Source organism: Carcharodon carcharias, chromosome 8 (assembly GCF_017639515.1).
Source record: "Carcharodon carcharias isolate sCarCar2 chromosome 8, sCarCar2.pri, whole genome shotgun sequence".
NCBI classification, from domain to species: domain Eukaryota; kingdom Metazoa; phylum Chordata; class Chondrichthyes; order Lamniformes; family Lamnidae; genus Carcharodon; species Carcharodon carcharias.
The window spans coordinates 113,608,487-113,896,844 of NC_054474.1; the positions used below are offsets into that span (position 1 = coordinate 113,608,487).

Consider the following 288,358-nt stretch of genomic DNA (forward strand, 5'->3'; position numbering starts at 1 on the left):
TCTCCCTGCCGTCGCTGCCTCTCTCTGTGCCGTCCCTGCCGACCCTGCCTCTCACTCTGCCGTCTCTGCCTCTCTCTCTGCCGTCCCTGCCTCTCTCTCTGCCGTCGATGCATCTCTCTCTGCCGTCCCTGCCTCTCTCTCTGCCGTCACTGCCTCTGTCTCTGCCGTCCCTGCCTCTGTCTCTGCCGTCCCTGCCTCTGTCTCTGCCGTACCTGCCTCTCTCTCTGCCGTAACTGCCTCTCTCTCTGCCGTCCCTGCCTCTCTCTCTGCCATCCCTTCTTCTCTCTCTGCCATGCCTGCCTCTGTCTCTGCCGTCCCTGCCTCTCTCTCTGCCGTACCTGCTTCTCCCTCTGCCATAACTGCCTCTCTCCCTGCCGTCCCTTCCTCTCTCCCTGCCGTCCCTGCCTCTTTCTCTGCCGTCCCTGCCTCTCTCTCCCTGCCGTCCCTGCCTCTCTCTCTGCTTACCTACCTGCCTCTCTCGCTGCCGCACCTGCTTCTCTCTCTGCCATAAATGCCTCTCTCCCTGCTGTCCTTGCCTCTCTCCCTGCCGTATCTGCCTCTCACCCTGCCGTCCCTGCCTCTCTCACTGTGCCGTCCCTGCCTCTCTCTCTGCTGTCCCTGCATCTCTCTCTGCCGTCCCTGCCTCTCTCTCTGCCTTCACTGCCTCTCTCTCTGCCATCCCTGCCTCTCTCTCTGCCGTCCCTCCCTCTCTCTCTGCCGTCCCTCCCTCTCTCTTCTGCCGCACATGCTTCTCTCCCTGCCATAACTGCCTCTCTCCCTGCCGTCCCTGCCTCTGTCTCTGCCGTCCCTGCCTGTGTCTCTGCCGTCCCTGCCTGTCTCTCTGCCGTGCCTGCCTCTCTCTCTGCCATAACTGCCTCTCTCTCTGCCGTACCTGCCTCTCTCTCTCTGCTGTACCAACCTGCCTCTCTCTCTGCCGTACCTGCTTCTCCCTCTGCCATAACTGCCTCTCTCCCTGCCGTCCCTGCCTCTCTCCCTGCCGTCCCTGTCTCTCTCCCTGCCATCCCTGCCTCTCTCCCTGCCGTCCCTGTCTCTCTCCCTGCCGTCCCTGCCTCTCTCTCTGCCGTCCCTGCCTCTCTCTCCGCAATACCTGCCGCTCTCTCCACCGTACCTGCCTCTCTCTCCGCCGTACCTGCCTCTCTCTCTCTGCCGTACCTGCCTCTCTCTCCCTGCCGTCCCTGCCTCTCTCTCTGCCGTACCTGCCTCTCTCTCTCTGCCGTCCCTGCCTCTCTCTCTGCCGTACCTGCCTCTCTCTCTGCCACACCTGCCTCTCTCTGCCGTCCCTACCTGCTTCTCTCTCTGCCGCCCCTTCCTGCCTCTCTCTCTGCCGTACCTGGCTCTCTCTCTGCCGTACCTGCCTCTCTCTCCGCCGTACCTGCCTCTCTCTCTCTGCCGTACCTGCCTCTCTCTCTCTGCTGTACCTGCCTCTCTCTCCCTGCCGTCCCTGCCTCTCTCTCTGCCGTACCTGCCTCTCTCTCTCTGCCGTCCCTGCCTCTCTCTCTGCCGTACCTGCCTCTCTCTCTCTGCCGTACCTGCCTCTCTCCCTGCCGTCCCTGCCTCTCTCTCTGCCGTAAATACCTGCCTATCTCTCTGCCGTCCCTGCCTCTCTCTCTGCCGTCCCTGCCTGTCTCTCTGCCGTACCTGCCTGTCTCTCTGCCGTACCTCCCTGTCTCTCTGCCGTACCTGCCTGTCTTTCAAGCGGAAATGCCTCTCTCCCTGCCATCGCTGCCTCTCTCTCTGCCGCCTCTGCCTCTCTCTCTGCCGTCCCTGCCTCTCTCTCTGCCGTACCTACCTACCTCTCTCTCTGCCATACCTACCTGCCTCTCTCTCTGCCGCCCCTACCTACCTCTCTCTCTGCCGTACCTACCTGCCTCACTCTCTCTGCCATCCCTACGTGCCTCCGACTCGGCCGTCCCTACCTGTCTCTCTCCCTGCCGTCCCGGCCTCTCTCTCTGCCGTCGCTGACTCTCTCCCTGCCATCCCTGCCTCTGTCTCTGCCGTCCCTGCCTCTCTCTCTGCCGTACCTGCCTCTCTCTCTGCCATAACTGCCTCTCTCACTGTCGTACCTGCCTCTCTCTCTCTGCCGTACCTACCTGCCTCTCACTCTGCCGTACCTACCTGCCTCTCTCTCTGCCGTACCTGCTTCTCCCTCTGCCATAACTGCCTCTCTCCCTGCCGTCCCTGCCTCTCTCCATGCCGTCTCTGCCTCTCTCTTTGCCGTCCTTGACTCTCTCCCTGCCATCCCTGCCTCTCTCTCTGCCGTACCTGCCTCTCTCTCTGCCGTACCTGCCTCTCTCTCTGCCGTGCCTGCCTCTCTCTCTGCCATAACTGCCTCTATCTCTGCCATACCTGCCTCTCTCTCTGCCATACCTGCCTCTCTCTCTGCCGTACCTGCCTCTCTCTCTCTGCCGTACCTACCTGCCTCTCTCACTGCCGTACCTACCTGCCTCTCTCTCTGCCATAACTGCCTCTCTCACTGCCATACCTGCCTCTCTCTCTCTGCCGTACCTACCTGCCTCTCTGTCTGCCGTACCTACCTGCCTCTCTCTCTGCCGTACCTGCTTCTCCCTCTGCCATAACTGCCTCTCTCACTGCCGTACCTGCCTCTCTCTCTCTGCCGTACCTACCTGCCTCTCTCTCTGCCGTACCTACCTGCCTCTCTCTCTGCCGTACCGACCTGCCTCTCTCTCTGCCGTACCTACCTGCCTCTCTCCCTGCCGTCCCTGTCTCTCTCCCTGCCGTCCCTGTCTCTCTCCCTGCCGTCCCTGCCTCTCTCTCTAACGTCCCTGCCTCTCTCTCTGCCGTCCCTGCCTCTCTCTCTGCCATCCCTGCCTCTCTCTCTGCCGTCCCAACTGCTTCTCTCTCTCCGTTACCATCTGCCTCTCTCCCTACCGTTCCTGCCTCTCTCTCTGCCGTACCTACCAGCCTCTCTCTCTGCCGTACCTGCTTCTCTCTCTGCCATAACTGCCTCTCTCCCTGCCGTCCCTGCCTATCTCCCTGCCGTCCCTGCCTATCTCCCTGCCGTGCCTGCCTCTCTCCCTGCCGTGCCTGCCTCTCTCAGTGCCGTCCATGCCTCTGTCCCTGCCTCTCTCCCTGCCATCCCTGCCTCTCTCTCTGCCGTCCCTGCCTCCCTCTATGCCCTCCCTGCCTATCTCTCTGCCGTCCCTACCTGCTTCTCTCTCTCTGGTACCATCTGCCTCTCTCTCTGCCGTCCCTGCCTGTCTCTCTGCCGTCCATGCCTCTCTCTCTGCCGTCCCTGCCTCTCTCTCTGCCATCTCTGCCTCTCTCACTGCCGTGCCTGCCTCTGTCTCTGCCGTGCCTGCCTCTGTCTCTGTCGTGCCTGCCTCTGTCTCTGCCGTCCCTGCCTCTGTCTCTGCTGTCCCTGCCTCTGTCTCTGCCATCCCTGCCTCTGTCTCTGCCGTCCCTGCCTCTGTCTCTGCCGTCCCTGCCTCTCTCTCTGCCGTCCCTGCCTCTGTGTCTGCCGTCCCTGCCTCTGTGTCTGCCGTCCCTGCCTCTGTGTCTGCCGTCCCTGCCTCTGTGTCTGCCGTCCCTGCCTCTCTCTCTGCTGTCCCTGCCTCTCTCGCTGCCGCCCCTGCCTCTGTCTCTGCCGTCCCTGCCTCTGTCTCTGCCGTCCCTGCCTCTGTCTCTGCCTTCCCTGCCTCTGTCTCTGCCTTCCCTGCCTCTGTCTCTGCCTTCCCTGCCTCTGTCTCTGCCGTCCCTGCCTCTGTCTCTGCCGTCCCTGCCTCTGTCTCTGCCGTCCCTGCCTCTCTCTCTGCCGTCCCTGCCTCTCTCTCCCTGCCGTCCCTGCCTCTCTCTCTGCCTACCTACCTGCCTCTCTCGCTGTCGTACCTGCCTCTCTCTCTGCCGTACCTCCCTCTCTCTCTGCCATAACTGCCTCTCTCTCTGCCGTCCCTGCCTCTCTCTCTGCCGCCCCTACCTGCTTCTCTCTCTCAGGTAACATCTGCCTGTCTCTCTGCCGTACCTGCCTGTCTTTCAGCCGGAACTGCCTCTCTGCCACAATTGTCTCTCTCTCTCTCTCTCTGCCTTATCTGACTGCCCCTCTGCCCTAACTGCCTCTCACTCTGCCATAACTGCCACTCTCCCTGATGTTACTGCCAGTCTCTGCTGTTAGTGGCTCTCTCTCTGCTGTTAGTGACTCTGTCTCTCTTTCCCTAAATTCCTCTCTCTCTGCAGTGACTGCCTCTCTCTCTGCCGTGACTGGCGCTCTCTCTGCCGTAACTGCCTCCCCCTCTGTGGTAACTGCCTGTCTCTCTGCTGTAAATGCCACTCTCTCCGATGTTACTGCCACTCTCAGCTGTACCTGCCTCTCTCTCTGCTATTACTGCCTCTGTCTCTTTCCCTAACTGCCTCTCTCTCTGCCGTCCCTGCCTCTTTCTCTGCCGTCCCTGCCTCTCCCTCTGCCGTCCCTGCCTCACTCTCTGCCTCTCTCTCTGCCGTCCCTACCTGCTTCTCTCTCTCCGGTACCATCTGCCTCTCTCTCAGCCCTACCTGCCTACCTGTCTCTCTGCCGTACCTGCCTGTCTCTCTGCTGTACCTGCCTGTCTCTCTGCTGTACCTGCCTGTCTCTCTGCCGTACTTGCCTGTCTCTCTGCCATACCTGCCTGTCTATCGGCCGGACCTGCCTCTCTCTCTGCCACAATTGTCTCTCTCTCTGCCTTATCTGACACTCCCTCTGCCATAACTGCCTCCCTCTCTGCCATCCTTGCCTCTCTCTCTGCCATCCCTGCCTCTCTCTCTGCCGTCACCGCCTCTCTCTCTGCCATTCCTGCCTCTCTCTCTGCCGTACCTACCTGCCTCTCTCTCTGCCATAACTGCCTCTCTCTGCCGTCCCTACCTGCTTCTCTCTCTCCGGTACCATCTGCCTGTCTCTCTGATGTACCTGCCTACCTGTCTCTCTGCTGTACCTGCCTGTCTCTCTGCTATACCCGCCTGTCTCTCTGCTGTACCCGCCTGTCTCTCTGCCGTACCTGCCAGTCTATCGGCCGGACCTGCCTCTCTCTCTGCCACAATTGTCTCTCTCTCTGCCTTATCTGACACTCCCTCTGCGGTAACTACCTCTCTCTCTGCCGTGACTGCTTCTCTCTCCTCTGTACCTACCTCTCTCTCTGCCGTCCCTGCCTCTCTCTGCGGTAACTACCTCTCTCTCTGCCGTGACTGCCTCTCTCTCCTCTGTACCTACCTCTCTCTCTGCCGTCCCTGCCTCTCTCTCTGCGGTAACTACCCCTCTCTCTGCCATCCCTGCCTCTGTCTCTGCCGTGCCTGCTTCTGTCTCTGCCGTGCCTGCCTCTGTCTCTGCCATCCCTGCCTCTCTCCCTGCCGTCTCTGCCTCTCTCTCTGCCGTCCCTGCCTCTCTCTCTGCCGTCCCTGCCTCTCTCTCTCTGCCGTCACTGCCTCTCTCTCTGCCGTCCCTGCCTCTCTCTCTGCCATCCCTGCCTCTCCCTCTGTCGTCCCTACCTCTCTCTCTGTCGTCCCTGCCTCTCTCTCGGCCCTACCTGCCTACCTGTCTCTCTGCCATACCTGCCTGTCTCTCTGCTGTACCTGCCTGTCTCTCTGCCATGCCTGCCTGCCTATCGGCCGGACCTGCCTCTCTCTCTGCCACAATTGTCTCTCTCTCTCTGTCTTATCTGACGCTCCCTCTGCCGTAACTGCCTCCCTCTCTGCTGTCCCTGCCTCTCTCTCTGCCATCCCTGCCTCTCTCTCTGCCGTCACCTCCTCTCTCTTCTGCCGCACATGCCTCTCTCTCTCTGCAGTACCTGCCTCTCTCTCTGCCACACCTGCCTCTCTGCCGTCCCTGCCACTCTCTCTGCGGTAACTACCTCTCTCATTGCCGTGACTGCCTCTCTCTCCTCTGTACCTACCTCTCTCTCTGCCGTCCCTGCCTCTCTCTCTGCGGTAACTACCTCTCTCTCTGCCATCCCTGCCTCTGTCTCTGCCGTGCCTGCCTCTCTCTCTGCCGTACCTACCTCTCTCTCTGCCGTCCCTGCCTCTCTCCCTGCCGTCCCTGCCTCTCTCTCTGCCGTCCCTGCCTCTCTCTCTGCCGTCCCTGCCTCTCTCTCTGCCGTCCCTGCCTCTCTCTCTGCCGTCCCTGCCTCTGTCTCTGCCGCGCCTGCCTCTGTCTCTGCAGTACCTACCTGCCTTTTTCTCTGCCATACCTGCTTCTCCCTCTGCCATAACTGCCTCTCTCCCTGCCGTCCCTGCCTCTCTCCCTGCCGTCCCTGTCTCTCTCCCTGCCATCCCTGCCTCTCTCCCTGCCGTCCCTGTCTCTCTCCCTGCCGTCCCTGCCTCTCTCTCTGCCGTCCCTGCCTCTCTCTCTGCCATCCCTGCCTCTCTCTCTGCCATAACTGCCTCTCTCTCTGCCGTCCCTTCCTCTCTCTCTCTGCCGTCCCTGCCTCTCTCTCTGCCGTCCCTGCCTCTCTCTCTGCCGTACCTACCTGCCTCTCTCTCTGCCGTACCTACCTGCCTCTCTCTCTGCCATCCCTGCCTCTCTCTCGGCCGTGCCTGCCTCTCTCTCGGCCGTGCCTGCCTCTCTCTCTGCCATAACTGCCTCTCTCTCTGCCGTCCCTTCCTTTCTCTCTCTGCCGTCCCTGCCTCTCTCTCTGCCGTACCTACCTGCCTCTCTCTCTGCCGTACCTACCTGCCTCTCTCTCTGCCGTACCTACCTGCCTCTCTCCCTACCGTCCCTGCCTCTCTCAGTGCCGTCCCTGCCTCTCTCAGTGCCGTCCCTGCCTCTCTCCCTGCCGTCCCTGTCTCCCTCTCTGCAGTCCATGGCTGTCTTTCGGCCGTCCCTGCCTCTCTCTCTGCCGTATCTGCCTCTCTCCCTGCCATCCCTGCCTCTCTCTCTGCCGTCCCTGCCTCCCTCTATGCCCTCCCTGCCTCTCTCTCTGCCATCCCTGCCACTTTCTCTGCCATCCCTGCCTCTGTCTCTGCCGTCCCTGCCTCTCTCTCTGTCGCAACTGCCTCTCTCTCTGCCGCACTTGCCTCTCTCTCTGCCGCAATTGACACTCGCTCTGCCGCAATTGCCTCCCTCTGCCGTAACTGCCTCTCTCTTTGCCGTAACTGCCTCTATCTGTGCCGAAACTGTCTATGCCTCTGCCATAAGTGTCTGTGCCTCAGGCATAAATGCCTGTCTCTCTGCTGTAACTGCTTGTCACTCTGCGGTAACTCCCTGTCCCTCTGCCGTAACTGCCTGTCTCTCTGCCGTAACTGCCTGTCTCTCTGCCGTAACTGCCTGTCTCTCTGCCGTAACTGCCTGTCTCTCTGCCGTAACTGCCTGTCTCTCTTTCGTAACTGCCTGTCTCTCTATCGTAACTGCCTGTCTCTCTGCAGTAAGCGCCTATCTCTGTGCCACAATTGCCTCTCTCTCTGCCTTACCTGCCTGTCTCTCTGCCATAACTACCTGTCTCTCTGCCTTACCTGCCACTGTCTGCCACAACTGCCTCTCTCTCTGCTGTAAGTTGCTCTCTCTTTCCTGCAGCTCCCTCTCTTTCTGCGCTAACAGCCTCTCTGTCATAACTACCTCTCTCTGTGCCGTAACTGCCTGTCTGTCTGCCGTAACTGCCTGTCTCTCTGCCCCAATTGCCTCTTTCTCTGCCGCAGATGCCCCTCTCTGCCGTAATTGCCTGTCTTTCTTCCGTAACATCCTCACTCTCTGCCGTCCCTGCCTCTCTCACCGCTGCAATTGCCTATCTCTCTGCCATGACTACCTCTCTGTCTGCCGTGTCTGTCTCTCTCTCTGCCGTCCCTGCTTCTCTCTCTCTGCCGTCCCTACCTCTCTCTCTCTGCCGTTCCTGCCTCTCTCTCTACCGCAATTGCCTCTCTCTCTGCCGTAACGGTCTCTCTCCCTGCAGTAACTGCTTCTCTCTCTGCCATACCTGCCTCTATCTGTGCTGTAACTTCCTGTGCCTCTTTCATAACTGCTTCTCACTCTACCATAACTGCCTGTCTTCTCTGCCGTAACTACCTGTCTCTCTATCAAAATTGCCCCTCTCTCTGCCACAATTGCCTCTCTCTCTGCCTTACCTGACTGTCTCTCTGCCGCAACTGCCACTCTCTCTGCCGTAACTGCCACTCTCTCTGCCGTAACTGCCACTCTCTCTGCCGTAACTGCCACTCTCTCTGCCGTAACTGCCTCTCTCCCTGATGTAACTGCCGCTCTCTCTGCCGTACCTGCCTCTCTCTCTGCCGTAACTGCCTCTCTCTCTGCCGTAACTGCCTCTCTCTCTGCCGTAACTGCCCCTCTCTCTGCTGTAACTGCCACTCTCTCTGCCGTAACTGCCACTCTCTCTGCCGTAACTGCCACTCTCTCTGTTGTAACTGCCACTCTCTCTGTTGTAACTGCCACTCTCTCTGCCGTAACTGCCTCTCTCTCTGCTGTAAGTGCCTCTCTCTTTCCTACAGCTGCCTCTCTTTCTGCTCTAACAGCCTCTCTGTCATAACTGCCTCTCTCTCTGCCGTAACTGTCCATGCCTCTGCCGTAACTTCCTGTCTCCCTGTCGTATCTTCCTGTCTCTCCGCGGTAACGGCTTGCCTCTCTGCCGTATCTGCGTCTCTCTCTGCCGTAACTACCGCTCTCCTGCTGTAACTGCTTCTGTCTCTGCCGCAATTGACTGTCTCTCTGCCACAATTGACTGTCTCTCTGCCGCAAGTGACTGTCTCTCTGCCGCAATTGACTGTCTCTCTGCCGCAATTGACTGTCTCTCTGCCACAATTGACTGTCTCTCTGCCACAATTGACTGTCTCTCTGCCGCAAATGACTGTCTCTCTGCCGCAAGTGACTGTCTCTCTGCCGCAATTGACTGTCTCTCTGGCGCAATTGAAACTCTCTCAGCCGCAATTGACACTCTCTGCCGCAATTGACACTCTCTGCCGCAATTGACACTCTCTGCCGCAATTGACACTCTCTGCCGCAATTGACTGTCTCTCAGCCGCAATTGACTGTCTCTCAGCCGCAATTGAAACTCTCTCTGCCGCAGTTGACACTCTCTGCCGCAATTGACTGTCTCTCAGCCGCAATTGACTGTCTCTCAGCCGCAATTGACACTCTCTGCCGCAATTGACACTCTCTGCCGCATTTGACACTCTCTGCCGCAATTGACACTCTCTGCCGCAATTGACTGTCTCTCTGCCGCAATTGACTGTCTCTCTGCCGCAATTGACTGTCTCTCTGCCGCAATTGACTGTCTCTCAGCCGCAATTGAAACTCTCTCAGCCGCAATTGAAACTCTCTCAGCCGCAATTGAAACTCTCTCAGCCGCAATTGAAACTCTCTCAGCCGCAATTGAAACTCTCTCAGCCGCAATTGACACTCTCTGCTGCAATTGACACTCTCTGCCGCAATTGACTGTCTCTCAGCCGCAATTGAAACTCTCTCTGCCGCAATTGACACTCTCTGCCGCAATTGACACTCTCTCTGCCACAATTGCCTCTTTCTTTGTCGCAGTTGCCCCTCTCTCTGCCGTAACTGCCTCTCTGCTGCAATTGCCTATCTCTTTGCCATGACTACCTCTTTCTCTGCCATGACTGCCTCTCTCTCTCCCGTGACTGTCTCTCCCTCTGCTGCCATTGCCTCTCTCTCTGCCTAAGTTGCCTCTCTCTCTCTCATTCCTGCCTCTGTCTCTGCCGTCCATGCCTCTGTCTCTGCCGTCCCTGCTCTGTCTCTGCCGTCCCTACCTCTGTCTCTGCCGTCCCTGCCTGCCTCTCTATCTGTGGTCCCTGCCTCTGTCTCTCCCTTAACTGACTGTCTCTCTGCTGCAACTGCCACTCGCCCTGCCGTAACTGCCACTCTCTCTGCCGTAACTGCCTCTCTCTTTGCCTTACCTGACTGTCTCTCTCCCGTAACTGCCTCTCTCTCTGCCGTAACTGCCTCTCTCTTTGCCTTACCTGACTGTCTCTCTGCCGTAACTGCCTCTCTCTCTGCCGTAACTGCCTCTCTCTCTGCTGTAAGTGCCTCTCTCTTTCCTACAGCTGCCTCTGTTTCTGCTCTAACAGCCTCGCTGTCATAACTGCCTCTCTTGTGCCGTAACTGTCTGTGCCTCTGCCGTAACTGTCTGTGCCTCTGCCGTAACTGTCTGTGCCTCTGCCGTAACTTCCTGTCTCTCTGCCGTAACTTCCTGTCTCTCTGCCGTAACTGCCTGTCTCTCTGCCGTAACTTCCTGTCTCTCTGCCGTAACTTCCTGTCTCTCTGTCGTAACTTCCTGTCTCTCTGCTGTAACTGCCTGCCTCTCTGCCGTATCTGCATCTCTCTCTGCCGTAACTGCCGCTCTCTTGCTGTCACTGCCTCTGTCTCTGCCATAATTGACACTTTCTCTGCTGCAGTTGAGACTCTCTCTGCCGCAATTGAGACTCTCTCTGCCGCAATTGAGACTCTCTCTGCCGCAATTGAGACTCTCTCTGCCACAATTGAGACTCTCTCTGCCGCAGTTGAGACTCTCTCTGCCGCAGTTGAGACTCTCTCTGCCGCAATTGACATTCTCTCTGCCGCAATTGACACTCTCTCTGCCACAATTGCCTCTTTCTCTGCCGCAGTTGCCTCTCTCTCTGCTGTAACTGCCTCTCTGATGCAATTGCCTATCTCTCTGCGGTGACTACCTCTTTCACTGCCGTGACTGCCTCTCTCTCTCTCTCCCGTGACTGTCTCTCTCTCTGCCGCAATTGCCTCTCTCTCTGCCTAAATTGACTCTCTCTCTGCCGTAACTGCCTCTCTCTCTGCCGTAACTGCCTCTATCTGTGTCGTAACTGTCTGTGACTCTCTCTCTGTCACAATTGCCCCTCTCTCTGCTGTAACGGTCTCTCTCTCTGCTGTTACTGCCTCTCTCTCTCTGCCGCAATTTCCTCTCTCAGTGCTGCTATTGCCTCTCTCTCTGCCGTCCCTGCCTCTCACCCTGCCATTCCTGCCTCCCTCTCTGCTGTCCCTGCCTCTCTCTCAGCCAGTCCTGCCTTCTCTCTCTGCCGTAACTGCCTCTCTCTCTGCCGCAATTGCCTCTCTCTCTGCTGTACCTGCCACTCTCTCTGATTTAGCTGCCACTCTCTGCTGTAAGTACCTCTCTCTTTCCTACAGCTGCCATTCTTCCTGCTGTAACAGCCTCTCTGTCGTGACTGCCTCTCTCTGTGCCACAAATGCCTCTCTCATTGCTGTAACTGCCTGTCTCTCTGCAGTAGCTGTCTCTCCCTCTGCTGGTACTGCCACTCTCTCTGCCGTGACTGCCTCTCTCTCTGCCGTGACTGCCTCTCTCTCTGCCGTGACTGCCTCTCTCTCTGCCGTGACTGGCTCTCTCTCTGCCGTGACTGGCTCTCTCTCTGCCATGACTGGCTCTCTCTCTGCCATGACTGCCTCTCTCTCTGCCGTGACTGCCTCTCTCTCTGCCGTGACTGCCTCTCTCTCTCTGCCGTGACTGCCTCTCTCTCTGCCGTGACTGCCTCTCTCGCTGCAGCGACTGCCTCCCCCTCTGTAGTAACTGCCTCTCTCTCTGCTGTAAGTGCTTCTCTAATTCCTACAGCTGCCTCTTTTTCTGCTCTAACAGCCTCTCTGTCATAACCATAACTACCTCTCTCTGTGCCGGAACTGTCTGTGCCTCTGCCGTAACTGCCTCCCTCTCGGCTGTATCTGTGTCTCTATCTGCCAGAACTGCCACTCTCCTGCTGTAACTGCCTGTCTCTCTGCTGTGACTGCCTGTCTCTCTGCCGTGACTGCCTGTCTCTCTGCCGTGACTGCCTCTCTCTCTGCCATAACTGCCTCTCTCTCTGCCATAACTGCCTCCCCCTCTGTAGTAACTGCCTCTCTCTTTGCTTTAAGTGCCTCTCTCATTCCTGCAGCTGCCTCTTTTTCTGCTCTAACAACCTCTTTGCCGTAACTGCCTGTCTGTCTGCAGTAACTGTCCCTCCCTCTGCTGGTACTGCCCCTCTCTCTCTGCCGTAACTGCCTCTCTCTCTGCCGTAACTGCCTCTCTCTCTGATATCACTGCCCCTCTCCTTGCATTCATTACCTCTCTCCTTGCCGTAACTGCCCATCTCTCTGTACCGTAGCTGATCTCTCTCTGCTGTAACTGCCCTGTCTCTCTGCCATAACTGCCTCTCTCTGAGCCGCAATTGCCTCTCTCTCTTCCGTAACGGTCTCTCTCTCTGCTGTTACTGCCTCTCCCTCTCTCTGCCGTAACTGCGTGTCTCTCTGCCGTCACTTCCTCTCTATCTGCTGTAATGGTCTCTCTCTCTGCTGTTACTGCTTTCTCTCTCTCTCTGCCGCAATTGCCTCTCTCCCTGCAGTACCTACCTTCTCTTTGCATCCCTGCCTCTCTCCCTGCCGTCCCTGCCTCTCTCCCTGCCGTCCCTGCCTCTCTCTCTGCCGTCCCTGCCTCTCTCTCTACCGTCCCTGCATCTCTCTCTGCCGTCCCTGCCTCTCTCTCTGTCGTCCCTGCTTCTCTCTCTGCCGTCCATGCCTCTGTCTCTGCCATCCCTACCTCTCTCTTCTGCCGCATATGCCTCTCTCTCTCTCTCTGTAACTGCAGGGAGAGAGACCGTTACGGCAGAGAGAGAGGCAATTGCGGCAGAGAGAGAGGAAGTGACGGCAGAGAGTGAGGCTGGTACTGCAGAGAGAGAGAAATGTACGGCAGAGAGAGAGGCAGGTACGGCAGAGAGAGAGGCAGGTACGGCAGGGAGAGAGAGGCAGGTACGGCAGAGCGAGAGGCAGGTACGGCAGAGAGAGAAGCAGGGAAGGCAGAGACAGAGGAAGTGTCGGCAGAGAGAGAGGCAGGTACGGCAGAGAGAGAGGCAGGTACGGCAGAGAGAGAGGCAGGGACGGCAGAGAGAGAGGCAGGGACGGCAAAGAGAGAGGCAGGGACGGCAGAGAGAGAGGCAGGGATGGCAGAGAGCGAGACGCAGGCGGTTGCGGCGTTGCTGCTGGAGGGAGAGGTTGAGTGTGGTCATTTGGTGGCGCATGGCACTGAGTGTGGACTGTCACTGACCTCATCTCGTCTGGAGATCTTCCTCCCACAGCTTCCAACCTGATAGTCACCCAACCTTGGACGGCTCGCTTCTACCTCCTACCCAAAATCCACAAACAGGACAGTCCCGGTAGACCGATCGTGTCAGCTTGCTCCTGCCCCAAGGAACTCATTTCTCGTTATCTTGACTCCCTTCTCTCTCCCCTTGTCCAGTCCCTTCCCACCTACATCCGTGATTCCTCTGACACCTTACATCACATCAACAATTTCCAGTTCCCTGGCACCAACCGCTTCCTCTTCACCATGGACGTCTAATCCCTCTACACCTCCATCCCCCACCAGGATGGTCTGAGGACCCTTAGCTTCTTCCTCGAACAGAGGCCCAAACAATCCCCATCCACCACTACTCTCCTCTGTCTGGCTGAACTTGTTCTCACACTGAACAATTTCTCCTTCAACTCCTCTCACTTCCTCCAAATAAAAGGTGTGGCTATGGGTACCTGCATGGGTCCCATCTATACCTGTCTCTTTATGGGATATGTGGAACATTCCTTGTTCCAGTCCTACTCCGGCCCCCTTCCACAACTCTTTCTCCGGTACATCGATGATTACTTCGGTGCTGCTTCATGCTCTCGTCGGGACTTGGAATAATTTATTAATTTTGCTTCCAATCTCCACCCCTCCATCATTTTCACATGGTCCATCTCTGACACTTCCCTTCCCTTCCTTGACCTCTCTGTCTCAATCTCCGGTGATAGACTGTCCACCAATATCCATTACAAACCCACCGACTCCCACAGCTATCTCGACTACAGCTCCTCACACCCCGCTTCCTGTAAGGACTCCATCCCATTCTCTCAGTTCCGTCACATCTGTTCTGATGATGCTACCTTCAAAAACAGTTCCTCTGACATGTCCTCCTCCTTCCTTAATCGAGGTTTTCCACACACGGTGGTTGACAGGGCCCTCAACCATGTCCGGTTCATCTCCCGCGCATCCGCCCTCACGCCTTCTCCTCCGTCCCAGAAACATGATAGTGTTCCCCCTGTTCTCACTTAACACCCCACCAGCCTCCGCATTCAAAGGATCATCCTCCGCCATTTCCGCCAACTTCAGCATGATGCCACCACCAAACACATCTTCCCTTCACCCCCCCCCGATGGCATTCCGTAGGGATCGTTTCCTCTGGGACACCCTGGTCCACTCCTCCATCACCTCCTACTCCTCAACCCCCTCCTATGGCACCACCTGCCCCTTCACTTCCTCTCTCCTCACCGTCCAAGGACCCAAACACTACTTTCAAGTGAAGCAGCATTTCACTTGCATTTCCCCCAACTTAGTCTACTGCATTCGTTGCTCCCAATGTGGTCTCCTCTACATTGGAGAGACCAAACATAAACTGGGCGACCGCTTTGCAGAACACCTGCGGTCTGTCCGCAAGAATGACCCAAACCTCCCTGTCGCTTGCCATTTTAACACTCCACCCTGCTCTCTTGCCCATATGTCTGTCCTTGGCTTGCTGCATTGTTCCAGTGAAGCCCAACGCAAACTGTAGGAACAGCACCTCATCTTCCGATTAGGCACTTTACAGCCTTCCAGACTGAATATTGAATTCAACAACTTTAGATCTTGACCTCCCTCCTCCATCCCCACGCCCTTTCTGTTTCTTGCCCCCTCCTTTTGTTTTTTTCCAATAATTTATATAGAATTTTCTTTTCCCACCTATTTCCATTATTTTTAAATCTTTTATGCACTGCTAGCCTTTCCACCCCACCCCCACTAGAGCTGTACCTTGAGTGCCCTGCCATCCATTCTTAATTAGCACATTCGTTTAGATAATATCACCACCATCAACGCCTGAGTCCTTTTGTTCTTTTGTCTGTGACATCTTTTGATTATCTGCTCCTACCACTGCTTGCTTGTCCCTACAACCACACCGCACCCAGCCCCCCCAACTTCTCTCCACCACCCCCGCCCCCCCCCCCCCCCCCCCCCCGGCCTCCCCCCACCTTAAACCGGCTTATATTTCACCCCTTTCCTAAGATTCACTCAGTTCTGTTGAAGGGTCATGAGGACTCGAAACGTCAATTCTTTTCTTCTCCACCGATGCTGCCAGACCTTGTGAGTTTTTCCAGGTAATTCTGTTTTTGTTTTGGATTTCCAGCATCCGCAGTTTTTTGTTTTTATCTGCCTATCTCTCTGCCGTACCTGCCTCTTTCTCTGCCATACATGCCTCTATTTGTGCCGTAACTGTCTGTGCCTCTGCTGTGTCTGTGCCTCTGATATAACTACCTGTTTCCCTGCCAGAACTGCTTGTCACTCTGCTGAAACTACCTGTCTCTGTGCGCAATTGCCTCTCTCTCTGTCGGAACTGCCTGTCTCTCTGCCGCAATTGTCCCTCTCTCTCCCACAGTTGCCTCTCTCTCTGCCTTACCTGACTGTCTCGCTGCCATACCAGCCACTCTCTCTGCCGTAACCGACTCTCTGCCGTAACTGCCTGTCTCTCTGCCGTAACTGCCGTCTCTCTGCCGTAACTGCCTGCCTCTATGCCATATCTGCATCTCACTCTACCGTAACTGTTTATAACTCTGCCGTAAATGCTTCTTTCTCTGCTACAAATGCTGCTCTCTCTCGTAACTGCCTCTCCCGCTGCCGTATCTGCCTCTCCCGCTGCCGTATCTGCCTCTCCCTCTGCCGTCACTGCCTCTCCCTCTGCCGTCACTGCCTCTCCCTCTGCCGTCACTGCCTCTCTCTCTGCCGTCACTGCCTCTCTCTCTGCCATAACTGCCTCTCTCTCTGCTGTAACTGCCTCTCTCTAAGCAGTAACTACCTCTGTCGTTCTCTAGTATAACCAGCTATTTCTTTGCCTGTGCTCTTTCTCTGCTGTAAATACCTGTTTTTCTAGTGTAATTGCCTGTATATTGTAGCTGCATCTCTCTCTCTCTCTAATGTAATTGACATTCTCTTTTGTAGCTCTCTCTGTCTTCTCACTCTTTAGTGCCCTTACCTCTCTCTCTAGTGCAACTGTCCCCTTCTTATGTATAACTGCCTTTTTCTCTGCTAAAACTATCTCCCTGCCTGCTGAGTGCCTGTGAAATTATTCCCCCAGTGAGAGTGAGGGTGCACAGAGTGTGGCAGTAGTACAGAGAGCCAATAAGATCCTGGGCCTAGGGATCGAGCTTAGAACTCAAAGACTGAGCTTGTACAGAATGCTCACCCAGGCCCATCTTGGGAACTGAGTCCAATTCTGGGCCCGGTATTATGTGAATATCCAGCATTGCAGTAAGTGTCAGCTCAGGGCAACTAAACTGACAGTTCAAGTTAGGCACCTGGGTTATGGGGAGAGACTGCAGAAGCTGGTCATGTTTAAACAGGGGAAGAGAAGGTTCAGGAGGCAATCTATAGAGGGATTCAGGATCCTATATGGTACAGAGAAAAAGTTAATGTCAGCATGTTTCTTAGAGTCACAGGTTCTACAAGAGGGCGCAGGTAATATCTCGGGAGAGGTAAACTGAACAGAGAGTTCAGATTTAACTATCTAACAGAGGCTGGTGAGTGTATGGGAACTGTTCATGGCTATAGTTCAGAACTTAATTTATCAGTAAATTAAAGAGACAGGTTTATGAAGGAGGTTATAAGATATGTTTCCTAGACTGCAGCACTGTCCAGATAACCTATACTGTCGTTTTCCTGGTATTTTCCCTATGGCATGCGGGCACGCGCCTGAAATAGTGAAATAGCGCGTGATGTCGTCAGGTGAGCACTCGTGTTACATGTTGGTGGGCGGGCGCGCGTGTGTGTTGGCAGCATGTCCACCGACAATTAAGAGGCCTATTAAGGCCATTAAAGTAGCATTTAACAGTGATTTTTCACTGCCCATACAGTGTTACAGTCGACAGGCTGGCAAATCGGCCAGGCAGCCTTTGCATTTTTGAGGAAACCTCATCCAAGGGCGGAGTGAAGTTTCCGTGATTAAATTTTAAAAAATGTTTAAATGTTTTGAAAAGATTTTTATCATCCATATGTTGAGCTGTCTCATTCTGACGCGTGGACATATTTTCCTGGTTTTACGTTGTGTTTTTATCGAATTTAAATTTATCAGCTCCCTGAGGCAGCTCTCTGCTTTCAGGGAACTTTCCTTCTGTGCTCCCCCATGCCTGCACTGACTTCAGCGCTCGCTCTTCCCCTGCCCCCACCCCTGCAGCACCGAGCCATTCACATTGGTTAGCCGTTAATTAGCCAGCCAGCATGAAATCACGGTCGGTTCCCTCAGAGCACCTACCTAAAATTCTGCCCTATGTTCTCTGCTCTCAGTCTACCTGTGGGATTTGTATCTGAATGCCTAATACTCTTAACAAGGACTCTACATGGCCATGCATGCTGGGGTATTGCATACCAATAGAGTCATTATGGCACAGAAGGAGGCCATTTAGCCCATCAAGTCCATGCCAGAAATAGTTTGTTCTTTCACACCATAGCAATAGAAATGCTGGAGATCATCAGCATAATATGACAATCCTGAGAGGAGTACAGGTATTAGAAAGGTTATTAACAGGAAAGTCTATTGTGTTTAGAAGGAGCTGTAGTTTCTCAGTGTCAGAGGCTGGCGTGGGCAGGAACATTGTGTACTGGCACTACTCGTCTGCTGCACTCTCTCACAGCCCTGTAAAACCACAAATATTTCACAGGCATTTACACTGGTAGCAAAGGTGTGTCATTTTGCACAGAACATTCCTTCAAGTCTAGCTCATCTTACATGAGCAGGGAACCTCTCCAAAGTTCTGCCTAGACACTTGTGTCAGAATTGCTGCCAAACTCATCCTTCATTCTCTACATTCTAATTGTAGTGAGCTGTGTTGAATAGGAACATGGGGCCTCTCCTCTCTCTCAAACCTTTGAGGCTTTTGTAAATGGTGACACTTCACAATGCTATATATTGTGATGTTCCCATGTGCCCTTACACCTCATGCAGGCACATTACAGGACACTCCTTGTGAAACCCTTGAAAACACTGCAGACTTCCATGCTGTAGGCATGGACTGCTAATCTCACCAGCAACTCCTCTCATTTCCCCACATTTTCCTGTCAAATACTCACTGAAACCAGGCCAGTTGTTCCACTACATAAGTGTCATCAGGCGATAACATGAGGGGCATCACTACAGAGCCACATATACCTTCCTCTGACCTCCGCACTCCTGCACTTTCCAGGGATGATGACCTGAAATGGGAGCCCAGGCTAAGTTTCTCTTCTTTAGCCTGAGAACTGTCACATCAAGGGGAAGACAGGATGGGTAATGAGAAAACAGGGTCCAAATCATCTTCACTTGTAACATGAGTGTGGTGCAAAAAGTTGTATAAAGTAAGCAGTATCTGCTAACACAGTGTGGCCATGAAAAGAGTGCAGCATAAATAGAGTGCAAAGATCAGAAATTTGATGAGGGTTGGAATTTGGAATTCTTCGTGGAAGAAGATACTGCTATTTTGCCTCCAATATGGTTCAAGAAAGTTTGAGGGAATAGATATTTAAAACTTTGTCCAGTGTTTACTCACAACACACTGCAAAGTACTTCTAAGTAATATTTAAAAATCTAGACTTAGGCATGACAGAGTAGGTTTTGTGTCTGGACTGCAGTGTGTTGGAGTTGGTAGACGAACACATTGGCAGGAGCTGTCTCCATCTCAGATCTCTGCAGTTCAGAGTCATTGAACTAGAGTATGGGTTGGAGACACTCTGACACATAAAGGAAGGGAAAGTAGTACCTGAACAGTGTGCTCTAAAGTTTGGTCAGTTCAGGATGGGATTGGAGTGGCCGATAGCATACAAAATAAGGGGAATGCAGGTGAAATAGAGAACAAGGATCACAGAAAATGATCCTATTCAGCAACTACAATGTACTTGTTGCCAGTGAGGATAAGGATAAAGACTCAGAAGACAGCCAGTATCTTGAGGCAGGAGGCTACCCAGTGAGGGGAGGAGGAGGACATGTGTACTATGGTACTTGTAGGGGGCGGGGAAAAGTAGGCAAGAGGTCCTTTTTGGAGATGACTCAGGAACTTGAGGCTTACAATTTCTGGATTATTATTTGAACCATATGCAAATTGGCATGGGGATAAGTAGACCAGGCTGGTAAGCTTGCAGCTAAAGTAGTAGTATGGAAAAGAGGGATTCCATTTAATGGAACACTGGCACCAGTACTGGAACAGGAAGGAGCTATACTGTTGGGTCGGGCTTGATTGAATTGGGCTAGGACCAGGGTCATAGTAGAAAGGATAAATAAGGTGGTCACAAGACTTTAGTTGAGAACATTACTTCCATACAGATTGGGATAAGCAGACTAGCACGTTAGAAAGGTAGTGAATTTTTTGAATGTGTTCTGTACAGTTTTCTACCACAATATGTCCTCGAAGCAACAAGAGGGATGGCCATAATATTTTTCATAATGAGAATGAGGAAAATTTAGTTAACAGCCTAGTGATGTGTGAACATTTATCTAAAAGTGATTATAATATGATCGAAAGTGTTTGAAAGGGAGAAACAGTTATTAAGATCCTAGATTTAGGTAAGGCTGACTTTAGTGGGATGAGACAGAAATTGTCCACCGTAAACTGGGCAAGTCTGTTAATGGGTAAAAGAATGGAAGATCAGTGGGAGATGTTCAAAAAGGATGATACAGAACCAGTTTCTACCCTGAAGGAGCAAGGGATCTACTTGCCAAAAATGACAACTATGGGGAACTAAGGAAGGAGACATAATCAAACTAAAAGAAAAAAGCATATAAAATGCAAAAAAAATAGTTATTGTAGCAAATGAGAAAGATACAAAGAATGGCAAAGAGTGACAAAACATAGTAAGAGTTACAAAATGGGAGTATGAAAAGAAATTTGCAAGAGATATCAAATTAAACATTTTTTTACATTTAAGTTAGGAAAAAGAGAGAGTTGAAGAGCGATGTGGGTCCCTTGACAACTTCTCAATGAAATTAAGGAAATGGTGGACATGCTGAATAATTACTTTGTGTATTTACAGTAGAGGTGTATTCAGCTTGTCGGAAACCCCAAGGAAGATAATATTTAATTCAGGAACTCAGCAAAATTAACATAAGTACAATAACAGTAAGGAAGAAAATAATGGCACTGAAGAGTGACAAATCCCCAGCACCAGATAGTTTTCACTCCAGGGTTTTAAGGATGTAAGATGTGAGAACATTACAGATGCCCTAATTATAATCTTCCAAAGTCCTCTTCATTTCAGAATTTTTCCTTTAGATTGAAAAATTGTGCATGACACTCCACCATTTAAGAAAGGTGGGATAGGGAAACCAGGAAAATAGACAGTTAGCCTAACATTTATCAGGAAATAACTGGACACTATAATTAGTGATCAGGTGACTGAGCACCTTGAACATTTTCAGCTGATCAGTGAGCCACATGGATTTGTAAAGGGTGGATCCTACCTAATGAATGGGATTCAATCTTTTGAAGAGGTGACTAAAGTTGTGGACAGGGGAATGTCTGTGGATGTTATTTATATGGGCATCCAGGGGGTATTTCATAAAGTCTCTCAGACTGCTGGCTAAAGTTGAATTTCATAGAATTGAAGGCAATACACTGACCCGGTTGGGAAATGCGCTGAGTGGCAGGAGAGAAAGTACAGGATTAATGGGTAAAATGTGACTAGTGGTGTTTTGCAAGGACCTGTGTTGAGAGCTCAACTATTCCCTGTATTCATTAATGAATCAGATGATGGAATGGAAAGCCACGTATCCAAATCTGCTGATGACACAAAGACAGGCGGCATTGTAAGGAGTGTAGGTAGAAGTGTAACATTACACAGAGATGTTGGTGCAGATCTCTGGCCCCTGGAGAGTTGGAGATTGGAGGTACCCTGAAAGAATTGCACAGAACCCATCAGAAGTCCCAATGTAAGCACATCCTCGGTACTTAAGCGGAAAGCTTAAACTTCTAATTGCTGGTTTTACCCGATTGCTCTGTGATTGGCCAGAACGCCCCCATGCTACGGGGCTGTTTACCCTATATTTATCCTGGTTTTTAGATGGATTTACTTAGAGCTTTTCATAACAGGTATACACCAGCAAAACTCAGTAAATCAGCTGGAATGTCGAACCCACAGTAACATTCACATCCTTCTTCCCAACAATGTTGGCTTCCTCATCTGCCCCGGATAGTCTTCACCCCTATTCCCTCAGCACCCAACCCCCTCCTACACACCTCTAACCACCTGATGCCCCTTACCCAACCCCCCCATCCCCCAAACTGGCCACCCCACCTCATCTGACCACCTGACCTCCCCCACCCCCACCCCACTGCCCCCTGACCACATGAACCTCACTCTCCTGACCACCCAAATCCACCTCACCCCACTCAACCCTGCCCTCCCTTAACATCCTACTTTATCGCCCTCTTACGTTCTCTCTGTAACCTGTCAAAGTGGCTGAGACCTTTATACTTAGCGGTTTATGACAGCTAGTTAAGTAAAAAGGGGGCATGGCTTCACTCCTCTTGATGCTGCTGCCCTGCACTGAAGAGGCTCCAGGCGCAGCTGCACTCCGCATTTCATAGGAGGCCCGATGGTGCTTGCCACTCCACGGAAGATGTGTTCCATTATGTGAATGGACAGAACTGTGGCATATGGATTTCAGTGTGAGAAAATGTGTGGTCATTCATTTTAGATCTAAAAGGGATAGAGGAGGGCACTCTCTAAAAGGTGAAAAGCTTGAAACAATAGAAATACAAAAAGATTTGGAGTCCAGGTACACAGATCAGGGGAGGTAATGGCATAGTGGTGTTGTCACTGGACTGGTACTCCAGAGACCCAGGATAATGCTCCAGGGACCCGAGTTCAAATCTCATCATGGCAGATTCATGAATTCAGATTTAAAAATCTGGAATTAAAAGTGTAGTGATGACCATGAAGCCATTGTTGATTGTCGTTAAAGCCCATCTGTTTCACTATATCCTTTAGGGAAGGAAATCTGCCGTCCTTACCTAGCCTGGCCTACACGTGACTCTAGACCCACAGCAGTGTGTCCAAGCTGGAGTATTCTCTTCCCCTATTAAGGGACTGTACCCTTGCTGGGGTAGTTTCTACCCCTCTCTGAAGAGGGAGGACTCCTGCTGGCCTACAGCTCCACAGAAGTCTAGCATTTTCCACCACCACAGGTTACCCCAAAAGTGAGTGTTTGCAGAATATTGAGCTAGCAGAGGTGTCATTTCCAAACCTAATTGTCATCTGATGATTACATCCAGTAAATTTCCAGTGTGAATTACTGAACATTGATCAGAGTCAGGAACCCGGGCTGATTTCCCATCTCTTTAACCCAGGGGTTACTGAACATTGATCAGGGTCAGGAACCGGGCTGATTTCCTATCTCTCTAACCCAGGGGTTACTGAACATTGATCAGGGTCAGGAACCCGGGCTGATTTCCCATCTCTCTAACCCAGGGGTTACTGAACATTGATCAGAGGAGACTTGAAAAAGCAAATAAGAGAACCAAAGAGACAATGTGAAAAGAGACTGCCAGCTAACATAAAAGGAAATTCCAAAGTCAAATTCCAATAGGCAAATAAATAGTAAAAAGGTGATAAAAGGAGGAATAGGGTCAATTAGGGATCAGAAAGGGATTTATACATGGAACAGAGGGTATAGCTGAGGTACTAAATTAATACTTTGCATCTGTCTTTACCAAGGAAGAAGATGCTACCCAGACCATGGTGAAAATGGAGGTAATTCAGACATTAGAAGGGTTTAATATTGATAAGGAGGAGGTATTGGATAGGCTGGCTGTACCTAAAGTTGATAAGACACCAGGACTGGGTGAAATACATCCGGGGATACTGAGGGAAGTGAGAGTGGAAATTGGAGAGGCACTGGCTATAATTTTCCAGTCTTAGACTCTGGGATGGTCCCAGAGGACTGAAGAATTGCAAACATTCACCCCTTGTTCAAAAAAAGGGGGTAAAGATAAGCCCAGCAACTACAAGCCAGTCAGCTTAACTTCCGTGGTGGGGAAACTTCTAAGATCAATAACTCGGGGAAAAATTAATAGTCATGTGGACAAATAGGGGTTAATTAAAGAAACCAGCATGGATTTCTTAAGGGAAAATCATGTTTAACTAACTTGCTGGAGTTTTTTGAAGAGGTAACAGAGACGGTTGATGAGGATAATGCTGTTGATATGGTGTACATAGACTTCCAAAGTTATTTGATACAACAGGCTTAGAGCTCGTGGAATAAGAGGGAAAGTAGCAAAATGGATACAAAATTGGCTGAGTGACAGGAAACAGAGTAGTGGTGAATGGATGTTTTTCGGGCTGGAGGAAAGTTTGTAGGGGTCAGTGTTGGGACCCTTGCTTTTCCTGATATATGTTAATGACCTAGACTTTGGTGTAAAGGGCACAATTTCAAAATTTGCAGTTAATATGAAACTTGTAATCATTGTGAACTGAGGAGGATAGTGTAGAACTTCAAAAGGACATAGACAAGTTGGTGGAATGGGCGGACAAGTGGCAGATGCAAATCAATGCAGAGAAATGTGAAGTGATTCATTTTGGCAGGAGAACACGGAGAGACGATATAAAATAAAGGGTACAACTCTAACGGGATGGCAGGAGCAGAGCGACCTGGATGTATATGTACATAAATCATTGAAGGCAGCAGGGCAGATTGAGAGAGTGGTTAAAAAAGCATTTAGTATCCTAGGCTTTATTAATAGGGACATAAAGTACAAGAGCATGGAGGTTGTGTTGAACTTGTATAAGACATTAGTTCAGCCTCAGCTGGGGTATTGTGTCCAGTTCTGGGTACCTCACTTTAGGAAGAATGTAAAAGCATTGGTGAGGATGCAGAAACGATTCATGAGAATGGTTCCAAGGATGAGGAACTTCAACTATGAAGTTTGGACTGTTTTCCTGAGAGAAAAGAAGGCTGAGAGGAGATTTGATAGAGGTATTCAAAATCATGAGGAGACTGGACAGTGCAGATAGAGAGAAAGAAAGAAAGAACAAAGAAAAGTACAGCACAGGAACAGGCCCTTTGGCCCTCCAAGCCTGCGCCGATCATATTACCCGTCAACTAAAACATTTTGCACTTCCGGGGTCCATATCCCTCTATTCCCATCCTATTCATGTATTTGTCAAGCTGCCTCTTAAACACCACTATTGTACCTACTTCCACCACCTCCTCTGGTAACGAATTCCAGGCACTCACTACCCTCTGTGTAAAAAAACTTGCCCTGCACATCTCCTCTAAAGTTTTCTCCTCTCACCTTAAATCTATGTCCCCTAGTAATTGACTCTTCCATCCTGGGAAAAAGCTTCTGACTATTACTCTGTCCATGCCACTCATAATTTTGTAAACTTCTATCAAGTCGCCCCTCAATCTCCGTCGCTCTAGCGAGAACAACCCGAGTTTCTCCAATCTCTCCTCATAGCTAATAACCTCCAGACTAGGCAGCATCCTGGTAAACCTCCTCTGCACCCTCTCCAACGCCTCCATATCCTTCTGGTAATGTGGCGACCAGAATTGCACGACTCAATACCCCTGCCAATGAAGGCAAGCATGCCATATGCCTTCCTGACTACCTTATCCACCTGCGTTGCCACTTTCAGTGACCTGTGGACCTGTACACCCAGATCCCTCTGCACGTCAATGCACTTAAGGGTTCTGCCATTTACTGTATAATTCCCACCTGTATTAGACCTTCCAAAATGCATTACCTCGAAATAGAAACTGTCCCCACTCGTGAAAGGATCAAAAACAAGAGGACACAGGTTTAAAGTAATTGGTAAATGAAACAAAAGCGACCTGAAGAAAAACCTTTTCATGCAGTTAAGGTCTGGAATGCGCTGCCTGAAAATATGGTGAAGGCAGATCCAATTGAAACATTAAAAGAAAATTAGACTGTTATCTGAGAGGGAAGAATGTGCAGGGTTACAGAGAGAAGGTGGGAGAATGGCATTTGGTGAATTGCTCATTTGGAGAGTCAGTGCAGACACAATAGGCCGAATGACCTCCTGTAACAATTCTGTGATTCCGCTGCCTAATCCAAGGGTTGAGAGGCCAATTACAGTGCCTTTATCACTGACCCAGCTGTGATCATCTCAGTATATAGTCAGGAACTGCACGTAATTCAGTCCCGTAAAAAGGCATTGTTTAGGATACACTGAATAAACTGTCCTCCTTATTACAAAACAGAACAGCATGAAAGTAAATGCCGACTGGGGCAGCCTGCCTGATGCACTTACACTTTCGTAATATGCCCAGAGTCCTCGATTCTATTGGACTTGTGAATAGAATAGTTTTGAAGTGTAAGACTTGGGAGCGTGTATGAGGTTCTTGCGTCAAACGGTGCTGAGCTGAGAGAATCGTGACTCTCAAGTTTCTTGTGCCCTTCTTTCCAGATCCACCTACTGCAGTGAGAAGGCTCCCTGGTACAAACCAGCCCAAGATGTCTTCGCAGAGAGACCCTGGGAACTGCCTGGGTCAGACTGGCAGCTGCTCATACAATCCCAGCTGTCACTGGGCAGAGAGTTCACAACTCAACATGAAGACTCTGAGGTTTACAAGTGGTGCGACCTTGCAGGTGGAGGCCATTCCACCTGGGATCCTGGACAGGGTCAACATGTTTTACTGCTGCACATCGTGTGGCAAAGTGTTCTGGGAGGGTTCCCATTTTAGCCGAGTGGTGTCCCAATTCCAGGAGGTTCTGCATGTCACCGATGATATGACATTTTACCATTTGTAACAACTCTTAATGCTGCACTTGATATTTAACCTCCATCTGAAAGCCAATGCTAGCCTTAGATGAAGTAGAGAAAATGAGAGTTTGTATCTTGTCAGTGAGGCACTGCCCAGCTTCAATGTTTTATTTCTCCACCTCTCTCCATGCATTGCATCTTTTACAATATGCTCACTGACAATGCCAGACTGAACTACAGCTCCAGGGGTTCCTATACCACACACGATCTTCCCTGCAGCAACTGTTGGGTAGTACAAGTTACCATCTGCCCCATCCAACCCCTCACCATCCAACTGACCCACCCCTCACCATCCCACTGACCCACTATTCATCCCACTGACCCACCCCTCACCATCCCACTGACCCACTATTCATCCCACTGACCCACCCCTCACCATCCCACTGACCCACCCCTCACCATCCCACTGACCCACCCCTCACCATCATACTGACCCACCCTTCACCATCCCACTGACACACTATTCATCCCACTGACCCACCCTTCACTATCCCACTGACCCACCCTTCACTATCCCACTGACCCACCCTTCACCATCCCACTGACCCACTATTCATCCCACTGACTCACCCTTCACTATCCCACTGGCCCACCCTTCACTATCCCACTGGCCCACCCTTCACCATCCCACTGACCCACGCCTCACCATCCCACTGATCCACTATTCATCCCACTGACCCACCCTTACTATCCCACTGACCCACCCCACCCACCGCAGGTGAGAAGGAGCCTGTTCTGAAGCTGCTGCGTATAACTATTGGCTCCTCAGTTGTTTTAACTATTGTTTTAATGGGCTCAGACACTGCTTTGAATCAAAGGCTAGGACATTCTGCAGGAATTCTCCCAGTCTCCTGTGGGAGGTTCTGCAAAGTTCAGGTAGTTCTCCTTTTTTATGGGGTTACTGTATCACATTTTAAATCAATTAAATGGATGCTTGCAAAGCTGCAGTACTGCCTGGTGCTAGTCAAATAAGAGAATGGTTCTGTCACAATGTAATAACTTGTGTTGCTAAAGATTTCCTCAAAAATTTCTTGAAAAATTCTAGGCAGATGAAGAATGTTATATTTGCATAGAATCATAGAATTGTTATGGTACAGAATGAGGCCATTCGGCCTGTCGTATCTGCTCTGAGTTGCAAGAGCAGCTCACCACATCCCACTCCACCAGGCTTTCCTCGTAACCCTGCAATTTTTGTCTCCAGACAATGACTCAATTCTCTTTTGAAAGCCACAATTGACCCTGCCTCCCCCACACCCTCAGGATCATATGTGCATTCCAGATCCAAACCACACTCTACATCAAAAAAGGCTTTTCCTAATGTTGCCATTGATCCATTGATTTTTGCCAATCACCTTTGTTAGAATCATATCTTACAAGACTGAAATTATCTTTTACAAAATGGGAGGACAGGGCATTATCTGTACATCTGTATTCATAAGTTCACCTTGGAACTGTCAACAAGCAGGCCTCTTCCAAGAAATCACCTGATCTTTCGGGTACTTGAGGAAGATCTGTTTTTTTTTGAACAGCACTCACTGTAATTGATGGGAAAAAACTGAAAAGTCAAAGGTTGGTAACTTGCTGGAAGTCACATGGGAGAGAAAGAAAACTTCAGTTGTGATCCTGCTGGTTTTGAAGACAGTCTTGGGGAAGAAGCTGAAGAAGGAAGGCTACTGGCTCTCTCTCTCTCTCCACTTTGCCTGCAATTGTGTGTGGCTATCAACCTGAAGCCAGCGAACCCTCCTTTGAGTGTGACTGGTCCGTATTTGGACCTACAAGGCTGAGACCAGTCGGTGAGAACCTCCAGATGTCCACCATTACCAGCAGTCCACCTTCACACGAAACTCCAGGTCGACAGCATTGAGACCCTGCGAACTTTATCCTTTATTTTATAATGCCCATCCTCTGAAGCTCATCTCTGCAGAGAGACTCTTATCTGTTTGTTCTTTGTTTGTCTGTGTGTGTGCTGGAGGAATTCTTTAGGAAGAGAAATAGTTATACATCCTGATTACAATTGTGTGTTAACCAGTACTTGTAACTAATTTTTAAAAAAAATTGTTTAATAATAAACAATGGTTCTGAGTTTATTAAAAGAAGCTTGGTTGAACACTTTTATTCTGGACAATTGGCTATTTAAGTGAGAAAATTAAACTTTCAAATTAAAGGTACAGAGAGCAGTTAGAAAGAGAGAAAAGGGAGAAGGAACGAGAAAGGCTGGAATTTGAAAAAGAGTCACCAGATGTTGGGGAAGAACTTACCTCCAAACCAAAGCCCAGAGGGGATGTGTTTAACTTTGTACAAGGCCTTCCAAAGTTTGAAGAAAGAGACATAGAGACATTCTTTATTTTGTTTGAGACGATAGCTAAGCAAATGAAATGGCCAAAAGAAATCTGCACTACCTGCACAGGGTAGGTCGATAGGTAGAACTCATGAGTTATATGCATCACTATCAGAAGAGATCTGTGGATTATGATGCCATGAAAAAGGTTATTCTTAGTGCATATGAGTTGGTCCCTGAGGCATACAGGCAGAAATTTTGGAACATAAGGAAACAGCCTGAGCAGACCTATATTGAATTTGAGAGGGTAAAGCAAAGTAATTTTGACTGTTGGATACAGGTATTAAAGATAGAGACAATGTATTAAGCTCTTAGGGAAACAATTCTCCTGGAAGAATTTAAAAATTCACTCCCTCCAGTAGTTAGAACCCATGTTGAAGACCAGAGGGTTGTAACAGCTAGACATGCAGCAGAGATTGCTGATGATTATGAGCTGTTCCATAAAGCTAAACCTTTCCGTCATCCCCACAAACCCGAGAATGATAGAAGGTGGGAACATGAAAGGAAGGCAAATAGCCAGGGAAGAGAAGGGACAGCTGGGAATTCCCCGGAAACTCCTCCACAGACCTGAAAGGAAGGCGCTGAGGGTACAAGTGAGATTCGAAGGCTTGAGTGTTTCCATTGTAACAAGGTGGGACACATTTGTACTGATTGCTGGAAGTTGCATGGTAAATCCATGGTACTTATTGGGGTAAGTAAGGGCAATTCAGGAAAAGGAACCCTGACTGAAAATACAACAAATTGTAGTGCTAACTGCAGCAATGAAACCGAGTGTGAACAATGCTGAGAGTTCATGTGAAATGAATAAGATACATGAGAGTTATAAAGAACCTTTGTCAAGGGGAAAAGTAACCCCATATCCTTCAAATGAGATAGCTCAACCTGTAATCATATTAAGAGATATGGGAGCCACTCAAACACTTTTGCTGGGGAAAGGCACAACTTTTCCACCAGTGCATTAAAAGCCAAAGTGTTAGCCAACGGTTTTGGTAGAGAGTATATTGACGTACCTTTGTACTGGGTGCACCTGGAGTGTGACCTAATGTCTGAGACAGAAACAGTAGGGGTTGTTCAGAAGTTACCAGTAGATGGAGTTGATTTAATCCTGGAAAATGATTTAGCCAGAGTGAAGGTAGTAGCTTCTACCATAATTATGGAAAGCCCAAGTGAGGTTAAAGAGACAGAGCAGTTACAGGAAAGATTCCAGGAATTTTTCCTTTAGTGTGATGACTCGAGCAATGGCTAAGCAAGGTCCATTATCGGAGGTCAAAGTGATGCCGCAAACAAATATTTGGGTTCTTTCCCTTCTCTGCACTTTATATTATCGCTATCCCAGTCTATATTAGGATAATTAAAGCCCTCCATTATAAGTAATCTATAATTCTTGCGCTTCTCTGTAATCTCCTTGCAAACCTGTTCCTTGGCTTCCTTTCCACTAGTTGATGGCCTATAGACTACACCAAACAATGTAATTGTACCTTTATTGTTTTTTATGCTACGATCCCTGTTGGGACAGTAACTTCTAAGAAGAAATTCATTTCCCAAATGACCAACAGAAATAAAGTGAAGGACAAAATTTCACTTTTAAGACTTTCACTGTAATAAACAACCTAAAATCAGCGTCAATCCATCATTAATTAACAGGTAACTAAAACATCAAACTAAAGAAAAAGGTAAGTTTTTCATTCAATAACAGAATAGAAATATGTCTTATGAAACATTTTTGTGCATTGCCACACTCCTGCCCTATATGTAACATTACAGAAACAGCTTTACAGTCACTCCAAGCGCACCAGTGAAGGTTCGCCTCCCCCTGCTGCCAGTGTCCTTCGACAGTCATTTCGCTCAGCCTGAGCTTTCCCAAATACGATAACCATCAGCGAGGCATACCTTGGCATTTCTCCGTTCCTTAAGCCTTCTTTTGACAGAAATCAAACTCTTGAGCATCCTCCTTGGTTGTTAACACAAGAACAGTTCCTTTCTCCTCTTCCAAACCAATAGCTTTTGTTTCTCTGTGTTTCAAACAGCAGTTGTCCTTTTTCTGTGCAATACTGTGAAAAGTTTTAAATCTACCATCCCACTTCAATGGGTTTCTGTTTGAGATTCTCTCCCCATGGCTACCCATGGGCATATTTCCAAGCTGAGGTGTTTATCTGGAAGTTACTGTTTTACTTTGAATTGAAGGTATATTTTGTAAAGTTCAGCATTCATGACACTTAGCTCTAGGCAAATTGATTCTGTCCTTGACCCTCTGGGACATTCTCTCCAGCACTGTATTGTTCTCCTTAATCAATCCTGCCATCCCTTCTTTCATTCCTTCCCTATCAACACCTTGTATCCAGGAATATTTTGTACCCAGTTCTGCCCTCCTTTGAGCCAGACCTCCATTATCACCACAACATCATATTTTCCAGTGGCTATCTGATCTGAAACTCACCAGTTTTATTCAACACATTCTACAGATTCACATACATGCAGTATAACTATTTCCCACTTTTGGGCCAAAGTCTCTGCTAATTCTTTCTGCATCTAGTTTTTTCTCTCTCATGTTACATTCCTCTGCCAAGTTAATTTAAACCTTCCCCGATAGAACCAGCAAATTGCCCCGTTAGGAATCAGTGCCAATGTTCTAGGAATCTAAAGTTCTCCCTCCTGCACCATCTCTCCAGACACGCATTCATCTGCTCTATCCTCCTACACTCACTTGCGCATGGTACCGTGAGTAATCTGGAGGATTGACGTCTGGCTTGCTAGTTTCCTTCCTAGCTCTCTAAACTCTGACTGCAGGACCACATCCCTTTTTCTGCCTATGTTGTTGGTACTGATGTGGATTATGATCACTGGTTGTTCATCCTCCCATCTTCAGAGTACTCTGCAGCCACTTGGTGACATCCTTGACCTGGCATCAGGGAAGTAACATACCATCCTGGATTCACGTCTGCAGCCACCTATCTGTTCCCCTATCAAATCCCCCATCACTATTGCGTTACCAATATAACCTTGTGCTCTCCTGTTCTGTGGAGCCAGATGTGGTGCCATGGACATGGCTCTGGCTGTGCTCCGCAGATGAACCGTCAGAACTGAATGCCAGTTGTAGAATGAGATGCACTCACAGTACTCCTGGTCTGGTCTTTTTAGACTGCTTGTAGGTCACCTATTCCTTCTCTCCCTGTATAACCTTAAGCTGTGGGGTGACCACGTCTATTAATGTGCCACCCATGAAGCTCTCAATCTTGGAAACCAGAGCTCGAGCTGCTGCAGTTCTAGTGTCTAGGACATGAGAAGCATCCTGGAGAACTTACCAAAAAAATCAGAACTCTGTATCTGAGTCACAGTTGTTATGGTGCAGAAGGAGGCCATTTGACCCATCGTGTCTGCACCAGCTCTCCTCATGAGCATTATGACTCAATGCCATTCTCCTGCCTTTTCCCTGTAACCCTGCACATTGTTTCTATTCAAATAATCATCTATTACCCTCTTGCATGCCTCAATTGAACCTGCCTCCACCATACTTTCAGACAGTACATTCCAGACCTGAACTATTCGCTGTGGTTTTTTCTCATATCACATTTCCTCCTTTTGCAAATCACTTCAAATCTGTGCCCTCTCGTTCTTGATCCCTTAACGAGCAGGAACAGCTTCTCCCTCTCTCTCCTCTGTCCAGCCCCCTCATGATTTTGAACACCTCTATCAAATTTCCTCTTAGCCTTCTCCTCTCCAAGGAGAACAGTCCCAACCTCTCCAATCTATTCTCATAACTGAAGTTTCTCATCCCTGGAACCATTCTTGTGCAATCTTCTGCACTCTCTACAATGCGTTCACATCCTTCCTATAGTGTGGCACCCAGCACTGTACATAATACTCCAGCTGAGGTCTAACTAGCGTCTTATATAAGCTCAGCATAACCTCCCCGCTCTTGTACTCTATGCTTCTATTATAAAGCCCAGGATACTGTATACTTTAGTAACTGCTCTCTCCACCTGTCCTGCCACCTTCAATGATCTACACCCAGGTCTCTCTGCTCCTTCACACCCATAAGAATTGTACCCTTTATTTTGCATTGTCTCTCCAGGTTCTTCCTACCAAAATGAATCACCTCACACTTCGCATTGAACTTCATCTGCCACCTACCTGTTCACTGTCAAAAAGGTGTAATAATTCTGATAATGTTATTGGAATTTATTCTAAAATAAAGTAATAGTGGGATGAGTCTGTGTGTCTATAGGTGTCTGTGTATGTGTGTGTAAGACTTAATTGGATTAAAGGCAGCTGGTCTAAAGGCTTTGATGTAAATTAGGTAAACATAGGGAAGTTTAAAAACACAGATGTTAAGGGAACATTTGCATTTTGAAATAAACCAGGCTAGATTGTTTTCAAAGGTGGGTTGAAATGTGTCACCTAGGCAGATGAAGTTTAGAAACAGTGGCTGGGGTTTTTCTGGTCCCGCCGAAAGTCAAAGGACTTTTGGCTGGGCTGCTGAATCTCCCGCAGCAGGCCCCGCCATGGAGGGGCCGAAAAATTCCAGCCTGTGTGTTTATCTTTCCCAAAGATTAATGGTAAAACTCAGTGCTTTGAGAGGGTTTTATTATCAGGAGTATAAAGTCCAAAGACATAGTGAAACAGTGGGTATTTGCATTCAAAGAGGGAGATATGTATCAAGAAGGAGCAAGGGTTGCGTGTAAGAGAAGTCATTTTTAAGATCTTACAAGTGTGTGAAAAAGCCTTCAGCATCTATGCCTCAAGCTGCTGTCCTCAAAGGACCAGGGTATCATGTTTCTTTGCCTGGGTCTTTTAAAATCTATGTCTTACTGTCGCCTTAAAGAAAGTATAACTAGGAGTTAGGTTGATTAGGGAATTTAGAAGTTATCATAGTAGTAATTTGCAGATCTATGTATGTATCTAAAGTCATTTATTTTATTAATAAATGTTTAATCTAGTTTTATAAAAACCTATAAGACTTGGTGGTCCTATTACTAGTGAATTCAAAGCATGCATCCCGAAATTTATACAAATTGAAAATTATTTGTGATAGTTGTTTCAAGTTTCCCCCTGGGATTTGAACAGCTCAGCATTTACCATCGGCTGTGTCATAACACTACTCTCCCAACTTTTCTATGTCCTTTTGAAGTTCTACACTGTCCTCCTCACAGTTTACAATGCTTCCAAATTTTGTATCATCTGCAAACTTGGTAATTGTCCCCTGCACACCAAGATCTAGATCATTAATATATATCAGAAAAAGCAAGGATTCCAGTACCGACCCCTGGGGAACTCCACTACAAACCTTCGTCCAGCCTGAAAAATATCCTTCAACCATTACCCTCTGTTTCCTATTACTCAGCCGGTGTTACTATCCCTTGTTAATTATTTAATTATAACTTTATCATCTAGATCTGATTAGTTGATTGAACACTGATTGTAATTATATGATGTAGTATTAAAATGATTTCAGTTTTTAGTATATGCATTAATTAATCAATCAATTTAGCCTTACTTTATCGTTGGTTAACTTTCATTAAAATAATAACTGACCACAAAGCTCACCCTATGTGACTCCTTGTTCTGTGATGTCACTTTGCTTTTGGTTCAGCCTGATCTCTCTGGCTCTCAGCTCCCGGCCTTTTTGAAAATTCCGGTTACAATTTTAATCTCCCAGGTCTTTGTTTAATGTAGGACCATAGCTTAGAGAGAGAAAAATGAATACTTCCCAACCAATCACTTATTCACTTTTCTCTGACATCACACTGACAAATTCGCTCACTCTCTGACTCCCACTGACTCCCCGCCACTGCTTTCAACAGTGAAAGAACAGATTCTAATGTTGCTATACAAAGCGTCAAAGGAGTCCTCAGCCCTTAGTCAAGGGTCAAAACACACATTTTAATAGGTATGTCAGGAGGATTCCTTCATTGCTCTGATTTCAGAAGGACAGCAAGACACAGCTTCACTGAGATTCCTCAAAATGAACAAGAGATCCCCAGGGCCAGATGGGATCTACCCCAGAGTACTGAGGGAAGCAAGGAAGGAGTTAGTGGGGCCTTGACAGAAATCTTTGTATCCTCTCTGGCTACGGGTGAGGTCCCAGAGGACTGGAGAATGGCCAATGTTGTTCCATTGTTTAAGAAGGATAGCAGGGATAATCCTGGAAATTACAGGTCGGTAAGCCTTACGTCAGTGGTAGGGAAATTATTGGAGAAGATTCTTCGTGACAGGATTTACTACCATTTGGAAACTAATGGGCATATTAGTGAGAGGCAGCATGGTTTTGTGAAGGGGAGGTCATGTCTCACTAACTTGATCGAGTTTTTCAAGGAAGTGACAAAGATGATCGACGATGCAAGAGCAAGGGATGTTATATACATGGATTTCACTAAGGCCTTTGACAAGGTCCCTCATGGCAGACTGGTACAGAAGGTAAAGTCGTATGGGATCAGAGGTGAGCTGGCAGGATGGATACAGAATTGGCTTAGTCATAAAAGACAGAGGGTAGCAGTGCTTTTCTGAATGGAGAGCTGTGACTAGTAGAGTTCCGCAGGGATCAGTGCTGGGACCTATGCTGTTTGTAGTATACGTAAATGATTTGGAGGAAAATGTAACTAGGCTAATTAGTAAGTTTGCAGAATACGCTAAGGTTGGAGGAGTTGCAGATAGTGAAGAGGATTTTCAAAGGATACAACGAGATATAGATTGGTTGGAGACTTGGGCAGAGAAATGGCAGATGGAGTTTAATCTGGACAAATGCGAGGTAATGCATTTTGGAAGGTCTAATACAGGCAGGAATTATACAGTAAAAATAGAACACTTAAGTGCATCGATGGGCAGAGGGATCTGGGTGTACAGGTCTACAGGTCACTGAAAGTGGCAACGCAGGTAGATAAGGTAGTCAGGAAGGTATATGGCATGCTTGTCTTCATCGGCAGGGGTATTGAGTATAAAAGCTGGGAAGTCATGCTGCAGCTGTATCGAACCTTGGTTAGGCCACACTTGGAATATTGCGTGCAATTCTGGTCACCACATTACCAGAAGGGTATGGAGGCATTGGAGAGGGTGCAGAGGAGGTTTACCAAGATGCTGCCTGGTCTGGAGGTTAGTAGCTATGAGGAGAGGTTGAGAAACTCGGATTGTTCTCACTAGAGCGACGGAGATTGAGGTGCGACTTGATAGAAGTTTACAAAATTATGAGTGGCATGGACAGAGTAGATAGAAGCTTTTACCCAGGGTGGAAGAGTCAATTACTAGGGGACATAGATTTAAGGTGAGAGGAGAAAACAATAGAGGAGATGTGCGGGGCAAGTTTTTTACTCAGAGGGTAGTGAGTGTCGGGAACTCGCTGCCAGAGGAGGTGGTGGAAGCAGGTACGATAGTGGTGTTTAAGAGGCAACTTGACAAATACATGAATAGAATGGACCCCAGAAGTGCAAAATGTTTTAGTTGACGGGCAATGTGATCGGCGCAGGCTTGGAGGGCCGAAGGGCCTTTTCCTGTGCTGTACTTTTCTTTGCTCTTTGTTCTAGATGAAATGAACAAAGTGAGGTGAGAATGCCTGCCCTTGACATCAAGGCAGCATTTCTTGAGCCACTGCAGTCTATGTGGTATAGGTACACCCTCAGTGCTGCTAGGGAGGGAGTTCCCAGTGACAGTGAAGGAACGGCGATATATTTCCAAGTCAAGATGGTGAGAGGATTGGAGGGGAAATTCCAGGTGATGGTGCTCTCGTCCTTCTAGATAGTAGTGGTTGTGGATTTGGAAGGTGCTGTCAAAGGAGCCTTGATGAGTTGCTGCAGTGCATCTTGTAGATGGTACACATTGCTGCCAGTGTGCATCATTGTTCAGGAAGTGAATGTTTAAAGTGGTGGATGGGGTGCCATTCAAGCTGGCTGCTCTGTTCTGGATGGTGTTAAGCTTCGTAAGCATTGTTGCAGATACATCATTCCTGACTTGTGCCTTGTAGATGATGGACAGACTTTGGGGAGTCAGGAGGTGAGTTACTCACCATAGGCTTCTCAGCCTCTGACCTGCTCTTGTAGCCACAGTATTTATATGGCTAGTCCAGTTCAGTTTCTGGTCAGTGGTAACCCCTAGATTGTTGCTGGTGGAGGATTCAGCAATGGTAATGTCACTGAATGTCAAGAGGCGATTTTTAACAATGACTTGGGACTGAGGTGATTAACCACCAACATTTACTACCATCTTCCTTTGTGCTGGGTATGACTCCAACGAGTGGAGAGTTTTCCCCCGATTCCCATTGACCCCAGTTTTGCTAGGCTCCTTGATGCTACAATTGGTCAAATGTGGCCTCGATGTCAAGGACAGTCACTCTCACCTCACCTCTTGAATTTAGCTCTTTTTTCCATGTTTGGACTAAGGCTGTAACGAGGTCAGGAGCCAAGTGGCCCTGGTGGAACTAAAAATGAGCATCAGTTAGCAGTTTATTGATACGTAAGTGCCACTCAGTGATTGCACTATCGACAACGCCTTTCATTGCTTTGCTGATGTTTGAGAGCAGACAATGGGGTGGTAATTGGCCAGTTTGGATTGTGATAAAGTTACACCTGGCATAATGCAGCTATCCCCCCAGTGATACGGTCAGCCTCTCCCCTCCCCTAGTGATGCAGTTATTGGAGTGTTAGTTATACCTAAGAGATACAGTTACCCCCAATATAGTTACCCAATTGTTACAGGTGCACTGAATGCCACAGTTACCCACCGAGTGATACAGTTCACCCAGAATGTTTGTTACTCCCCTGACCCTCCCACCTCACCACCACCACCACAGCGTGTTATGCACTAATGCCCGAGTTATACAGTTACAACCTATAACTAATGGGACTGCAATTGACCAGATTTGATTTGTTCTGTTTTTTGTGGACAGGGCAATTTTCCACATTGTCGGTAGATGCTGGTATTGTAGCTTGGCTAGGGGCTCAGCTAGTTCTAGAGCTGATGATGATATGTTCCTGCTCTCTGTACACTCTCAATTCCCACTTCACCCTCATCCTGCCATCTGGCATAGTGAGCAAGCTGCAGATGGTATGTCTATCAACACCTTGCTTTCCACAGTTGTGTATTTAGGCTTTCATTACTCAAGACCTGATGCCTGGCCATGCAAAGAAACTTCACCATTGTAGACGGGAGCAAAAGCAGACTTTTAGAGAATCACCAACATTTGGTCTAAGACTTGCAGTTACCAGTTCAGATACAAGCATTGCATGTACTTCAGAGGCTGCTATAGAGATGGGATCTGCAGGCAGTGAATCACCATGTATCAGTTGGCTGCAGCCTGGTCAGGGGGAAGGGAGAACATAGGGTTGCAGATGAGTTCTAATACAAGGTACTTGGTTCAGGATGTTTATGGGTTGGCATCCAGGAGAATCCTGATGGACATGTACACAGAGACACTTGGCACATTGGCAGGCTTGCCACAGAGTCAGATGTCACTTTCAAGGAGCTTGGAGAAGTCCAGCTCCAATTTGGGACAAGGCATCTTAGAGAGCTTGGAGCCCATCTTTTCCGGCATGGAAGTGGTGATCAATTCAGTGACAACATTTGCCGACCCAACCATGATGTAGTGCCTGATGGCCAATGTTTCAGCTTCCATTGCAGCACCAGAAGAAACCACCAAATATCTCAGGGCTGCCACCAAACTTAGATCATGGCAACACAGGCTTTAGCATCAGCCTAGTAATCTGTGCTTCAGATCACCAGCGTTGTTGAAACGTTACCTGAGGAGGTACAGTGGCTCCCTGGAGTGATGCAGTAACCCTCCGAGTGATACTCCATGTAATAGTTAACCCTGAATGATAAAGTTACCCCAAGTGACAAAGATATCCCCAGAATGATACAGATACCGCCCCCCCCCCCCCCATACCATGATGTTGTTAACTTCCCAAGTGCTGCAGTTACTCCATACTGATGGAGTTGTGACAGAGAAATGAAACTAAGCTTGTGTGCTGCAGTTAATCCCAAGTGATATAGTTACTCAGTGATAGTCACCCCCCCAGTGACAGTCATCCCGAGTGATACAGTTACCCCTCTCCTCCTTCTCCACCAACCACACTCCCCACCCCCCCACCACCCACCCCCCCCACCCCCCCACCACCCACCCCCCACCCCCCCCCCCCCCCCCCCCCCCCCCCCCCACCCGAAACCACCCCGAGAGTGACCCTCAAGGAATACCATTAGGATGGAAAGTAGTCTGATCCAAAAATAGGATTCTAAATCTAAACAAAGGAAACTATGAAGGTATGAGGTGTGAGTTGGTGAAGGTAGATTGGGGAACTTCATTAAAAGGCAGATAGACAATGGCTGATATTTAAGGAATGAATAGTTACAATAGTTATACATTCCTTTCTGGATCATAAATGCCACAGGAAAAGTAGCCCAACCATGGCTAACAAAGGAAATTAAGGATAGTATTAGATCCAAAGAGGAATCATATAAAGTTGTTAGAAAAAGCAACAAGCCTGAGGATTGGGAGCAGTTTAGAATTCAGCAAAGGAAGACCAAGATATTGATTAAGAGGGGAAAAATAGAGTATAAGAGTAAACTTGCAAGGAACATAAAAGCGGACTGTAAAAGCTTCTATAAGTATGTAAAAAGAAAAAGATTAGTGAAGACAGATGTAGGTCCCTTACAATCCGAAATGGGAGAATTTATAATAGAAAATAAGGACATGGCAGAGGAATTAAATGACAACTTTAGTTGTGTCTTCAGGGAGGTAGACACAAACAACTTCCCAGAAATTGAAGGAAATTAGTATTATTAAAGCAATAGTGCTGGAGAAATGAATGGGACTGAAAGCTGATAAATCCCCAGGGCCCAATAATCTACATCCCAGGGTGCTAAAGGAGGTGGCCATGGAAATAGTGGATGCATTGGCAGGATTGTCGTATGACGAGAGATTGGGCCAACGAGGCCTGTATTCACTGGAGTTTAGAAGAATGAAACGCATAAAATTCTGACACGGATGGACAGACTGGATGCAGGGATGATATTTCCTCTGGCTGGTGGTGGGGGGTTCCAGAACAAGGGGTCACAATCTCAGGATATGGGGCAGGCCATTTAGGACTGAGATGAGGAGAAACTTCACTCAGAGGGTGGTGAACCTGTGGAATTCTCTATCACAGAAGTCTGTGGAGGCCGGGTCACTGAATATATTTAAAAAGGAAATAGATTTCTGTACTCTAAAGGCGTACATGGGTATGGGGAGAGGGTGGGAATATGGCAATGAGAGAGAGGATTAGCCAAGATCATATTGAATGATGGAGCAGGCTTGAGGGGCCGAATGGCCTACTGCTGCTCCTATTTTCTAGGTTTCTATGTTTCTCTGAACATACATACATCGGATTAGGCACAGGAGTAGGCCATTTGGCCCCTCAAGCCTGCTCCACCATTCAATATGACCATGCTGAGCTGATTGTAACCTCAGCTCCACATTCCTGTCTACCCCCAATAACCTTTCACCCCCTTGCTTATCAAGAATCTCTCTAGCTCTGAGTAAAAACTCTACTGGATCACCACAAAATAAAACACGGTCTAGTGGATCACAACAATATAAAATACAGTCTAGTGGAGCACAGCATAACACAGTCTAGTGGATCACAACAACATAACACACAGTCTAGAGGATCACAATATAACATAGTCTAGTGGATCACAACAATATAACATACATTCTAGTGGGTCACAACAACATGGCACACATCTAGTGGATCACAACAACATAACACACATTCTACTGGATCACCACAAAATAAAACACAGTCTAGTGGATCGCAACAACATAACACACAGTCTAGTGTGTCACAACAACATGGCACACAGTTTAGTGGATCACAACAACATAACACAAAACCTAGTGCATCACAACAAAATAACACACATTCTACTGGATCGCCACAAAATAACACACAGTCTAGTGGATCACAACAATACAGAATACAGTCTAGTGGAGCACAAAAACAACACACAGTCTTGTGGATCACAACATAACATAGTCTAGTGGACCACAACAACATAATACAGTCTCGTACATCACAACAATATAACACAAAATCCAGTGGACCACAACAATATAACACATAGTCTAATGGACCAGAATATAACAGGCTGTGGATCACAACGACCTAACAAAGTCTAGTTGATCCCAACAATACAATACATAATCTAATGGGTCATAACAACATAACACATGGGGTAGTGTATCACAACCACATAACACACAGGCTAGTGGATCACAACAACATAACAAAGTCTAGTTGATCCCAACAATACAACACATATTCTAGTGGGTCATAACAACATAACACATGGGGTAGTGTATCACAACCACATAACACACAGGCTAATGGATCGCAACGTAACATGGCCTGGTGGAGCACAACATGACACATGGTCTAGTGGATCACAACATAACATTGTCTAGTAGATCATAACAACAAAGCACACATTCTGGTGGTTCACAACAACATAACACAGGCTAGTGCATCACAAAAATATAGGGCAAACTCTAGAATATCACAACAATATAACACATAGTCTAATGGATCACAACAATATAAAATACATTCTAGTTGAGCACAACAACGACACAGTCTAGTGGATCACAACAACATAACATACATTCTAATGGGTCACAACAAAATGGCACACAGTCTAGTGGATCACAACAACATAACACACAGTCTAGTAGATCACAACAACATAACACGCAGTCTCGTGGATCACAACGGCATAACACACAGTCTAGTGGATCACAACAACATAACACAAAACCTAGTGCATCACAACAAAATAACATACATTCTAGTGGCTCACCACAAAATAACACACAGTCTAGTGGATCACAACAACAACATACATTCTAGTGGGTCACAACAACATGGCACACACCTAGTGGATCACAACAACATAACACACATTCTACTGGATCACCACAAAATAAAACACAGTCTAGTGGATCACAACAACATAACACACAGTCTAGTGGATCACAACAACATTACACACAGTCTAGTGGATCACAACAACATAACACGCAGTCTCGTGGATCACAACAACATAACACAAAACCTAGCGCATCACAACAAAATAACACACATTCTAGTGGCTGACCACAAAATAACACACAGTCAAGTGTGTCACAACAACATAACATACATTCTAATGGATCACAACAACATAACATACATTCTAATGGGTCACAACAACATGGCACACAGTCTATTGGATCACAACAACATAACACACATTCTACTGGATCACCACAAAATAAAACAGTCTAGTGGACCACAACAACATAACATAGTGTTGTGCATCACAACAATATAACATAAAATCTATTGGATCACAACAATATAACACACAGTCTAGTGGACCACAATATAACACAGTCTGTGGATCACAACAACATAACAAAGTCTAGATGATCACAATACAACACAATCTAGTGGGTCATAACAACATATCACACAGAGTAGTGTATCACAACCACACAACACACAGGCTAGCGGATCACAACATAACACACAGCCTAGTGGATCACAATAACATGACACATGGTCCAGTGGATCACAAAAACATAACATTGTCTAGTAGATCATAACAACATAACACACATTCTAGTGGTTCACAACAAGATAACACAGGCTAGTGTATCACAAAAATATAGGGCAAAATCTAGTGTATCACAACAATGTAACACACAATCTAGTGGATCACAACAATATAAAATACAGTCTAGTGGAGCACAGCATAACACAGTCTAGTGGACCACAACAACATAACACAGTGTTGTGCATCACAACAATATAACACAAAATCTAATGTATCACAACAATGTAACGCACAATCTAGTGGATCACAACAGAACACAGCCTAGTGAACTATGCCAACATAACACAGAATCTAGCAGATCACAACAACATAACACACAGTCCAGTGGATCACAATAACATAACACGCTTTCCAATGGTTCACAATAACATATCACATAGTATAGTGGATCACAACAACTTAAAACACAGTTTAGTGCGTCACAACAATATAACTTAAATTCTAGTGGGTCACAACAACATGGAAGATGGTCTAGTGGATCACAACAACATAACATACAGTCTAGTGGATCACAACAACATAACAGGCAGGGTGGTGCATCACAACCACATAACACAAAACCTAGTGCAACACAACAAAATAACATGCATTCTAGTGGCTCACCACAACATAACACACAGTCTAGTGGATCACAACAACATAACATACAGTCTAGCGAATCACAACAACATAACACACAGTCTAGTGGATCACAACATAACATACAGTCTAGTGGATCACAACAACATAACATTCAGTTTAGTGGATTACAACAACATAACACACAGTCTAGTGGATCGCAACAACATAACATACAGTCTAGCGAATCACAACAACATAACACACAGTCTAGTGGATCACAACAACATAACATACAGTCTAGTGGATTACAACAACATAACATTCAGTTTAGTGGATTACAACAACATAACACACAGTCTCATGGATCACAACAACATAACATAAAACCTAGTGCATCACAACAAAATAACACACAGTCTAGTGGATCGCCACAAAATAACACACAGTCTAGTGGATCACAACAATACAGAATACAGTCTAGTGGAGCACAAAAATAACACACAGTCTAGTGGACTACAACAACATAACACGCAGTCTAATGGATCGCAACAACATAACACACATTCTAGTGGATCACAATATAGCACATTCTAGTGGATCACAACAACATAACATACATTCTAGTGGGTCACAATAACATGGCACACAGTCTGGTGGATCACAACAACATAACACACAGGTTAGTGGATCACAACAACATAACATGGAGTCTCGTGGATCACAACAACATAACACAAAACCTAGTGCCTCAAAACAAAAAAACACACAATCTACTGGATCGCCACAAAATAACACACAGTCTAGTGGATCACAACATAACACAGTCTAGTGGGCCACAACAACATAACACAGTGTTGTGCATCACAATAATATTACACAAAATCCAGTGGATCACAACAATATAACACACAGTCTAGTGGACCAGAATATAACACAGTCTGTGGATCACAACAACATAACAAAGTCTAGTTGATCCCAACAATACAACACATATTCTAGTGGGTCATAACAACATAACACACAGGGTAGTGTATCACAACCACATAACACACAGGCTAGTGGATCGCAACAACATGACACATGGTTTAGTGGATCACAACAACATAACATTATCTGGTAGATCATAACAACATAACACACATTCTAGTGGTTCACAACAACATAACACAGGCTAGTGCATCACAAAAATATGGGGCAAAATCTAGTGTATCACAACAATATAACGCACAGTCTAGTAGATCACAACAGAACACAGCCTAGTGGACCATACCAACAGAACACAGAATCTAGCGCATCACAGCAACATAATACACAGTCCAGTGGATCACAATAACATAACACACAGTCCAGTGGATCACAGTAACGTAACACACATTCTAGTGGTTCACAAAACATAACACACATTCTAGTGCATCAGAATCACAGAATCACACAGTGCAGAAGAGGCCCTTCAGCCCATTGAGTCTGCACCGACACGTGAGAAACACCTGACCTATCTACCTAATTCCATTTACCAGCACTTGGCCCATAGCCTTGAATGTTATGAAGTGTCAAGTGCTCATCCAGGTACTTTTTAAAGGATGTGAGGCAACCCGCACCCACCACCTTCCCAGGCAGCGCGTTCCAGACCATCACCACCCTCTGGGTAAAAAAGTTTTTCCTCACATCTCCCCTAAATCTCCTGCCCCTCACCTTGAATTATGCCCCCTTGTGACTGACCCTTCAACTAAGGGGAACAGCTGCTCCCTATCCACTCTGTCTATGCCCCTCATGGTCTTGTACACCTCGATCAGGTCACCCCTCAGTCTTCTCTGCTCCAATGAAAACAACCCAAGTCCATCCAACCTCTCTTCATAACTTAAATGTTTCATCCCAGGCAGCATCCTGGTGAATCTCCTCTGCACCCCCTCCAGTTCAATCACATCCTTCCTATAATGTGGTGACCAGAACTGCGCACAGTAATCCAGCTGTGGCCTCACCAAGGCTCTGTACAACTCCAACATGACCTTCCTACTTTTGTAATCTATGTCTCGATCGATAAAGGCAAATGTCCCATATGCTTTTTTCACCACCCCTCTAACATGTCCCTTGACCTTCAGAGGTCTATGGACATACTCGCCAAGGTCCCTTTGTTCCTCAGAACTTCCTAGTGCCATACCGTTCATTGAATACCTCCTTGTCAAATTACTCCTTCCAAAGTGTATCACCTCACACTTTTCAGGGTTAAATTCCATCTGCCACTTATCTGCCCATTTGACCATTCTGTCTATATCTTCCTGTTGCCCAAGACATTCAACCTCACTGTTAACCACCCGGCCAATCTTTGTGTCATCTGCAAACTTACTAATCCTACTCCCAACAAAGTCATCTATGTTGTTTATATAAATGACAAACAATAGGGGACCCAGCACAGATCCCTGTGGTATGCCACTGGACACTGGCTTCCAGTTACTAAAGCATCCCTCTGTCATCACCCTCTGTCTCCTACAACCAAGCCAATTTTAAATCCACCTTATCAAATTACACTATATCCCATGTGCAGTTGCTTTCTTTATAAGTCTCCCATGTGGGACCTTGTCAAACGTTTTGCTGAAATCCATATAAACTACATCAGCTGCATTACCCTCATCTACACACCTGGTCACTTCCTCAAAAAATTCAATCAAATTTGTTAGGCATGACCTCCCTCTCACAAAGCCATGCCGACTATCTCTGATCAAACCTTGCCTCTCCAAGTGGAGATAGATTCTCTCCTTCAGAATTTTCTCCAATAGTTTCCCTACCACTGACATGAGACTCACTGGCCTGTAGTTCCCTTGCTTATCTCTACAACCCTTCTTAAATAGTGGAACCACATTAGCTGTTCTCCAGTCCTCTGGCACCTCCCCGCTGGCCAAAGAGGAATTAAAAATTTGGATCAGAGTCCCTGCGATCTTCTCCCTTGCCTCTCTCAGCAGTCTGGGACACAAATCATCTGGACCGGGAGATTTGTCCACTTTTAAGCCTGCCAGCACCTCCAATACCTTGTCACTCCCTATATCAATTTGCTTAAAAATGTTGCAGTCTCTTTCCCCAAATTCGATACCTTCATCCTCATTCTCTTGGGTGAAGATGGATGTGAAGTATTTATTCAACACTCTAGCAATGTCAAAAACAAAAACAGAATTATCTGAAAAAACTCAGCAGGTCTGGCAGCATCGGTGGAGAAGAAAAGAGTTGACATTTTGAGTCCTCATGACCCTTCAACAGTTCTGAGTTCTGAGTTCTGAGTTCTGAGTTCACATATTTGCTCCTCAATTTTCCGCTGACTATTTGGGGGTCTGTAATAAACACCTAACAATGTGGCTGCCCCTTTTTTATTCCTAAGCTCTACCCACACAGTTTGAGTTCTGTTGAAGGGTCATGAGGACTCGAAACGTCAACTCTTTTCTTCTCTGCTGATGCTGCCAGACCTGCTGAGTTTTTCCAGGTAATTCTGTTTTTGTTTTGGATTTCCAGCATCCGCAGTTTTTTGTTTTTAACTCTAGCGATGTCGTCTGGCTTCACCCATAGATTGCCCCCTTGGTCCCTTATGGGCCCTACTCTTTCCCTGGTTATCCTCTTCCCATTGATATACTTATAGAATATTTTGGGATTTTCCCTACTTTTACCAGCTAGAGCTTTCTCATATCCCCCTTTGCTCTCCTAATTGCCTTCTTAAGCTCCACCCTGAACTTTCTGTACTCCACTCATGCCTCCACTGATTTACTTCCCTTGTACCTGCTAAAAGCCTTTCTTTTTCTTCTCATCACATCCTGAATATCTCTGGTCATCCATGGTTCTCTGGGCTTGTTACTCCTTCCTATCACCCTAGAGGGAACATGTTGAGCCTGTACCCTTCCCATTTCCTTTTTGAACACCCCCCATTGCTCCTGTGGAGATTTCCCCACAAGTAGCTGTTCCCAGTCTACCTTGGCCAGATCCTGCCTTATTTTACTAAAATCCACTCTCTTACAATACAAAACATTTTTTTGCAACTTTTCTATTTTTTTGTCCATAACAAACTTAAACTGTACCATGTTGTGGTCGCTATCACTAAAATGCTCCCCCACCACCACCTCAGCCACCTGTCTGGCTTCATTCCCCAGAATTAGGTCCAGCACTGTGCTGTCCCTTGTTAGCCTAAAAAGTTCTCTTGTGCACATTTCAAGAAATCCACTCCATCCAAGCCCTTCACACTATGTCTATCCCAATTAATGTTGGGAAAGTTGAAATCACCTAATATAATTACCCTATTGTTATTGTTTTTACACACTGCCACAAATTGTGCACATATTTGCTCCTCAATTTCCCGCTGACTATTTGGGGGTCTGTAATAAACGCCTAACAACATGTCTGCCTCTTTTTTATTCCTAAGCTCTACCCACAAAGTTTCATTCGATGCCCCCTCAAAGATATCATCTCTCCTTACTGCAGTAACTGACTCCTTAACTAGTAACGCAATGCCTCCTCCTCTTTTACCCCCTCCCCTGTCTCGCCTGAAGATTCTATATCCCGGAATGTTGAGCTGCCAATCCTGCCTCTCCCTCAACCATGTCTCAGTAATGGCTACTATATCACGTGTTAATCCTCACCCTTAACTCATCCGTTTTACCTGTAATACTCCTGGCATTAAAGTAGAGCCCATCCAGCCTTGCCTTACTCCCTTGAAAATTAATGCAGCTGTACTCCCTCTGACTTGATTGTTTTACTGTATTATGAGAGGCCTTGCTTTTTACTCTACTGCCTAACTCCATGAATTCTTGATGCAAGACCTCATCCCTCTTTCTCCCTATGTCATTGGTACCAACATGTACCATGACCTCTGCCTGATCGTCCTCCCCCTTCAGGATGCCCTGCAGCTGTTCAATGACATCCCGGACCCTGGCACCAGGGAGACAACACACCATCCTGGAATCATGTTGACGGCCACCTATCAGTTCCCCTGACTATAGAATCCCCTATTACTATTGCTCTTCCTCTCTTCCTCCCCTCCTGTGTAGACAGGCTGCTTGTGGTGCCAGAAGTTTGGCTCTGTCTGCACTCCTGGAGGAACCAGCGCCCTCATCCTCCTCCAAAATGGAATACCGATTTACGAGTGGGACCCCTGAACTATCTGCTTGTTTCTCTTGGACTGCCTGGTGGTCACCCATTCCCTTCCTCCCTCGAGTCCCTTCAGCTGAGGTGTGCCCACCTCTCTAAATGTGCTATCCATGAAACTCTCAGACTCGTGAATGCTCCACAGTGTCCCCAGCCACCGTTCCAGTTCTGAAACCTGAGCTTCCAGGAGCTGCAGCTGGACACACTTCCTGCACACATGCTGGTCCCAGGCACTGGAAATGTCCCCGGCTTCCCACATGGAGCATGAGGAGCACGCCACGGCTTTGTGCTCTCTTGCCATGACTTATCTCTTTAAATTAAGCCTTTTAAATCAATTACTCTAGGGCCCTTCTTTCCTGATCTTAATTACTGTAAAATATACAAACTATAAACCACAAAAAGACCTTAAATGATAAGCGATTAAAGTAGTAAATACTTACCCGACCTTACCCAGTACTTACCAGTCATTCCTTTCCCTTGTAGCTTCTATTGCTGCAGCCGGGCAAGACCACGCTCTGAAGATTTAAGAAGTTGGGTAGCAAGGAAAAAATACAAAGAGCACCTCTTCCCCTGAATTTCTACTGTGCACCGAATTGCAAATACCCATACTCACTCTGGCTGTATCTCACTCACGATGAGCTCTCTCCCCTGCTTGTGTGCAATTACTTCTATGTAATCCCTTTCTTAAAAAGAGCTGAGATGACTCACACTAGTTAAGCTTCAAATAGTAATTAACACCTATTCAGGCCCTAATCCGGCTTCAGATGATTGACAGTTAACTGTCAGACAGTCAGCTACCATATCAACCTTTTAACCAGACTATTGAACTTACAAAAATAAAAGAGAAAGACTCACAACAATATAACACAAAATCTAGTGGATCACAACAAAATAACATACATTCTAGTGGCTCACAACAACACAATACACAGTCCAGTGTATCACAACAAAATAATACACTGTCCAGTGGATCACAACATGGCTTACAGTCCAGTGGATCACAACCACATAACACACAGGGTAGTGAATCACAACCACATAACACCCAGTCTAGTGTATCACAACAATAGACCACCGTCTAGTAGATCACAACAAAACACAGTCTAGTGGACCATAACAACATAAAATACAGTCTAGTAGATCACAACAACATAACACATAGTCTAGTGGCTCACAACAACATACAGCATAGAGGGTCACAACACAACAGTCTAGTGGACCATAACAACATAACACATAGGGTACTGCATCACAACAATATAACACACAGTCTAGTGGATCACAATATAACAGTCTATGGATCACAACATAAAAACAGTCTTGTGGATTACAACAGCATAACACATAGCCAAGTGGATCACAATAAAAACACATTCTAGTGGTTCACAACAATGTAACAGGCAATATAGTGGATCACAACCACATAACGCACAGTCTAGTGTATCACAGCAAAACCATACACAGTCTAGTGGATCACAACAACATGGCACACAGTCTAGTAAATCACAACATAACATACAGTCCAGTGGCTCACAACAACATAACACAGAGTCTAGAGGATCACAACCACATAACACAGAGTCTAGAGGATCACAACCGCATAACACAGAGTCTAGGGGATCACAATATTACAGTCTATGGATCAAAACAACATAACACACAGTCTAGTGGATCACAACAATAAAAAGCACACATTCTAGTGGTTCACAACAACATAATACATAGTCTATTTGATCACAACCACATAACAATCTAGTGGATCACAACAAAATAACACATAGCCTAGTGGATCCCAACAACATAACACACAGGGTAGTGGATCACAAGGACATAACACACATTCTAGTGGTTCACAGGAATATAACACATAGTCTAGTGGATCACAACAACATAACACACAGTCTAGTGGTTCACAACAACATGACATACAGTCTAGTGTATCACAACAACCTAACACAGTCTAGTGATTCACAATAGCATAACACACAGTTTAATGGATCACAACAACATGGTGCACAGTCTAGTGGATCACAACAACATAACAAACATTCTAGCGGGTCACAAAAACAAGACACACAGTCCAGTGTATCACAACAACAAAACACAGTCTAATGGACCATAACAACACACATTCTAGTGGTTCATAGCAACATAACACACAGTCTAGTGGATCCCAACAACATAACAAACAGGGTAGTGGATCACAACCACATAACACACATTCTAGTGGTTCACAGGATCATAACACACAGTCTAGTGGTTCACAGGATCATAACACACAGTCTAGTGGTTCACAACAATATGGCGCACAGTCTAGTGTATCACAACGACATAACATACATTGTGGCGGGTCAGAACAACTTGACACATGGTCTAGCAGATCACAACAACACAACACACAGTCTAGTGGATCACAACAATATAACACACAGTCCAGAGCATCACAACAACATAACATACATTCTAGCGGGTCACAACAATATGGCACATGGTCTAGTGCATCACAACAATATAACACACAGGCTAGTGGATTACAACAATATAACACACAGTACTGTGCATCACAACAAATAACACAGTCTAGTGCCACACAATATAACACGAAATCTAGTGGATCACAATATAACATACAGGGTAGTGGATCACAACATATCAGTCTATGGATCATAATAACATAGCACACAGTCTAGTGTATCACAACAACCTAACACAGTCTAGTGATTCACAACAGCATAAAACACAGTTTAATGGATCACAACAACATGGTGCACAGTCTAATAGATCACAACAATATAACATACTTTATAGCGGGTCACAAAGACAAGACACATGGTCTAGTGGATCACAACAATATAGCACACAGTCTCGTGGTTCATAGCAACATAACACACAGTCTAGTGGATCCCAACAACATAACAAACAGGGTAGTGGATCACAACCACATAACACACATTCTAGTGGTTCACAGGATCATAACACACAGTCTAGTGGTTCACAACAATATGGCGCACAGTCTAGTGTATCACAACGACATAACATACATTGTGGCGGGTCAGAACAACTTGACACATGGTCTAGCAGATCGCAACAACACAACACACAGTCTAGTGGATCACAACAATATAACACACAGTCCAGAGCATCACAACAACATTACATACATTCTAGCGGGTCACAACAATATGGCACATGGTCTAGTGCATCACAACAATATAACACACAGGCTAGTGGATTACAACAATGTAACACACAGTACAGTGCATCACAACAAATAACACAGTCTAGTGCCACACAATATAACATGAAATCTAGTGGATCACAATATAACATACAGGGTAGTGGATCACAACATATCAGTCTATGGATCATAATAACATAGCACACAGTCTAGTGTATCACAACAACCTAACACAGTCTAGTGATTCACAACAGCATAAAACACAGTTTAATGGATCACAACAACATGGTACACAGTCTAATAGGTCACAACAATATAACATACTTTATAGCGGGTCACAAAGACAAGACACATGGTCTAGTGGATCACAACAATATAACACACAGTCTCGTGGTTCATAGCAACATAACACATAATCTAGGGCATCATAACAACATAACACACATTCTAGTGGTTCACAGCAATGTAACGCACAGTCTATTGCATCACAACAGCATTACATGCAGGGTGGTGCATCACAACCACATAACACACAGTCTAGTGGATGACAACAACATGGCGAACTGTCTAGTGGATCACAACAGCGTGGTGCACCGTCTAGTGGATCACAACAATATAACAGTCTAGTGGCTCACAACAAGATAATATAGACTCTCAAGATTCACTACCGCATAACACAGTCTAGGAGATCACAATATAGCAGTCTACTGGATCACAACATAAAAAACATATTCTACTCATTCACAATATCATAACACATAGCCTAAATAAAAACAAAAAACTGCGGATGCTGGAAATCCAAAACAAAAACAGAATTACCTGGAAAAACTCAGCAGGTCTGGCAGCATCGACAGAGAAGAAAAGAATTGACATTTCAAGTCCTTATGACCCTTCAACAGAACTGATTGAATATTAGGAAAGGGGTGAAGTATAAGCTGGTTTAAGGTGGCGGGCGGGGGGGGGGGGGGGGTGGGTGGTTAGAAGTAGGGGGGGTGGTGAGGTTGTAGGGACAAGCAAGCAGTGATAGGACCAGATAATCAAAAGATGTCACAGACAAAGGAACAAAGAAGTGTTGAAGGTGGTGAAATTATCTAAACGAATGTGCTAATTAAGAATGGATGGCAGGACACACAAGATACAGCTCTAGTGGGGGTGGGGTGGAAAGAGTAACAGGGCATACAAGATTTTAAAATAATGGAAATAGGTGGGAAAAGAAAAATCTATATAAATTATTGGAAAAAACAAAAGGAGGGGGGAAGAAAGGGAAAGGAGGTGGGGATGGAGGAGGGAGTTCAAGATCTAAAGTTGTTGAATTCAATATTCAGTCCGGAAGGCTGTAAAGTGCCTAGTCGGACACATAGCCTATTGCATCACAACTACATAAGTCACAGCCTAGTGGATCGCAATAAAATAACACACAGTCTAGTGGATCCCAAGAACATAACAAACACGGTAGTGGATCACAGATGCATAACACACATTCTAGTGGTTCACAGGAACGTAGCACATAGCCTATGGACCACAACAACATAACACACAGTCCAGTGGATTACAAAAACATTACAAACAGTGTGGTGGATCACAACCACATAACACAGTCTAGTGGATCACAATATGACACACAGTCTAGTGGATGACATCAACATGGTGCAGTCTAGTGGATCACAACAACATAACATAAATTCTGAGATAAAAACAAAAAAACTGCGGATGCTGGAAATCCAAAACAAAAACAGAATTACCTGGAAAAACTCAGCAGGTCTGGCAGCATCGGTGGAGAAGAAAAGAGTTGACGTTTCGAGTCCTCATGACCCTTCAACAGTCTAGTGGAAAACAATAACATTACACAAAGGGTGTTAGATCACAACCATATAACACAGTCTAGTGGATCACAGCATAACATACAGTCTAGTGGCTGACAACAACAAAGCGCCCAATCAAGTGAATCACAGCATCATGGTGCACAGTCTAGTGGATCACAACAACATAACATAAATTGTAGTGGGTCGCAGCAACATGACACACAGTCTAGTGGATCACAACATAACACGCAGGTTAGTGGATCACAACAACATCACACACAGGGTGGTGGATCACACACCACATAGTGAATCACAATGTAACACACAGTCTAATGGATAACAACGTAACACACAGTCTAGTGGTTCACAGCAACATAACACACAGTCTAGTGGAACACATTACACACATGGTAGTGGATCACAACCACATAACACACATCCTAGTGGATCACAACAATATAACACACAGTCTAGTGGAAAACAACATAACCCACAGTCTAATGGATCAGAACAACATAACACACTATCTAGTGGAACACAACAACATTACACACAGGGTGGTTGATCACAACCACATAACACAGTCTGGTGGATCACAACATAACACATAGTCTAGTGGATCACAAAAACATAACACACAGTCTAGTGGATCACAACAACATTACACACATGGTGGTGGATCGCAACCCTGTGTGTAATGTATTTCTGGACCAATACATTGAGGAACCAACAAGAGAACAGGCCATCCTCGACTGGGTATTGTGTAATGAGAAAGGAATAATTGACAATCTAGTTGTGCGAGGCCCCTTGCAGATGAGCGACCATAATATGATAGAATTTTTCATCAAGATGGAGAGTGACGTAGTTGATTCTGAGACTTGGGTCCTGAACCTGAATAAAGGAAGCTATGATGGTATGAGACGCAAATTGGCTATGATTGTTCGGGAAACATTACTTAAAGGGTGGATAAGCAATGGCAAACATTCAAAGAGCACATGGGTGAACTGCAACAATTGTTTATTCCTAAACAAAAACAGAATTACCTGGAAAAACTCAGCAGGTCTGGCAGCTTCGGCGGAGAAGAAAAGAGTTGACATTTCGAGTCCTTATGACCCTTAGACAGAACTAGGTGAATCCCAGGAAGGGGTGAAATATAAGCTGGTTTAAGGTGGTGGTGGGGGGTGGGGAGGTTGGGTGGGGGGAGAGAAGTGGAGGGGGGTGGTGTGGTTGTAGGCAAAAGCAGTGATAGAAGCAGATCATCAAAAGATGTCACAGACAGCAGAACAAAAGAACACATAGGTGTCGAAGATGGTGATATTATCTAAACGAATGTGCTAATTAAGAATGGATGGTAGGGCATTCAATGTATAGCTCTAGTGGGGGTGGGGGGAGCATAAAAGATTATAAAATATTTAAAAATAATGGAAATAGGTGGGAAAAAGAAAAATCTATATTATTTATTGGAAAAAACAAAAGGATGGGGGAAGAAACAGAAAGGGGCTGGGGATGGAGGAGGGAGGTCAAGACCTAAAGTTGTTGAATTCAATATTCAGTCCGGAAGGCTGTGAAGTGCCTAGTCGGAAGATGAGGTGTTGTTCCTCCAGTTTGCATTGGGCTTCACTGGAACAATGCAGCAAGCCAAGGACAGACATGTGGGCAAGAGAGCAGGGTGGAGTGTTAAAATGGCAAGCGACAGTGAGGTTTGGGTCATTCTTGCGGACAGACCGCAGGTGTTCTGCAAAGTGGTCGCCCAGTTTACGTTTGGTCTCTCCAATGTAGAGGCAATGCATTGGGAGCAACAAATGCAGTAGACTAAGTTGGGGGAAATGCAAGTGAAATATTGCTTCACTTGAAAGGAGTGTTTGGGCCCTTGGACGGTGAGGAGAGAGGAAGTGAAGGGGCAGGTGTTACATCTTTTGCGTGGGCATGGGGTGGTGCCATAGGTGGGTGTTGGGTTGTAGGGGGTGATGGAGGAGTGGACCAGGGTGTCCTGGAGGGAACGATACCTACGGAATGCCGACAGTGGGGGTGAAGGGAAGATGTGTTTGGTGGTGGCATCATGCTGGAGTTGGCGGAAATGGCGGAGGATGATCCATTGAATGCGGAGGCTGGTGGGGTGATAAGTGAGGACAAGGGGGACCCTATCATGTTTCTGGGACGGAGGAGAAGGCGTGAGGGCGGATGCGCGGGAGATGGGCCGGACACGGTTGAGGGCCCTGTCAACCACCGTGGGTGGAAAACCTCAGTTAAGGAAGGAGGAGGACATGTCAGAGGAACTGTTTTTGAAGGGAGCATCATCGGAACAGATGCGACGGAGGCGAAGGAACTGAGAGAATGGGATGGAGTCCTTACAGGAAGCGGGGTGTGAGGAGCTGTAGTCGAGGTAGCTGTGGGAGTCAGTAGGCTTGTAATGGATATTGGTGGACAGTCTATCACCAGAGATTGAGACAGAGAGGTCAAGGAAGGGAAGGGAAGTGTCAGAGATGGACCATGTGAAAATGATGAAGGGGTGGAGATTGGAAGCAAAATTAATAAATTTTTCCAAGTCCCGACGAGAGCACGAAGCAGCACCGAAGTAATCATCGATGTACCAGAGAAAGAGTTGTGGAAGGGGGCCGGAGTAAGACTGGAACAAGGAATGTTCCACATACCCCATAAAGAGACAGGCATAGCTGGGGCCCATGCGGGTACCCATAGCCACACCTTTTATTTGGAGGAAGTGAGAGGAGTTGAAGGAGAAATTGTTCAGTGAGAGAACAAGTTCAGCCAGACGGAGGAGAGTAGTGGTGGATGGGGATTGTTTGGGCCTCTGTTCGAGGAAGAAGCTAAGGGTCCTCAGACCATTCTGGTGGGGGATGGAGGTGTAGAGGGATTGGACGTCTATGGTGAAGAGGAAGCGGTTGGGGCCAGGGAACTGGAAATTGTTGATGTGACGTAAGGTGTCAGAGGAATCACGGATGTAGATGGGGAGGGACTGGACAAGGGGAGACAGAAGGAAGTCAAGATAACGAGAAATGAGTTCTGTGGGGCAGGAGCAAGCTGACACTATCGGTCTACCGGGACAGTTCTGTTTGTGGATTTTGGGTAGGAGGTAGAAGCGGGCCGTCCGAGGTTGGGCGACTATCAGGTTGGAAGCTGTGGGAGGAAGATTCCCAGAGGATATGAGGTCAGTGACAGTCCTGGAAACAATGGCTTGATGTTCAGTGGTGGGGTCATGGTCCAGGGAGAGGTAGGAGGAAGTGTCTGTGAGTTGACGCTCAGCCTCCGCGAGGTAGAGGTCAGTGCGCCAGACAACAACAGCACCACCGTTGTCAGCGGGTTTGATGACGATGTCAGGGTTGGACCTGAGAGAATGGAGTGCAGTAAGTTCAGTGAGAGAGAGATTAGAATGGGTGAGAGGAGCAGAGAAATTGAGACGACTAATGTCGCGCCAACAGTTCTCAATGCAAAGATCAAGAGAAGGTAAGAATCCAGAGGGAGGGGTCCCGGTGGAGGGAGAATATTGGAGGTGGGTGAAAGGATCCGTTGAACTGGTAGAGGACTCCTGCCCAAAGAAGTGAGCACGGAGAAAAGACGGCGGAAGAAGAGTTCAGCATCGTGCCGAGCCCAAAATTCATTTCAAGTGAAGCAACATTTCTCTTGCATTTCCCCCAACTTAGTCTACTGCATTCGTTGCTCCCAATGCGGTCTCCTCTACATTGGAGAAACCAAACGTAAACTGGGCGACCGCTTTGCAGAACACCTGCGGTCTGTCCGCAAGAATGACCCAAACCTCCCTGTCGCTTGCCATTTTAACACTCCACCCTGCTCTCTTGCCCACATGTCTGTCCTTGGCTTGCTGCATTGTTCCAGTGAAGCCCAATGCAAACTGGAGGAACAACACCTCATTTTCCGACTAGGCACTTCACAGCCTTCCGGACTGAATATTGAATTCAACAACTTTAGATCTTGACCTCCCTCCTCCAGGCCCAGCCCCTTTCTGTTTCTTCCCCCTTCCTTTTGTTTTTTCCCAATAAATTATAAAGATTTTTCTTTTTCCCACCTATTTCCATGATTTTTAAATATTTTAAAATCTTTTATGCTCCCCCCACCCCCCACTAGAGCTATACCTTGAGTGCCCTACCATCCATTCTTAATTAGCACATTCATTTAGAGAATATCACCAACTTCGACACCTATGTGTTCTTTTGTTCTGCTGTCTGTGACATCTTTTGATGATCTGCTTCTATCACTGCTTTTGCCTACAACCACACCACCCCCTCCACTTCTCTCCCCCCACCCAACCAACCCCGCCACCACCACCTTAAACCAGCTTATATTTCACCCCTTCCTGGGATTCACCTAGTTCTGTCGAAGGGTCATGAGGACTCGAAATGTCAACTCTTTTCTTCTCCGCCGAAGCTGCCAGACCTGCTGAGTTTTTCCAGGTAATTCTGTTTTTGTTTTGGATTTCCAGCATCCGCAGTTTTTTGTTTTTATAATTGTTTATTCCTGTCTGGCGCAAAAGTAAAACAGGAAAGGTGGCCAAACCAAGGCTTACAAGGGAAATTAGAGATAGTATTAGATGCAAGGAAGAGGCATACAAATTGGCCAGAAAAAAACAACAGACCTGAGGATTGGGAGCAGTTTAGAATTCAGCAAAGGAGGACCTTCTTGATTAAGAAGGGGAAAATAGAGTACGAGAGTAAGCTTGCAGGGAACATAAAAACTGACTGTAAAAGTTTCTATAGGTATGTGAAGAGAAAAAGATTGGTGAAGACAAATGTAGGTCCCTTACAGTCAGAAACAGGGGAATTTATAATGGGGAACAAAGAAATGGCTGACCAACTAAATACATACTTTGGTTCTGACTTCACAAAGGAGGACACTAATAACATACCAGAAATGTTGGGGAACACAGGGTTTAGTGAGAGAGAGGAACTGAAAGAAATCAGTATTAGTAGGGAAATGGTATTGGGGAAATTGATGGGATTGAAGGCAGATAAATCCCCAGGGCCTGATAATCTACATCCCAGAGTACTTAAGGAAGTGGCCCTAGAAATAGTGGATGCATTGGTGGTCATCTTCTGAGATTCTATAGACTCTGGAACAGTTCCTACAGATTGGAGGGTAGCTAATGTAACCCCACTATTTAAAAAAGGAGGCAGAGAGAAAACAGGGAATTATAGACTTATAGACCAGTCAGCCTGACATTGGTAGTGGGGAAAATTCTAGAGTCCATTATAAAAGATTTAATTGTTGAGCACGTGGAAAACAGTGGCAGAATTGGACAGAGTCAGCATGGGTTATGAAAGGGAAATCATGCTTGACAAATCTACTGGAATTTTTCGAGGATGTAACGAGTAGAGTTGATAAGGGGGAGCCAGTGGATGTGGTTTATTTGGACTTTCAGAAGGCTTTCGACAAAGTCCCACATAACAGATTAGTGTGTAAAATTAAAGCGCATGGGATTGGGGGTAGTGTATTGAGATGGATAGAAAACTGGTTGGCAGACAGGAAACAAAGAGTAGGGAGAAACAGGTCTTTTTCTGAATGGCATGCAGTGACTAGTGGGTTATCGCAGGGATCGGTGCTGGGATCCCAGTTATTCACAATATATATTAATGATCTAGATGAGGGAATTAAATGTGATATCTCCAAATTTGCAGATCACACAAAGCTGGTTGGGAGGGTGCAGAGATGCGTCAGTGTGATTTGGACAAGCTGAGTGAGTGGGCAAATGCATGGCAGATGCAGTATAATGTGGATAAATGTGAGGTTATCCATTTTGGTAGCAAAAACAAGAAGGCAGATTATCATCTGAATGGCTATAAATTGAGAGAGGGGAATGTGCAACGAGACCTGGGTGTCCTTGTACACCAGTCGCTAAAGGTGAGCATGTAGGTGCAGCAGGTGGAAAAGAAGGCAAATGGTATGTTGGCCTTCATAGCCAGAGGATTCGAGTACAGGAACAAGGTTATCTTGCTGCTATTGTACAGGGCCTTGGTGAGACCACACCTGGAATATTGTGTGCAATTTTGGTCTCCTTATCTGAGGAAGGATGTACTTGCTATAGAGGGAGTGCAGCGAAGGTTTACCTAACTGACTCCTGGGATAGAGGGACTGACATATGAGGAGAAACTGAGTCAATTAGGATTATATTCGCTGGAGTTCAAAAGAATGAGAGGGAATCTCATAGAAACCAATAAGATTCTAACAGGACTAGACAGGGTAGATGCAGGAAGGATGGTGGGGGAGTCCAGAACCAGGGGTCACAGTCTGAGGATATGGGGTAGATCATTTAGGACTGAGATGAGGAGAAATTTCTTCACCCAGAGAGTGGTGAGCCTGTGGAATTCGTTACCACAGAAAGTAGTTGAGACCAAAATATTGTATGTTTTCAAGAAGGAGTTGGCTATAGCTCTTGGGGCGAAAGGGATCAAAGGCTATGGGGAGAAAGTGGGAGCAGGCTATTGAGTTAGATGATCAGCCTTGAACATAATGAATGGCGGAGCAGGCTCGAAGGGCCGAAAGGCCTACAACTTCTCCTAGTTTCTATGTTTCTATAACACAGTCTAGTGGATCACAACATAATACACAGGCTAGTGGATGACAACAGCATGGTGCACAGTCTACAAAGAACAACAAAGAAAAGTACAGCACTAGAACTGGCCCTTCGGCCCTCCAAACCGGCGCCGATCATATTGCCTGTGAAACTAAAACATTTTGCACTTCCGGGGTCCATATCCCTCTATTCCCATCCTATTCATGTATTTGTCAAGCTGCCTCTTAAACAGAACTATCGTACCTGCTTCCACCACTTCCTCTGGCAGTGAATTCCAGACACTCACTACCCTCTGCTTAAAAAAACTTGCCCTGCACATCTCCTTTAAAGTTTTCTCCTCTCACCTTAAATCTATGTCCCCTAGTAATTGACTCTTCCATCCTGGGAAAAAGCTTCTGACTATCTACTCTGTCCATGCCACTCATAATTTTGTAAACTTCTATTAAGTCGCTCCTCAATCTCTGTCGCTCTCGTGAGAACAATCCGAGTTTCTCCAACCTCTCCTCATAGCTAATAACCTCCAGGCCAGGCAGCATCCTGGTAAACCTCCTCTGCACCCTTTCCAATGCCTCCATATCCTGCTGGGAATGTGGCGAACAGAATTGCACGCAATGTTCCAAGTGTGGCCTAACCAATGTTCTATACAATTCCAGCATGACTTCCCAGCTTTTATACTCAATACCCCTGCCAATAAAGGCAAGCATGCCATATGCTTTCCTGACTACCTTATCCACCTGCGTTGCCACTTTCAGTGACCTGTGGACCTGTACACCCAGATCCCTCTGCCCGTCGATGCACTTAAGGGTTCTGCCATTTACTGTATAATTCCTGCCTGTATTAGACCTTCCAAAATACATTACCTCGCATTTGTCCGGATTAAACTCCATCTGCCATTTCTCCGCCAAGTCTCCAACCAATCTATATCCCGTTGTATCCTTTGACAATCCTCTTCACTATCTGCAACTCCTCCAACCTTAGTGTCGTCTTACTAATTAGCCCAGTTACATTTTCCTCCAAATCATTTACGTATACTACAAACAACAAAGGTCCCAGCACTGATCCCTGCGGAAAACCACTAGTCACAGCTCTTCATTCAGAAAAGCACCCTTCCACTGTTACCCTCTGTCTTCTATGACCAAGCCAATTCTGTATCCATTTTGCCAACTCACCTCTGATCCCGTGCGACTTTACCTTCTGTACCAGTCTGCCATGAGGGACCTTGTCAAAGGCCTTACTGAAATCAATGTAGATAACATCCACTGCCCTTCCATCGTCGATCATCTTTGTCACTTCCTCGAAAACTTCGATCAAGTTAGTGAGACACGACCTCCCCTTCACAAAACCATGCTGCCTCTCACTAATACGCCTCTCACTAATTTGCTACCAAATGGTAGTAAATCCTGTCATGAAGAATCTTCTCCAATAATTTCCCTCCCACTGACGTAAGGCTCACCGACCTGTAATTTCCTGGATTATCCCTGCTACCCTTCTTAAACAATGGAACAACATTGGCTATTCTCCCATCCTCTGGGATCTCACCTGTAGCCAGACAACATAACACAGTCTGGTGCATCGCAACAATATAACACAAAATCTAGAGGATCACAACAACATAACACACAGTCTAGAGGATCACAATATAACGGTCTACGGATCACAACAACATATCACACAGTGTAGTTGACCACAACAACATAACACAGTCTAGTGGATCACAACAACATGGCACACGGTATTGTGGATCAAAACACCATGGCGCACTGTCTAGTGGATCACAACAACATAATATACATCATAGTGGGTCACAACAAAATGACACACGGTCTAGTGGATCACAACATAACGCACAGACTAGTGGATCACAGCAACATAACAGACAGTCCAGTGGCTCACAGGAACATAATACAGATTCTGGAGGATCACAACCACATAACACACAGTCTATGGATTATAACAACGTAGCACACAGCCTAGTGGACCACAACGTAACAAGTCTAGTGGACTATAACAACCGAACACAATCTAATGCATCACAACAATATAACACAAAACCTATTGGATCACAGTATAACACAGTCTGTGGATCACAAAGACATAACACACAGTCTAGTGGATCACAACAACATAACGCACGAACTAATGGGTCACACCAACATAACACAGTCTATTGCATCACAACAACATGGCACAGTCTTGTACCTCACATCAATTTAACCCAAATCAATTGGATCACAACAATATAACACACCGTCTAGTGGATCACAATGTAACAGACTATGGATCAAAGCAACATAACACACAATCTGACAGCATCTGCGGAGAGGAATACAGTTGATGCTTCAAGTTCATATGACTCTTCATCAGAACTAAGGAAATAGAGAAATTGGGTGAAATAAAAGCTGGCAGAGGGGGATGGAACAGGTAGAGCTCGATAGGGGGCCAGAGATAGTTGGAGGCCAAGAAGGGATCGCCAAAGATGTCATAGGCAAAAGGGAAAAGGGGTGTTGACGGTGGTGATGTTATCTAAGGAATGTGCTAATGGGGACATTAAGGGTAGCAACCAGGACAAGCTAATGGCAGATGGCTCAAGTATGGGTGGGGTGGGGGGAAGGGATTGAAATGGGCTAAAAGGTGGAGATAAAACAATAGATTGAAATAAACTTAAAAAATAGGTGGGAAAAGAAAAATATATTTTGTTAAAAATGATAAATTATTGGAAAAAGGGGGATCGGAAAGGGGGTGGGGATTGGGGAGAGAGTTCACGATCTGAAATTGTTCAACTCAATATTAAGTCTGGAAGGCTGTAAAGTGCCTAGTCGGAATTTGAGGTGTTGTTCCTCCAGTTTGTGTTGGGCTTCACTGGAACATTGCAGCAGGCCACGGACGGACATGTGGGCATGGGTCGTGTGTTGAAATGGCAAGCGACAGGGAAGTCTGGGTCATTCTTGCAGACAGACCGAAGGCGTTCTGCAAACCAGTCACCCAGTCTGTGTTTGGTCTCTCCAATGTAGAGGAGACCACATTGGGAGCAGTGAATGCAGTAGACTAAATTGAGGGAAGTACAAGCAAAATGCTGCTTCACTTGAAAGGAGTGTTTGGGCCCTTGGACAGTGAGGAGGGGGGAAGTAAAGGTGCAGGTGTTGCACCTTCTGCGGTTGCATGGGAAGGTGCCGTGGGAGGGGGTTGAGGTGTAGAGGGTGATGGAGGAATGTACCAGGGTGTCCCAGAGGGAAAGTTCCCTGCGGAATGCCGCCGGGGGGGGTAAAGGGAAGATGTGTTTGGTGGTGGCATCATGCTGGTCTTGGCGGAAATGGTGGAGGATAATCCTTTGAACACAGAGGCTGGTGGGGTGATAAATGAGGACAAGGGGAACCCTATCATGGTTCTGGGAGGGAGAGGAAGGTGTGAGGGTGGATGCACGGGAGATGGACCGGACACGTTTGTGGGCCCTGTCAACCATCGTGGGTTGGAAACCTCAGTTATGGAAGAAGGAGGACATGTCAGAGGAACTGTTTTGGAAAGTGGCATCATCAGAATAGATGTGACAGAGGCGAAGGAACCGAGAGAATGGGATGGAGTCCTTACAGGAAGCGTGGTGTGAGGAGTTGTAGTCGAGGTGGCTGTGGGAGTCAATAGGCTTGTAATGGATATTGGTGGGCTCCACCTGGACCCTTCCCTCTGGATTCTTACCTGCTCTTGATCTTTTCATTGAGAACTGTCGGCGTGACACCAGTCATCCCAATTTCTCTGCTCCTCTCACCCACTCTAATCTGTGTCTTTCTGAACTTGCTGCACTCTGTTCTCTCAGGTCCAACCCTGACTTTGTCATCAAACCCGCTGACAAGGGTGGTGCTGTTGTCTGGTGCACTGACCTCTACCTCACAGAGGCTGAGCGTCAATTCGCAGACATTTCCTTCTACCTCCCCCTGGACCATGACCCCACCACTGAACATCAAGCCATCGTTTCCAGGATTGTCACTGACCTCATCTCCTCTGGAGATCTTCCCTCCACAGCTTCCAACCTCATAGTCTCCCAACCTTGGACGGCCTGCTTCTACCTCCTACCTAAAATCCACAAACAGGAGTGTCCCGGCAGACCGATCATGTCAGCCTGCTCCTGCCCCATGGAACTCATTTCTTGCTATTTTGACTCCATTCTCTCTCCTCTTGTCCAGTCTCTTCCCACTTACATCCACGATTCCTCTCATGCCCTACATCATATCAACAATTTCCAATTCCCTGGCCCCAACCGCCTCCTCTTCATCATGGACGTCCAATCCCTCTACACCTCCATCCCCCACCAGGATGGTCTGATGGCTCTCTGCTTCTTCCTTGAACAGAGGCCCAAACAATCCCCATCCACCACTACTCTCCTCCGTCTGGCTGAACTTGTTCTCTCACTGAACAATTTCTCCTTCAACTCCTCTCACTTCCTCCAAATAAAAGGTGTGGCTATGGGTGCCCGCATGGGCCCCAGTTATGCCTGTCTCTTTATGGGATATGTGGAATATTCCTTGTTCCAGTCTTACTCAGGCCCCCTCCCACAACTCTTTCTCCGGTACATCGATGATTGCTTCGGTGCTGCTTCATGCTCTTGTCTGGATCTGGAAAAATTTATTAATTTTGCTTCCAATTTCCACCCCTCCATCATTTTCACATGGTCCTTCACTTCCCTTCCTTCACTTCCCTTCCCTTCCTTGACCTCTCAGTCTCAATTTCTTGTGATAGACTATCCACCAATATCCATTACAAGCCTACCGACTCTCACAGCTATCTCGACTACAGCTCCTCACACCCCGCTTCCTGTAAGGACTCCATCCCATTCTCTCAGTTCCTTCGCCTCTGTAGCATCTGTTCCGATGATGCCACTTTCCAAAACAGTTCCTCTGACATGTCTTCCTTCTTCCGTAACTGAGGTTTTCCACCCACGGTTGTTGACAGGGCCCTCAACCATGTCCGGCCCATCTCCCATGCATCCGCCCTCACACCTTCCTCTCCCTCCAAGAACTATGATAGGGTCCCCCTTGTCCTCACTTATCACCCCACCAGCCTCTGTGTTCAAAGGATCATCCTCCACCATTTCCGCCAACTCCAGCAAGATGCCACAACCAAACACATCTTCCATTTCGGCTTTCCCTTGGTGGTTTTCCACAGGGATCTTTCCCTCTGGGACACCCTGGTCCACTCCATCATCATCCCCTACACCTCAACCTCCTCCCACGGCACCTTCCCGTGCAACCGCAGAAGGTGCAACACCTGCCCCTTTACTTCCCCCGTCCTCACTGCCGAACGTCCCAAACACTCCTTTCAAGTGAAGAGCACTTCACTTGCACTTCCCTCAATTTAGTCTACTGCATTCACTGCTCCCAATGTGGTCTCCTCTACATTGGAGAGACCAAACACAGACTGGGTGACCGGTTTGCCAAACACCCTCGGTCTGTCTGCAAGCATGACCCAGACCTCCCTGTCGCTTGCCATTTCAACACTCCACCCTGCTCTCATGCCCACATGTCCGTCCTTGGCCTGCTGCAATGTTCCAGTGAAGCTCAATGCGAACTGGAGGAACAGCATCTCACCTTCCGACTAGGCACTTTACAGCATTCCAGACTTAATATTGAGTTGAACAATTTCAGATCATGAACTCTCTCCTCCATCCCCATCCCCATCCCCTTTCCAATCCCCCTTTTTCCAATAATTTGTAATTTTTAACAAAACATATTTTTCTTTTCCCTCCTATTTTTAAATTTATTTCAATCTATTGTTTTATCTCTACCTTTTAGCCCATTTCGATCCCTTACCCCCACCCTAACCCCCACTAGGGCCAAATGCCACTAGCTTGTGCAATGTGCTACCCTTAAAGTCCCATTAGCACATTCCTTAGATAATATCACCATCATCAACAACATAACACATGTGTTACGATCCCAGCTGAGGTTACACCTGGACAAACCTGATTCCAGAGTGGAACTCAGCCTGATAGATCCTAACTTTTATTTGTTTGTTTAGGTACGTGGAGAGTAGCTATTGAACAGAGTCACAGGAGTCAGCTGATGAACTTTTGTCTGTGACATCTTTGGCAATCTCTTCTTGGCATCCACTTATCACTGGCCCCCTATCTAGCTCTACCTGTCCCACCCCCCCTCAACCAGCTTAGAGAAATGAGGTGAAGAGTCATCTGGACTCGATACGTCAACTGTGTTCCTCTCCGCAGATGCTGTCAGACCTGCTGAGTTTTTCCAGGTACTTCCGTTTTTGTTTCGGATTTCCAGCATCCGCAGTATTTTGCTTTTATAACACACAGTCAAATGGATCACAACAATGTAACAATAATGTTTAGCGGATCACAACAACATGGTGCACAGTCTAATGGATCACAACAACATAACATACATTCTTGCGGGTCACAGCAACATGACACATGGTCTAGTGGATCACAACAACATAAAACACAGTCTAGTGGATCACAGCAATGTAACACATAGTCTGGTGGATCACAACAACATAACATACATTCTCGTGGATCACAACAATATGACACGTGGTCTAGTGTATCACAACCACATAACACACAGTCTAGTGGATCACAACCACACAACACCCAGTTTAGAGGCTCACAACATGACACACAATCTAGTGGGTTACAACAACCTAACAAACATTCTAGTGGCTCACAACAACATAACACACAATCTAAGGGAACACAACAACATAACACACAATCTAAGGATCACAACAACATAACACACAGTCTAGTGGACCACAACAACATAAAACACAATCTTGTGGATCACAACAGCGTAACACACAGTCTAGTGTATCACAACAATGTAACACACAATCTAGTGAGTCACAATAACCTAACACACAGTCTAGTGGATCACAACAATATAACACGCAGCCTAATGGATCACAACAACATAACACATAGCCTAATGGATCACAACACTGTAACACACAATCTAGTGGGTCACAATAACCTAACACACAGTCTAGTGGATCACAACAACGTAACACATAGTCTGGTGAATCATAACAACATATCACAGTATCTTTACAGTGCATAATGAGACTATTCGGCCCATAGAGTCTGCACTGGTTCTCTGAAAGACCATTCCACCTAGTCCCATTCTCCTGCCTTATCCCTGTAATCTTGCACATCCTCTCTTTTCAGGTAGCAATCAAACTCCTTTTTGAAATCCTCGATCGAACCTGCCTCCACCACCCTTTCAAGAAGTTTGTTCCAGACTCCACCCACTCTCTGGGTGAAAAAACTTTTCCTCACATCACATTTACTCCTTTTGCAAATTATTTTGAATTTGTGCCCTCTTGTTCTTGATGTTCTCTTGAGTGGGAGCAGTTTCTCACTATTTACCATGCCCATACCTCTCAGGATCTTGAATACCTCTATCAAGTCTCCTCTCAACCTTCTTTTCTCCAAGGAAACCAGTCCCACCTCTCTAATCTATTCTCATAGCTACAGTTCTTTATCTCAGGAATCATTGTTGTGGATCTCCTCTGTACTCTGTCCAATGCCTTCCTCAAGTATGGTGCCCAGAACTGGACACAGTACTCCAGATGGGGCTAACTAGTGTCTTATACAAGTTCAATATTACCTCCTCACTCTTGTACTCAATGCCCCTATTAATAAAGCCTGATACTATATGCTTTATTAACTGCTCTCTCAAAATACCCTGCCATCTTCAATGACGTATGTACGTATACACCAAGGTTCCTGTATTCCTGCACCTCCTTCAGAGTTTCTCCCTTTATATTATACTGTCTCACAATACTTTTCCTGTCAAAATGAATCACCTTGCATTTCTCTGCATTGAACTTCATCTGCCACTTGTCTGTCCAGTCCACCAATGTGTCTATATCCTTTTGAAGTTCAAGATTATCCCCATCATAGTTGAAAACAAATCCGATCTTCATTTCATCTAAATTCCTGAACTCCACAGTCTAGGTCATTAATATATATCAGGAAAAGCAAGGGTCCCAACCCCTGGGGAACTCCACCACAAACCTTCCCCCAATCTGAAAAAACAACCATTTATCACTATTCTGTTTCCTGTCACTCAGCCAATTTCTTATCCAAGTGCCTACTTTCTGTTTTATCTTATGGCCTAGAAATTTGCTCAAGTCTGTTGTGTGGCACTGTATCAAACGCCTTTTGAAAATCCATATACACAATGTCAACATTCTCTGTTACTTCCTCAAAAAACTCCAGCAAACTTGTTAAACATGATTTTCCCTTGATGAATCCAAGCCAACTTTCCTTAATTATCCTGCTCTTATCTAAGTGACTATTGATTTAATCCTGTACTATAGTTTCCAGAAGTTTTCCTACCACTGATGTCAAACTGACTGCTCTGTAGTTACTAGCTTTACTCTTGCACCCCTTTTTGAACAAGGGTGTAACCTTCACAATCATTCAGTCCTCTAGCACCTCCCCTGTGTCTAAGGAAGTCTGGAAGATTATAACTAGTGCCTCTGCAATTTCCACTCTCACTTCCATCAGTACCTCATTCAATTCTGATACATTATCTATTTTAAGTAAAGATAGCCTTTCCAAAGCCTCCTTCCTCTCGATTATAAGTTCTTCCAGTGTACCAGTTACCTCCTCTCACCTCGGCCTGGCTAGCAAGTTCTTCCTTTATAAAGACAGATGCAAAGTACACGTTCAACACCTCCGCCATTTCTCCAGTCTGCACATGTAAGTCCCCTTTCATTGTCCCTAATTGGCCCTACTCTTCCTTTTACCACCCATTTATTATTTATATGCTTACAGAAGACCCTTTTATGTTTGCTGCCAGCCTCTTTTCATGCTGTCTTTTTGCTTTACTTTTTGGATTCTTCACTTCCCCTCTATCACACAGACTGGTGGATCACAACAACATGATACACAGACTAATGGATTACAATAATGTAACATACAATCCAGTGGATCACAACAACACAGCACACAGTTTAGTGGATCATCACAACATAGCACACCGTCTCGTGGATCACAACAACATAAAACACCATCTGGTGGATCACAACAACATAACACATGTGTTACGATCCCAGCTGAGGTTACACCTGGACAAACCTGATTCCAGAGTGGAACTCAGCCTGATAGATCCTACCTTTTATTTGTTTGTTTAGGTAGGTGGAGAGTAGCTTTTGAACAGAGTCACAGGAGTCAGCTGATGAACTTTTAATAAAACAATAAACCATTTATTAAACAAGAAAAGATTAATTATATTACAATTCTCCTTCATCCACAATTATAGCTTTACAAATAGATACAGATTTGTAAGGATAACACAAGTTACAAAAGCTATTTTATACTCTAATGTTCCCATGTAAACCCTGTGGTCAGACACACCACACTCTGAAACCAGGTGACAGATGCCACCTCAACCAGATGCTATGAATCTCTCCACAATTCCCCCCAGATGCTTATCACACCATGAGCCAATCAGTCTCACTGAACTCCGTCCTTCACACAACGGATCCCAATCTCCACTCTCCAAGAACTCGCCTTGGAATCTTCCCCCAAATTGATGCTTCCTCTCAGATGTCTTCCATAGGGGTTCACTTCCAAAGGCTAGTGGATCACAACAACATAGTGCACCGTCTAGTGGATCCCAACGACATTACGTACAGTCTAGTGGATAACAATATCATAACACAGTCTAGTGGATCACAACAACATAATGCACAGTCTAGTGGGTCACAACAACATGACACATGGTCTAGTAGATCACAACAACAAACACATAGTCTAGTGGATCACAACCACATAACACACATTCTAGTGATTCACATGAACATAGCACATACTCTAGTGTTTCACAACAATATAACACACAGCCTACTGGATCACAACAACATAACACATGGTCTAGTGCATCACAGTAACATATCATACAGTCTAGTGGATCACAACCACGTAACACACAGTCTAGTGGATCACAACAACTTAACATACATTCTAGTGGGTCACAGCAACATGACACACAATCTAGTGGATCACAACATAACACACAGTCTAGTGGATCACACCAAATAACACACATTCTACTGGACCATAACAACATAACACACAGCCTAGTGGATCACAACAACATTACACACAGGGTGGTGGATCACAACCACATAACAGACAATCTAGTGGATCACAACAGCATGGTGCAGAGCCTAGTGGGTTGAATTAACATGACATACATTCTAGTGATTCACAACAACATGACACATGGTCTAGTGGATCAAAACAACATAACACACGGTCTAGTGGATCACATCATATCACAGATCCGTGGGCCATTATAACATAACAGACATTCTAGTGAATCACTACAACATGACACATGGTCTAGTGGATCACAGCAACATATCATACAGTCTAGTGGATTACAACAGCATAATACAGTTTGGTGGATTATAACAACAAACACATAGTCTAGTGGATCACAACAATATAACACAGTCTAGTGGATCACAAAAACATAATACACAGCCTAGTGTATGACAACAACATGGTGCACAGTCAAGTGGATCAAATCATGATGGCGCACATTCTAGTGTTTCACAACAAGGTAACATACATTCCAGTGGGTCACAGCAACATGACACAAGGTCTAGTGGATCACAACAACATAATGCACAGACTAGTGGATCAGAGAAACATAACATGCAGTCCTGTGGCTCACAACAACATGACACGGAGTCTAAAGGATCACAATCACGTAACACACAGCCTATGGATCACAACAACATAACACAAAGTCTAGAGAATCACAACAACATAACACAGAGTCTAGTTGATCACAACATAGCAGAGTCTAGTATATCACAACAACAAAAAACACATTCTAGTGGTTCACAAAAACGTAATACATAGTCGACTGGATCACATCCACATAACACACAGTCTAGTGGATCACAACAAAATAACACACGATAGTGGTTCACAGGAACATAGCACAGTCTAGTGGTTCACAACAACATGACACACAGTCTATTGGATGACAACCACATAACACACATTCTAGTGGTTCACGGGAACAAAGCACATAGTCTAGTGGATCACAACAACTAAACACACAGCCTAGTGGATCACCACAATATAATGTACATTCTACTGGATTGCAACAACATAACATACAATCTAGTGATCACAACAACAGAACACGGTATGGTGGATCCACCAACAATGCACACTCTTATGGATCACAACAATGTGATGCACAGTCCAGTGGATCACAACAACATAACACAGTCTACTAGATCACAATTACATAACCACAGTATTGTGGATCACAACAACATTATGTGCAGTCTACTGGATCCCAACAACATTACACACAGTCTAATGGATCACAACAACATAACACAGTCTAGTGGACCACAACAACATAATGCACGGTCTAGTGGGTCACAATGACATAACACAGCCAAGTCGATCAGAACAACATAACATGCAGTCTAGCGGATCACAACAATATTACGCACATTCTAGTGAATCACGACAACATTATGCACCATCTAGTGGATCACAACAATATTATGCAGAGTGTAGTGGATCACAACATAAGGCACAGTCTCGTGATCATAACAACATGACATGCTATTGTGGATAATTGCAACATAACACACAATCTAGTAGATCACAACAACATAATGCACAGCCTAGTGGATCACAACAACGTGACATTCAGTCTATGGATCACAGCAACATAACACACAGTCTAGTAGATCACACCAACATAACAGACAGCCTATAGATCACAGCCACATAACACCCAGTCTAGCCGATCACAGCAACATAATACACAGTCTATGAATCACAGCAACACAATGCCCAGTCTAGTGGATCATAAGAACATAACACCCAGTCTAGTGGATCATAAGAACATAGCACGGAATGGTGGATCAAACAACAATGCACACTCTGATGGTTCACAACAATGCATGGTACAGCCTAGTGGATCACAACAACAACATAACACACAGTCTAGTGGATCACAACAACACAATCTAGTAGAACACAACACCATAACACATAGTGTTTGGATCACAGCAACATAACACACTCTAGTGGATCACAACAACATAGCATACAACCTAGTGGATCACAAAAACATGACCCTCGGTCTAGTGGATCACAACAACATAACATACAGTCTAGTGGATCGCAAAGTAACACACATTCTAGTGGATCTCAATAACATAATGCACAATCTAGTGGATCACAACAACATTGTGCACAGTCTAGTGGATCACAACAACATAACATACAGTCTAGTAGATCGCAAAGTAACACACATTCTAGTGGATCACAATAACATAATGCACAATCTAGTGGATCACAACAACATTATGCACAGTTTAGAAGATGACAACAACATAACACACAGTCTAGTGAATCACAACATAACGCACACTCTAGTGCATCACAACAACATATCACAGGATATGGGGAGGAATTGGGAGCAGGCTGTTGAGTTGGATGATCAGCCATGATCATAATGAATGGCGAAGCAGGCTCAAAGGGCCGAATTGCCTACTCCTGCTCCTAGTTTCTATGTTTCTATGTAACATTGCGCACAGTCTCATATAATGAGTGAGCACCCATGATGACCCATGTGTGTGTGTCCACTCTGATTTCTTCATTTGTTTGCATGTGCTGCCCCATGGTACTTTCCCCCACCTTTACCAGTTGGTTGTCCCTAATGATTCTGACAGGCGCCCTCTGGTTACTTGAGGCAGTGAGGGCCCCAGCACTCTTAGTGAGCCATGCCCAGTGGCAGGGGTCTCCACTGCTGCTGTGGAACCCATATGCACTGTTGTCACTGGCAGAGCGGTGGAGGAGACTCTATCACCATCAGGAGCATCAGGAGACGAGCCCCCAGGTCCACCATTATGAGGTCCAAATTACTTTCCCTGCTTACCTGAGAGGGATGAGAACCTATGAAGACGTCAGGTGCCTCTTCGGTCTCTAGCATTGGCACTGCCTGATTGAGCTCAATGTCAATGCAATGACTTGCAGCTCTGCATGTACACCAAGCACCCCCAAGTGTGCTGCTGGTTCTGGCTCTCCATGAGAATCGCCAATCTCTCAATGGAAGAAGGCACACATGAAGAAGAGAGGGTGATTGCAGCATTTATGGCCTGGGTGGACTCCTCTACTCTCCTTGCCAAGGCATGCATACCCTCTGGAAACTCTGCCAGATCTTCATGCATCTCCCGTTAGACAGCAAATGTCTGCCACTCTCGGACAACTCCAGAGATGTCATCTGCCAGGGTCTCAGTATCTTCCTGGTCTCCAACGAACCTCCAAGGGTCAGAGGCCTGGGCTATTACAGCCTCCAATAATTGGTCCAGCAATTGTTCGGTGCTCAAACCACTTGGTGCTACTGCACTGGCCAATGTGTGAATACCCACTGGTGCATGTATCTCAGCTGGTGGAAGGTGCAGAGCAAGGGTGGGGCAGTGCACCCTCTGGGGTCCTCTCCTCTTGCCCTGAGGACCCCTCTTCTTGCTCTGAGGAGCCCTCCTCTTGCTCTGAGGCCAACTCCAGCTTCTCAGGGCTAGTGGCTGCTGGGGACAGTGATTGAGCTGTTGAAGAGAGCTCAAAGATGAGTAACACTCAATACTACATATTAACATCCTGCAAAGGTCACTGCATCTCAGACAGAGAAGATCCACAGAGACATTTCTTACAGAGGTGTTTGTCTCCAGCCACTGCCAGACACACAACTGCCCCTTCCCCTGTACCAGACACACTCTTTCACACCACTGAGCTGATAGTTATCCTATCAGATGTTCACCAGCCCCCAGCACTCACTCTGGCCTTATCACAACCAACTGATCTGCCCCTCCTTGAGTGGCTAGATCCAGGATATCTTCCTCTATCTTTGTCAGGACAGTCAGACTGGGCACTCTGCCATCAGTCCCCATCCTCTCACACGTGTTGTGAATGCTCTTCTCCTGCAAAGACAATGGGGCAAAATTCCATATGTGGAGGGATCAACCTTCCTCCCCCCCACTGCTCCCCCCCGACCTTCCCTGGGGGCAGTTCCCACAAGCACCGGTCTTCTCACCTCTGTGCACGTCACACACCCTGTGCCATGTAACCCTCCCCACCCCCAAATTCCAGCCTCCCTAAGCCTGACAAAATGCCAAGGATCCTTGATTTGCCAGTGCAGGCGTGCGACTCACTCACCCACTCCCCTGGTTAGCAACGTCCACCAACAACAGACTCTCTGATAGGGGTGCACTCACAAGAAGTATTTTGATCCTCACTCACCCTTGCAGCATGGGGAAGGCTGTTCAGTCTTTTGTGGCATTGTAGTCACCTCCTATAGATGGCCCCATGGCTCCAACCTCCTCTGTCCCCACAATCCAGGCTTGCTTGCTCAGACAAGGATGTCTCCTCTTCCCATCCCATGTGAGGATAGCCACAGCCTGGAGGGGGGAAGGGAGGGAAGCAGCAATGATCCCTGGGGCTGCCCATGTCCGTGCCTCTGCCGTTACTCCAGATGGGCAGTCGGATGGCTTTTTCATTAGCTTTACCAATGGGTGAAGAAGTGGAGACAGTCAGCAGTGGTAGTGAGTGTTTCAGGAGGACTTGGGCTGGTGGCACCTCTGCAGTTGATTGGCACTCAGTGCCCCTGAACTTCACACTGCCCTCCTGATGCAGCCCCTCTGATAGCCTGCCAGCACTTCCAGCAGCCTTTAACCTTCCCAACAACAGCTGCTCCCAGACCTGTGCCCACCTCCCCATCGCTGCCTCCCACCCTGGGCCTCCTATTGGTTGACTGTTAGGCTGTTAATTGGCTGCCCAGGACCTAATCGCGGTGGGAGCATGAGACTGGGCAGGAGGGGGCACATTGCCTGCTTCTATCCCTGCCAGTTTCACTAACCCTACTGGTGGAAAATCTTCCCCTTTGTATCCTTGAATATTAAGCACCCAGTCCTAATCAACCTTAAGCCATGTTTCTGTTATTCTGCTATATCACATTCCCACACAGCTATTTGCGCTTGTCATTTGTGTTTACATACATGCATTGCAATCCTGTCTTTGAATCATTTTGTAGTCCTTAGTAGTCTGCTGCTACCTAATATGGAACTACTTCCTTCTCTAGTACAATCCAACATTTCCACTTTATGCACCTTATTCCTCTTTTCCACTCCTATATGCTGCTGTCCATTCCGCCTGCCAATGTAAATAAACGTTCCCTAACCACACTAGTGAACCTCCCTGCAAGGACATTGCTCCCACTGACACGCAGTAGCAGCAGTGTGTACCATTCACAAGATGCATTGCAGGAACTCACCAAAGCTCCTTAGACATCATCTTCCAAACCCATGACCACTGCCATCTAGAAGGACAAGGGCACCAGATAAATGGGAACACCACCACCTGGAAGTTCCCCTCCAAGCCACTCACCATCCTGACTTGGAAATACATCGCCGATGCTTCACTGTCGCTGGGTCAAAATCCTGGAACTCCCTCCCTAACAGCACTGTGGGTGTGCCTACACCACATCGACTGCAGTGGTTCAAGAAGGCAGCTCACCACCATCTTCTCAAAGGCAACTAAGAATGGTCAATAAATGCTGGCCCAGCCAGCGACATCCATATGAATAATAAGAAATACAGAGAGTGATGTGATCTAATAAGTGATGTAACAAGTGATGTAATGTGTGGTGTGCCACAGAAATCAGTGCTGGTGCCTCAACATTTTACAATTTATATAAATGACTTGGATGAAGGGACTGATGGTATGGTTGCTAAATTTGCTGATGACACAAAGATAGGTAGGAAAGGAAGTTATGAAGAGGACATAAAGAGGCTACAAGGGGGCATAGATAGGTTAGTTGAGTGGGCAAAGACCTGGCAAATGGAGCATCATGTGGGAAAATGTGAGGTTGTCCATTTTGGCAGGAAGAATAAAAAAGAGGCTTATTATCTAAATGGTGAGAGATTACAGAGCTCTGAGATGCAGAAGGATCTGGGTGTCTTAGTGCATGAATCGCAAAAAGTTAGTATCCAGGTGCAGTAAGTAATTAGCAAATCTAATAGAATGTTATCATTTATTGCGAGGGGACATTGAATACAAAAATAGGGAGGTTATGCTTCAGTTGTACAGGGCTTACTGCCAGTAGTGAGACCACATCTGGAGTATTGTGTACAGTATTGGTCTCCTTATTTAAAGAAAGAGGTAAATGCGTTGGAAGCAGTTCAGAGAAGGTTTACCAATCTAATACCTGGAATGGGAGGATTGTCTTATGAGGAAAGTTTTCACAGGTTAGACTTGTACCCACTGGAGTTTAGAAGAGTAAGAAGTGACTTGATTGAAACATATAGGATCCTGAGGGGTTTTGACAGGGTGGATGTGGAGAGGATGTTTCCTCTTGAGGGAGAATTTAGAACTAGGGATCACTGTTTAAAAATAAGGGGCCACTCATTTTAGACAGAGGTGAGGAGATTTTTTTCTCTCAGAGGGTTGAATGTCTTTGGAACTCTCTTCCTCGAAAGGTGATGGAAGCAGAGTCTTTCAATATTTTTAAGGCAGATCTAGATAAATTCTTGATAAGCAAGGCTGTGAGAGGTTATCGGGGGTGGGTGGGAATGTGGAGCTGAGGTCACAATCAGATCAGTTTTGATCTTATTCAATGGTAGAGCAGGTTCAAGGGACCAAGTGGCCTACTCCTGCTCTTAATTCATCTGTTTGTATGTTCATACACAAGCTGAACATTAATCGAATGGTATCTCTTCCTGTTGACAAGTGCTACTGGCTCTCTTACTGGCATTTTAATGGTCAATTATACCTTGGACCTTTGGAAATCTGGGATCTTTCTGCCTGACTGGTTTTCCTCACTAAATGAGATAAATTTATGGGCATGCCTGAACATAACATCTGTGAACACCGTAATGAAGTGATGTGACGCTGGCTGCATTATCCCAAATGGCTCTACACATGACATCTGGGAGGACCCTGTGGTGAAAATATTCAGGGCCACTGTGAACTTCAAGGCCACAGGCATCGGGTAGCCAACTATACAATTTGATGTTGTCTCCCCAGGCAGCATGTCACAGATTGATGTGACTGTCTGGGGAGACAGAGTCTTCTCGGGCACTGGCACACTGACATTTGTAGGTATGTCAGCCTTGACCGATAAACTGCCTTCTTCTCCAGATTCCTGGCAGCTGCTGTTACCTTCCCTCTGCAGACCCTGGCACAGCAGCAGGTTGTACAATTCCCTGTACCATAGAGCACCCAGTCCTTCGCCAGTTTTCTTTCTCTTTCTGCTCCTCCCTGAAGGGGGAGACTCCAGCAGAATAGGCAAACCCCATAGGGACAGTCAATTACAGAACAAATGTTGTTGTCAACAATTTTATTGACAGCACTGCTGTTTGCCCTCTCCCTGAAGAAATGTCTAAATGCATTTTCAAATGCAATGATAAAGAAAATGAACAGCACTACACACTCTCCCAGCCATGTTTTACTGAAGTCAGTCAGTCCTGCTTGCAGCCTTTATAATCCATCTTTGCAACACTTACTGATAAAAACATAACTCCCACTGCCCGTGTTTCCCCCATACCCACCACATTTTGGCATGGGCAACATATTATTTGGGTGTATTGGCTTTTTAATAGCTTGTTAGTTTGTTTTTTTCAAAATGGCAGGCAAGCTGCCAGTTTCAGTGTCTGTCAGGCTTCCCTATTATGGGAAACTGGTGTGTTGATGTAGAGTTCACAACCGGATGTCATCACTCCAGATTTTACACGTGCACGAGACAGCAGCAGTCCTGATTTCCAAAAATAAAATTCAGCCTTATACTTTATCTGCCTCCTTGTTGTCCACTCACTTCACCTGTTCTATCTCTTTGCAGCCTCTCTGTGCCCTGGCTTAGTATAGCCAGCAAATTTAGATACATTACTCTCTGACTCTTTGTCATCAGTGCTGAGGCCCCAGCACTTCAATAGTCACAGACATCCAACTTGGAAATGCCCCATTTATCCCCACCCTGTCCATTAACCAATCCTTCATCAATACTAATATGTTAGCCCTACCTCTATGCACCCATATCTTAGAGTCATAAGGTCATTTACTGCACTGAAGGAGGTAATTTGGCCCATCAAGTACATGCCAGCTTTTTGTTTATTCATTGGATGTGGACATCACTGTTCATTGCCCATTCCTAATTGCCTTTGTTCAGGGGGCATTTAAGAGTCAATCACATTGCTGTGGGTTTGGAGTCACATGTAGACCACCAGGTAAGGACAGCCTTCCCTAAAGAACATTAGTGAACCAGATGTGTTTTTATGACAAAGAGCAGTGGTTTCATAGTCATTATCTGACTTTTAATTCTAGATTTTTATTGAATTCAAATTCCAACATCTGCCATGCTGGGATTTGAACCCAGGTCTCCAGAGCATTGCGTTGAGTCTCTGGAATAACAGTCCAGTGACAATACCACTATGCCACCACCTCCCCATTGCACCACTCCCATAGTGCAATCCAGTCAGTCCCTCTCTCCCGCTTGATCCCTGTAGCCTGTGTATCAACCTTTTATGTGAGGCCTTATTGAATGCTTTTTGAAAACCCAGGTATACTACATCCACTGGTTTCTCTTTATTTACCCTACTAACTACATCTGCAAAACGCTGCAATAAATTTGTCAAACGGGATTTCCCTTTGCTAAAACCATGTTGACTTTGTCTGATCATGCTAGGATTTTCTAAGTGCATTGTTAAGACTTCCTTAGTACTAGATTCCAACACTTTCCCAATGACAGATATCTTGACTAACTGGTTTGTAGTTCACTGTTTTTTCTCTCTCCTTTCTGCTATAGCGGTGCTACCGCTAATTTGTTTGCTAACTTCCAATTCACTGTGAAATTTTAGAAAATCATAACCAGACATTCACATCTCAACAGCTATCTCTTTTAGAAATCTAGGATATAGGCCATCAGGTCCTGATGGTTTTCTTTTTAGCTTTTTGCCCTTTAGGTTTCTGCAGTATTGTTTCTCTGCAGACAATAAATACTTTTATTTCCTCATTCTTATTAGCCCCCTAGGTTTCCCTCTATATGACTTCTACTGTGAAGACAGACACAACATATTTGTTCAATGGCTCTGTCATTTCCTCATTCCCCATGATCATTTCTCCTATCTCTGCTACTAAGGGACTAACATTAGCTTTAGCTACACTCCTTGTTTATATACTCAAAAGCTCTTAGACCTATGTTTAGATTCTTGTTTAGTTTACTCTCATTCTATTTTTGCCCTTTTTATTAACTGTTTGGTAGCCTTTTTCTGGTTTCTAAAATACTTCCAATCCTCAGACTGACCACTATTCTTTGCAACATTATAAGCCTCTTCAAATACTGTCCTTAGCTTCCTTAGTAAGTAATGGATTGATTGTTGTTGTTGTAGAAATTTCTTTTTTAAATGTACTTTCTTCAACATTTTGATTTGTTTCTTTTACTATTTCCTGCTGTTTATTTGTCACCATACCTTTCAGTTTATTTATCCAAACAACTTTAGCCATCTGTCCACTCATACATATGCGATTGGTTTTGTTTAAATTTAAAATTCTTGTTCGAGTGAAATTTGTCACTTTCAAACTTAATATGGAATTAATATGGAGAATCATATTATGATCACTATTTCCCAATTGATCTTTTACTATGAGAGTACTAATTCTAATGCAGAATTCTAGATCTAAAATAACTTCCTCCGCAGTTGGTTGCACAACATATTATACCAGTAACTGTCGTAATAGTACTCTGCAGGCTAATTTTCCAGACTACTTTTGCCAATTTGATTTGTCCAGTCTATATGAATATTAATTATTATATTGTCACTGTTAACCAATTCAAGTAGCTAGCCCCCAAATTATAGTTACCTAGGTGATAACAGTTACCCATGAGTGTTCAGCCACCCCTCCGAGAATTGCAATCCAATTTATGCAACCTGAATGTCACAACCAAGTAAAGGGTGTTTCCTTACAGTGGTCTGTCAGCTAAGGATTTGTATGTGTGTTTGTAGAACTCTTAATTTATGAGTAACTCAATTGGAAAATAACCCAGCAGACAAGCTTCTGTCTTAAACAAGATAAAGGTTAGTTTATTAGAAAAGCCACTGCTGAAAATAACATAGATAAAAGTGATAAACTTGGAAACTAACATACCGATACAAAGATTAAAAGCAGATAAAGATAAAAAGATACTTAAAGATGTCTCCGTGAGATATTATTACAGGCCCGTTGCTTGAATTCCTTCTTTCTGAAGTGAAGATATTGAAATCCCTTCAGGTTCAGTTTAGCAGCTGCAATGACTTCTGTAGTTGAAGAGTTGGAGTTTGCCTTTGCAGGTGGATTCAACAAGCAGAACAGGTCTTGGGAGTAAGTGAAGGCTCCTGTTTTCATTTTACAGTACTGCAGGTGGTGGCCCTTGGTGGCCTGATCTAGTAGCTGAGTGGCTGTTTCTGGAAACCTTCCTACGTCTCTCCCTGTTGAGAAGCAGTTTCTGTTTAAAGGTGTCTCTCTCATGGTGTTCAAGATCTTTCTTCCATTAGACAGCTTCCAGTCTTTCTTATAGAATGAAACCCAAAGATGGCTGCTCCCAAGCTGATGACTCATTTGGTGTTGGCCATTCAAACAGCCTTTCTCCCAACTGGGGTTCTTTATCAGCTTTACATTAAGGTTCTCATTAGTGAATTGTTTATGTTTTGAAAGAAGACCAGCAATTGGAAGGATCTAATTTACACTTGTGGAACACTCATTGAATAATGTATTTTGTGATCTTTCTTGGGATAAGCAGTTTGATAAGATTTTTGAACCAACACTGAAAGGTGCCATGTTGTCTGTCCATACATCATTCTTCTGAACAAAGGTTTTTGAAAAGTTTTCATTGGTAAACATGTGCTTTTCAAACTATTGCCCTTTAAAATCTATAATAAAATTACACTTTTGTGACTCTGAGAGATAGTTGCCCCAAATGATACTGTTACTCCCAATTAATAGTGTTCTACAGAGATAGACAGTCAACCCTGTTTGACACAGTTACCCTAAGTGATTCAGCTACTCCAACAGGTGATATAGTTACTTCTTTGAATAGACAGTTATACCCAAGTGATCTGGTTACCCTCATTTGATGCAGTTACTCCCAATTAATACAGTTACTTCGAGTGATATGTTTGCACTCACTGCCGTTCTCCACCAGAACTCCTTCGCCTCCCCCCCACCCCCCAGTTGAACAGCTACATTTCTGAACAATACAGCCACCCTCAATCCAGTGGTACAGTTAACCTAGAGTAATGCAGTTAGTCCCCCAAGAGAAACATATCCCTCCCCTGAGTGATAGTTACCTCTCCCCCATTGAGTGATGCAGTTACCTATCCCTGAGTGATAGCTACCTCCACCAGAATGATGCTTACCTTGCGAGCATTATCCTTACTCCAGAATGATACAGTTACCCACCCACTCCCATTTGATACTGTTACATTCAGACTGATACAGTTAGCCCAAGTGAAAGAATTAGCTAAGTGATCCAGTTAAACTCTGAGTGATACATTTACAACCCAAGTTATAGAGTTGTCCCTAAAGTGATTCAGCTCCCCCACTAAGGAGTTAAGGTAACTCTCAAGTGATACAGGCACTCTGATTATAAAATAACCCTGAGTGATCCAGTTCCCTGAATGATTCAGTTACCTGGGTGATCCAGTTACCCCAATTGATCCAGTTAGCTGAGTGATACTGTTACTGGTTAAACAGTTACGCTGGAGTGTTACAGTTACCTTCAAGTGATAGTTACAGCCCAAGTGAAACAATGGGCAGAATTTTGACCTTGTCGGGTGGGCGCGGCGGGGGTGAGCGGGGCGGTTGGGAAGCCATCCGCCGCTTGCAATCGATGCCCGACTGCATTTCACGCTGGTGGGCCAATTAAGGCCCACCCAGCAAGAAACACATGCTGCAGCGCTGCTTGTGTGTGGTGCGGTGGGGGGAGTAGGGCGAGCGTGCAAGTTTGCGCATGCGGCAGGTGCGAGGAGGAATTGTTCCCTGAGGTACAGAGCTGCCTTGGGGAGCTGGAGATTTATAAATGAAAAATAAAGTCTTCTAAAATGTTATAAAACTTGTCGCCTCATGTGACTCTGTCACATGAGTAGGGACATGTTATTAATGAAATGTTAACATTTCTATTTTATTGTTATTTGCTGTTAGAAACCTCATCCCGCTTGTGGCTGCTTGGCCTTTTTGCCTGCCCGCCAACCGTAAGGTTGGATGGACAGCAAAAAATTTAATCTATTTGGTTCTTTAATGGCCTTAACAGCCCTTTTAATTGTCAGCAGGTGTGCGGCCGACTCCCATGCGCATTCGCTGACTGAAATATAGCGTGAGTGCTCGTAACGTCAGAACGCTCAACCGGTGTCATCGCGCGCCATTTTATGTTTGTTGGGGTTGGGTGCGTGGCCACCCAACAAGCTAAAAATTCTGACCATAGACTCAGAGACATCTACAGCACATAAGGAGGCCATTCGGCCCATCATGCCTGCGCTGGTCAACAAAGATCTGACTACACTAATCCCATTTTCCAGCTCTTGCCCCATAGCCCCGGAGGCTATGGCAACACAAGTGAATATCTAAATACTTCTTAAATGTTACGAGAATTTCTGACTCTACCACCCTTTCAGGCAGCAAGTTCCAGACTCCCACCACACTCTGGGTGAAAACATTTCTCCTCAACTCCCCTCTCAGCCTTCTACCTCTTACCTTAAATCTATGCCTCTGTTTATTGATCCCTCTACTAATGGAAAAAGTGCCTTCCTATCCACCCTATCTATGCCCCTCATAATCTTATACACATCTATCAGGTCCCCTCTCAACTTTCGTTGCTCCAAGGAAACCAACCCCAGCCTATCAAATCTTTGTTCAAAGCTCAGGCCCTCCAGCCCAGGCAGCATCCTGGTAAGTCTCCTCTGCACTCTCTCCAGTGCAATCACATCCTTCCTATAATGTAGTAACCAGAACTGTTCGCAGTACTCCAGTTGTGGCCTTTTACAGTTCCAGCATAACCTCCCTGCTCTTATATTCCATGCCTCGGTTAATAAAGGCAATTAACCACCTTATCTACCTGCCCTGCTACCTTCAGGGATCTGTGGTTATGTACACCAATCTTTACTGTACTGATCTTCAGTACTTTCCAGGGTCCTACCATTCATAGTGTAATCCCTTGCCTTGTTAGCCCTCCCTAAGTATATTACCTCACACTTTTCTGGGTTGAATTCCATTTGCCACTGCTCTGCCCACCTGACCAGTCCATTAATATCCTCCTGCAGTTTACAACTATCCTCCTCACTATTTACCACCCTACCAATTTTTATGTCATTTGCTTGATCATACCCCCTACATTTAAGTCCAAATCATTTATGTACACCACAACGGCAAGGGTCCCAGCGCCGAGCCCTGCGGAACCCCACTGGAAACAGACTTCCAGTCACAGAATCTTCCTTCTACCATCACCCTCTACCTCCTGCCTCTCAGTCAATTTTGGATCCAATGTGCCATTTTGCCTTGGATCCCATGGGCTCTTACTTTTTTGATCAGTCTGCCTTAAGGGACCTTATCAAAAGCCTTGCTGAAGTCCATGTAGATCACATCAAATGCATTATTCTCATCAACACTCCTGATTACCTCCTCAAAAAATTCGATCAAATTTGTTAAAGTTGACCTTCCCTTAACAATCCATGCTGACTATCCCTGATTAATCCGTGTCATTCCAAGTGCAGATATATTCTGCCCCTCAGAATTCTTTCTAGTAACTTCCCCATCATTGAGGTTAGACTGACTGGCCTGTAGTTTCCTGGGGCAGGATTTTGCCCTTGTCGGGTGGGCTCGGCGGGGGCTGATGGAACAGCTCACAATCGAGGCTGGAAGGTGATTTCATGCTGGCGGGCCAATTAAGGCCCACCCAGTGTGGAACAGCAGCAGCAGCGCTCAGCGCTGCCTGTGCAAGCACCCCTGGTGGGGTGATGGGGAGTGCGAGTGGGGCAAGCACTGAGCTGCCTCAGGGAGATGAAGCATTTTCAAAAAAATTAACAAAGAAATGAGTAATGTAATAAAACATTCCGGAACACGTTATTAATTAATTTTTAAGATTTCTATATTATTGTTATTTGCTGTTGGAAACCTCATCCCACCCGTGGATGAGGTTTCCTAAAAAATGCAAAGGCTACTTGGCCTTTTCACCTGCCCGCCAACCTTAAGAGGTAACCGTAACAGCCAGTGAAAAATGTCGGTCAATTGTCTTGTTAATGGCCTTAACAGGCCTTTTAATTGTCGGCGGGCGAGCTGCCAATTCCTGCATGTGCCCACCAACGGAAATATTGCGCAAATGTGCGTTGATGTCAGGACACTTGCCCAACGTCAACGCGCATCATTTTATGCTCAAGCAGGTTGGGTGCACGCCTGACGCCAAGCTAAAAATTTTGCCCCTATCCCTTCCTCCCTTTTTTAATAATGGGACAACGTTAGCAGTCCTCCAGTCTTCTAGCACCTCACCTATGGCCAGAGAGCATTTGAAAATTACTGCCAGGGCCCCTGATATCTCTTCCCTACCTCCCTCAACAGCCTGGGATACATCTCATCCGGGTCTGCGGATTTATTCACTTTTAAGGCTGCTAAACGCGCTCGTACTTCCTCTCTCTCTATGTCTAATATGTCATTGAGAACTGTACCCACGTCTTCCGGGTCCACACACAGATTACATCTATGATTCCTAATTGGCCCTACTCTTTCTCTAATTATTTACTTGCTCTTTATTTTTTAAAAAAGCTCTTAAGGTTTTCCTTTAATCTACCCACCAATGTTTTCTCATGCACTCTCTTAGCTTTCCTAATTTCCTTTTTAAGCTCCCCCTGCACTTTTTATACTCCTCTACGGACTTTGCCTTATTGAGCCCTATGTATCTGCCATAAGCTTCTCTTTTTTTCTTAATCCTAACCTTTATGTCCCTTGACATCCAGGGTTCTCCGGACTTGGTCCCCCACTTTGTCTTTACGGGATATATTTGCCCTGTACTCTCGATATTTCCTCCTTGATTGCCTCCCACTGCTCTGACACAGTTTTATCTGCAAGTAGCTGCTCCCAGTCCACTTGAGCCAAATCATATCATCTTAGTAAAATTAGCCTTTCCCCAGTTTAGAACTTTTATTCCTGGGCCAAACTTACCTTTTTCCATAACTATCCTAAATCTAACTGGGTTATGGTAACTATCTCCAAAATGCTCCCCTACTGATACGCCTTCCACCTGCCCAGGCTTATTTCTGAATATTAGGTCCAGAACTGCACCCACCTTGTTGGGTTTTCTACGTACTGGCTAAAAAAGTTCTCCTGGATGCAACTTAAGAATTTTGCTCCCTCCTTACCTTGCACACTGGTTTCATTACCCTGAGTGATACAGTTACCCCCCAGTGATTTAGTTACTCTGAGTGATACATGTACCCCCCCAGTGATTTAGTTACCCTGAGTGATACAGTTACCCTAAATGTTTTCATGCTGTATTGTCCCAAACCCACTTCGTTATTTATTCACTCCCGGAAACTTGCCCTTTCCATGGCGAGCGAGCTCTCATTTGCCCGCTGGCCATCACCCCGCTATTACATCACATTTAAAGTCCAGCCACTATCAAAGCGCTCATCGCCACCAGCTCACCACCACTGCCCGGGAGACATGGCCAGCAAAGAAAAAAAGACTGCAGCCCCCCCGCTTCAACGACAGGTCCCTCGAGCGACTGCTGGATGCTGTGGAGGCCACTGGGATGTGCTCTACCCCTGCTCCGGCCGCAGGATGGGCAGCAATGTCACCAACCTGGCTTGGGAGGCGGTGGCAGCAGTGGTCAGCGCCAACGCCCTGCAGAGGAGGACAGCCACCCAGTGCCGCAAAAGGATGAATGATCTCCTCCATTCCTCCAGGGTAAGTCACTTTTTCATCACTCCCAACTCTCACTCACAAACCCATCACTCATCGAAAGGTCCCTCACTCACTGCCAGTGCAAGGGACATCACCAGCCACTCTCTCACACACACCACCATTGCCCTCATCCTGTCCATGAGACCACTCACCACTCACCACACAGGCCAGGCATACTTATCATCTGGCCCGGCAGGCATCCTGATACACTGTCCCTATCTCTATCCATGCAGGACAAGCTGGCACACAACAGGAGGGGAAGGTCACAGACAGGTGGAGGGATGCCTGAAATCAAGGTCCTCACGGACTTTGAAAACAGAGCCACCCAGCTGGCTGGCGATGACCAGGACCGGTCCTGTGCTGACGGTGAGGTTGGTGCTGCTCCACCAAGTGAGGATCCAGCAGTGCAACATCCATCAGATAACCATGCTGTGAGTGATGTGTCCTCTTTCACAGGCCATTGCTGTGCATTAATTATCTCTCCTTGCTTTTGCAGGAAGCCCCGGCCTGCTTCCAGGGTCCTGCTGTGTGGTAGTGGCATCCTCCTTGGCCTGTGAAGCTGGATCTGTGCAGGTCACAGAAAGAGGGGACTCGGATGGGCCGGTCGCTCCCAGAGTCACCTGGGTGGATGGCCCCGGAGCGTGCACCTGCTGATCCTCCTCGCTATGGTTGCCCAAGAGCCCCTGGCTGACTCCGCAAGCAGAAGTGGTAGCTGGAGTGAGATCGAGCTGCCCAGCACCCTCTCACATACATACTGTTGGAGGCCAACCATGGCATCAGTGGTGGAGTTAAGCTTCCTTTCATGATGTTCCCGAGCTTGCCTTTGCTCCAGCAACGCTGAGATGGGACTTCAGGGAGGGTGCCTTCAGTTTCCTCTTCAGAGGTTTCTCCGGGGCTTGATTGGAGGCCCTGGGTCATGGACTCTGTTGGCTGTTTGGCAGATGTGCCTGTGAAAGCAAGGAGAGATAATTAGAGCACGGCAGTGGCCTGTGAAACAGGACACATCACTCACAGCATGATTATCTGATGGATGTTGCACTGCTGGATCCTCACTTGGTAGAGCAGCGCCGACCTCACCATCAACACAGGACCGGTCCCGGTCATTGCAGGCCAGCTGGGTGGCTCTGCTTTCAAAATCTGTCAGAACTTTGATCTCCAGCATCCCTCCACCTGTCTGTGGTCTTCCCCTCCAGTTGTGTTTCAACTTGTACTGCATAGATAGATAAGGGGAGAATGTATCAGGATGCCGGCCGGGCCAGATGATAAGTATACCTGGCCTGTGTGGGTGGTGAGTGGTCCCATGGACGGGATGAAGACAGTGATGGTGTGTGTGAAAGAGTGAATAGTGATGTCCCTTGCACTGGCAGTTAGCGAGGGCCCTGTGGATGTGGGATGGGTTTGTGAGTGAGAGTTGGGAGTGATGGAAAAGTGACTTATCCTGGTGGAACAGAGGAGATCATTCATTCTTTTGTGGCACTGGGTGGCTGTCCTCCTCTGCAGGGCAATGGCACTGACCACCACTGCCACCATTCCCAAGCTGGGTTGGTGATGCCACTGCCCATCCTGCGGCCAGAGCACCTCCACGGCATCCAGCAGTCGCTCGAGGGACCCCTAGTTGAAGTGGGGGGCTGCAGTGATTTTTCCTTTGCTGGCCATGTTTCCCGGGCAGCGGAGGTGAGCTGGTGGTGATGAGCGCTTTGCTGGCGACTGACTTTTAAAGTTGGCGTCGGCATGATATAACAGTGGGGTGATGGCAAGCTGACGAATGAGAGTCTGCATGCCATGGAAATGGCATGTTTCACGGGAATGAATAAATAATGAGGTGGGGCTCAGGAAGATACGGCGTGAAACCCGCCATTTTCATCGGCGGCTAGGATTCCATTTTACCCGCCCGCAACTGCACTTAACACAATTCAGGGAAAATTCCACCCAGAGATATTCAGATAAAAACGAGGATCTTCAGATAAAAATGGAGAGATTCAGATGAAAGCAAGGATATTCAGAGAGAAACAGATATTCAGATTAAATGTGGGATATTAATATCAAAACAAGGATATTGAGATAAAAAGAGAGATTTAGATCAGAACAGTTATTCAAGTAAAAACACGGTATTTAGATAAAAATAAGTATATTCAGATAAAAACTGACATATTCAGAACAAAACACAGATTGCAGGTAAAAACAGAGATATTCAGGTAAAAACAGAGATATTCAGATAAATAGATACTAAATAGTTGGGGGGGAGAGTTCATTTGCATGGAAATATAAAAAATCAAAGTTTAAGGAGAGGGTAAGAGTGCAGGTTAGTGACAAGGCTGATTGTTATTAAAAAGTGAAAGGAAGGGACAGAGTCTGTGAACACCATATTGCACCAAAGAATCATTCAAGAGTAGGGAAAATTGACAATAGGGCAAACTTAAAGGTTTTGTATCAGAATGCGCGTAGCATTCAGAATAAAACTAATGTGTTAACAGCACAAATAGATAAATAGGTATGATTTGGTGGTGATTACTGAGACGTGGTTTGAACAGGTTTGGGAGTTGAATACCCAAGGGTTTCGGAAGGATAGGCAGGAAGGAAAAGGAGGTGGTGTAGCTTTGTTAGTAAAGGAAGAGATCAGTGCTATAGTGAGGAATGATATAGGCACTGGAGAGCAAGACATAGAGTCAGGCTGGGTAGAAATAAGATATAGCAAGGGAAAGAAGTCCCTGGTGGGAATAATCTATAGGTCCCCAAATAGTAGTTCAGCAGCAGGACTGCATAAACCAGGAAATACTGGGAGCATGTAAGAAAGGCACGGCAATAATCATGGGTGATTTTAATATGCATATAGACTGGACTAATCAAATTGGCAAGGGTAGCCTTGAGGGAGAGTTCATAGAGTGTACTAAAGATTGTCTCTTGGAGCAATATGTTGTGGAACCAACCAGGGAGCAGGCTTTTCTGAATTTGGTTTGGTGTAATGAGATGGGATTAATTAATGATCTCATAGTAAAGGATCCTCTAGGGAAGAGTGATCATAGCATTACAGAATTTCAAGTTCAGTTTGAGAACTTGAGTCCCACACTAGTGTTCTGGAGTTAGACAAAGGTAACTACATAGGCATGAGGACAGATTTGGCCCCAGTGGGCTGGGCAGGAAGACTACAAGGTAGGACAGTTGATGAACAGTGGCAGATATTTAAGGAGATATTCAATTCCTCCCAAGTAAAATATATTCAAAGAGGAAGAAAGATGGTAAGAGGGGGAAAAAGCATCCATGGCTAAGCAAGGAAGTTAAAGATAACATAAAGGCAAAAATTAAGGCATACCAAATTGCAAAGGTCAGTGGCAGGCTGGAAGATTGGGAAACTTTTAAAGATCAACAAAGGGTTACTTAAAAAATAATAAAAACAGCAAAGGTAAATTATGAAAGAAATCTAGCGCAAAATGTAAAAACTGATAGCAATAGCTTTCACAAGTATATAAAAATAAAGAGAGTAGCTAAAGTGAATGTTGGTCCCTTGGAGGACGAGACTGGGGAGTTAATAGTGGGGAACGCAGAAATGGCAGAGACGTTTAATCAATATCTTGCCTCTGTTTTCACGGTGGAGGACACTAGTGCCACCCCAATAGTAGCAGGTAGTGCAGAGGGTATAGAGAAGGAGGAACTTAGAACAATCACCATCACTAGAGAAAAAGTACTGAGCAAACTATTTGGATTAAAGGGTGACAAGTCCCCAGGACCTGATGGCCTACATCCCAGGGTCTTAAAGGAAGTGGCAGCAGAGATAGTGGATGCATTGGCTACAATATTCCAAATATCCCTGGATTCTGGAAAGATTCCAGTGGATTGGAAAAATGCTAATATAACACTCTTATTCAAAAGTTGGGGGAGGCAGAAAGTAGGAAATTATAGACCAGTTAGTTTAACGTCTGTTGTTGGGAAATTGTTGGAATCCATTATTAAGGAAGTAGTAATGGGGCATTTGGAAAGTCAAAATGCAATCCATCAGAGTCAGCATGGTTTTTTGAAGAGTAAATCGTGTTTGACTAATTTGCGAGATTTCTTTGAAGATGTGACAAGCAAAGTGGATAATGGGGATCCTGTAGATGTCGTATATCTGGACTTCCAGAAGGCCTTTGATAAGGTGCCACACAAAAGATTAATACACAGGAAAAGATCACACAGAGTTAGGGGTAATATATTAGTTTGGATAGAGGATTGGCTAATCAACAGAACGCAGAGATTCGGAATAAATGGGTCTTTTTCTGGATGGCAAGCTGCAAGTAGTGGGGTGCCACAGGGTTCGGTCCTTGCGCCCCAAATATTTACAATCTGTATTAATGACTTGGATTCAGCGATAGAAGGCACTATAGCTAAATTTGCAGATGTCACCAAAATAGGTGGGAAAGTAAGTTGCAATGAAGAAATAAGAAATTTACAAATGGATATGGACAGGTTAGGTGATTGGGCCAAAATTTGGCAGATGGAGTTTAAGGTGGATAAGTGTGAGGTTATCCATTTTGGTTGGAAGAATAAAAAGATGATTTATTATTTAAATGGAGAGAAACTTCAAAATGCTTCAGTGTAGAGGGATCTGGGTGTCCTCGTGCATGAATTGCTGAAAGCTAGTTTGCAGGTACAGGTAATAAGGAAGGCAAATGGAATTTTGGCATTTATTGTTAAAGGAATAGAGTATAAAAATAGGGAAGTGTTGTTGCAACTGTGCAAGACTGCACCTAGAATACTGTGCACAGTTTTGGTCCCCTTACTCGAGGAAGGATTTAGTTGCATTGGAGGTGGTTCAGAGGAGGTTCATTAGATTGATTCCAGAGATGCGGAGATTGAGCAGTTTAGGCCTATACTCGCTAAAGTTTAGATGGATGAGAGGGGATCTAATTGAGGTATATAAGATGCTAAAGGGGTTAGACAAAGTAGATGTGGAGCAGATGTTTCCCTTTGTGGGGCATTCTGGAATGAGAGGCCATAGTTTTAGGCTAAGGGGTGGTAGATTTAAATCAGAGATGAGGAGGAATTACTTTTCTCAAAGAGTCGTGAATCTGTGGAATTCACTACCTCAGAGTGCAGTGGATGCTGGGACGCTGAATAAATTTAAGGAGCAGATGGACAGACTTTTAATTAGTAATGAGTTGAAAGGTTATGGGGAGAGGGCGGGAAATTGGAGTTGAGGCCAAAATGAGATCAGCCATGATCGTAATGAATGGCAGGGCAGGCTCAAGGGGCTGAATTGCCTACTCCTGCTCCTAGTTATGTTATTATGTAAAAACAGAGATATGCAGATAAAAACTAGGATATTAAGATTAAAACAGGGGCCAGAATTTTCTTGTTGGGTTGTGAGGGTGGGCCCCCCATGCCGACAAGTAAAATGATGCACGGTGACGTCAGGCGAGTGTCCCGACTTCACCGCATGCCTTCGCGATATTTAGGCGGGCAGGCACGCAATGTTTTCGGATTCGCGCTCGCCATTAATTAATTACCCACTTCAGGCCCTTGAATTGTCTGCAGTTTTTCAGGGCACATGTGATCTTCAGGACGTCACACGGACGCAAAGGGCAGGTAGGTAGGCTACATTTATATTAACCTCATCCACGGGCAGGATAAGAGAGGTGAGTGGGGTTGCAAGTGGTATCTGTTAGATATTTAATTGTGGAAATTACTGATACTTGCCTGTGTGAGCAGGAATACTTCATATCTCTTCACAGCTGCTTGGACAGGAGTAACAGGCTTCAGGTCAGGAATCTACAGTAAAGATCATTTCTGAGGCCCCACTGGTTTCAGGAAGCCTTCCTTTAGCCTGGGAATGAGAGTTGTGCTCTCCACTGGAGGCACCTCCTCTGAGGAGGAAGGGAGGGCCAGAAGGGGAGCCACCTTTGGAAGGAGAGGCACAGGTACAAGGGGCGCAGGGCCAAGAGGAAGTCCCAGGCGGAAGGGGCCGCAGAAGACGCCGCTATCCTGCTGCCAGGATTTACAGGCAGCGGAGCAGCTACCTCAGTGTGCCCGAGGTGCAGTGCCAAAGGAGGCTCCATCTTTCAAGGGAGATAGCAACCTCCATCTGTCAGATGATAGGTTCTGAGATCTGTGCTAACTGTGTGGGTGGGCACTCCATGTTAGTGGTGCTGAAGGTCACGGCTGCCCTCAACTTCTATGTCTCTGGCTCTTTCCAGGGGTTGGTGGGTGATCTTTGCGGTGTGTCCCAATCAACTGCCCACACTTGTGTCAAGCAGGTTACAGACGCCCTGTTCAGGCGTGCATTGACCTTCATCCACTACCGCTGGGACAAGGCCAGCCAGACAGAGCGAGCCAGAGGCTTCGCGGTGATTGCTGGCTTCCCCCGCGTCCAGGGTGCAATAGACTGCACACATGTGGCTATCAAGGCGCCAGTGGGTGAGCCAGGAGCCTTTGTCAACAGAAAGGGCTTCCACTCCATGAACGTGCAGATAGTATGTGACCACAGGATGTTGATTCTACAAGTCTGTGCAAGGTACCCAGGCAGCTCCCATGACGCTTACATCCTGAGACACTCCCAGGTGCCGAGGCTCTTCAGTGCTCCAGCCCGGCTGGATGGATGGCTGCTGGGTGATGAGGGCTTTCTCCTCAGAAAGTGGCTCATGACTCCTCTTCGCCATCCAAGAACAGAGGCTGAACATGGGTACAATAGGAGCCACACCTCCACAAGGGCAGTGGTAGAGAGGACCATAGGTCTTCTTTAGATGCGCTTCCCATGCCTGGACCGTCAGGGAGTCACTCTAATACTCCCCAGATCATGTATCACTGATAGTGGTTGCATGCTGCGCTCTCCACAATATGGCGCTGGAAAGGGGGGTGCAGTGGAGGAAGAAGATTTAGACGCAGATGCTCTGGCTGCAGACAATGAGTCCAGTTGTGAGGGGGTAGACGCTGATCTGGGCATACTCCAGGGGGGCAGGGACACCTGGGAGGCTTTAATCCAACAAACCTTCAACTTGCTCCGATGGACCTTCAACACAAGCCAGGGCTGCAAGCTCCATACTCGATACCTGAGAGCAACATCTGCCTGGATACTAACATTGACTAAGGCCCTTGTCAATAAAGTTCAATGACAAATGAGTCACTCATAACATCATGGGTTCCCGTCCACCTGCAGAAGTAAGGAGTCACCCTGAGCCATGCTCACATATCACAATTTAATGAATTAACAAAATGAAACAGAAAATAAAATGAATGCAAAGGTGTTACACGTCACAGCAAGTGGTCATCAACTAATAGTGGGGCACCATAAAACCACCAGTGATAAACCCGTGTTATGTCTAAGGTGCTTTAAGTTTTTGTTTGCGGGTGCTACGTCTAGGTACTCCCCCTCGCTAGCACTGGTATTGGGGACAGCCTGCTCATTGTGCTGTCTTGTTGGCCTTGATGACCTTGGCCCTCTGGCCCATGGAGCCTTTGATGGCCCTGCCTGGGAGGGAGCAGCCAGTTCCACGGCAGGCATCTCCTCAGTCACCGCAGCCTCATTGGATCCCATGGTCAATGGCAGAGAGGCAGAGAAGCTGCTGCCCTCATCCGGAGTGCCCTGAGAGGAGCCCGCAGAGATAACAGGCAGCTGCTGCGCCGACGTGAGATCGCTTTGGACCACCATGCCCACCATTGATGGATGGGCACCAAGCTGGGATACTTGGTGCCCAAACCATCTTCCACACTGGCACTGACCAGCTGAGGCCGATGCTGCTGTGAGGGCTTGCAGGTCCGAGCACAACCCCAAGAGGCCCTGATTGTTCCCCTGGAGGAGCCTCTCCACGAGAGTTGCCACTCTCCCCATGGAGGAAGCATAGCGCTCATCCATGAGGATCATTGCATGGGTGATGCTCTGCGTGGACTCCTCAAGCAAGGGCACCATGCCATGCATAGCCTCATGTATCTCCGCCAGATCCTCCTGCATATCCTGCTGCACTTCCAGAGTTTGTTGTCTCACAAATAACTCCAGAGGCACGTCATCAGCCACTGACCGAGCGCATGCCTGGGTCCCTTGCAGTCCTCCGACTGCTGTCACCATGGGCACTCTCTGTCTCCGCCTGCACCTCCAGCGAGTGTGAAGTGCCCTCACAGCTGTGCACCGGGACACTAGCAAATGATCTAACTCCCATCAAAATGCTAGTATCTGCCTGGTGGCTGCCTGGCAGAGATGGTGTGACGCTGGTGATTCCATTTGTTCTGGGTCCTCAGGTGTTAAAGGTGGCCTCTCTGCCTCCTCCTCCTGTCCCTGCTCTGGTGATGCTGAAAGGAAGAGCAAGGATATTTGATACTTAACATGGAGACAATGTCAAGGTGCATCCCTGTCCCCCGGATCATTATGCACTCATCCTTCCATAATCAATGGCCAACCCATGTTGCAAACTTCAATCACTGAGCATTCAGCAATGCCATGGCTGTTGGGACGCAATTGGTGACCTCAGTGCACGGCATTCTTACTGCCCCGTGGCACCCCAGCCTCACCACCACTGGTGGACCTGGGCACATGGCGAATTTTCAGCTCCATCACCTCCTCGTATCTGGTGATTATGGCCAAATGGGCCTGGCCTCCGCCAGTCTGCATCTGCTCGGCAGTGTTGTGTGCAGTCTTCTCCTGAAAAGGAGAGAGGAACATTGATTAGTCCACCCTGCAGCTGGATTCCCAACCCAGCCAGAGTGGGGCATTGCAGGGCTCCAGTGAAGCGTGACCCCACAGCTGCTGCACACTCACACCAAGAAGCCAGGGCTGACCCCTTTGCCCACATGCTGCCTCCATCACATTTGCCACCCACACAGTTCCACCTTGCAAAGCAAGGATGCACAAGCATGTGGAACGCCAAGGGAAGCAGATGAATGGGTGACCCGCTACCTGGAAGCTGCCTTCCCAGCATGTTAGCACCCTGACTTTGACATGCTTCCCAGTTCCAGCACTGCGCCGAGGTGCGGATCCTTGAGTTTGCCCCCAATTCTACACTCTGGGTGTCAGTGTCACACATGCTGCAGGTGCAGAACCCATCTCAGCCCACCCCTCCCAGGGTGAACTAGGCATGGGCAATATCTGCTGGCCCACCCAGCAAGGGAAACATGCCAAGAAGGATTCAATGCAGTAACTACACTCAGAGTTGGAGGCGGGGGGTGGGGGGCTGCTGGAGGAAAAAGCCTACCTCCTGTGTTAAGTGACCTCTGCCAACATGGTACTCACCCCACTCAGCAGTCGCCTCCGAGGCTGGCCAGCACCCGCCCCCATTCCCCCTTAGCAGTCTCCCCCGAGGCCAGGATTCAGCTGCCCCCACACTCTAGTGCCTCTGAGGCCTGTAAAAAACAGTCGAGCTGTGGTGAACGCTGCTGCTCACTCACCTCAGTTCCCCCAAAGTAAAGGCCGCAAAGTGCAGTTGCCTGTGGGCTGTTGTGAAACATGTCCTCAGACTCGCTACTGGACTCATCACCTGCTGCCAGAGCAACTGCATCAAGATCTTCTTCCTCCACTGGGTCCCCCCTTTCCATATTGTGGAGAGTGCAGCATGCAATCACTATCAGTGACACACAATCTGGGAGTATTGGAGTGCTCCCCCTGAACAATCCAGGTATCGGAAGCTGATGTGGACGGACGATACGGTGGAGTTCCAAGAGCCTGGTGGGATGGCCTTTTAATTATATGCTAATGCATTATTATTAGCTCCCTGCTAACCAATGGCAGGAAATGCGGCCCATTATCAGTGGGCTGAGTGAACAATCAGGACCTGTCTTCACGCCGTCATGAAGTGGGTTCCACCATATTTTCTGCATACGCCACCTATCACGCCCGCTGCCAGCAGGCTCGTAAAATTCTGCCCTCTGTTTTTATCTGAATATCCCTGGCCAGGATTTCACAGTAGGTGTGTAGGATTGGGCCTGACACGCCAGCACATAACACGATGCGCGATGACATTGGGCGTTTGTCCTGACGTCACTGCGCAGCATCGCGATATCTCGGTAGGCGGGCGTGCAATGAGGACGAAGGCATGCTCGCCATTAATTAATGGGGCCAGTTAAGGCCCTTGAGGCAGCAATTGACAGCGATTTTGCGCAGGCCGTGAGATTTTCAGGATGTCACATGGGTGCAATGGGCAGGCGGGTAGGCCACATTTTCAAAAACCTCATCCAAAGGTGGGATAAGAGGGGTGAAGGGGCTCTCTAATGTGAGTTGTTAGTACTTTAGATTATAACTTGCTGCTTCTTGCTTGTGTGAACAGGACAACTTCATTTCGCTTCCGAGCTGCATTGACAGAAATAACAGGCTCAGGACTCCGAAGGAGTCATAACACTTGGGGCCTTCCAGGTATCAGACAGCCTTCCCTTACCCTGGGAATGGGGATTGTGCTCTCTGCTGGGGGCAGCTCCTCTGAGGAGGAAGAGAGGGGCAAAAGGGAGAGGAGGCCAGGTGTCCCACTGCAGCTTCCAGAGGAGCGACCTGTGGAAGGACAGGGGCAGGCACAAGGGGCGCAGGGCCTGCAGGAAGTCCAAGGCAGAAGGGGCCACAGAAGATGCCACTATCCTGCTGCCAGGGTTTACAGGCAGCGATGCAGCTACCTCAATATGTCTGAGGTGCAATGCCAAAGGAGGCTCCGCCTCTCAACGGAGATAGTGACTTCCATCTGTCAGAGGATCGGTCCTGAGATCAGCTCCGACTGTGTGGGTGGACATCCCATGCAAGTGGCGCTGAAGATCACAGTGGCCCTCAACTCCTATGCCTATGTCTCTTTCCAGGGGGCAGTGGGTGATCTTTGGGAGACTCCACAATCAGCTGTCCACAGTTGTGTCAAGCTCTAGACAGACACTCTGTTTAGGTGTGCATTGACTTTCATTCATTTCCGTACAGATGAGGCCAGCCAGGCTGAGTGAGCGAGAGGCTTCACAGCGATTGGTGGGTTCCCCCGCATCCAGGCTGCAATTGACTGCTCACATGTGGCCATCAAGGCACCAACGGGTGTGCCGGGTGTGTTTGCCAACAGAAAAGGCTTCCATTCCATGAACGTGCAGATATTGTGTGACCATAGGATGTAGATTCTGCAAGTCTGTGCAAAGTACCTAGGCAGCTCCCACGATGTCTACATCCTGAGACACTCCCAGGTCCCGAGGCTCTTCAGTGCTCCAGCCCAGCTGGATGGATGGCTGCTGGGTGACAAGGGCTATCACCTCAAAAGATGGCTCATGACGCCCCTCTTCCATCCAAGAATAGAGGCCGAGCAGCGGTACGATAGGAGCCACAGCTCCACAAGGGCTGTGGTAGAGAGAACCATCGGTCTTCTCAAGATGCGCTTCCGATGCCTGGATTGTTCAGGGGGAGCACTCCAATACCCCCCCCAGATCGTGTGTCACTGCATGCTACACTCTCCACAATATGGAAAGGGGGGACCCAGTGAAGGAAGAAGATCTTGATGCAGCTGCTCTGGCAGCAGGTGATGAGTCCATTAGTGAGTCTGAGGATGTGCATGCTCAGGAGAATGCTGAGGGGATAGACGCAGACCTAGGTAACCTACAGGGAGGCTGGGACACCCAAAGGGCTTTGACCCAATGCTCCTTCAACTAGGCTGCCAAAGATGAACCACCACCACATGCCAGGGCTGCAGGTTCCATACTCAATACCTGATAGGAACATTTGCTTGCTGAACAACATGCACTATGTGCCATTTCAATTAAGCTCAATGACAAACAGTCACCCATAACATCATGGGTCACCCTGCACCTGCAGAACTAACGAAGCACCCAGAGGCTTGTTGAACACAAACACATTTAATGCTATGGTGCCTGGCATACATAAAACAAATTAAATGGAAAGGTGTTCTCCATCACACGTACTTATAAATAACTTAAAAGTGGGGCAAAAAGATAACACCTGTGATCAGGCCATGTTGTGCTTAAGGTACTTTGCGTTTTTGATTGCGGGTGTTACGTCTAGGTGCTCCCCCCTCGCTGGCACTAGCATTGGAGGCAGCCTGCTCACTCCGCTGTCCTGTTGGTCTTGATGATCTTGACGGGCATCCTCTGGCCTGTGGAGCCTGTGCTGGCCCCACCTGGGAGGGAGCAGCCAGTACCATGGCTGGTATCTCCCCAGTCGCCCCAGCCTCATCAGATGCCATGATCACTGGCAGGGGGGCAAAGGAGCTGCTGCCACCATCCAGAGCGCCCTGAGAGGAGCCCATAGAGATGACAGGCAGCTCATGTGCCAACATCAGGTCCCTTTGAACTTTCCTGCTCACCATTGATAGATGGGCACCAAGCTGGGATACTGGGTGACCAATCCATCTCGCACACTGACACTGATCACCAGGGGTCATTGCCGGTGTGAGGGCTTGCAGGAGGAATGCAAGGGCATTCCCAGGAACCCCTGATTCTGTCCCTGGAGGAGCCTCTCCATGAGAGTCACCACTCTCTCCATGGAGGAGGCATTGTGCTCAGCCATGAGGGTCAATGCATTGCTCAGGCTTTGCAGGGACTCCTCCACAATAGACACCATGGCACACATTCCCTCATGTATCTCTGTCAGACCCTCCCGCGCACCCTGCTGGACATCCAGCATCTGCTGCCTCATGGACAACTCCAGGGGCCCATCATCAGCCACCAACTGAGCATGTTCCTGGTCCCCAGCAGTCCTCTGACTACCGGTGCTCTGGGCACTCTCTGCCTCTACCTGCACTGCAAGCGAGTGTGAAGTATTTTCATCACTATGCACCAACAATCTAATGCCATCGAGGTGCTGGTATCTGCACTGGTGCCTGCCTGGCTGAGAGGGTGTGATGCAGGTGTGTTTCTATCATCTGTGTCCTCTGGGTGAGCGGCGAGCCTTCAGGCTCCTCACCCTGATGAGCATCCGGTGAGCTTGAAAGGAAGAACAAGGACATGTCATTAGTTGAAGTCAAAGAACAAAGAGCAAAGAAAAGTACAGCACAGGAACAGGCCCTTCAGCCCTCCAAGCCTGCACCAATCATATTGCCCGTCAAACTAAAACAATTTGCACTTCCGGGGTCCATATCCCTCCATTCCCATCCTATTCATGTATTTGTCAAGTTGCCTCTTAAACACCACTATCATCCCTGCTTCCACCACCTCCTCTGGCAGCGAATTCCAGACACTCACTACCCTCTGCGTAAAAAACTTGTCCCGCACATCTCCTCTATAGTTTTCTCCTCTCACCTTAAAGTCATTATACTGTTACTGTGCATGCCTGGCACCCGGATCAGGGTGCCCTCATCTTTCCATTATCAATGGGGATTCAATGTTCGAGACTCATCTCAATGTAGAGACAACAGTGGAATGGTTGCTATGATAGACATTCTGACCTCAGTGCACTGCACTCTTACCTCCCTGTGGCACCCCAACCTCACTGCGGCCAGTTGACCTAGGCGCTTGGCGCCTCTGCAGCTCCAGTGCCTCCTGCTCGTATCTGGACAAGACTAGAAGATGTGGGGTCCCCTGCCAGTCTGCAACCTTTCAGCATTATTGTGGGCTGTCTTCTCCTGAAAGGATAGAGGAACATTGATTAGTCCACCATCTACCTGCAGCGCCATTGCACCATGGCCAACCCCACCTGAGGAACACCTTGCAGGGCTCAGCTGATTCGTGACCCTGGAACCGCAAGACACTCAGTCCAAGCAGCCAGGGCTCACCCCCTTGGCCAGCTCCTGCCTCACTGACATTTGCCACTCACACTCTAACACCTCTGAGGTCTGGGGGGTTGGGGGGGGGGGGGTGGGGGGGGGGGGGGGGGGGGGGGTGGTGGGGGGCGGGCACCTAACTGCTGTGCTAAGTGACCCATGCCAACACTGTACTCACTCTTCCCAATCGCAGCAGATCATTGAGCTGCTTCCGGGCACTGCACCCATGTGTGCCTTACCACATTGCGGCCGCTGACCCTGGCTGCCACCTCCTCCCAGGCCTTTTTGGTGAGGTCGAGGGGCCTCCTCCTCCCCTTCTCGGGGACAAGTACATCCTGGCGTGCTGCCCCTCTTCCAGGAGGGCAGTGAGACATTCGTCAGAAAACCTTGGGGCTAACTGCCCCACTGACCTGCCCTCCCAACTGCTGTGTTCTGCAACGATGTTCTGCACTGCTACAGTGCTGCAAAGTCAATGGCAGCCTTCACACAGCTGCCTGCACTGTTTTTGAATAGACTGCTGGGTCGCCATTGGACCTGGCGGACATTGAGCTCCCACCCCCACTCGCCGCTTCACGTTGATCCCAGAGGTGCGCATTATGCTGGCAGCCCTTAATTGGCCAGCCTGCATAAAATGGCAGTGCACAGCCAATCGTTGGCGGCGGTAGGTATCCCAACTGCCCCCGCCCCCCAACACAGGAAAAGTGCTGCCCTCTGTTTTTATCTGAATGTCTCTGGCCTGAATTTTCTGGTTGGTAGTGGGGGGGATGGAATGGGAGCGGGCATGGGCAGGTGCTAATTAAGGCCCGCTCAGCATATTTCTCAACTGCTGAGGATAACGAGAGTGGACGGGCAGAGGCGGGCTTGCACAAACCACACCGGGTCCAATGGCTACCCGGCAGAATGTTTTGATGAAGGCCTGGCAGCCTTTTCTAGGCTGCTCACAATGGCAAGTGCAAGGCCACAGCAGCGGGCTTCTGGCGAGCAGGCCAGGCCGGAGGGTAGGGCAGCGGGGCAGGCCAGGCTGGAGGATAGGCCAGTGGATCAGCCCAGGTTGGAGGGTAGGCCAGCAGGACAGGCCAGGCCGGAGGGTAGGGCAGCGGGACAGGCCAGGTCGGAGGGTAGGCCAGCAGGACAGGCCAGGCCGGAGGGTAGGGCAGCGGGGCAGGCCAGGCTGGAGGGTAGGCCAGCGGAGCAGGCCAAATCGGAGAGTAGGCCAGCGGGACAGGCCACGCCGGAGGGTAGGCCGGCGGAGCAGGCCAGGTCGGAGGGTAGGCCAGCAGGGCAATGGAACAGGCCAGGCTGGAGGGTAGGGTAGTGGAGCAGGCGAGGCTGCAGGGTAGGGCAGTGGGACAGGTCAGGCTGCCAGTGTGCCCCTTGACTGCCTTGCTGCCCTCCTCGAGGAGGTGGCATCATGGCGGGAGGTGCTGGTCCCCCAGGATGGGAGGAGGAGGCCCCCCTCATATGACGAATCGTGCCTGGAAGGAGGTGGCAGAGATGGTGAGCTCCTGCGATGCAGTGCGGCACACCTGGATCCAGTGCACTTCAACGGCTTGTTGCGTTCTGGCAGGGTGAGTACCATGCTGGCATTGGTCATGTAACCCCCACTGCTCACTTTCCACACACACCCAACCCCCCGCCCCCTCCCCCCGCCCCCCCCACAACTCCCCACCCCTAACCCCTGCCAGTCTGAATGCAGTGACTGCAATGAATCATTGATAGCAGTTGTCCTTTACTGGGTGGGCCAGCAGATATTGCCCATGCTGAAGTCAGCCTGAGAGGGTGTTGAGGAGATGTGTTTTGCCCCCGCAACATGTATTAGACTGAGTCCCACGTGACTGGTTTGGGGGCAACCTGGAGGAGCTGCACATGTATTAGTCAGGGTGATGACATGGGAGGGGAGCTTCAAGCTGGTGTGGCAATGAAGCATCTGCTACACTCTGCACTCCACATGCTTGGTCTCCTTGCTATGGAAGGATATACGGATATACCGTGTGGTACCTAATGTGATGTTGGCAGCATGTGTCTGGGGCGGGGGTGAGGGTGGTGGGGGTGGGGGGGTGCAGTGTGGAGCAGGCCTAGCATCTTTGTGTGAGTGTTTGCCAGCAGCGGAGTGAGGAGGCTCTGGAGCTCTGATATGTCCCACACTGGTTGGGGTGGGCTGTGCGCGAACAGAGTCCGTGTGCAATTTGCACTAATCACTGCTCGTCTTTCATTTTCAGGAGAAGAATGCTCATAACGAGGTATAGCCTGTGAGGACTGGCTGTGGCTGGGCGCAGATCGCCATTCTTAGCCGCTTCGAGCAGGAGACCCTGGATCTGGAGAGGCGCCATGCACCCAGGTCCATTGGTGTCGGTGAGGCTGGGATGCCACGGCCAGGTATTTATGACCAACAGTGAGGTCAGCATTGTTCTCCCAACAGCCATAGCGCTGCTGAATGTTAAATGATTTAATTTTGCAACATGGCTTGACCATTGCTTATGGAAGGATGGGCACATAATGATCTGGGGGACAGGGATGCACATTGTCATTGTCCCCACGCTAAGTTATCCACCGTCCTTGATCTTCCTTTCAGCATCATCGGAGCAGGGCTGGAAGGGGGAGCAGCAGATGCCCCCTCTCACACCTGAGGGCTCTAATGTCTCACCTGCGTCACACCATTTCTGCAAGGCAGGCACCAGCGCAGATACTAGCACCTCGGTGGGAATTCGAATATTGGCTGGTGTCCTGGGGCACAGTGGTGAGGGCACTTCGCAATCGCTGGAGGAGCTGGCAGAGACAGAGAGTGCCCATGGCACCAGCAGTCAGAGGACTGCAGGGGACCAGGCACATGCTCAGTTGGTGCCTGATGATGTGCCTCTGGAGTCATCCGCAACGCAGCAGGGGCAGGAAATGCGGCCGGGTGCATGGGAGCATCTGGAGGAGATACATGAGGCTATGCTTGGCTTGGTCTCTGTGGTGCAGGAGTCTACGGGGATGCTCGCTGAAGCAATGGGCCACGTGGCCATGTGCCCCCATGGAGAGAGTGGCAACTCTCATGGACAGGCTCCTCCAGGAGACTCATCAGGACTTCCTGGGGATGCGCTGGGACCAGCAGGCCTTCACATGTGCATTGACCTCAGCTGGTCAGTGCCAGTGTGGGAGGTGGTGTGGGCATCAAGTTTCCCAGCTCGGTGCCCATCCATCCACGGTAAGCAGTGAGGTCCAAAGTGACATCACATCGGCGCAGCAGCTGCCTGGCATCTCTACGAGCTCCTCTCAGGGTGCTCCGGATGAGGGCGGCAGCTCCTCCGCCCCTCTCCCAGTGACTGTATCATCTGGTGAGGCTGAGACGACTAGGGAGATGCCAGCTGTGGAATGGCAGCTCCCTCCCAGGCGGGGCCAGCACAGGCTCCACGGGCCAGAGGACGACCGCCAAGGTCATCGAGGCCAACAGAACAGCAGAGTCTGCAAGCTGTCACAGATGCCACTCTGAGCGATGGGGCGGCACCAAGACATAGCACTCGGTAACAAAAGCATAAGGTACCTTAGGCACACCACGGGTTTTTCACTGGTTCTTTTGTGTTGGCCCAAGATGAGGCCCTTATGATTTTATTTGACTTGTAATGCTATTGTCTTTTTTTGTTATAAGCTGCTTTGTTTGACACATTAAATTCAGATATGTCACCATGGCTGAGGGTGCCCCTTTTCTTCTGCATGTGTATGGCTTCCAAAACTGTAACAAGTGTTTTGTTGGACATTCAGCTTTATTAACAAGGCCCTTAGTGACAATTCCTAACCTGGCTGATTTTGCACTTAGGTGTCGTGCCAACAGCCCAGGTGGACCATATGTGGTGGGCTAGATGAAGGTTCGTTGGATTAAAGCCTCCCGGGTGTCCCTGCCTCCCTGGAGTACGCCCAGGTCAGCGTCTACCCCCTCAGCATTTCCCTGTGTGTGCCCATCCTCAGACTCACTGCTGGACTCATTGTGTGCAGCTGCATCCACTGTGTCGATGCCTTAATTGTCCACTGCATCCCCCCTTTCCAGCACAAGATTTTGGAGAGCGCAGCATGCAACCACTATCACTGAGACATGGTCTGGGGGGTACTGAACTGCGCCCCCTGGGCAGTCCAGGTTTCAGAAGCGCATCTTGAGAAGACGGATGGTTCTCTCCATCACAGCCCTTGTGGTGCCCTGGTTCCTGTTGTACCGCTGCTCAGCTTCTGTTCTTGGATGGTGGAGAGGCATCATGAGCCACCTTCAGAGGGGATAGCCCTTGTCACTCAGCAGCCAACCATCAAGCCGAGCCAGAGCACTGAAAAGCCTCAGCACCTGGGAGCGTCTGAGGATGTAGGCATCGTGGGAGCTGCCTGGGTACTGACACCGACTTGTAGAATCAGCATCCTGTGATCACACACTATCTGCATGTTCATGGAGTGGAAGCCCTTCCTGTTGACAAAGGCACCGGGCTCACCTGCTGGTGCCTTGATGGCCACTTGCATGCAGCCCATTGCACCCTGGACGCGGGGGAAGCCAGCAATGGCTGCGAAGCCTCTGGCTCGCTGTGCCAAACTTGCCTGGTCCCAGCGGTAGTGGATGAAAGTCAATGCATGCCTAAACAGAGCGTCAGTGACCTGCTTGACACAAGTGTGGACAGCTGATTGGGAGACGCTGCAAAGATCACCCGCCAAGCCCTGGAAGGAGCCAGATGCATAGAAGTGGAGGGCAACTGTGACCTTTAAGAGCCACTGGCATGAGGTGTCTGCCCACACAGTTAGGGGAGATCTCAGGGCCAATCATCTGACAGATATAGTTGACTGCCTCCCTTGAGGGGCAGAGCCTCCTTCGGCACTGCACCTCAGTCATATTGAGGTAGCTGCTTTGCCACCTGTAAACCCTGGCAGCAAGATAGTGGTGCCTTCTGCGGCCCCTTCCACCTTGGACTACCTCTTGGCCCTGCACCCCTTGTACCTGCACCTGTCCTCCCAAAGGTGGCTCCCCTGGAGGCTGAATGTGCACTCCTGGCCTCCTCCCACATCTAGCCCTCCCTTCCTCCTCAGAGGAGGTGCCTCCAGTGGACAGTTCAGCTCCCATTCCCAGGCTAAGGGAAGGCTTCCTGATACCTGCAGCCCCAGAAAAGATTACTCAAAGAGTGCTGACCTGAAGGCTAAGAGCCCAGAAAAAGCAGCTGGTATGCGTTTTGAAGTACTGCAGATCACACTTTAAATATCTGACTGTGCACATTTGCGACCCCAGTGAGCCCTCTCAGCCCGCCTGTGGATGAGGTTTATACAAATGTGTCCTACCCACCGTTGTGCCCCTGTGCCGACCCATTGATTGCACAGGTGCCAAAAAATCGGCTTTGATTGATCGCTCAAGGGCCTTAGGTGGCCCGTTAATTAATGGCAGGCGCTCGTTGGACATCATCGCGTGCCCGCCCAGCGAAATATTGTGAAGGCACATGGTGACATCGGGACGCTCACCCAACATCACTGCACATCATTTTACGTGTGGGCGTGCAGGGCCGGTCCCCACACAACGAGAATATTCTGCCCTCTGTCTTTATCTGAATTCTCTGTTTTTATCTGAATTCTCTGTTTTTATCTGAATATCTCTGTTTTTATTTTAATATCACTGTTTTTATCTGAATCTCTCAGTCTTTATCTCGATGTCCCTGGTTTTATCTCCATGTCCCTGGTTTTATCTGAATGTCTCTGTATTTATCTGAATATCTCTGTAGTTATTTGAATATCTCTATTTTTATCAGAACATCTGTTTTTATCTAAATACCCCTCTTTTTACCTAAATATGTCTGTTTTTCTCTGAATGTCCCTGCTGTTATCTGAATCTCTGTTTTTATCTGAGTATCTGTTTCTATCTGAAGATGTCTTTTTAATCTGAATGTCTGTTTTTATCTGAATTTCCCTGATTTTATCTGAATTTCCCTGTTTTTATCCAAATAACCCTGTGTTTATCTGAATTTCTCTTTTTATCTGAATATCACTTTTTATCTGAAGATCTCTGATTTTATCTGAAAATCCTTGTTCTTAACTGAATATCCTTGTTTTTATCTTAATCTATCTGTTTTTATCTGAATATCCCTTTTTTCATCTAACTGTTTTTATCAAATATATGTGATTCCTCTGAATATCTCTGAATTACTCTGAATATCTCTCTTTTTATCTGAATATCTGTCTTTGTCTGAATTTCCCTGTTTTTATCTGAATATCGCTGTTTTTATCTGAATATCGCTTTTTTTTAAATCCATCCACGGGATGTGAGATTCGCTGGCTGGGCCAGTATTTATTGCCCATCCCTAGTTGCCCTTGAGAAGGTAGTAGTGAGCTGCCTTCTTGAACCACTGCAGTCCATGTGGTGTATATACACCCACAGTGCTGTTAGGAAGGGAGTTCCAGGATTTTGACCCAGCGACAGTGAAGGAACAGCGATATATTTCCAAGTCTGGATGGTGAGTGACTTGGAGGGGAACTTCCAGGAGGTGGTGTTCCTATCTATCTGCTGCCCTTGTCCTTCTAGATGGTAGTGGTCGTGGGTTTGGAAGGAGCTGTCGAAGGAGCCTTGGTGAATTCCTGCAATGCATCTTGAAGACTGCTGCTACTGTGCAGGTGGTGGAGGGAGTGAATGTTTGTGGATGGGGTGCCAATCAAGTGGGCTGCTTTGTCCTGGACAGTGTCAAGCTTCTTGAGTGTTATGGGAGCTGCACTTATCCAGGCAAGTGGGGAGTATTCCATCACCCTGCTGACTTGTGCCTTGTAGATGGTGGACAGGCTTTGGGGAATCAAGAGGTGAGTTACTCATTGTAGGATTCCTAGCCTCTGACCTGCTCTTCTAGCCACAGTATTTATATGTCTGGTCCCATTCAGTTTCTGGTCAGTACCAGATTCCTTGGCACCATCCTATATTTCATGGCACACTCTGTTCCAGGACAGCAATATTCTACATATCCCTCACACTGTTCCAGTGGACATGTGTTTCAAACTGCAGCCATTGTAATTTTAATCCACAGTCCAACAGAGATAAAAAGATATGTTCTTTACGTGCCTCTACCCTTAACAGAGATGAAATGCCATTTCAAAAATGTGTTTCATCACTAGGTATGTGACACATGGGCAACAAAACATGAGACTTACTTCCATTCATCCTTTCCCCCCTTATACAATTTTCAGCATTTCTTACCCCTTTAACTTAATTCAGTATTTTACACCCAGGAAAATGCCTCCATGATCACATTATCTTTGTCGGCAATGGGAACCACCTTTACATCGAATGATTGAAATAATAGACTCCATGTAAATAGTCTCACATTTCAAGTTTTAAACTTTTCAATGAACGCCAGTGGATTATGGTTAGCGTAGCTTAGTGTTTCTTTGCTATCATGTTGGACATAAACTTCAAAGTATTGAAGAGACAACAACGAAGCTGGAGGGTAGGATTTTTAGCTCGGTGGGCGGGCGTGTGCCCGACCCAATGGAGCGTGAAATGACGTGCGATGACGTTGGCCGAGCATGCCAGCATCAACCCGAAGTTGCGCAATAGTTTGGTTGGTGGACGTGCGCCGGAGCTGGCAGCACTCCCGCTGACAATTAAAAGGCTTATTAAGGCTGTTAAGTTATCAATTGTGCTGAATTTTTCACTGCCCGTTTAACCTAATGGTCGGGATGAGTTTCCAAAAGCAAATACAAATGATGAGGAAGACGCTTACCGGGATGAGGATGAGGGGGTCCTCAGTTGTGATGATGATGGGGATGAGTCCCTCGCAGTGGCCAGATGAGGCAGGCGCACTCGGGACGTCCTCATAGCTGCCAGATTTGTGGAGGATGATGAAGACATGCAGTGACGTGTCCCATAGATCCTCACATTGCAGTTGTGGATGTTTGACTCCAGTCTGGCTTATGTCAGTGCCAATACCCTCTGTGAGAATGCTCCTGTCATGGAGAAGCAGTGGGGGCCCTAATAATCACTTGATCGCAGGAGGATGATGACAACATGCAGTGAGGACACTCCATAGATCTTCACATGGCCTCTGAGAATGTCTGACTCCTGTCTGGCTGAGGGCAGCTCGCTTGTGCTCCATGATCAGGACCATTTCAGAGACGCAGCCATGAAACTTTGGACGCATTTGATGCTGTGTCTGTCTTCAGTGCCTCAGCCCTTCAGGAGCTGGTGCACAGCATCACTGGTCACAGATGCTGTTGTGACGGGCGCCAGCCCCACCTTAAAGGTGCTGAGAGCACACAGAGAGTATGAGAGAACTCTGTGGTGCCTGCCCACTACATTCTGGCAGCAATGACCAGCTGGACCATCACTGTGGTCTGAAGGTTGCACAAAGCACAGGGAAGAGGCCTTGGACTGAGACACCTGCCTTTTATCTTGTGCAGAAAAGTTTCACATCTCAGTGACATGAAGATATAAAAACAAAAAACTGCGGATGCTGGAAATCCAAAACAAAAACAAAATTACCTGGAAAAACTCAGCAGGTCTGGCAGCATCACCATCCTGTTCTGTTGAAGGGTCATGATGACTCGAAACATCGGCTCTTTTCTTCTCTGCCAATGCTGCCAGACCTGCTGAGTTTTTCCAGGTAATTCTGTTTTTGTTTTTGAGTGACATGAATACTGCTCATCAGAACAAGGAGCCACAGGCAGGGTGACATTCTTAGGAGTTTGATGACAATAGAGAACATTATGTACAAGTGATTAACACGTGCGCAGGCTGTGCAACTAATTCTCCTTAACTTTCCTGACCCTGCTGCTATGTCTTGGTGCTCCCCGGACATCCACAGCAGAGGTGGAGGCAGCCTGCTGACTGTGACGCCCTGTCAGTGATGACTTTGGCAGGCATCCTCTGGAGGGCCAAGGCTTGGAGGGCCCTGGTCTGCTTTAGGGTTCCTGCTGTGTGGTAGTGGCACCCTCCTCGCCCTGTGAAGCTAGATCTGCGGAGGTCACAGGAAGAGGGGAGTCAGATGGGCTGGTCACTCCCAGAGTCACCCGATGGCCCAGGAGCGTGCACCCGCTGATCCTCCTCCCTATGGGTGCTCAAGGGCCCCTGGCTAACTCTGTAAGCGGAAGGAGTAGCTGGAGTGAGATCGAGTTGCCCAGCATCCCTCTCACATACACACTGTTGGAGGCCAACTATGGCATTAGCGAAGGAGTTAAGCCCGCGCAGCAGCGCAGGAGTGATGTCCTGGACCAAGGTCTCCATGGCAGCTGCCATCCTGCCAGTGTTGATCTCGGTGCATTGGCATGCCGGCGCTACCACCTCAGAGTGAAGACGGACAGACTCCTTCATCGTGCTTTGCAATCTGAGGAGTGCAGTGGGCATCTCTTCTTGATGTTCCTGAGCTTGCCTTTGCAGCTTCAGCTACTGTGACATGACCGAGTCCAGAGGTTCGTCATCTGACTCTGACTCAGGGACGTTCTGGCCTCCAGCAGTCCTCCAAGTGCTGGGGACCTGGAAAGTCCCTACCTCCACCTGCTGTGGATTAGGCAGTGCGATGTGCTCACCAGGTTGTGATCCCGAGGCTATTCTAAAGCTAGTTCCCACCGAGGTGTTAGTCTCTGTGCTGGTGGAGGATGAGTGCTGCGACATGACTTCAGGGAAGGTGCCTTCAGATTCCTCTTCAGAAGTTTCTTTGGAGATTGCTTGGAGATTCTGGATCGTGGACTCCAGTCAGCTGCTTCCCAGATGTGCCTGAGAAAGCATGGCAGTGGCCTGTGGAAGAGGACGCATCACTCACAGCATGGTTGTCTGATGGATGTTGCACTGCTGGATCCTCACTTAGTAGAGCAGCGCCGACCTCACCGTCAGCACAGGACAGGTCCCGGTCATCGCTGGCCAGATGGATGGCTCTGTTTTCAAATTCTGTCAGAATTTTGATCTCCGGCATCCCTCTACCTGTCTGTGACCTTCCCCTCCTGTTGTGTTTCAGCTTGTCCTGCTTGGATAGAGATAGGGAGAGTGTATCAGGATGCCTGCTGGGCCAGATGATAAGTATGCCTGGCCTGTGTGAATGGTGAGTGGTGAGGACAATGGTGGTGTGTGTGTGAGAGTGAATGGTGATGTCCTTTGAACTGGCAGTGAATGAGAGCCCTGTGGTTGTGTGATGGGTTTATGAGTGTGAGAGTTGGGAGTGATGAAACGAGTGACTTACCCTGGCAAAATGGAGATTATTCATCCTTTTGCGGCACTGGGTGGCTGCCCTCTTCTGCAGGGCATTGGCACTGACCAGCGCTGCCACCGCCTCCCAAGCCGGGTTGGTGACTTTGCTACCCATCCTGCGGCCAGAGCAGGGTACAGCACATCCCAGCGGCCTCCACAGCATCCAGCAGTTACTCAAGGGACCCGTCATTGAAGCGGGGGGGCTGCAGTCTTTTTTCCTTTGCTGGCCATATCTCCCAGGCAGCGGTGGTGAGCTGGTGGTGATGAGCGCTTTGTTGGCGGCTGCCTTTTAAAGATGGCGGCTGGTGTGATGTAACAGCGGGGTGATGGCGAGCAGACAAATGAGATCCGGCCTGCGTGTTTCACGGGAGTGAATAAACGATGAGGCAGGGCACGGGATGGTACTGTGTGAAAACTACCATATTCATCTGCGGGTAGGACTCCATTTAACCCATCTGCTAAGGTACTTAGTGCAATTCTGGGAAAATTCAGCCCTGTATTTCAATTGATAGGGCATAACGAGTGAAAAACTGAGTTAACATTTCCACTACCACCTTAGCTGTAATTGTCCTTGTCATATCCATGATTGTAGGGAAAAACTGATGGTCCTGCTTTTATTTTGGGTAATGGTCCTACACAACCTACTAATACCCGACTGAATGGTTCTTCAAAGACTGGTATGGATATTAAAGGTGCTGGTTTGATTACATGTTGAGGTTTACCTACTACCTGACTTATATTGATACATTTTACAAAATTGCACAATGTCCTCACAAAGTGTTGGCTAGGTAAAATGCCTGTTTATCGATGTTTAGGTTTTCCATGTTCTCATATGTTCTGCCATAGGAATTTCATGTGCTACTCGCAATATCTCCTTATGGTATTTGGGTGGTACCACTATCTGATGAACAACCGTCCATTCCTCATCCACAGGTCTGACAGGGTGTCTCCACTTCCTCATCAGAACTCCATTTTTAAGGTAATAGCATTCTGGAACTCCTTCCACCTCTGCTTCAGTGTGAGCTGACTGTGTTAATTTGGTTAACTCTGATCTGCATTCTGAGCATCAATTAATGAAGACCTGCCAAACACTTCCTTTGAATTATCCTCATCCTTAAAGAAGGTTTCTCTAACATCTGCTCGTGGTATTACTTTGGCCTCTGGTGATGGACTTTGTTTAGCCATTGCTCTGGTCATCACACATCATGGATAAATACCAGGAACCTGTTCTTGTGACTGCTCCATCTCTTTAGCCTCTCTCGAACTTTCTGTAATTATGGGCGAATCTATAACCTTCACTCCTGCCAAATCATTCCCCAGGAGTAAATCAACTCCATCCAAGGGTAACTACTTAACCACTCCTACAACCACTGATCCAGACAACAAATCTCATTCCAATTGCACTTTGTACAATGGAACCGGGATATACTCTCCACTTATCCCTTTCACTATACTTTAGCTTTCACTGAACTCTCTGGAGGGAAAACTAGGTCCTTCTCCAGCAAAAGAGTTTGAGTAGCTCCTGTGTTCATTAATATAGTTGTGGGTTTGGCTGCATCACTTGACGAAAAAGTGGTTAACTTTCCTTTAGACAAAAACCCTTTATATCTCTCACCTCTTATTCACTTCACCTGCATTCACAGCAGTGTTTACCTCCGGATCCTTATTTGTAGTTAAAGCTACAATTTGATCAGTGGCATTTTCTTTTTGAATTCCCTTTTCAGACTCTCTCCTATGAACTCCAATAAGTTCCATGGGCTTCCCTCCCATCTAATTGTTTAATTTAGGTTAACAGAATATGAGCACCAGGTTTGTAAACTTAATAAATAAACAACTGCTTATTGAATAAATTTGCTTTAATCAGTGGCAAGAGAAAGAAATATGAACTTCTAACTCTATAACCTAAGATCTACCCCTTCTTAAATCCTTATGCATACACAGACAAGACACACAAAAACACGGATTTTAAGTGTGGGTTGGAACAGTTCAATAGCACCAATTCTGGAGTACAGGATTCGATGTGTCGATTTTGATCGATGTCTTCCAAATTCCTTTCAGTTCTTTGTTGATGACATGCGGTGGTCTTCCAGCACTTTCAGTCTTAAGCTCACTGGTTGATCACTTACCTTTCAATGTCTCTAACAGTGAATTTCCTCTTTGCCTCTTGACAGAGGTTTTCAGAGAGACAACCAGTTATAGAGATAGGAGGAGAAAAGGCTAATTATCTATTATTGTGGAATTACTGGAATCTTACACATACAGGAGCAAGAGGTTTTAGGACTTTTTCCTTTCAGGCGAGGAGCTATTTTGCTGCACTGCTCTCACACAGACCCTGGTCACCTGGTCAGGAGCCAATTAAAATGTTGTTGCCAGGCAGTTCACCATTAGACCAGACTCCTGGGACCATCCTGTCTTTCACAGCACACTCTGTCCCAGGACAGCAATATTGTACATATGCCTCATACTATTCCAGTGGATATTTCTTTCAAACTTCAGCCAATGTAATTTTAATCCACAGTCCAACAGAAATAAAAAGATATGTTCTTTACACTGTTTTTATCTGAATATCTCTGTTTTTATCGAAATATCCTTGTTTTTATCTGAATGTCTTTTTTTATCTGAATTTCTGTTTTTATCTGAATATTTCAGTTCTTATCTGAATATGCTTGTTTTTTATCTGAATATCTGGTGTTTTTATCTGAATATCTGGTGTTTTTCTCTGAATATCTGGTATTTTTATCTGAATATCTCTGTTTTTATCTGAATATCTAGTGTTTTTATCTGAATGTCTCTGTTTTTATCTGAATATCTGGTGTTTTTATCTGAATATCTCTGTTTTTATCTGAATATGTCTCTATTTCTCTCTGGGAAGATCTGCTCTCTTGGTTCCCACGCTCTAGAATTTTAATGAATTAGCTGAAGCCCCGCCCACCTGTCAACAAGCACCGCCCCCGCGCCACGTGGGTAGGTAGCCAATCAGTCCGATGGGGGGATGGGCGCTGCAGTGTGATTGGCTAGTTATTTGGAATACCGAGAGTCCAGCGTTCCATTGTCATGGTAACCACCCCACTCGGCGGTCAAAAGCTGCAGCAGCGGCGCGGCCGTTTCACAGCGAGAGCGAGGGAGCTGAGATAGATATAGTGTCCCGGAGCCCGGGGGGGGGGGGGGGGGGGAGAGCGGCCGGAGCCCCGGAGCCCCGGGGGGAGAGCGGCCGGGAGCCCCGGGGGGAGAGCGGCCGGCCCGGAGCCCCGGGGGGAGAGCGGCCGGCCCGGAGCCCCGGGGGGAGAGCGGCCGGCCCGGAGCCCCGGGGGGAGAGCGGCCGGCCCGGAGCCCCGGGGGGAGAGCGGCCGGCCCGGAGCCCCGGGGGGAGAGCGGCCGGCCCGGAGCCCCGGGGGGAGAGCGGCCGGCCCGGAGCCCCGGGGGGAGAGCGGCCGGCCCGGAGCCCCGGGGGGAGAGCGGCCGGCCCGGAGCCCCGGGGGGAGAGCGGCCGGCCCGGAGCCCCGGGGGGAGAGCGGCCGGCCCGGAGCCCCGGGGGGAGAGCCAGAGAGAGAGGCCCGGAGCCCCGGGGGGAGGGGGAGCAAGCAAGCAAGAGGCCCGGAGCCCCGGGGGGAGAGAGCGGGAGGCCCGGAGTCCCGGGGGGGAGAGTAAGAGAGTCCGCAGCCCCGAGAGGAACGAGAGGGCTGCCCGGAAGCCAGAGCGGGAAGCAGCCAGCGACGCAGCAGCCCCGGGGCTGTGGAAGCCCCGGACACGGCGCGTGTCGATCGGGGGCCGTGCGGAGCCATGAGCCAGGCCGAGGTGTCGCCGGCCGCAGCCCCGCAGCGGATGTTCCAGGAGGCGGTGAGGCGCGGCAACACCCGGGAGCTGCAGTCGCTGCTGCAGAACATGCCGGACTGTCACTTCAATGTGAACTCATTCGGGCCCGAGGGCCAGACCGCGCTCCATCAGTCCGTCATCGCTGGCAACCTGGAGCTGGTCAAGCTGCTGGTCAAATTCGGAGCCGACATCCGCCTGGCCAACCGCGACGGCTGGAGCGCCCTTCACATCGCCGCTTTCGGCGGGCACCAGGACATCGTCCTCTACCTCATCACCAAGGCCAAGTACGGGGCGAGCGGCGGCCGGTGAGGAGCGGACCCCGGGCTGGGCCCCGGACTGGACTGGGCCGGCCCGCCGCCATCTACCTCACTGGGCCGGAGCGGAGCCTCCCGGCGGCGGAGGGCAGGACACGGACTGAGCCGCGGGAGAGGGGCCAGGACTCCCGGCTTTGCGAGACAGAGCGGCCTCCTCTCCCGGGATAGACACTGTGGGTTTGTTGTTGTTGTTTTAGCTGCGGTCACTAATGTAACAATAAACTCTATAAAACACGGTGAGCGGTGTTAGCGTCCAGTCCGGCCGAGCAGCTCCAGACCATTCCCCTTTGCTTCCAGTGCCCAAGCCCATCTCTGAAATGTTTCTCAATCCATTCCGGACAGAGACTCCTTCTCTGTCAACTGTCACTATCCGGAATCCCGCTCTAGCAGCATGAGTTGCCTCCAACTCTCCTCTTAACATGTGCTGCTTAAAACATCCTGTACCCGGGAGTGTTGCTTGTATCCCTCGCCCCCGTACCCAGGATTGTTTGTGCCCCCAACACACACTCCCCCCTCCCGGTACCCCAGAGTGTTGCTTGTAACCCCCTCCGTCTGTGAATGCTTCCTCAGCTGCCGGTGCCACTACCTCCAAACCCTTCTGCCTGCATGCGAAGTCTGTACCACCCCAGTTCCGTATATGCGCGCATTCTCAGGTTGCTTGAACTGCCCCATTTGCCTTTGCATGCCTTTAATGCCCCCTATTTGTGTACAATCTATACCCCCTGCCAATATTGCTACCTGCACCAACACTGCTGCATATATTCCCAATGTTCATGTGTGCTACTCACTCTGCCTTGCACATACTGTCTATTATTCCTCCTGCCTAAACAGCCTGCTTGTTCTTTCCACGGGTGTTTCTTGTAATGTCACTGTCTGCATGTATTTGCTCATATGTGGTGTGGGTTGCTACCTGTAATTCCCTGTTAGATGTACTAAGCTGCCTCCTGTGCTCCCTCTGTCTGCATGTGCTGCCCTGGCTACATATGCTGCCTGTCCCCTTCAAGGTGGTGTTAGATATAGCTCTTGGAGTGAAAGGGATCAAAGGGTATGGGGAGAAAGCGGGAGCAGGCTATTGAGTTGGATGATCATAATGAATGGTGCAGTAGGGCCGAATGGCCTACTCCTGCTCCTAGTTTCTATGTTTCTGCCTTTATCCACTCTGCTCACATGTCCGCCTGAGCTTTGCTGCCTATATTGTGCCTTCCATCTGTACCCCATGAGTGTTGCCTGTACCAACCCTCTGTGTACTGTCTCTTTCCCCTTGCATACTGTATGTACCTACACTCTGCCCATGTGCTGCCTGTACCGGCACCTTTCTCTTTGTGCTGTATGTACTGTCCCTGCTGTCTGTATCTCTGCTGTTGCCCCATCTTTGACTGCATGTATGGCCCTTGGTTACCTTGTTGCCTGTACCCTTATGTGCTTGTTTTGTGTAAACTCCTGTATTTCTACATTTAATAACCTGTACTGTTAATTTGCTGAGTCTCTCTCTTTCATGGGATGTGGGTGTCACTGGCAAGGCCAGCATTTGTTGCCCATCCCTAATTGCCCTTGAACTGAGTGGCCATTTGAGGGCAGTTAAGAGTCAACCACATTGCTGTGAGTCTGAAGTCACATGTAGGCCAGATTAGGGAAGGATGGCAGATGGGTTTTATGACAATCAATGATGGTTTCATTGTCACCACCATTACTGAGACTAGTTTTCAATTCCAGATTTTTTTTATTCTGAGGTTATTAATTGAAATTAAATTCCACCTGCTGCCATGGTGGGATTTGAACCCAGGCCCCAGAATGCATATTACTATGCCCTATTGATGTTACCACTGTGGTACCATATCCCCTTAAACTACTGCATAGTCAACACTACCATTTCCATTCCCTGAATTTCCAAACATTTCCCTACTCTATTAAACTGGTGCTGCCATTTCCCTGCAGACTGAACTGCTGAGCCAGCATGTCCTTCATTTGGTGTCAGCTGTGTACTAAGATGCATCGGGTACCATTTCACACTCTTAGTGTTGAGATCGTCCTTACCCTCCCCATTATTTCTCATCATCATCTTGAAGAAATGTGCCACACTGATTATGAATGATGAATTGCTCCATAAACCATGCTGCCTATCTCCACGTGATCCTTACTTGAGAGAGATACTCCAACAGGATTTCAAACTGGCTATGACCAAATTAAGAGTATAGGGGAATTTATGAAGTGCCTATTCCTAGCCTCCATGTCACTATATTGTATCTGAAGAGCTGAAACCTGTTCTCATGTTCTTAGTCTAGTTCCATTATCTCCTGTCAATTGAGATCATTTTCAAAGCAAAGCTTTTAAGTCTGATGTGAATCTCCCGGGTGGACACAACTGCAGCCCTGAATTTGCTGGCTGGAAGGTCTGTCTGTTTAATTAATAATACTCTTCATAAATATCTGACCCTCAACTGCACTCCTAGTAAACTTAATGCCTTTCTCTAATTGCTACGAATGGTTAGTGATTCTCTGATTAATTTATTAAAAGGGCAGACTCAGTCCTCATTATTTCTGTGCTGTCAGCTGACAGATTTGGTGCATTTCTGATTTTATCAGCCTGCCCTGTGGCAGCAGCCATCAGATGGCCTTTTTCTGGGCATCTGGCCATCATCCCAGTTAAAGGGAGTGGGTGACTGTATTCAGATGCTTCTCCCTGGGTGTCTGGCCTTCTCCAGTTGACTGATTGTCCTGGACTAACTAACACTGTAGGCTATCCTGATTGTGATGCCTGCCTGGGCTTCCCTCATTTCCCTTTCTCATCTTTGGGCTCAGCCCTGACAGCTGCTATGCTAATGAGGGGCAGGCAATGCCATATCCAAATCCACCGAGGCAAAAGGCTCAGCAAGATGAACAGCCTTTCACTAGAAATAAAACTTAACAAAGCAGAGCCCTTGTTTTCACATTTAAATCCATGAGACAACAGAGGTGACTGACAGGCAATGTCAGTTCACAGCAGACTGCTGACTGAACTGTGCCTTTTATCCAATGCAGTTGATGAACAGCAGAGTCAGGGTTTCAAATTGACACATGCAACACTGGCTAATTCAAACTACCAAAGTATTGGGGATTTAGAGGTTATATACATTCACATTTTGCCATAGGTTTTCAATGTTGCTGTGCAAATGCCCCTGCAGTTTGTTCTCCAACACCCCCCCCCCCCCCCCTCACCCCTTGTAAACTCTGCTCTCTCCAAACTGAAACCCAACAATTCAACCTGCAGAAGGTTCTTTTATTTCAAACTACCTCTTACTTTGCAGCTATAAAGTAACTGGACCCAGATAATAAATGTCCTGCAGTTGTGGAGTTGTTTGAAGTGAATGGATAGGAAAGGAAGCTCACTGCTGATATTCCACAGGTAGCACCACCCAGTGTGAAACAACTTCTGAGGCACTGTTCCTGAGGTCAGAGTCACAATGGGGATGAGCTTATGATTGGGAAGAGTTGGCAGGAGAGGCAGGAACCATTGTAGAGCAGCAGGATTTAAAGTGCTGCTGCTTCTGGAGCCTGTCTTTAGCTGCAAGTTTGTGCAGATAGTTGGGTGAACAGCACCTGCCTGAGTAAGAAAGAAGCAAGAGTTTTTCAATGGCTTGAGAAGTGCCATATTAGTAAAGAAAAAGCACTGGAGAAATTAATGGGACTGTGAGCCAACCAATCCCCTGGACCTAAGAGCTGGTTGCAGAGATAATAGATGCACTGGCTTTGATCTTCCTGAATTCCCTAATTCCAGAATGATCCTGGTGGATTTGAAGATTGCAGATGTAATCCTGATTTAAATGTCAAAGGAGGAAAGGAGAAAACCGGGAACTGTCAGTAGGCCTGACATCAGTAGTAGGGAAAATGATAGAATCTATTTATTGTTAAAACCATAGTAATAGGGCACTTAAATCATAACATGATTATGCTGAATTTATTGAAGGGAAATCATGTTTGACAAATTCATTTGATAGTCGTTTGGTAGTACAGAACTTGAGTATTGCTGAAAAAAGATATTTGTTTTTCAACTTGCACTCAAGATATTTGCAAAAATATCAATATAAGGGGAAAACAACAATTTCTACTGTTTGTGAAGAGTGCTATTTAGACATCTTTTAATCTAAATTTCCAATCTGCCTCGGTCAGTGTGCCCCTTGTGTTATAATTGGTTTTGTTTAAACATAACACCCTAGTTTAAGAATTAGTCACAACTCACAAACTTGTTACGAAATTCCATATTATGATTACTCTTCCCACAGCATCTTGTACTATAAGGTAACCAATTAACTCTTTCATTACATAATAGATATGAAATAGCCTGTTCCATAGTTGATTCCTTGACATATTGTTCGGCAGACAGTGCTGGACGTTATTGTGTAAGCAGTATTTTTTCTCATTTTAATGCTGCTGGAGATTGTCTATTAGCACAGTTTCTATTGGGACAGAGTGTCAGTTGTGATTGAGAGAGTAGACACTCTGCTGTCGATAGTACTTATGCTATTAAATTTTGTACAGGTGGTGACCGAGTCTGCAGACACAGTGCCAGTTATGACTGTGTTGGTATTGAGTTTGTATGGATTGTGTTGGCAGGGATTATGTAGTGTGTTGGTGACTGTTGCACTCAAGAATGCGCTAGTTTAGTACCCTGACAGTAGCTACAGTATAAGAACAGTATAAACCAAAAAATATGGCATGTAAGAAAGGCATTGCATTAATCATTTGAGATTTTAATTTGCCTCTTCATATAGATTGGACAAATCAAATTGGCAGAAAGTAGCCAGGTGGATGAGTTCATTGAGTGTATTCTGGACAGTTTCTCAGTACAATACATTCTGGAACCAACCAGGAAATGGGTTATTTTAGATCTGGTAATGTCTAATGAGACAGGATTAATTAATGACCTCATAGTAAAGTACTAGGCGTAAGAGTGATTCAGTGAATGAATGCTTCACATTTGTCTTCACCCAAAAGGATGAGGATAATGGTATGGAACTTGGGGAGAGAGACTGCGAGGTTCTTGAGCAAATTGATATAGGGAGTGACAAGGTATTGGAGGTGTTGGCAGGCTTAAAAGTGGACAACTCTCCCGGTCCAGATGATTTGTGTTCCAGACTGCTGAGGGAGGAGATCGCAGGGGCTCTGACTCAAATTTTTAATTCCCCTCTCTGGCCATGGGGGAGGTGCCAGAGGACTGGAGAACAGCTAATGTGGTTCTGCTATTTAAGAAGGGTTGCGGAGCTAATCCAGGGAACTACAGACCAGTGAGTCTCACGTCAGTGGTAGGGAAACTATTGGAGAAAATTCTGAAGGAGAAAATCTATCTTCACTTGGAGAGGCAAGGTTTGATCAGGGATAGCCAGCATAGCTTTGTCAGAGGGAGGTCATGCCTAACAAATTTGATTGAGTTTTTTGAGTAAGTGACCAGGTGTGTAGATGAGGGTAGTGCAGTTGATGTAGTTTATATGGATTTCTCAAAGCCTTTTGACAAGGTTCCACATGGGAGACTTATAAGGAAGGCAAATGCACATCACGTACAGGGTAATTTTATAAGGTGGATTCAAAATTGGCTTAGTTGTAGGAGATGGAGGATGATGACCAAAGGCTGCTTTAGTGACTGGAAGCCAATGTCTAGTGGCGTATCACAGGGATCTGTGCTGGGTCCCCTATTTGTCATTTATATAAACAACATAGATGACTGTGGGGGTTAGGATTAGTAAGTTTGCAGATGACACAAAGATTGGCCGGGTGGTTAACAGTGAGGTTGAGTGTCTTGGGCTGCAGGGAGATATAGATGGGATGGTCAAGTGGGCAGCAGACAAGCGGTAGATGGAATTTAACCCTGAAAAGTGTGAGGTGATACGCTTTGGAAGGAATAATTTGACAAGGAAGTATTAATGAAGTTCTGAGGAACAAAAGGACCTTGGCGTGTGTGTCCATAGATCTCTGAATGCATGGGGCATGTTAGTGGGGTGGTGAAAAAGGCATATGGGACACTTGCCTTTATCAATCGAGGCATAGATTACAAGTAGGGAAGTCATGTTGGAATTGTATAGAACCTTGGTGAGGACACAGCTGGAGTACTGTGTGCAGTTCTGGTCACCACATAGGAAGGATGTGATTGCACTGGAGGGGGTGCAGAGGAGATTCATCAGGATGATGCCTTGGATGAAACATTCAAGTTATGAAGAGAGGTTGGATAGACTTGGGTTGTTTTCATTGGAGCAGGGAAGACTGAGAGGTGACCTGATCAAGGTGTACAAGATTGAGGGGCATGGACGGGGCAGACAGGGAGCAGCTGTTCTCCTTAGTTGAAGGGTCAGTCACGAGGGTCAGTCAAGGTGATGAGCAGGAGGTTTAGGGGGATGTGAGAAAAAACTTTTACCCAGAGGTTGGTGATGGTCTGGAATGCACTCTCTGGGAGGGTGGTGGAGGCGGATTGCCTCACATCCTTTAAAAAGTATCTGGATGAGCAATTGGCATGTCATAACATTTAAGGTTATGGGCCAAGTACTGGTAAATGGGATTAGGTAGGTAGGTCAGGTGTTTTTCATTTTGGTGCAGACCTGATAGGCCGAAGGGCCACTTCTGCACTGAGATTCTGAAAACATGATACTATTTCATATTCAGTTTGAAGGTGAGACACTTGGGTCTGAAACTAATGTTTTAATTTAAAGGCAATTACAAGATATGAAGACAGAATTGACTAAAGTGGAATGGGAAAATAGGTGAAAAGGTAAGATGGTGGAGAAGCAGAAGCTGACAATTAAGGAGCTATTTCATGGTTCTCAAGAAAAATAAATTCAATTGAGAAAAAGATGCTACGAGAAGGATGCACAATCTGTGACTAAGAAAATTGAGTATGGTGTCAAACTGAAAGGAAATATGTAGTGTGGCAAAGATTAATGGTAACCCAGAAGATTGGGAAAATTTTAGAAACCAGAAAGGGATGACCAAAAAAAGTGGTAGAGGGAGAATTTGGAGCATATGAGAAAACCAGGAAGGAATATTAACACACAGTAAACACTTTACACATACATAAAAAAGGAGAGCAACTAAAGTTAGTGTTGGTCCCTTAGACAATGAGACTGGGGAATTAATGGGAAATAAGGAAATAGAGACTTTGAACATGTATATTGTATCTGTCTTCAAAGTAGAAGACAAAAAAGCATCCCAGGAAAAGTAGAAAACAGACAAAAGGGAGGGATATAAAACAATCATTATTACTACGGAAAAAGTGTTTAAAAAAAGATAATGTTCCTAAAGGATCATAAGTCTCCTGACCTGCTGGCCTGCATCCTAGGGTCTTTAAAGAAGTGAATGGATTTGTTGTAATTTTGCAAAATTCTTTAGTTTCTGGAAATTCCAGTGGATTGGAAAACACACTATTCAAGAAAGGAGGGAGACAGAAAAGAGCAAACTAACTATAAGCTAGTTAGATTAACATCTGTCATTGGGAAAATGCAAGACTCCATTATTAAGGAGTTAGTAGTTCGGACTTTCAGAAAATCATAGTTGAATGGCACAGAGTCAACATGGCTTTGTGAAAGGGAAATCTATTACAGATCTTTGAGGATATATGTAGATGTGTATTTGGATTTCCAAAAGGCATTCAGTAAGGTGCCATATAATAGGTTAGTGGACAAGAGCTCATGGTGTTGGGGGTAATATATTAGCATGGATAATGGATTGGCTAATGAACAGGAAACAGAATAAATGAGTCATTTTCAGGTTGGCAAATTCAACTTATGCAGTGCTGCAGGGATTGGTGTAGGGGCCTCAACTATTCATGAATTATCTTAAAGCTTTGGACGGAGGCACAGACTGGCCTAATTTGCTGCCAATCCAAAGATAGGTAGGAAACCAAGTCATGGGAGGATAAAAAATCTGCAAACGGATATAGGTGAGTGGGCAAAAAATTTGGCAGATGGGCCATGTGGCAAAGTGAGGTTGTCCACTTTGGCAGGATGAATAGAAAAGCAGAAAGTTAGCTGAATGGAGAGAGATTGCAGAATGTTGCAGTGCAGAGGGACCTGGTGTCCTTGTACATAAATCACAGTTAGTATGCAGGTACAGCAAGTAATTAAGGCAAATGGTGTGTTGGCCTTCATTGCAAGGAGGATGGAGTATGAAAGTAGGGAAGTCTTACTCAAGGTAGTCTCACCAACGTTGTAGCATTGTATACAGCTTTTCTTGCTTAAAACATTGGAAGTAGTTCAAACAAGATTCACTTGGCTAACTTGGGATGGAGTTGTTAGTTTGAGCAGGTTTGGGCCTATACTCATTGGAGCTTAGAATAAGAGTTGATCTTATTGAAACATAAGATTCTGAGGGACTTGACACAGTTGATGCTGGGATGAATGTTTCCTCTTGTGGGGGAATCTAGAGCTAGAGGGCACAGTTCTAAAATAATGCCTCATTTAAGACAGAAGAGGAGAAACTACTTCTGAGGGTTGTTAGCCTTTGAATTCTCTCCCCCAGTGGAGGCTTGGCCATTGAACAGAGTCAAGGCTGTTACAGATTTTCAATTGACAAGTGAGATAGAGCTATGGGCAACAGGCAGGAAAGTGGAGTTAAGGCCACACTCAGATCTGCCATGATCTTATCAAATGACAGAGCAGGCTCAGTGGACTGAATAGTCTACTCCTAACATTTCTTATGATGACATAGTTTGGCTGGTAGTGATTGTGCTGGTAAAAGTTGCAAGCAGACACAGCTGGCAAGGCCAGCTTTTGTTGCTCAACCCTAATTGCCCTTGAGGAGATGGTAGTTTCTTGGAGCTGCCTTGAATCACTGCAGTATGTCTGGTGCAGGTACAACCCACAGGCTGTGTACCATTGTCATTTCCGGTACCTAGATTGATGCCACGAGTTTATTCATATTCAACTCTTCTGTACTGATTTGATATAACTGAGTGGCTCAGTTGGCCATTTCAGAGGACAGTTAAAAGTCAACGACATTGCTGTGGATCTGGAGTCACATGTAGGCTGGACCAGGTAAGGATGGCAGATTCCCTTCCTTCAGGAACATTTATGTATTAGATGGGTGGGGCACTGTTACTGAGACTAGCTTTCAATCTGGATTTTTATTAATTAATTCCACCAACTGCCATGGTGGAATTTAAATCCATGTCCCTTTTGGATTACCAGTTCAGTGGCATTACCACTATGTTAGCGTCTCCCCTTTTAATTGTGGAAGTGGAGATTTGCTGTTAGAAATTGTCTGTCATATTGGTCTTGGATTTTGCTAGTGATGATGATGCTGGTAGTGATTGTCGATAGGGATTACGTAGTAAGTGTGATATACTGTGACGTTATTGACTATTTTGGCAGTGATTATGCCACTGGTGATTGCTAATGGTGATTTTACTGGCAGTATCTGTTCCAGCAGAGGTCAGTATATCAGGTATGTGGTTTGAATCCACTTCCTGCATTCCCCAGTAACAAAGCCATGCTCAGCAATGCGAGAGAAAATCATTCACACAGAAGAAAGATCAGACCTGCCCTGGCTCCTGGGGCAAGGGGGCTCCATTCTTTATTTCATATCAGCTGTTAACAACACATCTGCCTGGAGTCCAGCTCACTCTCTGTGTGAGATGGTGACGTTGTTTCAGGGAGGGAAATGCAGACAATCCTATGATTGAGCTCAGACTCCAAGCCCGTCTGCCCCAGCTCCACTTCCCATTCATCCTGCTCAGCCACACAGAAAATACAATCAGCTCTTGGTCTCGGTCACACGGGCTCTAGCTGGGCGGACACATCTCTAACCTGTCACTGGGGGAACAAAACTCAGCAACTTCTCCTGCTAAACGTCCAGCTTTCTATTCATCGGCTGAGCCAACAGTGTTTCAGCTCTGTCCAGGAGCGAGGCTGAGCAACAACCCCGCCACGGGCCCTCTCTCCCAACCCCCCCCCCCCCCCCCCCCCCAACCCCACCCCCCATTCACCAGAGACCAGCTGCCTGCTCTCCACTCGCCCCCCACCCCAATCCCCTGGGGGCAGGCCCCCCCGGCCCCTCCCCAATCCCCCGGGGTCCTGCCCTCTACATCCCCACCTCAATCCCCCGGGGGCCAGCTCTCTAAACCCCTCCCACCCCATCCAATCCCTCCCCCGGGGACCTGCTCTATACCCCACTCCCCCAAATCCTCCGGGGGCCTGCTTTCTAAACCCCTCCCACCCAATCCAAGCAACCCTGGGAGCCTGCTCTCTAAACCCATCCCCAATCCCCAGGGGGCCTGCTCTCTAAACCCGTCCCGCCCCATGCAATCCACCCCCTGGGGACCCGTTCCCTAAACTCCTCGCCGATCCCCCGGGGGCCCGCTCTCCGAAGCCCTCGCCGATCCTCCGGGGGCCTGCTCTGTACACCCCCACCTCAATTCCCCTGGGGGCCTGCTTTCTAAACCCATCCCGCCCAATCCAAGCACCCCCCCGGGGGACTGCTCCTTAAACCCCTCCCCAATCCCCCAGGGACCTGCGCCCTAAACCCCTCCCCAATCCCCCGGGGGCCTGCGCCCTAAACCCCTCCCCAATCCCCCGGGGCCTGCTCTCTAAACCCATCCCGCCCCATCCAATCAACCCCCCCGGGGGACTGTTCTCTAAACCCATCCCCAATCCCCTGGGGGACCGCTCTCTAAACCCATCTCCAATCCCCCGGGGGCCTGCTCTCTAAACCCGTCCCGCCCCAACCAATCCACCCCCCCGGGGGACTGCTCTCTGAAGCCCTCCCCGATCCCCCGGGAGCCCGCTCTCTGAAGCCCTCCCCGATCCCCCGGGAGCCCGCTCTCTGAAGCCCTCCCCGATCCCCCGGGGGCCCGCTCTCTGAAGCCCTCCCCGATCCCCCGGGGGCCCGCTCTCTGAAGCCCTCCCCGATCCCCCGGGGGCCCGCTCTCTGAAGCCCTCCCCGATCCCCCGGGGGCCCGCTCTCTGAAGCCCTCCCCGATCCCCCGGGGGCCCGCTCTCTGAAGCCCTCCCCGATCCCCCGGGGGCCCGCTCTCTGAAGCCCTCCCCGATCCCCCGGGGGCCCGCTCTCTGAAGCCCTCCCGGATCCCCCGGGGGCCCGCTCTCTGAAGCCCTCCCGGATCCCCCAGGGGCCCGCTCTCTGAAGCCCTCCCGGATCCCCCGGGGCCCCGCTCTCTAAAGCCCCCCCCAATTCCCCAGGGGCCTGCTTTCTAAACCCCTCCCGCCCAATCCAATCCCGCCACACCCCACCCCCACTTCCCCCCCCTCTCTTTCCCCCACCCCCCCCACCGGCGGGCCTGCTCTCTAAACCCATCCCAAATCCCCAGGGGGCCTGCTGTCTACACCACTCCCCAATCCCCCGGGGACGTGCTCTCTAAACCCCTCCCACCCCATCCAATCCCCCCCCCCCCCCCGGGCCTGCTCTCTAAACCCCTCCCCAATCCCCCGGGGGCCAGCTCTCTAAACCCCGCCCCAATCCCCTGGGGGCCTGCTCGATACCCCCACCTCAATTCCCTGGGGACCTGCTCTCTAAACACCTCCCACCCCATCCAAACACCACCCCCCCCGCCCGCCCCGGGCAGCCTGCTCTATACCCCCCCCACCCTCCAATCCCCTGGGGGCCTGCTCACTACCCGCCTTCCCCCTCAATCTCCCGGGGCCCTTCTCTATACCCCCACCTCAATTCCCCAGGGGCCAGCTCTCTGAACCCCTCCTGCCCCATCCATTCCCCCCCCCCCCCCCCCCCGGGGACCTGCTCTATACCCCACCCCCCCAAATCCCCCAGGAGCCTGCTGCCTGCTCTCCACTTGACACCTCCCCAGTCCCCCGGGGGCCCGCTCTCTTCACCCCCACCTCAATTCCCAAAGGGCCAGCTCTCTACACCCCCACTTCAATTCCCAAAGGGCCAGCTCTCTAAACCCCTCCCGCCCCATCCAATCCCTCCCCGGGGACCTGCTCTATACCCCACTCCCCCAAATCCCCCGGGGGCCTGCTTTCTAAACCCCTCCCGCCCAATCCAATCTCCCCCCCCCCCCCCATCCCCCGGGGGCCCGCTCTCTGGGGGTTTCCCCCCCCCCATCCCCCGGGGGCCTGCTCTCTGGGGGCCCCCCCATCCCCCGGGTCCCGCTCTCTCTCTCCACCCCCCACCCCCCCGCGACCTGTCTCCTCCCCCGCCCCACCATCGACCTCCCTCCCCCCCCACTCCACTCCTTCCCCCCTTCTCCCTCTCCACTAGCCCCCACACCCCTTCTCCCTCCCTACACCCCCCGCCCCCCCATTCTCCCTCTACCTCCCTCCCCGCTCGCTCTCACCTGCATTCCTGGCCGGGGCGCGGTTTCTGGGCAGCTTCTCGGGATTCCGCTGCCGCCACTTCCTGGAGCTGATGCTGCTCGGGATCCAGGACGATGTCTTCTTACAGGGACATGATCGGGGACTGGGATCGGGCCGTCAGGGCCATCGAGCAGAGGGACTGGCTCTCCGCCCTCAGCCACCTGAGCCGCATCACCGACCCCGGCTCCAAAATCTGCTTCACCCTCGGCTGCATCCACCTGAGGACCGGAGACCTTCCCGGGGCCCTGAAGGTGGGAGGAGGGGGAGGGGGGATGTGGGTATCACTGGTCAGGCCAGCATTTATTCATGGAGTGTTTAAGAGTCAACCATATTGCTGTGGGTTTGGAGTCACATGTAGGCCAGACCAGGTAAGAATGGCAGATTTCCTTCCTTAAAGGACACTCCTGAACCAAATGAGAGCCTGCGAGGTTCTTGAGCAAATTGGTATAGGGAGTGACAAGGTATTGAAGGTGTTGGTAGGCTTAAAAGTAGACAAATCTCCAGGTCCGGATGATTTGTGTCCCAGACTGCTGAGGGAGGCAAAGGAGGAGATCACAGGGGCTCTGACCTAAATTTGTTAATTCCTCTCTGGCCATGGGGGAGGTGCCAGAGGACTGGAGAACAGCTAATGTGGTTCCGCTATTTCAGAAGTGTTGTAGGGAAGGGTGAGGGGAGAAGGGATGGAGGAAGGGCGGGGTAAAGGGATAGGAGAATGGGAGGATGGGGAGGGAGTGAGATGTGGAGAGGTATGGATCGGGGTAGGGTTGAGGGAAGGGAATGGGAGGTGGTAGAGATGGGAGAGAGCAAGGGAGAAGGATTGGGGAGGGGTTAGAGGAGGGGGGATTTGGGGTGGTGGGGAGGGATGGGGTGGCAGATGTGGAGAGATGGATCGGGGTGGGGAGGGATAAGCGAGGGCGCGCCGGGAGAGATGGTGCAGGGGAAGGCAGAGTGATTGGGGAGGGATGGGAAGGTGGAGAGATATGGATCAGGGTGGTGGTGGGAGAGATGAGGGGACCCGGAAGAGGGATTGGGGAGGGAGAGATGGGAAGGGGGACAGGAGAGGGATTGAGGAGGGAGAGATGGGGAGGGGTTTGGGGGGAGGGGGAGATGGGGAGGGGATTGGGGGGAGGGGGTTGGGGAGAGGGAACAGGAGAGGGATTGGGGAGAGGGAACAGGAGAGGGATTGGGGAGAGGGATTGGGGAGGGAGAGATGGGGAGGGGAAGGGAAGAGGGATTGAGGAGGGAGAGATGGGGAGGGGAAGGGAAGAGGGATTGGGGAGGAGAAGGGAAGAGGGATTAGAGAGAGAAATGAGGAAGGGGAGGAATTGGGGATGGCGTGTGGGAGGGGGAGAGAGGAGGGAGAGATGGGGGAGGAGGAGAAAGTGGGGAGGAGGTTGAAGGGGAGAGAGGAGGGAGAGATGGGGGAGTGGGAGAGAGTGGGGAGGAGGGTGAGAGGCGATGCGGAGCGAATTCACCATGATTTGGTATCTTTGCTCTTCTAGCAAATGATTGTTTAATATCCCTGCCCTGTCGCTTAATTTTGGTTTCTTTGCAGGCTTTTGACCAAACGATTGCTAAAGATGACCGATTGGCAATCTGTTTCTTCCAGAGAGGTGCAGTTCATCTCCGATTAGAGATGTAAGGAGACACCAGTGACACACTCATATCCTGATGGCAGATGCCAAGATACCCATGGAGAAGGGAGCAGATTGTGATCTTTCCATTGACAATCATCTAACCTTGTGCTGTACCTGTCCTGCTAGTATTTGATGGGGACAATGTAGAGGGAGCTTTACTCTGTATCTGTCACTGTGCTGGACCCACCCTGGGAGTGTACGGGAAAATGTACATCATTCTTAAATTGAATGGGTGGAATTTTATGGTCACCCACCAGTGGGTTTGAAGGCATGGGCACGGGGGGTCTCATAAAATACAGCATGAGGCCAGTGCCATCTACCCTCCTGCTCTGACCTGTCCCTTGTTTTACATCAGGTGGCCCACTTGCCTTTGGGCCTATCGAGACATTTCAATCCGCCCCACCACTATTTTACCTCTAGCAAGGGGAGGCCCATGCCAAGCAGGTAGCCCAGCAGTTTACATTGGTATAAAAATCAATGTGAAGGGGTGTTTCCTACTCAGGGGCTCCCCTGTGTATGTCAGAAGCTCCTATCCCCATGATTTTACCACCCCTTTAAGCCGCCTCTCGCTTGCCCCCGCCATTGCCTCTTAAACCCGCAGCCCAACCTCCCCGCCCCCACCCCATCCAGCCAGGCCTTGCCAATACCTTGGATTACCCATCAGTCCAGCCTGTGCCTTACTCTGGATTCAGCCCCTCTCCCCATACGTTGATCTGGATTCAGCCCCTCTCCCCCGCGCGTCGATCCGGGTTCAGCCCCCTCTCCCCCGCGCGTCGATCCGGGTTCAGCCCCCTCTCCCCCGCGCGTCGATCCGGGTTCAGCCCCCTCTTCCCCCGCGCGTCGATCCGGGTTCAGCCCCCTCTTCCCCCGCGCGTCGATCCGGGTTCAGCCCCCTCTTCCCCCGCGCGTCGATCCGGGTTCAGCCCCCTCTTCCCCCGCGCGGCCCTCCGGGTTCAGCCCCCTCTTCCCCCGCGCGGCCCTCCGGGTTCAGCCCCCTCTTCCCCCGCGCGGCCCTCCGGGTTCAGCCCCCTCTTCCCCCGCGCGGCCCTCCGGGTTCAGCCCCCTCTTCCCCCGCGCGGCCCTCCGGGTTCAGCCCCCTCTTCCCCCGCGCGGCCCTCCGGGTTCAGCCCCCTCTTCCCCCGCGCGGCCCTCCGGGTTCAGCCCCCTCTTCCCCCGCGCGGCCCTCCGGGTTCAGCCCCCTCTTCCCCCGCGCGGCCCTCCGGGTTCAGCCCCCTCTTCCCCCGCGCGGCCCTCCGGGTTCAGCCCCCTCTTCCCCCGCGCGGCCCTCCGGGTTCAGCCCCCTCTTCCCCCGCGCGGCCCTCCGGGTTCAGCCCCCTCTTCCCCCGCGCGGCCCTCCGGGTTCAGCCCCCTCTTCCCCCGCGCGGCCCTCCGGGTTCAGCCCCCTCTTCCCCCGCGCGGCCCTCCGGGTTCAGCCCCCTCTTCCCCCGCGCGGCCCTCCGGGTTCAGCCCCCTCTTCCCCCGCGCGGCCCTCCGGGTTCAGCCCCCTCTTCCCCCGCGCGGCCCTCCGGGTTCAGCCCCCTCTTCCCCCGCGCGGCCCTCCGGGTTCAGCCCCCTCTTCCCCCGCGCGGCCCCTTCCGGGTTCATCCCCCGCTCCCCCATGCGTTAATTCACCCCCTATCTCCTCTGTTATTGTGGTTTCACCCCCTCTCCCCTGTTCAGTAATGTGGATTTACCCTCTCTCCACCGTACGTTAATCTGGATGTGCCCCCTCTCCTATACATTGATCTCGATTTATCCCCTCTCCCTTGTCTGATAATCTGGATTCATCCCCTCCCCTACTACGTTCATTTAGATTCACCCCCTCTCTCCTCTACATTAATCTGGATTCACCCCCTCTCCCCTGTTTGTTAATCTGGATTTAACTCTCTCCCCTCTACGTTAATCCTGATTCAGCGCCTCTTTGCTGGAAATTAATCTGGATTCATTCCTCTCGCCCATGTACATTATTCTGGATTCACCCCATCTCCCTTGTACGTTAATAAAGATTCGCTTTCCCTCACCTATACGTTAATCTGGATTCATCCCTCTCTCCCCTGTATGTAAATCTGGATTCACCCACTCTCTCCTCTACATTAAACTGGATTGATCCCTCTCCCCTGCACATTAATCTGGATTCCCCCTCTCATTGTACATTAATCTGGATTCATCCTTCCCTCCCCTCAATGTGAATCGCGATTAAACCATACTTCGCTGTACATTAATCTGGATTCTCCTTCTCACACCTGTCCGTTAATCTAGATTCATCTCTCCCCTGTACGTTCATCTGGATTCATTCTCTCCTCTGCATTATTCTGGATTCACCACCTCTCCTCTGTACATTAATCTGGATTTACCTTCTTTTACCTGTACGTTAACCTGGATTCATCCCTCTCTTTTTTCGTTAATCTGGATTCATCCCCTCCCCCTGTACGTTAATCTGGATTCTCCCCCTATCTCCTTTACGTTATTTTGGATTCACTCCCTCTCCCCTGTACAGTAATGTGGATTCACCCCTTCTCCCCTGTATTTTAAATGGATGTGCCCCCTCTGTTTATACATTAATCTGGATTCACTCCCTCTCCTCTGTTCATTAATCTGGATTCACTCCCTCTCCTCTGTTCGTTAATCTGGATTCACCCCGTCTCCCCGATACGTTAATCTGGGTGTACATTAATCTGGATTCATCCCTCTCTCCCATGTATGTTAACCTTGATTTTCCCCCACTGCCGGTATTCACCCCCTCTGCCCTGTGCGTTAATCAGGATTTATCCCCTCTCTCTTGTACGTTACTCTGGATTGATCCCCATCTCCCCTTACGTTAATCTGGGTTCATCCCCTTCTCCCCTATACGTTAATCTGGGCGACGTTAATCTGGATTTATCCCCTCTCACTTGTACATTAATCTGGATTCATCCCTCTCTCCCATGTACGTTAATCTGGATGCACCCACTCTTCCCTGTACGTTAATCTGGATTCACTCCCTCTCATCTGTACGTTAATGTGGGTTCATCCCTTCTTCCCTGTATGTTCATCTGGTTTCACCGGCTCTCTGCTGTATGTTAATCTGGATTTATTGGCTCACCGCTGTGCGTTAATCTGTATACTCTCCTCTCCCTTGTAAATTTACTTGGATTCAGTACCTGGATTCAGCCCCTCTCCCCATACGTGAATCTGGATTCACTCCCTCTGCCTGTACATGAATCTGTATTCACTCCATCTCACCTCTGTTAATCTGGATTTATTGGCTCACCCCTGTGCTTTAGTGTAGATACTCGCCTCTCCCTTGTAAATTTATTGGATTCACTCCCTCTGCCAGCATGTGAAATTGGATTCACTCCCACTGCCTGCCTGTGAATCTGGATTCATTCCCTCTTGCCTGTATGTACATCTGGATTACTCCCATCTCACTTGTATGTTAATCTGGATTCTCCCCCTCTTCTTGTATGTTAATCTGGGTTCACTCCCCCTCACTGGTCTGTTCATCTGGATTCAACCGCTCTCTCCTTCCCATTAATCTGGATTCATCCCTCTCTGCCCGCTACGTTAATCCTGATTCAGCGTCTCTTTGCTGTAAATTAATCCGGATTCATCCCTCTCGCCCATGTACATTACTCTGGAATCATCCCCTCTCCTCTGTACGTTCATCTGGATTCACCCCATCTCTCCTCTATGTTAATCTGGAATCACTTTCTCTCCCCTGTACGTTGATAAGGATTCACTTTCTCTTACCTGTACGTTGATAAAGATTCATCCCTCTCTCCCCTTTACGTTAATCTGGATTCACCCACTCTCTCCTCTACATTAAACTGGATTCATCCCTCTCCCATGCACATTAATCTGGATTCCCCCTCTCACTGAACGATAATCTGGATTGATCCTTCCCTCCCCTCCATGTAAATTGTGATTAAGCCCCACTTTGCTGTACATTAATCTGGATTCATCCCTCTCTCCCCTGTACGATCATCTGGATTCATCCCCTCTCTCCGCTACGTTATTCAGGATTCACCCCTTCTTCTCTGTACGTTAATCTGGATTCACCTTCTCTCACCTGTACATTAATCTGGATTCATCCCTCTTTCCCCCGTAGGTTAATCTGGATTCTCCCACTCACCCCTGTACAGTAATGTGGATTCACCCCCTCTCACCTGTATTTTAAACGGATACGCCTCCTCTGTTTATATTAATCTGGATTCACCCCCTCTTCTCGGTACGTTAATCTGGATTAACTCCCCCCGCCCCGGCGTGAGCCTGGGGCCCCCTCCCCCCGCCCCGGCGTGAGCCTGGGGCCCCCTCCCCCCGCCCCGGCGTGAGCCTGGGGCCCCCTCCCCCCGCCCCGGCGTGAGCCTGGGGCCCCCTCCCTCCGCCGGGGCGGAGCCCCCTCCCTCTTCTCTGTATGCTAATTTGGATTCACCGGCTCTCCGCTGTACATTCGTCTGGATTTATTGGTTCAACCCTGTGCGTGAAAATGGATACTCTCCTTTGTAAACTTCTTTGGATTCACCCCCTCTCCCTGTACGTGAACCTGGATTCACTCCCTCCATCTGTACGTGAATGTGGATTCACTCAATCTCACCTGTTGGTCAACCTGAATTTTCCCCCTCTGCCGGTACATTAATGTGTATTCACCCCCTCTCCCCTGTGTGTTAATCAGGATTTATCCCTTCTCTCTTGTATGTTACTCTGGATTGATTCCCATTTCCCCTGTACGTTAATCTGGATTCATCCCCCTCTCCCCTATACGTTAATCTGGTTGTACGTCAATCTGGATTTATCCCCTCGCCCTTGTACATTAATCAGGATTCATCCTTCTCTCCCATGTACATTAATTTGAATGCACCCCCTCTTCCTTGTACGTTAATCTGGATTCACCCCCTCTACCCTACATGTTAATATGGATCCAACCCCTCTCCCCTGTACTTTAATCTTTATTCACCCGTTCTCACCTGTATGTTAATATGGATCCACCTTCTCTCACCTGTACATTAATCTGCATTTATCCCCACTGCCTTGTACATTAATCTGGATTCATCCTTCTCTCCCATGTACATTAATCTGGATGCACCCCCTCTTCCCTGTACATTAATATGGATTCATCCCCTCCCCTATGTTCATTTAGATTCACCCCCTCTCTGCTCTACATTAATTTGGATTCATCCCCTCTGCCCTGTACATTAATCTGAATTCATCACCTCTTCCCTGTGTGTTAATCTGGATTCACCCCCTCTCTCCTGTACGTTAATCTGGATTCATCCCCTCTACCCTACATGTTAATATGGATCCAACCCCTCTCCCCTGTACTGTAATCTTTATTCACCCATTCTCACCTGTATGTTAACATGGATTCACCTTCTCTCACCTGTACATTAATCTGCATTTATCCCGTCTCCCTTGTACATTAATCTGGATTCATTCTCCCTCTCCTGTACGTTAATCTTGATTCAACCCCCTTCCCGTCTTCTTACAGCTGGGTTCACCCCTTGTCTTATGTACATTCATCTCAATTTATCCCCACTATCATGTATGTAAATCTGGATTCATCCCGCTTTCCCCAGTACGTCAATCTGGATTCACTCCATCTGTCTGTAGATTAATCTGGATTTACCCCCTCTCGCCTGTCCGTTAATCTGGATTCACCCCTTCTCCCCTGTACGTTAATCTGAATTAACCCCGTCTCACCTGTAGGTTAATCTGGATTCACCCCCTCTTCCCTGTGCATTAAACTGGATTCACCACCTGTCTCCTCTACGTTAAACTGGATTCAACCCTCTCCCTTGCACTTTAACCTGGATTGATCCCTCTCTACCCTGTACATTAATCTGAACTCACTCCGTCTCACCTGTACAATAATCTGGATTCAATCCTCTCTCCCCTCTACGTTAATCTGGATTCACTCCCTCTCATCTGTACGTTAATGTAGGTTCACCCCCTCTTCCCTGTATGTTAATCTAGTTTCACCAGCTCTCTGCTGCCTGTTAATCTGGATTTATTGGATAACCCCTGTGCGTTAATCTGGATACTCTCTTCTCCCTTGTAAATTTATTTGGATTCAGCCCCTCTCCCCATATGTGAATCTGGATCCACTCCCTCTGCCTGCACGCGGATCTGGATCCACTCCCTCTGCCTGCACGCGGATCTGGATCCACTCCCTCTGCCTGCACGCGGATCTGGATCCACTCCCTCTGCCTGCACGCGGATCTGGATCCACTCCCTCTGCCTGCACGCGGATCTGGATCCACTCCCTCTGCCTGCACGCGGATCTGGATCCCCTCCCTCTGCCTGCACGCGGATCTGGATCCCCTCCCTCTGCCTGCACGCGGATCTGGATCCCCTCCCTCTGCCTGCACGCGGATCTGGATCCCCTCCCTCTGCCTGCACGCGGATCTGGATCCCCTCCCTCTGCCTGCACGCGGATCTGGATCCCCTCCCTCTGCCTGCACGCGGATCTGGATCCCCTCCCTCTGCCTGCACGCGGATCTGGATCCCCTCCCTCTGCCTGCACGCGGATCTGGTTCCCCTCCCTCTGCCTGCACGCGGATCTGGATCCCCTCCCTCTGCCTGCACGCGGATCTGGATCCCCTCCCTCTGCCTGCACGCGGATCTGGATCCCCTCCCTCTGCCTGCACGCGGATCTGGATCCCCTCCCTCTGCCTGCACGCGGATCTGGATCCCCTCCCTCTGCCTGCACGCGGATCTGGATCCCCTCCCTCTGCCTGCACGCGGATCTGGATCCCCTCCCTCTGCCTGCACGCGGATCTGGATCCCCTCCCTCTGCCTGCACGCGGATCTGGATCCCCTCCCTCTGCCTGCACGCGGATCTGGATCCCCTCCCTCTGCCTGCACGCGGATCTGGATCCCCTCCCTCTGCCTGCACGCGGATCTGGATCCCCTCCCTCTGCCTGCACGCGGATCTGGATCCCCTCCCTCTGCCTGCACGCGGATCTGGATCCCCTCCCTCTGCCTGCACGCGGATCTGGATCCCCTCCCTCTGCCTGCACGCGGATCTGGGTGCCCTCCCCCTGCCTGCACGCGGATCTGGGTGCCCTCCCCCTGCCTGCCCGCGGCTCTGGATCCCCTCCCCCCTGCCTGCCCGCGGCTCTGGGGGCCCTCCCCCCTGCCTGCCCGCGGCTCTGGGGGCCCTCCCCCCTGCCTGCCCGCGGCTCTGGGGGCCCTCCCCCCTGCCTGCCCGCGGCTCTGGGGGCCTTCCCTCCCCCCCCCGCCTGCCCGCGGCTCTGGGGGCCTTCCCTCCCCCCCCCCGCCTGCCCGCGGCTCTGGGGGCCCTCCCTCCCTCCCCCCCCCCCCGCCTGCCCGCGGCTCTGGGGGCCCTCCCTCCCTCCCCCCCCCCCTGCCTGCCCGCGGCTCTGGGGGCCCTCCCTCCCCCCCCCCCCGCCTGCCCGCGGCTCTGGGGGCCCTCCCTCCCTCCCCCCCCCCCCCCCCCCCCCCCCCGCCTGCCCGCGGCTCTGGGAGCCCTCCCCCCGCCTTACGTTAATTTTGTATTCTTCCCCCTCTCCCCTTGTACGGTAACGGCTTCACTCCATCTGCCTGTATATTAATCTGGATTCACTCCATCTCACATCCACGTTAATCTGGAGTTACCTGCTCACCCCGTGCATTAATCTGGACACTCTTCTCTCCTTTGTATATTTATTTGTTCGTTAATCTGGATTCCCTCCCTCCTGTTATGTGTTAATCTGGAATCATGCTACTCCCTGTACATCAAAATTTCCCTTTTTGAACTGTAGGCTTGATGAGGCACTGGGAGACTTTAAACATGCTCTAAATAATTTACGAGGCAATTCAGTGATTGACTACACACAGCTGGGACTACGGCACAGATTACACTCCTGGGAGGTAAGAGAACTGCCCTGTTTCAAAGATATTGTAATTTTCTATTTTCACCTCATTCCATTGATGGATTAGGTGATTTCTATATTGCAATAAATGTGAATGATTGGTCCCTGTAACACTCTACATGCCACAACCCCACTGTGAATTCCCCCCTAGAGACACAGCCAATATAAAGCATGGGGTTTGGTTGTTTTGTAGTTAAAAGATGCTTTTAGGAGCTATCTAGATTTTTTAAATTCTTTGATAAATTGTGGGAGGCACTGGCTAGGTCAAAATTTGTTGCCCATCCCTAATTGCCTTTGACAAGGTGGTGATGAGCTGCCTTGAACCGCTGCAGTCCATGTGGTGTAGGTACACACACAGTGTTGTTAGAAAGGGAGTTCCAGGATTTTGACCAGCAACAGTGAAAGTATGGCGATATATTTCCAAGTCAGGATGGTGAGTGACATGGAGGGGAACTACCAGGTGGTGGTGTTCCCATGTGTCTGCTGCCCTTGTCCTTCTAGATGGTAGTGGTTGTGGGTTTGGAAGGTGTTGTCTAAGGAGCCTTGGTGAGTTCCTACAGTGCATCTTTTTGATGGCACACGCTGCTGCCACTGTACGTGAGTTTGTGGAAGGGATGTCAATTAAGCTTTAAGATGGATGGCATCAGGCTTCTTGAGTGTTGTGGGAGCTGCACTCATCCAGGCAAGTGGAGAGTGTTCCATCGCATTCATGACTTGTGCCTTGTGGATGGTGGACAAGCTTTGAGGAGTCAGGAGGTGACATAGTTGTCGTAGGATTCCTAGCCCCTGACCTGCTCTTTTAGCCACAGTATTTATATGTCTAGTCCAGTTCAATTTCTGGTAAATGATAACCCCAAGGCTGTTGATAGTGGGGGATTCAGCGATAATAATGCCACTGAATGTCAAGGGCGATGGTTAGATTCTCCCTTGTTGGAGGTTGCCTAGCTTGTTTGTGGCGTGAATGTCACTTGCCACTTGTCAGCCTAAGCCTGGATATTGTCTTCATTTTGCTGCATTTGGACATGGACTGTTTCAGTATCTGAGGGGTTGCGAACAGTACTGAACATCATGCAATCATCAGTGAACACCCCACTCCTGACCATATGATGGAAAGAAGGTCATTGAGGAAGCAGCTGAAGATGGTTGAGCCTAGGACACTACCCTGAGGAACTCCTGCAATGATGTCCTGGAGCTGAGATGACTGACCTCCAACAACTGCAACTATCTTCCTTTGTGCTAGGAATGGCTCCAACCACTGGAGAGTTTTCCCCCTGATTCCCATTGACTCCAGTTTTGCTCGGGGTCCTTGATTCCACACTCAGTCAAATGCTATCTCTGATGTCAAGGGCTGTCACTCTCACCTCACTTTGGGAGTTCAGCTCTTTTGTCCATGTTGGCCCAAGGCTGAAATGAGGTCAGGAGCTGATTGACCCAGACAGAACCCAAACTGGGCGTCAGTGAGCAGGTTATTGCTAAGCAAGTGCCGCTTGGTAGCAATGTTGATGACCCCTCACCATCATCGAGAGTAGACTGATTGCAGATGATTGAGAGTAGGTGATTGACCGGGTTGGATTTGTCCTACTTTTTGCGTACAGGCCATATCTGGGAAATTTTCCACATAACCAGGAAGATGTCAGTGTTGTAGCTGTACTGGAACAGCTTGGCTAGGGGCACGGCAAGTTCTGGAGCACAAGTCTTCAATACTATTGCTGGTATGTTGTCAGGGTCCTTAACCTTTGCAGCATCCAGTGCCCTCACTCATTTCTTGATGTCATATGGAGTGAATTGAATTGGCTGAAGACTGGCATCTGTGATGCTGGGGACCTCTGGAGGAGGCCAAGATGGATCACAGCACTTCTGGCTGAAGATTGTAGCAAATGCTTCAGTGTTATCTTTTGCATTGATATGCTGGGCCCCTCCATCATTGAGGATGGGGATATTTGTGGAACCGCCTCCTCCAGTGAGTTGTTTAATTGTCCACCACCATTCACAACTGGATGTGGCAGGACTGCAGAGCTTAGATCTGATCCATTGGTTACAGAATTGCATAGCTCCGTCTTTCACTTGCTGCTTATGCTGTTTGGCACAGATTGTGGTTGTGTACAATTCTGCTGCTGCTGATGGCCCACAGTGCCTCATGGGTGCCCATTTTTGAATTTCTCGACCTGTTCCCACTTAGCACGGTGTTACTGCCACACAACACAATGGAGGGTATCCTCAATGTGAAGCCAGGACTTTGTCTCCACCAGGACTGTGCAGTGGTCACTCCTACTGATACTGTCATGGACAGATGCATCTGCAGCAGGCAGGTTGGTGAGAATCAGGCCAGGTATATTTTTCCCTCTTGTTGGTTCATTCACCAGTCTAGCTGCAATGTTATTTAGGACTTGGCCAGTAACGGCGTGGTGGTATTGCTGCTGGACTAATAAACCAGAGACCCAGGGTAATACTCTGGGTTCCACAGCAGATGGTGGAATTTGAACTCTATAAAAAAAAAATCTGGAATTAAACGTCTAATGATCACCATGAAACCATTGTCGATTGTTGTAAAAACCAATCTGGTTCACAAAGGTTCACAACCATCTGTCGTTCTTACCTGGTCTGGCCTACATGTGACTCCAGACCCACAGCAAAGTGGCTGACTCTTAAATGCCCTCTGAAATGGCCTAGCAAGTCACTCAGTTGTCTCAAATTGCTACAAAGCCACATAAAAAGGAATGAAACTGGACAGACCACCTGGCATTGACCTAGGCACAGGAAACGACAATGGAAATCACAACCCTGTCGTCCCTGCAAAGTCCTCCTTACTAACATCTGGGGGTTAGTGCCAAAATTGGGAGAGCTGTCTCACCGACTAGTCAAGCAACAGCCTGACATAGTCATTCTCACAGAATCATATCTTGGGTCTCAGACGTGGTGTCACCATCCCTGGGTATGTCCTGTCCCAGCGGCAGGACAGACCCAGGAATCAAGAAGGCAACTCACCACAACCTTCTCAAGGGCAACCAGGGATGGGCAATATATGCTAGCCCAGCCAGCGAAGCCCACATTCCATGAATGTAAAAAAAAGGCGGCACAGTGGTATACAGTTGGGAAGAGAGTTTCCTTGGTAGCCTTCAACATTGACTCTGGACCCCATGAGGGTCTCATGGCACCAGGTCAACCATGGGCAAGGAAACCTCCTGCTGATTACTACGTACCGACCTCCCTCAGCTGATGAATCAGTGCTTCTCCATGTTGAACATCACATGGAGGAAGCACTGAGGGTGGCAAGGGCGCACCTGGGTGGGGGACATCAATGTCCATCACCAAGAGTGGCTCGGTAGCACCAGTACTGACTGAGTTGGCCGAGTCCTAAATAACTGCTAGATCGTGGTGAATTGCTGCCTTGATTCCTGGGTCAGTCCTGCCGGTGGGACAGGACATAACCAGGGATGGTGACACCACATCTGAGACCCAAGATATGATTCTGTGAGGATGACTATGTCAGGCTGTTGCTTGACTAGTCAGTGAGACAGCTCTCCCAATTTTGGCACTAACCCCCAGATGTTAGTAAGGAGGACTTTGCAGGGAAGATAGAGCTGTGATTTCCATTGTCGTTTCCTGTGCCTAGGTCAATGCCAGGTGGTGAGGGAACCAACAAGAGGGGAACACATACTTGACCTCATCCTCACCAACCTGTCTGCTGCAGATGCATCTGTCCATGACAGTATCGATAGGAGTGACCACTGCACAGTCCTTGTGGAGATAACGTCCCACATTCACACTGAGGATACCCTCCATCGTATTGTGTGGCACTACCACCATGCTAAATGGGATAGGGCCATCTGCCACTTGCTTGTCCTGCTTTCTACCCTTAATGTCACCATTAGCACATTCCTTTGATAATATCACCACCATCAACACCCCTTTGTCCTTTTGTCTATGACATCTTTGGCAATCTCTCCTTTGCCTTCACCTATCACTGGCCCTCTATCTAGCTCTACTTGTCCCACCCCCCTCAACCAGCTTATATTTCACCTCATTTCTATTTTTCCTTAGTTCTGATGAAGAGTCATATGGACTTGAAACGTTAACTTTATTCCTCTCTGCAGATGCTGTCAGACCTGTTGAGATTTTCAGCTATTTTTGTTTTTGTTTTAGATTTCAAACAGATCTAGCAACTGAAGACTAGGCAACCATGAGGCGCTGTGGGCCATCAGCAGCAGCAGCAGAATTGTACTCAACCACAATCTGTAACCTAAATAAAAACAAAAACAATCTGTAACCTTATGGCCCGGCATATCCTCAAATCTGCCATTACCACCAAGCCAGGGGATCAGCCTTGGTTCAATGAAGAGTGCAGGAGGGCATGCCAGGAGCAGCACCAGGCATACCTAAAAATGAGGTGTCAACCTGGTGAAGCTATAACACAGCATAGGCAGCAAATGATAGAAAGAACTAAGCGGTGCCACAACCAAGAGATCAGATCTAAGTTTTGCAGTCCTGCCACATCCAGCCATGAATGGCAGTGGACAATTAAACAACTCACTGGAGGAGGAGGCTCCACAAATATCCCCATCCTCAATGATGTGGGAGCTCAGCACATCAGTGCAAAAGAAAAGGTTGAAGCATTCGCAACAATCTTCACTCAGAAATGCCGAGTAAATGCCTCCAGATTCCCCAGTATCACTGATCCCATATAAATACTGTGCCTACAAGAGTAGGTCAGAGGCTAGGAATCCTGCGACAAGTAACTCACCACCTGACTCTGCAAAGCCTGTCCACCATCTACACTTGCCTGGATGAGTGCTGCTCCCACAACAGTTGAAGACACTGAATAGTGCAAAGGCTATGGACCCTGAAAATCTTTCGGTAATATTACTAAAGACTTGTGCTCCAGAACTTGCCGTGCCCCTAGCCAAGCTGTTACAGTACAGTTACAACACTGGCATCTACCCAGCTATGTGGAAAATTGACCAGGTATGTCCTGTACACAAAAATCAGGACAAATCCGACTTGGCCAATTATCACCCTATCAGTCTACTCTCGATCAGTAAAGTACTGGAAGGGGTCATCAACAGTGCTATCAAGTGGCACTTGCTTAGCAATAAATTGCTCACTGACGCCCAGTTAGGGTTTTGCCAGGACCACTCAGCTCCTGACCTCATTACAGCCTTGGTTCAAACATGGACCAAAGAGCTGAACTCTCGAGTGAAGTGAGAGTGACTTGCCCTTGGCATCAAGGCAGCATTTGACCGAGTGTGGCATCAAGAAGCGCTAGCAAAACTGGAGTCAATGGGAATCGGGGAAAACTCTCCGCTGGTTGGAGTCATACCTAGCACAAAGGAAGATAGTTGTAGTTGTTGGAGGTCAGTCATCTCAGCTCCAGGACACCACTGTAGGAGTTCCTCAGGATAGTGTCCTAGGCCTAACCATCTTCAGCTGCTTCATCAATGACCTTCCTTCCTTCATAAGGTCAGAAGTGGGGATGTTCGCTGATGACTGCACAATGTTCAGCACCATTCGCGACGACTCAGATACTGAAGCAGTCCATGTCCAAATGCAACAAGACGAAGACAATATCCAGGCTTAGGCTGACAAGTGGCAAGTAATATTCACGTCACACAAGTGTCAGGCAATGACCATCTCCAACAAGACAGAATCTAACCATTGTCCCTTGACATTCAATGGCATTCCTATCACTGAATCCCTGACTATCAACATCCTGGGGGGTTACCATTGACCAGAAACTGAACAGGACTAGCCATATAAATACTGTGCCTACAAGAGCAGGTCAGAGGCTAGGAATCCTGTGACAAGTAACTCACCTCCTGACTCTGCAAAGCCTGTCCACCATCTACAAGGCATAAGCCAGGAGTGTGATGGAATAATTCCCACTCGCCTGGATGAGTGCTGCTCCCACAACACGCAAGAAGCTTGACCACCGTCCAGGACAAAGCAACCCGCCTGATTGGCACCACATCCACAAACATTCACTCCCTCCACCACTGACGCACAGTAGCAGCAGTGTGTACCATCTACAAGTTGCACTGCAGGAATTCACCAAGGTGCTCCTTAGGCAGCACCTTCAAACCCACGGCCACTACCATCTAGAAGGACAAGGGCAGCAGAAGATGAGAACACCATCACGTAGGAGTTCCCCTCCAAGTCGCTCACCATCCTGACTTGGAAATATATTGCCGTTCCTTCACTGTCGCTGGGTCAAAACCCTGGAACTTTCTCACTAACAGCACTTTGGGTGTACCTACACCACATGGACTGCAGTTGTTCAAGAAGGCAGTTCACCATCACCTTCTGAAGGGCAACTAGAGATGGGCAATAAATTCTGCCCCAGCCAGCGAAGCCCTCATTCCGTATATGCATAGCAAGAAAATAGTAGATGCAATAGATGTGTGGTTTTACTTATCAAATGTTTTAAGGGAAATTTTATTCCGGGGAATTCAAAGAATAGTTTGCCCATTGTAACAACTACTTTATTTAAGCATAAGTGAGACTTAATGCACTCAGTATTTGAGTTTCATAGAGCCAGCACACACAGTACTGACTTAGTGGTTTTTTCATTGCCCATTAGGGTGGTGGAAGTGAAAACAATGCATGATTTCAAAAGGAAATTGGATGTGCACCTAAAGGATCCAAACCTGCAGGGCTATAAAGATCGAGTGGGGGATTGCTGACAGGATTGCTCCATGAGGAGCTGGCATGGATTTGAATGGCCTCATTCTGTGCTGTAAATGACTATGTAGGTAACTGTTCCCCGTGGGATAACATATGCTTGAGAAAGAGTGTGACTGAGAAAAGATTAAGGATTCACCTTGGCTAGTATAAAAAAAAAATTAGAAAGCAAATTCGAAGATAAAATTGTTCAATGCAAGTCACCAATTATTAGATTGTTTTACAAAAAGGAATCCTTGCCGAAAGGAATTATTTCAGGTCCTAGAAGATGGATCTCTTGTATTATGATGTCATATGAAGAATATGGAAAATCATTTTTTAATTTTTCTTTTATTCAATTTGTTTAGAAATATTGTTTGTATGTTATAAAGTTTCAATTAATAGAAGCAAGCTGTTAATTCTATTATCAAGAATAAGGATACACACATAAAGGGCATTGATTGAGAACATAAAAATGTTCAGAACATATATTGGTTAGTGAGGAGGAATACATGTGCGATGTTGCATTCTATAACTAAATCTAGTATTAAATGAAAAGATTGATGTCTTGTTTCATACTTTATCTGGCTTTGAACATCACATAGGCATCTAACAGTGACATCACATTGTGGCAGAAATGGCAGAGGATGACCCATTGAATATGGAGACTGGTGGGTGGAAGGTGAGGACAAGGGGAACCCTATCATGGTTCTGGATGGGAAGGGAAAGGGTAAGAGCAGAAGTATGGAAAATTTTGTGGAAATGGTTGAGGTGGGGAGAAGGAAGTCATATCAGAAGCGCTGGTATAGGAAATTGCATCATCAGAACAGATGCAATTGGCAGGGGGGAGAACTGAGAGAATGGGATGGAATCCTTGAAGGAAGTAGGGTATGAGGAAGTGTAGTCAAGGTAGCTGTGGGAGTCAATGGACCTACAGCGAATATTCGGTGATCACTTACCCCAGACTCAGAGAGGGAAGTCAAGGGAGGGTACATTGAGCAACTAGGAAGCATATTAGAAGCAAAATATTGCAGAAGCTAGAAATCTGAAATAAAAACTAAGTGCTGGGAAAACTCAGGTCTGACAGCATCTGTGGAGAGAAAGACGGAACTAATGTTTCGAGTCCATATGACCCTTCTTCAGCGCTAAAGAGAAGTACAAAAGTGGTGAAATATATACTGTTTAAGGGGGGTGGAGCAGGTGAAGCTGGTTCGAAGGTGGAGGCAAAGGAGAGGAGGTGTGTGCTGGAAAAACTCAGCAGGTTTGGCAGTAACTGTGCAGAGAGAGACAGAGTTAACATTTTGAGTCAAATATGACTGTTCAGTTTCCAGCATTTTCTGTTTTTAATTAGGTTGGTATGTTGGCCTTTATTTCAAAATGATTGGAGTACAAAATAAAGAAGTCTTGCTACGATTGTATAAGGTGTTGTTGAGACCACACATAGAGTACTGTATGCAGTTTTGGTCTCTGTATTTAAGGAAGGATATAGTTGCATTGGAGGTGTTACAATGAAGGTTCAGGGGGATAAGGGGGTTGTAAAATGAGAGGCTCAGTAAATTGGATCTATATTCTCTGGAGTTTTGAAGAGGTTATCTCATTGAAACATAAGATTCCAAAGGGGTTTGACAGGGTAAATACTGAGAGATCATTTCCCTGGCTGGGGAATCTAGAACAAGGGGGCACAGGCTGAGAATAAGAGACTGATCATTTAGAACTGAGATGAGGAGAAATTTCTTCACTCAGAGTGGTCAACCTTTGTAATTCTCTACCCCGAGGTTGTGGATGCTCCACTGTTGAACATATTTCAGGGTATGATAGATTTTTGGTGTCTCAGGGAATAAAGGGATGTGGGGAGCGGGCAGGAAAGCACATCTGAAACCAAAGATTAGCTATGATAGCATTGAATGATGGAGCAAGAATAATAGGCTGTATGGTGTATTCCTGCTTTTATTTGAAGGAGAGTGGGATGGAGAGAAGGATGGAGATTACAACCAAAGTTGATGAAGTTTAACTGTTCAGGATGAGAGCAGGAAACTGCTGGAATCCATTGTTGGGAAAGTAATAGCAGGACTCTCAGAAAATCATAATATAATCAAGCAGAGTCAACATGATATTGTGAAAGGGTGATCATATTTGACATATTTATTAGTGTTTTGAGGTGTAACAAGCAAGGTGAATAAAGGCAGTCACAGTTAGACTGCCATTCTGCTCCTACTTACTTATACTAACGTAGCCACACCTTTCTTACCCGACCTTCCGACCGGGCTAGGTGAGCCAAGTGCAGTGCAGCTGTTCAGGAATCCTCTCAGATGAATGTAGGCGAGTTGGTGGTAAGAAAGACATACCCCTTTTACAGCACTAGCTGTGATAAAGCAGGTAAGTTTAAAGGTCCCCAGGGGAGGGGGATGAGTGGGGATGGGTAGTTACCCAGGAGTTAGAAGTGGTTTTAATTCTTCTAATTTTTCCTTGGTAACTATTCCTGTAAGATGGCTGGAACCATCTGAGGATGACGATTTAAATGGGATATTGGATGGTTCCCAGTGCAGGATAGTTGCCAAATGGAAGTTTGAGCTTGCCTTGCAATCAGCACATGGGAACCTCCTGGGGGCGGGGGTGTGTGTAGGGTGAGGTGGGAGGGTTTTCCCAGCACATCTTTGGAGTATTCCCCAGGTATGACACCCTTGGGAACAGAAGTATGGCCATCATTTCTTTCTTAGGACATACCCAACCTGTGTAGAGATCTTGTTGAAATCTATTTGTTGGTTTTTGAGATATATTGTTTACTGACTAACAGGGCCGAAAACATTGTCTGCCCACCTTCAGGGACAGAGGTAATTAGAGAGGAAAATGGAATGTGGGCATTATTGCAAGGGTAATTGAGTGTAAAAATAATAAAGTTAACTGAACAGGGTGTTGGTGAGACTACACCTAGAGTACTGTGTACAGTTTTAGTCTCCTTACTTAAGGAGGGCCATACTTGTGCTGGAGGCAGATCAAAGAAGGTTCATTAAACTAATTCCTGTGATGAAGGTTTGGCTTATGAGGGAAGGTTGAGCAGGTTAGAACAAACAAAGAACAAAGTAAAGTACAGCACTGGAACAGGCCCTTTGACCCTCCAAGCCTGCGCCAATCATATTGCCCGTCAACTAAAACATTTTCCTGTTCCGGGGTCCGTATCGCTCTATTCCCATCTTATTCATGTATTTGTCAAGCTGCCTCTTAAACACCACTATCGTACCTGCTTCCACCACCTCCTCTGGCAGCGAATTCTAGACACTCACTACCCTCTGCGTAAAAAACTTGCCCCGCACATCTCCTCTATAGTTTTCTCCTCTCACCTTAAATCTATGTCCCCTAGTAATTGACTCTTCTACCCTGGGATAAAGCTTCTGATTATCTAATCTGTCCATGCCACTCATAATTTTGTAAACTTCTATCAAGTCGCCCCTCAATCTCCATCGCTCTAGTGAGAACAATCCGAGTTTCTCCAACCTCTCCTCACAGTTAATAACTAGGCAGCATCCTGATAAACATCCTCTGCACCCTCTCCAACACCTCCATATCCTTATGGTAATGTGGTGACCAGAATTGCACGCAATATTCCAAGTGTGGCCTAACCAAGGTTCTATACAACTGCAGCATGACTTCCCAGCTTTTATACTCAATACCCCTGCCTATGAAGGCAAGCATGCCATATGCCTTCCTGACTATTTTATCCACCTGTTTTGCCACTTTCAGTGACCTGTGGACCAGTACACCCAGATCCCTCTGCCTGTCGATGCACTTAAGGGTTCTGCCATTTACTGTATAATTCCTGCCTATATTAGACCTTCCAAAATGCATTACCTCGTATTTGTCGGGATTAAACTCCATCTGCCATTTCGCTGGCCAAGTCTCCAACCGATCTATATCTCGTTGTTTTCTTTGACAATCCTCTTCACTATCTGCAACTCCTCCAACCTTAGTGTTGTCTGCAAACTTATTAATTAGCCCAGTTACATTTTCCTCCAAATCATTTATGTATACTACAAACAGCAAAGGTCCCAGCACTGATCCCTGCGGAACTCCGCTAGTCACAGCTCTCCATTCAGAAAAGCACCCTTCCACTGCTACCCTCTGTCTTCTATGACCAAGCCAATTCTGTATCCATATTGCCAGCTCACCTCTGATCCCGTGTGTCTTTACCTTCTGTGCCAGTCTGCCATGAGGGACCTTGTCAAAGGCCTTACTGAAATCCATGTATATAACATCCACTGCCCTTCCATCATCAATCATCTTTGTCACTTCCTCGAAAAACTCGATCAAGTTAGTGAGACACGGCCTCCCCTTCACAAAACCATGCTACCTCTCACTAATACGCCCATTTGCTTCCAAATGGTAGTAAATCCTGTCACGAAGAATCTTCTCCAATAATTTCCCTATCATATTAGGCCTATGCTCATTGGAATACAGAAGTATGAGGGAAATCCTGTTTCAATCAAACATATAAAATCCAAAAAAAAAACAAATACCTGGAAAAACTCAGTAGGTCTGGCAGCATTGGCGGAGAAGAAAAGAGTTGAAGTTTCGAGTCCTCATAACCCTTCCACAGAACTGAGTGAATATAAAGAGAGGGGTGAAATATAAGTTGGGGTGGGGGGAGAGAAGTTGGGGGGGTGTGTGGTTGTATGAACAAGCAAGCAGTGATAGGAGCAGATAATCAAAAGATGTCACAGACAAAAGAACACAGATGTGTTGAAGGTAGTGATATTATCTAAACGAATGTGCTAATTAAGAATGGATGGTAGGGCACTCAAGGTACAGCTTTAGTGGGGTGGGGGTCTGCGAGTTGATGCTCAGCCTCCGCGAGGTAGAGGTCAGTGCGCCAGACAACAACAGTACCACCCTTGTCAGCAGGTTTGATGATAATGTTGGGGTTGGACCTGAGAGAACGGAATGCAGTAAGTTCAGAGAGAGACAGATTAGAATGGGTGAGAGGAGCAGAGAGATTGAGACGACTAATGTCACACCGACAGTTCTCAAAGAAAAGATCAAGAGAAGGTAAGAATCGAGAGGGAGGGGTCCAGGTGGAGGGAGAATATTGGAGGTGGGTAAAAGGATCCGTTGAACGGGGAGAGGACTCCTGCCCAAAGAAGTGAGCATGGAATTGAAGACGGCGGAAGAAGAGTTCAGCACCATGCTGAGCCTAAAATTCATTGAGATGAGGGCGTAAGGGTATGAAACTAAGTCCTTTGCTGAGCACTAAGATTCTAAGGTGACTTGGCAGGGTAGATACTGAGAGGATGTTTCCACTTGTGGGGGAATCCAAAACTAGGGGCACAATTTCAGAACAAGGAGCCTCTCATTTAAGATGGAGATGAGGAATTTCTTCTCTCGGAGTCATTTATCTTTGGAATTTCCCCACCCCAGTGAACTGTGGAGGCTGGATCATCGAAAATGTTCAAGGTTGAGTTGGACAGATTTTTGATCAACAGGGGAGTCAAGGGTTATGGGCAACAGGCAGCGAAGTGGAGTTAAAGCCACACTCAAATCTTACTGAGAGGCAGTGTAGGCTTTAGGGCCAAATGGCCTAATCTGCTCCTATAGCTGATGTTCTTATGTAAACAGCATCAATATAGTCAACACTGTACTGGAAAAAGAGGTGAGGGAGAGGGCCTAAGTAGGAGTGAAAGACAAAATGTTTCACATATCCCACAGGCGGCAGATATTTCTATAACTCATGGGCCAGGGTTTTCCCGTCAGTGAGTGGGGGGTGGGGCCCGTTCGCCGATGCGTAAAATGACGAGGGATGACGTTGGGCGGAACTCCCGATGTCACCGTGCCCCATTTAAATTTTCAGTTAGGCGAGGGTTCAGCAAAATCAGCTGCGCCTGCCGACCTGTCAATGGCCTATTGAGGCCATTGGCAGAGTCGTTTAAGTAATTAATGGATATGCCCGTCCAACCTTAAGGTTGGCGGGCAGGCCAGGAGCCCTGGCAGGCATTAGAAAAAGCATGAAACTACATCCACAGGCGGGATGAGGTTTCATGTAGGATTTAAAAAATTTAATTAAAGTGTTTTTAAAATTTATGGACATGTCCCAGTGTCACATGAGAGGACATGTCTGGGAATTTTCTTTTTCTTATTTTTAATGTTTTTTACAGTAGGTCTGATCTCCCTCCGGGAGATGAGTGCGCTCTTTCGTGCGCATGTGAGAAAGAGCGCATTCTCAGGGTTAGGGATTCCCCTCCGCCCGCACAGGGAGCGCATAGCCTTAATTGACCCGCCCACATAAAACAGCAGCACCGATCAGAGGTGTGCCTCTGCATGCCTGTTCCTAAACACCCCCCCACCAACGGGGGGGAAAATCCCGGCCATGGGTGTTCCCACAGAATCACTTTCATCTGGAGGAAGTGAGATGAATTAAAGGAGAAGTTGTTCAATTTGAGTACTTGTTCAGTCAAACAGAGGAGAGTGTTGGTTGTTGGGGGCTGGTTGGGGCCCTATTCATGGGAGAAGCTGAATTCAGGCTATCCTTGTAGGGGCGGAGGTGCAGGGAGATTTGATGCGCAGAGTAAACAATTAGGGCTAGGAAACTGGAAGTTATTAAAGTGACAGAGAGCATTGGAAAAGCCACACATGTTGGTGAAAAGAGACTGTACAAGAGGAGAACGAATAGAATCAAGTTGGAGGGAATCAGTTTAGCTGGTCAGGAACAGGGCTGAAATGCATTCTCTCAGTTCCTTCACCTCCGTCGCATCTGTTCTGATGATGCTACCTTCAAACACAGTTCCTCTGACATGTCCTCCTTCTTCCTTAACCGAGATTTTGCACCCACGGTCGTTGACAGGGCCCTCGACCGTGTCCGGCCCATCTCCCGTGCATCCGCCCTCACGCCTTCTCCTCCGTCCCAGAAACATGATAGGGTCCCCGTTATCCTCACTTATCACCCCACCAGCCTCCGCATTCAAAGGATCATCCTCCAGCATTTCCGCCAACATGATGCCACCACCAAACACATCTTCCCTTCACCCCCACTGGTGGCATTCCGTAGGGATCATTCCCTCCGGGACATCCTGGTCCACTCCTCCATCACCCCCTACTCCTCAACCCTCACCTACGGCACCTCCCCATGCATTCGCAAAATATGCAACACCTGCCCCTTCACTTCCTCTCTCCTCACCGTCCAAGGGCCCAAACACTACTTTCAAACATTTCACTTGCATTTTCCCCAACTTCGTCTACTGCATTCGTTGCTCCCAATGCAGTCTCCTCTACACTGGAGAGACCAAACGAAGACTGGGCGACTGCTTTGCAGAACACCTTCGGTCTGTCCGCAAGAATGACCCAGACCTTCCTCTCGCTTGCCATTTTAACACTCCACCCTGCTCTCTTGCCCACATGTCTGTCCTTGGCTTGCTGCATTGTTCCAGTGAAGCTCAACGCAAACTGGAGGAACCGCACTTCATCTTCTGACTAAGCACTTTACAGCCTTTCGGACTGAATATTGAGTTCAACAACTTTAGATCTTGAACTCCCTCCTCTATTCCCACCCCCTTTCCATTTCTTCCCCCTCCCTTTTGTTTTTTCCAATAATTTATCTAGATTTTTCTTTTCCTACTTCTTTCCATTATTTTTAAATCTATACCTTTTATGCCCTTTTAGTCTTATTTCACCCCACCCCCACTAGAACTATCTGTACCTTGCATGTCCTGCTATCCATTCTTAATTAGCACATTCTTTTAGATAATATCACCACCTTCAACACCTCTTTGCTCTTTTGTCTGTGACATCTTTTGATTATCTGCTCCTATCACAGCTTGCTTGTCCCTACAACAACCGCACCCCCCCACCTTAAACCAGCTTATACTTCACCCCTCTCCTATTTTTACTTAGTTCTGTTGAAGGGTCATGAGGACTCGAAAAGTCAACTTTGTTCTTCTCCGCCGCTGCTGCCACACCTGCTGAGTTTTTCCAGGTATTTCTGTTTTTGTTCTGAAATGTGCATCTTCTAGGGCAGCTCTGTTTGTAGATTTTGGAAAAGAGGTTAAAGTTTGCTTTGGAGACTATGAGTTGGAGGTCGTGGATGGAAGATCTCCAGAATGGTCAAAGTCAGTGACTGTCCTGAAAACAATGGTTTAATGTTTTGTGGTTTGGTCTTGGTCTGGGGGAGGTAGGAGGAAGTATTGGAAAGTTGGCATTCAGCCCCTGCCCGTTGGAAGTCAGTACACCAGACAAAACTGCATGTCAACAGGTTTGATGACAATGTTAGATTTGGACCTGAGAGAAGGGAATGCAGCAAGTTCAGAGGGAGACATGTGATAGTAAATTACGGGAGTAGAGAAAGGAGATGGCCGATATCATGCTGACAGTTCTCAATGAAAACATCGAGATGGGATAAGAGAGCAGAGGGAAGGTCCAGCTGGAGGGAGAATACTAGAGAGAGGTGAAAGGCTTTGGGGATGAGGGGCTAGGATCATTAGGGGGTTTGAGAGGTGGTTTATTCTGATGCTCACAGGACCCGAAGAGGAGGTCTACCCCTTACTGGGTACCAGTGTGCTAGTTTTCACCACCTCCCCCACCATGGGTAAAATCCCAGTGGCAGTGGGAGGAGACCCTTAAGCTAATTGGCCACTTCAGGTCCTCAATTGGCCCTGGGTACTGCCACCTTCCCTGCCACAGGCAAAATCGCAGTGGAATGAGCAGGAGTGGGTAGGCGGCAAGCATGGTCTCACTTCATGGTGCCCAATTTTACAGCCAAGCCACCTGCCACCCTGCCCTCAGGGAGGGGGTAATAAAACTCCGGCCATAGACTCATAACGGCACAGAAAGAGGCCATTCCACCCATTAAAATCCATGCCGTTCTTCCTAAGGTAATCCAATGAGCCCCATTCACCCACTTTATCATTGTACCCATAGAACCATAGAAAAGCTACAGCACAGAAGGAGGCCATTCAGCTCATCTTGTCCATGCCAGCCTGAGGACACCCAGGTGCCCTTTCTAATCCCACCTTCCTGCATCTGGCCCATAGCCCTGCAGCTTACAGCACTTTAGGTGCAGATTCAGGTACTTTTTAAAAGAATTTAAAGTTTCTGCTTCTACCGCCAACTTGGGCAGCGAATCCCAGACACCCACTACCCTCTGCGTAAAAAAAGTTCTTCCTCATGACCCCCTACACCTTCTGCCACTTATCTTGAACCTATGTCCCCTGGTTCTAGAATTCTCCATCAAGGGAAACAATTTTATCCTGTCCACTCTATTCCCCTCATAATTTTGTACACCTCAATCAAGTCACCTCCCAGCCTTCTTTGTTCTAAGGAAAATAACCCCAACCTACCCAATCTCTCCTCGTAGCTACACTTTTCTAACCCTGGCAACATTCTTGTAAACCTCCTCTGCATTCTCTCCAGAGCTATTACGTCCTTCCTGTAATATGGTGACCAGAAATGCACACAATACTCCAGTTGTGGCCTCACTAGTGTTTTATACAATTCCAACATTATATCCTTACTTTTATACTCTATACCTCTGCCAATGAAGGAAAGCATTCCATATGCCTTCTTTACAACCTTGTCTACTTGAACTGCTGCCTTCTTGGACCTGTGTACTTGTACGCCAAGATCTCTCACTTCATCTACCCCTCTTAGTATATTCCCATTTATTTTGTAATCCCTGTAACTGTTTGACCTCCCTAAATGTATGACCTCATACTTCTCTATGTTAAAATGCATCTGCCACTTTACCGCCCACTCCACCAACCCATCCATATTGTTTTGGAGATTATGGCTATCCTCTACACTATCCACTACTCGGCCAATCTTGGTGTCATCTGCAAATTTCCTAATTGTGCCCCCCACATTCACGTCCAAATCGTAAATATAAAACACAAACAGCAAGGATCTCAGAACCGAGCCCTGTGGAACACCACTTGAGACAACTTTCTCTTTGCAAGGGCATCCATCGACCATTGTTTCCTGTTACAAAGTCAAACTTTAATCCAGTTTGCCACATTACCCTGAATCCCATGGTCTTTTACATTCCTGACCAATCTGCCATGTGAGACCTTGTCAAATGCCTTGCTAAAATCTATGTACACAACATCCACTGCACTACCTTCATCAACCCTTCTTGTCACTTCCTCAAAGAATTCAATCAAATTTGTGAGGCAAGACCTTCCTTTAACAAATCTATGCTGACCATTCCTGACTAGTCCTGTAAATTTATTTTCCTCAAGTGCCCATTCAATTTCCTTCTGAAATCATTCATCATTCTGCTTTCACCACTCTTGTAGCAGTGAGTTTCAGCACATTACTGCTCGCTTCCTCACATCCCTCCTGCACCTCTTGCCCAAAAACTCAAATCTTGTCCCCCTAGTTCTTGTACGATCAGCTAATGGGAATTGTGTTTCTTCATCAACCCTATCGAAATCTGTCATCATCCTGAACACCTCTATCAAATCTCCCCTCAACCTCCTTTGCTGTGGGGAGAACAAGCCCAGCTTCACCAACCTAACTTTGGAGATAAAATTCCTCATTGCTGGAATCATTCTGGTAAATCTCTGCACCCCCTACCTGAAAATTTTGACGTCATTTTTTCAGTCAAATGCGCTCAAAAATAATTGGTGATCATTTGGCATCAAATGTTCTAATTTGGTGTGAGATTTGCATGTAGTCATTCGTGTTTTGATGCATTTTAATGCATTGAAATATATAAGGAAATTAATTACTTAAGTAATACTGAATTTATTCAGATTTTTCATTTAGTCCAAAAAATCTTTCCATTATACAGTACATGCTTGAGAGCACCACCAGATCCCCATCAGTTCTTAATTCATTTTAGTCTCAGGGTCTATACTGACATCAGTATTATAAACGATGTGATAACAGGACACTTAGAAAATATCAACGGGGTTAGACAAAGTCAACATGGATTATGAAAGGGAAATCATGTTTGACAAACCTACTTTTGTGCATGTAACTAGCAGAATAGATAAGGGAGAACCAGTGGATGTGGTGTATTTGGATTTTCAAAAAGTTTTTAGATAAAGTTCCACAAAAGAGGTTGGTGTGTAAAATTAAAGCACATGTGATTGGGGGAAATATGTTGGCATGGATTGAGAATTGCTTAGCAGACAGGAAACAGAGAAAGAATAAATGGGCCTTTTTCGGAGTGGCAAGTGGTGACTAGTAGAGTACCGCAGGGATCAGTTCTTGGGCTGCAGTTAACTCACAATAAATGTCAATGATTTGGTTAAGGGAACCAAATGTAATATTTCCAAGTTTGCTGATGAGACAAAACTTGGTGGGAATATGGGCGATGAGGAGGGTGTTCAGCAGCTTCAAGGCAATTTATACAAGTTGAGTGAATGGACAAAAACATAGCAGATGCAGTATAAAGTGGTTAAGTGTGAAGAAATGGCTGACCAACTAAGTACATACTTTGGTTCTGTTTTCACAAAGAACGAATAACATACCAGAAATGTTGGGGAACACAAGGTTTAGTGAGAGAGAGGAACTGAAAGAAATCAGTATTAGTAGGGAAATGGTGTTGGGGAAATTGATGGGATTGAAGGCCGATAAATTGCCAGGGCCTGTTAACCTACATCCCAGAGTACTTAAGGAAGTGGCCGTAGAAATAGTGGTCATCTTCCGAGATTCCATAGATTCTGGAACAGTTCCTACAGATTGAAGGGTAGCTAATCTAACCCCACTATTTAAAAAAAAGGAAACAGGGAATTATAGACCAGTCAGCCTGATGTCAATAGCAGGGACAATTCTAGCGTCCATTATAAAAGATTTAATAGCTGAGCACTTGGAAAACAGTGGCAGAATCAGACAGAGTCAGCATGGATTTACGAAAGGAAAATCATGCTTGACAAATCTACTGGAATTTTTCGAGAATGTAACTAGTAGAGTTGATGAGGGGGAGCCAGTGGATGTGGTTTATTTGGACCTTCAGAAGGCTTTCGACAAAGTCCCACATAACAGATTAGCGTGTAAAATTAAAGCACATGGGATTGGGGGTAGTGTATTGAGATGGATAGAAAACTGGTTGGCCGACAGGAAACAAAAAGTAGGAATAAACGGGTCTTTTTCCAAATGGCAGGCAGTGACTAGTGGGGTACCGCAGGGATTGGTGCTGGGACCCCAGGTATTCGCAATATATATTAATGATTTAGATGAAGGAACTAAATTTAATATCTCCAAATTTGCATATGACACAAAGCTGGGTGGGAGGGTGAGCTGTGAGGAGGATGCAGAGATGCTTCAGTGTGATTTGGACAAGCTGAGTGAGTGGACAAATGCATGTCAGATGCAGTATAATGTGGATTAATGTGAGGTTATCCACTTTGGTAGCAAAAACATGAAGACAGATTATTATCTGAATGCCTATAAATTGAGAGAGGGGAATGTGCAATGAGACCTGGGTGTCCTCATACACCAGTTACTGAAGGTAAGCATGCAGGTGCAGCAGGCAGTGAAGAAGGTATGTTGGCTTTCATAGCCAGAGGAATCGAGTACAGGAACAGGGATGTCTTGCTGCGATTGTACAGGGCCTTGATGAGACCATACTTGGAATATTGTGTGCAGTTTTGGTCTCCTTATCGGAGGAAGGATGTACTTGCTATAGAAGGAGTGCAGTGAAGGTTTACCAGACTGATTCCTGGGATGACGGGACTGACATATGAGGAGGGATTGAGTCGGTTAGGATTATATTCGCTGGAGTTCAGAAGAATGGGGAGGATCTCATAGAAACCTATAAAATTCTAACAGGACTAGACAGGGTTGATTCAGGAAGGATGTTCCCGATGGTAGGGGAGTCCAGAACCAGGGGTCACAGTCTGAGGATATGCAGTAGATTATTTAGGACTGAGATGAGGAGAAATTTCTTCACCCAGAGAGTGGTGAGCCTGTGGAATTCGCTACCACAAAGTATTTGAGGCCAGAACATTGTATGTTTTCAAGAAGGAGTTAGATATACCTCTTGAGGCGAAAGGGATCGAAGGACATGGGGAGAAAGCGGGAGCAGGCTATTGATTTGGATGATCAGCCATGATCATAATGAATGGCGGAGCAGGCTCGAAGGGTTGAATGGCCTACTCCTGCTCCTAGTTTCCATGTTTCTATGAAAGGATACACTTCCCATAGAGGGAGTGCAGTGAACATTTACCAGATTGATTCTTGGGATGGCAGGATTGTCATACGAGGAGAGATTGGATCGACTAGGTCTGTATTCACTGGAGTTTAGAAGAATGAGAGGTGACTTCATTGAAATGTATAAAATTCTAACAGGGTGGACTGACTGGATTCAGGGATGATGTTTCCTCTGGCTGTGGGGTCTAGAACGAGGGTCCACAGTCTCAGGATACTGGGTAGACCATTTAGGACTGAGATGAGAGAAATTTCTTCACTCAGAGGGTGGTGAATCTGTGGAATTCTCTACCACAGAAGGCTGTGGAGGCCGAGTCACTGAATATATTTAAGAAGGAAATAGAAGGATTCCTGGACTCAAAAGACATCAAGGGGGATGGGGAGAGTGCGGGTACACGGTGTTGGGATAGAGGGTCAGCCATGATCATAATGAATGGTGGAGCAGGGCTGAATGACCTACACCTGCACCTATTTTCTATGTTTCCACCCCTCAGTCTCAGGGTCTAACCTTTCCCTGCCCCCCTCTCTCCCTCCAGTCTCCAAAATCTACCCTCCTCCAGTTTCCACCCTCCCTCCCTCCAGTTTCCAAACTCAGCCCCCCTCCAGTCTTCAGACTCTCACACCCCAACCCTGAGTCTTCAGACTCTCAGCCCCTCTCCCTTCAGTTTCCAAACTCCCCCCGCCCCATGTTCCAAACCCTTCCCCTCCCTCCAGTTTCCAGTCCAGTCTTCAAACTCTTTGCCCCCCAACTTTCTCTCTCCAGTCTTCAATCTGTCCCCCGTCACCCCTCCAGTCTCTGGGTCTCGGGCCCTGCCATCACCACTGAACTCCGGGTCCCCCGTCGACTCTCACCTCCTGCCCCTGACTTCCCCAACTCAAGGATCCTCATATCCCCCCTAAAATGTGGTTGTCAGAACTCGATGCAATATTCTAGTTGTGGTCTTACCAGACTTTACATAGCTTCACCATAATCTCCCTGCTTCTGTACTCAATACCTATATTTATGAAACCCAAAATTCCTTGTGTTTTGTTAACTATTCTCTCAATACATTCTGCTACCTCCGAAGATTATGCACACAAATGCCCAGGTCCCTCTGTCCCCGTACACTCTTTAAAGCTGTGCTATTTAGTCTGTGTTGCCTTTCCCAGACCCTTCTGCCAAAATGCACCTCACATATCTCTGTTTTAAATGTCTTCTATCACTTGTCTGCCCATTCTATTAGCCTATCTATGTCCTTTTGCAGTTGATTGATATCATCCTCACTATCTGTCACAACTCCCTGTCTGTCACACCTCCCAAGTTTGGAATGAGCAGCAAATTTGCAATTTTTGTCTGTATTCCAATATGTATATATATGTATGTATATCTATATATATATATATGGAAAAATAAACAGTGGTTCTAGCACTGACCTATGGGGAACTTTCTACTCTGTTATCATTGTTGTAGTTCTTAGGTGTGGTTGTTCATGGGCTAGATTTATAGGTAATGCTAGAGGCAAGGCTGTTGGTAAACCTTACCTTTTATTAAAGATTTTGCTATCCATGTACAGTACAAGGCTTAGCATGAGGCTGTACACAGCAATGTGTCTCAGCATACTCTGTTGTCATATGATCTTACATCACTGATGATGTAGACTATATAGTTACATTTTTAACATTAACACTTTATATTACATCTTCCCCAAGTCTCCGATTCCACTAAATATATTATTTACATTATCCTACATTTTTAAAAATTCATTTACAGGTTAGGCCAGCATTTATTGCCCATCCCTAATTGCCCTTGAGAAGGTGGTGGTGAGCAGTTTTCTTGAACCCCTGCAGCCCCTCTGGTGTGGGTACACCCACAGTGCTGTTAAGGACGGAGTTCCAGGATTTTGGCTCAGGAACAGTGATATATTTTCAAGTCAGGATGGTGAATGGCTTGGAGGGGAACTTCCAGGTGGTGGGGTTCCCGTGTATCTGCTGCCCTTGTCCTTCAAGGTGGTAGCGGCCACAGGCTTGGAAGGTGCTTCCTAAGGAGCCTTGGTGTGTTTCTGCAATGCATCTTGTAGATGGGACACGCTGCTGCTGTGCATCAGTGGTGGAGGGAGTGAATGTTTGTGGAAGGGGTGCCAATCAAGTGGGCTGCTTTGTCCTGGATGGTGTCAAGTTTCTTCAGCGATGTGCGAGCTGCACTCATCCAATCAAGGGGAGAGTATTCCATCGCACTCCTGACTTGTGCCTTGTAGATGGTGGACAGGCTTTGGGGAGTCAGGAGGTGAGTTACTTGCCACAAGGTTCCTAGCCATGACCTGCTCTTGTAGCCACAGTATTTATATGGCTAGTCCAGTTCAGTTTCTGGTCAATGGTAACCCCAAGGATGTCGATAGTGGGGGATTCAGCAATGGTAATGCCATTGAATGTTAAGGTTAGATTGTTTGTTGTTGGAGATGATCATTGCCTGACACTTGTGTGCCGCGAATGTTACTTGTCACTTGTCAGCACAAGCCTGGACATTGTCTTGGTCTTGCTGCATTTGGACATGGACTGCTTCAGTATCTGAGGAGTTGTGAATGGTGCTGAACATTGTGCAACCATCAGTGAACATCCCCGCATCTGATCTTATGATGGAAGGAAGGTCATTGATGAAACAGCTGAAGATGGTTGGTCCAAGGACACTAACCTGAGGATCTCCTACACTGATGTCCTGGAAATGAGATGATTGACCTCCAATACCCACATCCATCTTCCTTTGTGCTAGATATGACTCCAACCAGTGGAGAGTTTCCCCCTGATTCTCATTGACTCCAGTTTTGCGAGGGCTCCTTGATGCCACACCTGGTTAAATGTTGCCTCGACATCAAGGGCAGTCACTCTCATCTCACCTCTGGAGTTCAGCTCTTTTTCCCATGTTTGAACTAATTCTGTAATGAGGTCAGGAGCTGAGTGACCCTGTCAGAACCCAAACTGAGCATCAGTGAGCAGGTTATTGCTTAGCAAGTGTTGCTTGACACTGTTGATCACCTCTCCCATCATTTTATTGATGATCGGGAGTAGACTGATGGGGCGGTAATTGGCCAGGTTGTATTTGTCCCGCTTTTTGTTTATAGGACATACCTGGGCAATTTTCCACATAGCTGGGTAGATGCCAGTGTTGTAGCTGTACTAGAACAGGTTGGCTAGGGGTGCGGCAAGTTCTGGAGCACCAGTCTTCAGTACCAATGCCGGAATGTTGTCATCCAGTTCCTTCACCTGTTTCTTGACATCATGTGGAGTAAATTGAATTGGCTGAAGACTGGCATCTGTGTTGCTGGAACCTCAGGAGGAGGCTGAGATGGATCATCCACTCTGTACTTCTGGCTGAAAATTGTTGTGATTGCTTCAGCCTTATCTTTATCATTGAGGATGGGGATAGTTGTAGAGCCTTCTTCTCTTCCAGTGAGTTGTTTAATTGTCCACCACCATTCATGACTGGATGTGGCAAGACTGCAGAGCTTAGATCAGTTGTGGAATCGCTTAGCTCTGTCTATCCCATGCTGCTTATGCTGTTTGGCATGCAAGTAGTCCTGTGTTGGAGCTTCACCAGATTGACACATCATTTTTAGGTATGCCTGGTGCTGCTCCTGGTATGCTCTCCTGCACTCTTCATTGAACCAGGTCTGATCCCCTGGTTTGGTGGTAATTGTAGAGTGGGGGATATGCTGGGCCATGAGGTTACAGATTGTGGTTGAGTACAATTCTGCTGTTGCTGATGGCCCACAGCGCCTCATGGGTGCCCAGTCTTGAGTTTCTAGACCTGTTCGAAATCTATCCCATTTAGCATAGTGGTAATACCACACAACACAATGGAGGGTATCCTCAATGTGAAGGAGGGACTTCATCTCCACAAGGACTGTGTGGTGGTCATTCCTACCGATATTGTCATGGACAGATGCATCTGTAGCAGGCAAGTTGGTGAAGATGAGGTCAAGTATGTTTTTCCCTCTTGTTGATTCCCTTACCACCTGCCAAAGACCCAGTCTAGCAGCTATGTCCTTTAGGATTCGGCCAGCTCAGTCAGTACTGGTGCTACTGAGCCACTCTTGGTAATGGACATGGAAGTCCCCCACCCAGAGTACATTCTGCACCCTTGCTGTCCTCAGTGCTTTCTCCAAGTGGTGTTCAACATGGAGGAGCACTGATTCATCAGCTGATGGGGGTGCAGCAGTACATGGTAATCAGCGGGAGGTTTCTTTCCCATTGTTTGACCTTATGCCATGAGACTTCAGAGTTGATGTTGAGGACTTCAGGAGGCACCTCCCTCTCGACTATATACCAATGTGCTGCCACCTCTGCTGGGTATGTTCTGTCGCACCTGCAGGACAGACCCAGGGATGGTGATGTGATGTCTGGGACATTATCTGTAAGCTATGATTCTGTGAAGATGACTATGTCAGGCTGTTGTTTGACTAGTCTGTGAGACAGCTCTCCCAATTTTGGTACTTGTTCCCAGATGTTAATAAGGAGGACTTTGCAGGGTTGACAGGTCCGAGATTGCTGGTGTTCCCAGTGTCTAGGTCGATGCCGGGTGGTCCGTCTGGTTTCATTCTTTTTTCATTGACTTTTTAGTGGTTTAATACAACTGAGTGGCTTGCTAGGCCATTTCAGAAGGCATTTAAGAGTCAGCCACCTTGCTGTGGGTTTGGAGTCACAGACTGCAGACTTCCTTCCTGAAAGGACATTAGTGAACCAGATGGGTTTTTACAAGAGTTGACAATCGTTTCATGGTCATCCATTAGACTTTTAATTCCAGATTTTTATTGAATTCAAATTCCACCATCTGCTGTGATGGGATTCAAACCAGGGCCTCCAGAGCATTATCCTGGGTCTTTGGGTTCCAGCACAGTGACAATGCCACTACGCACTGCCTCCCAAAGTCTCTGTTCTCATCTCTGTTTCAGAGATAAACGTGATGCTCTCACCAATCTCCCTGACCTTGTTCTCAGCTGTCTCGAAGGTTGTATAGGATTCAAGCTCTCTATTTTCTCTCTCAAACTCTGTAGAGTAGTATGTGAATCATCAGAGACCATTGACTCTCTGTTCAGGTGGTCTCCCTGATCAAACGGGTGGTTAGTCCATACCATTGATGGTGGTTTTCCTCTAGATACAATTGTACTTCTGTTTCTTCAGGCTATTCCATTTCAGTCTCTACAAGATATAATTGCAGACTTTGGGCAGGATATTCCGGCCTTGCCTGCCGTTGGGACTTTTGGCTGGGCCTCCGAATCTCCTGCGGCATTGCCATGACAGGACTTGAAAATCCCGGCCTTTGTGTGTTCTCCAAGACTTGACACTTATGAGTCCGGTCACAAATCCTGACTACTTCACCTGGTTGGAGTTCTGGTAAATCCTTTGTTCTGTGGCATAGTTTTTGGTTTGATTTTGCATGATACTCATCCTCCTTCTCCCCTACTCTCTGTATCTGCTGCTTTAAGACATGGCATGCATCTGTGGAAGGATAGGAAGTTGACTCCGTGGTCGTCTTTCCATCAGAAGTTCTAACGTAGCCAAACCATTCTGAACTGGTATGAAATGATAGCTCAACAGTGCTCAGCTGATATCAAAGGGAATGGAATATAGAAATATGGAGGTTTTGCTGCGGTTGTACAGGGTGAGACCATATATGAAGTACCATGTATAGCTTTGGTCTCCTTACTTGATAAAAGAATATAATAACATCAGAAGTAGTTCAGAGTTGGTTCATTTGACTAATTCCTTGGATGAGGGGGTTATCGTATGAGGAAAGGTTGGGCCTGTACCATTGGAGTTCAGAAGAATGAGAAGTGATCTTATTGAAACATAAGATCCTGAGGGGACTTTACTGGGTGGACACTGAGAGGATGTTTCCTCTTTTGGGAGGCACTGGAACTAAGGGACACAGTCTAAAAATTAAGGGTCTCCCATTTAAGACTGAGATGAGAATTTTTTTCGCTTAGAGGGTCATTGGTCCATAGAATTCTCTTCCCCAGAGAGCAGTGGTCACAGGCAGGGTCACAGAATCACAGAATCTTAATGGCATAGAAGGAGGCCATATGGCCCATCATGTCTGCACCGGCTCTCCAACTGAGCATTATGACCTAGTGCCATTGCCCTTGTCTTTTCCCCATATCCTTGCAAATTGTTTCTATTCAAATAATAAGCCCTCTTGAATGCCTCAATTGAACCTGCTTCCACCACACTTCCAGACAGTGCATTCCAGACTCGAACCACTCGCTGTGTAAAAAAGTTTTTTCTCATGTCACTCTTACCTCTTTAGCAAATCACCTTAAATCGGTGCCCTCTTGTTCTTGATCCTTTTATGAACAGCTTCTCCCTATCTACTCTGTCCAGCTCCCTCATGATTTTGAACATCTCTATCAAATTTCCTCTCAGCCCTCTTGTCTCCAAAGAGAACAGTCCCAACCACTCCAATCTATCCTAATAGCTGAAGTTTCTCATCCCTGGAACCATTCTTGCAGAGTCTTCTGCACTCTCTCCAATGTGTTCACATCCTTCCTATAGTATGGTGCTCAGAACTGTATACAACATTCCAGCTGAGGTCTAAGAAGTGTCTTATATAAATTCAGCATAACCTCCCTGATCTTGTACTCTATGCCCCTATTAATGAAGCCAATGATACTATATGCTTTATTAACTGCTCTCTCCACCTGTCCTGCCACCTTCAATGATCTATGCACATATTTTTGAATGCACAAGTCTTTCTGCTCCTGCACCCACTTCTGAATTTCACCCATTATTTCATTTTGTCTGTCCATGTTCTTCCTACCAAAATGCATCACCTCACACTTCTCTGCATTGAACTTCACCTGCCACCTATCTGCCACACCACCAACTTGTCTATGTCCTCTTGAAGTACCACACCATCATCCTTGCAGTTCACAACACTCCCAAGATTCGTATCAAACTTTGTCTCCTCTGCACACCAAGATATATATCAGGAAAAGCAAGTGTCCCAATGCCGACCCCTGGGACACTCCACTACAAACCTTCCTCCAGCCTGAAAAATATCCACTGACCATTACTCTCTGCTTCCTATTTTTCAGCCAATTTTGTATCCACGTTGCTACTGTCCCTTTTATTCCATGAGCAATAACGTTTCTCACAAGTCTATCGTGTGGAACTGTGTCAAATGCCCTTTCAAAGTCCATGTACACCACATCAAGAGCATTACCCACATCCACCTTTTCGGTTACCTCTTCAAAAAAATTCCAAGTTAGGTAAATATGATTTCCCCTTTAAAAATCCATGCTGGCTGTTCCTTATCAACCCATATTTTCCCATGTGATTACTAATTCTATCCTAAATAATTGTTTCTAGAATCTTGCCCACCCCTCAAGTTAAACTGACTGGTCAGAAATTGCTGGGCTTATCCTTACAACCGTTTTTGAACAAGGGCGTAATGTTTGCAATTCTCCAGTCCTCTGGCACCACCCCTGAATCTAGAGAAGACTGAAAGATTATGGCCAGTGCCCCTGCAATTTCTACTCTCATTTCCTTCAATATCCTTGGATGCATCTCATCCTTGTCAACTTTAAGTACCTACAGTCTATTCAACACTTCCTCCTCATCAATTTTGAACCCTTCTAGTAGCAGAGTTTCCTCAGCTATCACCCTGGCCTGGGTAACATCTACCTCCTTGGTAAAGATGAATGCAAAGTATTCATTTAATACCTCAGTCATGGCCCCTTTGTCCATGTGTAAATTCTCTTTTAGGTTCCTAATCAGCCCTACTCCTTCTACCACCCTTTTACTATTTCTATGCCTCTCGAAGACTTTGGGATTCCCCTTTATGTTGGCTGCCTGTCTTTTCTTATAATCCCTCTTCGCTTCTCTAATAAGCTTTCTCACCTCCCCTTTGAACCTTCTGTATTCATCTTAGTTCTCAACTGTTTTTTCTACCTGACACCTGTCATAAGAGCATTTTTTCCTTTTTATCTTAAGTTCAATCTCCTTTTTCATCCAGAGGGCTCTGGACTTGTTTGCACTACCTTTCCCTTTTGATGGAATATACCTTGACTGTGCCCGAGCTAATTCTCTTTTGAAGGTAGCCCATTGTTCAGCCACAGTTTTCCTTGCCAATCTCTCATTTAATACTTTTAAGGCTGAATTGGATAGATTCTTGTTTGACGAGGGAGTCAAAGGGAGTAGAGAGGAAAGTAGAGACTACAATCAGATTAATCATGATGTTATCAAATGGTGGACAAGCTTGAGGGGCTGAATGGCCTACTCCTGCTCCTAATTTGTATGTTCATATGAGTTAAAATATCTGCACAGCAATGTAGCAGATTCTACAATAAAACAGGAAAATCCATGGATTGGGAGGAACCAGGTATTGTAGGGATTACTGAGACATGGCTACAGAAACATCAGGCCAAAAAATTAAATATTGCAGGGTATAGTATATTTTAAAGAATGAGAGTGTGAAATGGTTGTAGTTATTCGGAATAACATAAAAGCAGTAGAAAAAAGAAACACAGCTATCAAGATGACAGAAAGAGAATCCATATGGATTGAGGTAAAAATTGATGAATGGTCTATCACATTAGTGGATGTTGTCTACAGGCCAGTCGTGGAAGGGAGTGGGAGGTTGGGATATGCAGTCAAATTAGGGAATTATGCAAAAAAGCACAGAATAATAATCATGGGGGATTTCAATTACCCTGATATTAATTGTTAAAGAGGTAGGTAAAGGGGAAAAGGGCTCCTACAGTTTGTACGGGACTCCTTTCTAACCCAGGTTTTCATAATTAGATCCTGTACATGTACATGATGTCCTTTCAACAGCTCAGGCAGGGATTTATCATGCTTCTTCAAGTGCTGCCCTCCTTCTACCTGTGAATTGGCTTACTCCCTCCTGGTCACTGGGAGGGAGCATATTGTTTGGCAGAGTTGCCTTATAATTTATTTCCTTCAACAGCTCTGTAGGTGATTTCATGTCAGACGTGAGAGGTGTAGATCAGAGCGACAATAAGGCCAGGTTTGCTTCTTCCATTGTTTCTCAGCATTTGGTGAGGGTTCTCTTGACTTGCCTTTCTATGAACCTGTGTCCCCTCGGGTCATGTGATGGTGAGCTGATGATGTTGAACCCATGCTTTACAGCGAACCCCTTAAATTATCTGCAGGTGAGTTGAGTTCCATTGTCACATAATATTCTTTCAGGAATCCCTTGTTCAATGAACAGAACTCGTACTGCTGAGATGATTGTTGTACTCTCAAATTTTTCATCTTTCCAATGAAAAGGAACTTTGAGTAGTAGCCTGTGACTCTGCTATCCTTGGTTGTGTGTGAATAAATCCGCTCCCACAGTATGCCACAGTCTGGCTGGTACTTCATCTCCTCTTCCTGCTGTGTATTTTTGTTTCTGACACATGTTGTGTGTACACACCATTCTTTTGATGTCTTTGTAGATGCTTATCCAGTAAACAGCTGACCTGGCACTAAGCTTACTCTTCTTCATTCCCATGTGGCCTTGATGTATCTTCTAGAGAAATTCTTCCTGCATTGTTTTGTGTATTATTATTCTGGATCCAGCTAGCAGACCATCTTCTAGTGAGATGTTGTCTCTGATAAACCAGTATTGCCATAATTCTGGCTGTGCTTATTGTGTCTCATCCAGTCATCCCTTGATCGCTTGCTGAAGGAACATCTGTAACTCTAATCCTTTACTGGTCTCATCTCTAATTTGCCTTAGTTTCAGTGGGTGTTCACTGTTGTGTTCACTAGGTGATGGATCTTTATACAGTAAGTCTTCCTTTCACTTTGTCCTGCTCAATGTTGTTTCGCTTTAACATTGGTAAGTTGATGGGGCTTGTCTAACATCTAATATTGGATGGGCAGAAGTTACCTCCAGCTAAATATTAGGAAGAGAGAAGCCGTTATCTTTGGTTGTTAGCCATACCTGTTCAAGTCTACATACCTTGAACTGAGGGAATGGAGATGAGGGAATGGCCAAAGCAAGCATCAGTAATGGGGACTAAGGGATCAAAGGTGACTGTGGTTGAGCAAATCAGTAGCTGTGGAAAAATTGCAGGGAACAGAGGACCAAAGGGTTTTAAAAGTGCAAGTTATAAGTAAATTGAGGGATCATTTTCTTTCAGGGCAGATGCAGAAGGAGGTAGGGTTGGGGCATGCAAATGGATTGAGGGTGGGGAGCGATACAAGAAAATGATCAAAGATGGCCTTATATGTGATTGATACAATGAGAGTAGCAAGACCACATGAGATGGCAAGGTCAAAGAAAGGCTAAGAATATAGGTTGGGGAGTTTACATGGAGGGAATGTCATAGGGAGTGAACTCCGAGGAGATAAAGCGTGATGAAATTTGATGGAGGTTGAAATCAACAAGGATGAGAAGTTGTTTGGTGCAGAAGATGGGGGAGGAAAACAACAAAAAAAACTTGTCATATTTGGGAGGCAGTAGAGGATAATTTTGAAAGAGAAGTGACAAGTGGGACCATTTGAGATGCTCAAAGGAGGAAAAGCGCCGGAAGAGTAGATATTCAGGCCAAAGTGTGTTCCAAGCATTACACCACCACCACGACAGCCTGGGTGGGGAAAATGGTAAAATATATAGCCTGGCAGGGAAGTTTCTTTAGGGGAAAAGGCATCGTGACCCCTCAGCCAGGTTTTGCTCAAGGCAATGAAGTTGATGCAATCATCCACAGTAAGTTCACGGATGGCAAGGGCCTTGTTCACATGTGAATGGACATTCTGGAGGGAGATGCATTGAGGAGCAGTAAGTGCAAAGTCTGCTGAATGTTCAGTGGGAGGGCTGAATGGACAGGAAGGAGATTGGTAAGATTAGCCACCAGAGTACACACTGAGCTGGAAAGTTCATAAGAGATTGGGATGAACCAGCACCATGAGTGAACAAGATGGTTGTTTACAACAATTCAGTAGTTTCATGGTCACCATCACTGACAGTAACTTTTTAATTCCAGATTTTATTTAACTGAGTTTAAATTCCCCTCACTGCTACGGTGGGATTTGAACTTACATCTCCAGATCATTATTCTAGGCCTTGAGATCACTAGTCCAATAACATAACTACTATGCTACCGTTTTCTCCACCCTAACATTTAACAATAAATGCTCATGGACTTCTTTTGTCATTCAGATTGAGAGCATCCAATCAGCTGCCTTTACCCTCCCTTTCCCTTGCCACCATTTTAATGTCACCCACCCACCCCCACAACCAACTAAGTTAGGTCTGACTCACATCTTTCTCTAATTTCTTTTATCTCCCTCATAATTTGTTTGAGATCATCTTGAGACCCACCTCCTGCTCCTTTGCCTCTATTCCCACTGAATAACTGATTACCCAACTTCCCTTACTAGCTCCCATGTTAGCTGATATCGTTAATGGCCCTATCTCCTTAGTTGCTGCCTCCCTCCTTTAAATCTACCGTTATCACCCTGCTCCTCAAAAGAAACCCCTTGACCTCTGTCCTTGAAAACTGCTCCATCTCCAACCTCTCTTTCCTCTCCAAAGGCCTTGAACATGTTATCACCTCTCAAATCCATATCTGTCTTTACTGGAATTCCATATTTGAATCACAAGTGCCGACTTTGACAGAAGGTAATTATCCCTTCTTATCCTTCTTCAACTGCCTGCACAGTTGTCCACACCATTGACCACAAAAAGTCTGCTGCCTATATCCTAACTTGCATCAAGTCCCATTCGCCTATCACCCCCATGATTGCTGGACCATATTGGCTCCTGGTTAAGCAATTCTAAAATTTTCATCCTTGTTTTCAGGTCTTTCCATGACTTCACCCCTCTCTATCTCTGTACTCTCCTCCAGCCTGATAACCGTCTGAGATATTTGCACTCCTCCAATTCTGGGCTCTTGAGCATGCCCGATTTTAATTGCTGCACTGTTGGTGACCAGGCCTTCAGTTACCTAGGCCCAGGCTCTGGAATTCTTTCTTAAGATCTTTCTGTCTCACTTTCTCTCTTCCTCCTTTAAGACACTGTTTAAAACCTGCCTCTTTGGGCGAAGCTTTTCTGTCTCAAATTTCTCCATATGTTGTTCGATCAGTGTTTCTGCCAAGCTACCTGGGAGCATGGCCACACGAATGTCTGATTGGTACTGCGCTGGCCTTGTTCTGGGATAAGTAACATGTGGCTACACAAAACATATTAAAGAGACTGTGCACCTGAAAACATGGGCTGCCCACAGCGGTTATATTGTAAAGGAAACATTGGGCTTGATATCAAATTTTGTTTGATAACACTTTGGGGCATTTTACCACATTAAAATAGTTGCAAGCTGTTGTTGTGTTTGTGAGTGTTCATATCACGTATGGAGAGATCGGGGGTCACAAAACTAGATTGTGGCTTATTCTGGTTTGAACTGATTTATTTTCAAAAATTGACAAACAGCACCCTTCCATTTATTTTTAGCTCTAATTTATTTATAGCTCCCTGTTGTGTCTTCTTGTTAAGTGGTAGTACCTATATTGAGGGAGCAAGTCCATATTAGGTCTATGGATGGAATTTTAACTTGGAGCGTTGTTCCTGACTGCAGAACAGGAGTGAGATTCACTTCCACTCTCTTGCCTTTGGTTCCCACACAGTTACAATTAAAATTTAAAGTGTTGGTGTGTAAATAGGAGACACATATGATCACGCAGCAGGTGAAGCACTGGTGGCAAAGTGGCACAGGTGCTTTTCAAATTTAAATTTCATTGTAAAAATTTCACATTACATTGGTTTCACTTTATTTGTGTTGGCATCATTGTTATTTGTTGAGAGTAGCTTAGAGAGCTAAATCTTTTGGCACACCTTATGGTCAGCTCGCATTGATGGTTATAGGAGAGTGAGGGACATTTTCTTTATTGTAGAAAAAGTGATAATGTGTTTTTGTGTTCACTTTATGAAATGTGCATGTTAGTGTCCAGTGTTGTACTCACTGCTCTGTGGGACATGGCTGAACTTACAAGCTTGGCTGGCCCTAACTTCTCTGCATTATAAAGGACATTGTCTGAGATCACTCTCAGCGGGGATAATTGAAATGTTGTCGCCTTGAAGGAGTCTGCCAGCTAACACCGAGATGAACCCACAATGCTTACATCGCCCTTTAGGGCTCTCATTTTCTTACCTTGATTGACTGTTCCCGCCACCCTCAGGACACCATGCCCTCCCCCTTCCACTCATCTATATCCCCGACCCCAATCCACACCCCATCCCTCACTACTAACTTGACCTTTCCAGCCCTGAGCCTTCATGCAAGCTGCCGTTCCCCTGCCCCCCTTTCTTTGTGCAGAGTCCAGCAAAGAAAACCGCTGACCCCAGACACAACTACATAAAGCCGCCTGTTGCACGCCACCTTTAAAGGGATGTGGACCAGGTGCCACTAGCTTCTTGTGCGCCACTAACTTTATCTTGAATGTAGGATGCAATTAAAAAAAATGTTTTAGGCTAATGATTATTCATGGCATGAAAACGTATGACAAGTGGGAACTCGCCACAGGCCACTGTGAGGCCCGACATGCCACAAACATACTATTGACTTAATCCCTGCATCTGAACCTGCCGGTGGGAAATAACATTTTCGGCCTCTTCCTAGTTTGGTCACCTCGCATGCCTCATTTTCGTCTCTTGTGGGCTCCATAAAAGTCCCCCCCAACGGCCTGCATATCTGTAGTGAGAACCTGTCTTTTTGCTTGTATTCAAAATTGTTTTAAGAAATCTGAGACACTTATTCAGATAAAGTTTATCCTGTGTGTTTGTAAATAATGAGGCTGTGTTTGTGAGAGTGAGAGGCAAAGAACAGAGACCCATTTCAGACATGACAAACAATACTGATGCCACACCTGTGGCAGCTTGACTTTGTATTGGAAATCCCATTTGACTTTCCCATGAGAAAAACTTTATTCTCAGTAGAAAATGACGTTGTATTTGTGTAAGGAGTATTTTAGTTTGTGTGGTTTGGAAATGAGTCAAATATGAATATCGAGGCTTTCAATAAAACGTTTCAGTAGAAGCTTCCCATTTCTATTTCAGAAAGGATATAGAGCTCAAAGATGAGAGACAGACATTAGGCAATGAATGTCTTCACTACAAAAAAGACATTGAAATGGCAAAGAAAAGTTTGAAGTTGAACAGGGCAAGAGAAGTGTATGATAACAATAAACTGTTTTTCAGTTATGGAAGGAGACAAAGAAAACTGAGGGTTGGAGTGAGATCACTGTAAATGGGAGATAGGGTGAGGGCAGAAGCCAGTGTCATTATGGCACAGAAGGAGCAATCCAGTCAGTCCCATTCCCCCGCTCTATTTCCATAGTTCTGCAAGATTATTTACCTCAAGTGCCTATCTAGTTTCCTTTTAAAATCATTGATGGTCTCCTTTTCCACCATCCTTGTGGGCAGTGAGTTCCAGGTCATTACCATTTCGCTGTGCAAAAAAGTTCTCCCTCACTTGCCCAAAGCCTTAAATCAGCGTCTTCTATTCCTTATGCCATCATCTAATGGGAAGAGTTTTTTTTTGTTTACTTGATTGAAACCTGTGATAATTTTGTCCGCCTCTTTCAAATCTCCCCTCAATCTTCTCTATTTCAAGGAGAACAACCCCAGCTTTTCCATTCTAACCTTGTATCTAAAATCCCTCATCCCTAGAACATTCTGCTAAATCTCCAGAACAAACAGTGGTGGAGCTGTGGAACCCAGGAATGAGTGCTTGCAATATCCCAGCCAGAAGTACCGAAGGAATGATTCATCTCGTTATCCCACTAAGATCCCCATCTTCACAGATGCCAGTCTTCAGCCAATTCAATTCACTTCACATGATATCAAGAATGACTAAATACAATGAATACATTGCTGAAAAAAGTGACATGGTGAAGCTTTTCATCTTGCACTCATCAGGACACTTCACAAGAATACCAATATAAGGGGAAAACAATAATTCATATTGTATGTGAAGATGGTGTTGATTGGTTGGCAAGTGGATTGGTAGAAGCATTGACATGGAGAATGCACCAATGTTTGTAACTGACAGTTAACTGCCAAGCATTGTTTGAAATTTAAATCAGGCAGCTTGACTCTGATTGTTCAAGACATTGCCCTGAGGAATGAGTCAGCGAATTGCCATCACTTATTTTGTTTAGCTGAAATGGGTGCAATGTGTGTACATGTTCTTTCAGTCTGCAAAGAACAGGGCCCTGTGTATTGATATACGGAGCTTCCAGTACAGGCAAATGTACCACACTGCGAGCCCAACTGACAATCTTAAATTGGTTCTAAATGTAATTCTTAGCACATTGAAGATTATTTAGCAAATGTTTTCCAGTCACAGAATCACATCTAATGTTGGACATTGTGTTTTGAGTTTGCAAGCACGTGCTGGTCAGGTATGATCTGCATCCTGCCCATTGCGATCAGCGACTGGGGCATGCTGTTTGATATAATCCACCAGCCTTTTGGATGTACGACCTACATACCAAGCATCACACTGGCACTGAAATTCATATCCCGCATTACTCATTTGTGTGGTAGGCAGATCATCTTTTTGGCTTGACGGCAGTTTCCTGTTAGTGGCGAATACAATTCGTGTTGCTACTGCATAGTAGCAGTGTGAAACAGCTAGCTTCACCTGTTGCTCAAATTTTTGAGATATCTTGCCCTTCCAGGGTAATCTGAGGTAGACTGAGCACTTTTCAGGGCTGAAAGTAATGGCCTTAGGCCCGTTCATGAGTTTGTGCGCTATACAGAGTGAAATGATCTGATCGGGGTAGCCATTATCCTGCAGAATGCCCTTGATGCGCCCTATTTCAACATCAAGCTTGTACCCTGAGCAAATGGTTTAGGACCTCTTTACGAGGTTGCCGAAAAGGCCAATCTTATAACGTGCGGTACAGTAAGAATCCTAATGCGTACATTGTCCAGTGAAGGTAGGTTTGCAGTAAACCAGGGAAGAGAATCCCCAGGCAGATTTTGCAACTAGTACGTCAAGGAAGGGGAGTTCACTTGAGTGCTTCATTTCAAAGGTGAATTTGAGCGTAGAATAGAGCCCCTTAAGACATAAGGAAATTATTATGTGCAGCTATGGATTTAAATATAGCAAACATATCATTCACATATGGATGTGAGGGGTAGGAGATTAGGTGTCATTCCATCAAAGGCATGTTTCTCATTCACCCTGTCACCTCAGAATCACATATACTTCAATAAGGTCACCTCTCATTCTTCTAAACTCCAATGAGTACAGGCCTAATCTGCTCAACCTTTCCTCATAATACAAAGCATGGTTGGTACAAACTATAAATTACATATGCAATAGCAGACCACACAGATCATCTCAAGGAGTACCTAGGTAGTCCACTCTGCTTTTATGGTCGCAGATTTATCAGAGCTTCCAAGCTTGGAGCTTCCTGGGGGCAGAATTCCAGTCCCTTTCCTTAGGATTTAGCCTATTCTCCGCAAGCAGCAGCTTCCGTCTAAACAGGGTTCCACCCATGCAATCTTCTAGGCAGAGTACTCAACCAGCCCATGCTTGCTAAACTTGGAACATAGTGTCTAGCATTACATGTGATTCTGCGATTGCACAGTATTTGCTGTACAATCCAGAGGTTGCTAAAAATTACACCAACACCTGAATTAAGATTCAGGCTTGCAAAGTGACACACTTACTCTTGCTAGAAGCTCCATATAGTCATGTGCAGGGACCTGTCCTCTGCAGGCAAAAGGAACATGTCCAGGCATTGTGACTCTTGAATTAAACAAAAGCACGGGGCACAATAATTTCTTGGTGCATTCTCCATGGCAACTTTTCAACTAATCAGAGCTAACTTGTCAACCAATCAGCATGTTTTTCTCATGCAGCATAAATTGTTGCACCCTTTGAAGTTTGGCATTGTTGCATCTGTCCTGATGGGTGCAAGATGAAAAGCTGCAACAGCATTTTCAAAAACACACAACCAATTCTCTTTACCTCATTTCTTGTCCTTTTGCCAATTACATTAAATCTGTGTTTATCGAACCTTCTGTCACTAGAAATAATTACTGCTTATTTACTCGCCCAAAACACTTCACGATTTTGAATACAGCTATTAAATCCACCCTTAACCTTCGCCGCCTTTGCTCCTATCTTTAAGAAATGTAGTGACTAGGAAACTACAGGTCAGTGAGTTTGACATTCACTGTGAAAACCCTTATTAAAGATAAAATCATGGAGTACCTGGATAGAAATAAAATCATAAAGAGGGCAATCTGGGTTCATCAACAGGGGTGAACTGTTAATGGACTCCAGCCACTGGGGTTTATTCTGCCCCCAAATATTAGCATTAACTCTGAAGTATAAAATCTTGTACTCCCCCTTTGGGAGGTGACTCTGGCGAGTTTAGTATCTCAAGGCAGGCACTGAGGAAACAAGGCTAGTAGTATATGTAGAGGCTGGATAGATGTGCTTGAAGCCAGTGCTGTAGGATCAGAGGTCTGGGTAAGGGGTTACAAGACTGGATCAGATGATCGAAGGAAATCAGGGGCATGTGCTGGGGAGTGCAACACAGGACTAGGTGGTAAAGACCGTGGCTCTGGATCAGGTGTTTGGCTTCTCCAAATCGTGGCAATTTAGGGATCTGTCCTGCGTCAGAGATTGAAAGGACTGAGAGATGCATCATAGGCTGTGGAGCTTGCCTAGTTGATTCCGCTGTGCATAGCACGAGCTGTAGAAGGTGAAGACAGGTCAGCCAGTATATTAGGATTTACATTAACAAGATGGATGGAAGAGGAGTGTCCACCATGGCTGGTGATGCCATAGTCAGAAACGGAGCAGGTTGCAGGACCAGTTCAGAAGGGAGGGAGCTTGTACCATTAGAATCTCTTGATTCAATAAGTTCTGCTATATAGCTGGGAACTGATGAACTTGCGCATGTTGCAGCAGCCATCATCAACAGAGGTAGCCAAGTAGCATTGGTGAGCTTGTGACTTGTGATCACCATGAAGGTGGATTTCGATCTCCGAAATCAACTGAAGTGAGTGGTAGCAGTACCCCTTGGGGAAGCTTGGATTTCTGACTATACATAGATTGACCTGGTGGAGCCGATGTTGAATCTCAGTAACCCAGTCGTCGGACAGGGAAATCTGCACATTGGTGAACTGATTTCTCTGTGTTTGTAATTCTCTCACACAGAGGCCTTGAGAATGAAGGCAGGTTGAGCCATGCGGTTTGATATCAGGGGAAAAGGTGTGATCAGGCCGCCATGTGGTTCATGGCATAGAAGCTCATCCTCTAGTTCCAATAATGCCTTCTCTGCTACCAGTTTCTTGTTGGGGCTCTTCGAGCTACAGTGCTCAATAGCAATGTATGTTCCTAAAGCAGCTTGTCCCCGAAATGGGTGGACAACCCATAGGCAGGAACAGGCTTGGGGCTATCCAGTGGATGAAACCCAACAAGAGATCATCCCTTAAGATGTCATGGCATTCATTGGCAATGATGCAAGCAGCTGTGTAAGAAGGAAAACACTCATATAATTAAAATGAGTTGTTGCTCATGCTTGATAACATCAGCAGCAAATGAGGTGCCAACCACCTCTGGAGGGTCACTTGAAGACTGGAGGATGACGCTGTGCAAGATGATCTGTAGAGCAGTGCAGGTATGGCAGCTAGCTGTGTTCCATTCAATGGAGGCATCCATGTCAAGCACACACAAATATCAGTGGGTGACCAATTTGAGTTGATAACATGATGGGTAGCCAAGACATAGGTGGAGAGCAGTGATAAGGCCTTTCAGAAGATTACAAAGAATGATAATGCATTCTCTGGAGGGGGCCAAAAGCTCATTGTGCCAAATGACAAGTAAACCATCCCGTGCAATGGTAGTAACTCAGAGGTAGTGAATGTTGATAGATTTCATTCAAGGGTGCCTTGTATCAGGTGGACATGTGTGTGATGAAGGAGGGTGATATTCAGACTGGATGGCTAGCCATGCTGGTGCAAGGAACAAAAACAAAAATACCTGGAAAAACTCAGCAGGTCTGACAGCATCTACAGTTAACGTTTCAAGTCCGTATGACTCTTCATCAGAACTAAGAAATATAGAAATGAGGTGTTGAAATGGCAAGCGACAGGGAGGTCTGGGTCATGCTGGTTAAAGGGGGGTAGGACAGATAGAGCTGGATAGAGGGCCAGTGATAGGTGGAGGCAAAGAAGAGATTACCAAAGATGTCATAGACAAAAGGACAAAGGAGTGTAGACGGTGGTGATATTAGCTGTGGAATGTGCTAATGATGACATTAAGGGTAGAAAGCAGGATGAGCAAGTGACAGATAGCCCTAGTGGGAGTGGGGTGGGGTGGGGGCAAGGGATCAAAAAAGGTTGAAAGGTAGAGATAAAACAATGGATGGAAATACATTTAAAAATAATGGATATAGGTGGGAAAGGAAAAATATATATATAAAAAAAATATAAAAAATTATAAATTATTGGAAAAGGGGGAATTGGAAAGAGGGTGGGGATGGAGGAGAGAGTTCATGATCTAAAGTTGCTGAACTCAATATTAAGTCCTGATGGCTGTAAAGTGCCTAATCAGAAGATGAGGTGCTGTTCCTCCGGTTTGCGTTGAGCTTCACTGGACATGAGAGCAGGATTGGGTGTGTTGAAATGGCAAGCGACAGGGAGGTCTGGGTCATGCTTGCGGACAGACCGAGGGTGTTCCACAAACCGGTCACCCAGTCTGCATTTGGTCTCTCCAATGTAGAGGAGACCACGTTGGGAGCAGTGAATGCAGTAGACTAAATTGAGAGAAGTGCAAGTGAAGTGCTGCTTCACTTGAAAGGAGTGTTTGGGCCCTTGGACGGTGAGGAGGAGGGAAGTAAAGGTGCAGGTGTTGCACCTTCTGCGGTTGCATGGGAAGGTGGCGTGGGAGGGGGTTGAGGTGTAGAGGGTGATGGAGAAGTGGAACAATCCCTGCAGAATACTGCCGGGGGGGTGAAGGGAAGATGTGTTTGGTGGTGGCATCAGCCTGGAGTAGCGGAAATGGCAGAGGATGATCCTTTGAATGTGGAGGCTAGTGGGGTGAAAAGTGAGGACAAGGGGGACCCTACCATGTTTCTGGGGGGGAGAGGAAGGTGTGAGGGCAGATGCACGGGAGATGGGCTGAACACGGTTGAGGGCCCTGTCAACCACCATAGGTGGCAAACCTCAGTTATGGAAGGAGGAAGACATGTCAGAGGAACTGTTTTTGAAAGTGGCATCATCAGAACAGATGCGACAGAGATGAAGGAACTAAGAGAATGGGATGGAGTCTTTACAGGAAGCAGGATGTGAGGAGCTGTAGTCGATGTAGCAGTGGGAGTCGGTAGGCTTGTAATGGATATTGGTGGACAGTCTATCACCAGAAATTGAGACAGAGAAGTCAAGGAAGGAAAGGGAAGGGTAGTGTCAGAGATGGACCATGTGAAAATGATGGAGGGGTGGAAATTTGAAGCAAAATTAATACATTTTTCCAGGTCCAGACCAGAGCATGAAGCAGCACCGGAGAAAGAGTTGTGGGAGGGGGCCTGAGTAGGACTGGAACAAGGAATGTTCCACATACCCCACAAAGAGACAGGCATAACTGGGGCCCATGCGGGTACCTATAGCCACACCTTTTATTTGGAGGAAGTGAGACGCGTTTAAGGAGAAATTGTTCAGTGTGAGAACAAGTTCAGCCAGATGGAGGAGAGTAGTGGTGGATGAGGATTGTTCGGGCTCTGGTCCAGGAAGAAGCGGAGAGACCTCAGACCATCCCAGTGGGGGATGGAGGTGTAGAGGGATTGGACGTCCATGGTGAAGAGGAGGCGGTTGGGGCCAGGAAATTGGAAATTGTTGATATGATGTAGGGTGTCAGAAGAATCACGGATTTAGGTGGGAAGAGACTGGACAAGGGGAGAGAGAATGGAGTCAAAATAGCAAGAAATGAGTTCCATGGGGCAGGAACAGGCTGACACGATTGGTCTTCTGGGACAGCCCTGTTTGTGGATTTTGGATAGGAGGTAGAAGCGGGCTGTCCTAGGTTGGGAGACTATGAGGTTGGAAGCTGTGGAGGGAAGATCTCCAGAGGAAATGAGGTCAGTGACAGTCTTAGGAACAATGGCTTGATGTTCAGTGGTGGGGTCATGGTCCACGGGGAGGTAGGAGGAAGTGTCTGTGAGTTGACGCTCAGCCTCTGTGAGGTAGAAGTCAGTGTGCCAGACAACAACAGCACCACCCTTGCCAGCAGGTTTGATGACAATGTCAGGGTTGGACCTGAGAGAATGGAGTGCAACAAGTTCAGAAAGAGACAGGTTAGAGCGGGTGAGAGAAGCAGAGAAATTGAGACAACTGATGTCATGCCGACAGTTCTCAATGAAAAGATCAAGAACAGGTAAGAATCCAGAGGGAGGGGTCCAGGTGGAGGGAGAATATTGAAGGTGGGTAAAAGGATCCGTTGAACGGGGAGAGGACTCCTGCCCAAAGAAGTGAGCACGGAGACGAAGGCAGCGGAAGAAAAGTTCAGCATCATGTCGAGCCCGAAATTCATTGAGGTGAGGGCGTAAGGGTATGAAACTAAGTCCCTTGCTGAGCACTGAACGTTCAGCATCAGAGAAGGGAAGTTCAGGGGATATGGTGAATACACGGCCGGGGCTGGGATTGGAAGACGGGATGGGGACAGAGGGACGGGCAGGGGTGGAGGGTCCTCGATGAGTTGTTGGACCTTGGGATGGAAACACATTTAAAAATAATGGAAATAGGTGGGAAAAGAAAAAAAAAATATGTATATAAAATTATAAATTATTGGAAAAAGGGGGATCAGAAAGGGGGTGGGGATGGAGGAGAGAGTTCATGATCTAAAGTTGCTGAACTCAATATTAAGTTCGGAAGGCTGTAAAGTGCCTAGAAGATGAGGTGCTGTTCCTCCAGTTTGCGTTGAGCTTCACTGGAACATTGCAGCAGGCCAAGGACGGACATGTGGACATGAGAGCGAGATGGTGTGTTGAAATTGCAAGCAACAGGTGAATGGAAGCCTTGTTGAGCCTGACACAATGTTATCATTGTATAAACAGTGATCTGAGCATGTGGGGTCCTCACAGTTAGGTACGTTGTGGCTTGCAAAATCTGATGGGATATTCACAGATTCAGCTAGGTGTCTGACAGAGGCATGGTATGACTGACCCTGGAAAGGTATGTCGTGACACATAGCCTGGCAGAAAATTCTCCCCTGCACTGTTTGACCAAAGCTAGCACACAAGGTTTACTGTCTGTGAGGACACAAGGATGGTGCTTGGATTGCACAATATATGGGCAGAAGTGTTTGATAGAAGCTGTGGTGGACAGACCTTCAATCTCATATGGCAACCAAGTAATTTGACAACCATGCAGTTAGGTACTGAAGAAGCCAACACCATCTGTGACAATCCAGAGTTGATTGTCTGGCCGGGAAAGGGGAACGGTTTTAGCAGATGAAAGAGCAGATTGCACCATCTGGAAGTTTTTGTGAGGATTATATGCCCACTCAAACCTTTCATTGGACTGACATCTGGCAGTAACAACATCCAAGGGGATTGTGAATGAGGCACACTTTATGAAGCATCTTGTAGGCACCAATGAAAGATCCCGTGCCAAAAACCACATTCAGTGGAAAGCAGATAGAGAGAATGGCCAAGTGGTGCAGGCTAGCTTGCAAGGTGTGCTGGGATCAAATCCATCCCATAGCTGTTGTGTTAGGGCAGATGAAGTCTTAGGGGCAGATAGGTGGAGATCACAGTGTGACACAGCATATAGAACACATTTCCAGTTGTGAAGAAGTTCTTCAGGACTGTTACCACCACAGTAGATGTTGTCTATAAGCTTGATGGGGTATGCCCTCAACTAGAAGACCACTGAGGACACAGCATGTCAATTCCTGAAGGGCAATTTCAGATTCAGTCATGCCCACGGGAGATCAAGTGTACATGTGAGTACCTTTGTTGGGTGTGACCATTTCACAGTACTTCAAGGAGAATTGTGCTAACCTGATAAAAGGCGTTGTTCAGATTTGTTGCAAAATGTGTTTTCATGGGTAATCTTGCATAAGGTTGAGTGAAGGCTGTGACTTACTGTAGTGCCCAACATCGGCAAATGATATGACAAGTTAAAATTGCCATTCGGAAATGATGGTAGTCCACAGTAATCCCCACATCTTCAGATTGAGCAAAGACTCCACGGCCTTCAAGGTCACCAAATCATTGTTGCAACTCAACAAGTTTGTTTTTGGCCTACTGGGGGAGGCGACCCTTTCATTTTGGAGTTTGTATGAATCCCATATTGACATTAGCTTTGAAGGGTCCAGCCTTGCCATTGTAACTGGGGAATGTTGGATCAAACTTTTGAAGGAGCGTGTGGAACTGAGAATGTGTGTGCTGAGGCAGGGTGTGATCAGGATCCACAAGAGCAGACTCTGAAAACAGCTGATGGGGATATGTTTGGTAAAATGCTGTGTCATGTCGTCCTGAGAATGCTGAAAACCTTGGTTGCTAGGGATGAAGACAGATGAAATCTGAGCAAATTGTTTAATGCGAAACAGGACTTGTGGTTCAAGGGAGAGGCTCGCGATGCGAATCTTGTTGCAACACTAGACAAATTATGTATTGGAGGCCAAGTGTTGGGTAACTTGTTACACTTTGGTCCTAAAGGAAGAGAAGATTGGTCAAAAGCAAATGTCGTGAGGTCTGCACTATCATCTGGTAGGTTCATCGCGATGAAATCCCCTGGCCAGATTGTTGTTGACCTTGAGCGTGTGCGAAGGATATGGGCTCATCTTACTCTGCATGGGCTAGAGAAAGCATGGGAAACATCCATAAACATAAGTAGGTGGAGTCACCTACTAGCACTAGGAGTTTGGACAGTCAAATTGACACATTATTGACCAGCCCTTTAAAGGTAAGGTTGTGATGATCTCTGGACAGAGAGAAGTCACCAACCACATGTGAAGGTGTTGAACCTTTAGCCTGTTGAGCAGATTGGGATAAACTCTTGACTGGGATACCAAGTCTCATAGCTGTGGCTCCATATCAATGGTCACTTGAATAGCATTGTGCTCGTAAAATGTGTCTGAATGATGCATTTGTACACAGTGCAGCTGCTTCCAACAAAACATCAGCAGGTTCTTTATTGTCTTCCTATAAACAGGCTTTTGAGGTGGCATCATTATCGTCCAGGTTAGTAGCTATCTTACAAGCTTTACAGAATCAAATTACAGAAGTGTTATAATGCAGAAGTTTACCATTCTGTGCATTGTGTCTGCATTGGCTCTCCATATGTTGGCGGCCTTGATCTGGCAGAAAATCACACTTGTTGAGGAAATGTTTGTCTGGTCAACACGCTTGTTTATGTAATGGACATGACATCTGTGTGTAAGGGAAGAGGTTACAGGGTCTGTTCTTGTTAGGGGAGACCTTTAACTTTTAAAAAGAGATTTGTATTTCCTGTTGATAGCTAAAAGAAAGACACAAGATTTCATGTTTTTAAATTTTTACTGTAACAGATGATGAAAAATACTCCTGACTAAACACTATTTTCTCTTTGTAGGCAACTTATACTTTAATTTACAGGGAAGAATATTCCCCTTTTATAGTCATCACACATCTCAGCCCCCAGAGAATTACAGTCCTTACAGCAAACAGTCCACATTTGCTCCCAGGTTCCGGTGGGGTTCTGTATCACTGTTTTTCCAAGTAGTAACTTTGAGTAACCACCTCCATGCACTTTCCTCAAGAGTTTCTTAAACCCACCACCAGCAAAAAATCCTGTTCCAATGATTCGTCTTCTCTTGGCCATGGCAAGGACAAATCTCCTGGAATTCATAGAAGGCTGCAGGATGCGCCTCTTTGACTGCAGGCCGTCTTCCTCCTGCATCTGGTTGTGGTAGCTCGCAAAGCTAAGCAGCCTCTTTTCTCTGCTAACCATACAGAACATCTGCCAGTCTGTGATATTCATTGATTTGTAGGGACATCTGTAACCTGATCTCAAAAAATACTTCCTCTGCCCTCTTCCCCATGAAACACATTAAGCTTGCATCCAGGTAGAATGCTGAGGCCATTCTTGACCCCAGCTCCCATTCATCTTAGAACTAAATGGACAGTTTTCCGCACAAATGTATCCCGGGGCCTTCAACACCTCTCTGGGACTTTGGAAAACTCAGTATCTACTCATTGCAAACTCGGAGACTGCTGCCATTGTCTCCAAGTATAAATACCTTGCATCTTCTTTTTCACTAGACATGTTAGGCTAGGATGAATGAGTTTTAGCCAACGTAAGACTGCTGTGTTCTCCAGTGAGGGTGACAGCTCTTTATCCTCCTCAAGAGGTAGATCTTAATGACTATACCCACCTTTCAGCAAAAGCTTATTCTTAGGCCCAATAAGGTTACCTTTTTGAGTGGTAAGTCCTGGAGACATCCTGTCACCTTTGGTCAGTCTTTGTTCTCTTCTCTCAGGTGAAACAGTCAATGAAGAGGGAGGTAAAGTTAGGGTCAAGTGTCAAAATAAAGTTTAGGTTCTGACACCAATGATCAAATGAATTGACTGTCTCAATCTTCCTTGAGCAAGCCTGCTTTGGTGCCCGATGTGTAGCTGCCTTAGTTTCTGTTGTTACTGTACGGTAATATTGTGGACTAAGTGGAACTCATTATCTGCGTATATGTTTCGCATAAACTCACCAATTTCCTTTATGAGGCATGAAAACATTTCGACGCTGCCTCCATGCCACTGGCCTGTGTTTATCTTCAGACTGGCACATAAACTGGATCACAATATGAACAGCATTTAGGTGAAAACATTGAGCTTTAATGCAACCACCCGTTCGACCCGTACAATAGGCAGTACAAAATGGCCATGCCCACATAGGAATGGGTTCCCAGCCACGAAAGGGCGATAATGTACACTGGTGTTGGTATTGTTGCTTCCTACAAGGTGTAAAATCGGGAGTCAAGTATTTTATGAACTGATAGTCTGTAGTGAGATACCTGTACCGTTGAGTAAATCTTCAATGAAATGACACAAATGAGACTTGACATGGAGTATGACAAGGCAATTATTTTTAGAAAGTCAGTGGATTGGCAGTTTGCCTGATAAGGGCATCATTGTATCCCCTTAACAAAATCTGACATTTTAGGCAAGTATTCATGGCATCAGGTGTAAAGATCAGAGAGGAAAAAAAAACAAATTGTCTTAAAATAGACAATTTTCTTTCCCTGTTTGTCAAAGGTTAAAAATCCTGCTAAAAGATGCAGCAGGTGTGGTTGACGAAAAGCATGCCAGCTAATAAAAGAGATTAGTGAGACATGTGAATTCTTAATAAGTATCAGAGGATGTTCTCATCCTATTTCCTGTTTTCCATTGGCATGAGACTTAATTTAATAGGTAGTTGCCATGGATCTAAAGGCATGGGACAAAGGCAGAAATATTTTTTGTAGACCTGGAAACCAGATTTAATCTTTCTACAATAATACATAGTAAAGACAATAAGGTGATGAAAGACAAAATCATGGAGAAATAATGGTAAGTTTAGAAAAGCGGAATACTATTTAAATGGAGAGAGGCTGCAGAATGCTGCGGTACAGAGGGATCTGGGTGTCCTGGTAAGATTCACAAGAAGTTAGCATGCAGGGACAGCAAGTAATTAGGAAGACAAACATAATGTACGACTTTATTACAAGAGGGATGGAGTATAAAAGTAGAGAAGTTTTGTTTCAAGTATGCAGTATATTGGTGAGACTGCACTTAGACACAGGAATGTGACTGAACAAGAGTGCTAAGAGATGGGTGAGTGAGGGGATCTTAATCTCCTAAAATTCAAATTTTGTTTATATTTAACATTTAACATCTGGCTGAAATTTGCTGTTCAAATTCTAAATTTCATCCAAGCTTAAGCAGGGATATGAAAGCTCTCCACTGGAGAGCAGTTGATGTTGGTTAATTAAGGAAACGAGTTTAAAATGTTTTCTCTGTGCCTGGGGCTGAGCTAGTTTCAGAGCATATAAATACAGACCTTTCAGTGTGACTTAGCACAGGAGTGTAACTTTGAACAAGAGTGCTGGGAATTGGGTGAGTTAGAGGAAGAGGGTAAGGGGGTGCTTCTTTGCTCTTTCTAACCTTTTCACCCCATAGGAATTAGTTCTTTACTACCGGGTAATAAGTTTGGTAAGTATCTGGTAAGTGGTTAAGGTTTATTATATTCTTAAAGTTTAAAATAGTGTATGAACTGGTGGTAAAGTTAATAAAATATATAACAGAGGAAAATAATTGAATAAAATAAGTCAGTCTAACCTCAATGGTGCGGAACCTACTAGAAAGAATTCTGAGGGACAGAACTCGGAGAGACATGGATTAATCAGGGATAGTCAGCATGGATTTGTTAAGGGAAGGTCATGTTTGACTAATTTGATCAAATTTTTTGAGGAGGTAATCAGGAGTGTTGATGAGGATAATGCATTTGGTGTGGTCTACATGGACTTCAGCAAGGCTTTTGATAAGGTCCCTCTTGGCAGACTGATCAAAAAAGTAAGAGCCCATGGGATCCAAGGCAAAGTGGCACGTTGGATCCAAAATTGGCTGAGAGGCAGGAAGCAGAGGGTGATGGTAGAGGGATGAGAGATGAAAAGAGTTGACGTTTCGAGTCCTCATGACCCTTTGACAGAACTTGAGTAAGTCCAAGAAAGAGTTGAAATATAAGCTGGTTTAAGTTGTGTGGGGGACTCTTTCCCCCCCACCTCAAACCCCCCCCCCCCCCCCCCCCCCCCCCACCTTAACCCAGCTTATATTTCAACTCTTTCTTGGACTCACTCAAGTTCTGTCGAAGGGTCATGAGGACTCGAAACGTCAACTTTTTTCTTCTCCGCCGATGCTGCCAGACCTGCTGAGTTTTTCCAGGTAATCTTGTTTTTGTTTTGGATGGTAGAAGGATGTTTCTGTGACTGGAAGTCTGTTTCTAGTGGGGTTCTGCAGGGCTCAGTGCTGGGGCCCTTTCTGTTGTGGTGTACATAAATGATTTGGACTTAAATGTAGGGGGTATGATCAAGCAGATGACATGAAAATTGGTAGGGTGGTAAATAGTGAGGAGGATAATCGTAAACTGCAGGAGGATATCAATGGACTGGTCAGATAGGCAGAGCAGTGGCAAATGGAATTCAGCCCAGAAAAGTGTGAGGTAATACACTTGGGGAGGGCTAACAAGGCAAGGGATTACACAATGACTGGCAGGACCTTGGAAAGTGCTGAACAAAGATCAAAGAAAAGTACAGCACTGGAACAGGCCCTTTGACCCTCCAAGCCTGCGCCGATCATATTGCCTGTCAAACTAAAACATTTTGCACTTCCGGGGTCCTTATCCCTCTATTCCCATCTTATTCATGTATTTGTCCAGCTGCCTCTTAAACACCACTATCGTACCTGCTTCCACCACCTCCTCTGGCAGCGATTTCCAGACACTCACTACCCTCTGCGTAAAAAAAACTTGCCCCGCACATCTCCTCTATAGTTTTCTCCTCTCATCTTAAATCTATGTCCCCTAGTAATTGACTCTTCCACCCTGGGTAAAAGCTTCTGACTAACTACTCTGGTCCATGCCACTCATAATTTTGTAAACTTCTATCAAGTTGCCCCTCAATCTCCATCGCTCTATTGAGAACAATCCGAGTTTCTCCAATCTCTCCTCATAGCTAATAACCTCCAGACCAGGCAGCATCCTGGTAAACCTCCTCTGCACCCTCTCCAACACCTCCATATCCTCTGGTAATGTGGCAACTAGAATTGCATGCAATATTTCAAGTGTGGCCTAACCAAGGTTTTATACAGCTGCAGCATGACTTCCCAGCTTTTATACTTAGTACCCCTGCTGATGAAGGCAAGCATGCCATATGCCTTCCTGACTACCTTATCCATCTGCGTTGCCACTTTCAGTGACCTGTGGACCTGAAGATTGGAGGGACCTTGGTGTACATATCCACAGATCCCTGAAGGTAGCAGGACAGGTAGATAAGGCAGTTAAGAAGGCAAAAGGGATACTTGTCTTTATTAGCCGAGGCATAGAATACAAGAGCAGGGAGGTTATGCTGGAACCATATAAAACACTGTTAGGCCACAACTGGAGTACTGCAAGCAGTTCTGGTCACCACATTATAGGAAGGATGTGATTGCACTGGAGAGGATGCAGAGGAGATTTACCAGGATGCTGCCTGGGCTGGAGAGTCTGAGCTATGAGGAAAGATTGGATAGGCTGGGTTATTTTCCTTGGAGCAACGAAAGTTGAGAGGGGACCTGATAGAGGTGTATAAGGTTATGAGGGGCATAGATAGGGTGGATAGAAACATAGAATCTAGGAGCAGGAGTAGGCCATTTGGCCCTTCGAGCCTGCTTCGCCATTCATTATGATCATGGTTGAACATCCAACTCAATTGTCTGCTCCTGCTTTCTCCCCATACCATTTGATCCCTTTCGCCCCAAAAGTTATATCTAACTCCTTCTTAAAAACATACAATGTTTTGGTCTCAACTACTTTCTGTGGTAACGAATTCCACAGGCTCACCACTCTCTGGGTGAAGAAATTTCTCTTTATCTCAGTCCTAAATGGTCTACCCCACATCCTCAGACTGTGACCCCTGGTTCTAGACTCCCCCACCATCAGGAACATCCTTCCTACATATACTCTGTCTAGTCCTGTTAGAACTTTATAGGTTTCTATGAGATCCCCCCTCATTCTTCTGAACTCCAGCGAATATAATCCTAATCGACTCAATCTCTCCTGATATGTCAGTCCCGCCATCCCAGGAATCAGTCAGGTAAACCTTCGCTGCACTCCCTCTATAGCAAGTACATCCTTCCTCAGATAAGGAGACCAAAACTGCACACAATATTCCAGGTGTGGTCTCATCAAGGCCTTGTACAATTGCAGCAAGATATCCTTGTTCCTGTACTCGAATCCTCTGGCTATGAAGGCCAACATAGCATTTGCCTTCTTTACCGCTTGCTGCACCTGCATGCGACTGATGTACAAGGACACCCAGGTCTCGATGCACGTTCCCCTCTCTCAATTAGTAGCCATTCAGATAATAATCTGCCTTCCTGTTTTTGCTACCAAAATGATTAACCTCACATTTATCCACATTATATTGCATCTGCCATGCATTTGCCCACTCACTCAGCTTGTCCAAATCACACTGAAGCATCTCTGCATTCTCCTCACAGCTCACCCCTCCCACCCAGTTTTGTGTCATTTGCAGAGGCACTTTTCCCATTATTAGAGGGGTCAATAACTAGGGGGCATTAATTTAAGGTAAGAGGTAGAAGGCTAAGAGGGGAGCTGAGGAGAAATTTTTTCACCCAGAGGACTGTGGAATTCTAGAACTCACTGCCTGAAAGGGTGGTTGAGTCAGAAACTCTCATAACATTTAAGAAGTATTTAGATATTCACCTGCATTGCCATAGCTTTCAATGCTATTGGCCAAGCGCCAGAAAATGGGATTAATGTAGTCAGATCTTTATTGACTGGCGTGGACACGATGGGCTGAATGGCCTCCTTCTATGCTGTAGACATCTATCAGTCTATAATTAAGTAGTTAATTAAAACACATTAAGGATGGCAAGACAGGTGATGTGTCATGGCTGTAGAATGTGGGAGCTCCTGAATGCCAGTGTGATCCAAGGCAAACATGTCTGCTGTAAGTGTTTGCAGCTTGAGGAGATTCAGCTCATTGAGCTACAGGCAGAGCAGTGGACAATGTGACACATCAGGGAGGGGGAAAGTTACCTGGTCTTCTGATTTGATCACTGTTCAGGGACAGGAGGGTGTGACTGTGAGTGAGGCAGGCAAGGGCACCTGGAGTGCAGGAGCCTCAGCCTTTGCCATTGTCCGATAGGTTTGAGGTTCTTTCTGCTTGTTTGCATGAGAGTAGAGGCTTCAGGGGATGAACTGACTGTCCATGGTACCGTGGTACAGGAAGCCATTCAAGTGGGGGGAGCAAAACGGAATGTTTTGGTAGCAGGGAGACAGTGCAGTGAGGGGGATTGACACTGTTCGCTACAGCAAAGTGCACAAGTCCAAATGGCTGTGTTGCCTGCCCGGTGCCAAGGTTCAGGATAGCTGCTCAGGGCTGGAGAGGAACTTGGCAGTGGGAGGGGGAGGATCCAGTGGCCGTGGTCCATTAAGGTACTAAGACATAGGAAAATGGTTCTTCATAGTCAGTTTGAGGAAATAGGCACCAAATTAAGAAGCAGAATCTTAAAGGCAATATTCTCTGGGTTATTACCTGAGCCATGTGCAAAGTGGCATGGGACAAATAAGATGAGAGAAATTAATGCTTGGCTCAAAGACTGGTGTGGCAGAAGTGGGTTTCGGTTTGTGGGGCACTGGCACCAGTACTGGGGAAAGTTGGGGCTGTGCCATGGGGCGGTCTACACCTGAACCATGCTGGGACCAGTGTTCTAGCGAGCTGCATAACTAGGGAGGTAGAGAAGATTTTGAACTAAGTAGTGGGGGCAAGGGATCAAATTTAGGAAGATGTGTTAAATCAAAGAGTAGAGACAAGGCAAGACAGAAAGGTATTAATATGTGAAATGAGTAAAAAAAATCATGACATTACAGGGAGGGATAGAAAGTACAAATCTAACAGTAAATCAGCAGATCAGCCTAGAGGTTACAAAAATAATAAAAGGATAAAGCTAAAGGCTCTGTATCTGAATGCATGTGGCATTCAAAACAAAGCAGATGAATTGACAGCTCAAACAGAAATAAATAAGTACAATCTGATAGCCATTACAAAGACTTGGCTGCAGGATGACATAGATTGGGATCTGAATATTGAAGGGTACATGACATTTAGGAAGGACAGAAGCCAAGAAAACATGGAGGGGTGGCTCTGTTAATTAACGATGGTATTAGCACATTAGAGAGAGATGACCTAAGGTCAGGAGACCAGGCTGTAGAAGCCGTTTGGGTTGAGATGAGTAATGATAAAGGCAAGAAATCACTTGTGGGAGTGGTGTACAAGCCCCCTAACAGTACCCACATGGTAGGATGGAGTATAAAGGAAGACATTATGGCAGCTTGCCAGAAAGGTATGGCAATAATCATGATGCATAGACTGAAAAAAATTAGATGGGCAAAGGTAGTCTAGATGAGAAGTTCATCTTCTCATAAAAGCAAAATACTACAGATGCTGGAAATCTGAAACAAAAACAGAAAATGCTGGAAAAACTCAGCAAGTCTAACAGCATCTGTGGAGAGAGAAAAACAAAGCCAATGTTTCGAGTCTGTATGACCCTTCTTCAAAGCTGAGAAGTTCGTAGAATGTTTTCAGGATAGTTTCTTAGAACATGCTCTGGAGCCAACCAGAGAGCAGACTACATACCTGATATTGTGCAACGAGATAGGATTAATTGATGACGTAAAATTAAAACATAAAATGCTGGAAAGTTTCAGCAGATCTGACAGCATCTGTGGAGAGAGAAACAGAGTTAAAGTTTTGTCTGTATGACTTCTTCAGAGCTCATTGTGAAGGCACCCTAGGTAGCAGCGGTCACGATATGATTGAATTTTACATGCAGTTTGAAGGAGAGAAGAGTGGGTTCAGGACTAGTATTTTTAACTTAAATAAGGGCAGTTATGAGGGCATGAAAGCAGAGCTTGCTAAAGTGAACTGGTAAATGAGGTTAAAGGACAGGTCAATAGAGATGTAGTGGCAAACATTTAAGGGGATATTTCAGAATACACAGAATAGATATATTCCAATGAGAAAGAAAACTTCCAAGGGGAGGGCCCACATCCGTGGTTAACAAAAACTATTAAAGACAGTATCCAACTTAAAGAAAAAGCATATAACTGCACAAAGATGGGGTAGCAGGTCAGAAGATTGGACAGAATATAAAAAATAGCAAAAATGACCTACAGAGTAATAAGAAGGGAAGAGTATGAGTATGAGAGAAAGCTAGCTAGAAATATAAAGACATAGTAAGAGTTTCTGTAGATATTTAAAAAAGTAAAGAGTTAACAAAGTGAGAATTGGTCTTATAGAAAGTGAGTCTGGAGAGTTAGTAATGGAAAATAAGGAGCTGGCAGATGAATCGAACAGATATTTTGCATTGGTCTTCACTATAGAGGATACAAATAACATCTCAGAAATAGCTGAAAATAAGAAAATGGAAGGAAGGGAGTAACTCAAGAAAATTAGAAACACCAGGGAAGTGGTACTGAGCAAATTGTTGGAGCTGTGGGCTGACAAATCCCTGGCTCCTGATGGACTTCATCCTGGGATCTTAAAACAAATAGCTAGTGAGATATTTGATGCACTGGTTTTATTTTCCAAAATTCCCTAGATTCAGGGAAGGTTCCATTAGATTGGAAAATAGTGAATGTAATTCCTTCATTTAAAAAGAGAGGGAGACAGAAAGGAAGAAACTACAGGCCAGTTGGCTTAACATCCGTCATGGGGAAAATGTCAGACGCTATTATTAAGGATGTTGTAGTGGGGCACTTAGAACGAGTTCAAGGTAATCATGCAGAGTCAACATGGTTTTGTGAGAGGGAAATCATATTTAACCGTGAAGGAGTCACATGTGCTGTGGATAACAGTGGATGTACCGCACTTAGATTTCCTGAATGTGTTTGATAAGGTGCCACATCAAAGGTTATTGTGGAAAATAAAAGCTCATGGTGTTGGGGGTAACATATTGGTTTAAGTAGAAAATTGGAAACAGAGAGTAGGACAAATGGGTCATTTTCTGGTGGGCAAGATGTAATGAGTGGTGTGCCATAGGGATCAGTGCAGGTACCTCAACATTTTGCAATTTATATAAATGACTTGGACGGAGGAACTGAAGGTATGGTTCGCTGATGAAAGAAAGGTAGGAAACTAGGTTGTGAAGAGGACATAAGGAGACTACAAAAGGATATAGATGGATTAAATGAGTGGGTAAAGATCTGGCAAATGGAGTGTAATGTGGGCAAATGTGAAATTGTCCATTTTGGCAGGAAGAATCAAAAAGAAGCATAAATGGTGAGAGATTACAGAGGGATCTGGGTAGCTTAGTGCATGAATTGAAGAAGGTTAGTATGCAGGTACAGCAAGTAACTAGGAAAGTTAATAGAATGTTATCAGTTATTGCGAGAGGAATTGAATACAAAAGTAGGGGTGTATGCTTCAGTTGTACAGGGCATTGGTGAGACCACATCTGGAGTTTTGTGTACAGTATTGGCCTCCTTATTTAAGGAAGGATGGAAATGCATTGGAAGCAGTTCAGAAAAGGTTGACTTGGCCAATACCTGGATGGGAGTGTTGCCTGATGAGGAAAGGTTGGACAGGCTAGCCTTGTATCCGCTAGAGTTTAGACAAGTAAGAGGAAACTTGATTGAAATATATAAAATGCTGAGGGCTGTAGAATCTAGAACTAGGAGCCACTGGGAGAACTGGGGATCACTGTTTAAAAATAAGGGGTCGCCCATTTAAAACAGAAACAAGGAGAATTTTTTTTTCTGAGAGTTGTGAGTCTTTGGAACTCTCTTCCTCAAAAGGTGGAGGAATGTTTTAAAGGCACAGCTAGATAGATTCTTAATAAGCAAGGGGTTGAATGATTATCGGGCGTGGGTGGGTATGTGGAGTTGAGGTTATATTCAGATCAGCCATGATCTTATTGAATGGTGAGCAGGCTTTAGGGGCCAAATAGCCAACTCCTGCTCCTATTTCTTATGTTTTTATGGACAGGGACCAGACTTTGGAAATCAATTATGTTTCTGACTGATAATGGAGAGGGATAACTTATATGTGATAGTTATGAATACTGCAGCTGAAAGTCCTTTCAGCAGTAGACTCTGAGAGGAATCATGTTGTGATCGATGAAATGCTGCATATAAATTTTAGCTGATCAACCAGGTTGTAAATTACAAGGGCCCCAGTTTAGGTGGTTCATGCAAAGAATTCACTCCAGATAGTTGCTATCAATTAGTCTATGGGCGAAATCTTAAACTGCCTCTGTGCTGTGTGATAGAAAATATGACCCCATGAATCTGCTCTGCTATTCAACACAATCATGATTAAGGTAAGAGCACATGGAATAAAGCATGTTCCAAAATAAAAAACAGAAAGTAGGAATTAACAGTCAGTTTATAGATACATTTTAGAACTGGATACATTGCTTGACATTATGTTAACATTATTCCTTAGTGATCTGATTTTAACTTTTATTTCTTATTTATTTTATCTGTTACCTTCACCAGATACCCCGCCCCCACTTACAAGTTTGAAGTTCCATTGACAATGCTATTTTTCTTTTCCTCGTTTCCCCGAGGGAATTGTTTCCATCCTGATACGTGTGGAGCTTATCCCAGTGATACAGTTCCTTCTTGTCCTAGAACTGGAGCCACTGCACCATGAAATGAACCGTAGCTCTGCACCAATCTGTCAGCCAGTAAAGTATCTTTAACGTTGAATAGCACCACAAGTTTCACAGGAGTATTATCTGACAAAGTTTGACGTGGACAACAGAGTTTTGGATGAATTCAAATTTATGAAGGGTGGAATGTGAGAGACTAGCCAGGAGTGCATTGGAACAGCCATGTCCAGAGGTTACAAGGACATGAATGAGGATTTCAGCGGCAGGTGAACTGAGGCAGGGGTGAATTTGGGCAATGTTGTGGAGGTGGAAATAGTGATGGTGCAGATATGTAGTCAGAAGCTTATCTAAGGACCAAAGACTGTGAATGGTCTGGTTCAGCGTCACATGGTAACCAGAGAGAGAATTGAAGTTGGTGGTTGAGGAATAGCTTTTGAAGACAATGGTTGCAGCGGATGCTTCCCAGTCTTCTCATAAACAAATCCTCTATGGCTACAATCTTTCTATTCTGCTCCTTTGTCACCATTCCTATCCACCTTAATGATCCCGCCCTTACCCCCTTGGAGTGCTTCATGCTCCACAATGCTATAATTAGCATTATAGTTATCTTTCCTGAAGTTTACATCTTTAACCTCACAGGTAGCAGGTACATTTTAAGTACTGGAGAGAACCGCTTTCTCTATCTTCCTTTGGTTCCCTCTATCCTGCTGGCTGACAATCACACTTTCCCTCCTGCATCCATGCTTTCATCTAAGGTCTGAGTGCATTCAGGGAAAACTATACAGATATTGCTCTCCCTCCCTTACGTGTTGGAGTATATCTAACTCGCACTCCAACTCAATGACTCTGAACTGGAGTGTCACAAGGCAGATAAAGAAGAATGAAAAGATGCAGTAAAAATATAATCTGTATAATTTTAAAGAGGATGTAGGAACAGTGACATTAGGATACACCAGAATGTACTGTTTCTAGCGACAGGTCAGTAAGCAGCGTGCAGACATTTCAAATAATTGACAAAAGAACCAGAGAGGAGATGTGGTGAGTTTTTTTTACATAGCAAGTTGTTATGTCATGGAATATGCACTGGAAGGGTGTTGGAAGCAGCTGCATTGGTGATTTTCAAGAAGAATTTGGAAATTATTTAAAGGGAAAATATTTTTCAGAGCTATGGGGATAGAATAGGGAGTGGATTTAATTGGATACTCTTTTAAAGAGCTGGCACAGGCACAATGGCCCAGTTGGCCTCCTTTCGTTTTATTTGACTGTATGTAATTCTAAGAAAGCCCACCATATAACGGCTAGTTGCTCTCATCAGTGACACTTCTCATTTCCTGCACTGAGGGTAACTCAGACTCTGTCATCAGTTTAACAAAATGCAGTAATTTTTTTCAAAAGCACACATAGTTTCAAGTAAGAATTGGATCTGAGTCGTGTTATTGTCCAAGCATTATCCCAGGAGAAGCTAACCCTTGTTCTATCATGCCCTAGGTTCTGTACAACTTAGCTGCGGTGTACAGCAGACTGGGCCAGTGGTTGGAGGCTCAGCAAAGCCTGGAGGATGCTGTGCAATCAAGGGCCCAGGGCAGCAACACTGAGCTTGAAAGAGCGCTAGACATGGTGAAAGTGAGTTTACCCCAGTACCTCATTGTTAAATAAAAGCAAAACACTGCGGATGCTGGAAATCTGAAATAAAAACAGAAAATGCTGGAAAAACTCAGCAGGTCTGGCAGCATCTGTGGAGAGAGATAGAGAGTTAACGTTTCGAGTCCAATATCCAAAATGAAACTCCAGGAACTGAAGTTTTGAAAAGAGTTATATTGGACTCGAAAAGTTAACACTGTTTCTCTCTCTACAGACGCTGTCAGACCTGCTGAGATTTTCAAGCTTTTTCTGTTCTTACTTCATTGATTTCCAGAGATGAGCAGTGCTGACTGTCAAAGTATTGTTACTTACATCGTTAAGGTTTAATGGCAATTACATTGTTAATGTTTAATGTCAATTACATTGTTAAACAGGTGATGGGTATTTGTGGTGGAGTGGGTGGAGTAGTTTTGACTGTGAACTAAACCAATAAACTCTCTCCAGCAAAGAAAGCTGCTATGTCTTAGTTTTAACTTCACTAACAGGCGTGGATCCAGTTAACAGCGATGACATTTTGATAATGCCTCCTTCAATGTGCAAGTTGACAGCGAGCTATTGGCACATTAACTAGTCTGGCAAACACTACTGGTGGCATATTGAATTCAGTGTCTCTTTGGAATAAAGTTTGCACTGATTTCAGTAGAGCTTCACATTAGAGGCATGTAAAGCAATCGAAGCTTATTTACAAACTTAAAAACTAACTGCTGAAAGGAGATTTTAGCCTGTTACTGAGTGATGATGATTCTTGATCGATAGTAAAGCAGAAAATTTATGGTACAGAAAGAGAACATTTGGCACATCGTGCTGGCTGACAAAAAGCCACCCAACCTACTCCCACTTTCTAGCTCTTGGTCTGTAGCTTTGTAGATTATAGCATATCTAGGTATTTTTGAAATGCAATGACGGTTTCTACCTCTACCACCCTCACAGGTAATGAATTCCAGACCCTCAACTTTCTGTGTGAAAAAAATTCTCAAACTTCAACCAATTACATTAAATCTTTGCCCCCACACCTTTCTCTTGATTTAAAACTTATTATGTTTCTAACTTTTCTCAGTTCTGACGAAAGGTTATCAACTCGAAATGTTAACTCTGTTTCTCTTTCCACAAATGCTGCATGACCTGCTGAGTATTTTCTGTTTTTATCACATCTTGTTTTCATCTTTGGTCCAAGAAGTCATGCATCAGCTATGTGAAGCCCCTGATTAGACCACATCTGGAGTCCTGGAAGGATATATTGGCCTTAGAGGGAGTACAATGCAAATTCACCAGAATGATACCTGGACTCCCAAGGATTTAATTACAAGGAGAGATTACACAAACTATCATAATCTCCCATGGAGTTTAAGAGGTTAACATTTGATCAAAGTTTTCAAGAGGGAAACTGATAGTTTCTCTCTATCTATCCTATTTTCACTGCTGGGGAGTCTAGGACAGGGGAGCGTAGTCTAAAAATTAGATTACACCTTTTCAGGAATGAAATTAGGAAACACTTATACACAGTAAATGATAGAAGTCTGGAGCTCTCTTCTATGAATGGCAACAGATGCAATATAAATTGCTAATTTTAAATCTGAGATTGAAAGAATTTTTGTTAGCCGAAGGTCCTAAGGGCCATAGGTCAAAGATAGATATATGGAGTTAGATCACAGATCAACCATGATCTCACGGAATGGTGGAACAGGCTCAAGGGGCTAAACGGTTTCCTGTACTCGTTGTATTTGATATACATTGATGACTTAGATTTTGAGGATACAGGGCACAGTGTTGAAATTTACAGCTGACATGAAACTTGGAAGTGTAGGAAGATAATGATAGACTTCTCAGAGGACATACAGTTTGGTGGAATGAGCATATGGGATGTGAAATTCAATGCAAAAGATTGTGAGGTATGTATCCAAATCTTTGAAGGTGGCAAAACAGGTTAACAAAGCAGTTAATAAAGCATGTGGGTTCCTGGGCTTGATAAACAGAAGTGATAGAGCAAGGAAGTTATGCAGAACCTTTAAAGAACACTGGTTGGCTCCAGCTGGAATATTGTGTCCAATTCTGGGCACACTTTAGGAAGGATCTGAAGGCTTTGGAAAGGGTGCAGAAGAGATTTAGTGGAATGACATGTATCAATATGTATAAATGTAAATACAGGAATGAGGGATTACAGTTATGGGGATCAACTGGTGAAGCTGGGGTTGTTTTCCTTAGAGCAATGAAGGCTAAGAGGAGATTTGATAGAGCTATTCAAAATCATGAAGGTTTTAGATCGAGTAAATAAAGAGCAATTTTTTCCAGTGGCTTAAGGGTTAATAACGATAGGGTCCAGATTTATGATGATCAGCAAAAGAACCAGTGAGGTGACTTGAGGAAAAACATTTTTATGCGACAAGTGATTAGGATTTGGAATGGACTAACTGGTAGGTTGGTAGATATGGATTCAATACTAGTTTCCAAAGGAAATTGGATAAATACTTGAAGGAGAAAAAGATTGGGATGTTGAGCTGCCTGGTTTGTACTTGGATAGAATGGAAGAAAGAAAGACTTGTGATTATGTAGCACTTTTCACAACCTCTGAATGTCTTAAAGTGCTTCACAGCCAATGAATTGTAGCATTGTGATACAATTATTGTCATGTAGGAAACACAGTTTAATGTAAGGTAAGAGCTGGTGCAGACTAGATGTATCAAATAGCTTTCTTTCTATGATCCCTGATCTGTGAAACATCTTACAGCTTCAAAACTGAGCTAGTGTATCTCTTAGGTGTTTCTGATTTTTGATTTCCCCTTTTATAAGTGGTGGAAGATTTCCCAACCCCTTGGCTTTGGTGTGATCCAATTTATTATTAATAACGCCACAGTCAACTCGAGATATGATGCACTTAGAGAGTTAGCTTATTTTACAAAAACTCAAAATACAGGAAACATCCCTCCCTTTTTGCATTCATACAAAAGTAGAAAATAGGAGCAGGACTAGGCCCTTTGAGCCTGCTCCGCCATTCATTATGATCATGGCTGACCATCCAACTCAATAGCCTGCTCCCGCTTTCTCCTCATACCCTTTGATCCCTTTCGCCCCAAGAGCTATATCTAACTCCTTCTTGAAAACGTACAGTGTTTTGACCTCGACTACTTTCTGTGGTAGTGAATTCCACAGGCTCATCATTCACTCGGTGAAGAAATTACTCCTCATCTCAGTCCTAAAAATTCTACCCCATATCCTCAGACTGTGACCCCTGGTTCTGGACTCCCCGCCATCGGGAACATCCTTCCTGCTTCTGTCCTGTTAGAATTTTATAGGTTTCTATGAGATCCCCCCTCATTTTTCTGAACTCCAGAGAATATAATCCTGACTAACTCAATCTCTCCTCATATGTCAGTCCCGCCATCCCAGGAATCAGTCAGGTAATCCTTCACTGCACTCTCCCTATAGCAAGTACATCCTTCCTCAGATAAGGAGACCAAAACTGCACACAATATTCCAGGTGTGGTCTCACCAAGGCCCTGTATGATTGCAGCAAGACATCCCTGTTCCTGTACTTGAATCTTCTCGCTATGAAGGCCAACAAACCATTTGACTTCTTTACCACCTGCTGAACCTGCACGCTTACCTTCGGCGACTGATGTACAAGGACACCCAGGTCTCGTTGCATATTCCCCTCTCTCAATTTATAGGCATTCAGATAATAACCTGTCTTCCTGTTTTTGCTACCAAAGTGGATAACCTCACATTTATCCACATTATACTGCATCGGCCATGCATTTGCCCACTCACTCAGCTTGTCTAAATCACACTGAAGCATCCTGCATCCTCCTCACAGCTCACCCTCCCACCCAGCTTTGTGTCATATGCAAATTTGGAGATATTACATTTAGTTCCCTCATCTAAATCATTAATATATATTGTGAATACTTGGGGTTCCAGCACCGATCCCTAATGTACCCCACTAGTCACTGCCTGCCATTTGGAAATAAACCCGTTTATTCCTACTCTTTGTTTCCTGTCTGCCAACCAGTTTTCTATCCATCTCAATACACTACCCCCAATCCCATGCGCTTTAATTTTACACACTAATCTGTTATGTGGGACTTTGTCGAAAGCCTTCTGAAAGTCCAAATAAACCACATCCACTGGCTCCCCCTCATCAACTCTACTAGTTACATTCTCGAAAAATTCCAGTAGGTTTGTCAAGCATGATTTCCCTTTCGTAAATCCATGCTGACTCTGTCTGATTCTGATTTTCCAAGTGCTCAGGTATTAAATCTTTTATAATGGACTCCAGAATTTTCCCTGCTACCGACGTCAGGCTGACTGGTCTTTAATTCCCTGTTTTCTCTCTGTCTCCCCTTTTAAATAGTGGAGTTACATTAGCAACCCTCCAATCTGTAGGAACTGTTGTAGAGTCTATAGAATCTCTGAAGATGACCACCAATGCATCCACTATTTCTAAGGCCACTTCCTTAAGTACTCAGGCCCTGGGGATTTATCGTCTTTCAATGCCATTCACACAATAAAAGAGGGATAAAAGAGGGATAAAGAAAAGAAAGAGGTACAGGATAAAGACCACAAATCTTAAGAGTTATTGTTTCACGTGAGTCCAGAGACTAAAGTCAAAAGTCCAATGGTGTGTTCCTTCACAGAGGTCAGCAGGCTGAAACTGATGTTGGATAATCCCCTTGTAGTCAATGGTACAGAGGTTCAGAAGCTCCAATTGAAAGAATGTAGATGTGGCTAGGCATTCAAACCTGGACAGAGCCCCTTTTCTGTGCTGCTGCTTGGTAGATGGAAGACGGCAGATTGAGCTTAGCAGCTCCACAAGGCAATATTACAGGCTGCACCAGCCTGTGAGGAGCAGGGAGGGGGGATGCGGGCAAGTGGTTTATGTGACTCTCACCTCTCCAATTTAGCTTTGATAAAGGAAGCGTATTCCTTAACAAAAACAGAATTACCTGGAAAAACTCAGCAGGTCTGGCAGTATCGGCAGAGAAGAAAAAAGTTGACGTTTCGAGTCCTCATGACCCTTCAACAGAACTGAGTAAAATTAGGAGAGGGGTGAAATATAAGCTGGTTTAAGGTGGAGGGGGTGGGGTGGGGGAAGTTTGTGGTTGTAGGGACAAGCAAGCAGTGATAGGAGCAGATCATCAAAAGATGTCACAGACGAAAGAACAAAGAAGTGTTGAAGGTGGTGATATTATCTAAACGAATGTGTTAATTAAGAATGGATGGCAGGACACAAAAGGAACAGCTCTAGTGGGGATGGGTTGGAATAAGACTAATAGGGCATAAAAGGTATAGATTTAAAAATAATGGAAATAGGTGGGAAAAGAAAAATCTATATAAATTATTGGAAAACACAAAAACAAAAGGGAGGGGGAAGAAACGGAAAGGGGGTGGGGATGGAGGAGGGAGTTCAAGATCTAAAGTTGTTGAATTCAATATTCAGTCCAGAAGGCTGTAAAGTGCCTAGTCAGAAGATGAGGTGCTGTTCCTCCAGTTTGCGTTGAGCCAAGGACAGACATATGGGCAAGAGAGCAGGTGGAGTGTTAAAATGGCAAGCGACAGGGAGGTTTGGGTCATTCTTGAGGACAGACCACAGGTGTTCTGCAAAGCGGTCGCCCAGTTTACGTTTGGTCTGTCCAACATAGGGGAGACCGCATTGGGAGCATCCAATGCAGTAGACTAAGTTGGGGAAAATGCAAGTGAAAGGCTGCTTCACTTGAAAGTAGTGTTTGGGCCCTTGGACGGTGAGGAGAGAGGAAGTGAAGGGGCAGGTGTTGCATCTTTTGCGTGGGCATGGGGAGGTGCCATAGGTGGGTTGAGGAGTAGGGGGTGATGGAGGAGTGGACCAGGGTGTCCCGGAGGGAACAATCCCTATGGAATGCCGCCGGGGGTGTGAAGGGAAGATATGTTTGGTGGTGGCATCGTGCTGGAGTTGGCGGAAATGGCGGAGGATGATTCTTTGAATGCGGAGGCTGGTGGGGTGATAAGTGAGGACAAGGGGGACCCTATCATGTTTCTGGGAGGGAGGAGAAGGCGTGAGGGCGGATGCGCGGGAGATGGGCCGGACACGGTCGAGGGCCCTGTCAACGACCGTGGGTGGAAAACCTCGGTTAAGGAAGAAGGAGGACATGTCAGAGGAACTGTTTTTGAATGTAGCATCATCGGAACAGATGCGACGGAGGCGATGGAACTGAGAGAATTGAATGGAGTCCTTACAGGAAGCGGGGTGTGAGGAGCTGCAGTTGAGATAGCTGTGGGAGTCGGTAGGCTTGTAATGGATATTGGTGGCAGTCTAACACCAGAAATTAAGACAGAGAGGTCAAGGAAGGGAAGGGAAGTGTCAGAGATGGACCATGTGAAAATGATGGAGGGATGGAGATTGGAAGCAAAATTAATAAATTTTTCCAGGTCCCGACGAGAGCATGAAGCAGCACCGAAGTAATCATCGATGTACCGGAGAAAGAGTTGTGGGAGGGGGCCTGAGTAGGACTGGAACAAGGAATGCTCCACATACCCCATAATGAGACAGGCGTAGCTGGGGCCCATGCGGGTACCCTTGGCCACGCCTTTTATTTGGAGGAAGTGAGAGGAGTTAAAGGAGAAATTGTTCAGCGTGAGAACAAGTTCAGCCAGACGGAGGAGAGTACTGGTGGATGGGGATTGTTTGGGCCTCTGTTCGAGGAAGAAGCTAAGGGCCCTCAGACCATCCTGGTGGGGGATGGAGGTGTAGAGGGATTGGACGTCCATGGTGAAGAGGAAGCGGTTGGGGTCAGGGAACTGGAAATTGTTGATGTGATGTAAGGTGTCAGAGGAATCACGGATGTAGGTGGGAAGGGACTGGACAAGGGGCGAGAGAAGGGAGTCAAGATAACAAGAAATGAGTTCTGTGGGGCAGGAACAGGTTGACACGATTGGTCCACCTGGACAGTTCTGTTTTTGGATTTTGGGTAGGAGGTAGAAGCGGGCCGTCTGAGGTTGGGCGACTATCAGGTTGGTAGCTGTGAGAGGAAGATCTTCAAAGGAGATGAGGTCAGTGACAGTCCTGGAAACAATGGCTTGATGTTCAGTGGTGACGTCATGGTCCAGGGAGAGGTAGAAGGAAGTGTCTGCGAGTTGATGCTCAGCCTCCGCGAGGTAGAGGTCAGTGCACCAGACAACAACAGCGCCACCCTTGTCAGCGGGTTTGATGACAATGTTGAGGTTGGACCTGAGAGAATGGAGTGCAGTAAGTTCAGAGAGAGACAGATTAGAATGGGTGAGAGTAGCAGATAAATTGAGATGACTAATGTCACACCGACAGTTCTCAATGAAAAGATCAAGAGAAGGTAAGAATCCAGAGGGAGGAGTCCAGGTGGAGGGAGAATATTGGAGGTGGGTAAAAGGATCCGTTGAACGGGGAGAGGACTCCTGCCCAAAGAAGGGAGCATGGTTCGAAGACAGAGGAAGAAGAGTTCAGCATCGTGCTGAGCCTGAAATTCATTGAGATGAGGGCATAAGGGTATGAAACTAAATCCTTTGCTGAGCACTGAACGTTCAGTGTCGGAGAGGGGAAGGTCAGGGGGTATAGTGAATACACGGCTGGGGCTGGGATTGGAAGATGGGGTGGGGACAGAGGGACAGGCAGGGGTGGAGGGTCCTAGATGGGTGTTGGTGTCGATGAGTTGTTGGAGTTCCTTAGCACTTGAGAGAAAGAGAAAAAGTTTCTTGTTGAGGCGTCGGATGAGACAAAGAATAAAATGAAACTGGGGGCACGTGCAGCTTTGAAAAAGGTGCTGCGGTGCTGCTGGAGGGAGAGGTCGAGTGTGTTCATGTGACGGTGCATGGCACTGACTGTGGATCTCAGAATGCGACGGGAACAGCAGTCCAAGAAACGTTTTATGTCCCGGAGATACCTGTAATCCTAGGTGGGTTCGAAACATGAGGGATGGATTTCAGTTGAAATCCACGTGGGGTAAGTCGGAGACGGAGACAGTCACTGAGAAAGGAGATATGGCTGTGAAAGCAGGTTTTAGTAAACACCTTGTCAAACACCAGGAGAGAAATGGAAAGCAATGAAGGTGAACAAGGCAAAAGAGAGATACGGAAATCCTGTCGGAGAGAGGAACAGTACTTCTTCAAGGTTGGCATTTTTGAAGAGAAGTGAGGTCAATTAAACACAGAGATAAAAACAAAAAACTGCTGATGCTGGAAATCCAAACCAAAAACAGAAATACCTGGAAAAACTCAGCTCACTTCTTTGGGCAGGAGTCCTCTTCCCGTTCAACGACTTGCTGCATTGTTCCAGTGAAGCTCAACGCAAACTGGAGGAACAGCACCTCACCTTCTGACTAGGCACTTTACAGCCTTCTGGACTGAATATTGAATTCAACAACATTAGATCTTGAACTCCCTCCTCCATCCCCACCCCCTTTCTGTTTCTTCCCCCTCCCTTTTAGTTTTTTCCAATAATTTATATAGATTTTTTTTTCCCATCTATTTCCATTATAGTTAAATCTATACCTTTTATGCCTCGTTAGTCTTATTTCACCCCGCCCCCACTAGAGCTGTATCTTGTGTGTCCTGCCAACCATTCTTAATTAGCACATTCGTTTAGACAATATCACCACTTTCAACATCTCTTTGTTCTTTTGTCTGTGACATCTTTTGATGATCTGCTCCTATCACTGCTTGCTTGTCCTTACAACCACAACCGCCACCCCTCCACCTTAAACCAGCTTATATTTCACCCCTCTCCTAATTCTATTCAGTTCTGTTGAAGGGTCATGAGGACTCGATACATCAACTTTTTTCATCTCCGCCAATGCTGCCAGACCTGCTGAGTTTTTCCAGGTAATTCTGTTTTTGTTTTGGATTTCCAGCATCCGCAGTTTTTTGTTTTTATATCAGCGTATTCCTTAGTCTGGATTCTTGAGATTGTTAATGTTTCAAACATTTAGAATTTGAAAAGAGGTTTCAGGGTCCTTTGTCCTCGCAGACTGGTAGTCTGCATTTGCCAGGCCTGGCTTAAGAAACGAAAATGGACTTTGTATAATTCCTTTGGAAGTTGATCTTCTGTAGCTCACTGGGTCATTAGCATCTGTTTTAGAGATAACAAGGCGGCAGCTTCTCTGAATGCCAGAAAGTTTCAATTGTTTGAGCGATAGCCAGCTATGGCTTCAGTCATTTTTAAATTCTTTGTCCAGTGTTCAAAATTTTGGGGTCTCGAGAAAGAAAATAGTAAGTAAAGAAGTGTACATGTATTCTCTCATTCACACGAGCACGTCAGACACAGCTCGCCGGGGCAAACATAGTTCCCTGCTGCAATTTCTTTTTTTGAGCTGAAACCCAGGATAACGCTTCAGCAGGGACATTGTTCGGCCCTTGTATTCGGAAGGTTTAGGTGGCTTGGGAGGATTTGAAATTCATCTGCACGAGGAAGTCTATTCAGGGTTAAAGTTCTGAATTTTCTTCTTTTAGGGATCAGGCATGAGCAAAGCCCTTGGTTTCAGAACTCTGCCTCTCCAACTCCTGATTAAGTGTCCTCAAAAGGGTCTGGGGGGTGGTTTTCAGGTGGTTAGCACTCGAAGGGCGAGTGATGGTTCAGCTACTCTGGGCTTTTTGCAGGGGAATGTTGGGTATCTCATTCTGAGAGTGCCAGGTCTTTTGGTCGTAGGGCCGAGCTGCTCTTGTATAGCTTAGCTCCTACCTGTCCACTTTGGTAACCTGTGGGTTCAGACCCAGGGACTGTGGTTAGGCTGATCGTCAGGAGATGGGGGTGTTTTAAAGGGGCTTTGGCCTCTTTTGGGGATTCCAGTTTAGTGTCCAGCTCGGGTGCTAGCACAACTGGAGAGTTCCAGCTTCTGTTGCCAGATGTTTTGGGTTGGCATGGCAACAGGTGGGCAATGGGCTCCTGAAATTGGGACAGCCTTTCTGACTCAGATGATAGGAAGATGGCTTTCTGGAAGATGCCTCTCCCACATCTATAATCAGGTAGGGCTATAGTGCTGTAGCCTGAGGTGGTGTTACAGATCATTTTAAATGCAGTGGGCAGGCCTGTCAAGTTGCCTTGTGACTCTGCATTAAGGTAGGTGGGTATGGGATCCAGTCTGGTTGGGGGTCACTCTGCTGGTCATTTTGGGGGGGTAGACCATGTGTCTTGAGGGACTCTACTGCCCTCTGTTGGGTGGCCAGCTCTTGCTGTACCTCATGATGGCTTTTCAACTAAGTGAAGCATCACCCTCATTCCTCCTGGGCCAATTTGGGAACTTCTCTGGTTCACTTTTAAATCTGCTGTAAAGGTACCAGTCAGGGCCAATCAATGGCTTCCTAGTTGGGCCTTTGGATTTGGAGGGGGGGGGCTCTCCTAACTTGTTTCTTATCCCCTGGAACATTTCTGCCCTCAAGTGGAGGTGCAGCTCCAGCTGATCTCCCTTGTTACTTTTAGACTGGGAGGGCATCTTACTCATTGCGTTGGTTTGGGGACTCCCTTTTTCCCTACCTAATGTCAGAAAGAAGGTTTTTACTAGCCATACTTCAGATAATTCCTTAAACTTTCCTTTTCCTGGTTTAAAATCTTGCCTTCCTTAAGGCTCTTTGACTACGTGGGGCATCTCCCTCACTATCTCTTTCCCTGCTCCGGGACTTCTCTGGTCCATATTTAATTCAGGGATGTCCTGTGAGTCTATATTAAATTCTATTGTCCCTTCCAGGACCTCTTTTAACTTTACTGGCCTGACTTCGATCATGCGGCCCTCACTATTTCACTCTTTTGGATCTCTGGACGTTTCCCATATTTCTGTTCGCCTGCAGTTTTCTGCTGGTTGACTTTGGCCTCTTTTTTTGATGACTAACATCTGGCCAGCCAAATCGTTTTCCAGGAGGAAATCGATTCCTGCTTCTGGTAGTTCAGGGACAGTACCTACTGTGACAGGGCCTGAAACATGGTCACTCTCGGTTGACCCTATGGAGGGGTGCAAACACAGACTCTCCTCCCACTTTGGCTTTCAGGGAGGAATCGGGTGGGGTAGATATAGGTTTCCCTCCAACATTAAGGGCTGAGTAGCTCCTCTGTCCCGGAGCGGTACAATGGACTTGCTCACATTTTGGGTTAGGTAGGGGGTCACTGTTCCTTAAAGGACAAAACTCCAGAAGCTCTTAGAGTTTGTCTGCCATGCCCTCCAAGGGGTAGGTTTCAGTAGCGCGAGTCTCTGCCTGCTCTGCTGCACTACCCATTGGGACATCCTTCAGGAGACTACTCATATGGAGCCCTATTAGGCCAATCGGCTTCCCTCACAATCTCCAGCATTCAGGCCTGGAATGGCCTATTTTATTGCAATGGGAATATACCGGTGTCCGGAGGTTCTCATTTCGGGCTGCAGGAGGGCTTCTCACACCCTCTTTTGTGTTTTCTTTTCTGATTTCCAATTTTTAGAGCTGGAATTCTTCTCTCTCCCTTTCCCTCTCCTGTCCCCTCGCTCTCTCTCTCTCTTTCCCTTTCTCGTTTCTTTTTCCTTCTCCTGAGCCTCTTGTGTTCTCTCTCCTGAAATTCTATCTGTGATTTGAGCTTTTCCAGCTCAAAATTGACCAGGGGAAGGGATTCAGAGTCATGGTTGAGCTCTATATCTAACTGCTCTACCAGTAGTGTGAGATCCAAATGTTCTACCAACAACAGGATCAGTTCACTTCTCTTCACTTGACTGGGCAATTTTAACTGTACTCCCAAGCTACAGCTTTCAATTGTTCTGTGTCAAGGACTGCCAAAGTTTCACCGTTGAAATTTCCTTGCTGGACAAACATCTGGGCATCAAAAGTTGCCATTTTCATTGTGTTAGAAAAAAGGAATTTGCTGTGGTAAGTTACTTGTGTTTTAAAATTAGTTTCAGCCATTGGGTTTTTCCCTTTTGGCTTCTAATTGACTCTTTTGTATCAGATTTGGCTTGTCTCTTAACTTGGACTTTGGACAAATTCAAATTGGGTTTTCTGGACTTGAGCTCCCAGTTTCTGTTACGGACATGCAGGGTTTAACTTAGCCTGTTTTCTCCTCTCATGCCCATCCATAAACAGAAAGGTATTTTGATTTCCCCCTTTATAAGCAGCGGTGTATCTTCCCAGCCCCTCCGTCTTAGTGTGATCCAATTTCTATTAATAACCCCACAGCAAACTTGAGATAGGATAAACTCAGAAGGTCAGTTTATTTTACACACACTCAAAAATGCGGAAAGAGGGTTTACAACATCCTCCCCCACTTTGTGTATTCATACAGAGGGATAAAGAAAGAAGTACAGGGCAAAGACCACAGAGAAAATAAGAATGATTGTTCCACGTGAGTCCAGAGTCCAGAATCAAAAGTACAATGGTGTATTCCTTCACAGAGGTTGGCAGACTGTAAACGGATGCTGGATAATTCACTTTTCCAGTAGAGATGACTTCCATGATGAGATGGGCACTCAGAGACGAATTAGTCTTGTCTGGTACAGAAGTTCAAAAGTTGCAGTAGAAACAGTGTAGATGGGGCCAGGCATTCAAACCTGGATAGAGCCCCTTTTCTGCCCTGCTGCTTGGTTGATGGAAGATGGCAGACTGAGCTTTGCAGCTCCACAAGGCAATATTTGCAGGTTCCACTGGCCTGGGGGGAGTCATGTGACTCCCACTGCTCCAATTTGGCTTTGACAATGAATGTATATTTCTTAATCTGGAATGTTGAGATTGTTAGTGTTTCAGCCTTTTGGAATTTCAAAACAGGTTTCAGGATCCTTTATCCTATCACACTGATAGTCTATAAAAACAAAAAAACTGCGGATGCTGGAAATCCAAAACAAAAACAGAATTACCTGGAAAAACTCAGCAGGTCTGGCAGCATCGGCGGAGAAGAAAAGAGTTGACATTTCGAATCCTCATGACCCTTCGACAGAACTTGAGTTCGAGTCCAAGAAAGAGTTGAAATATAAGCTGGTTTAAGGTGTGTGTGTCGGGGGCGGAGAGATAGAGAGAGAGAGAGGTGGGCGGGGGGGTGTGGTTGTAGGGACAAACAAGCAGTGATAGAAGCAGATCATCAAAAGATGTCAACAACAATAGTACAATAGAACACATAGGTGTTAAAGTTAAAGTTGGTGATATTATCTAAACGAATGTGCTAATTAAGAATGGATGGTAGGGCACTCAAGGTATAGCTCTAGTGGGGGTTTTTTTTTATATAATGGAAATAGGTGGGAAAAGGAAAATCTTTATAATTTATTGGAAAAAAAAGGAAGGGGAAAACAGAAAGGGGGTGGGGATGGGGATGGGGGAGGGAGCTCACGACCTAAAGTTGTTGAATTCAATATTCAGTCCGGAAGGCTGTAAAGTCCCTAGTCGGAAGATGAGGTGATGTTCCTCCAGTTTACGTTGGGCTTCACTGGAATAATGCAGCAAGCCAAGGACAGACATGTGGGCAAGAGAGCAGGGTGGAGTGTTAAAATGGCAAGCGACAGGGAGGTTTGGGTCATTCTTGCAGACAGACCGCAGGTGTTCTGCAAAGCGGTCGCCCAGTTTACGTTTGGTCTCTCCAATGTAGGGGAGACCACATTGGGAGCAACGAATGCAGTAGACTAAGTTGGGGGAAATGCAAGTGAAATGCTGCTTCACTTGAAAGGAGTGTTTGGGTCCTTGGACGGTGAGGAGAGAGGAAGTGAAGGGGCAGGTGTTGCATCTTTTGCGTGGGCATGGGGTGGTGCCATAGGAGGGGGTTGAGGAGTAGGGGGTGATGGAGGAGTGGACCAGGGTGCAACACCTGCCCCTTCACTTCCTCTCTCCTCACCATCCAAGGACCCAAACACTCCTTTCAAGTGAAGCAACATTTCACTTGCATTTCCCCCAACTTAGTCTACTGCATTCGTTGCTCCCAATGTGGTCTCCTCTACATTGGAGAGACCAAATGTAAAGTGGGCGACCGCTTTGCAGAACACCTGAGGTCTGTCCGCAAGAATGACCCAAACCTCCCTGTCGCTTGCCATTTTAACACTCCACCCTGCTCTCTTGCCCATATGTCTGTCCTTGGCTTGCTGCATTGTTCCAGTGAAGCCCAACGTAAACTGGAGGAACAACACCTCATCTTCCGACTAGGGACTTTACAGCCTTCCGGACTGAATATTGAATTCAACAACTTTAGGTCGTGAGCTCCCTCCCCCATCCCCACCCCCTTTCTGTTTCCCCCTTCCTTTTTTTTCCCAATAAATTATAAAGATTTTCCTTTTCCCACCTATTTCCATTATATAAAAAAAAAAACCCCCACTAGAGCTATACCTTGAGTGCCCTACCATCCATTCTTAATTAGCACATTCGTTTAGATAATATCACCAACTTTAACTTTAACACCTATGTGTTCTATTGTACTATTGTCGTTGACATCTTTTGATCTGTTTCTATCACTGCTTGTTTGTCCCTACAACCACACCCCCTCCCCACCTCTCTCTCTCTCTATCTCTCCGCCCCCGACACACACACCTTAAACCAGCTTATATTTCAACTCTTTCTTGGACTCGAACTCAAGTTCTGTCAAAGGGTCATGAGGACTCGGAACGTCAACTCTTTTCTTCTCTGCCGATGCTGCCAGACCTTCTGAGTTTTTCCAGGTAATTCTGTTTTTGACACTGATAGTCTATGTTGGCCAGACCTGGTTTAAGAAATATAAATGGTCTTTGTATAATTCCTTTGGAAGTTTGTTTTCTGCATCTTGCTGGGCCATTAGCATCCCTTCAGTGACAATGAGGTGGCAGCGTCTCCGAATGCCAGAAAGATCCTTTTGTTTGAGTCATAGCCAGCATGGCTTCAGTCATCTTAAAGTCTTTGTCCAGTGTTTAAAATTTTATATATATCATCATGGTTAATTTATATATATTATAAAAATTTAGCGTGAGAATTTAGCCTCCTGACACAATCCAAATCTCTAGGAGTTTGCAAGAGATAAAATCCCATTGTAAAAAGCTGCATTGTCCTCAGCAGTGTTAAATGTAGAGTGCTCCTTCAGCAGTGCCAGATAATCCTTACTATTTAATCTGAAGTCTCTGCCTTTATGCACCTGAGATTTTATTAGCCCCATGCTCTCCAGCATCAAATTTGGTGGGTACCCCAAAGATGAGCTGGGAATCTCTCTGGGAAGTTCCCATGTAGGGGTTTGCATGGCAATTGCCCAGAAGTGCACACTTCCTCTGGACAATTGTGCTGCACTGGGAACCATCCCCCACACCCCACTTGGATCTCCAACCAAATCCCCCCACCTCCCCCGGATCCCTGATAGACCTTTCCCCCCCACCTGATCCCCCCAGACACCCCACCCTCTAAATCCTATCCAGTTACCTTAGACACTTACCTTCCCCCGGCCTGTCAGTTTCCCTGGCCTTTTAAACCTACCTGCTTTATGGTGCCATAAAAAAGGGGGTGTGGCCTCCTTGAATTTGCTGGATCGACACTTCGCTGGGGCCTGCAAGGAGTTTTTTGATGCAGGCCCCAGGCAGCTCCAGCGACGGAAGTGGCCACGCAATTTTCAAGACCAGGTAAGCAGGTATTTATTTCTTCCAAGTCTTGCGGGGCGGCACTTTCTGACACTAAGATAAAAGCAAAATCCTGTGGTTGCTAGAAATCTGAAATGTATTTCTGCTTCTCTTTTAGTTCTGAAGAAGAGTCATACAGACTCGAAACGTTAACTCTGTCTTTCTCTCCACAGATGCTGTCAGACCTGCTGAGTTTTTCCAGTAATTTTTGTTTTTGTTTCAGATTTTCAGCATCCACACTATTTTGTCTTTCCGACACTAGTTGGAGGTTATGGCCCATTGTCTCATTCATGCCGATGAAGCCTATAGCAGTTTCTAGAGATGTCTTGAGTTCAGGATGTCTGTGCAGAAACACGCTGAGATTTTACTCCTCACATTAAGTGAACTGTATTGCAAGATCTGCCTGGATGTTCCATGGCAGCTGGGATTGATATATGGAGCTAATGTTGCCTGCGTGTCCACAGCAGGCTCACCCTAATAGTGCCCTCTGCATGAGGTTGTAGCTGTCCCAACATTACTTGCTGCATTTCTTCACATTGCAGCTTGTTTCGAATTGAACAAAAAAATTAAATTTGGGCCTATTTATTTTCTGGAAAGTATTTCCAAGACTGGCTTATTAAAATGTGGAGAGTCCGTCTGAAGAGAGAGTTTGAGCTGTGGTGAAGAGTGAAATAACAATGAAGAAACTGATGTCCATTTACCTGAGCACACTAGATGTAGATGAAGAGGAAATACGCTTGCCTGGAATGTTAACAGCAGCATAGAATTGCTGGGACAAATGGCCTGTTTCCGTGCTGTAAATAATGTGTGATACATGTTGTGGCTGTTATTTTCCACGTCTATTGGTCTTCAAATAGTGAGAGAGGAATAGAGAATTTGCAGGGAAATCACAGAGATGTGCAAGACCTATAGATTTTTTTTTATTCATTCATGGGATGTGGGAGTCGCTGGTTGGGCCAGCATTTAATGCCCAAATCTAATTGCCCTTGCAAAGGTGGTGGTGAGCTGCCGCCTTGAACCGCTGCAATCCATGTGGTGTAGGTACATGGCTGTTAGGGAGGGAATTCCAGGATTTTGATCCAGTGATAGTGAAGGAACGGCGGTATATTTTCAAGTCAGGATGGTGAGTGAGTTGGAGTGGAACCCCCAGGTGGTGGTGTTTCCATCTATCAGCTGCCCTTGTCCTTCCAGGAGGTAGAGGTCGTAGGTTTGGAAGGTGCTGTCGAAGGAGCCTTGGTGAGTTTCTGCAGTGTATCTTGTAGATGGTACACATTGTTGCCACTGTGCATTGGTGGTGGAGGGAATGAATGTTTGTGGATGGGGCGCCAATCAAGCGGGCTGCTTTGTCCTGGATGGTGTTCAGCTTCTTGAGTGTTGTTGGAGCTGCACTCATCCAGGCAAGTGTGGAGTATTCCATCACACTCCTGACTTGTGTGTTGTAGATGGTGGACAGGCTTTGCGGGGGTCAGGAGGTGAGTTATTCACTGCAGGATTCCTAGCCTCTGACCTGCTCTTGTAGCCACATTATTTATATAGCTAGTCCAGCTCAGTTTCTGGGCAATGGTAATCCCTCAGGGTGTTGATAGTGGGGGTTTCAGTGATGGTAATGCCATTGAGTGTCAAGGAACGAAGATTAGACTCTCTCTTGTTGGAGATGGTCATCGCCTGGCACTTGTGTGCCATGAATGTTACTTGCCACTTGTCAACCCAAGTCTGGATATTGTCCAGGTCTTGCTGTATTTGGACATGGACTGCTTCAGTATCTGAGGAGATGTGAAAGTTGCTGAACATTGTGCAATCATCAGTGAACATCCGCACCTCTGACCTTATGATGGAAGGATGATGAAACAGCTGAAGATGGTTGGGCCTAGGACACTACCCTGAGGAACTCCTGCAGTGATGTCTTGGTGCTGAGATGACTGATCTCCAACAACCACAGCCATCTTCCTTTGTGCTAGGTATGGCTCCAACCACTGGAGAGTTTTTTCCCCTGATTTCCATTGACTCCAGTTTTGCTAGGGCTCCTCGATGCCACACTCAGTCAAATGCGGCCTTGATGTCAAGGACAGTGACTCTCACCTCACCTCTGAAGTTCAGCTCTTTTGCCCATGTTTGAACCAAGTCTGTAATGAGTTCAGGAGCTGAGTGACCCTGGTGGAACCCAAACTGGGCATTAGTGAGTAAGTTATTCTTAAGCAAGTGCTGCTTGATAGCACTGTTAATGATCCCTTCCATTACTTTACTGATGATCGAACGTAGACTGATGGGGTGGTAATTGGCCGGGTTGGATTTGTGCTGCTCTTTGAGTACAGGACATACCTGGGCAATTTTCCACATAGCTGGGTAGATGTCAGCGTTGTAGCTGTACTGGAGCAGCTTGGCTAGGGGCGCGCCAAGTTCTGGAGCACAAAGTCTTCAGTACTGTTGCCGGAATATTGTCAGGGCCCATAGCCTTTGCGGTATCCTTGATATTATGTGGAGTGAATCAAAATGGCTGAAGACGGGGTCGAGATGGATCATCCGCTCAGCAGTTCTGGCTGAAGGTTGTTACTAATGCTTCAGCCTTATTTTTTGCACTGATGTGCTGGTCTCCCCTATCATTTAGGATGGGGATATTTGTGGAGCCTCCTCCTGCAGTGAGTTATTTAAGTGTCCACCAACACTCGCAGCTGGATGTGGCAGGACTGCAGAGCTTAGATCTGATTAGTTGGTTGTGGGATCGCTTAGCTCTGTCTATCATTTGCTGCTTTTGCTGTTTTGCACGCAAGTAGTCCTGTGTTATAGCTTCACCAGATTGACACCTCATTTTTAGGTATGCCTGGTGCTGCTTCTGGCATGCCTTTCTGCACTCTTCACTGAACCAGAGTAGATCCCCTGGCTTGATGATAATGGTAGAGTGGGGGATATGCTGAGCCATGAGGTTACAGATTGTGGTTGAGTACAATTCTGCTGCTGCTGATGTCCCATTGCATTTCATGGATGCTCTTTGAGTTGCTGTTTGAAATGTTTGAAATCTATCCCATTTAGCACGGTGGTAGTGCCACACAACACGATGGAGGGTATCCTCAATGTGAAGACGGGACTTCGTCACCACAAGGACTGTGTGGTGATCACTTGTTATGGACAGATTCATCTGCAGCAGGCAGATTAGTGAAGATGAGGTCAAAAGGGTTTTTCCCTCTTTGTGGATTCCTCACCACCTGCCGCAGACCCAGTCTAGCAGCTATGTCTTTTGACACTTGGCCAGCTCAGTCAGTAGTGGTGCTACCGAGCCACTCTTGGTGATGGGCATGAAGTCCCCCACCCAAAGTACATTCTGTGCCCTTGCCACCCTCAGTGCTTCCTCTAAGTGGTATTCAACATGGAGGAGCACTGATTCATCAGCTGAAGGAGGGTGGTATGTGGTAATCACTATGGTTGACCTGATACCAGCAGCAGAATCGTACTCAACCACAATCTGTAACCTCATGGCCCAGCATATCCCCCACTCTACCATTATCATCAAGCCAGGGGATCTACTCTGGTTCAGTGAAGAGTGCCGAAAGGCATGCCAGGAGCAGCACCAGGCATACCATGAGACCTCATTGGGTCCAGAGTTGATGTTGAGGACTCTCAGGGCAACTCCATTCCAACTGTATACCATTGTGCCGCCACCTCTGCTGCATCTATCCTGCCGCTGAGACAGGACATACCCAGCGATGGTGATGGTGGTGTCTGGGACATAATCTGTAAGGTATGATTCCATGATTATGAGTATGTCAGGCTGTTGCTTGACTAGCCTATGAGACAGCTCTCCCAACATTGGCCCTAGCCCCCAGATGTTCATAAGGAGGACTTTGCGGGGTCGACAGGGCTGAGTTTGCCGGTGCGGTTTCCGGTGCCTAGGTCGATGTTGGGTGGTCAGTCCGGTTCCATTCTTTTTAGACTTTTTAGCTGATTGATGCAGCTGAATGATTGATACAACAGAGGGCAGTTAAGAGTCAACCACATTGCTGTGGGTCTGGAGTCACATGTAGGCCAGACCAGGTAACGATGGCAGATTTCCTTCCTTAAAGGAAGAAAGGACATTCGTGAACCAGATGGGTTTTTACACTACTCGACATTTCATGCACCCCCAGGTGTTTCATTAGACTTTGAATTCAATAAAAATCTGCAATTAAAGTTTCATCATTTGCAGTGGTGGGATTTGAACCCAGGTCCTCAGAGCATTACCCTAGGTCTCTGGAATACTAGTCCAGTGACAATACCCCTAAACCATCGCCTGCCCTTATCGTGATATTGGAGCACTTTAATTGCCCAAATTTTAATTTAATTACCTTAATATCGTTTGGGATAATATTAGAAGAAAAGGTAAGCCGGGGGAAGAATTTCTGCAATATTTTTAGGAGAACTTCCTTGGCCAATATATCCTTGGTTCGACTAGGAAGGAGGCATTGCTGGGTCTGATGCTGGAGAATGAGGTGGGCTAATTGGACCAAGTGTCTGTGAAGAAACGCTTGGGTAAGAGTGATCATCATATCATAAGATTTATATTTGCAATGAGGAAAAGCAAAGAACCATCTAAAGTAGAACTTTTCATTGGAAGAGGGTTAACTTCAATGGGAGGAGAGGGAATCCAGCCAGAGTTAAATGGAACCAATGATTGACAGGAAAAGCTGTAAGAGTGCTGTAATGAGTGACAACTATAATTGATGATCTTTAAGGAGGAGATGTTTCAGGTCCAGTCTAGGTACAGTCCAACAAGGGCAAAAGGTCAGGGTACCAAAGCCAGTGACTCCTTGGATGATATAGGAGGCAGAAATGATATGACCAAACAGTAAAAGAGAGTATAAGATTTTTGTCAGGTGAATTCTTCAAGTGAGAAGCAAGCCAAAAACAGTAAGTTTAAAGGGGAAGCAAAGAGGAAAATATTACAGGCAAAGCATGATTATGTGGATTATGATCATGCAATAGGATGGTCATTGTCAGCTTGACTTGGCTTAGGGACAGAAAAAAGCGAGTTGTTCTTTTTCAGACTGGAGGATAGTAGAGTGTGGTGTTTGCCCAGGTTTGGTGCTGGGACCACTGCTTTTTTAAAAATTTATACAAGTGACTTGGATATTGGAAAACGGAGTAAATTTTCAAAATTTTCCAATGATGATTAATTTGAAGTTGTGGCAGATGGTGAGGATGACACCAATTGACTGCCACAGGGAATTGAAAGGCTAGCAAATGGAATTTAATACAGAGTATGTGAGTTGGTGCATTTTGTTAAAAAGGATAGGGCGAGGCAGTATAGACTAAATGGCCCAGTTCTAGAGTGTACAGGAACAGAGGAACCTGGGGGTGAATGTGCATCAGTGTTTGAAGGTGGCCAGACCTATTGAGAGAATAGAAAGAAAAGCATATGGGATGTTGGGTCTCATAAATAGAGGCACTGACTGCAAAAGCAGGGAATTTGTGCTGAACTTTATAAAGCTCTGGTTAGGCCACAACTGAAGGATATGAAATTTATCAGAATGGTAAATTTTAGCTACAAAGTTAGGTTGGAGAAGCTGGGGTTGTTCTCCTTGGAGTAAACAACGGGATATAGATCGGTTGGAGACTTGGGCGGAGAAATGGCAGATGGAGTTTAATCCGTACAAATGTGAGGTAATGCATTTTGGAAGGTCTAATACAGGCAGGAATTATACAGTAAATGGCAGAACCCTTAAGTGCATCGAAGAGCAGAGGGATCTGGGTGTACAGGTCCACAGGTCACTGAAAGCGGCAACGCAGGTGGATAAGGTAGTCAGGAAGGCATATGGCATGCTTGCCTTCATTGGCAGGGGTATTGAGTATAAAAGCTGGGAAGTCATGCTGCAGCTGGTTAGAATCTTGGTTAGGCCACACTTGGAATATTGCGTGCAATTCTGTTCGCCACATTACCAGAAGGATATGGAGGCATTGGAGAGGGTGCAGAGGAGGTTTACCAGGATGCTGCCTGGTCTGGAGGTTATTAGCTATGAGGAGAGGTTGGAGAAACTCAGATTGTTCTCAATAGAGCGATGGAGATTGAGGGGCGACTTGATAGAAGTTTACAAAATTATGAGTGGCATGGACCAGAGTAGTTAGTCAGAAACTTTTACCCAGGGTGGAAGAGTCAATTACTAGGGGACATTGATTTAAGGTGAGAGGAGAAAACTATAGAGGAGATGCGCGGGGCAAGTTTTTTAAGCAGAGAGTAGTGAGTGTCTGGAATTCGCTGTCAGAGGAGGTGGTGGAAGCAGGTATGATAGTAGTGTTTAAGAGGTAGCTTGACAAATACATGAATAGGATGGGAATAGAGGGATACAGACCCTGGAAGTGGAAAATGGTTTAGTTGACAGGCAATATGATCTGTGCAGGCTTGGAAGGCCGAAGGGCCTGTTTCTGTGTTGTACTTTTCTTTGTTCTTTAAAGGAGATTGAGGGCCAGCATGCGCTCAATGTGCTGAATGGTCTCTATCTATGCTGTAACGTCTTCAGGACTGTCAGCAGAGAAATTTAAGCTGAAAAGCCATTAAACATGCAGTTTGCTAATTGTCTGAGTAAGAAATTTATGTTGCAGTTAAACCTTGAAATAATGATGTGAAGAAGGGTATGAACAGGCCTTGTACAACCAGGGAACTAAAAATAGTTATTAACTGTCTGAGCAATCCCATGAGCACACAGCTAATTCACTGAGATATTTGGACAATTGAGAGTACAGGTGGAATACTGTGATCTGTAGGCAGAAGGAGCTCCAGGAAAGATTGAACCAAAAGCATAGATAGAATTTCAAGTACTTAATGTTACACCATGAACTAATGCTTGCCCCTGTCCTCCCACTCCCCCCCACACCTCCTCGTTAACACTGCCCCTTCCAACAATCCCCTTCCCGACTCATACTCACCCACAGCTGACTCACTTCCATGTCTTTCTTAATGTTGATGCAGCTTTGCTCTGTTGTTTCAGCGCAATAACACCTTTGAACCAGTTGATGTGCCTGAGGGGATTGTGTTCAAACCTCGCAAACATGAGGTGGACGAGCTGAATATGAAAGACTTCCTGGGAACACCCAAGGTAACAGGTGGATTCAGGTCTAGTGATTAGTTCATGTCACACTGATGCTGCCCGAGTAACTCGAGCCTTTCGTTCATAAAGACACGTCAATGAAAAGTAACACTTGTCAGAGCAGGCAAGTTATATTTCTCCTTTCACACCACTATTACATTGAATGATATTTGTACAAATAAGGCTTTCTCTATTTCCCCACTTCTCCAGTATCTTGCTCTCATTCAGTCTGTTCTGGAGCTTTCCAGATGTTCCCATCTCTGTGCGATAGGCAAAACTCCTACCTCCTCGAATCCTTTGGCCCAGAGCAGTAAGACGGGGACGTGAACCCTGCTCAGTGGGGGAATTGAATCTGTGCCCAGGGTTCCAGCCCATTGTCTGCTTTTAAGCAAAAGCATGGATGCTCCAGTTTCTAGTGAGTTTCTAGCTCACTAACATGTGAACCTTTTCTGCTCTCTGTTGCCAGGTGATCTCATCTGTTGACCCAAATGACAGCTTCGCTGGATTCAAGCCACTTTGCCCACGGGTACATCTGCATGAATGACTTGCTATGGAGTGAAGGAGAGACCAATAGGGGAGGAGACAAGATGGAGCTAGAACAGGAGAAATGAGAGGGGAGGGAATGAAATGAATGCAGTGGGGAAGGATAGCACACCTGGAGGGGAGATGGATGGAAGGGGAAGCAGACAGGATATGAGGAGGGGTGAGGGAGGTACTGTGGAGAAAGTGGGGTTGAATATGGGGAGGGAAACAAGAAATGGTGTCGGAGGGAAGATGAGGAGGATGATGGGGTGGAGGAAATGTTGGAGGAAGATGACGAGGAAGACAGGTTGGGGAGAAAGTTGTGGGGAAGGTGCAGAGAGAGGTGGAATATAGGAAGGTGCAAAAGTAGACAGGGAGACAGCCCATGGGAAGATATTTGTGTCCATCCTTCCATTCAGAGGTCTGTGGGGATGACATCGTTGACTGGACCACCAGCCAACAGCATCTGCCTTGGCCCCTACACTTTGTGTACACCTCAGTAGGAGAATGGATATGCTTTCTGAAAGCATGGGGACATAAATTATATCTACATAGTGCCTTTTATGAAATAAAACATCCCTAGACACTTCACAGGAGTGTTGTGAAGCAAAGTTTGACACTAAACCATTAAATTCAGGGATACTCAAGAGGCCAGAGAGGAGCACAAATATCTGAGAGTTACAGAGATTACAGAGATGGGATTGGCAAGGCCATGAAGAGATTTGGAAGCAAGGATGACAATTTGAATATCCAACCGGGAGCCAATGTAGGACAGTGAGCGTGGAGAATGGGAGCTGGAGCGAGGAAGGATGTGGGCAGCAGAGTTCTAGATGATCTCAAGTTTACAAGGTTAGAATAAGAGGTCAACCATAGTCAAGCTTGGAGGTAACAAAGGCAAGGTGGTTTCAGCAGCAGATGAGCTGGCGCAAGTCTAGAGCCTATTCATGTTATGGAGGTGGTCTTAGTAATGGCGTGGTTATGTGGTTGGAGCTCAGCTTTAGGCTAAACATGACCCGAAAGTTGTGAGCAGCCACATTCAGCCTTAGACAGCCACCAGGGAGAGGAATGGAATTGGTATCAAAGGAATAGAATTTATAGCAGGAACCAAAGACTGTGGCTTTAATCATCCCAGTATTTAGTTTCAGGGGAATCCTGCTTATGCAACACTGCATATTAACAACCAGTAATTTAGAGGCACTGGAGGAGTCAAAAGAGGTAGTGACCTCAGGATTACTTAACATGTTCACATGCTAGTCAATATTGAAATGGAGGACGGAATACATGGGAGAGATGTAGTAGGAGGGGAACATTATTATTCTTGGGACCTGGAGTGGTTTATACATGGTGGAGGGTACCAACTGATCAATGTTAGAATAAATTATGATGTTGATGAGGTTGTAAACTAAAAATGAGGGGAAATCACAAGATGGAGAAGGGAAATGGACAAAGAGTGTGGAAAGTGACCAGCGTTGTAAAAAGGGCAGGTGATGCAGCAAGAAACAAGGCCAAGGCCTTCAAAATGGGGAAGAGACGACAGGTTGGGAAGGGAGGAAGGGTTAGGAAGGGGGAAGGGAGGGAGGGTTGGGAAGGGAGGAGGGGTTGGGAAGGGGGAAGGGAGGAGGGGTTGGGAAGGGGGAAGGGAGGAGTGGTTGGGAAGGGGGAAGGGAGGAAGGGTTGGGAAGGGGGAAGGGAGGAGGGGTTGGGAAGGGGGAAGGGAGGAGGGGTTGGGAAGGGGGAAGGGAGGAGAATGGCATCTGTGGAATGGGGAAGGGCCAGGTGCGTGCAATGGGGAAGGGCCAGGTGCGTGCAATGGGGAAGGGCCAGGTGCGTGCAATGGGGAAGGGCCAGGTGCGTGCAATGGGGAAGGGCCAGGTGCGTGCAATGGGGAAGGGCCAGGTGCGTGCAATGGGGAAGGGCCAGGTGCGTGCAATGGGGAAGGGCCAGGTGCGTGCAATGGGGAAGGGACGGGGGGTTCGGAACGGAGGAAGGGACAACAACAACAACATATTGATATAACACTTAACGCAATGAAACACCAAGTGCTTAACAGGATCATTACAGAACTAAAGCAAAAAACTGCAGATGCTGGAAATCCAAAACAAAAACAAAAATACCTGGAAAAACTCAGCAGGTCTGGCAGCATCTGTGGAGAGGAACACAGTTAACGTTTCAAGTCTGGAGTTACTTCAAGTTAGTTGCTCTCCACAGATGCTGCCAGACCCGCTGAGTTTTTCCAGGTATTTTTGTTTTCATTACAGAACTAAATATGAGACCAACTCACATAAGGGTATTAGGGCAAGAAAAAGAAAAATTGAAAGAGAAGGGAACAAGTAAGTACAATTGTCAAAGAAACATGATCTTAAATAAAATTGGTGAGCTAGATAACGTGCTAGCATTTACATCACAGCTTAGGCTAGGGCTGGATTGCGAGCTGAACATTTCGTGTGTTCACTGAGGGGTGTGATAGAGCAGGAAAAAAGTGGATGGGTGACAATATTAGTTAAGGATTCCATCACAGGATTAAAACACAAGAATGTGTTAAGACAGGATCAATGTGGGTAGTGTTACAGTCCTGTTCCTCCTCCGTCAGGTACCACGCCCTGAGAGGCAACCATGGACTTCCATTGGATTAGTCCATGATTATGCTTGGCAAAGTACTGCAGTGGGTTCATTTCTGAGACTAGCTGTATATTGCAGATTTATTTATTAATTGAACTTAAATTTGAACCCTTGTCCCCAGAGCATTAGTCTAGTCCAGTGACATCACTGCACCAAACTCTCCCCAATTGATCAGCACTGCTGCTACTGGGCTCAATATCCATTCCTTCCACAACTGGCGCGCCAAGGCCGTGATGTGTACCATTTGCAGAATGCCATAAAGAAACTAGCTGCTCGGCAAGGTTGCTTCATCAGCATCTTCATTGCTTAAGCTCCTTACCATCTAGAAGAACAAGGGCAGCAATATTATGGCAAAATCACCGCCTCCAAGTCACACACCACCATGTCATCCCTGTATTATTGGTCAGCCAATATCGTGGAAACCTCAAACTGCATGGTGATAGCAACCTCAGCTATGAACTGCAGCAGGGCAAGAAGGCTCATGACTTTGCTGGGGAGATTCGGCTGCACAATATCGGCAGCCTTGTAAGCAACGCCAGAACAGATAAATTGTGAGAGATTCGGACCACTGGGTGATGAAGAAAGGTTGACAGAAATTTCAAAAACTTTGCATCAGTTTCTACAAATAACGGTAATTGTGAGAATGTAAGGGAATTATCCAGGAGCATTCAACAATTGTTTGAGAAAACTGGAGATAGGATTTGATTTGGGAAAACTGTCAAGGAGTCAATGTGGATCAGTCTTTGGGTTCTGAAGGCTTCAACATTGGCTGGTGAAAGTTGTCAGAGGAGAGCTAGCAGATGGTTGCAGCCTCCCACATAAGGATAATGTGAAGAGAAACAGTGGATATAGACTGTTTTTAAATATAATAAGAACAATGAATAAATAACAAAATGCCTGTCCTTTCTTTTACAGAAATTGGGGGAGCAAGTTGTGCGGTGAGTAGAAGCTAATCATTGTGTGCATACTTAAACTGAGTTTGTGAACATTACTGGACGAGAACCTATCTGTTACACGCTCAGTTCCTATGCGTAACGTGCTCAGTTACTTTGCGTTACGCACTCAGTTCCTGTGTATTACGCATTCAGTTCCTGTGTGTTACTCACCCAGTTCCTGCACATTGGTCAGTTCGTGTGTGTTATGCACTCGGTTCCTGTATGTTACACAATCAGCTCCTGTATGTTTCGCACTCAGTCCCTGTATGATACTCACTCAGTTCCTGTATATTATTCACTTGGTTATTGTATGGTCCATGCTCGGTTCCTGTCCGCTACGCACTCGGTTCCTGTCCGCTACGCACTCGGTTCCTGTCCGCTACGCACTCGGTTCCTGTCCGCTACGCACTCGGTTCCTGTCCGCTACGCACTCGGTTCCTGTCCGCTACGCACTCGGTTCCTGTCCGCTACGCACTCGGTTCCTGTCCGCTACGCACTCGGTTGTTGTATGATCTGTGCTCAGTTCCTGTGTATTACTCATTCAGTTACAGTGTACTTCTCACCCAGTTCCTGCACATTACTCAGTTGCTGTGTGTTACGCACTCAGTTGCTGTGTGTTACGCACTCAGTTGCTGTGTGTTACGCACTCAGTTGCTGTGTGTTACGCACTCAGTTGCTGTGTGTTACGCACTCAGTTGCTGTGTGTTACGCACTCAGTTGCTGTGTGTTACGCACTCAGTTGCTGTGTGTTACGCACTCAGTTGCTGTGTGTTACGCACTCAGTTGCTGTGTGTTACGCACTCAGTTGCTGTGTGTTACGCACTCAGTTGCTGTGTGTTACGCACTCAGTTGCTGTGTGTTACGCACTCAGTTGCTGTGTGTTACGCACTCAGTTGCTGTGTGTTACGCACTCAGTTGCTGTGTGTTACGCACTCAGTTGCTGTGTGTTACGCACTCAGTTGCTGTGTGTTACGCACTCAGTTGCTGTGTGTTACGCACTCAGTTGCTGTGTGTTACGCACTCAGTTGCTGTGTGTTTCGCACCATGTTCTTATAAATACAGATATCAGCTATTGATCTGTAATAGCAGTCTCTTCTCTGACCCATTTGTTAAACCTGTTCTTGAGAGATTTAAGTTGATAAGTGTGCTGACTCTTTAAAGTTGTGTTGTAGGAGATGCCGTTTTTGAGATGAAACATTGACCCCCAAGCCATGTTTGTCATTTCAGATGGATGTCACTGTGATTAGATCCATGGGTGGAGGTGAGGGCAGTTTCAGTGCAAGAGCTATATAACAGCCTCTCCTATTACCCTGGTTTGACATTCCAAGTTCTCAAGCAGTCTCAAGTCTTGGACAATTAGGGACAGTTCCAAGAGTTCCAGATGCAATTTTAACACCTTTGAAAGTTGAAACATTCTTAACTAAGCAGGAATAGCAATAGCAGCTTGTATTTATGAAGCACCATCTTCATAAAAAAGATACCCAAAGTGCTTCACAGTCATGGAATTGAAATATGGATGCTAATCCAGAGAATGGGTTTAGGAAGCACAAGCTTCATTTAGCAATTCCCTGTCAGATCTGATTGGACCATGTAAAGCTCTACCAGGCCTTACACTTGCCTGCTAATACTGCTCACTGCAGTGGGGGGGTGGGGGTGGGGGGGGTGGTGGGGAGGTGGTGGTGTGTAGGGCAGGGAGGGGGAGGGCGGAGGGGGTGAGGAGGAGGGGGGCGGGGGGAGGGAAAACTTGCAGGTGGTGGTGATCCCATGCATCTGCTGCCCTTGTCTTGTCTTTCTGGATGGGAGAGGTCGGGGTTTGGATGGAACTGTGAAGGAGCCTTAATGAGTTCCTGCAATGCATCTTGTAGATGGTACACACTGCTGCCACTGTGCCTCGGTGGTGGAGGAAGTGAATGTTTGTGGATGAGGGGCCAATCAAGTGGGGCTGCTTTGTCCAGGATGGTGTCAAACTTCTTGAGTGTTGTGGGAGCTGCACTCATCCAGGCAAGTGGGGAGTATTCCATCACACTCCTGACTTGTGCTGATGGGGATTCAGGAGATGAGTTACTCTCCACAGAACGTCAAGGGTGGTTGGATTCTCTCATTTTGGAGATGGTTATTGCCTGGCACTTGTGTGGTGTGAATGTTACTTGCCACTTGTCAGCCCAAGCCTGGATATTGTCCAGATCTTGCTGCATATGAACACAGACTGTTTCAGCCTGTGAGGGTCATGAACATTGTGCAATCATCAGTGAACATCCCCACTTCTGACCTTATGATGGAAGGAAGGTCATTGATGAAGCAGCTGAAGATGGTTGGGCCGAGGACACTATCCTGAGGAACTCCTGCAGTGATGTCCTGAAACTGAGATGATTGACCTCCAATAACCACAACTATCTTCCTTTGTGCTAGGTATGACTCCAACCAGTGGAGTGCTTTCCCCCGATTCCCAATTACTCCAGTTTTGCTAGGGCTCCTTGATGCCACACTTGGCCTAATGCTGCCTTGATGTCAAGGGCAGTCACTCTCACCTCACCTTTTGTCCATGGTTGAACCAATGCTATAATGAGGTCAGGAGCTGAGTGACCCTGTTGGAACCCAAACTGGGCGTCAGTGAGCAGGTTGTTGCTGAGTAATTGCCACTTGATAGCACTGTTGATGACCTCTTCCATCACTTTATTGATGATCGAGAGGAGGCTGATGGGGCGATAATTGACCGGGTTGGATTTGTCCTGCTTTTTGTGTACAGAACATACCTGGGCAATTTTCCACATAGCCAGGTAGATGCCAATGTTGTAGTTGTACTGGAACAGCTTGGCTAGGGGTGCGGCAAGTTATGAAGTACAAGTCTTCAGTACTATTGACAGAATATTGTCAGGGCCCTTAGCTTTTGCAGTATTCAGTGCCTTTTGCTGTTTCTTGATAACGTGGAGTGAATCAAATTGTCTGAAGACTGGCATCTGTGATGCTGGGCACCTCTGGAGGAGGCCAAGAGAGACCATCCACTCGGCACTTTTGGCTGAAGATTGGTATAAATGCTTCAGCCTTATCTTTTGCACTGATGTTCTGGGCTCCCCCATAATTGAGGATGGGGATATTTGTGGAACTGCATCCTCCAGTGAGTTGCTTAATTGTCCACCACCATTTACGACTGGATGTGACAGGACTGCAGAGCTTAGATCTGATCTGTTGGTTGTGGAATCAATTAGCTCTGCCTGTCACTTGCTGCTTATGCTGTCTGGCATGCAAGTAGTTGTTGTAGCTTCACTAGGTTGAAACCTCATTTTTAGGTATTCCTGGTACTGCTCCTGGCATGCCCTCCTGCGCTCTTCATTGAACCAGGGCTGATCCCCTGACTTATGGCAATGGTAGAGTGGGGCTATGCTGGGCCATGAGGCTACAGATTGTGGTTGAGTACAATTCTGATGCTGATGACGCTGCTGATGGTGCACAGTGCTTCATGGATGCCCAGTCTTGAGTTGCTAGATTTGTTTGAAATCTACCCCATTTGCCATGGTGGTACAGGTTGGGACGGGACTTTGCCTCCACAAAAACTATGTGGTAGTCACTCTTACCAAAACTTTCATGGACAGATGCATCTGCAGCAGGCAGATAAGTGAGGATGAGGTCAAGTGTGTTTTTCCCTCGTCCTGGTTCCCTCACTACCTGCTGCAAAGCCTCGCAACTCTGTCCTTTAGGACTTGGACAGCTTGGTCTGTAGTGGTGCTACTGAGTCACTCTTGGTGATGGACACTGAAGTCCCCCACCCAGAATATATTCCATGTCCTGTCCGCTCACAGTGCTTCTTCCAAGTGGTGTTCAACTTGGAGGAGTATTGATTCATCAGCTGAGGGAGGGCGGTATGTGGTTATCAGTAGGAGGTTTCCTTGCCCATGTTTGACCTGATGCATTGAGACTTCATGGGGTCCAGAGATGATACTGAGGACTCCCAGGGCAACTCCCTCCTGACCCTATACCACTGTACTGTCATCTCTGGTCTGTTTGTCCTGCTGGTGGGACAGGACATACCTGGGGTTTGTAATGGTTTCTGGGCCATGATCTGTTAAGTACAATTCCGTGGGAATGATTATGTCAGGCTGTTGCTTGACTAGTTTGTGAGACAGCTCTCCCAATTTTTGCACAAGCCCTCAGATGCTCATCAGGAAGACTTTGCAGGGTTGACAAGGCTGGGTGTGCCATTGTCACTTCCGATAACTGGATCAATGCTGGGTGGTCCATCCAGCTGGGTGGTCCATTCCTTTTAGAATTTCATTCCTTTCCTTTAAACTTTCTAAGATTCTATGATAATTTATCCCTTTCACCAGAATGATATCTGGATTGAATGTCCTTTCTGAAGTGCAACTCTCAGACTTGAACAGACTTCTCCAGTTGCCATCTAACCAGAGTTCCAAACAACTGTAACATAGCTTCCTCCACTATCTGTATTAGTCCTCCTGACTTCCCGGACTCCCTGACTCCAGGTGTGCCATGTAACAAAGGAGAGCTATCGATACTGAGTATCCACAATGAAGTGTTGATGACCTTCTATTGCACATCAATGGCTTTTAACCATATGACTGAAACTCCTGCTTCACTATAAAAGACCATCATTTGCCTTCCACCGTTTATCAATGGCCATTCATCATGTGATTGAAACTGTCTGCTAATTTGTAAATTCTTTTATCCAGAAACTGAGAGTTTGAGCAGTCTGTAGAACACCAGCAACAACATCGTAACTGCAAAGAAAAGGTGGTGTCATTTTGCCACTTCAAGACCTCTATGGCCTTAAAGTCCTTTAAACCCCTCCTCCAACCTGTTTCAAATGGCTCCAAGTTTGTATGTAAGAAATTGGACCTCTGGCTATAAAAGCCATCTGGGTCTGTCTGCATGACCTGCTGAACAATCTTTAGTTCAAGGAACCCAGTTAATCTGGGTTTGACTCCAGCCATCTGAATTTACCTAAACTTATGTTTTAGCGTGGAAAAAGCTCCCTTCCTCGCTGGATTCCCAAAGACACATGAACTGCTAAATATTTTGTTGGTTTTAATACTCCTAGAAGTGCACTACCTTCTTTAGTTGTATCTTTCTTGTGTGTGGTTGATGTAGTGATTGACCTTTCAGGGTGAGCTTGTAAATAAATAACTGTTTAAATCCACTAAAGTCTGCTGCTGGTGACTTATAAATTGACTGCCTACTAATATAGGGTTTGGGAATACACATCAGCCTTATCAAAATTAAACTACACTGATTACAGATAGAAGGGAAAGGGAATTGGGGGTTTTGGCTATCTCTCTCTCCTGTCTGTAACAGCACATTGAATTTCATCTGCCATCTGTCTGCCCATTCCATCAACCTGTCTATGTACTTTCAAAGTTCTACACCATCCTCCTCATGGTCCATAATGCTTCCAAGTTTTGTGTCATCTGCAAATTTTGAAATTGTGCCTGTACACCAAGGTGTAGGCCATTAATAAATATCAGGAAAAGCAAGGGTCTTAACGCTGACCCCTGGGGAACTCAGTTACAAACCTCCCTCCAGTCCAAAAAGCATCCATTAACCTCTACTCTCTGTTTCCTGTCACTCAGCCAATCCTCTATCCATGTTGCTACTATTCCCTTTCATTCCATGATCTATAACTTTGTTCACAAGTCTGTTGTGTGGCATTTTATCAAATGTTATTTGGAAGTCTACGTACACCATATCACCAGTGTTGTCCTCATCAACCCTCCCTCCCTCCCTCCCTGTTACCTCTTCAAAAAACTCTATCAAGTTAGTTCAACGTGATTTTCCCTTGGCTTTCCTTAATTAACCCTCACTTGTCCATGTGACTTCTCATTTTGGATCCTAGGAAATTGAGGGTTATGGAGATAGTATGGGGATAGTACAGAAATGATCTTGTTAAATGATGGAGCAGGTTCTCAGGGTGAAATGGCCTACATTCTCATTTCTTTTGTTCCAGTTTCTGAAGTGAGATTGAACCCAAAACCTGATTGAGGTGAGAGTGCCGCCCACTCAACCTGATGATATTAGTATCCCTCACCGCTGGCTAATGTATTCTCCTATCTGTTACCAGAGGTACAAGAGGATATCACTATCTGCTGTTTGACTTCACTCCGAAAACAGCAAGTGAGGTTGAAGCAAAAGCAGGGAATGTTGTGTTTGTCCTAGAGAATGGAGAGGATGGATGGTCAACTGTTATTGCTAATAATCAGGTGTGGAATTCTTTCACTGTACTTGTGCCTTCATACATTGTGAGGTTCAAAATTAACACTGTCCATTTCACAAACACCAGCTCATTCACAACTTTCAAAAGATTTGTAGTCTGGTAATTCTGCAGAGACCAGTTACTACTGGAGCTTTCATGATCCATTTTAAAGAGCTGGATGAAAGCCATGGCACCAAGATTCATACCAATTCTCAAACATCCAGATTGAGACTTTTTAATGTTTTTAAATGGTCCTGGTTTGCTGGACTCGGGGTGTTGTGCTTGGGACAAGCACTTGTGCTGAGCTGGGGTTAGGGTCAGGGACAGTGCTGGGGTTAGGGTCAGGGACAGTGCTGGGGTTAGGGTCAGGGACAGTGCTGGGGTTAGGGTCAGGGACAGTGCTGGGGTTAGGGTCAGGGACAGTGCTGGGGTTAGGGTCAGGGACAGTGCTGGGGTTAGGGTCAGGGACAGTGCTGGGGTTAGGGTCAGGGACAGTGCTGGGGTTAGGGTCAGGGGGCAGTGCTGGGGTTAGGGCCAGGGGGCAGTACTGAGGTTAGGGCCAGGGGGCAGTGCTGGGCTTAGGGCCAGGGGCTGAGCTGGGCTTAGGGTCAGGGACAGTGCTGGGGCTAAGGGCCAGGGCGCTGGACTGGGGTTAGGGCCAGGGCGCTGGACTGGGGTTAGGGCCAGGGCGCTGGACTGGGGTTAGGGCCAGGGCGCTGAGCTGGGGTTAGGGCCAGGGGGCAGTACTGAGGTTAGGGCCAGGGGGCAGTACTGAGGTTAGGGTCAGGGGCTGTGATGGAGTTAGGGTCAGGGGCCAGTGCTGGGCTTAGGGTCAGGTGTCTGTGCTCGGGTCAGGGGTCAGGGACTGCTCTGGGTTTGGGGTCAGAGTCACAGGATTGTGCTGGAGTCAGGGCCTTATGTGTTGTTGCAATAGTAATCCTGCACAGTATGAGAGGAACCGCAGGTTCAGACATTTGGAGAATGTGCTTGGCTGAGGAGCCAGTGGTGCAAAGCTGCCATCTGTGGGATTATGACTGAATGCTCAGTCAGAAACCCCCTAAACAGGGGGCTGTCTGGGGTTGGGGTCAGAAGGTTATACTGGTGTTGGGATCGGGGATGTGTTTGGATCAGGTGGCCGTGTTGGATTCTTGAACTAATGTTTGAACAGGAGTAAGAGTGAGTGTGAGGTCAGCTTCTCCAGTGTAGGCGTGTGTGAGAAAAGGCTGACAATCAACAGCTTGAGGTTCTATAAACGGATGAGGGGGATGAAAAGGACAGTTATCTGTGTGTACAAAGGGTGGAGGAGAGTGGGTGGATAGTCGCCGAATTAATTCATGGGCCTTCTGACAGTGGTTCTGATCATCATTGGGAGATGGAGAGGAATTTTCCAGCACTGTTTTGCACTGAAGTGAGGCAATGTTTTTTCTGAGTCTCTCCCAGGTGCTTCCATTGGGGTGAGAGAATTGGAGGTGGTAATGACTGTACCGAGAGACCAGCTGCTCTCTTCCCACTCATTGTTTTGGCAGGTCCATGAATTTGAGTGGGTGCCGTGAGGGCTGCTTGTTAAATCCAGCGCAGTGGGGGGGTGTTAGTAAGAGAGTGGGCACTGGGTGAGCACCCAGGTTTGATTTAGGTCCCAGAGCCTCCACCATTCACACACAACCACAGGCAATGACCAGTTGCTCCATTTGTAATCATACTCCTCAGTTTTCTCGATAACAAAATATTTATTTCCTTGCACTTACAGAGAGGGTTAATTCCAACTGCGTACTTGGAGGTTTGGGCTGGAAGCAGAGGTAACAAGGTAAGGCTGTTCATTCCCTAGACTGATTGAGCTTCTCTGATTGACGTCTCTCCAATGGGATGTCTAGAATTATTTTAAAGGTTATTCTACAGGGCCAGGAAGCTGATGAGGTTCTCTGAGTCGGACAAACCAGATTCTGGGTTCCGCACCCAGTTCGCTGATCTGTGCTGAAAAATTAACTATGACATTTCATGCTCACATTTAGACAGTGGAGGAGGGGTTTGGGACTTGCAATGTGCAGGCAAACAATTTCAACAGTCTAACAGGAAGTTAGATGTAGAGCATGGTATAGTGGTCCCTATAACACACCATAGTCCTGCTCATCTTGTTAGTGAACAGAGAACTAGTCATTTGGTAGTACAGAACCAGAGTATTGCTGGACAGAGAGACATATTGTCGAAGATTTTTGTCTTGCACTCATCAGGACAGACACAAGAATGCCAAATTTCAAACAAGCAACAATTTATACTGCATGAGAGAAGGATGCTGATTGGTCGGCAAATCGACTCAGGTGATGTGTTGCCATGGAGGATTCTGCAGAGAACTATTGTCCTCCACACTTTTATTTAAATCAAAAAAAGTGCAATGCCTGGACATGTTCCTTTTGCCTGCAGAGGACAGGTCCCTGCCCATGGATATATGTAGCTTCTAGCAAGAGTAAGTGTGCCACATTGCAAACTTGACCGATAATCTTAAATTGGTTATCAGTGTAATTTTTAGCGCACTCGGGATTGTTCAGAATTACGTAATCCCATCTAACATTAGATATTGGGCCGTAACTTTGAGCTCGCCAGCATCGGATTGCGGCGGGGGGGGGCGGTTACCCAAAGATGCACTGGGGAACCACTCTTGGAGCTTCACAGGTAAGGGTCTGCACAGCAATTGCCCAGAAGTGTAAACTTCCTTCGGGCAATTGCCCTGTGCTGGGAGCCATCCAAAAATACAATTTAAATCACAAACTTCAGATGGTTCTGACAGGGTTACACCAATAGTTGCTCAGAAAAGGTTAATAGAATTAAAACCCCTTGCAACTTCTGGGTAGCTATTTAAAGACACAGACCAACCCCCGCAATGGGACATGGACCTGCCCATGGGATTCGTCCCACACCCCTGACTGCCCAGGGGATTCCCTCAACCCCTGACTAACAACCCCCCCATGGGATTTCCCCCACACACATGGGACAACTCCTCCCAACACAACCCGACGACCCTCTGACCTAAGCTCCCCCTGAACTTGCCCCACACCCGATCCAACACGACCCCTGCCTCCCCTCACCCTGCAAATCCCCATCCCCTCCTCCGCAGGCTAGCCCCAAAACGACACCCCACCCACCCCGCAGGCCTGACCTGACCCCCTCCCAAGGTCCGACCCCTCCCCCGAGGCACGACTGCCCCCGCAGACCTGAACCCCCCCAAACTCCGTGTCCTCCCATCTGCTGCCACAGAGGTGGCTGATGCGATGCTGCTTTCCACTCTGAGGAAGTTATGTCCCATTGTAAGCAGGGGCTGGTTGAGTACGATCAGTACTATACCTGTTAGGAACAGCTGAAGGGACATGCTGTTTGATACAATCTACCTGTCGTTGGGATGTACGGCCTATATACTGAGCATCACACTGGCACTGAAATTCATATACCACATTACTCATTTGTGTGGTAGGCAAAACGTCTTTTTGGCTTGATGGCAGTTTCCTGTTAGTGGCGAATACCACTCGAGTTGCTACTCCATAGTAGCAGTGTGAAACAGCTAGCTTCACCTGTTGCTCAAAGTTTTGAGATACCTTGCCCTTCCAGGGTAATCTGAGGTAGACTGGGCACTTTTCAGGGCTGAAAGTGGCACACTTAGGCCCATTCATGAATATGCACACATATATTGACCAGTCTATACTATGTATGGCAAATGTCTATGGCTTCTGAGTTCTGAGTGAGTTTTCCACAGACAGTGAAAACTCCCTTCACTTTCGCCAATATGATACGCTACCTGCATATGGATAGCAATGCTGTGTCTATGTGCTTGTTTTACATTGCTAGCCTATTCACTAATGTATTGTCAAGGAAGCCATAGGTATTTACACCGCATCACTATATCATGGTGATCTAGACGCACCACCGTGTTCTGAATCCACATTTATTGAACTTATGAGCTTTGTAATTCGCGCGGTTATGTTCAGCTTTAATGACATCATGTATGCCCAAACAAATGATATTGCCATGGGTTGCCCTCTGGGGCAAGCTCTCGTTATCATTTTGTCTACAAGAAATGCACTTTTGATGGAATAACGCTTAACATCCTACCTGTTAGATATTTCCGACCGAGAGATGACAACGTTTGCTATATTTGAATCTGCAGCTGCATGTAAGAATTTCCTTATCCATTTTAGTGGGCTCCATCCTGCACTCAAATTCACCCCTGAAAAGTTTCATTTAACCTTTCCTCGACGTACTGGGTTGAGAATTGCTAATGAGTTTTCTATCACAGTCTATTGTTGGCCCACCCCCACTGGCCAATATAAGCGTTGGGATTCCTAAGTTCTACGCACTGTATAACTGGCCTTATTGACAACCTCGTAAATAGGGCCTGAGCATTCGCTCACCATGGCAGCTTGACACTGAAACTTATATAAGCACATCAGAGCTATCCTGCAGGATAATGGCTACCCTGATCAGATCATTTCATTCTGTATATCGCACAAACTCATGAACGGGCCTAAGGCCACCACTTTCAGTCCTAAAAAGCGTCCAGTCCACCTCAGATTACCCTGGACAGGTAAGGTGTCTCAACAATTTGAGCAACAGTTGAAGCTAGCTGTTTCAAGCTGTTACTGTGCAGTAGCAGCATGAGTGGTATTCGTCACTAATCAGCACCCTTCTCTCATGCAGTATAAATTGTTGCTCCTTTTGAAACTTGGAATTTTTGCAAATCTGTCCTGATGAGTTCAAGACTAAAAGCTTCGACAGCTTGTCTCTTTTCTCAGCAAAACCCAAACACATAAGGGTGAGTGTGGAGAGGGGCAATAGGTCTAGGGAGGGTGCAGAGAGAGGCAAGAGGATTTGGGAGGGTGCAGAGAGGGGCAAGAGGATTTGGGAGGGTGCAGAGAGGGGCAAGAGGATTTGGGAGGATATGGAGAGGGGAAGGGGATTTGGGAGGGTATGGAGAGGGGCAAGAGGACTGGGGAGGGTGCAAAGAGGGGTAAGAGGACTGTGGAGAGTGCTCCTCCATGTTCAAAACCACTGGATGGCAAGGACGCAGAATATACTCTGGGTGAGGGACTTCAGTGTGTATCACCAAGAGTGGCTTGGTAGCATCACAACTGACCGAATTGGCTGAATCCTAAAGGACATAGCTGCTAGACTGGGTCTGCGGTAGGTGGTGAGGGAACTAACAGGAGGGAAAAACATACTTGACCTGATTCTTACCTGATCCTTGCCTGCTACAGATGCATCTGTCCATGACAGTATTGGTAGGAGTGACCACCGCACAGTCCTTGTGGAGACATAATCCTGTCTTCACATTGAGGATACCCTACATCGTGTTGTGTGCCACTACCACCGTGCTAAATGGGATAGATTTCGAACAGATCTAGCAACTGAAGACTAGGCCACCATGAGACCCTGTGGGCCATCAGCAGCAGCAGAATTGTACACCACAATCTGTAACCTCATGGCCCACATATCCCTAAATCTACCATTACCACCAAGTCAGGGGATCAATCTTGGTTCAATGAAGAGTGTAGGAAGGCATGCCAGGAGCTGCACCAGGCATACCTAAAAATGAGGTGACCCTGGTGAAGCTGTAACACAGGACTACTTGTGTGCCAAACAGCATAAGCAGCAAGTGATAGCCAGAGCTAAGTGATCCCACAACCAACAGATCTGATCTAACCTCTGAAGTCCTGCCACATCCAGTCGTGAATGGCGGTGGACAATTAAACTCACTGGAGGAGGAGGCTCCACAAATATCCCCATCCTCAACGATGGGGGAGCCCAGCATATCAGTGCAAAAGGTAAGGCTGAAGCATTTGCTACAATCTTCTGCCAGAAGTGCCGAGTGGATGATCCATCTCGGCCTCCTCCAGAGGCCCCAACATCACAGATACCAGTCTTCAGCCAATTCAGTTCACTCCACATGATATCAAGAAGCGGTTGAAGGCACTGGATAGTACAAAGACTATGGGCCCTGACAATTTTCCAGCAATAAAATTGAAGGCTTGTGGTCCAGAACTTGCTGCGCCCTTAGCCAAGATGTTCAAGTACAGCTACAACATTGGCATCTACCCATCTATGTGGAAAATTGCCCAGGTATGTCCTGTGCACAAAAAACAGGACAAATCCAATCTGGCCAATTACCACCCCATCAGTCTACACTTGATCATCAGTAAAGTGATGGAAGGGTCATCAACAGTGCTATCAAGTGTCACTGCTTGGCAATAACCTGCTCACTGACGCCCAGTTTGGGTTCTGCCAGGGCCACTCAGCTCCTGACCTCATTACAGCCTTGGTTCAAACATGGGTAAAAGAGCTGAACTTCCGAGGTGAGGTGAGAGTGACTGCCCTTGACATCAAGGCAGCATTTGACCGAGTGTGGCATCAAGGAGCCCTAGCAAAACTGGAGTCAATGGGAGTAAGGGGAAAATTCTCCACTAGCTAGAGTCATACATGCACGAAGGAAGATGGTTGTGGTTGTTGGAGGTCAGTCATCTCAGCTCCAGGACATTACTGCAGGAGTTCCTCAGGGTAGTGTCCTCGGCCCAACCATCTTCAGCTGCTTCATCAATGACCTTCCTATCACCATAAGGTCAGAAGTGGGGATGTTTGCTGATGATTGCACACTGTTCAGCATCATTTGCAACTCCTCAGATATTGAAGCAGTCCATGTCTAAATGCAGCAAGACCTGGACAGTATCGAGGCTTGGGCTGACAAATGCAAGTAACATATGCGGCACACAAGTGTCAGGCAATGATCATCTCCAACAAGAGAGAATCTAACCATCGCCCCTTGATGTTCAATGCCTCACCATCAATGTCCTGGGTGTTACCACTGACCAGGAACTGAACTGGACTAGCCATATAAATACTATGGCTACAAGAGCAGGTCAGAGGCTAGGAATCGTGCAACCAGTAACCTACCTCCTGACTCCCCAAAGCCTGTCCACCATCTACAAGGCTCAAGTCAGGAAGGTGATGGAATACCCCCCAACTTGCCTGGATGAGTACAGCTCCCACAACGCTCAAGAAGCTTGACTTCACACAGGACAAAGCAGCCCCGCTTGATTGGCACCACTTCCACAAACATTCACTCCCTCCACCACCGGAACACAGTGTGTGCCACCTACAAGATGCACTGCAGGAACTCACCAAGGCTGCTTAGACAGCACCTTCCAAACCCATGACCACTACTCTCTAGAAGGGCAAGGGCAGCAGATAGATGGGAACACCACCACCTGGAAGTCCCCCTCTAAATCAGCCACGATCCTGACTTGGAAATATATCGCCGTTCCTTCGCTGTCACTGGGTCAAAATCCTGGAACTCCCTCCCTAAAGGCACTCTGGGTGTATTTACACTACAGGGACTGCAGCGGTTCAAGAAGGCAGCTCACCACCACTTTCTGAAAGGTAACTAGGGATGGGCAATAATTGCTGGTCCAGCCAGCGAAGCCCACATCCCGTGAATGAATAAAAAAGGAAACAAAAAAAAAAAGCAGGACTATGGGAGAATAGTGAGAGGACAGGGAAGGGTGCAGAAAGGACAAGAGGATTGCAGAAGGTGCAGGCAGGGGAAACAGGACTGGGGAGGGTTGAAAGAGGGGCAGGAAGACTGGAAAGGATGCAGTGAGAGCTAAGAGGACTGAGGAGGGGAGGGGAGGGGAGTAGAAGGGCTGCAGGGCCTTCACTTGAGCAGCTGCTTCCCTTGGCTGGGGAATCTAGAACATAGCAGCAGAGTGAAGGGGCTGATCATTTGGACTAAGATGAGGAGAGATTTGGCAGCATCGGCGGAGAAGAAAAGAGTTGATGTTTCGAGTCCTCATGACCCTTCGACAGAACTAGTTCTGTCGAAGGGTCATGAGGACTCGAAACATCAACTCTTTTCTTCTCCGCCGATGCTGCCAGACCTGCTGAGTTTTTCCAGGTAATTCTGTTTTTGTTTTGGATTTCCAGCATCCGCAGTTTTTTTGTTTTTATTTATATGAGGAGAGATTTCTTCACTCAAATAATTGTGAATCTTTGGAATTCTCTACCCCCGAAGGCTGTGGATGCTCCATCATTGAATATTTAAAGCTGGGGTAGACAGATATTTGCAGTCTCAGTGAATCAAGGGATAAGGGGAGTGAGCAGGAAAGTGGGGTTGAAACTGAGGATCAGCCATGATCACATTGAATGGCAAAACCGACATTGGGGCTGAATGATCTACTCTGTCTCCTGTTTCTTATGTTCTTATGCAGCGAAGGGAGAACTGGATTGGAGGGCAGTGAAGTGAAAGGATGGGGATTGAGCTTCCGAAGACAATAATATGTATACTTTCATCCACTAATACCATGTTCAGAATTTCTTAGACTTGAATATTTGTTGCAGCAAAGGCAAGTACCTGGAAATGTTAGTCAGACAGCTCCCCAAGCTCCAGCCAGCAGACCCACAGGAACTGAAGGAGCAGCTCATTTAAAGACTGTCACATCCGCAGCAAGATCTGGGAAGGTAACACTTATAAATAAACAACATCTGTTCTGCAGGGGGATTCTGGGTACTTACAGAAACCTGCTTATTGACCAAACAGGTGAGGATGCTGAAGGTCGTGACCTCAGGAAAGGCATTGGGCTTTCACAGACAGGTCACAGGAGTGTCATTGCCGACTCTCTGATTCTTCACTGATTGAGTGGGCTGGGGAGCACTATGGACTCACCATATGGCAAAACCACTACCAGACCACAGCCTTGGGCTCCCATTGCCAATCCCATCCCACCTGCAATGCCTGTAGCACAAGGAGGGAGCATAACTCCCAGAATCTGTCAATCCGGCCACGAGTCTAACCAGGCTTTGTCCATCTGGCCCCGAGCTCTGTCCATCCGATCCTGAGTCTCCCTAGACTCTGTCCGTCCGGTCCCGAGTCTCCCCGGGTTCTGTCCGTCGGGTCCCGAGCTCTGTCTGTCCGGTTCCGAGTCTCCCTGGGCTCTGTCTGTCCTGTCCCGAGTCTCCCCAGGCTCTGTCTGTCCGGTCCCAAGTCTCCCCGGATTCTGTCCATCCCAAGTGGCCTTGGGCTCTGTCCATTCGACTATCAATGTCCCCTCCCAAGTCAGCCCCACCCGCCCTCAGTGTCCCACAGAGTGTCCCACAGTCCAGCTCTCAATGTTTGCTGCGAGGTGTGAAGCAGTTCTTCACCTCTGGGCGCGCATAATTCTTTCAATGATTAATAACAGTATTGGAAGCAGAGTTCTTGTGTCATCTGCTTATCCCCACAATTGAGAGGAATAGATGCTGAACGGAGATTTTCAAAGACTGCATTGAGCTTTCCTGTTGGTACAGCTGCACCTGGTTTTACACCAGGAAGCCACCCTTGAGGTTGGTGGCCAATGTACAATTCTTTACTGGGTTAACATCTATGTACATCGCATCAAATTCCAGATCCATCTATTTTCAATTTTGGAACCAATCTCTGATCAAACACATTACGAAAACTTGTCTGCCTTTCCAGACTATGGAAGTTTGAATTGCCTGGACAAACCCATCTTGAGAGTTCTGGGTTAGTTTATAACTTGCTATGGCCATTTACCCCTTACTCTGGACTCTTCGGCTGACCAATGAAGAGGAACTGCCCTCTTGGTAACTCCCTTCATTCCTTTCCCATTTCTTTATTAGGAATGTGGTGGTACGTAGTATTGTTGCTGGATTAGTAATCCAGGAAGCCAGGGTAATGCTCTGGGGACCCGGTTCAAATCCCACCACTGCAGATGATGGAATTTAAACTCAATAAAAATTTGGAATTAAAAATCTGATGATAATCATGAAACCATTGTTGATTGTTGTAAAAACCCATCTGGTTCACTAATGTCCTTTAGGGAAGGAAATCTGCTGTTCTTACCTGATCTGGGCTACATGTGACTCCAGACCCACAGCCATGAACAAGAGCAATTAGGGATGGGTAATAAATGCTGGCCTGGCCAGCGACGCCCACATCCCATGAATGAATAAAAAAAGAATTAAAATGTAACATTTGGCACTGTCCGATCAGTTGGTATAATACCTCTTTCCCAAGATGTCTAGATACCACCTGGGTCTGGAGACTTCTTCACCATTCATCGCTGACATTTTTGGATGAATCACAGTTGGGCTCCCTAACAAGACTGAGCAGGGGAAGTCCAGTTCATTCCAAGAGTTGGAGTTAAGGCCAGAATCAGATCTTATTGAATGGCAGAGCAGCCTCATCCTGTTCCTAATTCATATGTTTTCATGTATGTATGTAAGGAGGCAACTTCTGAGGCAACAATGAAGAGCAGACCTTTGTGGCTGTATCTGACGAGTACTTTATCATTAACATGAGCTCCAAGATCTGTCAGTTTCACCACAATACACATACTCAGCTGGAGTTGAGGCAGTGGAATAGAAAATGGTGAAAAATTAGGCAGTAACTGCTGGTTCTGAATTTTAACCTTCTAACAATGTGCATTATTATTTATCAAATCAGGACTGCTTGCTTCCTGAGACCGTGATAATAAAGGTTCACTATGAATACACTGTGGCAACGTGGGTGCAGCCAGGAATAACTTACACAGATCTTCTGAGCAACTTCAAATCCAAACTGGGCCGACAGTCAGGACAGATACAATTAAGGTGCAAAGGCAGAGGAGGAGGATGCAGAGTGTCAGCCAGCAATAATTTGAATACTAACTCCCCCCTGTGTGTTACTCACTCTCTATAAATCTCACTCCCCTTGTGTTACTCACTATAGACCTCAATCTCCTTGTATTAATCACTGGCTATGGACCTCACTCCCCCTTTATTACTCACTCTCTATAGACCTCACTCCCCTGTGTTTACTCATTCCCTATAGACCTCTGTCCCCCTGTATTATTCACTCTCAATAGACCTCACTCCCCCTTTATTACTCACTCTCTATAGACCTCACTCCCCTGTGTTTACTCATTCTCTGTAGACCTCAATCCCCTGTGTTACTCACTCCCTATAGACCTCTCACCCCCTGTGTTATTCACTCTCAACAGACCTTTCTCCCCTGTGTTACTCACTCTCTGTAGACTTCAATCCCCCTTGTTACTCACTCTCTATAGACCTCTCTCCTCTGTGTTACTCACTTCCTATAGACCTCAATCCCCTGTCTTACTCAGTCTCTATAGATCTCTCTCCCCCATGTTACTCTCTATAAACCTCTCTCCACCCCCCCATGTTACTCGATCTCTATAGACCTCTTTCCACCCCCATGTTACTCACTCTGTATAGACCTCTTTCCCCCTGTATTACTCACTTTCTATAGACCTCTCTCCCTCTGTGTTACTCCCTTTCTATAGACTTCACTCCCCTTGTATTAATCATTCTCTATAGAACTCATTCCCCTGTACTAATCACTCTCTGTAGAACTCAGTTCAACTGTGTTACTCACTCTCTATAATCCTCACTTTTTTTTATTCATTCACGGGATGTAGGCTTCGCTGGCTGGACCAGCATTTATTGCCCATCCCTAGCTGCCCCTTGAGAAGGTGGTGGTGAGCTGCCTTCTTGAACTGCTGCTGTCCATGTGGTGTAGGTACACCCACAGCTCTGTTAGAAAAGAAATTCCCGGATTTTGACCCAGCGACAGTGAAGGAACGACGATATATTTCCAAGTCAGGATGGTGAGTGGCTTGGAGGGGAACGTCCAGGTGGTGGTGTTCCCATCTATCTACTACTCTTGTCCTTCTAGGTGGTAGTGGTCATGGGTTTGGAAGGTGCCGCCTAAGGAGCCTTGGTGAATTCCTACAATGCATCTTGTAGATAGTACACACTTGCTGCTACTGTGCGTCACAGGTGAAGGGAGTGACTGTGGATGTGGTGCCAATCAAGTGGGCTGCTTTGTCCTGGATGATGTCCAGCTTCTTGAGTGTTGTGGGAGCTGCACTCATCCAGGCAACTGGGGAGTATTCCATCACATGCCTGACTTGTGCCTTGTGAATGGTGGACAGGCTTTGAGGAGTCAGGAGATGAGTTACTCATCGCAGGATTCCTAAGCTCTGACCTGCTCTTGTAGCCACAGTATTTATATGGCTTGTCCTGTTCAGTTTCTGGTCAATGGTAATCCCCAGGATGTTGATAGTGGGGGATTCAGTGATGATAATGCCATTGAACATTCACTCTCTATAGGCCTAATCCCACTGTTTTATTCACTCTCTATAGACCTCACTCCCTCATGTTACTCCTTCTCTATAGACCTCACTCCCTTTGTGCTAATTACTCTCTGTAGACCTCACTCCTCCTGAATTATTCTCGCTCTATAGACCTCATTCCCTTTGTGCTAACTACTCTCTGTAGACATCACTCCTCCTGAATTAATCACTCTCTATAGACCTCACTCCCTTTGTGCTAAGTACTCTCTGTAGACCTCACTCCTCCTGAATTAATCACTCTCTATAGCCCTCACTCTCCCTATGTTACTCGCTCTCTGCACACCTCACTCCCTCTCTGTTACTGACTTTCTATAGACCTCTCTCTCCCTGTATTATTCACTTTCTATAGACCTCTTTCCCCTTGTGTTACTCACTCTCTATAGACCTCATTCCCCCACTCTGTGTTAATTGCTCTCTATGGACGTCACTTCCCCTGTATTACTCACTCTCTATAGGCCTCAGTCTCCCTGTGTTACTCCTTCTCTCTAGACCTCAGTCCCCCTGTATTACTCACTTTCTAGAGACCTCTCTCCCTCCGTGTTACTCCCTCTCTATGGACTTCACTCCCCTTGTATTATTCTTTCTCTATAGACCTCATTCCCCTATATTAATCACTCTGTGTAGAACTCACTTCAACTGTTACTCATTCTTTATAGACCTCACTCCTCCCGTGCTAATTACTCCTCCTGTATTAATTACTTTCTATGGACCTCTCTCCTCCATGTTATTCACTCTCTACAGACCTCACTCTCCCTGTATAAATCACTCTCCATAGACCTCAGTCCCCTTGGGTTACTCACTATTTACATTCACTCCCCCTCTATTAATCACTCTCTGCAGATCTCACTTCCCCTGGATTACTCACTCTGTCTAGTCATCACTTCCCCGTGTTGCTCAGTCTCTTTAGACCTCACTCCCCATATTTACTCACTCTCTGTAGACCTCACCCTTCCTGGATTAATCACTCTCTATAGATCTCACTTGCCCTACGTTATTCAGTCTCTATAGATCTCACTCCCCCTTGTTGCTCACCCTCTGTACACCTCACTCCCCGCCCCCACCCCCCGCCCGTTACTCACTCTCTATAGACCTCACTCTCACTCTATTAATAACTCTGTTGTTCTCAATCCCTCGTGTTACTTACTCTGTATAATCTTAACTCCCCCCTCCTAATCTGAATCTTGCTCTAATCCTCAATTAGCAGCAGTTAATCTCTTTTAAACCCTCGCTGAACCCTTTGTTAATGCTTCTATTAATTTTACTGCCCCCTCTCCATTGTTAATCAGTTGCTAACCCCTTCAAATTCCTCTGCAGTTACAAGGACGAGGAGAAACAAGAATTGGTAATGATCAGAGGAGATGAAGATCTAGACAGGATGTGGAATCAGATTGTTGATCGTCGCCTTACTCTTTGGTGTAAGGTAAGAATGAGGAGCGCTGCAGAAACAGATGTTAATTTGCAGCCAATAGACAAAATCTCATCTGAATTTAGCATCTCAGGTGCACTGTAGAATACATTGCAGTATACTTGCTCACATTGCAATACACACACTCACACTGCGGTACAAACACTCTCACTGGAGTACACACCCGCTCACTGGAGTACACACCCGCTCACTGGAGTACACACCCGCTCACTGGAGTACACACCCGCTCACTGGAGTACACACCCGCTCACTGGAGTACACACCCGCTCACTGGAGCACACACCCGCTCACTGGAGCACACACCCGCTCACTGGAGCACACACCCGCTCACTGGAGCACACACCCGCTCACTGGAGCACACACCCATGCTGCAGTGTACGCACTCACTCTGTAGTACAAACATGCACACTGTGGCACACACTCACACTGAAGTGTACACTCAAGAGTATACACACACACTGCAGAACACACATTGCAGTATATACATTCACACAGCAGTACATGCACTCACACTGTTGTGTACACTCAGCAATACACACACATTGCAGGACACACACTTTGCATTATACAAACTTACACTGTAGTATACACACTCACACTGCAGTACACACATCCACACTGCAGTACACAATCTCACTGCAGTGTACACGCTCACGCTGTTGTACACAAACTCACCACAGTGCACACACTTGTACTGCAATACACACACTCATGCTGCGCTGCATTACGCAGACTTACACTGCAGTACACACTCACACAGCAGTACACACTCACACTGCAGTATACACGCACACTCACACTATGGTACACACACACTGCGGTACGCACACATACACTGCGGTACACACACACACACTGCGGTACACACACAGCGGTACACACACACACACTGCGGTACACACACACACACTGCGGTACACACACACACACTGCGGTACACACACACACTGCGATACACACACACTGCGGTACACACACACACACTGCGGTACACACACACACACTGCGGTACACACACACACACTGCGGTACACACACACACACTGCGGTACACACACACACACACTGCGGTACACACACACACACACTGCGGTACACACACACACACACTGCGGTACACACACACACACACTGCGGTACACACACACACACACTGCGGTACACACACACACACACTGCGGTACACACACACACACACTGCGGTACACACACACACACACTGCGGTACACACACACACACACTGCGGTACACACACACACACACTGCGGTACACACACACACACACTGCGGTACACACACACACACACTGCGGTACACACACACACACACTGCGGTACACACACACACACACTGCGGTACACACACACACACACTGCGGTACACACACACACACACACCGGTACACACACACACACACTGCGGTACACACACTCTGTAGTAAATACAATCACACTGCAATATACACACCCACTGCAGTACACACATTCATACTGGAGTATACATACTCACACTGCAGTGCACACATTCTGACTGCAGTACACACACTCACACTGCAGTACACACACACTCATGCTGTTGTACACAAACTCACCACAGTGCACATACTTGCACTGCAGTACTCAGAATTATACTGCAGTACATATGCTCAGACAGCAGTATACATACACATTCATGCTGTAGTACACGCACTCACATTGCGGTACACACACTGCAGTACACACACACTGACTGTAGTAAACACAATTGCACTGCAGTATACACACTCACACTGTAATATACATTCTCTCACTGCAGTACACACACTCTCACTGCGGTACACACACTAATGCTGTTGTACACAAACTCACCACAGTGCATATTCTCACATTGCAGTGTACACACCCATGCTGCGCTGTGGTACTCAGACTTACACTGCAGTACACATGCTCACCCAGCAGTATACACTCATACTGCAGTATACATACACACTCACACTGCAGGACACACACACTGCAGTACACACACACACTGCACTACATACACTCTCACTGCAGTACATACACACTCACTGTAGTATACATACTTACAGTATAGTATACATACACTGCAGTACACACACACTGTGGTACACACATTCTTACTGCAGTACACACACTCGCACTGCAGTACACACACTCGCACTGCAGTACACACACTCGCACTGCAGTACACACACTCGCACTGCAGTACACACACTCGCACTGCAGTACATACACTCACGCTGAGGTACACACACACTGCATTATAGACACACACTGCAGTATGCACACACACTGCTCTATATGTACATATACAATGCTCCATAGGCAAACACACACTGCTCTATATGCACACACACACTGCTCTGTATGCAAATAGTGCTCTATACATACACACACACTGCTCCATATGCACATACACTGCTGTATTCAAACACACACTGCTCTTTACACACACACACTGCTGTATACATATAGATACACTGCCATGTACACACAAACACACACACTGCTCTGTACACACAAACACACACACACCTCTATACACACACACTGCTTTATAGACATAAACACACTGCTCTACGTACACACAGACTTCTCTGTACGCACAAACGCATTGCTCTATACACACAAACCCAGTGTTCTATATTGCTCTATAAGCACACACATTGCTCTTGACACACACACGTCCACTGCTCAATACACAGTTCTCTATACATAAATACTGGTCTATACACATACACTGCTCTTTATATACATACACACACATTCTATAGGCATAAATACAGTGCTTTATATACACACTGCTCTTTTTAAAAATTCATTTATAGGACGTGGACATTGCTGGCTAGGCCAGAATTTATTGCCGTTGTTTAGAGGGCATTTATGTGTCAAACACATTGCTGTCGCATGTAGGCCAGCAGCCCAGGTAAAGACAGCAGATTTCCTTTCCTAAAGGACATTAATGAACCAGATGGGTTTTGACAACAATGGTTTCATGGTCATCATTTGACTTATAATTCCAGATTTTTATTGAATTCAATTCCACCATCTGCCTTGGCAGGATTCAAACCCAGGTCCCCAGAATATTACACTGAGTCTCTGGATTACTAGTAAAGCAGCAATACCAATATGCCATCACCTCCTTACACACACACTGCTCACACATGTGTGCACACATTGCCCTATACACACACACATTGCCCTATACACATACGCACTGCTGCATATACACACACACTGCAGAACACACATTGCAGTATATACATTCACACAGCAGTACATGCACTCACACTGTTGTGTACACTCAGCAATATACACACATTGCAGGACACACACTTTGCATTATACATACTTACACTGTAGTATACACACTCTCACTGCAGTACACACATCCACACTGCAGTACACAATCTCACTGCAGTGTACACGCTCACGCTGTTGTACACAAACTCACCACAGTGCACACACTTGTACTGCAATACACACACTCATGCTGCGCTGCATTACTCAGACTTACACTGCAGTACACATTCACACAGCAGTACACACTCACACTGCAGTATACATGCACACTCACACTGCAGTATACATGCACACTCACACTATGGTACACACACACTGCGGTACGCACACATACACTGCGGTACACACACACACACTGCGGTACACACACACTGCGGTACACACACACTGCGGTACACACACACAGCGGTACACACACAGCGATACACACATACACACAGCGGTACACACATACACACAGCGGTACACACACACACACAGCGGTACACACACACACACAGCGGTACACACACACACACAGCGGTACACACACACACACAGCGGTACACACACACACAGCGGTACACACACACACACTGTGGTATACACACACACACACTGCAGTACACACACTCTGTAGTAAATACAATCACACTGCAATATACACACCCACTGCAGTACACACACTCATACTGGAGTATACATACTCACACTGCAGTGCACACATTCTGACTGCAGTACACACACTCACACTGCAGTACACACACACTCATGCTGTTGTACACAAACTCATCACAGTGCACATACTTGCACTGCAGTACACACACTCAATGCGCTGCAGTACTCAGAATTACACTGCAGTACACATGCTCAGACAGCAGTATACATACACATTCATGCTGTAGTACACACACTCACATTGCGGTACACACACTGCAGTACACACACACTGACTGTAGTAAACACAATTGCACTGCAGTATACACACTCACACTGTAATATACATTCTCTCACTGCAGTACACACACTCTCACTGTGGTACACACACTCTCACTGTGGTACACACACTCTCACTGTGGTACACACACTCTCACTGTGGTACACACACTCTCACTGTGGTACACACACTCTCACTGTGGTACACACACTCTCACTGTGGTACACACACTCTCACTGTGGTACACACACTCTCACTGTGGTACACACACTCTCACTGTGGTACACACACTCTCACTGTGGTACACACACTCTCACTGTGGTACACACACTCTCACTGTGGTACACACACTCTCACTGCGGTACACACACTCTCACTGCGGTACACACACTAATGCTGTTGTACACAAACTCACCACAGTGCATATTCTCACATTGCAGTGTACACACCCATGCTGCACTGTGGTACTCAGACTTACACTGCAGTACACATGCTCACACAGCAGTATACACTCATACTGCAGTATACATACACACTCACACTGCGGTACACACACAAACTGCAGTACACACATTCTGACTGTAGTAAACACAATTGCACTGCAGTATACACACACACTGTAATATATATAGTCTCACTGCGGTGCACACGCACTCACTGTGGTACACACATTCTAACAGCAGTATACACACTCATACCAGTATACAGACTCACACTGCAGGACACACACACACTGCAGGACACACACACACTGCAGGACACACACACACTGCAGGACACACACACACTGCAGGACACACACACACTGCAGGACACACACACACTGCAGGACACACACACACTGCAGGACACACACACACTGCAGGACACACACACAACTGCAGGACACACACACACTGCATGGACACACCACACACTGCAGGACACACACACACTGCAGGACACACACACACTGCAGGGACACACACAACACTGCAGGACCACACACACACTGCAGGACACACACACACTGCAGGACACACACACACTGCAGGACACACACACACTGCAGGACACACTCACACTGCAGGACACACACACACTGCAGGACACCACACACACTGCAGGACACACACACACTGCAGGGACACACACACACTGCAGGACACACACACACTGCAGGACACACACACACTGCAGGACCACACACTGCAGGACACACACACACACTGCAGGACCACACACACTGCAGGACACACACAACACTGCAGGACACACACACACTGCAGGACACACACACACTGCAGGGACACACACACACTGCAGGACACACACACACTGCAGGAAACAACACACACACTGCAGGACACACACACACTGCAGGACACACACACACTGCAGGACCACACACACACTGCAGGACACACACACACTGCAGGACACACACACACTGCAGGACACACACACACTGCAGGACACACACACACTGCAGGACACACACACACTGCAGGACACACACACACTGCAGGACACACACACACTGCAGGACACACACACACTGCAGGACACACACACACTGCAGGACACACACACACTGCAGGACACACACACACTGCAGGACACAACACACACTGCAGGACACACACACACTGCAGGGACCCCAGACACACACACTGCAGGACACACACACACTGCAGGACACACACACACTGCAGGACACACACACACTGCAGGACACACACACACTGCAGGACACACACACACTGCAGGACACACACACACTGCAGGACACACACACACTGCAGGACACACACACACTGCAGGACACACACACACTGCAGGACACACACACACTGCAGGACACACACACACTGCAGGACACACACACACTGCAGGACACACACACACTGCAGGACACACACACACTGCAGGACACACACACACTGCAGGACACACACACACTGCAGGACACACACACACTGCAGGACACACACACACTGCAGGACACACACACACTGCAGGACACACACACACTGCAGGACACACACACACTGCAGGACACACACACACTGCAGGACACACACACACTGCAGGACACACACACACTGCAGGACACACACACACTGCAGGACACACACACACTGCAGGACACACACACACTGCAGGACACACACACACTGCAGGACACACACACACTGCAGGACACACACACACTGCAGGACACACACACACTGCAGGACACACACACACTGCAGGACACACACACACTGCAGGACACACACACACTGCAGGACACACACACACTGCAGGACACACACACACTGCAGGACACACACACACTGCAGGACACACACACACTGCAGGACACACACACACTGCAGGACACACACACACTGCAGGACACACACACACTGCAGGACACACACACACTGCAGGACACACACACACTGCAGGACACACACACACTGCAGGACACACACACACTGCAGGACACACACACACTGCAGGACACACACACACTGCAGGACACACACACACTGCAGGACACACACACACTGCAGGACACACACACACTGCAGGACACACACACACTGCAGGACACACACACACTGCAGGACACACACACACTGCAGGACACACACACACTGCAGGACACACACACACTGCAGGACACACACACACTGCAGGACACACACACACTGCAGGACACACACACACTGCAGGACACACACACACTGCAGGACACACACACACTGCAGGACACACACACACTGCAGGACACACACACACTGCAGGACACACACACACTGCACGACACACACACACTGCACGACACACACACACTGCACGACACACACACACTGCACGACACACACACACTGCACGACACACACACACTGCACGACACACACACACTGCACGGACACACACACACTGCACGGACACACACACACTGCACGACACACACACACTGCACGACACACACACACTGCACGACACACACACACTGCACGACACACACACACTGCACGACACACACACACTGCACGACACACACACACTGCACGACACACACACACTGCAGGACACACACACACTGCAGGACACACACACACTGCAGGACACACACACACTGCAGGACACACACACACTGCAGGACACACACACACTGCAGGACACACACACACTGCAGACACACACACACTGCAGGACACACACACACTGCAGGACACACACACACTGCAGGACACACACACACTGCACGACACACACACACACTGCACGACACACACACACACTGCACGACACACACACACACTGCACGACACACACACACACTGCACGACACACACACACACTGCACGACACACACACACACTGCACGACACACACACACACTGCACGACACACACACACACTGCACGACACACACACACACTGCACGACACACACACACACTGCACGACACACACACACACTGCACGACACACACACACACTGCACGACACACACACACACTGCACGACACACACACACACTGCACGACACACACACACACTGCACGACACACACACACACTGCACGACACACACACACACTGCACGACACACACCACACACTGCACGACACACACACACACGCACGACCACACACACACACTGCACGACACACACACACACTGCACGACACACACACACACTGCACGACACAACACACACACTGCCGACACACACACACACCTGCAGGACACACACACACTGCAGGACACACACACACTGCAGACACACACACACTGCAGGACACACACACACTGCAGGACACACACACACTGCAGGACACACACACACTGCAGGACACACACACACTGCAGGACACACACACACTGCAGGACACACACACACTGCAGGACACACACACACTGCAGGACACACACACACTGCAGGACACACACACACTGCAGGACACACACACACTGCAGGACACACACACACTGCAGGACACACACACACTGCAGGACACACACACACTGCAAGACACACACACACTGCAGGACACACACACACTGCACGACACACACACACTGCACGACACACACACACTGCACGACACACACACACTGCACGGACACACACACACTGCACGACACACACACACTGCAGGACACACACACACTGCAGACACACACACACTGCACGACACACACACACTGCACGACACACACACACTGCACGACACACACACACTGCACGACACACACACACTGCACGACACACACACACTGCACGACACACACACACTGCACGACACACACACACTGCAGGACACACACACACTGCACGACACACACACACTGCACGACACACACACACTGCACGACACACACACACTGCACGACACACACACACTGCAGGACACACACACACTGCAGGACACACACACACTGCAGGACACACACACACTGCACGACACACACACACTGCAGGACACACACACACTGCACGACACACACACACTGCAGGACACACACACACTGCACGGACACACACACACTGCAGGACACACACACACTGCAGGACACACACACACTGCAGGACACACACACACTGCAGGACACACACACACTGCAGGACACACACACACTGCAGGACACACACACACACTGCAGGACACACACACACACTGCAGGACACACACACACTGCAGGACACACACACACACTGCAGGACACACACACACACTGCAGGACACACACACACACTGCAGGACACACACACACACTGCAGGACACACACACACACTGCAGGACACACACACACACTGCAGGACACACACACACACGGCAGACACACACACACACACGGCAGACACACACACACACGGCAGACACACACACACACGGCAGACGCACACACACACGGCAGACGCACACACACACTGCAGGACACACACACACACTGCACGACACACACACACACTGCACGACACACACACACACTGCACGACACACACACACACTGCACGACACTCACACACACTGCAGACACACACACACACTGCACGACACACACACACACTGCACGACACACACACACACTGCACGACACACACACACACTGCACGACACACACACACACTGCACGACACACACACACACTGCACGACACACACACACACTGCACGACACACACACACACTGCAGGACACACACACACTGCAGGACACACACACACTGCACGACACACACACACTGCAGGACACACACACACTGCAGACACACACACACACTGCACGACACACACACACACTGCACGACACACACACACACTGCACGACACACACACACACTGCACGACACACACACACACTGCACGACACACACACACACTGCACGACACACACACACACTGCACGACACACACACACACTGCACGACACACACACACACTGCACGACACACACACACACTGCACGACACACACACACACTGCACGACACACCACACACACTGCACGACACACACACACACTGCACGACACACACACACACTGCACGACACACACACACACTGCACGACACACACACACACTGCACGACACACACACACACTGCACGACACACACACACACTGCACGACACACACACACACTGCACGACACACACACACACTGCACGACACACACACACACTGCACGACACACACACACACTGCACGACACACACACACACTGCACGACACACACACACACTGCACGACACACACACACACTGCACGACACACACACACACTGCACGACACACACACACACTGCACGACACACACACACACACTGCACGACACACACACACACTGCACGACACACACACACACTGCACGACACACACACACACTGCACGACACACACACACACACTGCACGACACACACACACACACTGCACGACACACACACACACACTGCACGACACACACACACACACTGCACGACACACACACACACACTGCACGACACACACACACACACTGCACGACACACACACACACACTGCACGACACACACACACACTGCACGACACACACACACACACTGCACGACACACACACACACACTGCACGACACACACACACACTGCACGACACACACACACACACTGCACGACACACACACAGCACGACACACTGCACACAGCACGACACACACACACACTGCACGACACACACACACACACTGCACGACCACACACACACACCACTGCACGACACACACACACACTGCACGACACACACACACACACTGCACGACACACACACACACTGCACGACACACACACACACTGCACGACACACACACACACTGCACGACACACACACACACACTGCACGACACACACACACACTGCACGACACACACACACACTGCACGACACACACACACACTGCACGACACACACACACACTGCACGACACACACACACACTGCACGACACACACACACACTGCACGACACACACACACACTGCACGACACACACACACACTGCACGACACACACACACACTGCACGACACACACACACACTGCACGACACACACACACACTGCACGACACACACACACACTGCACGACACACACACACACTGCACGACACACACACACACACTGCACGACACACACACACACACTGCACGACACACACACACACACTGCACGACACACACACACACACTGCACGACACACACACACACACTGCACGACACACACACACACTGCACGACACACACACACACACTGCACGACACACACACACACACTGCACGACACACACACACACACTGCACGACACACACACACACTGCACGACACACACACACACACTGCACGACACACACACACACACTGCACGACACACACACACACACTGCACGACACACACACACACACTGCACGACACACACACACACACTGCACGACACACACACACACACTGCACGACACACACACACACACTGCACGACACACACACACACACTGCACGACACACACACACACACTGCACGACACACACACACACACTGCACGACACACACACACACACTGCACGACACACACACACACACTGCACGACACACACACACACACTGCACGACACACACACACACACTGCACGACACACACACACACACTGCACGACACCCTCGCTGCACGACACACACACACACTGCACGACACACACACACGCTGCACGACACACACACACACACTGCACGACACACACACACACACTGCACGACACACACACACACACTGCACGACACACACACACACACTGCACGACACACACACACACACTGCACGACACACACACACACACTGCACGACACACACACACACACTGCACGACACACACACACACACTGCACGACACACACACACACACTGCACGACACACACACACACACTGCACGACACACACACACACACTGCACGACACACACACACACACTGCACGACACACACACACACACTGCACGACACACACACACACACTGCACGACACACACACACACACTGCACGACACACACACACACACTGCACGACACACACACACACTGCACGACACACACACACACTGCACGACACACACACACACACTGCACGACACACACACACACACTGCACGACACACACACAACACACTGCACGACCACACACACCACACTGCACGACACCGACACACACACACCACTGCACGACACACCACACACACTGCACGACCACACACACACACTGCACGCACACACACACACACTGCACGACACCACACACACACACTGCACGACACACACACACACACTGCACGACACACACACACACACTGCACGACACCACACACACACACTGCACGACCACACACACACCACTGCACGACACACTCGTGCAAGACACACACACCCGCTGCACGGACACACACACACGCTGCACGACACACACCCACGCTGCACGGACACACACACACGCTGCACGACACACACACGCTGCACGACACACACACACGCTGCACGACACACACACGCTGCACGACACACACACACGCTGCACGACACACACACACGCTGCACGACACACACACACACGCTGCACGACAGACACACACACGCTGCACGACACACACACACGCTGCACGACACACACACACACGCTGCACGACACACACACACACGCAGCACGACACACACACACACGCTGCACGACAGACACACACACGCTGCACGACAGACACACACACGCTGCACGACAGACACACACACGCTGCACGACAGACACACACACGCTGCACGACAGACACACACACGCTGCACGACAGACACACACACGCTGCACGACAGACACACACACGCTGCACGACAGACACACACACGCTGCACGACAGACACACACACGCTGCACGACAGACACACACACGCTGCACGACAGACACACACACGCTGCACGACAGACACACACACGCTGCACGACAGACACACACACGCTGCACGACAGACACACACACGCTGCACGACAGACACACACACGCTGCACGACAGACACACACACGCTGCACGACAGACACACACACGCTGCACGACACACACACACACGCTGCACGACACACACACACACGCTGCACGACACACACACACACGCTGCACGACAGACACACACACGCTGCACGACACACACACACACGCTGCACGACACACACACACACGCTGCACGACACACACACACACGCTGCACGAGAGACACACACACGCTGCACGGCAGACACACACACGCTGCACGGCAGACACACACACGCTGCACGGCAGACACACACACGCTGCACGGCAGACACACACACGCTGCACGGCAGACACACACACGCTGCACGGCAGACACACACACGCTGCACGGCAGACACACACACGCTGCACGGCAGACACACACACGCTGCACGGCAGACACACACACGCTGCACGGCAGACACACACACGCTGCACGGCAGACACACACACGCTGCACGGCAGACACACACACGCTGCACGGCAGACACACACACGCTGCACGGCAGACACACACACGCTGCACGGCAGACACACACACGCTGCACGGCAGACACACACACGCTGCACGGCAGACACACACACGCTGCACGGCAGACACACACACGCTGCACGGCAGACACACACACGCTGCACGGCAGACACACACACGCTGCACGGCAGACACACACACGCTGCACGGCAGACACACACACGCTGCACGGCAGACACACACACGCTGCACGGCAGACACACACACGCTGCACGGCAGACACACACACGCTGCACGGCAGACACACACACGCTGCACGGCAGACACACACACGCTGCACGGCAGACACACACACGCTGCACGGCAGACACACACACGCTGCACGGCAGACACACACACGCTGCACGGCAGACACACACACGCTGCACGGCAGACACACACACGCTGCACGGCAGACACACACACGCTGCACGGCAGACACACACACGCTGCACGGCAGACACACACACGCTGCACGGCAGACACACACACGCTGCACGGCCGACACACACACGCTGCACGGCAGACACACACACGCTGCACGGCAGACACTCTCACTGTAGTATACATACTTACAGTATAGTATACATACACTGCAGTACACACATTCTCACTGCGGTACACACATTCTCACTGCAGTACATACACACTGCATTATAGACACACACTGCAGTATGCACACACACTGCTCTATATGTACATATACAATGCTCCATAGGCAAACACCCACTGCTCTATATGCACACACACACTGCTCTGTATGCAAATAGTGCTCTATACATACACACACACTGCTCCATATGCACATACACTGCTGTATTCAAACACACACTGCTCTTTACACACACACACTGCTGTATACATATAGATACACTGCCATGTACACACAAACACACACACTGCTTTGTACACACAAACACACACACACCTCTATACACACACACTGCTTTATAGACATAAACACACTGCTCTACGTACACACAGACTTCTCTGTACGCACAAACGCATTGCTCTATACACACAAACCCAGTGTTCTATACTGCTCTATAAGCACACACATTGCTCTTGACACACACACGTCCACTGCTCAATACACAGTTCTCTATACATAAATACTGGTCTATACACATACACTGCTCTTTATATACATACACACACATTCTATAGGCATAAATACAGTGCTTTATATACACACTGCTCTTTTTAAAAATTCATTTATAGGACGTGGACATTGCTGGCTAGGCCAGAACTTATTGCCGTTGTTTAGAGGGCATTTATGTGTCAAACACATTGCTGTCACATGTAGGCCAGCAGCCCAGGTAAAGACAGCAGATTTCCTTTCCTAAAGGACATTAATGAACCAGATGGGTTTTGACAACAATGGTTTCATGGTCATCATTTGACTTATAATTCCAGATTTTTATTGAATTCAATTCCACCATCTGCCTTGGCAGGATTCAAACCCAGGTCCCCAGAATATTACACTGAGTCTCTGGATTACTAGTAAAGCAGCAATACCAATATGCCATCACCTCCTTACACACACACTGCTCACACATGTGTGCACACATTGCCCTATACGCACACACATTGCCCTATACACATACGCACTGCTGCATATACACACACACTGCTCTAAAAGCCCACAGACATATTACTCTATATATACATACACAATGCTGTATACGCACACACACTGCTCTATACACACCCACACTTATCTATACACATGCACATGTCTCTACACACACTGCCCTATATGCACACACACTTCTCTGTATGCATACACACACACTGCTCTATACACATGGCTCCACATAAGTGTTCTATACACATACACTGCTCTATAAGCACACACACTCCTCTGTGCACACTCAAATTTTGTATACACACACACTGCTCTATACACATGCCCACTGCTCTATAGACACACACACAGTTCTCTAGACACAAACACTGCTCCATCCGCGCACACCCACAACGATCTATATCTATATATAATATCATACATATATATATACACACACACCCATTGCACTCACACACTTGGCTCTACACACACACGTACACACGTGCACACACACACACAAACACTGCTCTAAAGACACACATAGTTTTCTATAGATGTAAAACCAATGCTTGATCCCACACACACAGCTCTGTGCAAACACATACACTGCTCTCTACACACTCACCCAGTGCACCATACACACACACACACTCAAACTGCTCTACGCGCTCTCACACGCTGCTCTACCATCACTCTCACACTGCTCTACGTGCACTCACTGCTCTACGCGCACTCACACACTGCTCTATACCCACACACGGCTCAATATGCGCACACGCACACTGCTCTATAGGCACACACACACTGTTCTATATACACAGACTACTCTATAAGCATACACACATGGCTATACAGACGCACACTCAAACTGCTCTAAGCGCACTTGCATGCTGCTCTACGTGCACTCACATACTGCTCCACGCGCACTCACACACTGCTGCTTAACACACACGCACATGTGTGTGCCAAAAGAAGTGTGTACATGTGCGCCTACACTGCTCTACAGGCACACACACACACACACACTGCTCTATAAGCAAACACATGGCTATACACACACACATACACACAGGCACTCAAACCGCTCTACGTGCTCTCACACGTCGCTATACGTGCACTATCACACTGATCTACGTGCACTCACTGCTCTACGTGCATTCACACACACACTGCTCTATACCCACACACATAGCTCGATACGTGCACACACGCACACTGCTCTATACCCACACACATAGCTCGATACGTGCACACACGCACACTGCTCTATAGGCACACACACACACTGCTCTATATACACACATGCTCCTCTACACACACACACGCTCCTCTACACACACGCACACACAGCTTAACACACACGCACACACACACAGCTTAACACACACGCACACACACACAGCTTAACACACACGCGCACACACACAGCTTAACACGCGCACACACACACAGCTTAACACGCGCACACACACGCACACGCGCACACACACACACACACACACACACACACACACAGCTTAACACACACACAGAAGCTGCTCTATGCGTGCACACACTACTCTACGCGCACTTTCACACTGCTCTACGCCCACTCACACACATTGCTCTATACCTACACACGTGCCTGTATGTGTGTGCACACACGCACGCACGCACACACACACACACACACACACACAGTTCACACATGCGTGCCTACACTGCTCTGCAGGCACACACACACACTGCTCTATGAACACACAGCGCTCTATAAGCATACACACATGGCTATACACACACACGCACTCAAAGTGCTCTACACACTCTCACACACTGCTCTACACGCACTCTCACACTGCTCTACATGCACTCACACACACACTGCTCTACACTGACACACGGCTCGATACTCACATACACGCACACCGTTCTATAGGCACACACACACACTGCTCTATAAACACAATGCTCTGTAAGCATACACACATGGCTATACACATACACACACACTCAAACTGCTCTATGCGCACTCGCATACTGCACTACGCACCCTCACATGCTGCTCCAGGCGCGCCCTCTCACACTGCTCCAGGCGCGCCCTCTCACACTGCTCCAGGCGCGCCCTCTCACACTGCTCCAGGCGCGCCCTCTCACACTGCTCCAGGCGCGCCCTCTCACACTGCTCCAGGCGCGCCCTCTCACACTGCTCCAGGCGCGCCCTCTCACACTGCTCCAGGCGCGCCCTCTCACACTGCTCCAGGCGCGCCCTCTCACACTGCTCCAGGCGCGCCCTCTCACACTGCTCCAGGCGCGCCCTCTCACACTGCTCCAGGCGCGCCCTCTCACACTGCTCCAGGCGCGCCCTCTCACACTGCTCCAGGCGCGCCCTCTCACACTGCTCCAGGCGCGCCCTCTCACACTGCTCCAGGCGCGCCCTCTCACACTGCTCCAGGCGCGCCCTCTCACACTGCTCCAGGCGCGCCCTCTCACACTGCTCCAGGCGCGCCCTCTCACACTGCTCCAGGCGCGCCCTCTCACACTGCTCCAGGCGCGCCCTCTCACACTGCTCCAGGCGCGCCCTCTCACACTGCTCCAGGCGCGCCCTCTCACACTGCTCCAGGCGCGCCCTCTCACACTGCTCCAGGCGCGCCCTCTCACACTGCTCCAGGCGCGCCCTCTCACACTGCTCCAGGCGCGCCCTCTCACACTGCTCCAGGCGCGCCCTCTCACACTGCTCCAGGCGCGCCCTCTCACACTGCTCCAGGCGCGCCCTCTCACACTGCTCCAGGCGCGCCCTCTCACACTGCTCCAGGCGCGCCCTCTCACACTGCTCCAGGCGCGCCCTCTCACACTGCTCCAGGCGCGCCCTCTCACACTGCTCCAGGCGCGCCCTCTCACACTGCTCCAGGCGCGCCCTCTCACACTGCTCCAGGCGCGCCCTCTCACACTGCTCCAGGCGCGCCCTCTCACACTGCTCCAGGCGCGCCCTCTCACACTGCTCCAGGCGCGCCCTCTCACACTGCTCCAGGCGCGCCCTCTCACACTGCTCCAGGCGCGCCCTCTCACACTGCTCCAGGCGCGCCCTCTCACACTGCTCCAGGCGCGCCCTCTCACACTGCTCCAGGCGCGCCCTCTCACACTGCTCCAGGCGCGCCCTCTCACACTGCTCCAGGCGCGCCCTCTCACACTGCTCCAGGCGCGCCCTCTCACACTGCTCCAGGCGCGCCCTCTCACACTGCTCCAGGCGCGCCCTCTCACACTGCTCCAGGCGCGCCCTCTCACACTGCTCCAGGCGCGCCCTCTCACACTGCTCCAGGCGCGCCCTCTCACACTGCTCCAGGCGCGCCCTCTCACACTGCTCCAGGCGCGCCCTCTCACACTGCTCCAGGCGCGCCCTCTCACACTGCTCCAGGCGCGCCCTCTCACACTGCTCCAGGCGCGCCCTCTCACACTGCTCCAGGCGCGCCCTCTCACACTGCTCCAGGCGCGCCCTCTCACACTGCTCCAGGCGCGCCCTCTCACACTGCTCCAGGCGCGCCCTCTCACACTGCTCCAGGCGCGCCCTCTCACACTGCTCCAGGCGCGCCCTCTCACACTGCTCCAGGCGCGCCCTCTCACACTGCTCCAGGCGCGCCCTCTCACACTGCTCCAGGCGCGCCCTCTCACACTGCTCCAGGCGCGCCCTCTCACACTGCTCCAGGCGCGCCCTCTCACACTGCTCCAGGCGCGCCCTCTCACACTGCTCCAGGCGCGCCCTCTCACACTGCTCCAGGCGCGCCCTCTCACACTGCTCCAGGCGCGCCCTCTCACACTGCTCCAGGCGCGCCCTCTCACACTGCTCCAGGCGCGCCCTCTCACACTGCTCCAGGCGCGCCCTCTCACACTGCTCCAGGCGCGCCCTCTCACACTGCTCCAGGCGCGCCCTCTCACACTGCTCCAGGCGCGCCCTCTCACACTGCTCCAGGCGCGCCCTCTCACACTGCTCCAGGCGCGCCCTCTCACACTGCTCCAGGCGCGCCCTCTCACACTGCTCCAGGCGCGCCCTCTCACACTGCTCCAGGCGCGCCCTCTCACACTGCTCCAGGCGCGCCCTCTCACACTGTCTCCAGGCGCGCCTCTCACACTGCTCCAGGCGCGCGCTCTCACACTGCTCCAGGCGCGCTCTCTCACACTGCTCCAGGCGCGCCCTCTCACACTTGCTCCAGGCGCGCCTCTCACACTGCTCCAGGCGCGCGCTCTCACACTGCTCCAGGCGCGCGCTCTCACACTGCTCCAGGCGCGCGCTCTCACACTGCTCCAGGCGCGCGCTCTCACACTGCTCCAGGCGCGCGCTCTCACACTGCTCCAGGCGGACGCGCTGCTCACGCTGCCTCCCAGGCTCGCTCTCTCACAACTGCTCCAGGCCGCGCTCTCTGACACTGCTACATCCGCGCGCCCCCTCTCACACTGCTCTCCGCGCGCTCTCTGACACTGCTCTCCGCGCGCCCTCTCACACTGCTCTCCGCGCGCCCTCTGACACTGCTCTCCGCGCCCTCTGACACTGCTCTCCGCGCGCCCTCTGACCCAGCTCTCCGCGACGCTCCTCTGACCCTCGGCTCTCCGCGCGCCCTCTGTGACCCTGCTCTCCGCGCGCCCTCTGACCCTGCTCTCCGCGCGCCCTCTGACCTGCTCTCCGCGCGCCCTCTGACCCTGCTCTCCGCGCGCCCTCTGACCCTGCTCTCCGCGCGCCCTCTGACCCTGCTCTCCGCGCGCCCTCTGACCCTGCTCTCCGCGCGCCCTCTGACCCTGCTCTCCGCGCGCCCTCTGACCCTGCTCTCCGCGCGCCCTCTGACCCTGCTCTCCGCGCGCCCTCTGACCCTGCTCTCCGCGCGCCCTCTGACCCTGCTCTCCGCGCGCCCTCTGACCCTGCTCTCCGCGCGCCCTCTGACCCTGCTCTCCGCGCGCCCTCTGACCCTGCTCTCCGCGCGCCCTCTGACCCTGCTCTCCGCGCGCCCTCTGACCCTGCTCTCCGCGCGCCCTCTGACCCTGCTCTCCGCGCGCCCTCTGACCCTGCTCTCCGCGCGCCCTCTGACCCTGCTCTCCGCGCGCCCTCTGACCCTGCTCTCCGCGCGCCCTCTGACCCTGCTCTCCGCGCGCCCTCTGACCCTGCTCTCCGCGCGCCCTCTGACCCTGCTCTCCCGCGCGCCCTCTGACCCTGCTCTCCGCGCGCCCTCTGACCCTGCTCTCCGCGCGCCCTCTGACCCTGCTCTCCGCGCGCCCTCTGACCCTGCTCTCCGCGCGCCCTCTGACCCTGCTCTCCGCGCGCCCTCTGACCCTGCTCTCCGCGCGCCCTCTGACCCTGCTCTCCCGCGCGCCCTCTGACCCTGCTCTCCCGCGCGCCCTCTGACCCTGCTCTCCGCGCGCCCTCTGACCCTGCTCTCCGCGCGCCCTCTGACCCTGCTCTCCGCGCGCCCTCTGACCCTGCTCTCCGCGCGCCCTCTGACCCTGCTCTCCGCGCGCCCTCTGACCCTGCTCTCCGCGCGCCCTCTGACCCTGCTCTCCGCGCGCCCTCTGACCCTGCTCTCCGCGCGCCCTCTGACCCTGCTCTCCGCGCGCCCTCTGACCCTGCTCTCCGCGCGCCCTCTGACCCTGCTCTCCGCGCGCCCTCTGACCCTGCTCTCCGCGCGCCCTCTGACCCTGCTCTCCCGCGCGCCCTCTGACCCTGCTCTCCGCGCGCCCTCTGACCCTGCTCTCCGCGCGCCCTCTGACCCTGCTCTCCGCGCGCCCTCTGACCCTGCTCTCCGCGCGCCCTCTGACCCTGCTCTCCGCGCGCCCTCTGACCCTGCTCTCCGCGCGCCCTCTGACCCTGCTCTCCGCGCGCCCTCTGACCCTGCTCTCCGCGCGCCCTCTGACCCTGCTCTCCGCGCGCCCTCTGACCCTGCTCTCCGCGCGCCCTCTGACCCTGCTCTCCGCGCGCCCTCTGACCCTGCTCTCCGCGCGCCCTCTGACCCTGCTCTCCGCGCGCCCTCTGACCCTGCTCTCCGCGCGCCCTCTGACCCTGCTCTCCGCGCGCCCTCTGACCCTGCTCTCCGCGCGCCCTTCTGACCCTGCTCTCCGCGCGCCCTCTGACCCTGCTCTCCGCGCGCCCTCTGACCCTGCTCTCCGCGCGCCCTCTGACCCTGCTCTCCGCGCCCCTCTGACCCTGCTCTCCGCGCGCCCCTCTGACCCTGCTCTCCGCGCGCCCCTCTGACCCTGCTCTCCGCGCCCCCTCTGACCCCTGCTCTCCGCGCCCCCTCTGACCCTGGCTCTCCTCCGCGCCCCCTCTGACCCTGCTCTCCGCGCCCCCTCTGACCCTGCTCTCCGCGCCCCTCTGACCCTGCTCTCCGCGCCCCCTCTGACCCTGCCTCTCCGCGCCCCCTCTGACCCTGCTCTCCGCGCCCCCTCTGACCCTGCTCTCCGCGCCCCTCTGACCCTGCTCTCCGCGCGCCCCTCTGACCCTGCTCTCCGCGCCCCTCTGACCCTGCTCTCCGCGCCCCTCTGACCCTGCTCTCCGCGCCCCCTCTGACCCTGCTCTCCGCGCCCCCTCTGACCCTGCTCTCGCCGCGCCCCCTCTGACCCTGCTCTCCGCGCGCCCTCTGACCCTGCTCTCCGCGCGCCTCTGACCCTGCTCTCCGCGCGCTCCTCTGACCCTGCCTCCTCCGCGCGCACCTCTGACCGCCTCTCCGCGCGCCCTCTGGACCCTGCTCTCCGCGCGCCCTCTGACCCTGCTCTCCGCGCGCCCTCTGACCCTGCTCTCCGCGCGCCCTCTGACCCTGCTCTCCGCGCGCCCTCTGACCCTTGCTCTCCGCGCGCCTCTGACCCTGCTCTCCGCGCGCCCTCTGACCCTGCTACTCCGCGCGCCCTCTGACCCTGCTCTCCGCGGCGCCCTCTGACCCTGCTCTCCGCGCGCCCTCTGGACCCTGCTCTCCGCGCGCCCTTCTGGACCCTGCTCTCCGCGCCCCCTCTGACCCTGCTCTCCGCGCCCCCTCTGACCCTGCTCTCCGCGCCCCCTCTGACCCTGCTCTCCGCGCCCCCCTCTGACCCTGCTCTCCGCGCCCCCTCTGACCCTGCTCTCCGCGCCCCCTCTGACCCTGCTCTCCGCGCCCCCTCTGACCCTGCTCTCCGCGCCCCCTCTGACCCTGCTCTCCGCGCCCCCTCTGACCCTGCTCTCCGCGCCCCCTCTGACCTGCTCCCGCCCGCGCCGCCCTCTGACCCTGCTCTCCCGCGCGCCCTCTGACCCTGCTCTCCGCGCGCCCCTCTGACCCTGCTCTCCGCGCGCCCTCTGACCCTGCTCTCCGCGCGCCCCTCTGACCCTGCTCTCCGCGCGCCCTCTGACCCTGCTCTCCGCGCGCCCTCTGACCCTGCTCTCCGCGCGCCCTCTGACCCTGCTCTCCGCGCGCCCTCTGACCCTGCTCTCCCGCGCGCCCCTCTGACCCTGCTCTCCGCGCGCCCCTCTGACCCTGCTCTCCGCGCGCCCTCTGACCCTGCTCTCCGCGCGCCCTCTGACCCTGCTCTCCGCGCGCCCCTCTGACCCTGCTCTCCGCGCGCCCTCTGACCCTGCTCTCCGCGCGCCCTCTGACCCTGCTCTCCGCGCGCCCCTCTGACCACTGCCTCTCCGCGCCCCCTCTGACCCTGCTCTCCGCGCCGCCCTCTGACCCTGCTCTCCGCGCGCCCCTCTGACCCTGCTCTCCGCGCCCCCTCTGACCCTGACTCTCCGCGCCCCCTCTGACCCTGCTCTCCGCGCCCCCATCTGACCCTGCTCTCCGCGCCCCCTCTGACCCTGCTCTCCGCGGCCCCTCTGACCCTGCTCTCCGCGCCCCCTCTGACCTGCTCTCCGCGCCCCTCTGACCCTGCTCTCCGCGCGCCCCTCTGACCCTGCTCTCCGCGCCCCCTCTGACCCTGCTCTCCGCGCCCACCTCTGACCCTGCTCTCCGCGGCCCCCTCTGACCCTGCTCTCCGCGCCCCCTCTGACCCTGCTCTCCGCGCCCCTCTGACCCTGCTCCTCCGCGCGCCCCGCTGGACCCTGCTCTCCGCGCGCCCCCTCTGACACCTGCCTCCGCGCCCCTCTGACCCTGCTCTCCGCGCCCCTCTGACCCTGCTCTCCGCGCCCCTCTGACCCTGCTCTCCGCGCCCCCTCTGACCCTGCTCTCCGCGCCCCCTCGACCCTGCCTCTCCGCGCCCCCTCTGACCCTGCTCTCCGCGCCCCCTCTGACCCCTGCTCTCCGCGCCCCTCTGACCCTGCTCTCCCGCGCCCCCTCTGACCCTGCTCTCCGCGCCCCCTCTGACCCTGCTCTCCGCGCCCCCTCTGACCCTGCTCTCCGCGCTCCCCTCTGACCCTGCTCTCCGCGCGCCCCTCTGACCCTGCTCTCCGCCCCCTCTGACCCTGCTCTCCGCGCCCCCTCTGACCCTGCTCTCCGCGCCCCCTCTGACCCTGCTCTCCGCGCCCCCTCTGACCCTGCTCTCCGCGCCCCCTCTGACCCTGCTCTCCGCGCCCCCTCTGACCCTGCTCTCCGCGCCCCCTCTGACCCTGCTCTCCGCGCCCCCTCTGACCCTGCTCTCTCCGCGCCCCCTCTGACCCTGCTCTCCGCGCCCCCTCTGACCCTGCTCTCCGCGCCCCCTCTGACCCTGCTCTCCGCGCCCCCTCTGACCCTGCTCTCCGCGCCCCCTCTGACCCTGCTCTCCGCGCCCCTCTGACCCTGCCTCCGCGCCCCCTCTGACCCTGCTCTCCGCGCCCCTCTGACCCTGCTCTCCGCGCCCCCCTCTGACCCTGCTCTCCGCGCCCCCTCTGACCCTGCTCTCCGCGCCCCTCTGACCCTGCTCTCCGCGCCCCCTCTGACCCTGCTCTCCGCGCCCCCTCTGACCCTGCTCTCCGCGCCCCCTCTGACCCTGCTCTCCGCGCCCCCTCTGACCCTGCTCTCCGCGCCCCCTCTGACCTGCTCTCCGCGCCCCCTCTGACCCTGCTCTCCGCGCCCCCTCTGACCCTGCTCTCCGCGCCCCCTCTGACCCTGCTCTCCGCGCCCCCTCTGACCCTGCTCTCTCGCCGCCCCTCTGACCCTGCTCTCCGCGCCCCCTCTGACCCTGCTCTCCGCGCCCCCTCTGACCCTGCTCTCCGCGCCCCCTCTGACCCTGCTCTCCGCGCCCCCTCTACCCAGCTCTCCGCGCCCCTCTGACCCTGCTCACCCTCCGCGCCCCCTCTGACCCTGCTCTCCGCTGCCCCCTCTGACCCTGCTCTCCGCGCCCCCTCTGACCCTGCTCTCCGCGCCCCCTCTGACCCTGCTCTCCGCGCCCCCTCTGACCCTGCTCTCCGCGCCCCCTCTGACCCTGCTCTCCGCGCCCCCTCTGACCCTGCTCTCCGCGCCCCCTCTGACCCTGCTCTCCGCGCCCCCTCTGACCCTGCTCTCCGCGCCCCCTCTGACCCTGCTCTCCGCGCCCCCTCTGACCCTGCTCTCCGCGCCCCCTCTGACCCTGCTCTCCGCGCCCCCTCTGACCCTGCTCTCCGCGCCCCCTCTGACCCTGCTCTCCGCGCCCCCTCTGACCCTGCTCTCCGCGCCCCCTCTGACCCTGCTCTCCGCGCCCCCTCTGACCCTGCTCTCCGCGCCCCCTCTGACCCTGCTCTCCGCGCCCCTCTGACCCTGCTCTCCGCGCCCCCTCTGACCCTGCTCTCCGCGCCCCCTCTGACCCTGCTCTCCGCGCCCCCTCTGACCCTGCTCTCCGCGCCCCCTCTGACCCTGCTCTCCGCGCCCCCTCTGACCCTGCTCTCCGCGCCCCCTCTGACCCTGCTCTCCGCGCCCCCTCTGACCCTGCTCTCCGCGCCCCCTCTGACCCTGCTCTCCGCGCCCCCTCTGACCCTGCTCTCCGCGCCCCCTCTGACCCTGCTCTCCGCGCCCCCTCTGACCCTGCTCTCCGCGCCCCCTCTGACCCTGCTCTCCGCGCCCCCTCTGACCCTGCTCTCCGCGCCCCCTCTGACCCTGCTCTCCGCGCCCCCTCTGACCCTGCTCTCCGCGCCCCCTCTGACCCTGCTCTCCGCGCCCCCTCTGACCCTGCTCTCCGCGCCCCCTCTGACCCTGCTCTCCGCGCCCCCTCTGACCCTGCTCTCCGCGCCCCCTCTGACCCTGCTCTCCGCGCCCCCTCTGACCCTGCTCTCCGCGCCCCCTCTGACCCTGCTCTCCGCGCCCCCTCTGACCCTGCTCTCCGCGCCCCCTCTGACCCTGCTCTCCGCGCCCCCTCTGACCCTGCTCTCCGCGCCCCCTCTGACCCTGCTCTCCGCGCCCCCTCTGACCCTGCTCTCCGCGCCCCCTCTGACCCTGCTCTCCGCGCCCCCTCTGACCCTGCTCTCCGCGCCCCCTCTGACCCTGCTCTCCGCGCCCCCTCTGACCCTGCTCTCCGCGCCCCCTCTGACCCTGCTCTCCGCGCCCCCTCTGACCCTGCTCTCCGCGCCCCCTCTGACCCTGCTCTCCGCGCCCCCTCTGACCCTGCTCTCCGCGCCCCCTCTGACCCTGCTCTCCGCGCCCCCTCTGACCCTGCTCTCCGCGCCCCCTCTGACCCTGCTCTCCGCGCCCCCTCTGACCCTGCTCTCCGCGCCCCCTCTGACCCTGCTCTCCGCGCCCCCTCTGACCCTGCTCTCCGCGCCCCCTCTGACCCTGCTCTCCGCGCCCCCTCTGACCCTGCTCTCCGCGCCCCCTCTGACCCTGCTCTCCCGCCCCCTCTGACCCTGCTCTCCGCGCCCCCTCTGACCCTGCTCTCCGCGCCCCCTCTGACCCTGCTCTCCGCGCCCCCTCTGACCCTGCTCTCCGCGCCCCCTCTGACCCTGCTCTCCGCGCCCCCTCTGACCCTGCTCTCCGCGCCCCCTCTGACCCTGCTCTCCGCGCCCCCTCTGACCCTGCTCTCCGCGCCCCCTCTGACCCTGCTCTCCGCGCCCCCTCTGACCCTGCTCTCCGCGCCCCTCTGACCCTGCTCTCCGCGCCCCCTCTGACCCTGCTCTCCGCGCCCCCTCTGACCCTGCTCTCCGCGCCCCCTCTGACCCTGCTCTCCGCGCCCCCTCTGACCCTGCTCTCCGCGCCCCCTCTGACCCTGCTCTCCGCGCCCCCTCTGACCCTGCTCTCCGCGCCCCCTCTGACCCTGCTCTCCGCGCCCCCTCTGACCCTGCTCTCCGCGCCCCCTCTGACCCTGCTCTCCGCGCCCCCTCTGACCCTGCTCTCCGCGCCCCCTCTGACCCTGCTCTCCGCGCCCCCTCTGACCCTGCTCTCCGCGCCCCCTCTGACCCTGCTCTCCGCGCCCCCTCTGACCCTGCTCTCCGCGCCCCCTCTGACCCTCTCTCCGCGCCCCCTCTGACCCTGCTCTCCGCGCCCCCTCTGACCCTGCTCTCCGCGCCCCCTCTGACCCTGCTCTCCGCGCCCCCTCTGACCCTGCTCTCCGCGCCCCCTCTGACCCTGCTCTCCGCGCCCCCTCTGACCCTGCTCTCCGCGCCCCCTCTGACCCTGCTCTCCGCGCCCCCTCTGACCCTGCTCTCCGCGCCCCCTCTGACCCTGCTCTCCGCGCCCCTCTGACCCTGCTCTCCGCGCCCCCTCTGACCCTGCTCTCCGCGCCCCCTCTGACCCTGCTCTCCGCGCCCCCTCTGACCCTGCTCTCCGCGCCCCCTCTGACCCTGCTCTCCGCGCCCCCTCTGACCCTGCTCTCCGCGCCCCCTCTGACCCTGCTCTCCGCGCCCCCTCTGACCCTGCTCTCCGCGCCCCCTCTGACCCTGCTCTCCGCGCCCCCTCTGACCCTGCTCTCCGCGCCCCCTCTGACCCTGCTCTCCGCGCCCCCTCTGACCCTGCTCTCCGCGCCCCCTCTGACCCTGCTCTCCGCGCCCCCTCTGACCCTGCTCTCCGCGCCCCCTCTGACCCTGCTCTCCGCGCCCCCTCTGACCCTGCTCTCCGCGCCCCCTCTGACCCTGCTCTCCGCGCCCCCTCTGACCCTGCTCTCCGCGCCCCCTCTGACCCTGCTCTCCGCGCCCCCTCTGACCCTGCTCTCCGCGCCCCCTCTGACCCTGCTCTCCGCGCCCCCTCTGACCCTGCTCTCCGCGCCCCCTCTGACCCTGCTCTCCGCGCCCCCTCTGACCCTGCTCTCCGCGCCCCCTCTGACCCTGCTCTCCGCGCCCCCTCTGACCCTGCTCTCCGCGCCCCCTCTGACCCTGCTCTCCGCGCCCCCTCTGACCCTGCTCTCCGCGCCCCCTCTGACCCTGCTCTCCGCGCCCCTCTGACCCTGCTCTCCGCGCCCCTCTGACCCTGCTCTCCGCGCCCCCTCTGACCCTGCTCTCCGCGCCCCCTCTGACCCTGCTCTCCGCGCCCCCTCTGACCCTGCTCTCCGCGCCCCCTCTGACCCTGCTCTCCGCCCCCCTCTGACCCTGCTCTCCGCGCCCCCTCTGACCCTGCTCTCCGCGCCCCCTCTGACCCTGCTCTCCGCGCCCCCTCTGACCCTGCTCTCCGCGCCCCCTCTGACCCTGCTCTCCGCGCCCCCTCTGACCCTGCTCTCCGCGCCCCCTCTGACCCTGCTCTCCGCGCCCCCTCTGACCCTGCTCTCCGCGCCCCCTCTGACCCTGCTCTCCGCGCCCCCTCTGACCCTGCTCTCCGCGCCCCCTCTGACCCTGCTCTCCGCGCCCCCTCTGACCCTGCTCTCCGCGCCCCCTCTGACCCTGCTCTCCGCGCCCCCTCTGACCCTGCTCTCCGCGCCCCCTCTGACCCTGCTCTCCGCGCCCCCTCTGACCCTGCTCTCCGCGCCCCCTCTGACCCTGCTCTCCGCGCCCCCTCTGACCCTGCTCTCCGCGCCCCCTCTGACCCTGCTCTCCGCGCCCCCTCTGACCCTGCTCTCCGCGCCCCCTCTGACCCTGCTCTCCGCGCCCCCTCTGACCCTGCTCTCCGCGCCCCCTCTGACCCTGCTCTCCGCGCCCCCTCTGACCCTGCTCTCCGCGCCCCCTCTGACCCTGCTCTCCGCGCCCCCTCTGACCCTGCTCTCCGCGCCCCCTCTGACCCTGCTCTCCGCGCCCCCTCTGACCCTGCTCTCCGCGCCCCCTCTGACCCTGCTCTCCGCGCCCCTCTGACCCTGCTCTCCGCGCCCCCTCTGACCCTGCTCTCCGCGCCCCCTCTGACCCTGCTCTCCGCGCCCCCTCTGACCCTGCTCTCCGCGCCCCCTCTGACCCTGCTCTCCGCGCCCCCTCTGACCCTGCTCTCCGCGCCCCCTCTGACCCTGCTCTCCGCGCCCCCTCTGACCCTGCTCTCCGCGCCCCCTCTGACCCTGCTCTCCGCGCCCCCTCTGACCCTGCTCTCCGCGCCCCCTCTGACCCTGCTCTCCGCGCCCCCTCTGACCCTGCTCTCCGCGCCCCCTCTGACCCTGCTCTCCGCGCCCCCTCTGACCCTGCTCTCCGCGCCCCCTCTGACCCTGCTCTCCGCGCCCCCTCTGACCCTGCTCTCCGCGCCCCCTCTGACCCTGCTCTCCGCGCCCCCTCTGACCCTGCTCTCCGCGCCCCCTCTGACCCTGCTCTCCGCGCCCCCTCTGACCTGCTCTCCGCGCCCCCTCTGACCCTGCTCTCCGCGCCCCCTCTGACCCTGCTCTCCGCGCCCCCTCTGACCCTGCTCTCCGCGCCCCCTCTGACCCTGCTCTCCGCGCCCCCTCTGACCCTGCTCTCCGCGCCCCCTCTGACCCTGCTCTCCGCGCCCCCTCTGACCCTGCTCTCCGCGCCCCCTCTGACCCTGCTCTCCGCGCCCCCTCTGACCCTGCTCTCCGCGCCCCCTCTGACCCTGCTCTCCGCGCCCCCTCTGACCCTGCTCTCCGCGCCCCTCTGACCCTGCTCTCCGCGCCCCCTCTGACCCTGCTCTCCGCGCCCCCTCTGACCCTGCTCTCCGCGCCCCCTCTGACCCTGCTCTCCGCGCCCCCTCTGACCCTGCTCTCCGCGCCCCCTCTGACCCTGCTCTCCGCGCCCCCTCTGACCCTGCTCTCCGCGCCCCCTCTGACCCTGCTCTCCGCGCCCCCTCTGACCCTGCTCTCCGCGCCCCCTCTGACCCTGCTCTCCGCGCCCCCTCTGACCCTGCTCTCCGCGCCCCCTCTGACCCTGCTCTCCGCGCCCCCTCTGACCCTGCTCTCCGCGCCCCCTCTGACCCTGCTCTCCGCGCCCCCTCTGACCCTGCTCTCCGCGCCCCCTCTGACCCTGCTCTCCGCGCCCCTCTGACCCTGCTCTCCGCGCCCCCTCTGACCCTGCTCTCCGCGCCCCCTCTGACCCTGCTCTCCGCGCCCCCTCTGACCCTGCTCTCCGCGCCCCCTCTGACCCTGCTCTCCGCGCCCCCTCTGACCCTGCTCTCCGCGCCCCCTCTGACCCTGCTCTCCGCGCCCCCTCTGACCCTGCTCTCCGCGCCCCCTCTGACCCTGCTCTCCGCGCCCCCTCTGACCCTGCTCTCCGCGCCCCTCTGACCCTGCTCTCCGCGCCCCCTCTGACCCTGCTCTCCGCGCCCCCTCTGACCCTGCTCTCCGCGCCCCCTCTGACCCTGCTCTCCGCGCCCCCTCTGACCCTGCTCTCCGCGCCCCCTCTGACCCTGCTCTCCGCGCCCCCTCTGACCCTGCTCTCCGCGCCCCCTCTGACCCTGCTCTCCGCGCCCCCTCTGACCCTGCTCTCCGCGCCCCCTCTGACCCTGCTCTCCGCGCCCCCTCTGACCCTGCTCTCCGCGCCCCCTCTGACCCTGCTCTCCGCGCCCCCTCTGACCCTGCTCTCCGCGCCCCCTCTGACCCTGCTCTCCGCGCCCCCTCTGACCCTGCTCTCCGCGCCCCCTCTGACCCTGCTCTCCGCGCCCCTCTGACCCTGCTCTCCGCGCCCCCTCTGACCCTGCTCTCCGCGCCCCCTCTGACCCTGCTCTCCGCGCCCCCTCTGACCCTGCTCTCCGCGCCCCCTCTGACCCTGCTCTCCGCGCCCCCTCTGACCCTGCTCTCCGCGCCCCCTCTGACCCTGCTCTCCGCGCCCCCTCTGACCCTGCTCTCCGCGCCCCCTCTGACCCTGCTCTCCGCGCCCCCTCTGACCCTGCTCTCCGCGCCCCCTCTGACCCTGCTCTCCGCGCCCCCTCTGACCCTGCTCTCCGCGCCCCCCTCTGACCCTGCTCTCCGCGCCCCCTCTGACCCTGCTCTCCGCGCCCCCTCTGACCCTGCTCTCCGCGCCCCCTCTGACCCTGCTCTCCGCGCCCCCTCTGACCCTGCTCTCCGCGCCCCCTCTGACCCTGCTCTCCGCGCCCCCCTTGACCCTGCTCTCCGCGCCCCCTCTGACCCTGCTCTCCGCGCCCCCTCTGACCCTGCTCTCCGCGCCCCCTCTGACCCTGCTCTCACGCGCCCCCTTCTGACCCTGCTCTCCGCGCCCCCTCTGACCCTGCTCTCCGCGCCCCCTCTGACCCTGCTCTCCGCTGCCCCCTCTGACCCTGCTCTCCGCGCCCCCCTCTGACCCTGCTCTCCGCGCGCCCTGACGCTGCTCTCCGCGCCCCCTGACGCTGCTCTCCGCGCCCCCTGACGCTGCTCTCCGCGCCCCCTGACGCTGCTCTCCGCGCCCCCTGACGCTGCTCTCCGCGCCCCCTGACGCTGCTCTCCGCGCCCCCTGTGACCCTCGCTCTCGCGCCCCCTCTGACCCTGCTCTCCGCAGCCCCCTCTGACCCCTGCTCTCTCCGCGCCCCCCCTCTGACCCCTGCTCTCCGCGCCTCCCCCTCTGACCCTGCTCTCCGCGCCCCCTCTGACCCTGCTCTCCGCGCCCCCTCTGACCCTGCTCTCCGCGCCCCTCTGACCCTGCTCTCCGCGCCCCCTCTGACCCTGCTCTCCGCGCCCCCTCTGACCCTGCTCTCCGCGCCCCCTCTGACCCTGCTCTCCGCGCCCCCTCTGACCCTGCTCTCCGCGCCCCCTCTGACCCTGCTCTCCGCGCCCCCTCTGACCCTGCTCTCCGCGCCCCCTCTGACCCTGCTCTCCGCGCCCCCTCTGACCCTGCTCTCCGCGCCCCCTCTGACCCTGCTCTCCGCGCCCCTCTGACCCTGCTCTCCGCGCCCCCTCTGACCCTGCTCTCCGCGCCCCCTCTGACCCTGCTCTCCGCGCCCCCTCTGACCCTGCTCTCCGCGCCCCCTCTGACCTGCTCTCCGCGCCCCCTCTGACCCTGCTCTCCGCGCCCCCTCTGACCCTGCTCTCCGCGCCCCCTCTGACCCTGCTCTCCGCGCCCCCTCTGACCCTGCTCTCCGCGCCCCCTCTGACCCTGCTCTCCGCGCCCCCTCTGACCCTGCTCTCCGCGCCCCCTCTGACCCTGCTCTCCGCGCCCCCTCTGACCCTGCTCTCCGCGCCCCCTCTGACCCTGCTCTCCGCGCCCCCTCTGACCCTGCTCTCCGCGCCCCCTCTGACCCTGCTCTCCGCGCCCCCTCTGACCCTGCTCTCCGCGCCCCCTCTGACCCTGCTCTCCGCGCCCCTCTGACCCTGCTCTCCGCGCCCCTCTGACCCTGCTCTCCGCGCCCCCTCTGACCCTGCTCTCCGCGCCCCCTCTGACCCTGCTCTCCGCGCCCCCTCTGACCCTGCTCTCGCGCCCCCTCTGACCCTGCTCTCCGCGCCCCCTCTGACCCTGCTCTCCGCGCCCCCTCTGACCCTGCTCTCCGCGCCCCCTCTGACCCTGCTCTCCGCGCCCCCTCTGACCCTGCTCTCCGCGCCCCCTCTGACCCTGCTCTCCGCGCCCCCTCTGACCCTGCTCTCCGCGCCCCCTCTGACCCTGCTCTCCGCGCCCCTCTGACCCTGCTCTCCGCGCCCCCTCTGACCCTGCTCTCCGCGCCCCCTCTGACCCTGCTCTCCGCGCCCCCTCTGACCCTGCTCTCCGCGCCCCCTCTGACCCTGCTCTCCGCGCCCCCTCTGACCCTGCTCTCCGCGCCCCCTCTGACCCTGCTCTCCGCGCCCCTCTGACCCTGCTCTCCGCGCCCCCTCTGACCCTGCTCTCCGCGCCCCCTCTGACCCTGCTCTCCGCGCCCCCTCTGACCCTGCTCTCCGCGCCCCTCTGACCCTGCTCTCCGCGCCCCCTCTGACCCTGCTCTCCGCGCCCCCTCTGACCCTGCTCTCCGCGCCCCCTCTGACCCTGCTCTCCGCGCCCCCTCTGACCCTGCTCTCCGCGCCCCCTCTGACCCTGCTCTCCGCGCCCCCTCTGACCCTGCTCTCCGCGCCCCCTCTGACCCTGCTCTCCGCGCCCCCTCTGACCCTGCTCTCCGCGCCCCCTCTGACCCTGCTCTCCGCGCCCCCCTCTGACCCTGCTCTCCGCGCCCCCTCTGACCCTGCTCTCCGCGCCCCCTCTTGACCCTGCTCTCCGCGCCCCCCTCTGACCCCTGCTCTCCGCGCCCCCTCTGACCCTGCTCTCCGCGCCCCCTCTGACCCTGCTCTCCGCGCCCCCTCTGACCCTGCTCTCCGCGCCCCCTCTGACCCTGCTCTCCGCGGCCCCCTCTGACCCTGCTCTCCGCGCCCCCTCTGACCCTGCTCTCCGCGCCCCTCTGACCCTGCTCTCCGCGCCCCCTCTGACCCTGCTCTCCGCGCCCCCTCTGACCCCTGCTCTCCGCCGCCCCCCCTCTGACCCTGCTCTCCGCGCCCCCTCTGACCCTGCTCTCCGCGCCCCCCTCTGACCCTGCTCTCCGCGCCCCCTCTGACCCTGCTCTCCGCGCCTCCCCTCTGACCCTGCTCTCCGCGCCCCCTCTGACCCTGCTCTCCGCGCCCCCCTCTGACCCTGCTCTCCGCGCCCCCTCTGACCCTGCTCTCCGCGCCCCCTCTGACCCTGCTCTCCGCGCCCCCTCTGACCCTGCTCTCCGCGCCCCTCTGACCCTGCTCTCCGCGCCCCCTCTGACCCTGCTCTCCGCGCCCCCTCTGACCCTGCTCTCCGCGCCCCCTCTGACCCTGCTCTCCGCGCCCCCTCTGACCCTGCTCTCCGCGCCCCTCTGACCCTGCTCTCCGCGCCCCCTCTGACCCTGCTCTCCGCGCCCCCTCTGACCCTGCTCTCCGCGCCCCCTCTGACCCTGCTCTCCGCGCCCCCTCTGACCCTGCTCTCCGCGCCCCCTCTGACCCTGCTCTCCGCGCCCCCTCTGACCCTGCTCTCCGCGCCCCTCTGACCCTGCTCTCCGCGCCCCTCTGACCCTGCTCTCCGCGCCCCCTCTGACCCTGCTCTCCGCGCCCCCTCTGACCCTGCTCTCCGCGCCCCCTCTGACCTGCTCTCCGCGCCCCCTCTGACCTGCTCTCCGCGCCCCTCTGACCCTGCTCTCCGCGCCCCCTCTGACCCTGCTCTCCGCGCCCCCTCTGACCCTGCTCTCCGCGCCCCCTCTGACCCTGCTCTCCGCGCCCCCTCTGACCCTGCTCTCCGCGCCCCCTCTGACCCTGCTCTCCGCGCCCCCTCTGACCCTGCTCTCGCGCCCCTCTGACCCTGCTCTCCGCGCCCCTCTGACCCTGCTCTCCGCGCCCCCTCTGACCCTGCTCTCCGCGCCCCCTCTGACCCTGCTCTCCGCGCCCCCTCTGACCCTGCTCTCCGCGCGCCCTCTGACCCTGCTCTCGCGCGCGCCTCTGACCCTGCTCTCCGCGCGCCCTCTGACCCTGCTCTCCGCGCGCCCTCTGACCCTGCTCTCCGCGCGCCCTCTGACCCTGCCCTCCGCGCGCCCTCTGACCCTGCCCTCCGCGCGCCCTCTGACCCTGCCCTCCGCGCGCCCTCTGACCCTGCCCTCCGCGCGCCCTCTGACCCTGCCCTCCGCGCGCCCTCTGACCCTGCCCTCGGCGCGCCCTCTGACCCTGCCCTCGGCGCGCCCTCTGACCCTGCCCTCGGCGCGCCCTCTGACCCTGCCCTCGGCGCGCCCTCTGACCCTGCCCTCGGCGCGCCCTCTGACCCTGCCCTCGGCGCGCCCTGACCCTGCCCTCGGCGCGCCCTGACCCTGCCCTCGGCGCGCCCTGACCCTGCCCTCGGCGCGCCCTGACCCTGCCCTCGGCGCGCCCTGACCCTGCCCTCGGCGCGCCCTGTCCCTGCCCTCGGCGCGCCCTGACACTGCTCTCCCACACTCACACACTGCTCACCATGCGTCCTGACTCTGCTCTCCCACACTGACACACTGCTCTCCGCCCACTCTGACACTGCTCTCCTGCGCTCTGACACTGCTCTCCGCGCGCTCTGACACTGCTCTCCGCGCACTCTGACACTGCTCTCCATTCGTCCTGACACTGTCCTCCGCGCGCCCTGACTCTGCTCTCCCACCCTCACACACTGCTCTCCGCCCACTTTGACACAGCTCTCCCGCACGCTCTGACACTGCCCTCCGCGCGCTCTGACACTGCCCTCCGCGCGCTCTGACACTGCCCTCCGCGCGCTCTGACACTGCCCTCCGCGCGCTCTGACACTGCCCTCCGCGCGCTCTGACACTGCCCTCCGCGCGCTCTGACACTGCCCTCCGCGCGCTCTGACACTGCCCTCCGCGCGCGTTTGACACTGCCCTCCGCGCGCCCTGACACTGCCCTCCGCGCGCCCTGACCTGCCCTCCGCGCGCCCTGACCCTGCCCTCCGCGCGCCATGACCCTGCCCTCCGCGCGCCCTGACCCTGCCCTCCGCGCGCCCTGACCCTGCCCTCCGCGCGCCTGACACTGCCCTCCGCGCGCCCTGACACTGCCCTCCCGCGCGCTCTGACACTGCCCTCCGCGCGCTCTGACACTGCCCTCCGCGCGCCCTGACACTGCCCTCCGCGCGCCCTGACACTGCCCTCCGCGCGCCCTGACACTGCCCTCCGCGCGCCCTGACACTGCCCTCCGCGCGCCCTGACACTGCCCTCCGCGCGCCCTGACACTGCCCTCCGCGCGCCCTGACACTGCCCTCCGCGCGCCCTGACACTGCCCTCCGCGCGCCCTGACACTGCTCTCCGCGCGCCCTGACACTGCCCTCCGCGCGCCCTGACACTGCCCTCCGCGCGCCCTGACACTGCCCTCCGCGCGCCCTGACACTGCCCTCCGCGCGCCCTGACACTGCCTCCGCGCGCCCTGACACTGCCGTCCGCGCGCCCTGACACTGCCGTCCGCGCGCCCTGACACTGCCGTCCGCGCGCCCTGACACTGCCGTCCGCGCGCCCTGACACTGCCGTCCGCGCGCCCTGACACTGCCGTCCGCGCGCCCTGACACTGCCGTCCGCGCGCCTGACACTGCCCGTCCGGCGCGCCCTGACACTGCCCCTCCGCGCGCCCCGACACTGCCCTCCGCGCGCCCCGACACTGCCCTCCGCGCGCCCCGACACTGCCCTCCGCGCGCCCCGACACTGCCCTCCGCGCGCCCCGACACTGCCCTCCGCGCGCCCCGACACTGCCCTCCGCGCGCTCACACACTGCCCTCCGCGCGCCCTGACACTGCCGTCCGCGCGCCCCGACACTGCCCTCCGCGCGCCCCGACACTGCCCTCCGCGCGCCTGACACTGCCTCCCGCGCGCCCTGACACTGCCCGTCCGCGCGCCCTGACACTGCCGCTCCGCGCGCCCTGACACTGCCCTCCGCGCGCCCTGACACCTGCCCGTCCGCGCGCCCTGACACTGCCCGTCCCGCGCGCCCTGACACTGCCGTCCGCGCGCCCTGACACTGCCGTCCGCGCGCCCTGACACTGCCGGTCCCGCGCATTCACACTGCCGTCCGCGCGCATTTCACACTGCCCGTCCGCGCGCCCTGACCACTGCCCGTCCGCGCGCCCTCTGACACTGCCGACCGCGCGCCCTGACACTGCCGTCCGCGCGCCCTGGCACTGCTCACCGCGCGCCCTGACACTGCTCACCGCGCGCCCTGACACCTGCTCACCCGGCGCCCTGACACTGCTCACCGCGCCTGCCTGACACTGCTCACCGGGGCGCGCCCTGACACTGCTCACCGCGCGCACCTGACACTGCTCACCGCGCGCCCTGACACTGCTCACCGCGCGCCCTGACACTGCTCACCGCGCGCCCTGACACTGCTCTCCGCGAGCCCTGACACTGCTGTCCGCGAGCCCTGACACTGCTGTCCGCGCACTCTGACCCTCTCCATTCGTCCTGACCCTGCTCTCCGCGAGCCCTGACACTGCCCTCCGCGCGCCCTGACGCTCCCCTCCACGCGCCCTGGCACTGCTTTCCGTGCTCTCTGACACTGCTCTCCACACTCCCCGACACTACTCTCCGTGCGCCCTGGCACTGCTTTCCGTGCTCTCTGACACTGCTTTCCGTGCTCTCTGACACTGCTCTCTGCGCTCTCTGACACTGCTCTCTGCGCTCTCTGACACTGCTCTCTGCGCTCTCTGACACTGCTCTCCGCGCGCACTGAAACTGCTCTCCGCGCACCCTGACACTGCTCTCCTCGCTCCCCGACATTGCTCTCCGTGCGCCCTGGCACTGCTTTCCGTGCTCTCTGAAACTGCTCTCTGCGCTCTCTGACACTGCTCTCCGCGCTCTCTGACACTGCTCTCCGCGCTCTCTGACCCTGCTCTCCGCTCGCCCTGACCCTGCTCTCCGCGCGCCCTGACCCTGCTCTCCGCGCGCCCTGACTCTGCACTCCGCGCGCCCTGACCCTGCACTCCGCGCGCCCTGACCCTGCACTCCGCGCGGCCTGACCCTGCACTCCGCGCGGCCTGACCCTGCACTCCGCGCGCCCTGACCCTGCTCTCCGCGCGCCCTGACCCTGCTCTCGGCGCGCCCTGACCCTGCTCTCCGCGCGCCCTGACCCTGCTCTCGCGCGCCCTGACCCTGCTCTCGGCGCGCCCTGACCCCTGCTCTCGGCGCGCCTGACCCTGCTCTCGGCGCGCCCTGACCCTGCTCTCGGCGCGCCCTGACCCTGCTCTCGGCGCGCCCTGACCCTGCTCTCGGCGCGCCCTGACCCTGCTCTCGGCGCGCCCTGACCCTGCTCTCGGCGCGCCCTGACCCTGCTCTCGGCGCGCCCTGACCCTGCCCTCGGCGCGCCCTGACCCTGCCCTCGGCGCGCCCTGACCCTGCCCTCGGCGCGCCCTGACCCTGCCCTCGGCGCGCCCTGACCCTGCCCTCGGCGCGCCCTGACCCTGCCCTCGGCGCGCCCTGACCCTGCCCTCGGCGCGCCCTGACCCTGCCCTCGGCGCGCCCTGACCCTGCCCTCGGCGCGCCCTGACCCTGCCCTCGGCGCGCCCTGACCCTGCCCTCGGCGCGCCCTGTCCCTGCCCTCGGCGCGCCCTGTCCCTGCCCTCGGCGCGCCCTGTCCCTGCCCTCGGCGCGCCCTGTCCCTGCCCTCGGCGCGCCCTGTCCCTGCCCTCGGCGCGCCCTGTCCCTGCCCTCGGCGCGCCCTGTCCCTGCCCTCGGCGCGCCCTGTCCCTGCCCTCGGCGCGCCCTGTCCCTGCCCTCGGCGCGCCCTGACACTGCTCTCCCACACTCACACACTGCTCACCATGCGTCCTGACTCTGCTCTCCCACACTGACACACTGCTCTCCGCCCACTCTGACACTGCTCTCCTGCGCTCTGACACTGCTCTCCGCGCGCTCTGACACTGCTCTCCGCGCGCTCTGACACTGCTCTCCGCGCGCCCTGACACTGCTCACCGCGCGCCCTGACACTGCTCTCCGCGCGCCCTGACACTGCTCTCCGCGCGCCCTGACACTGCTCTCCGCGCGCCCTGACACTGCTCTCCGCGCGCCCTGACACTGCTATCCGCGCGCCCTGACACTGCTCTCCGCGCGCCCTGACACTGCTCTCCTCGCGCTCTGACACTGCTCTCCATTCGTCCTGACCACTTCGCTCCTCCGCGCGCCCTGACACTGCTCTCCCACCCTCACACACTGCTCCTGCCCGCTTTGACCACAGCTCTCCCGCACGCTCTGACACTGCCGTCCGCGCGCGCACTGACACAGCCGTCGCGCGCACCTGACCGCGTCGCGCGCCGGACACGCCGTCGCGCGCCCTGACACTGCCGTCCGCGCGCCCTGACACTGCCCGATCCGCGCGCCCTGACACTGCCGTCCGCGCGCCCTGACACTGCCGTCCTGCGCGCCCTGACACTAGCCGGTCCCCGCGCGGCCCTGACACTGCCGTCCGCGCGCCCTGACACTGCCAGTCCGCGCGGCCCTGACACTGGCCGTCCCGCCGCGCCCCTGACACCTAGCCCGTTTCCCGCGCGCCCTGACACTGCCGTGCCGCTCGCCCCTGACACTGCCGTCCGCGCGCCCTGACACTGCCGTCCGCGCGCCCTGACACTGCCCACCGCGCGCCCTGACACTGCTGTCCACGCACTCTGACACTGCTGTCCACGCACTCTGACCCTGCTCTCCATTCGTCCTGACCCTGCTCTCCGCGAGCCCTGACTCTGCTCTCCCACCCTCACACACTGCTCTCTGCCCACTTTGACAGAGCTCTCCCGCACGCTCTGACACTGCCCTCCGCGCGCTCTGACACTGCCCTCCGCGCGCCCTGACACTGCCTTCCGCGCGCCCTGACATTGCCGTCCGCGCGCCCTGACACTGCCGTCCGCGCGCCCCTGACACTGCCGTCCGCGCGCCCTGACACTGCCGTCCGCGCGCCCTGACACTGCCGTCCGCGCGCACTGACACTGCCGGTCGCGCGCCCTGACACTGCCGTCCGCGCGCCCTGACACTGCCGTCCGCGCGCCCTGACACTGCCGTCCGCGCGCCCTGACACTGCCGTCCGCGCGCCCTGACACTGCCGTCCGCGCGCCCTGACACTGCCGTCCGCGCGCCCTGACACTGCCGTCCGCGCGCCCTGACACTGCCGTCCGCGCGCCCTGACACTGCCGTCCGCGCGCCCTGACACTGCCGTCCGCGCGCCCTGACACTGCTCACCGCGCGCCCTGACACTGCTCACCGCGCGCCCTGACACTGCTCCCCGCGCGCCCTGACGCTGCTCACCGCGCGCCCTGACGCTGCTCACCGCGCGCCCTGACACTGCTCTCCGCGAGCCCTGACACTGCTGTCCGCGCACTCTGACCCTGCTCTCCATTCGTCCTGACCCTGCTCTCCGCGAGCCCTGACACTGCCCTCCGTGCGCCCTGACGCTCCCCTCCACGCGCCCTGACACTACTCTCCGTGCGCCCTGGCACTGCTTTCCGTGCTCTCTGACACTGCTCTCCACACTCCCCGACACTACTCTCCGCGCGCCCTGACCCTGCACTCCGCGCGCCCTGACCCTGCACTCCGCGCGCCCTGACCCTGCTCTCCGCGCGCCCTGACCCTGCTCTCCGCGCGCCCTGACCCTGCACTCCGCGCGCCCTGACCCTGCTCTCCGCGCGCCCTGACCCTGCTCTCCGCGCGCCCTGACCCTGCTCTCCGCGCGCCCTGAGCCTGCCTCCGCGCGCCCTGACCCTGCTCTCCGCGCGCCCTGACCATGCTCGCCCGCGCGCCCTGACCCTGCCCTCCGCGCTGGCCCTGACCCTGCCTCCGCGCGCCCCGACCCTGCACTCCGCGCGCCTTGACCCTGCCCTCCGCGCGCCCTGACCCTGCTCCGCGCGCCCCTGGACCCTGCTCTCCGCGCGCCCTGACCCTGCTCTCCGCGCGCCCTGACCCTGCTCGCAGCGCGCCCTGACCCTGCTCCTCCGCGCGCCCTGACCCTGCTCTCGGCGCCCTGACCCTGCTCTCGGCGCGCCCTGACCCTGCTCTCGGCGCGCCCTGACCCTGCTCTCGGCGCGCCCTGACGCTGCCCTCCGCGCGCCCTGACCCTGCCCTCCGCGCGCCCTGACCCTGCCCTCCGCGCGCCCTGACCCTGCCCTCCGCGCGCCCTGACCCTGCCCTCCGCGCGCCCTGACCCTGCCCTCCGCGCGCCCTGACCCTGCCCTCCGCGCGCCCTGACCCTGCCCTCCGCGCGCCCTGACCCTGCTCCTCCGCGCGCCCTGACCCTGCCCTCCGCGCGCCCTGACCCTGCCCTCCGCGCGCCCTGACCCTGCCCTCCGCGCGCCCTGACCCTGCCCTCCGCGCGCCCTGACCCTGCCCTCCCGCGCGCCCTGACCCTGCCCTCCGCGCGCCCCTGACCCTGCCCTCCGCGCGCCCTGACCCTGCCCTCCGCGCGCCCTGACCCCTGCCCTCCGCGCGCCCTGACCCCTGCCCTCCGCGCGCCCTGACCCTGCCCTCCGCGCGCCCTGACCCTGCCCTCCGCGCGCCCCTGACCCTGCCCTCCGCGCGCCCTGACCCTGCCCTCCGCGCGCCCTGACCCCTGCCCTCCGCGCGCCCTGACCCTGCCCTCCGCGCGCCCCTGACCCTGCCCTCGCGCGCCCCCTGACCCCTGCCCTCCCGCGCGCCCCCTGACCCTGCCCTCCGCGCGCCCTGACACTGCCATCCGCGCGCCCTGACCCCTGCCTCCGCGCGCCTGACACTGCTCTCCGCGCACTCTGACACTGCTCTCCATTCGTCCCTGACACTGTCCCTCCGCGCGCCCTGATCTGCTCTCCCACCCTCACACACTGCTCTACGCCCACTTTGACACAGCTCTCCCGCACGCTCTGACAATGCCCTCGCGCGCCCTGACGCTGCTCTCCGCGCGCTCTGACGCTGCTCTCCGCACGCCCTGACGCTGCTCTCCGCGCTCTCTGACGCTGCTCTCCGCGCTCCCTGACGCTGCTCTCCGCGCGCCCTGACACTGCTCTCCGCACGCCCTGACACTGCACGCCCTGACACTGCTCTCCGCGCGCCCTGACACTGCTCTCCGCGCGCCCTGACACTGTTCTCCGCGCGCCCTGACACTGCTCTCCGCGCGCCCTGACACTGCTCTCCGCGCGCCCTGACACTGCTGTCCGCGTGCCCTGACACCGCTCTCCGCGCACCCTGACACTGCTCTCCGCGCGCCCTGACACTGCTCTCCGCGCGCCCTGACACTGCTCTCCGCGCGCCCTGACACCGCTCTCCGCGCGCCCTGACGCTGCTCTCCGCGCGCCCCCTGACACTGCCTCTCCGCGCGCCCTGACACTGTTCTCCGCGCGCCCCGACACTGCTCACCGTGCGCCCTGACTCTGCTCTACGCGCGCCCCTGACACTGCTCTCGCGAGCCCTGACACTGCTCTCAGCGAGCCCCTGACCACTGCTCTCTGCGAGCCCTGACACTGCTCTCCGCGCGCCTGACACTGCCTTCTCGCGCGCCTGACACTGCTCCTCCGCGCTCTCTGACACTGCTCTCTGCGCTCTCTGACCCTGCTCTCCGTGCTCTCTGACCCTGCTCTCCGCTCGCCCTGACCCTGCTCTCCGCGCGCCCTGACCCTGCTCTCCGCGCGCCCTGACTCTGCACTCCGCGCGCCCTTACCCTGCACTCCGCGCGCCCTTACCCTGCAGACCGCGCGCCCTGACCCTGCAGACCGCGCGCCCTGACCCTGCACTCCGCGCGCCCTGACCCTGCAGACCGCGCGCCCTGACCCTGCTCTCCGCGCGCCCTGACCCTGCTCTCCGCGCGCCCTGACCCTGCTCTCCGCGCGCCCTGACCCTGCTCTCCGCGCGCCCTGACCCTGCTCTCGGCGCGCCCTGACCCTGCTCTCGGCGCGCCCTGACCCTGCTCTCGGCGCGCCCTGACCCTGCTCTCGGCGCGCCCTGACCCTGCTCTCGGCGCGCCCTGACCCTGCTCTCGGCGCGCCCTGACCCTGCTCTCGGCGCGCCCTGACCCTGCTCTCGGCGCGCCCTGACCCTGCTCTCGGCGCGCCCTGACCCTGCTCTCGGCGCGCCCTGACCCTGCTCTCGGCGCGCCCTGACCCTGCTCTCGGCGCGCCCTGACCCTGCTCTCGGCGCGCCCTGACCCTGCTCTCGGCGCGCCCTGACCCTGCTCTCCGCGCACTCTGACACTGCTCTCCATTCGTCCTGACCCTGCCCTCCGCGCGCCCTGACTCTGCTCTCCCACCCTCACACACTGCTCTCCGCCCGCTTTGACACAGCTCTCCCGCGCGCCCTGACACTGCCGTCCGCGCGCCCTGACACTGCCGTCCGCGCGCCCTGACACTGCCGTCCGCGCGCCCTGACACTGCCGTCCGCGCGCCCTGACACTGCCGTCCGCGCGCCCTGACACTGCCGTCCGCGCGCCCTGACACTGCCGTCCGCGCGCCCTGACACTGCCGTCCGCGCGCCCTGACACTGCCGTCCGCGCGCCCTGACACTGCCGTCCGCGCGCCCTGACACTGCCGTCCGCGCGCCCTGACACTGCCGTCCGCGCGCCCTGACACTGCCGTCCGCGCGCCCTGACACTGCCGTCCGCGCGCCCTGACACTGCCGTCCGCGCGCCCTGACACTGCCGTCCGCGCGCCCTGACACTGCCGTCCGCGCGCCCTGACACTGCCCACCGCGCGCCCTGACACTGCCCACCGCGCGCCCTGACACTGCTGTCCACGCACTCTGACACTGCTGTCCACGCACTCTGACCCTGCTCTCCATTCGTCCTGACCCTGCTCTCCGCGAGCCCTGACTCTGCTCTCCCACCCTCACACACTGCTCTCTGCCCACTTTGACACAGCTCTCCCGCACGCTCTGACACTGCCGTCCGCGCGCTCTGACACTGCCGTCCGCGCGCCCTGACACTGCCGTCCGCGCGCCCTGACACTGCCGTCCGCGCGCCCTGACACTGCCGTCCGCGCGCCCTGACACTGCCGTCCGCGCGCCCTGACACTGCCGTCCGCGCGCCCTGACACTGCCGTCCGCGCGCCCTGACACTGCCGTCCGCGCGCCCTGACACTGCCGTCCGCGCGCCCTGACACTGCCGTCCGCGCGCCCTGACACTGCCGTCCGCGCGGCCCCTGACACTGCCGTCCGCGCGCCCCTGACACTGCCGTCCGCGCGCCCTGACACTGCCGTCCGCGCGGCCCCTGACACTGCCGTCCGCGCGCCCTGACACTGCCCACCGCGCGCCCCTGACACTGCTGTCCACGCACTCTGACACTGCTGTCCCACGCACTCTGACCCTGCTCTCCATTCGTCTGACCCTGCTCTCGCGAGCCTGACTCTGCTCTCCCACCCTCACACACTGCTCTCTGCCCACTTTGACAGAGCTCTCCCGCACGCTCTGACACTGCCCCTCCGGCGCGCTCTGACACTGCCCTCCGCGCGCCCTGACACTGCCCTCCGCGCGCCCCTGACACTGCCCTCCGCGCGCCCTGACACTGCCGTCCGCCGCGCCCTGACACTGCCGTCCGCGCGCCCCTGACACTGCCGTCCGCGCGCCCTGACACTGCCGTCCGCGCGCCCTGACACTGCCGTCCGCGCGCCCTGACACTGCCGTCCGCGCGCCCTGACACTGCCGTCCGCGCGCCCCTGACACTGCCGTCCGCGCGCCCTGACACTGCCGTCCGCGCGCCCTGACACTGCCGTCCGCGCGCCCTGACACTGCCGTCCGCGCGCCCTGACACTGCCGTCCGCGCGCCCTGACACTGCTCACCGCGCGCCCTGGCACTGCTCACCGCGCGCCCTGGCACTGCTCACCGCGCGCCCTGGCACTGCTCACCGCGCGCCCTGGCACTGCTCACCGCGCGCCCTGACACTGCTCTCCGCGAGCCCTGACACTGCTGTCCGCGCACTCTGACCCTGCTCTCCATTCGTCCTAACCCTGCTCTCCGCGAGCACTGACACTGCCCTCCGTGCGCCCTGACGCTCCCCTCCACGCGCCCTGACACTACTCTCCGTGCGCCCTGGCACTGCTTTCCGTGCTCTCTGACACTGCTCTCCACACTCCCCGACACTACTCTCCGTGCGCCCCTGACCCTGCACACCGCTGCGCCCTGACCCCTGCACTCCGCGCGCCCTGACCCTGCCCTCGCGGCGCCCCTTACCTCTTCCCTCCAGCGCCGCCCTGACCCTCTTCCCTCCGCGCGCCCTGACCCTGCCCTACGGCTCGCGCCCTGACCCTGCCCTCCGCGCGCCCTGACCCCTGCCCTCCTGCGCGCCCTGACCCTGCCCTCCGCCGCCCTGACCCCTGCCTCCGCGCGCCCTGACCCTGCCCTACCGCGCGCCCCTGACCCTGCCCTCCGCTCGCCCTGACCCTGCCCTCCGCGCGCCCCTGACCTGCCCTCAGCGCGCCCTGACCCTGCCCTCCGCGCGCCCTGACCCTCGCCCTCGCGCGCCCTGCCTGACCCTGCCCTCCGCGCGCCCGACCCTGCCCTCCGCGCGCCTGACCCTGCCCTCCTGCGCGCCCTGACCCTGCCCTCGCGCGCCCTCTGACCCTGCCCTCCGCGCGCCCTGACCCTTGCCCTCCGCGCAGCCCTGACCCTGCCCTCCGCGCGCCCTGACCTGCCCTCCCGCGCGCCCTGACCCTGCCCTCCGCGCGCCCTGCACCTGCCCTCCGCGCGCCCTGACCCTGCCCTCCGCGCGCCCTGACGCTGCCCTCCGCGCGCCCTGACCCTGCCCACCGCGCGCCCTGACCCTGCCCTCCGCGCGCCCTGACCCTGCCCTCCGCGCGCCCTGACCCTGCCCTCCGCGCGCCCTGACCCTGCCCTCCGCGCGCCCTGACACTGCTCTCCGTGTGCCCTGACCCTGCTCTCCGCGCGCCCTGACCCTGCCTCCGCACGCCTTGACCCTGCTCTCCGCGCGCCCTGACCTTGCCTCCGCGCGCCCTGACCCTGCCTCCGCGCGCCCTGACCCTGCCCTCCGCGCGCCCTGACCCTGCCCTCCGCGCGCCCTGACCCTGCCCTCCGCGCGCCCTGACCCTGCCCTCCGCGCGCCCTGACACTGCCCTCCGCGCGCCCTGACACTGCCCTCCGCGCGCCCTGACCCTGCCCTCCGCGCGCCCTGACCCTGCCCTCCGCGGCCCTGACCCTGCCTACGCGCGCCTGACCCTGCCCTCCGCGCGCCCTGACCCTGCCCTCCGCGCGCCCTGACCCTGCCCTCCGCGCGCCCTGACCCTGCCCTCCGCGCGCCCTGACCCTGCCCTCCGCGCGCCCTGGTCCTGCCCTCCGCGCGCCCTGACCCTGCCCTCCGCGCGCCCTGACCCTGCCCTCCGCGCGCCCTGACCCTGCCCTCCGCGCGCCCTGACACTGCTCTCCGCGCACTCTGACACTGCTCTCCGCGCACTCTGACACTGCTCTCCATTCGTCCTGACACTGTCCTCCGCGCGCCCTGACTCTGCTCTCCCACCCTCACACACTGCTCTCCGCCCACTTTGACACAGCTCTCCCGCACGCTCTGACACTGCCCTCCGCGCGCTCTGACACTGCCCTCCGCGCGCTCTGACACTGCCCTCCGCGCGCTCTGACACTGCTCTCCGCGCGCTCTGACACTGCTCTCCGCGCTCCCTGACACTGCTCTCCGCGCGCCCTGACACTGCTCTCCGCGCGCCCTGACACTGCTCTCCGCGCGCCCTGACACTGCTCTCCGCGCGCCCTGACACTGCTCTCCGCGCGCCCTGACACTGCTCACCGCGCGCCCTGACACTGCTCACCGCGCGCCCTGACACTGCTCACCGCGCGCCCTGACACTGCTCACCGCGCGCCCTGACACTGCTCACCGCGCGCCCTGACACTGCTCACCGCGCGCCCTGACACTGCTCACCGCGCGCCCTGACACTGCTCACCGCGCGCCCTGACACTGCTCACCGCGCGCCCTGACACTGCTCTACGCGAGCCCTGACACTGCTCTCCGCGAGTCCTGACACTGCTCTACGCGAGTCCTGACACTGCTCTACGCGAGCCCTGACACTGCTCTACGCGAGCCCTGACACTGCTCTACGCGAGCCCTGACACTGCTCTACGCGAGCCCTGACATTGCTCTCCGCGCACTCTGACACTGCTCTCCGCGCTCTCTGACACTGCTCTCCGCGCTCTCTGACACTGCTCTCCGCGCTCTCTGACCCTGCTCTCCGCTCGCCCTGACCCTGCTCTCCGCGCGCCCTGACCCTGCTCTCCGCGCGCCCTGACTCTGCACTCCGCGCGCCCTGACCCTGCACTCCGCGCGCCCTGACCCTGCACTCCGCGCGGCCTGACCCTGCACTCCGCGCGGCCTGACCCTGCACACGCGCGCCCTGACCCTGCTCTCCGCGCGCCCTGACCCTGCACTCCGCCGCGCCCTGACCCTGCTCTCGGCGCGCCCTGACCCTGCTCTCCGCGCGCCCTGACCCTGCTCTCGGCGCGCCCTGACCCTGCTCTCGGCGCGCCCTGACCCTGCTCTCGGCGCGCCCTGACCCTGCTCTCCGCGCGCCCTGACCCTGCTCTCGGCGCGCCCTGACCCTGCTCTCGGCGCGCCCTGACCCTGCCTCTCCGGCGCGCCCTGACCCTGCCCTCGCGCGCCCTGACCCTGCCCTCGCGCGCCCTGACCCTGCCCTCGCGCGCCCTGACCCTGCCCTCGGCGCGCCCTGACCCTGCCCCTCGCGCGCCCTGACCCTGCCCCGGCGCGCCCTGACCCTGCCCTCGGCGCGCCCTGGACCCCTGCCCTCGCGCGCCCTGACCCTGCCCACTCGCGCGCCCATGACCCTGCCCCCGGCGCGCCCTGACCCTGGCCCTCGGCGCGCACTGACCCTGCCTCGGCGCGCCCTGACCCTGCCGCTCGGCGCTCCCTGACCCTGCCTCGGCGCGCCCTGACCTGGCCCTCGCGCGCCCTGTCCCTGCCCTCGGCGCGCCCTTGTCCCTGCCCTCGCGCGCCCTGTCCCTGCCCTCGGCGCGCCCTGTCCCTGCACTCGGCGGCGCCCTGTGTCCCTGCCCTCGGCGCGCCCTGTCCCTGCCCTCGGCGCGCCCTGTCCCGGCCCTCGCGCGCCCTGTCCTGCCCTTCGGCGCGCCCTGAGCCTGCTCTCCGCGCGCCCTGAGCCTGCTCTCCGCGCGCCCTGAGCCTGCTCTCCGCGCGCCCTGCGCCTGCTCTCTGCGCCCCCTGACACTGCTCTCCGCGCCCCCTGACACTGCTCTCCGCGCGCCCTGAGCCTGCTCTCCGCGCGCCCTGAGCCTGCTCTCCGCGCGCCCTGAGCCTGCTCTCCGCGCGCCCTGAGCCTGCTCTCCGCGCGCCCTGACCCTGTTCTCCACGCGCCCTGACCCTGCTCTCGGCGCGCCCTGACCCTGCTCTCGGCGCGCCCTGACCCTGCTCTCGGCGCGCCCTGACCCTGCTCTCGGCGCTCCCTGACCCTGCTCTCGGCGCTCCCTGACCGTGCTCTCGGCGCGCCCTGACACTGCCCTCCACGCACTCTGACCCTGCTCTCGGCGCGCCCTGACCCTGCTCTCCGCGCGCCCTGAGCCTGCTCTCCGCGCGCCCTAACACTGCTCTCCGCGCGCCCTGACCCTGCTCACCGCGCGCCCTGACACTGCTCTCCGCGCACCCTGACACTGCTCTCCGCGCGCCCTGACACTGCTCTCCGCGAGCCCTGACATTGCTCTCCGCGCACTCTGACACTGCTCTCCATTCGTCCTGACACTGTCCTCCGCGCGCCCTGACTCTGCTCTCCCACCCTCACACACTGCTCTCCGCCCGCTTTGACACAGCTCTCCCGCACGCTCTGACACTGCCGTCCGCGCGCCCTGACACTGCCGTCCGCGCGCCCTGACACTGCCGTCCGCGCGCCCTGACACTGCCGTCCGCGCGCCCTGACACTGCCGTCCGCGCGCCCTGACACTGCCGTCCGCGCAGCCCTGACACTGCCGGTCCGCGCGCCCTGACACTGCCGTCCGCGCGCCCTGACACTGCCGTCCGCGCGCCCTGACACTGCCGTCCGCGCGCCCTGACACTGCCGTCCGCGCGCCCTGACACTGCCGTCCGCGCGCCCTGACACTGCCGTCCGCGCGCCCTGACACTGCCGTCCGCGCGCCCTGACACTGCCGTCCGCGCGCCCTGACACTGCTCACCGCGCGCCCTGACACTGCTCTCCGCGCGCCCTGACACTGCTCTCCGCGCGCCCTGACACTGCTGTCCACGCACTCTGACACTGCTGTCCACGCACTCTGACCCTGCTCTCCATTCGTCCTGACCCTGCTCTCCGCGAGCCCTGACTCTGCTCTCCCACCCTCACACACTGCTCTCTGCCCACTTTGACAGAGCTCTCCCGCACGCTCTGACACTGCCCTCCGCGCGCGCTGACACTGCCCTCCGCGCGCTCTGACACTGCCCTCCGCGCGCCCTGACACTGCCGTCCGCGCGCCCTGACACTGCCGTCCGCGCGCCCTGACACTGCCGTCCGCGCGCCCTGACACTGCCGTCCGCGCGCCCTGACACTGCCGTCCGCGCGCCCTGACACTGCCGTCCGCGCGCCCTGACACTGCCGTCCGCGCGCCCTGACACTGCCGTCCGCGCGCCCTGACACTGCCGTCCGCGCGCCCTGACACTGCTCACCGCGCGCCCTGGCACTGCTCACCGCGCGCCCTGGCACTGCTCACCGCGCGCCCTGGCACTGCTCACCGCGCGCCCTGACACTGCTCTCCGCGAGCCCTGACACTGCTGTCCGCGCACTCTGACCCTGCTCTCCATTCGTCCTAACCCTGCTCTCCGCGAGCACTGACACTGCCCTCCGTGCGCCCTGACGCTCCCCTCCACGCGCCCTGACACTACTCTCCGTGCGCCCTGGCACTGCTTTCCGTGCTCTCTGACACTGCTCTCCACACTCCCCGACACTACTCTCCGCGCGCCCTGACCCTGCACTCCGCGCGCCCTGACCCTGCACTCCGCGCGCCCTGACCCTGCTCTCGGCGCGCCCTGACCCTCTTCTCCGCGCGCCCTGACCCTCTTCTCCGCGCGCCCTGACCCTGCTCTCGGCGCGCCCTGACCCTGCTCTCGGCGCGCCCTGACACTGCTCTCCGCGCGCCCTGACACTGCTCTCCGCGCGCCCTGACACTGCTCACCGCGCGCCCTGACACTGCTCACCGCGCGCCCTGACACTGCTCACCGCGCGCCCTGACACTGCTCACCGCGCGCCCTGACACTGCTCACCGCGCGCCCTGACACTGCTCACCGCGCGCCCTGACACTGCTCACCGCGCGCCCTGACACTGCTCACCGCGCGCCCTGACACTGCTCTACGCGAGCCCTGACACTGCTCTACGCGAGCCCTGACACTGCTCTCCGCGAGTCCTGACACTGCTCTACGCGAGTCCTGACACTGCTCTACGCGAGCCCTGACACTGCTCTACGCGAGCCCTGACACTGCTCTACGCGAGCCCTGACACTGCTCTACGCGAGCCCTGACATTGCTCTCCGCGCACTCTGACACTGCTCTCCGCGCTCTCTGACACTGCTCTCCGCGCTCTCTGACACTGCTCTCCGCGCTCTCTGACACTGCTCTCCGCTCGCCCTGACCCTGCTCTCCGCGCGCCCTGACACTGCTCTCCGCGCGCCCTGACCCTGCTCTCCGCGCGCCCTGACCCTGCACTCCGCGCGCCCTGACCCTGCTCTCCGCGCGCCCTGACCCTGCACTCCGCGCGCCCTGACCCTGCACTCCGCGCGCCCTGACCCTGCTCTCCGCGCGCCCTGACCCTGCTCTCCGCGCGCCCTGACCCTGCACTCCGCGCGCCCTGACCCTGCTCTCGGCGCGCCCTGACCCTGCTCTCGGCGCGCCCTGACCCTGCTCTCGGCGCGCCCTGACCCTGCTCTCGGCGCGCCCTGACCCTGCTCTCGGCGCGCCCTGACCCTGCTCTCGGCGCGCCCTGACCCTGCTCTCGGCGCGCCCTGACCCTGCTCTCGGCGCGCCCTGACCCTGCTCTCGGCGCGCCCTGACCCTGCTCTCGGCGCGCCCTGACCCTGCTCTCGGCGCGCCCTGACCCTGCTCCTCGGCGCGCCCTGACCCTGCCTCTCGCGCGCCCTGACCCTGCCCTCGGCGCGCCCTGACCCTGCCCTCGGCGCGCCCTGACCCTGCCCTCGGCGCGCCCTGACCCTGCCCTCGGCGCGCCCTGACCCTGCCCTCGGCGCGCCCTGACCCTGCCCTCGGCGCTCCCTGACCCTGCCCTCGGCGCTCCCTGACCCTGCCCTCGGCGCGCCCTGTCCCTGCCCTCGGCGCGCCCTGTCCCTGCCCTCGGCGCGCCCTGTCCCTGCCCTCGGCGCGCCCTGTCCCTGCCCTCGGCGCGCCCTGTCCCTGCCCTCGCGCGCCTGTCCCTGCCCTCGGCGCGCCCTGTCCCTGCCCTCGGCGCGCCCTGTCCCTGCCCTCGGCGCGCCCTGTCCCTGCCCTCGGCGCGCCCTGTCCCTGCCCTCGGCGCGCCCTGTCCCTGCCCTCGCGCGCCCTGTCCCTGCCCTCGGCGCGCCCTGTCCCTGCCCTCGGCGCGCCCTGACACTGCCTCTCCCATACCTCGACACACTGCTCACCATGCTGACCGTGCTCATCCTCACACCTGACACACTGCGCTCCTCGACACGTGCTCTCCCGCACTCTCACACTGCTATTCGCGCGCTCTGACACTGCTCTCCTGCACTTTCACACTGCTCTCCGCGCGCTCTGACACTGCTCTCCGCGCGCTCTGACACTGCTGTCCGCGCGCTCTGACACTGCTCTCCGCGCGCTCTGACACTGCTCTCCGCGCGCTCTGACACTGCTCTCCGCGCGCTCTGACACTGCTCACCGGCGCGCTCCTGAACACTGCTCACCGCGCGCCCTGACACTGCTCTCCGCGCGCCCTGACACTGCTCTCCGCGCGCCCTGACACTGCTCTCCGCGCGCCCTGACACTGCTCTCCGCGCGCCCTGACACTGCTCTCCGCGAGCCCTGACATTGCTCTCCGCGCACTCTGACACTGCTCTCCATTCGTCCTGACACTGTCCTCCGCGCGCCCTGACTCTGCTCTCCCACCCTCACACACTGCTCTCCGCCCGCTTTGACACAGCTCTCCCGCACGCTCTGACACTGCCGTCCGCGCGCACTGACACTGCCGTGCGCGCGCACCTGACACTGCCCGA

The 288,358-nt window shown here is 50.3% G+C and overlaps 2 protein-coding genes across 2 annotated transcripts; both read left to right on the forward strand.

Annotated features, from left to right (window-relative positions):
* Positions 1 to 112,184: 112,184 nt before the first annotated feature.
* On the forward strand, positions 112,185 to 113,018 carry nrarpa (NOTCH regulated ankyrin repeat protein a). The gene has a single exon (XM_041192843.1). It carries the CDS (start codon positions 112,437 to 112,439, stop codon positions 112,776 to 112,778), a length of 342 nt encoding a protein of 113 aa, XP_041048777.1. The 5' UTR covers positions 112,185 to 112,436; the 3' UTR covers positions 112,779 to 113,018.
* Positions 113,019 to 125,070: 12,052 nt separating this feature from the next.
* LOC121281482 (neutrophil cytosol factor 2-like) lies at positions 125,071 to 237,829 on the forward strand. The gene is made up of 12 exons (XM_041194427.1): positions 125,071 to 125,317; positions 126,622 to 126,704; positions 134,443 to 134,551; positions 191,173 to 191,307; positions 213,776 to 213,883; positions 214,341 to 214,400; positions 217,931 to 217,953; positions 224,021 to 224,159; positions 225,900 to 225,956; positions 232,526 to 232,645; positions 234,630 to 234,775; positions 237,634 to 237,829. The coding sequence occupies exons 1-12, from the start codon at positions 125,141 to 125,143 to the stop codon at positions 237,827 to 237,829; spliced, it is 1,353 nt and encodes a 450-aa protein (XP_041050361.1). The 5' UTR covers positions 125,071 to 125,140.
* Positions 237,830 to 288,358: the final 50,529 nt, after the last annotated feature.

Excerpts from the sequence above, each read along its gene's own strand:
- nrarpa (XM_041192843.1), top strand. The coding sequence starts at position 112,437 with ATGAGCCAGGCCGAGGTGTCGCCGGCCGCAGCCCCGCAGCGGATGTTC.
- LOC121281482 (XM_041194427.1), top strand. The coding sequence starts at position 125,141 with ATGTCTTCTTACAGGGACATGATCGGGGACTGGGATCGGGCCGTCAGG. Across the intron at positions 125,318-126,621 it reads ACCTTCCCGGGGCCCTGAAG|GCTTTTGACCAAACGATTGC; the intron begins GTGGGAGGAGGG and ends GTTTCTTTGCAG. Across the intron at positions 191,308-213,775 it reads GAGCGCTAGACATGGTGAAA|CGCAATAACACCTTTGAACC; the intron begins GTGAGTTTACCC and ends CTGTTGTTTCAG.